General features: G+C 40.0%; 2 protein-coding genes across 5 annotated transcripts; one reads left to right on the forward strand and one right to left on the reverse strand.

The window, feature by feature from the left end:
• The first annotated feature begins 11,434 nt into the window (after positions 1-11,434).
• On the forward strand, positions 11,435-217,207 carry LOC122404561 (dipeptidyl aminopeptidase-like protein 6). Of its 4 annotated transcripts, XM_043408620.1 has the most exons (14): positions 102,253-102,386; positions 107,159-107,234; positions 166,754-166,998; positions 199,021-199,127; positions 201,010-201,208; positions 208,146-208,220; positions 208,426-208,478; positions 208,733-209,311; positions 209,690-210,008; positions 210,087-210,265; positions 210,478-210,700; positions 210,757-211,201; positions 211,274-211,479; positions 211,586-217,207. In XM_043408620.1, the coding sequence occupies exons 3-14, from the start codon at positions 166,897-166,899 to the stop codon at positions 211,685-211,687; spliced, it is 2,589 nt and encodes an 862-aa protein (XP_043264555.1). In that variant the 5' UTR covers positions 102,253-102,386; positions 107,159-107,234; positions 166,754-166,896; the 3' UTR covers positions 211,688-217,207. The 4 variants fall into 4 exon arrangements, with proteins under 4 accessions (XP_043264556.1, XP_043264555.1, XP_043264557.1 ...); XM_043408621.1 differs by lacking the exons at positions 102,253-102,386; positions 107,159-107,234 and adding an exon at positions 11,435-11,582; XM_043408623.1 differs by lacking the exons at positions 102,253-102,386; positions 107,159-107,234; positions 166,754-166,998 and adding exons at positions 186,864-187,235; positions 187,318-187,420.
• Positions 217,208-220,520: 3,313 nt separating this feature from the next.
• On the reverse strand, positions 220,521-223,146 carry LOC122404740 (meiotic recombination protein SPO11). The gene is made up of 3 exons (XM_043408962.1): positions 223,040-223,146; positions 221,270-221,736; positions 220,521-220,882 (listed from the first exon to the last, which is right to left on the reverse strand). Exons 1-3 carry the CDS (start codon positions 223,144-223,146, stop codon positions 220,521-220,523), a joined length of 936 nt encoding a protein of 311 aa, XP_043264897.1.
• Positions 223,147-256,822: the final 33,676 nt, after the last annotated feature.

Below are 256,822 nucleotides of genomic sequence, written 5' to 3' on the forward strand. Positions count from 1 at the left end.
CGAAAGTTTTTGTTGGGAATTAACGACGGCGTTTAACGAACAGCGGAAAAGGCAGCGCGACAACGGCCGATAGATTAATTGAAAAATCGCCGCCGGTGCCTGGCCGTGGCCCTACATTGTCCCTCTCGATTGTAAAATATATATTTTACAGGCAGAGTTGACGCCGGCGATTTCGCAACGCGGCCGGAACGCCGCCATTGTTCTCGTTAATTTCTACCGCGACTCCCATTTTTGCCCTCCGGTACCGTCGATTCGTTTACGAACTAGATTATTTAGCTATTGGATATATTATTGATTCATGGGAACCAAACCTCCATTTTGTTTACAACCATCAAACGATTTTTCAAAACATTCGAGATGAAACTATTTCTTATTCTCCAATTCTTCGATTATACAATTATAATTGTTTTTATAATTTATCTTTACGTTACTATAAAAATTAATTTTCAAGTTGAAACATCGAAAGAAATTTTAGGTTATGTTAAACTTAAAATTTGAGGCTCGAGGAATATCATACGTGTTAAACGAGTCTCTTAAAATAATGTTTCGCAGTGTCAAAGATTCCACGCGTTAAAAATTGTAATTAAATTTTATTTCCTCGTTGTTTCGCGATAGATTTCCTGTAATCGTATTACCAAGTCCCATGGATTCGTTTATGGACTAGATTATTTAGCTATTGAATATATTACTGGCCCATGGGAACCGGGTCTCTATTTTCTTTACAACTTTCAACCACCAAATGATTTTTCTAAACATTCGAGATCAAACTATTTCTTATTCTCCAATTCTTCGGTTATATAATTATAATTGTTACTAATCTTGACACTTCAGAGTTTCTTAACACTATAACTGTCACGTAATTCATATATGGGTGATAGAATTTACCTTTACAACACTGGAAAAATTAATTTTCAAGTTGAAACATCGAAAGAAATTTTAGGTTATGTCAAACTTAAAATTTGAGGCTCGAGAAATATCATACGTGTTAAACGAGTCTCTTAACACATTACCGACCGATAGCCTATTAATCGATTTTTTTACCGGCCAACACTTACCGACCGATAAAACAGTTGATTAATAGGCTATCGGTCGGTAAGCGTTGGCCGGTAAAACAGTCGATTAATAGGCTATCGGTCGGTAAAGTGTTAAAATAGTGAATTGTTACTAATCTCGATACTTCAGAGTTTCTTAACACTATAACTGCCACGTAATTCATATATGAGTGACAGAATGTATCTTTCCGTTACTATAAAAATTAATTTTCAAGTTGAAACGTTAAAAGAAAATGTAGGTTATGTTAAACTTAAAATTTGAGGCTCGAGGAATATCATGCGTGTTAAACGAGTCTCTTAAAATGGTGTTTCGCAGTGTCAAAGATTCCACGCGTTAAAAATTGTAATTAAATTTTATTCCCCCGTTGTTTCGCGGTAGATTCCCTGTAATCGTATTACCAAGGTTGTGGAACATAATTATGCTCCGTAATTCGTTCTTTTAAACGCGTAGATAGGGTGTTTTTGGCGGTGTTGATATTACGTTTTCCAACACGCGCGTTTCCTTCCATCCCTCTTCGTTATCGGGTTAAAGTTCCAGAAACCTTAAAAATAATTCCGCGTTGCGAACTGGGGAAACAGTTTTATCCTGCTAGTCAGCGAAACCGCCGGATCCAAGATAATGTAACACAACCGAAGAAAAAGGATGAGCTTCCTTGTTGGGGGAGTTTCCTCCGCCGGTATTCCCGACGAATATTTTAAAATTTATTTTGTGGCTTCATCCCCTCTCCCCACGTGGAATATTTCTAGCTTCTTTCTCCGGGTTCGCGCCCTGAAGACATCATCTTCTTATTCGTCTCGATCTTCCATCGACTATTTCTACGGTGCAAAAGAACTACTAGAATCGGGTAAATCCTTCGAAAAAGGTTACGTTTCACTAACAAATCACCACGATATTTGAAATTAGTATTTGAAGAGTAAATAGATATGTTAGGGTGAACAAATATTATTATTATTATTTCAAAGTGTATTGAATCTATTTGCAAGGTTCCCGTACCCATAGTCGATCAAAGATGGCCTCCTATTTTCGAAGAATATTTTTACGCGCCCCACTTCCGGAAAATGCTCGAAACTTTTTTACACTTTTCCGAAATCGTCTCTATCTATTCAAATTCTGTGTACGTTCCTTCCCATAGAATATTTACGCTATTTCATCAGTCTTCTGGCTGGTCCCCAGATCAGTGGTTCTCCATCACCTTCGAGTCGCGGCACGTTCTCAATTATGTAAATTTTTCTCGAAGAGATCGAGTAATTGTTTCGACTTGAACCACACCTGGTCCCAACCTAAACGAATTTAATTCCAACGTAGAATAACGTCAAAATTATAATAAAAAACTAAATATAAATATAAATAGAGCGACAGTACAAAAATGTTACGAATCTCAAAAACTCTTTTCATCTAGTAAAACAATGGATGACTAGTATCAACGTAGCGTTTGAGAACCACTGTTCCAGATCAAGTCCAACTTCGTCCGCGCCCCAGCGGACTTTTTTTCCATTCGTGAAAGATCGCTGCAAAATTGCCAAGCGGGAAAGTAAGAAATCGTACCGAGGGTTTTATCGCCAAATTCTGACGATGGGGAATAAAATTCCTGGCGTCCGTTTCCTCGAGGAAACGCGACCGTGCGTGACGCGCTGCGTTCCCCAATGGCCGGCGGTGTGCACTCCCTGTGGAAACTTAATCCCCTCGTCCGTCATCACGGGAACTCGACGCCTCGTTCGATTTTCGTTGAAAAAGCATTGTCGGTGGCTGGAGAAAGGTACGCGAAAAATTCGCTGATTCCCGCGATCGCCATTTTGGGATTAAAGGTAATTGAATATTCCGGTGGATCGTCAAGGGATACAGCGAAATACAAAGAAACATTGCCAGGGGCCAACGCGTTTGCTCTTTTATCGCAAATCTACGTTTGTGTTTCTCGATCCACGAGAAAAATATCCTTTTATGCAAAAAAAGTGTTTATTTTAGACGTAAATAACAGAAATCGTTGAAGTTGTAGACTGAGGAACGCGACACTAGTGCCGCCCAGTGGAGGAACGGTCGTAGCTCGAGCGCGTGCGCAAGGTAGATGCGCAGAAGACTTCCTAATCGTGCGTAAAAGTGTTTATTTTAAACGTAAATAACAGAAATTATTGAAGTTGTCGACTGAGGCATGCGACACTAGTGCCGCCCAGTGGAGAAACGGTCGTAGCTCGAGCGCGTGCGCAAGGTAGATGCGCAGAAGACTATTCGTTATATCGCGTGCGTATCGAACGATTGAGATTTCGAGAACCAAATTAATTCGTTAAAGAAATCATAATAAATAGTAAATAACTTAGAAGTGGGTCGGTTATGAGCCTGGAAGATTCGAGTCTTTTCCATTTACTGTCTCCGCAAATTTGCCGTGGACGATGTAGGAAACGTGGAAACCGTCGTCGGATCGTAAATCATCTTGACTCCAATCACTTTGCACCGAGGACACGTTCTCCTCGCACGAACCGAATCACGGCATACAGCGTTCGCGATGCTCGTTAAGTCGAGCCACGGCAGACCGTTTTCACTCCTCGTTGGTCACGCAAAATGGAAAGTCGCGTTCTAACCTTGTTCGCCAGCATCGATTTCCCCGCCCGGCACGCCGTCCACCAGGAGACGTTGCACGCTTATCCTTGACTCTGACGAACCACGCCGTCTTCCAGCAGGGTCAAGGACGCCCAGGTGCAAGAGGGGGGTGTGGGACTAATCGTCGTTGGAAATTCGTGGCCTTCCGCGAAGGGTGTCGAAGGTCCTCTGGGCTATCGCGAAGGCTCAGATCGTGAGGCGAGATTCCGCGTAAGGATTTCTCGCGTCTTACCCGGCCAACGTTAATAGCCAGGTCTGAATCTCGTTATACCAGAAGGTCCGCAACGGCGTGGGCGAAAGTTCAAGGAGTGCAACACGTGTGAAGAAACTGCTCCTTATTAACTGTACGAGGCGTAACGCTCGAAAGGTAGAAGATTCAAGATAGGACACGCTCGCTGCGAATACGAGCTCGCCAGTTCTCGTTCAATTTTCACCGAATTTCTTCTTTGGATGAGGCAATTAAATCTGTGATATTGCAGTGCGATTCCACGTGCACGGATAAATTTGAGGAATACAATTTTAAGGATCGTTGAAGCTGAAGAAAGCTTTGTTGCAAGTATCCCTAACGCTGATCGTTGCAAGAAGTGAGGGAGTACTGTACATCTTCTTGTCACATATAAATTGCAAGCACACAATACAATTTTGACAACTGTTGGAGTTGAAAGAAGTGTTGTTGCAAGTATCCCTAACGCTGATCATTGCAAGAATCGAGGGAGTATTGTACATCTTGTTGCCACATATAAATTGCAAGCACACAATACAATTTTGACAACTGTTGGAGTTGAAGGAACTGTTGCAAGTATCCCTAACGCTGATCGTTGCAAGAACCGAGGGAGTACCATGCATCTTCTCGCCACAAATAAATTGAAAGAACAGAATACAATTTGGACGATCGTTGTAGTTGAAGGAGGCGTTGCAAGTATCTCTAACGGTGATCTGATGCAAGAACCGAGGTAGTACGGTGTATCTCGGTGCAAACGATGTAATGGGAGCATGGTTCCCGGATGCTGTGAAATGTCGCCAGCTAGAAACTCATGGAAATCGATAAGCAGACACGACTCGAATCTCCATAAATCGTATCTACGGGTGGGGTTAAAGTTCCATTTACGTGACTGCGGTACATCGATTCGAACACCCGGCACCGGAGGGGTGTCCCGGGTAAAGAATGAAATCCCTATTTTCGTCTATCGTCTATCTTTATTATCATCTGTAATGCGATTGTCAGGAATTTTGCGGTTCAGACCCGCGAAATCTTTATCGCATCGACGGCCGGCGGCCTCGCGGGCGGAATGTTATTAGCATAACAATGCGCGTCGGTGCCGCAAATCAAGATTTTCTGTCGGACGATATTCCGGAGCCTTCTGTAAAGGTCGACCATAGCGACTTCATTTTTTCGCCGTTTCCGCCTTTTGCCATATCCGGCGCGATATCGATCGTTTCCTTTTGTCCGGCGAATCCGTGGAACGAATCAATTCCTTTCGAGCAGGTCCCTTCGAGGACAAAATTGAGTTTACGATTCGAGGATTTCCGTGAAAGATTTGTCCGAGCCCTTTGTGCAATTAAAGGGTCTCCCTCGCGAACGGTGACCCACTTGAGTCCGAACACCTAAATTTTTGAGCCGAAAGTAAAAGAAATTATTTCGTTTTTATTAACTGCACGAGCGCGTATAAAAAAATTTTATTCGAAAGGTTATCGTGCGTGCCATTCGCCGTGAAAGATTAATCTCGCTCGTGACTACCGGTATGTTTATAAAAAATTCGTAAACATGCTCGTTTGTTTCGACCTTTACGCTCGGGTCCTCGTACCCCGTGAAATTTTCAAGCGACGCCTATTCGATGGATACTCTGTCCACGAACAATTTTAGAAAATACCGACGGAAATTCGTTTCGCGCGTGCACCGGCTGACAAAGGAATAATAAGAGACGGCGAAATCGCTTTTGCACGAATCCGATATATCTGACGCGCGAACGCGCACCGAATCCGTAAAAACGCCCCTCGTGTAAATTTATTTTTAGTTATAGTTTTATTTACATACGCCAGTCTTTGTTACCGAATTTCCCGTTTATTTTGCCGCGGGGAATTTGTTTTTTTAGCAGTTTAGTATTATGCGAGATTAACGATCAATTTTACAATAGGTTCCGTTGCATTTACGCGGGAAAAGCGAACGATTCAAATATACATGTACATTGAAGTGTATCGAAATGTTTTGGTGGACCTATAAATTATTTAGGGCTTGTTTTATATATTATTATCGGGAGTGTAAACTGCAATTTGATGTACAAAAATAATTTGACAGTTCTTTTCTTCGTTGTATTATAGGACATTAAAAATCAATTCTGCGGTTTATCGAATTAACGCGGGGAAAATGAACGATTTGAATGTATAATATCCAATATCGATAATTTTATAGGGAATTTGGAAATATAAATATTTTGTTAGGTCTGTAAATTATTTAGGGCTTGTTTTATATATTATTTTCGAGGGTGTAAACTGTAATTTGATATATACAAAAATTTCCTAGTTTTTTCTTCGTCGTATTATAGAAAATTAAACAGGTTTACGGAGTTAACGCGGGAAAAATGAACGATTTGAATGTATAATACCCAATATCGATAATTTTATAGGAAATTTGGAAATATAAATATTTTGTTAGGTCTGTAAATTATTTGAGGCTCGTTTTATATAATTTTCAAGGATGTCAATTGCAATTTGATGTATAAAAATAATTTGACAGTTCTTTTCTTCGTTGTATTATAGAAAATTAAACAGGTTTACGAAGTTAACGCGTGAAAAATGAACGATTTGAGGTTATAATACCCAATATCGATAATTTTATAGGGAACATGGAAATATAAATATTTTGTTAGGTCTGTAAATTATTTGGGACTCATTTTATATCATTTTCAGGGATGTAAACTATAATTTGATATATGCAAAAATTTTCCAGTTTTTTTCTTCGTTGTATTATAGAAAATGAAACAGTTAACGCGGGAAAAATGAACGATTTGAATGTGCAATACCCAATATCGATAATTTTATAGGAAATTTGGATATATAAATATTTTGTTAGGTCTGTAAATTATTTGGGACTCGTTTCATACTATTTTCAAGGATGTAAACTATAGTTTGATGTATAAAAAAATTTCCCAATTTTTTTCTTCGTTGTATTATAGAAAATTAAACAGTTTTACAGAGTTAACGCGGGAAAAATGAACGATTTGAATGTATAATACCCAATATCGATAATTTTATAGAGAACTTGGAAATATAAATATTTTGTTAGATCTGTAAAGTATTTAGAGCTCGTTTTATATCATTTTCAAGGTTGTAAACTATAATTTCATATATGCAAAAATTCCCCAGTTTTTTTCTTCGTTGTATTATAGAGAATTAAACAGTTTTACGGAGTTAACGCGGGAAAAATGAACGTTTCGAATGTATAATACCCAATATCGATAATTTTATAGGAAACCTGGAAATATAAATATCTTTTTAGGTTTGTAAATCATTTGGGGCTCGGTTCATATTATTTTCAAGAGTGTAAACTGTAATTTGACGTATAAAAATAATTTAACAGTATTTTTCTTCGTTGTATTATAGTTGATTAAAAATCAATTCTGCGGTTTACCGAATTAACGCGGGAAAAATGAACAATTCGAATGTACAGTACTCAATATCGATAATTTTATAGAGAACTTGGAAGTATAAATATTTTGTTAGATCTGTAAAGTATTTAGAGCTCGTTTCATATCATTTTCAAGGATGTAAAGTATAGTTTGACCTATAAAAAAAAATTTCTCCAGTTTTTCTTTTCCCCATCGTGTAGGTGGCATAAGTCCTCAGATGTTTCAAGGTTTTTGCGGTGTACGGCGTGGGTGGTTCGTTGGACCGTGTTTATTCCATCGTTGAGGCTGCCAGAGGGACGAGTCTACAAGGGTTTGCGGCGCCTGCGAAGGGGTGAGGGAGCACCGGGATCGGCAGAGGGTTGAATTTCGTGGCGAAACGTCGGGGAACAGCAAGAATCCCGATGGCGTGGTGCTACATATGTGCAACGAGCACGGAAACGGAAAGGGGGCTGGGAAATGTACGAGGAAAAAAAGGTGAAACGCGAAGAAAAGGGACGGGACGGGGATGGAAACGTGTAGCCAAATAGACGGCGCGAAGTGGAGATGGAAATATTGAAGAGAGGATCCGATTAAATGGAGATAAAGGAGCGGAAGGACTAACTAGGCTGCTTCGTATCAGGCCGCCATTTAAAGCCTCGTAAAAGGCTCTAAAATAGAAGTCTGCAATATATTCCGACTCCATTGAATTGATCTAATTTATTTTGCTTAAACAGAGCACGTTTAATAATCGAAAAGAGTATTTTCAATGTATAAAAATTTAATGCGTAAATTTAATCTATGAACAAGAGTCTGAGAAGAGAGAAATTTGCGATAACAAGGTTAATCGAGAAAATGTGAGGTTCGGGGGTGAAATCAACAGGTAAAAATAGATAAAAAGGCAGAACGGAATAATTGAGAGTTATTATCAGTAGCAGTGGGAAAGCAGTTACCTCATTGTGCTCGAGCAATTATTTGCAGAGCTCGCCACACGGCGCCATACTTTTCTCGATATTAGCAAAATTCATATAAATTGCACAATATGGGCATTTTCGTGCAGTAATAACTTCGAGTGACTTTTACAGTGAATTGCAAAAATGGGTCCTCGCAAAAATCATTTCATGAAGGTCGACTTTCGAGTTCTTGATTTTCCAATGAATCCCGATTGTCCAGAGGAACAATAAAAAATGTCTTTACAGAAGTTTAACGAAACGTTACACGACGTCGGTCTTAAAGAAGAAGGTCGAGGCGAAAGATGGAGCGATCGTCGTGAGAATGAAGAAAGAAAGGTCGTGATTCCCCAGAAAATGGGGAACGCGTGTCGGGACGCCGAGAGACCAGAGTCTTGCCAACGGCGGAGGCGGACGAAACCGCGAATTTCGACGTAGAAAAATACACGGGCAGAAGGAGAAATGGTCGTGCACGAGGGGGTAGCAAATACCGGAGAAACAAAGACGGAGTTCGGTTGCGGCGGAGGGGGAGGGGAATGCTAAATCGCAGCGGGCGCGAAAGGACAGACGAAGCGGAGCCACAGGAGGGAGACGGGAACGTTCGAACAGAAAGGAAGAAAAGGGACACCTGTACCTCGCTGCAACCAAGACGAAAAAGCAGAAACCCCGAAAGAAAACTTGGCGGTCGAGCTTTCGGGGGGGGGGAAACAAGAAAATATTTAAGATACGTCGATACAGGACGATCCCAGAAACTGGGACGAGCTAGAGAAATAATTGTTACAAAATAAAATTCTGGAACGCGAAGATTAGAATTATTTTTCCATTGGGGTACACTCACTTGGACAAACTTTGGTTTAAATTGTGTGTAGCTTGATAAGTTAATTAAGATCGGCTCGATCAACACTGTAGCTGGTCGCTGCATTTTTTAATCATTTTTATTATCGATTTGAAATTCGTTTTGTCGATAGACTGTGGGATAGAGAATTTTTGTTCAATTTTTACTTTCAGAGTTAAACGATACTTTGGTCAGACTTTGTGCGTAGTCCAGAAGATACACAAAGTCTAGCTCGAGAAGAAAGGAAGAAATTGAATTGATTTATGGTGCATAATCGCCCCCCTACAATCATCCCTTTCACGGATTCGTTCCTGGTCCAGGAGTTAGACTCCCAAGCTCGATTCCTCCGTGAATCTTATTAAACTTGTTGAGCTATACAATGTAGAATATCGTAATCGATGCTCCAATGGACGAATAAATACAAATGGGCAGTTTTCGGTTGTTGACAAGGCGACGAACAACCTGTTTGACAAGGGTTGTTATGGAGGCTCCAAGGGAAACAAATGTGTTTTCATTAATCCACCCTTCTCTGTGAACCTGGTTCCATCATGTTGTGCAGTTACAATACACTGTTATTTCAGATTCATTACTGTCATTCATCCTTGTTCATTCATCAACATTCTGTAATTTAATTCTAAAAGAAGAATAGTAATTCTCAACAAAATAAAACACGTTGTTGTCGATAGTAACCCATAACCTAATACTAAACATCACACGTGTGCTCGTGACCCCACATAACAATGGTACTTTAATGGCTGTGCAGTGGTAATGTACGACAGAGTAAATTTATGCATAAACACGTACTTCTGCTGGAATAATATAATTATTGCAATGTTAACTATGGTAGAAAATGTTACAAGGAAATCTGTATCGAAACTTAAAGTTAATCGGATGAACAGTTTCGAAGACACGGCAGGTAAAAAGACGAGCTTCCGAGGGGGATGCGTTTGAAGAATTAACATTTCCCCGGAATAAAACGAAATTCTTTTAAATTCGTCTGCGAATTCCGGGGTGTATAAAGGGAAGTTTCCGCGTTGGAAACTTATCGGCTGCTTGCTTTTTATCTGCTCCGAGTAGTTGTCGAGCCTCTTTGAAACTTTCGTACGCCCGAATCTCCGCGTATCGACGTAAATTGCAGCCATTGCTTCCGAACTGTCGGATCCACGAGCTGCAACATTAACAAAACGCTATACCTATCAAACTACGATAAATACTGTAAAACAAATCGTCTTCTTATCTAAAAATATCACCGAGAACGTTGTCGACGATTGTCCATCCTCGTTGCACGAACAGCATTTTGAAAAAGAGGAAGGTGGACGTAGTCAAAGGGTACAAGTTCAAAGTATTCTAAAAGGATGTTGCAGGGAATTTTCATCCGTGGAAAATCTTGCACTGAAATATTTTAATGGGAGGTTCAATCAATTTTATCGACAATTTGAACTTGTTACGCCAGCAAACTCTTCTTTTTCCAGCTTCGATGGACCTCGTTCCCCCGAAGCAGGGAATCAAGAGAACCCTAAAACGGGGACAGAGTAAAATGAAAACAAATGGCCGCGACAGAGAGGGAAGAGGCGTCGAGGAGGGAGCAGCGACACCAACGGAGCAGCCCGAAGAAAACAGGAGGGTTGCGTTCGAGGGGGGGGAGGGGACGCGTGTTCGAAAACACGGACACCTATCCTGATCAAGAAAGAAGCATCGGGGATGCAAGAGGGATGCAGAGTCGAGAACTGCGTCGAGAGAGACAGAGAGAGAGAACATGTTTGAAGGGTGAGGATCCATCGAAAAGAGAAAGGAGATCGCAGAATGAGTAGGTGTGAGAGAGAGAGAGAGAGAGGGTGGATGGCGGGGGTGGCGGTCTGAGTGAGATTCGGACAGGAAGAGGGAGAAAGAGAAAGGCTCCCAGCGAGAGGAAGCGGGGCGGGAGAGCGAGAAGGAAGAAGGGCAGGAGTGGGGGGAGCAGCAGGAGACCGAGGCTGCGGCGTAGCCTCAGTGCCGGCGCAGTGGCCGGGCCATCGTGTCCTGTGCCTAGCTTTCCGTGTGCTCTCTTTTTCCCCCGATCTCGCAGTTCGTCTACGATCCTCCAGAGAGATCGTACTCCTTCTCGTGTGTTTCGCTCCCTCTCGGGCCTAACTTCTCTCTCTCTCTCTCTCTCTCTCTCTCTCTCTCTCTCTCTCTCTGTCGCGCGCGGTTTACAAGTGGTGAACTGTTCGCGAACAACGAACGTCAGGATGCAATCGCGAGTCGTGACGCGTCGCGACGCACGGTGAGGTCCTCCGACGCCGAAGGACCTCCCGCTGGTGACAGCCTACGCGTACCCTGTGGACGTCGTACGCGATCGCGAGAAAACGGTTCCCCGATTGCGGTTGTGGACCCGCCGGGCAAACGGACAGGACGAACGCGAAGAAGGACACCCTGCCGGGCAGCAGCCGGGAGGATCACAGGGCGAAGAGGTGGGAGCCATGCCGCCCGGGCGAGCTTCCCTCGAGGTAGCCAGGATCGTCCGGCATCCCTGTTCTTCTGGTGCACCGCGATCCGGTCGCCTCGTCTGAGGTAAGGGATTATTTTCCATCGTTACAGTGCCCCTGCTACGCGATAGCAGGCTTGGTAGCTTGGAGCAACCTGTGTTCGGGACCGATGCAAGCACGGTTTTCGCTGGCTCTCGGGCCCTTCGAGTGCGAGGTTCTTCGCGAGTGTTTGGAACGCGAACGGACTCTACGATAGTGCCGTATCTCCTGATATTTCGAGATGGATTCTCTCCGATACTCGTGACACTGGTTGTCCAGCTTGTGCTCCGGGTGATCCAAACAAGTGTCGATATTCCGAACCGCGTATTGCACATGGCGACTCGGCAACGTTAACCCTCGAGTGGATTACTGGCCCTGCAGAAGTTCAAACTAATTCATTGTATGATACATATCGATGTAAGATGAAAGATCGTGTGAAAGTTGATTTCCATTTACCTAGTTTGGTAAAAGTCGACGTTAACCCCTTGACGTACGATTTCATTTCGAATAATTCGTCAAACTTATACTATTTAATTTCATATAAATTTGTTCGTACAAATGCCTTGTGAATGTAAAAATGTGTTGATTTTAATATCTGAGACTCGATGACGAGTGAGTAGTCTCATGATTGTGAAACTTGACATCAAGAACTTATGAGTCAGACTCGTTATAGTACGGCAAGGGGTTAAGTAAAATGATTCAGTCGAGATTGAGAGTCCACTTCAGGGTTGAGCTATGTTCGACGATCGAAGGATTCCTCGGTTATTCCTCGGTTAGGAACGATTTTCGTCGTCGAAGGGTCGACGTTCGGACGCAGGTGTCATCGGACCAGCGCTTCTGTTGACGTTGGCCAGCCTGTCGAGTTGCAATAGCGAACGCCACAGGGCACCTGTTCCGTGAACAGAAAGCAGCCGCGTACGAGCCTCAATGAAGGTCGCTCTAACAAAGAGTCGCGTTTGCCTGCGTTTCTGTCGCATCGAACAGTCTTTCGATCGTGAAATTGTCGCCTAATGGCTCCGTCGTTCGTCCATTTCCTCGTGGCGGAGTCGCGGAAATCAGCGCGTTAAAAATCATGGGAGTCTTTGCAAAAGTGTGTCGATGGTGAATCTTAGGGGGAGCTAGGTTCATTCCGAGACTCGGGGGATCACCATGAATCACCGTTCGAACGGATTCAGAACTTGAATCCGTGGCTCGTGGAGGCTTCGAGCAACTTCGAAATCAGGATATCGTTGGACCATAGTCGTAACTTGCGAGTCTTAGGCCCGATTTAGGTCGTAAATTCTTCATACATGAACGAACACTCGATGTAAGGAGACTATTGAACTTCTGTTATATGAATCGTAGTCTGAATGGCCAGAATAAGTGAAACTTGATTTTTAATTACAAAATGGGGATTCGTTTGGTCAGACAGAAAGAAACGCAATGGAGGCGATGAATTCTAACCTCAAAAGTAAAAGATGAAAAGAGGAAAACTACGAAAATATAAATCATATAAAATCGTATTTCAAGTAGCTGAATGTCTAGAATAAGTGAAATTTTTAGGTGTAGAATCAGTATACACTTGGTTAGCCAGAAATCCTAACCTCAAAAGTGAAAGATGACAAACTATGAAGAGTACAAATAACATAAAATCATATTTCAAATTATTACTCGAACAATTATAATAGTATAATACTAAAGAGATACTTTGCGAGATTTAAGTAAAATTATAGTTGTGGATTAGAATATATCGGAACACGTGGTGCTTAGAGACATGGGGACATCGAAACTTTAAAACAGAAACAAACGAAAATGAGAATAACGACGAAGAGAGGAAACGATTGGCGTGAAATATATAAATTCATAATTACATCGATGCATATACTATACATGTGCATTACTAAGCTTCTTAGTTTCTTGTTGAGAGTTCAAGGCGAGGTCACCCATGTTTCTGACGCCAATCATCCAGGAAATTGATCCTCCATCAAAATTAGCCTCCCTCATCAAAATAGAAACAATCCCTCGATCTATTTTACGTTTATGGTTATTACAATAAAGTGCTATCATAGGTCATATATCAAGAAGTCCTCTTCAGTGGCCAAAACAGATCAATTACTTGAATTTTAATCTAATACACAACAGAATCAGAAATTGGGAACGAAGACTACCTAGAAGACTAATGTGACGCATCTAAAACGCGATTCTAACGTTCCTGGACCGTTTATCACGATCAGAAATCGCGATTATTGATTTCTAACCTTATAATGGAGTCCTCGATACATTGGAAATTGGGTCATCAATGAACATCATCGTAGACTGAGGCTCTTAAAGCACCCATGTGCATTGCATTAGGCTGTGCTCGACTTAGGACTCCCATTTCCTCGATTCGTAAACTGAAATCTAGAATTCCAAGACATTCTACAAAATGGCGAACAGTTTATTGTGACACTGAAGTAGACAAACTCTGTTAATGTACTTTCCAAGTGTGAGGAAAGGCTGTATAATCGTAAATCCTCATATTCTTTCTTACCACGTGCGACAGAAATTTGGTCAACGTGTCCCTATCTAAATTGTAATTCCAAAAACAAAAGGAAATTATTTTTACTGGTCTCTTCGAGTATCAATCCTAAAATACTCAATTTCTTCATCCTTGGATTGTGTAAAACACAGTCGCTATCGTAGGTTTGGTAATAATTTTTGATACATCTATTTTGTCGTTGAGAATTATTCGTAAGGAGTCCACGTTGACGTCGAGGGTGCATTTGTATTTCCCAAGGGCGGTCGTACGTCAGAAACGAAAGCTATAAATCACACGCTTGTCAAACGGAACGCGTACAAAATATGTTTACAACGCGTCGAGCACTGTCTCGATCAGCTATTGACGAGCATCGATCGGGGAACCTTAACCCTAATTCTGCAGGGACGTGACATTGCGTTAAGTTTGAGTAACTGTTAATGGAGTATACTCGTACGCTAATTATTTATCAAAATTTCACGCATTTATCGAGTTAGAAAATGTCGTTACATCGAATCGAGATTATTGATTTCCGATCTTACGGTTGGGAAATTAACTCGTCAATGGACGTCATCATTGACAGCCTAAATCAGTGTGTATCGAATTAGGCTATAATTGACCTAGGCCTATCAGTCCATTGACCGATACGTGGAATTCCAAAACAGTTCTGAGCATTCATAGCAGTTGTAATATATGTATCTTCTTATCGAATTCGTTTAGTTTCCCTGTCGTAGAGAATTATTCGTAAGAAATCGAGGCCGCGTTTCTATTTCCCTGGAGTAATCAGGAATCAGAAACGAAAGCTATAAATCACACATCGAGAGCACGCAACGTGTCCAAAACATGTTTATAACGCGTGCGTTTCGATCAGCCATTGTAAACCTAATTTAGGTTAGGTACGTAGCTCGTATCGACAATTCGAGTCGTTTAACTTGACCATACAAAGCGTCATTGTTACAGGGAAATTAATTTTCACGAGAAGAATGTCTCTGAACAACAAGTTCTATCGTTCAAATTTTAACCCCTTGATCTAATGGTTTAAGGGATGATAATATTTGTTTTATTGATAATGCATTTTTAGAAACAAATCCAATAAAGAAAACTGATCGTTCTTGGTTGACCCGAAAAATATGAGCGTTAAGGGGTTAAATAATCGAAGAGGTCTTTTAAATAATCTGAAAAAGTTCAAAAATCACGGTCGGAAAATACATTTAATAAACATCGAATTTTCGAAGATCGAAGGTTCGTAATACCATATAAGTAAGCAATTATAGTAATTGCTGGACGTTAAAAACATGAACCGACCAAATGGGAAGTCATTAGTCGCGAGTAGAGCACGCGACCGAATTCGCAACAATTCCTTGTCATGCAACAAATAACGACTGTTCTTTATATTTTCACCGAGCTGCAGACAGCGTTGAGTTTATTTTAATGATCCATGTTCCGATTATTAATGTTTCCCAAAGAATATATGAAAATTGAAGTCACACAAAAGATCGAAGATTTGAACAATTTTTCACTTTATTCATTTCGACGTTTCTGAGGTCAATTTAAAACACTTGTTTGACAATTATACTCCTGTTTGATATCCGTTAGCGAGTACGCGTTCCCAGGAAGCTGTACGCGCAGCTTCCAAGGATAGTGAACAGCCTAATTAGCCAGGAAAGTTAGGTATCGCGCACAGAACGCCACTGTAACGTTACATCCGCGTTCCCTCCTATTAGTTACGCGTCTCTGTAGTTATAACGCGTATTATTTCCAACACACGTCCTCTGCCAGGTTCGCGAAGGGCCAGGACAGTTTTCGGGGGATCGGTAACCAGCTCGACCGGCGCGTGCATCGATTTCGCGACCGATTTAAAGCGAAAAACGTCTCGAGGAAACGTTTCCTGTCGACCTACTCGAGGAACAATACCTACGAAAATCGTCGTCCCGCGCAACAACCCCGTCCGCTGCATTTATTTTTAATCGTCGTATTTACTTTCGTCAGCCACCCTGCAAAGACACGCTCACACTTCATCATCTTGCACGAATATTTTGAAATTTATTTTTTTTTAATTCTGTTCATAGAAAAGTGGAATATAAAATTTTGTAACGGGGGAATATTGGTAATTATTTCGTCAGCCACCCTTCAAAGGCGCGTTCACATTTCAACGTCATGCACGAATTTTTAAAAATTTATTTTTTTTAAATTCTGTTTATAGAAAAGTGGAATATAATATTTTGTAACGGGGGGGAATATTGGTAATTATTTTTTCAGCCACCCTACAAAGACACGTTCATACTTCACCGTCTTGCACGAATATTTTGAAATTTATTTTTTTAAAATTCTGTTCATAGAAAAGTGGAATATAATATTTTGTAACGGGGGGGGGGAATATTGGTAATTATTTGTTCAGTCACCCTACAAAGACACGCTCACACTTCACTGTCTTGCACAAATTTTTAAAAATTTATTTTTTGTTAATTCTGTTCATAGAACAGTGGAATGTAAAATTTTGTAACGGGGGAATATTGGTAATTATTTTTTTAGCCACCCTACAAAGACATAGTTTGGAACCTGAGCTCGAAGACAACCTCGTCGGTCATAAAATGCGGAGCGTACTCTCATTTCTCAGAGAAACTGGACTTTTCAATAAGTTATTATAAGTATTATTAATTGTGCTGATGTCGCTAATAACCATGTAGTTGATGCGACGTTAAACTATTAATTAAAAAAAAAAGACGCCCTCACATTTCACCGTCTTGCAAGAATTTTTTAAAATTTATTTTTTTTTAATTCTGTTCCTAGAAAAGTGGAATATAAAATTTTGTAACGGGGGGAATATTGGTAATTATTGGTTATTTAATTATGATTTTGGGTGGTGAGACGAGAGTGAAGTTCATCTATCGTTTTAGGGGGCTCGATGTTCACATAATTAGAGGTGATTCTAAATTTTGAATTTCAAAAAAATTTTCCAAATTTGGAAGCTCCAGAGGTGGGGTCAGTGGAGATACAGACTTGAAAAACTCTTTGTACCGCAGATGGTGTTGATTGACGTTGAAAATTGAAGTCCTCTTGCATCTGAGAATGACTCGTGTCTGACCATTGCTCGATATTTCTACTTGTTCTAGGCTTTCCCAAACGTCGATGGTGTATTTCGTTTCGATTTTGACTGTAAGACAGTACCATTAAAGGGAAAGAGACGATATTCTATCGTGATCGATGTTTAGAAACGTTATATATAGTAATATTAAGTAGAAATATCGAGCAATGGTCAGACCATTCAGGCTTTCCCAAACGTCGATGGTGTATTTCGTTTCGATTTTAACTGTAAGACAGAACCATCACTGGGAAAGAGACGATATTCTATCGCGATCGATGTTTAGAAACGTTATATATAGTAATATTAAGTAGAAATATCGAGCAATGGTCAGACCATTCAGGCTTTCCCAAACGTCGATGGTGTATTTCGTCTCGATTTTAACTGTAAGACAGTACCATCAAAGGGAAAGAGACGATATTCTATCGTGATCGATGTTTAGAAACATTGTATAGTAATATTAAGTAGAAATATCGAATGGTCAGACCATTGCTCGATATTTCTACTTGTTCCAGGCTTTCCCAAACGTCGATGGTGTATTTCGTCTCGATTTTAACTATAAGACAGTACCATCAAAGGGAAAAAGACGATATTCTATCGTGATCGTTGTTTAGAAACATTGTATAGTAATATTAAGTAGAAATATCGAGCAATGGTCAGACCATTGCTTGTTCCAGGCTTTCCCAAACGTCGATGGTGTATTTCGTCTCGATTTTAACTGTAAGACAGTACCATCAAAGGGAAAGAGACAATATTCTATCGTGATCGTTGTTTAGAAACATTATATAGTAATATTAAGTAGAAATATCGAGCAATGGTCAGACAATTCAGGCTTTCCCAAACGTCGATGGTGTATTTCGTCTCGATTTTAACTGTAAGACAGTACCATCAATGGGAAAGAGACGATATTCTATCGCGATCGATGTTTAGAAACATTGTATAGTAATATTAAGTAGAAATATCGAGCAATGATCAGACCAGCCGAATTTCAAATTCAATTATCTCGAAGGGGAAGCGTTCTACGAAAAAAATTTATTCTACAATTTCGACTTGCTTTTGCATGTAGAATTGCCCTGCCCTATCGTAGAAATCCCCAATGGGACGTTACACATACATGTAGAATTCAGACATTTAAAATAGGTCACCCGAATAAGGTGTCTGCACTTTTGGGAATAGATGTTTAATCTTGTTTGGTTTTAACGAAGAATTCCTCAGGCAATTTTGTTTTTTAAATAATTCTGTTTATCTAAGGTCGTCGAAGGTCAATTACAACGGAAAATAATTCTCTGATTATTCTTTGTATATTTTTCTTTTCCAGTTTTATACGCAATGATAGTAAGTTGAAAATAGAGACGTGGAACCGCAAATTCGAGGCGGAAACACGACCAAAGTGAAAGTTTAATTACGGTTCTTTTGCACGGTCCTCGGTGTACCACGAGCGTCGGGTCTCGTTTTTCTCCATAAATTTTTGCAAAACGAGCGTTCAAAATTTTCGCGCGGGGTAAAAATTTTTTACCCCCAAACGAACGGAATGGAATTCGATATTAGGCAAACGAATGGGGTACTCCGGGGGCAGAAGTTCCTCGCGTATCCACGGAGTTCTGGCGGCATAAATTTTCCCGGGGCCGGAAATTCCTGAAATTCCCTCGAACGCATGAAATCGAATTGGAAATTTCCCACCCCCTACCCCCTTTCCCCCCGTAAATCCGGAATATCGTTGCCCAGTTTCTGGCTGCGTCCCGTTTCGCGAGACCACTTAAAATTTATCTTTCTTCCCTGCACACGCAGCACAGTGATTCTTAACAGCAATCTATCGATCTTCTCCATCTTTACCCTTTTAATTCCTCCAACAATTCCAATCTCGACGATCTTTGTTTTCCAATACACTTTCGATATTGTATTTCATCGGATTTCCCATTTCTCGTTCGGTCAAACTTGCTTTTAGCCAGAGTGTACATTCTTTTTTTTGGGGGGGACACAGGTATTCCAAAATGACGAGTATTTTTAAGTGAATTGGAAATGGAACACAATTTTTATTAGTCAATTCGATTTTGAAAAGTTTTCCAGTTTAATAATGTTATTTATTTCGAACAACACGTGACAATCTCAAATAATATCCAGTTAATTAAAATACTGTATAATTCAAATAATTACTTTTCGAATGCTTTATTGCAGGTATTTTTATAAAAAGTTTTTCTTTTTAATAAGAACATGTACGTCTTTGCATCGATCCCATTGAAGTTAAATTGCTAATAAATAATATTTAAAAGCTGTAAAACTTTGAGCATGAATTCGAATCGGTGAACATTATTTCCGGGACGGTCGTTGAATCGTTTGTCGGAAGGCGTAAGACATATCCAGGGTTTACGGGTCTCGCGGCTGCCAAAATTTGCGTATCCGCGAGGAAGAGATACAAGCACGGGCTCGCTATTGCAAATTCGAGCGTGACTTATTGTCGTACACGGTCGCGAACACGCTCGCCAAGAATGTCGGCATCCTCGAAGAATTCCGGTGGGGTCGGTGGTCTCTGTCGAAGAGAGAGACTACCCCCGGGGCTGTTTCAGAATTTATTAGACCGTAGCTTCTTAATGCCTTCGACGGAATTTCCGTGGAACCGGTTCCACTGCCCTCTTTTCGACGACTTTCCAAAGAGATCGCTGGCTCCTCTAATTCCGGTCCACTTCTTACGGTGCGTCGTAAAATAATAGTTTCGCCGGGAGTCTCGGAACTCCTGGTCGATTTGGTAATTCGGGCTACCCCGTTATATATAGTAGGTCTACAAATTAATTTTTTTTTGTAGGCCTCTTTATAGCAATTTTTACGAGTATTTATGCTTATAATTCATAATTATTTAGATGATCTTGTTTGTGACGTAGACTAGATGGCGCTGTCGCGACCAAAACTGTTGATAATTCGAGGTTACTGAAAAATGGCGATCTTCATTCGATTTTAGCTCGTTTTCAATGTTCTGTTCGAGAGATTGACATTTTTTTTGCGAAATATTGTATTTAACACGTGAAACAAGTTATAATGTGACAATTGACAATACACTAGATGGCGCTGTGGCGACCAAAAGAGTTAATAAGTCGAGGTTAGTGAAAAATGGCGGTCTTAGTAGAGGATTCATTCGATTTTAGCTGGTTTTCAATGTTCTGTTCGAGAGATTGACATTTTTTTTGGAAAATCTTGCATTTAACTTGTGGCACAAGATACAATGTGACAATTGATAACAAACTAGATGACGCTGTGGCCACCAAAACAGTTAATAATTCGAGGATAGTGAAAAATGGCGAACTTCATTCGATTTTAGCTGGTTTTCAATGCTTTGGCCAAGAGATTGACATTTTTTTCGCAAAATCTTGCATTTAACATGTGGCACAAGATACAATGTGACAATTGACAATAGACTAGATGGCGCTGTGGCGACCAAAACAGTTAATAATTCGAGGATAGTGAAAAATGACGATCTTCATTCGATTTTAGCTCGTTTTCAATGCTCTGTTCAAGAAATTGACATTTTTTTTGCAAAATCTTCCATTTAACATGTCGCACAAGGTACAATGAGACAATTGACAACAGACTAGATGGCGCTGTGGCGATTAATACAGTTAATAATTCGAGGTTACTGAAAAATGACGATCTTCATTCGATTTTAGCTGGTTTTCAATGTTCTATCCATGAAATTGACATTTTTTTTGCAAAATCTTGCATTTAACATGTGGCACAAGGTACAATTAAACAATTGACAATAGACTAGATGGCGCTGTGGCGACCAAAACAGTTAATAATTCGAGGATAGTGAAAAATGGCGATCTTCATTCGATTTTAGCTCGTTTTCAATGTTCTATCCATGAAATTGACATTTTTTTTGCAAAATCTTGCATTTAACATGTGGCACAAGGTACAATGAAACAATAGACAATAGACTAGATGGTGCTATAATAGCCAAAACAGTCAATGATGGAGAACTTTCCAATCCAATGGAAGATGGTAGTCCCACTAAAGATTTCATTCGATTTTAGAATTTTACAATCTCTTCCCTTAAAACCAAACTATTCAATTCCATTGCCCCATATCTTTTTCTCAATCGTAATACACGAATCGACTATTAAATGTGATTTTTGAATCATATAAAATTATTTCATAAGAATTTTATTGTATACCATTTCAAGATATTGCTATAGTCAATTTATAATATTTAATTTTAAATCATATTCAATTATTGATAATTTTCACTGGATATATGAAAATGGGTCTATTATTAAATAGAATTTTTGAATCCTATAAAATTATTTCATAAGAATTTTATTGTATACCATTTCAAGATATTGCTATAGTCAATTTATAATATTTAATTTTAAATCATATTCAATTATTGATAATTAAAGATTCGTCGGCCATCTTGACCTCGCCAATATGGCGGGAAGAAGCTTCAGTTTGAATAAATGTTAGAGACAATTTAAACCCAGCCAAAGATTAATTTGCAGACTCGATATATCAAAATGAACCAGTCTGAGTGTATTTAACAAAGCAGTAATAACTTATTGGGATCCCACTCGAGCTTCAACCGCTCAAACTTCGTTCGATGAAAATTGTCTTCCCCCCCCCATTTTGTGTTTCTTTGTAATTGCGAAGTAATGCTGGCACCGGTCTTGTTATGTTCCCCGGGACTTAATGGCTTTCGTAACGGAAAACATCGCGAGCAGTTCTAAAGTTTAATAGGATGAAATTTCGCGGACGAGTAATCTTCAATCACCATCGTGGCTCGGTTGTGGCGAGTCTCGTGGCAAATTCCGATCGTGTGGATCGTTCCGCGATACAATTTCTTTCTCTTTCGTCCCGGGGTTACCGGCTTTGAGATAAAAATTGTCCGACGACCTCGTCGACTGGACGAATCCCAGACCTCTGTCTTCCGAAAACACGAACAAAGCGTCAGATTCTCTCGTCGGAGGGAAACGGGTTAATTCGTAAAGCGGCCGGGGGATCAAAGCACGCGACGCGTATCCGGTTTCTACGTCGACGCGAAAACTCATTTATGGCAGGCGGTGGCCAAAGCCAGGCGTAACGTCGTCGTTCGGCGAATCAACGTACAACTCGGGTCAGCGTTCGTTCCGACGCGAGACAACGTGAAAAACGAACGAGAGAAAAAAAAGAAAACGTTTCGCTTTGTACCGGGGACTCTATTTTTTTTTTTTTCCCCCCAACAACCGACGAACTTTCCAGCGTTTCCGGTCTCTCTGTTTCGATCGCGGACTCCCGGGCTTTCACGAGCAGATTACCGTCTCGCGGCCATTTACAGCATCCAAGGGGGATCGATTTAATCGCGAGTGGAAAACTGCGAAGGTGCTTAGGACCGTCAAAGAGCTTTGCCCGGAACGAACCATTTTAAATTGATTTTTATCTGGAAGCGCTCTTTAAGCCCTTCGCCCCAACGCCTTGGGATGTACATTATTTCTTTCTTTTTCGTCCGATGGGTTTCACGAGCACAATCAAATTGAGGAGAGGAGGATTGAGAATCCAGAGTGAGAACTAATCGGTCACAATTTTATTTACAAACTCGACGTAGATGCAAAATTATTCGTCTTCGAGGAATGCAAATTCATAAATTTGTATCTGTGTGTAGGGTTTCAAATGCTTAATAAAAAAATATAAATATAGTGCAGATAGCTTTAAATAACAATTTATAAATTCTGGGAAAGCAAATTCGACACAGAAGCTTGCAAAATTATTTTATCCTTCCTCGAAGGATCCAAATTATAAATTTGAATCCGTATATAGGGTTTCAAATGCTTAATAAAATAAATAAGTACAATGCAAATAGCCTTGAATAACAATTTATAAATTCTGGGAAAGCAAACTCAACACAGAAGCTTGGAAAATTATTTTATCCTTCCTCGAAGGATCTAAATTATAAATTTGAATCTGTAGGGTTTCAAATGCTCAATAAAAAAAATAAATATAGTTTACATAGCCTTAAATAACGATTTATAGATTTTAGGAAAGCAATCTCGACACAGAAGCTTGCAAAATAATTTTATCCTTGTTCGAGGAATCGAAATTACAAGCTTGAATCCATATGTAAGGTTTTAAGTGGTTAATAAAAAATAAGTACAGCGTAGATAGCCTCGAGTAACGATTTATAAATTCTGGTACAGTCGTGTATCAGTTATTGGATCTCAGTTTGTCTCGTTTAGAATTGCTAGTTGGACTCTTCCTAGTGTCTCTGTATTGTCGTCGTATAACGATGTTAGTTTCGTAGATTACATAGGCGGATTAATCCTCGACGTTCGCGTCTCAAATTTGAAACCTCGTCAGGAGCTCGTAAATATTTATTCGTTTAAATAGGCGCCCCCCCCCGAAGAGGTCTGAAATTTTAGACGAAACGTCGAGAGCTTAATCTCGTTCGTCTATGTAACACGAGAAACTCACGTCGTTATTTCGTACGTGACTGTACACAGTCTCCAGAAAATCATAATTCATTTTTCTCTCAATGATTCTTCCGTTTGTTCGTAATTATTGATGATTTAAAGTGTACGAAATTATACATACATTTACATATACAGTATGTTCGACCACCCCTGGGAAAAATTTTAATGGGAGATTCTAGAGGCCAAAATAAGACGAAAATCAAGAATACCAATTTGTTGATGGAAGGTTCGTTAAAAAGTTATTAACGTTTAAAGTTCCGCCAGTACTGAATTTTTTTCTCGAAAATGCGCAGGATTTCGGGGGTATGTTTATCCACCAAAAATATTTGTAATTGACCCCCGCAACCGAAAATAATTTTTCCAAAACGATTTGAAATTTTTTTTCCCGTCGAAAAATTTCACACCTTCTCGAATTTTTTTCTGGAAACTGGGTAGGATTTCGGGGGTACGTCTATTCACCAAAAATGTTTGTAATTGACCCCCGCAACCGAAAATAATTTTTCCAAAACGATTTGAAATTTTTTTTCCCGTCGAAAAATTTCACACCTTCTCGAATTTTTTTCTGGAAACTGGGTAGGATTTCGGGGGTATGTCTATTCACCATAAATATTTGTAATTGACCCCCGCAACCGACAATAATTTTTCCAGAACGATTTGAAGTTTTCGAATTTAATTGTTAATAACTTTTTAACGAAGCCTCCATCAACAAATTGGTATTCTCGATTTTTGTCGTATTTTAACCTCTAGAATCTCCCACTAATTTCCATTAAATTGTATATTTGCAAGTGCTTGGAACAAGAAAAATTCTTAAGAAATTAATTTATTAGTTTTTATTATTATATAGTTTTTATTAATTTATTAATTTTCCGTCGATAGAAATTGTTGGGGTAATATATCCATATATCTTCGCGTAACCTAAAATATCAGTAGACACTTCCACAGTGAAAGAATTAATTTGGTCGTTCAGAGTTTCTCCGAAAATCACGATAAACGTATTCAAGTGGAGAAATTGATAATTTCCAAGCAACGAGTTGCACAGTGGCGGGCCGCCGTCGCGTTGCAATACCATTTCAACGACTCAATTTGCACTGTTTAGCCGTACGTAGCTCGCCTATCTGGCAAACAACGTTAAGTTCCGGACGGCGGTTGTTGTTTCGTGTATCATATTATCAGACATTTACACCGTTTTGACGTCCCCCCAACGTGTTTCGCTCGCTGCTCTGCCCAGTGATTCGCGCGATTTCCCCCTCCCTAATTTCGCCAATTATCTTCAAGTTCGAAGGACAGGGGGACATTATCGGTCGTTAAACGGACGACGCGGCTCGCACCGAGAGGCATTTGCCGCGCCTCGACGCCTGTAACGCGTCGAATCGTAATTTTCAAATTCACGCGAGTTTCCCGTGCTCGTCGAAACGTCACATAGTTGTCGAAAATTGATGGATGGGTTCGACGCTTCGAAATATTAATCCGCACGAAGTTTGACCGCTCTGTTCGGTTCGAGCTACTTGGTTTTAATCGAGTGATCTAACTGTGTACACTATTGACAGATCTGGAAACAAACGTATAACATTTGCAGTGTAAATATAATAGAACAATGTTTTTACTGGCGTTGAAATTTATTCGAATATCGTGCGATTTTTAAACTCTTTTATCAGGCAACGTATTCTTAACGTTCGAATTATATCTATAGAATGTTGTGTCTCGAAGTTTATTCGTTAGTTCTTTCTCTTTTATGTAGCATATTTTTTCTTAAAGCATTTTAAAAATCTGTGCAAAAATATTTTATAATTTCAGTCTAAATGTGCATACTTAGTACTTAACTTCGTAAGGAAAATTGACAAACTATGTTGAAACTTTTTATTTTTCATCGGATAGAAGATGGAACGCCCTTGAGAACGAATTTTGTTTCCTAAGTAGTCTAGTCTTATCGCACACCGGTCGTATAATTAATAGGAACTGCTGAAACTTCTTTGGGTATGTAGCGTCAAAGTAAATGTGAAAATAAACATAGAAGACAGCATGAATAATAATAGCTGATATACTCATTGGATAGGGGATGAAATGCCCTTTAAAATGAGTGGTCGAACGAGTCGATAGCGTGATTAGTTCCGGAGATATGGGGATTTTAGTTTCGGAGATACGAGGGTCCAAAGTTTGTTTACGTTTTTGTTGCGCGCTCGCGAGTTCATTGATCTCGAGCATGCGTAGATAGTAAACAGTGTGTAGTAAATTCACGTGACTGTTCGACTCACGTGCGAGAGAGAGAGGTCCGGCGCGACGCGTCAGACGAAGACAGAGATAGTAAAATTAGGAAAAATACCCTTTTACATAAATTGCGATATCTCGAAAACGAAAAGTCGGATCGACAAAAATCCAAAAGCCATTTTAAAGGGGAAGGTTTACCGCTTCCAACGGTGGCGCAATAATGGATAAAGCTTTAGTAGTTTCGAAGCTACACGCATCTAAAGTTTTAGTATTTTTAATACGCGTTGTTAGGCTGTTCTACGACGGTCAGCGAGTGAACAGTGGAATTTTAAAAATTATGCTTTTCTTTACACGATTATATCTCGAAAACGAAAAGTCGGATCGTAAAAAATCCAGAAGCCATTTTAAAGGGGATGCTTTGCCGCTTCCAACGGTGGATCAATTATCGATATAACACTAGCAGTTTCGGAACTACATGTGTCTAAATTTTTATTATTTTTAATACCCGTTGTTAGACTATTCCAACGCAGTAGAAACTGAAGATTCTCTCCTTTCACCTTTACTATACCTACATTTCCTACTTACATAGGAAGTTAACCAGAATTTTGTCCGGTTTTTTACAAAAAAATATAAACTGTGATAGGCAAGATAGACTACATATTTTTTCAGAAAACAAACTATAACAATGAAAGTGAATATTGAAAAAAATCATTGCACATATATTATAAGAAAAGTCGTGAAGTTAGATGGCGCTAAAATAGCATTGTATGTTAGAAATCGTGAACGAAATTTACAAAATGGTCATTAGACATCCATAGAAGAAAATAGATATCAATTTTAGATGACCAGTGGCTAACCGAGAATAGCATTCGAGAAGTTTGTCGCGTAACCGCCCCAACGTTGAGAAATTTTGTACCTGAAAAGCTCATTTCGCCCCAATAATCGAGGAAGATAGATAATCCGGAACTTTTAAACCGCTGTGTACGTAGCAAACATCCCATAAATCTCAATCAGTCTCGGAGGTTTCAAACTTTTCAGGTAACTTCTTACCGCGCACACGTACTATTTATGGATTAACATTAACAAGGATTAACATTTCCGCATATTTGGATGATCCCGCGATTATTACTTCGACTATAAGACAGCTGCGCAACGCGAGATTAAAGTTCCCGGAGAACCGCGAAGTTCATTAAATGATGTTGAAGGAGAAATTAGCTATATTAAAAAACGGTATAGATGTATGACTCTCACAAGGACTATTGCCATTGATGAAACATAAATTACAAAATGGAGAGTTGGACTTCAAGATGCATTTAAATGATTTTGAAGGAGAAATTTAATGAAATTGCATAATAAATATGACACTATTGCCATTTCAGATATCATTCATGAAACATAAATTACAAAATGGAGGTCACTCTTGGACTTCGAGATACATTTAAATGGCGTTGAAGGAGAAATTAGATATATTAAAAAACTGTATAAATACATGACTCTCACAAGGACTATTGCCATTGATGAAACATAAATTACAAAATGGAGGTTACTCTTGGACTTCGAGATACATTTAAATGGCGTTGAAGGAGAAATTAGCTATATTAAAAAACTGTATAAATACATGACTCTTACGAGGACTATTATCATTGATGAAACACAAATTACAAAATGGAGGTTACTCTTGGACTTCGAGATACATTTAAATGATTTTGAAAGAGAAATTTAATGAAATTGCATAATAAATATGACACTATTGCCATTTCAGATATCATTGATGAAACATAAATTACAAAATGGAGGTCACTCTTGGACTTCGAGATACATTTAAATGGTGTTGAAGGAGAAATTAGCTATATTAAAAAACTGTATAAATACATGACTCTCACGAGGACTATTATCATTGATGAAACATAAATTACAAAATGGAGGTCACTCTTGGACTTCGAGATACATTTAAATGATTTTGAAGGAGAAATTTAATGAAATTGCATAATAAATATGACACTATTGCCATTTCAGATATCATTGATGAAACGTAAATTACAAAATGGAGGTTACTCTTGGACTTCGAGATACATTTAAATGGCGTTGAAGGAGAAATTAGATATATTAAAAAACTGTATAAATACATGACTCTCACAAGGACTATTGCCATTGATGAAACACAAATTACAAAATGGAGGTCACTCTTGGACTTCGAGATACATTTAAATGGTGTTGAAGGAGAAATTAGCTATATTAAAAAACTGTATAAATACATGACTCTCACGAGGACTATTATCATTGATGAAACATAAATTACAAAATGGAGGTCACTCTTGGACTTCGAGATACATTTAAATGATTTTGAAGGAGAAATTTAATGAAATTGCATAATAAATATGACACTATTGCCATTTCAGATATCATTGATGAAACGTAAATTACAAAATGGAGGTTACTCTTGGACTTCGAGATACATTTAAATGGCGTTGAAGGAGAAATTAGATATATTAAAAAACTGCATAAATGCGCATGACTCTCACAAGGACTATTATCATTGATAAAACATAAATTACAAAATGAAGGTTTTTCTTGGACTTCAAAATACATTTAATTGATTTTGAAGGAGAAATTTAATGAAATTGCATAATAAATATGAGACTATTGCAATTTCAGATATCCGATTCATCCAGAATTGTGCAGAAACGAACTCTCCGCGGTTCCGGTCTTCGTATCATTATTTGCATAAATCCCGAGATTACAGGAACAGTGGACATTAAAAATCATCCGCGGATGCTGTTATTGCCGTAATACTTCTTTTACAGGACGACTTTTTCGGGCCGAAATGGACACAGTCAGAACCGTTCATGAAGAGAAACCGTGACAACGAGCGTAATTCACGAAGCGTGAAATTTAATTCAACGGATGGTGAAGTGGACGTTCCTCTTTTTTTTTTTTTCATTTTGTCAAGAGTCGCCACCCCTCCTACCGCGCGACAGAAATTACTTGTTCCTTTTCGCGCGCCGATTCTGGTAAATTTAACGTTTTAGCGTACTGCGGCAGAAATACACAATCGAAATTAATAAATTTACGTTCCCCGCCCGCTCGTTTCGCGAACAAATCGATTTGGGATCCTCTTCCCTGGCGAAACCTATCCACAAACATATAATAGAAACGCTTTGTACACTCTCAGATATCGTTGCGAGCGATCATAATCATTTAAAACGAATTATTTTCGTTGGAAATTATTATTGATAGTATTTCTTCAAAAAAATAATTTCACACTTAAAATTACAGAGACAGAAGAAGGGCTGACTCGTAATTCGAAGATCGCGAGTTCGAATCCACGCGTCCTCTTTCACATTTTCTCAGCTTCGTATTATTAACTTTCAAGGTATTATTTTCCAGCCCTCGACGCATACGCGTTCTCTTAGAAACTCCCCGTAATCACATTTCACCCGTTCTGCATAGCGCGAGGAGGAGAAAAATGGCCGAAGCCAGAGCGCAGAGATAACGAAGTTGCCTTCTAATTCCCCACTCATCGCCTCGTTTGAGTCAAACAGGAGCCTGATTCGATTAGCGAGATACATGTATATCGATTACCCCCGGCATCCAGGATAATTTCCTATCCTCTCGCGCGCGTCAGGTCTAACGAGATTCGAAGTAACGAGTCCTCTGATTCCTGATTGATAACTCCTCCGCCCCCCTTCAACCCCCCCGGTGTTACGATCCAATACGAGAGCAATAAAAAAAATACTCGAGAAAACCCGGGGAACGAGTTTTTCCTCCCCCGGGTTTCGAGAAACGCCCGACAATTATCGCGTTTCATTCGCGAAGATTCGCGAAACGCTTCCCAGAGAATCCATGTACGAATTTGTCCGTCGTTTCGGGGGTGAAACTTCATTCGTCGATGCCCCAATTCGCGTCAGAAATTCGCTTGGCCCGCGAACGAAATTATGCACGTCGATAATTCGGGGTGACAGATCATTATGAAAGTCGACGACACGCGACAACTTGCCATCCGTTGGTCGATAGTTTTGTCCGGGATTTAGAATTGGAAACGATCATTTCGTGCCTGACAGGGAGTTTACGTTCAACTGTCCCCGGATTCCTCCTCACCTCGACTCTGAACTAAACGTCTTTGGTATTCGTAGCGTCAAATTTATTATTATTATCTCTTGAAACGATAGATTAAACGGAGTTAGGTGAATTTCCCGCTGTCCATTACAGTTTCGACGCGCGTAAATATATCGATGCGATTGTAGGGTCAATTTAAGCGCGATTCAGGGGACTGAAATAATTGCGGAGGAAGGTAATAATTCATTCCTTAGCGCGACGCTATTTTCACCGAATATGAAATTTATGTAGCGAAACTCTGGAAGTGTCGCGGAAATTTTAGGTTACACGAAGATATATGATTGTATTACCTACAATTTTACAATCTAAAACGAGTTTGAATGATATCTAGAAAATACATTTCACGTTTTTTTGCAAATTTATTAATCCGAGGACGATAAGTCCAGACGCCATCTTTGTTTTCACAACTCGCGCCATCTGTCCAACTTCGAACGCGAAAGAAAATTCGCGCCGTTCACGGGATAGCTTGATTCCGCTCGAACGAAAGAATAATCGAAGCAGCCGGTATCTACGGGTTTCCAATTCGCTGGTTCGCGCGATAGAAACGCGCCATGGCGTAGGGAATCGTAAAATGGTCGCGCGTCAACGCAGGCAGACGCGACGACGTCCGATAAACGCGTTATCGCGACGCGCGTGTTGCTAATTTAATTGCTCCCTCTACGAGCGAACCGACTCGTCTTTCGAATCTAGGAAAACGACCAGAAGTACATTTCGAGACGATTCGCGAAGGTCTAGCGCCTGGATCTGACATAATTACTTCGCTGTTCCCTCGAACAGGCAACCCGCCCTGCGCTGTAATTGACGGGGCTGCGGGAGAATGTATGGTTTCGATGATAACGAACATTCAGGAGTGACGTCCCTTCCTGTTCAAAACACAAACAGAAACGAAATCGTAACACGGCTAAAAATTCTTATTTAGCTTTCGAATAAATATAGGATCGAATTCTGTCGTTAAGAGTATGGTTTGAAAAAGTAATAACATATGAATCCAGCAATGAAATAAATAAATGTTTACGAAAAATAAGTAGAGGTTATTGGAGTGTTTAAATTTTTTCAATTTAAATTTTTTTTGCCTCCAAATAGAAGCACCTTGGGTGAAAATTAAATGTATCTCGAATTCCAAGAGGAGCCTCCATTTTGTAATTTGTGATTCATCGCACCATTATACGCGTTAAAGGTTTAGTAAAAAAATTGTCAAGCGAGTGTTTTTGGGAGACAGATTTCAAGCTTCCATATTGGTTGTTTTACGAATTGTCAACGTTAATGGTTTTTTATTTGCGTGCGTGTAAAATGGAAAATTTTGCACGGATCGCGTAACGGGCCAGTAATCCAGCGAGTTTAATTTTCGATTTCGGGGAATTTTCCCTCTCATTGTTAAACCATCCTCCGACGATAGCCATCGGGTCGAAAATGGCGCTCGTGTCTGGCAAAAATTGGCGGTAATGATCGGAATCGCTTTTATATTGGCACGAAAACGAGCTCGACGCGTACTATTGGCTGCCGAACAACGACGATCGCGATGCACTTTTATTGTCAGGCTCGAGAACATGCATTGTTGCGCTCCCGTGAAAAATGTAGAACAATAAGCCGGGATCCATATACGAAACTCGAAAATTTATCGTAATTTATATACGGTTTCGCGGACATAGAAAATTAAAAGCCAAATGCGAACAAAAACTTCGAATTGAGGAAAAATTTGGCGAATTTAATTTTACTCTACAAAACGTTTTCTTTTCTAAGTTCTAAACTGGATATCAACCACAAAAAAATAATAAACTAAGTTTGATACAAAATTGAAATAAATACTACGAAGCATTACTTGTTTTAATAAATAAGTACAGTGTAAATTATTTTCTATTTGAAGATACTATTTCTTTTTTTAAGATCAGGTATATTTCTGAGGAAAATCAAAGCTAGATATTTTATTAAAAATCAGATAGAAAGTGCAAATAATTTTCAATTTTAACGCTCAATTTCTTTTTTTAAGACTTGTACATTCCCTAAGAAAAGTCACAGCGTTGATATTTTATTAAAAATTAGAAAATTTGCTCTTAATGGCTGAACAAGGAACAATAAGCTAAATATAAAATACGAAAACGTCGAATTTCGGGAAAATTGGGCAAATTTAATTTCATACAAAATTAGACTCGACGAAACGTGTTCTTCTCCAAATTCTAAACTGGAGAACCGTCGCAAAAATTGGTCGAGAATCCTTGGAAAGCTGACCATGATGCTAGTGCCGTTAATTCTAATTTGTTTCCACGCATTTTAATTAAGAAAAGCAAGACGATATTTGTATCGAACGACAGGAGATTAATTTCCAATACCCAGTTCCGATGAAACTTAACTGGATTACAATCGAACAAGTTTTGTCGCTTAAACAGCGCTCGAATCTGGTCGTTTTGATACCAGAGAACAGTCGTGTTTGCGGGTACACGTGTTACCACGATTAATAAATTGTCTGTAGGTGACGCGTGGCAACCGTGGCGTAACAAATGGCGTGTGGCAATCAGCGGAATAATGAGTCGATTCCGCGGGTGTCGAGGGCGAAGTAAAAAATTAATACAGAATTATGCGACGAGTATATCCGACCGAACGTTGAAAAGATAATGGCATGAAAATCGACTGCACGATCCCCGTCGACGATTCTATCGGATTTCGACGCTCGCAAGAACGTTTCCGGTCAGTTCTTTTTTTTTTTTTTCGCGTAAGCTGTTAATGAAATTTCGGGACTCGCGATTTCGCTTAATTCTTCGTTTCGTTGATAAAATTTCCCCCGGGGGGACGAAACGAGTTTCTGGACGATAGTTTAATTGCCGGTGCGCTTCTATAATTGACCGCAGCGTCGACTCGAACATTTTTCGTTAAACTCCAAGTGGTGAATTATGCTACCAAAGTGGGGAAAGCTTTATAATCCTAGGATTTAAAAACAAAATTAAATCGTATGTATCATTATGGACTGTTTCAAATTTCAAATAGATTCAAACGAAGAGCATTCTGTAATTGGTAGTCTTCGTTCCTAAACGAAAATTTAGAATACTAGAATTTAAAAACAAAATTATCATTATGGACAGTTTCAAATTCGAAATAGATTCAAACGAAGAGCATTCTCTAATTGGTAGTCTTCGTCCCTAAACAAAAATTTAGAATACTAGGATTTAAAAACAAAATTAAATCATATGTATCATTATGGACAGTTTCAAATTCGAAACAGATTCAAACGAAGAGTATTCTCTAATTGGTAGTCTTCGTTCCTAAACGAAAATTTAGAATACTAGGATTTAAAAACAGAATTATCATTATGAACTGTTTGAAATTTGAAACAGATTCAAACGAAGGAATAGCATTCCCTAATTGGTAGTGTTCGTTCCAAAAGGAAAATTGAAATCCGTGAGCCGTGAATGGGCAGATCCGTTGGCTTCATGAATCCACATTTGTGACGTAACCCTACAGAGAGACGTTCGGGATGCATAATTTTCGAGTAGCAGCGCGAAGTAAGGAAACTGCTCCTCTAGTTACGTCTATACAAGCCTCGGTTGCCCGACTGTGAGACAAGACGGTGCACCGAACAATAGCTCGACACTTTCCTCAGAATAAAGGGAAACTTTTAATGGAGACTCCTCGCAGCAGAAGCTATCGTTTCTTAAATATAGTTTAGAACTCGTTCCAAAATACAGTATTTACGTCGCGTCGAAGTTCCTATATTATTGCAACAATAACAGTTCGAATTCGAGCGCAAAGTGTCATGGCGGCCCGTTTGTCACGTGGCTTGTAAAATGGCCGAACAGAGCGTCTCGTTTCAGCCCCCCCATCTCGTTCATGGAAATAGTCCTTTCTCTTTAAATCCAGGGGCGTTTCCAGCGGGAACGACACACGTTCGAGTTCAATTTCTGGAACAATGTCGCTGATAATAAGATAACAACGGCTCTCTCGCGGGACGATTCGACGAAATCGAGGGAAAGAAGGTTAAACCGTGAAACGAGAGAGGGATCGTACCGAATTCGACCCTCTCTGTGGAATTCGCGGCGCGATAACGAACTAGTACGTCTAGGTTTTCTCCTGGCGACGTTCTTTGCTACGTTTTGAGGGGATCTCGTTATTCTTGGTAGCGTTGGTCAACTCTGAAGACGTTTCGAAACAGATTTGTTCAGGGAGTACGTTTAGCTGTTGATCTCTGGGAAATCTAGGAACATTTGGATTCCACGCAATGTTGAGTGGACCACTCGCTAAATTATTTAGCTGGACGAAGGAGGGGATCATCCTTAACCTTTAAATTTGGTGTTTCGACTGTTACTCGATTTATCAAACAATGTTATTTAAAATAACTATACAATAAAATAACATGTTATTTGAAGTAATATTTCAAGTAGTGTTATTTCAGAAGTGGTCGGGTCTGCTAACAGGTGGACGGTGGAACACTTGCGAGAAAGTCAAGTCAGTGGCCCTCTGGTGGCCAGCATGAAAACTGCGCCACAATACGTTTAGTAACCGAGTGTCCTATTTAAATCCACGTATTCCACTATCTTCGAAACTAAACTAAATAATGGTTCAAATTTTGTGAAGGTTATAGACACACGAGTCAGGATCAATCTTAACAGTTGCTTCCAATTTCTTCGTTTGCTCAAATTTTACAATTTATCGTTCAATTTCTCAACGTAAGCTCGTAGTACCAAATTCTACAACCTGAAACTGCAAGTTTTTTTCCCAAGAAAAGATACCCAGAGAAAACAATCGTATCTGAATCTCTCCATTTTTCGATATCACAATTTTTCTTGTCGGTGCAAGGGTTGTAAATCTATAAAATAAATTCTCATAAATAAAAGATATTTGTACAAACACGTTTCAGAGAACGGAAAGAAATTATAAATAATTTCGACGTACGCGTTTGCAGTATCGATCGAAACGGGACACCGCGTAGATTCGCGAAGGGGTGGGGGTTGGCTGGACCGTTTGCATAATCGGAAATAAAACGTTTTAAACCAGTTCCGGGGAGCCTGGATCGGCCCGGTCAGCGGCGTTAATTGTAAAACGGCGATCGCGATAGATTTTATCGAACGTTGCATTGTTGCGTCGACGCGTCGATATTGCGGGGGGTGTAATTTTAATTGCAGTCGCCCCCTGTAATTCATTCCGCGACGATTGTGGCCGCTGGACCGATTTTTAGGACGTATCGCGTAGCTGGAATGGCGTTGTTTCGAACGCAAGGCGGGTTTGGAAGACGTTTATGTATCTCACGTCCGATCTTCGAGTACACTTTGTGCAACGATACGTCGTAACGGTACGATCACGAGGCCAATTTTACTCGTGTCCGTTTCCAGTTCCTCCAGCTTGTATACAGAGGCTGGAATTCTCATTATTCGAAACCGTCGTGCCCCTAAACACCCGTCTCTGCAACTTTGATCGATCGATTTATGTTTTACAATTTTAGCGGTTGTAAAATTTTAACGATCGATGTATTAACCCCTTCGTTTTATAGAAGAGAATAAAAAATTACTAATTTATCGAAGAATATTCAAATAATTATGGTAGTAATTTAAGAAATTGTATATTTTTATGGTACGCTGGTTGAGAACCACTGGTTCGGTGAAAAAAAATTCAGACGTCCCACTTTGACGACTTTTAAATATCCGTGTCGGGCTTTAGGATGTTTCATGGCACGGAAAGGCAAATATAATAACAGAGGGGGAGAGGGGGGGAAAAAAATAAAATTCATCCAGGAAGTACTTGCTTTGCAATTTTAATGTACAGTGGTTGCCCCACTTTGAGTATTCGTAAATATCTCTGCCGCGTTTCAGGCTGTTTTACGACGCGATAAAACATAATAACCGTGGAGGAAAGTAATATTTCTAAGTCCACTCTTTAACTACCGATGATTACAGTGTATTTATTTCTACCGAAGAAATTGAAATGATTCTCTTATAGAATATTGCAGTAAAATCATTTTGACCACTTCATTGGATGTTACTACGGAATTAAAAAAGAATATAGCTATATACTTCCCAATCTTCAATTTCATTCGACTGTCGTCTTAATATTTAATCACGATGACGTCCATTGCTATTCCTAATGAAAAAAATAACGAAATTTTCTTTCCACCAGCACACAGAACGCGTTACCACGTCTTTTAGAAATTATTTACCAAAGAAAATACCGTTCGACGGAGTAATAAATAAATGAATACCGAGCGATTGTCCGATCGAACCAGGTTCCGTAAGTTGGCACCAATCTAGACCACACCCAAAGGAATTGGACCGTCGTGTGTTACCAGATTCTCTGCCGACTGTACGGGAAGGGTTGAAAGGCGTAGAACGCGGTATCCATCGCGATCGCGTGGGTGGAAAATCCCGTTCCGTGGAAAAACTCGAATGGCCATCGCGAACCGCGACCGAGGCAGACGCGTGCAGTTTTGTTGCTCGTGCCGGCTTATGACAGAACTATCGATCCCACCAGTGGTCCAACTCGAACTTTTCCTCTGCGTCTTTCCCACCCAGCATCCCCCTACGTCTATCCCAAATTCCTCCCTCCCCGTTGTTCCGCCCTGATCCCGTGCGTGAAGCGCATTTCGAGAGGATTCGTTACGCGTCGAGGGCGAACGTTCGCGTTATTTCGATAATCGATCCCCCCTCTTCCACCCCCTCTTCCACCCTCTGAATCTTGCTCCAGGAACTTTGATCGAGTTTCCAAATTAATTATGCCCCCGGAGTTCGAGGGTTAACTCGCGATTTTCGAACGTTTTGTCGCGTTTACCGGAACAAAAATGGCGGCTCCGCTAGGCACGTAAGTTCCTGCTTCTACGTGAAGACGTTCGAGGGTTAGGAATATTGTTAAATAGAATGATTAGTGATGCAAATTTTGCACACACTAAAACAGATTTAATCGAACAATCGTTATGTCTAAAATTATCCTTGCAACATATAGTAAATTAATTTATTTTGTTAAATCCACATCTGTAGTTCCTTGCATTTGTACTAAAGCGTTTAATACCCATTAATAAATGAATAATGAATAATAATAATAATAATAATAATAAAGAAACGTGCCGTTAAATTGAGGAGAAGATTTTGCAGAATGAACTAGAAAAATTAATTCACGAGTTGAGATGTCGAAACATATTAATTTGAAATGAAATTTGTTTAACAAGGTTACAGAAATGAGAAATTTTAGGTTATGATAGGGTACAATGGCCTCGGTTTCAACGTATGACCAAATTAATTTTTCGAACGTTGACGTGCAAGAATGATGGACGATCCTCCATTATTGGTTCTTAAGTTTCTACAATGGCGGTTTAACCTTGCTCAGGGACAAATGAAATATGGTTTTTCCACTCCGGATAAAGAAAACTAATTAAATTATAAAGCAGGGAGGAAACAGAAATTTTATATTTTACTATTTAGTAAAATATAAAATTATTTAATGGAGTCTGTGATGCACTTTGCAGGTTACATAAATTCCAAACGGAATTCCCGGTTTCGCGTAGGATGAAGATAAACGTGAACCAGGGAAAACGTCAGTCGTCGCATAAGTGCAAATTGCAATTTTTCTTGCGGGTAGAATCGCACGCGTTTCGTTTAAATAGCATGATTCTACTCGTCCTCCTTGCGCCGCGAGTGGAAGATATCCCAAGAATGGATACTTCCGGATGATATTCTCCATTCAAGAAGATATTCAAGCATTCCGCGATCGCGTAACAAGCATTCCTCGAAACGTTCCCTTTATGCTTTTCGTTTCAAATGTTTCGTGAAGTACTTACCAACGTCTACTTTGAGTACGTTTATTGATACAATGAAGAGAAAAATCTGTCTTCGAGGATACATATCATACAGAAACATCAAAACTAGAAGCATCGACAGTTTAGTGTATTTCTACCAAAGAAATTAAAACGATAGATACGTGAATATTCATTCTCTTATAGAAAATTACAGTAAATTTTCAAAACTTCTAAATTTTTTACAAATTTGATTAGCACACTAAAATTCCATATTTAAAATTGCAGAACGCGTAAATATTATTTTTTAACAACTTATGTTGAATTTCATTGAATACATACGACATGAATACATATTCTAATTGAAAGAAAAATCGTATTTTATGGTAATCGTCAACATGAAAGGTAAATCTAGTGTTAGAAATTACGAAAAGTATCTGATTTTTAATCAAATATCTACGCTTTGACCTTTTTGGAAAATGTACAAATCTTAAAAAAGGAAATTAAGCATTGAAACAGAGAATTATTTGCACCGCAATTGTTTGTTAACCCCTTAACGATCATGCCCGAGTCTGACTGTTTTGAAAAACGATATTTGTTTAATTTGATGGTTTAAGGGATGACAATATTTGTTTTCCTTCAAGTTATACACCAGATACAACATTGTAATTAACAAAAATCGCATTTTTATGTAGCTTAGAAACAAGTCCAATAAAGAAAACTTGATCATTCTTGGTCCACCCGAAAAATATGAGCGTTAAGGGGTTAAAACGAGCAATGCATCGTAATATTTAGTTCTTCCACGAATATTTAAGCGAAAATCATTCTCATAAAATTCAACAAAATCAGAGTACCATTTATTCTTCACTGAGCCGTCTATTTTCCAATCGGATAAACTAGCATAGAAAAATTGCCCTGCACCGAAAATTTCAATAAAGAATGCTTAAATATTGACTTTTCCACCCAACGTAAACACAAAGTGACGTTTCTCTTAATTAACACATTTTTTTTCTCTCTCGATTACGTCTCCAATCGATATTTTGCTCGAAGCCAGCGGGAATAAAACTTCAAACGAAGCAGAAAGGATGGAAGAGTGATCTTTAATTGCAGATCAAACAGCTCGGATCGCCTTTAAAATGGAATTAAGTTCCCTGAGCGGTTCCAAGAGAGTCGAGATCTTTAGTCGCAAGAAAGGACTGAAATATAATTAATATCCCACCTAACAACGAACGATTCGTGCCTTCGTCGTCGAACCATGGCGAGCCGGAGACCGCAGTAACGAGTCCGCTGTAAACGTAGAAGAAAATGAGAAGCGAACGGGATCTTAAAATGGGAGTGCTGCTTCCTTTCTTTTTTCATCCCTTTCGAGGCTTTCTGGCGCCGTTAACGTCTCGAATTACGATTCAGGCAAAGGCAAAGAATTGGAAAAAGATTGGAGAAAGGATACCACTCGATAACAACGTCGATGGCGACATTAGTGCACTCTGGGGCACTAAAACGCGAATAAAATCATTCTACTACATCGTGCATACGTTTCACAACTTTCTACCTAAATTTTGGACTTTACCAATTTAACACTTGATTTAATATTTGTGGAATCGAGGTCTATTTCCGACGAGCGATAATTTCGAACAAAATTGCCGTTCGATGGGTTTTATCGGGGCAAAGAAACAAAAGGCAAGGCCAGTGTGTAGATTACAGGGATATGATTTGCCAAAGTCAGCGGTAACAGGCGTCCACGGGCAGGTCTGTTAATTACCAGCGGCGCGATGCCGTTTAATTAGCGATGATTTACTGCAAATTGACACAGCGACGTCATGCATTCTTGCTGACAACGCTGAGTTCGCAGTTTTTGTCGGTTAATAACCACCGCGAAACAACGATCGATTCGCGAACACGGCTTGCAAACAAAACTCCCAATTTTTCCAGGTTACCAAACAAAAGTTAAACCATTCTAAACATCGATACACAATAATTAATTCATACTTAAACATTAAAGAATTATTACACATTATTACACAAATTATAACGTCGAAAGTTGACTATAAATAATGTACAATTAAATTTTCCAACCATATTGAATGTTCGTTTAATCGAATATAAATGATGTGCTCTGAGCAATTTTCAGACGAAATTGTAAATATTCCGACGAACCAGGGAAAAGGTTCCGGTAAAAATGAGCCCAGGAACTGTTTACATAAATTTACAGAGGATTAATTCGACCTGGGAATCGTTTAACCAACTGTAGGATTATTTTTTCGAGGAAGCGGAGAGGAGAAATAAGGAATTCCTTCTTGAGCGTTGACAGGCGCGACGTTTTCGTATAATTAAAATTCACCAGCGAGGAAAATATTTAGCAGTATCCTTATTTTCAAAGCTTCCTTGCTTTAATATTCAAACAGTTTTCCCCGCATTTTTCACTGGAATTTCAATTTTAATTTGAATTTCAGTGTCGATTCGTTGGAAATGAAATCGATCGGCTAGTTCGATTTACCGAAAATTTTATTCCGCTTTGTGGAACTCGTGTTCGAATAAACACGCGACTTTTTCAATTTTTATTAATCGTACGATATTTCGAGAATACTCTGTTTCGTAGATGGCGGATTTAAAAATTGCATTTACAGCAAATTTTGTCCATAAATCTCGTAAGAAAAAATGTTCTACCTAGGCCCTTCGAAACGTTTGGAAACTGCTGTTTTATGGAAACAAATCGTTCGCGAGAAGTTAGCGGAAAAATTATTAGGACCGTTCCGTTTCCATAAAAGTAAACTTTCTTGAGATACGACGGCCAGGGAATTTCAACAGTCAGAATTCGAGCGTCGTCGAATGAAAATACAATCCGTAGCCGCGCGAGTCGAGAAGTCAGGATCCTTGTTATGACCGCAATTAAGTTAAAAGATGGGGCAGTTTCGCGACGGAAAAAAAACAGGCTGAAAATATCACGTTTCAGACTTTTTGCTCGTGCACTTCGGGAAGAATAACACGAAAGTTTTACGATCACGGTGGGAACGTCCATTATCCCAACATTTACCTTCGAAATCAAAACTTTGGAAGCTTTCATACCTCGAACGTGAATGGGGGTTTTACTTAAATAATCGAAACAATGTACCATTGCTTTCACCGTACCCGTTTAGAACGCACTGTATCCGCGAAACGCTGTGTTTCAACGAGTCTGTGACACTAATATACACGGTGCTCGCGTTATTTTTACCCAGAATATTTTCTTGCAAGATTACGCGTGAAAGTAGATGCGTTTGAACGGTTGTCAGCGGTTCGCGCCAACAGATTTCAACATGGCGGACACCCAGGGTTGACGTTCCCCGCAAAATGTCGCCGTCAGGATCTTTTCGACGTCATTTCAACGCTCCACCGCGTTAGGTATTAATTGTATCGCGGTAATGTCCGACCAAAATTGCGGTTGCATCACTGACGGTCGTTTAATAGCGAGAAAACATTAAAAATATTATAGAATGTTCTACGAGATCGAGAAAAGAATTTTTGTGGATCGATCTTCGGGCAATTTCAAGTCACGTGGAAATAAAAACACGTACAAATAATATTATAAGTCCGATCAAGCGACAAATATTATGATAACTGAGGTATACTTGTAAGAAAACATATTTGTTTCGTTTAAAAAGAAAATTAGAGGGGAAAATTTAGGTTAATGATGTAATTTGTAGTAATAAAATTGTAAATAATGAGAGTTGATTTCGTTGATAATCGAGTGACGTTAAAAAAATGATTTCATTGTATTTTGGGAGGAAAACTATAATTTTCGAATTTCTATTAAAAAAAAAAATAGTAAAACTCAATATTTTTCAAAATCTCTAATTTCAGTGATAAAGACATGTCTGCTGAATATTCTCTCAAAATTTCAAGTCGATAAGTCCGCTAGATTTTGAAATATCATGGAAGCCAGTTCAAATCCTTTTTTTTCTTAAACAAGAAGCTATAACTCCCATAATTTTTAATATTTTCTGATGAAAAAAATACTGGGCATGCTTGGGAGATGAATGAATATACCTGCAAAATCTCCAGTGCGAAACAGCCTATTTACCATTTAAAAAAAAATCAGAAACCGAGAAAATGACAGTCTAAACAGCAGTAACTCCGTAAATGGCGTGCATCGATCGATCGACGAGAACGGGGGATCGATAACCAGGACGCGGATCGACGCCAGGTTGATAATAGAATTCCAATTTAATCTTTCGTCCAGCGGCCGAGTCACCACGCGAGGTATACTTGTAAAAAAACATATTTGTTTCGTTTAAAAGGGAAATCAGAGGGAAAAGTTTAGGTTAATGATGTAATTTGTAGTAATAAAATTGTAAATAATGCGAGTTGATTTCGTTGATAATCGAGTGACGTTAAAAAAATGATTTCATTGTATTCTGGAAGGAAAACTATAACGACATGGCGACCCTTGAAGTTTCGAATTTCTATTAAAAAAAAAAAAATAGTAAAATTCAATATTTTTCAAAATCTCTAATTCCAGTGATAAAGACATGTCTGCTGAATATTCCCTCAAAATTTCAAGTCGATAAGTCTGTTAGATCTTGAAATATCATGGAAGCCAGTTTAAATCCTTTTTTTTTGTTAAACAAGAAGCTATAACTCCCACAATTTTTAATATTTTCTAATGAAAAAAATACTGTGCATGCTTGGGAGATGAATGAATATACCTGCAAAATCTCCAGTGCGAAACAGCCTATTTACCATTTAAAAAAAAATCAGAAACCGAGAAAATGACAGTCTAAACAGCAGTAACTCCGTAAATGGCGTGCATCGATCGATCGACGAGAACGGGGGATCGATATCCAGGACGCGGATCGACGCCAGGTTGATAATAGAATTCCAATTTAATCTTTCGTCCAGCGGACGAGTCGCCACGCGTCGTCCAATAAACCCAGGAGCGTTCTAGGTTCGAGCTCGTCGACTGCGGGACGATTTTAATCGGAGTCGGGGGCAATATATCCCGAGGAACACCTCAAACGCTGAACCGCGGTTATTAAAATTGGCCGTTCGTGCGTGTGCCCGTCCTCGCGAGCCTCTGTCTGAACCCATCCTTTAATCGACGCGGCATTAACCGACCCACGAACGCCCGCTCCTTTATCGAGCCTGAAATTGGACAGGGCGTTTTATTGGCCCCGCGGACGGAGGTCTCTCTGCACCGACCATAAAGGATCCACGTGGGTATAATTGACAGGGAATGTTGTGTTTGTTTGCACGGAAACGGATTTGCCTCCTGCGTCCATCGAGTCGCTCGTAACGGAAACTATACTTGCGTCGAGAACTCGAAAATCGAGGCAAACGCAGCCCCCAACGATTCGATGCAAAATACTACGAATTACAAAATTACTGTGGCCAAAAATATTGGGAAACGCGGTTCAACCATGATTTTTTTTCTCATTTTGAATTCCAGTCGAATTTTTCGAATTTTAAAGATTCAAATTTTAACATTGGAATTTTTAGAATTGCTGTAGCATTCGTTTTCATTGGCGATGGAAAATGATATGAATGCTATAATATTCAAATTTATTAGCCACATTATAATGTATTTTTCAATATTTTCATTTTATTTTATTTTTCATGTATTTTCATTTTATTTTGTTTCTGTGTATTTAAAAATTATTGTGCACTTTATTGTTATGGCTAAGTGGTTCACTAAGTATTTTCATTTTATTTTGTTTCTTTGTATTTAAAAATTATTGTGCACTATATTGTTATGGCTAAGTGGTTCATTAAGTATTTTCATTTTATTTTGTTTCTGTGTATTTAAAAATTCCTTTTAGCTACTACTTATACTGTCTAAATTAAGCCCATTTCTGCAGCTCATTAAAATTTTTACTGTTCGCAAACGTGCTAACACAATTTGGTTCCAATGAAATTTTGTATTAAATATAGATGGTCCAAAAATCTGGGGTCGAAACGTTTAAAATTAATAAAAATAAACTTTGCTTCCAGAACTCACCCATAGAGGGCTACGCTCGACTAACCTCTCTCACAAGCGCTTCAACGACCAGCTATTTCTATACATACGTTCCTTGACTAACCATTAAACGTCATGACGTCTCTCCTCCTCTTTCTTTTTCTTTCTTTCTCGCAATAGTAACCCACCATATCGTAAAATCATTAATTCCCTACATCAAATCACTAAAATTTTCTTTGCAATGTGTCCCGTTTTCTCTTGCAATAATCTCGAAAGATTTCTGTTTAAATCGAGCCAGTAATCGAAGACAATTCCACGGGAGTCTTAGTACCGGTAAACCATATACGGTGCAGCTAGGGGAAATTGATTAATGACGAGATTGGTAATTTTGCAAACGTCGAGTTCACGCGTGGTAGACGATCCGTCTCCGAACAGGATCGGCGTGTCCGTCGTTTTCGTTCGGTGGCTTCTATTATTCAACGCTCGAGGAGAAGCCTCGAAATTGAGGATCCCCGAAATTCGCGCGAAACGCATTACCCTATATCTTTCCGCGCAATTTGTAGCTCGTTCTGCGTATCGGAATGAAATACTGCGATACATCCACTCGTTTGTCCAGGGATTAAATTGTATCACGAAAACGACCACTAGTTGCCCCGTTACACCTGCTACGCGAATAGTAATTTTAATTATCGGGACAACGAAGTTATAAAATTAATTCTATTACTGTCTATTCGTCCTGGAGGAAAATCCCTGTAACCACAGAAAGACACATGAAATCCTTTTAATTATAATTAATCATTATTGAAATTTAATTGTTACGAATCCAAAATCCAAAGAAAATTTTAAAAACATCCTTCAAAGAACTTCAACTCGGTATTATTAACAAAAATGTTAACAATTTTATTACGAAGACAGTTCCACTTTGTTAGTTTCATTTTGTAAAAGAGTGCTCAAAATTGTTATATAAAACTACATAGTTTAGAAGCTCCATATTAATTTTCGGACATCTTTCAAAAAATCTTCAACTCGATACTATTAACAAAAATGTTAACAATTTTATTACGAAGACAGTTCCACTTTGTTAGTTTCACTTTGTAAAAGAGTGCTCAAAATTGTTATATAAAACTACATAGTTTAGAAGCTCCATATTAATTTTCGGACATCTTTCAAAAAACTTCAACTCGATACTATTAACAAAAATGTTAACAATTTTATTACGAAGACAGTTCCACTTTGTTAGTTTCACTTTGTAAAAGAGTGCTCAAAATTGTTATATAAAACTACATAGTTTAGAAGCTCCATATTAATTTTCGGACATCTTTCAAAAAACTTCAACTCGATACTATTAACAAAAATGTTAACAATTTTATTACGAACACAAATAAGTTTTACTTTGTAAAAGAGTGCTCAAAAACAGTATATAAAACTACATAGTTTAGAAGCTCCATATTAATTTTCGGAGCGTACCCAGCGCCATCTCGCGAGGCCCGAAGCAACGACAATACGCGCGCGATTCGAAACCATAGAATCATGATTGGATGAATTGCAACGATTGAAAAAGAAAATTCAACTGTGTTAAGCTCGATTTACTAACAATAATAAAACTCTATCAGCGAGCGTAGTTTGGAATTTTGATTTCGGTCTGGAGTTTGCTCTTTTATGGATTCCATCTGCGATTTTGCAATTTTTGAGAGGCATCGGAACAATCGGGAAGTATTAATGTCGAACAACCACGAGCTGGTACGATTGAATGAATCGCGGGACGGAAAGTGCATCGCTGGATGCTCGTGTCTCTCTTCCACCGCCAACGTTTCGAGCGTTGCAATTTTTCTCCTATAAACATCGCGTTTCCTGGAACGGAGGGAAAAACACGCCGGCCACGCCGCCATTCAATAATGGACATGTTTTGCCGATTCGACGTCGATATCGGCGGAATACTCTTACGCTCGATTACACGGCCATTACTCTTTCGTCGAACGCGGCCTCGCGTTCATCCCTAATATCGCTTTTTTTTGCTTTCTGCTCGATCGAAGTTAAATTTCCCGCTACGAAGTAATTTTAATATCGTTGGAATCTTTCATAACGTCTCGATAATCACAACAGAAACCTAATAATAAACATTTTCTTATCATTAAACTCGAAACGTTTGTGCAAATTCAAACATTCTTCTTTATTTTTTTTATTATGTATTTTGATTACTTTGCCTTTCGTACTTAACCTAAGAATTTCTTAAAGTAAACAAAACTCGTTTATAATGGAATAACAAGTAACGATGAATCCAGAATGTTTTGAAGACGTTCGAAACAACATTGATGAATTAATTGAGAGAAATTCGAGGACTTTGAGTTTTGAAATCTCATGTTCGAGTCGAATGCAAACGAGAACCATTGTTTTTCCTAGCGCCAGAAACGCATCGCGTTTTGCAAGAAGGACAATGCCCACGTTCGGGGGGGGCGATTAAATAATGCCGCGTATTTATTAACTGAAATCATCGAAATCAAAGGGGTGTCGGTCAACCGTGATAACAAACGAATTCACGGTCCGAATGGTGACTCTAATGGACCGTTATTAAGAGTTACAATCGTTTCGATGAGCGAATCGCTCCGGCGGACCGAGCGATCTAAACGACAACTGACGGCAAACAAATTTCCAAGAGAAATTAAATCGCGACGGAGATCTATTTATCGCTACTGACGTTTGCTACGTACGAATTATTGAACAGAGAGGAAAAAAGAAGAAATCAAACTCTTGAAAATCGGTGTGAATGTTGGTAAAAAATTAGTTTGAATTTTTTAGGATGATTTGAAGGAAATGATTCGTAAATGTAAGGGTTAATATCGTAGCAATTATTTAAAATTATAATTTATAGATTTCATCGGTGAGAATATTACTTCAAACTAATTCAATTTATAGTAGTTTGAAATTCAAATTTCAGATTATTTTAATATGTTGAATTCTGTACAAAGTAACTAGAATTACTAGTGAAAAAACTAGCTCCTTTTTACTAATAAAAACCGAAATAATTTGTGCATACAAAGGTTAATATTTAAAATTAAAATTCATAGATTTCTTAGCTGAGAATATTAGTTTGAATTTCTGATTATTTTAACTATATTAAATTCGATAGAAAGTAACCAGATAAAAAAGTTGCTTCTTTTTACTAATAAAAACCAAAATAATTTGTACATGCAGAAGTTAATATATATAATTAAAATCTATAGATTTCATAGCTGAGAATATTATTTCAAACTAATTCAATTTATATTAGTTCAAAATTCCTAGAGTATTTTAATATGTTGAATTCTGTACAAAGTAACCAGAATTATCAGTGGAAAAAGTTGCTCCATTTTACTAATAAAAACCAAAATAATTTGTGCATGCAGAGGTTAATATTTAAAATTAAAATCTATAGAATATTATTTCAAACTAATTCAATTTATATTAGTTAAAAATTCTCAGATTATTTTAATATGTTCAATTCTGTACAAAGTAACTAGAATTACTAGTGAAAAAAGTTGCTTCTTTTTACTAATAAAAATTGAAATAATTTGTGCATGCAAAGGTTAATATTTAAAAATAAAATCTATAGATTTCATAGCTGCGAATATTATTTCAAACTAATTCAATTTGTAGTAGTTCAAAATTCAAATTTCATATTATTTTAATATGTTGAATTCTGTAGAAAGTAACCAGAATTATCAGTGCTGAAAGTTGCTTCTTTTTACTAATAAAACCCAAAATAATTTGTGCATGTAGAGGTTAATATTTAAAATTGAAATCTATAGAATATTATTTCAAACTAATTCAATTTATATTAGTTCAAAATTCCTAGAGTATTTTAATATGTCGAATTCTGTATAAAGTAACCAGAATTATCAGTGCAAAAAGTTGCTTCTTTTAACTAATGAAAACCAAAATAATTTGTGCATGCAAAGGTTAATATTTAAAATTTAAATTTATAGATTTCATAGCTGAGAATATTACTTCAAACTAATTCAATTTATATTAGTTAAAAATTCTCAGATTATTTTAATATGTTGAATTCTATAGAAAGTAACTAGAATTACTAGTGAAAAAAGTTGCTTCTTTTTACTAATAAAAATTGAAATAATTTGTGCATGGAAAGGTTAATATTTAAAATTAAAATCTATAGATTTCATAGCTGAGTATATTATTTCAAACTAATTCAATTTATAGTAGTTCAAAATTGAAATTTCAGATTATTTTAATATGTTGAATTCTGTAGAAAGTAACCAGAATTATCAGTGCTGAAAGTTGCTTCTTTTTACTAATAAAACCCAAAATAATTTGTGCATGTAGAGGTTAATATTTAAATTGAAATCTATAGAATATTATTTCAAACTAATTCAATTTATATTAGTTCAAAATTCTCAGATTATTTTAATAAGTTCAATTCTGTACAAAGTAACTAGAATTACTAGTGAAAAAAGTTGCTTCTTTTTACTAATAAAAACCAAAATAATTTGCACCTACAGAGGTTAATATTTAAAATTAAAATTTATAGATTTCTTGGCTAAGAATATTAGTTTAAATTTCTGATTATTTTAACTACATTAAATTCGATACAAAATAACCAGAGAAAAATGTAGTTTCTTTTTACTAATAAAAACCGAAATAATTTGTGCATACAAAGGTTAATATTTAAAATTAAAATTCATAGATTTCTTAGCTGAGAATATTAGTTTGAATTTCTGATTATTTCAACTATATTAAATTCAATAGAAAGTAACTAGAGAAAAAAGTTGCTTCTTTTTACTAATAAAAACCAAAATAATTTGCACCTGCAGAGGTTAATATTTAAAACTAAAATTTATAGATTTCTTAGCTAAGAATATCAATTTGAATTTCTAATTATTTTAACTATATTAAATTCGATAGAAAGTAACTAGAGAAATAAGTTGCTTCTTTTTGCTAATAAAAACCAAAATAATTTGCACCTGCAGAGGTTAATATCTAAAATTCAAATCTATAAATTTCATAGCTGCGAATATTACTTTGAATTTCTGACTATTTTAGCTACATTAAATTCGATAGAAAGTAACCAGAGTTAGAGGTGTGAAGATTTGTCCCTTTTCGGTAATAAAAATCGTCGTGTCGACGAATTCAGAGGGAACGCATTCGCAAAGAGTTGGAAGCGCGTCGTAGGGGAATTCCCCGGGCGAAATACAGGCAATTTGCGAAACGATTGTCCGTCTGTATCGATTGGACGTAGATTCTATAACCGTTGGAAGCACTCCTGGTGCTGTCAAGACGTTGCTCGAAGCTTAGTCAACAGACGGGTCGAGCACTTGGCCAGTTTTCTCCAACTTCTCTTAAGTGCTGCGAGTTCGCTCTCGAGTGGAATACACCGGCGCTGGGTCAGACATCCTTGATACAGGCATAAACAGAGCTCGTTAATGGAAAGCCTTACTGTTAACGCTAATACCCTGCCACTGTTTTCTGCGTACACGTTCGAGAATAACAGCAGCCTCCCAACAACTTGCTAAGACAGTTCCCCATCCTTGCAAGAATATACTTATTTATTTCTAGCCATTGAATGTTTACCCGTTCGTTCACTTAATTATTTCTGTTGCTAAAGTTGCTATTGCAACGAGGTACAATTATTTCTTATAGTACAGATGGTTCCCAAATATTTATAATTGGGGAAATAACTTGTTATTTATTTTAAAAAAATAGAGTTTAAATAGATCCATATACTCGTGTTAACTCGTTCTTATGTAGAAGTTTCTACCAAAACAATGTCTAAGTAGTTAAAACTTATTAAAATTCAAGTTAAAACTCTCTCAGAATTAATTTTTGTTTTTGCAGTAGAAGAGCAGTGTGTTTGGTCAGACGTCGATCGCGTAACACATGAGAAAGAAGTGTATTTAATTATATGGATAGAAAACTACTCTCCAAGCTTAGTGTTCATTACATTCACCATATTAACTAATCAGAATTCTTCTAAAAAAAAAGATACAAATGGTGTTAACTAAAACTCGTTTAACAACGACAAATTAGCTATTTTAAATATGTTAAAATAGAGGTGGCCAGTAAAATTGCCAATGAATATTCATAATTGTGTAACTTAATTACACAGCGTGGCAGTATCGTCGCAGGGTTAATTACTGCCATAATTTTAGTGTGAATTTTTAACTCTTTTTTTTTTAAATAAAATAGTCCTCCATAAAGAAGCTAAAAATATAACAAAGAATTGCTTCTAAAAATTAATCTTGTGCAAATAATTGGAAACTGTTTGTTTGTCGTCTGATCAATGATGCTCCTATTCTACTGCGAGATTTTTATTTCTCCTGTAACCGTATCGGTTGAATAGTGGATTTAAATAGTTTTTGACGTAAATTTTTTAATTACCACAGTTAAGAATACGGGTTGATTGCGTCGAAAGGGGGATAGTTACTATCGCCAAAGTAATTAGGCATCTATGGCCTGGAGAAACGAAGGAACGTTGTTGCGGTTAAGACAGGCTCGACCCTGTCTCTGTGTGTTGGTCGATGTGTGGCCACAAGCTGACCAAAGGAACCACAAATCCCATTACGCGTATATGTTCTCCTTGGCTGTCCCGGCATTTTCGTCTTTGTCTCCTTATTCGCGATTTAACGTGTCCACAATTCCACCAATACAAACTCTCTCGTTTCTTCCAAACGTTTCCGTTATTTCGTGACATTAGAAGGAACGAAAGAAATTCGAGAGCTTGGCTTAGAAATTTCCTAATAAATGTTTTCGAATTTTGAAACACGCTTTCATAAATATCTTTGGTTTCCCTGTCAACGAATTTTTGCAGTTCGAGCACGGTTTATTTCATCGACGATAATAATGTAATTCTATTCCGACTGCAGTTTATTGGAAAATACTGTACACAGGTTAATATTATTTTCCATTTTAATCGCGCATCGATGCAATTTCAGACGCGCGGGACGAATCATTTGAAAACGCACTTTGAATTCTGTTATCGTTTTAACTTCGTTTCTACAAAATTGTGTTTTACGAACGGAATGATTCGTCTGTGATTCGATTATACGAATCCGATTATTGTTTAATCTGTCGATTGCTCGCCGTACGAAACGTTGTTCGATCGAAATCGCCGTTCCAGCGTTTTCGAAACAGAGGAATAATTATTATTATTATTCTTTGTTGTTATTTACGAATTAGAAGATTCGTAACGATGTAATTTTCTCCAACAACTATTAATTTGCGTTTACGAGGCAAACCTTATTTCGTACGAAACATTGTTAGATCGAAATCGACATTCCAGCACTTTCGAAACAAGGGAATAATTATTATTATTATTCTTTGTTGTTATTTACGAATTAGAAGATTCGTAAAGATGTAATTTCCTCCAGCAACGATTAATTTGCGTTTACGAGGCAAACCTTATTTATTTTTCCAGAGATTCCCTCTCCGAGCTTTCAAAACTAATTCCCAATAATGATCCTAATTTAAATAATGCCCGAATTATCCGCACGAACGAAGACGATATTAGACATCCGAGGACGCTTGTTTTCCCAGGGATTTCAACCTCCGTTTCATCGAGACGTTGATTAAAAAACTGGAACCTTCGCTATTCAAAATTATCTTCGAAAATTTTCATCTCGAAAGTATAAATTTCACTTCGAATTTCGATCTGCAGTTATCAGAAGTTTGCTCCGAAAACTGAGAATATTGCCTATATTTTACAGTCGAATTTCTCCAAATTTTCTAATAATCAAATGCAAAACTACATTAATATTTTTCATCCCCAAAACTTTCATCGAGATCTATAAAAAATATTATTTATCTTGATTTATCTCGAGATAATATCAATTCGAGTCGTTTTGTAGCAAAGTGATCGAAGCCTCCAGGATTTAATAGGAAAAATAACGCGCTTCGTCGTCGATAATTCACGGCTGACTCGATTATGCACAACTGAGGTCAGTTATCGAGCGGTGTATCAGAATAGTTTCGGCAGATATTTAAATCCCGTGGATTTAATAACGTCCGACTCGTCTTGGGGAAGAAAGTCAGGCAATTTTACGCGTTGCTGGTCCGCGAACTCGAAGGAAATTAGGGGGGTTGACGGTCGTGTCGAAACGATGGAGGGTTAGAATGGCGGAAGGACTTGAGGGCTTTAAATTAATTTCCCTGGCAGCTGCCTCGTCGATCCTCTCGAGTACCAGGGAGTCCGAGCCACTGCAAAGACGGTCACGTTTTAATAACTTCGGTGCCACGGTTACGCGAAACGTATAGAAACGCGTGAACTCGCCTCGACGGTGTTCAGAATTAATCCGTTTGATGTATTCAAGATTTACTAGCGAAACTTTGCCACGAGTAACGTTCTTATTCCGCCTGCAAAGATGGTTTAGTCTCGTTTGAGAGACCAACCATAGTTAAAGAGTTCACTGGACACGCGAACGTTCTTTGTTCACCATTTTCTTTATTCCACATTCGATATTTTGTATTTAAAGATCTGAAATTGATGAAACTAAACTGTGCTTGTGTGGCTGTGTTATTCGTGGCGAAGCTTCCTGAACTCGGCAGCAGAGGGCTACTGGCGACTAACCTCTCTCACAAGTGCTCGATTATTTTCGAAAAATATTCCAATTAAAATGAAATGAAAGGGAAGAGAGTTCTGCAATTTTGACTTGTAGAACAGTGTATAGTAATTTTGTACGTTTGCATTATTTTTCGAGAACATGGGACCTTCAATTTTTTTGAATATTGTTCCGATGCACCTCCCATGGATATAAGCAACTTAAAAACTAAAACTGTTTATATTGTCTTGGAAAATTCACTGCACACATAAACATTCTTCATTTCGCGAGCAATAAAAAAGAAAAGAAACGCGTCTGTACTGCTGGGTTTAACGACTCTTCTTGAAAATTAATTTTTAAAATTATAACCTACATAAGATCAGCAGGGTGTTAAATATTGGGTCGTCCTGTAATATAATTTAAACAAATGCATTTTTAAAACTCATCCCTTCACACCAATCCAACATTTTCAATAGTTTAACTTCGAAATAAATAATATATCAAAACTAGTACGTTCTATTTTAAATAAGAATTTCATCCCTCTTAGATTCGAGAAGGTCGAAGAACACGAAACCTATGGGAGTACCTAATAATGATAATTACGGTTCGAGGTAAAAAATGTTATATTTTGCAAGAGGGTGGTTGCGGTAATGGAACTGAGGATTGTTAGAAACAGCCCCAGGGTTACTCTTTCGACACGTTTGCCGTCCTCATTAGGATTCTAGCATGCCAAGTTCAACGCTGCTTTCGTTCTCGGTCGACGGAGGCACACGCGGATGGCTAAAGATAAGGCACGTAGTCATTAATTTTGGGGCCAACACGTGCCTCGGGGTGTCGACACCGAGAAGACGCCCAGCCCTCGTCACCGTCTGTACTACCCTTGTACAAAATTCTACCGAACACTAATTCCGGAGCCTGTAATTTACTTACACTCCAGTCAGCCCGAGGAACGCCCCGAATTTCCACAGGAATTACTGTCTACCGCCACGCTGTGACATCTTTCGGGCATATCCACTCACCCAACCCCCTTGCAGCTCGGATGGAAACGTTTAAACATGTCGCTGGAATCGGCCCAATTCCCCGGACAATTTTTCATTGGGGAATATTTATCGTTCTCCGTCTACGGGAAACTGATTTCCAGGGCTAAGGAGCTTCGAGTTCGAGGGATTCGAGCTTCCGACACCCCTCGAAATTGAATTTCCTTTTCGGTGGGTTTCGTTAACTTAGGGGACAATATTAATTCAGTGAGAAATTATTTTCATTTCTAAATTCGTAATGATCGAATCAGGTACTATTTATATTATTAAAATAATATATTTTGAGTTACTCAAAATAAATGAAAGTTATACCTTATAGTAAGAAACTTCACCAAACCTCATTCAGGTACTATTTGTATCATTAAAATATATATTTTAATTTCTAAGTGACTTAAAATTGGCAATAAATAAACCTGACAATATCGACTAGAGAATCAAAGAAATTTTACTAAACTATTTATATTATTAAAATAATATATTTTAAGTGACTCAAAATAACTGAAAGTTGGCAACGAATAAACCTGACAATATCGACCAGAGATTCAAATATATTTTACCAAGCCTGAATCAGGTACTATTTACATTATTAAAATATATATTTTAATTTCTAAGTGCCTAAAAATTGGCAACGAATAAACTTGACAATATGGACTAGAGAGTCAAAGAAATTTTACCAAACCTGAATCAGGTACTATATATATCATTAAAATATATATTTTTAAATTTAAGAGCCTAAAAATTAGCAATAAATAAACCTGATAATATCAACCAGTGAGTCAAAGAGATTTCACCAAACCTGAATCAGGTACTATTTATATATTACTAAAATATATATTTTAATTTCTAAGTGCCTAAAAATTGGCAACGAATAAACCTGACAATATGGACCAGAGAATCAAAGAAATTTTACCAAACCTGAATCAGGTACAATTTACATCATTAAAATATATATTTTAATATCAAAGTGACTCAAAATTAGCAACGTATAAACCTGATAATATCGAACCAGAGAGTCAAAGAAATTTTACCAAACCTGAATCAGGTACTATTTGTATCGTTAAAATATCTATTTTAATTTCTAAGTGCCTAAAAATTGGCAACGAATAAACCTGACAATATGGACCAGAGAGGCAATGAAATTTGACCAAACCTGAATCAGGTACTATTTATATTTTAATTTCTAAGTGCCTAAAAATTGTCAACGTATAAACCTGACAATATGGACCCGAGAGTCAAAGAAATTTGACCAAACCTGAATCAGGTACTATTTATATTTTAATTTCTAAGTGCCTAAAAATTGCCAACGTGATAAACTAGATAGCATGGAGCAGAGAGTCAAAGAAATTTGACCAAACCTGAGTCAGGTACTATTTATATTATTAAAATAATATCCAATGGCGAACGATGCTCGAAACGTTGTCCATCACGCTGGGATTCAAGTAGGTAATCCAGTTAATGAGGGAGAGTCACTCGCGCAGAAGTGGTTCTGCAGGCGCATACGAGTATCACTGCAGCAGAGAATATCATAACTGCAGAAACACTCCAACGTGTGTCCCCCTTCTATAATTGCATTGGACAGCGTTTCAAACACTATTCAACGATTAGAAATTATTTCAAATACAAAGTCCCATATATTTCCGAACCCAGAAGCAAAATATTCGATACTCTCTTAATGTTAAAACCAATATTCTCCGTCTCGAGAAAAATTGATCAAGATTCATTTGAATTATTTTCTTGTGAACAGTCATAAAATAATTTATTATAACCAAGTTAGGTGACTTTGACTATTATAATTTTGTAATTATGAGGACGTGTCTACGTTCCTCCATCGTCAAAAATGGTAGAAGTCTCAAGAAAATCGTTCTGCTCGATTGGAAATTTCCCCAATGAAAATTTACAAACCACCTGCAAGTTGGGCGTTGATGTTTAATGGGTTACGAAATCGGTTATTACAGGCTGTTATCGGGTTAGGTCTGGCTATACACGAATAGGCGTGAACGCTTCAATCGGTGTTTGAATTTCGTATGAGTTTAACGACCAGGACCGTCCATTGTGGTCCAAATTATCCTGATCCTATTCTCCGCGATTTAGACGGTAACGTCAAGCCTGTGTTCCGCGAGTTATATCCGTTTCTCGTGTATCCCGCTATTCGCGTACCCCTTCACGTATGAATACAGCAATTAACGGTGACAAATATACGCGCTCGGCCCAAGGAACACGGACGCGAATGCATTAGACAATAGTCTGCGATGGTACCCGTTATAATTGGGTTTGCTTCGATACCATTTCGAGCTAAATCTCGAGTCTGGCTCTATTTTCGTTTCATTTAACTCTGCCAATCAATCCCCGAGTATACGGTTCGGATTTATTTTCTTCTTTCCGATTCCGTTTCGAGCCACCCCGTTTTATCGCGCCACGCGATTCCTCTGATTCACCGATGTTCGATCATTTTGCAATTTATTCCTTTTCTCCTTTTCTTCGATATATCATGTTAAATTTTTGAGAAAGTGGTTTTTAATTACTACGTTATCGTGAAACAATAGCAGACACTTTCGAATGTAACAAACAAGCGATTAATTGTACACGGTAACTGTCTTTATATTTCGAATCGTACGTTTTGATATTCGAAACAAACGTGATTCAGAAATATCACATCCCGTTGTAATTATCGATAATGAAAACAAATTTTACGATCGGTGGTCGTTAAATATTTTATTTAGCGCGTCCATGAATTTATTTTTGTATTCGTTCGTGGGTTTCGAAGGTTTTTGCATTTGGTGCGAAGTATTATATGTAGTATAGTGAGATATTTAAGGGGTTGAATTAAAGATAATACTTGTCAGCAGTTGTGGTACGTTGGATAGACTGGTCGTCGCCTGGTCAGCGAAGTGCAGCATCATTTCGCCGCGTGCAGTTCGGGATGGGTTACCGTGTCGGAGGAAAAAAACTCCGTATTTATTGGTTTAATATTATTGTTATATAATAACCTCATCATTGGGTTTGTTGTAATTGACCAGTATTAGTTCAGTTAATATTAAAAAAATATAAGAAAAATTGCAAATAGAAATAATTAATACTACAGTGTAATATAAATGGAAAGAATTCTCATATAAGGAAAGTAGTGTTTCTCTATAGTGAGTCACCAAATATAGGGTAAGAATATATATGGGTGTAACTAGAGTTAATGAATGAAACTTTGTAGGATTCCAGTTAATATTGAGAAACAAAAAGAATTGCAAAATAAATAGAGGAATGTGTAATAAACATTTGATGTAAAATAAATGGAAAGAATTCTCATATAAGGAAGTAGTGTTTCTCTATAGTGAGTCATCAAATATAGGGTAAGAATGTGGGTGTAACTAGAGTTAACGAATGAAACTTTGTAGAATGCCAGTTAATATTAAAAAACAAAAAGAATTGCAAAATAAATAGAAAAATCTGTAATAAACATTTGGTGCAAGATAAATGAAAAAAATTCTGATATAAGAGGAAAGTTTCTAAACACTGAATCACCATATTATACCGAACGAATGCGAGTGGTGGGCGTTAACTGGTGTGTATATGTTAATGAATGAAACTTTGACGCTGGAGATTTTCAGGGAAGATTCGTTGATCCGTAATTCGGGCGTATACTTCAATCAGAAAGTTTCCACTCATCCGGGCCAACGTTAAACGTTCGGAACGCCCCTAGAAAATACATTTCTCCCCCCCTATTTGGCCTTCCGTGGCTCCTGAGAGCTTGGACAACGTTCCAGAGAACACACACACGATAGGAATGCACATATATTTACCCCTGGGGGCGTTTCTTGCTGAGCTCTCCGGTTGTCTTTGCTTTCAACGTTCGCCCATTAATTAAGGGTCCACCGTTTTTCTTAGAGCAAAGATTCGAATTTATGATAAATCTAAAACCTCAGACGTAGCGCTGAAACGATGTTTAATAACCTTTGTACGGTCTTATTCTAATTTAACGCCTCTTCTTCGCGTGTAACGTACTAGCTTGATACGCCGTCATTTGCACCGAGCGGTTTCGTACGAATCAAGTGCTTGGTTCGCGTATCAAACGCTCAGAGTAATCTAGCTTCAGCGTCTACGGAGCCAAACTCGCGTTCGGGGGCCACGGTTGCCGTGACGTTTGCTCAACTTCGTTGGCATAAATGCATCGGGTGGTTTATTCTCGCCAGCATCCAATCCCCGGTTTCCATTAGATTCGATTCGCTATTGTTGCGAACGGCGAGTTTTCTCCTTACGTCTTCCATTATTGTATCGGGTATCGGTAAATGCGTTATCCACCCGCGACAGAGGAAGTAACGCCTCGTACTTGGTTTCCTGCGTCACGGTGTAGCGTTTCGTCTTGTATCTCTCGGTGATTCATTACTGTCGTTTCGCGCCACCACTATCCGTTAATCAAAAATTCTGTCATGGTTTTCTCAAGGGTTTTTGATCTGATCATTATTGGCTGGTTTTATTAAGAATGGTGAAATTGTTCAGAATAATTTAAAATTCATTTTTGTGACGATGTTTGTGAATATTAATTTTCTACCAAGCAATAATACTATACGTGTCGAGGAAAGTTTGGAAGCTCGATCGCTGGGACCAGGATCTTCCAATTACGCATATTTTATGTCAGCGAGACGCTCAAAGCAGCTGTCGTGGATGACGCGAATTTCTTAGGTTACTTACGAGTCGCGAGAATTTTACTGTATAATGTAATTTTGCATTAAAATTGCTAGCGGTGTACCAGGGGGGATCGACCTTTCGTTTTTACTGATTGCCCCCCTGTACAGTTTGAGCTTCGTCCATTTTACAAACCTTTCACCTGCAGACTTTCACTGTGAGCTTGAAAAAGTTAAGATACAGTATTCTGTGTCTATGCAATATAATATACAGGGTGTTCATCCACCTTTGGGAAAAATTTTAATGGCCAAAATAAGACGAAAATCAAGAATATCAATTTCTTGACTGAGGCTTCGTTAAAAAGTTATTAAAAAATTTCAAATCATTCTAAAAAAATTATTTTCAGTTGTGGGGGTTCATTGTAATCACTTTTGGTGAACAGGCATACCCCCGAAATCCTATCTACTTTCGAGAAAAAAATTCGACAAGATGTGAAATTTTTCGACGGAAAAAAAATATTTCAAATCGTTTTGGAAAAATTATTTTCGGTTGCGGGGATCAATTACAATCATTTTTGGTGAATAGACAAATCCACGAAATCTTGCGCACTTTCGAGAAAAAAATTCCTTAGTGAAAATCTAATGTCTGACCATCCATTGATATGTTTCCCTGAAACTTCATACGCAGGTTTCAAAACATTTGAAAAAAATTATTTTTAGTTGTGGGTGTCGATTACAATCACTTTTGGTGAATAGACCTACCCTCAAAATCCTACGCACTTTCGAGAAAAAAATTCCTTAGTGAAAATCTAATGTCTGACCATATCATTGATATGTTTCCCTGAAATTTCATACGAAGGTTTAAAACATCATAACTTCTGAATGGATTGGACGATTTTAATTTTCCAAAAGGCAAACAACGCGTATTTTGATGTAGAATATGTAGAAATTCTAAGAATATTGGAAAAGTTGCTCCTTAACACCGTAAAGTTACGAAAACCCCATAAACGTGGTCGAAATTTCAAACGAACATAACTCCTACAATAGTGAATGAATTTCATTGAAATTTATTCTGGAAGTAGAGCTTATAGATATCTATAAACAAGTATTAGAAATGAGTGAAAAAATGAAAAACGAATTTTTGAGAAAAATCGACAGGTGGTAGGTGCCTAAATTTTTCGACGAAATTGAAAAATTTCAAATCATTCTGAAAAAATTATTTCTGGTTGTGGGGATCAATTACAAGCATTTTTGGTGAATAGACATACCCCCGAAATCCTATCTAATTTCGAGAAAAAAATTCGAGAGGATGTGACATTTTTCGGCGAGAAAAAAATATTTGAAATCGTTCTGGATAAATTATGTTCGGTTGCGGGGATCAATTACAATCATTTTTGGTGAATAGATATATCCACGAAATCTTGCGCATTTTCGAGAAAAAAATTCCTTACCGAAAATATAATTTCTGGCCAAGTAATGTTACCCCAAAATGTCATGGGAATCTTTAAAACTTCATAACTCCTAAACGGATTGGACGATTTTAATGTTTCAAAATTCAAATTACGCGTATTTTAGTGGAGAATATGTAGAATTTACAAAAATATTCGAAAAATTGTTCCTTGACCCCGCAAAATAAGAAAAACCCCATAAAAATGGTCCAATTTTCGAACGTCCACAACTCCTACAATAGTGAATATATTTCAGTGAAACTTTTTTCTGATGTAGAACTCATGGGTTCCTACAAATAGGTATTAGTCAACTTTTCTGTAGGGAATCAAACAGAATTATTAAAAATTAAAAACGAATTTATAAGATAAATCGTGCCTAAATTATTTTGACGAAATTAAAAAATTTCAAATCATTCTAAAAAAATTATTGTTACCTAGATGGATTAATTACAATCATTTTTTATTAATGGGTATATCCCCGAATTCCCACGCATTTTCGAGAAAAAAATTCGAGTACGTGCTGCAATTTTCGGCGAAATTAAGAAATTTCAAATCATTGTAAAAAAATTATTGATACCTAGCGGGGTTAATTACAATCATTTTTGGTGAATAGACATACCCCAAAATTCCCACGCGTTTTCGAGAAAAAAATTCGAGTAGGTGCTGCAATTTTCGGCGAACTTAAGAAATTTCAAATCATTATAAAAAAATTATGTTCGGTTGCGGGGGTCAATTACAATCATTTTTGGTCAATAGACATACCCCCGAAATCCTGCGCTTTTTCGAGAAAAAAATTAATAACTTCCTAACGAAGCCTCCATCGACAAATTGGTATTCTCGATTTTCGTCTTATTTTGGCCTCTAGAATCCCCCATTAAAATTTTTCCCAGAAATGGTCGAACACCTTGTATAGTATATTTACGATATAATAGTCTTCCCCGTCGAATTCACGATTCTTCTCGACGAATTTGAAACACAGCGGGGGGTCGCGAAAGCCCCGCTATAATGGAAACACTTGCGTTTAAGAGCCCCGGTCGTGTGTTCGCCGACCGCGGTAACAAACTTGCTTCAAAACTCGGGGCGAGGATTCAAACTAAATAACCAGAATGCTGGCGCGGGAAGTTTCCCGTCGGATTCAATTATTCGTGTCATGCCAATATATTCCAGCGTGATTGTATACCGCGCGCAATGCAAATAGACGGCTCCAGGGAGGTCCTCGGGTAAACCGAACGGCGTCTTCGGGTTTGGATTAGCGCACGTGCACTCCCTTACGAGATTGCATCGAGCTTGGTGTGTTGGGAACCCCCTGGTAGCCGGGAATGATTTTTAAAACGGAGAAAATAGCTGAACCACAGCGTTGCTGCGCGGTTTTCAACATCGATGGCGGCCAGACGACCAGACTTTGCTTTCAAATTTACTTGAGAGGGTCCTCTACTCTAAAACACGTTTTTCTAAAAATAATTCACAAATCTTTACTATGAAAAATAGTCAAAATTAGGGGCAGTACAGAGCCTCGAAAAACTGTTCCAATGGCTTCCATGATTCCAAACGTTCTGTTTGATTGAGTCAAAAAAATGAGAAAGATTTTTAAGGGGGGCAACCACTTTATGAGACCGAAAATTAGATGATTTTTGGGATTTTCTTTTATTGCGAAAAAAAAAACGGAAATTTCCGCAACTCTAACAATAATTTTTTCATATTTTCATATATCTCTGGTAATTTTTTCAAGTTGTTTCATCCATTGTATTAATTAGGATACATTTTACTATACCTGGTATTAAAAGGGCAGAAAAAAAAAATTAATAGCAGCATTTTGAAGTTGAAATATCGATTTTTGTCTTGTTTTTAACTTTAGCAGGCTAAAAACAAATACATAGAATGAATAATGATTCTGATTTTATTCTAATACGGGCTATAGTGACACATGTACTGAGTAGATCTTGAGATATCATGGAAGCCAATTCAGAACACATAGTTTTGAGAGAAACGCATCTAAACAAAAGGATCAGAGCTTCGTTAATTTGAGGAGTACAGTGACATGCTTTTGCAGATATTCTTTAAGAAAATGCAAAACAAGGAATCGAATTTTTTGATGGTCTACAGTAGAAGACTCCTTTAAACTGGTTCGAAACTCTTTCAGAGTGATAAACGAAGAATTTAGTGCGCCATTTTTCATTGAATGGCTCGATCTTCACCTTGGAATTCTATTCATTCACGTTGGATCACGCGATATACCGATGGTTTCGCGTGTCGTGTAAATAACGTGATTTGTAAACATATTTCATTCGGTTGCGTGTTGAATTTTATTTACTGCATGAGATTCCCCCGTCCCGCCCCTTCCGACACTTTCTTCATTTTTCTTGAGGGGCACAGTGTGCTTGACGGTCACGAGAGTTTCGTTTCGATCGATGGGAACTTAAAGAATAATTGGGAGAGTATGTCTGTTATGGGACTCGAGGATGTAATGAAAAACGTGGAGGAAACGAGTGATTAAACTTGGCTCGCTTTAACATCTTAACGTAAAATATTAAATATCTCGTAAAGTGTGCTTTCAATCGTCCCCTAAACACTTTTATGGACGAAATAATGGGGGACACTGATTTGTGCAAAGAAATAATTATCAGTGTCTAAAATAGGCAAAGAATTGACTATCTTCGAAAATACTCCTCTTTGCATCGTCAGAAAAATATCGATACTCGTATTAATTGATATTGTTAAGTGTCTCTTAATTGAATCAGCCATTAGGACCACTTAAAAGTATCAGTGTCTAAAATAGGCAAAGAATTGACTATCTTCGAAAATAGTCCTCTTTGCATCGTCAGAAAAATATCGATACTCGTATTAATTGATATTGTTAAGTGTCTCTTAATTGAATCAGCCATTAGGACCACTTAAAAGTATCAGTGTCTAAAATAGGCAAAGAATTGACTATCTTCGAAAATAGTCCTCTTTGCATCGTCAGAAAACTATCGATACTCGTATTAATTGATATTGTTAAGTGTTTCTTGATTCTATCAGCCATTAGGACCACTTAAAAGTTCTCAGACGCAATATTGGAAGGCAGACCACAAGTTTCCTAAATACAGATTATTGCAAATACCGCAATCGATAGCAACATCACTGTTACGACGCGAAACAAACAGTACAATTTATTCTGTGTTGCAGCGTAACAGTAAATTCATAAAGCCATCGGATGTAGAGTCAAACCTCTTCATGCCATCACGTTTTGCCTATAACTAAGTGCCATTAAGGCTGCTAGTTAAGTATTAAATTCATTTCAATCTGCATGGTCCTCCAAATCCAGGCGTTCTATGACTTTACTATCTGCAATAACCAGAAACCCAAGGCCAGATGTTTTATGGCGAGGCAGGTATCGCAGGAAACATCTGGGCACCAAGCGCGGACCTGGGCCCGGAGCCGCTTCGCCGGAAAACCCCAGACGAGGGAAAAATTAGTAACAAGACCCGTTACATGCCGCCTCCCACCGACCACACTGATTGGCAGTATTTTTGCACTATTTTGACCAATCGACGACTTACGCTGCCTCCTATAGCCTTGGGTACGCCCATAGCAAGGTTAGCTGCTTAGAAACCCTTGACCGAGACGGCAGATCAAACTTGACTGTTAAACACCACGCATCTCTAGTATTTGAATACTTTGTATATTTCGGCAGTCCGACTTAGAAATAAACTTGTTATTTGTTTGTTACACTAATTCACTGATTGTGCTGCAAGCACTACCTTCCGTATCCTTAAAAAATCAGTCACTCGTCATTAAGGTTAACGTGTGACGTGAGCATACTCGAAAGCTTCTTTCAATAAATTAAAATCATTTTGCTCACCCCTCAACAATCACGTAGTCGCGAGTTACGGCAATTTGGCGAGTTAAGCAAAAGTCTGGTTTCGACGATTCGGCGGGCGATTCTTCAAACACGATCGATCGATTAGCCCGAATTCGAAGCAACGAAATAATCGAGTTCTCGTTAAACCCTTTTTCGGGCGAGTATTGTTCGTCCAAGTGCAGAATCGCGTGTCTCAGGCCACTTCGTATCGAACGCGGGAGAAACTGAAACCCAGAGATCCTTTCGTACTCGAAACTCGCTTAAAATCTAACGTTTCTGCGCTCAATTGTTTGGATCGTTGCTTGGTGGAATATTAATCTTCGGTAATCAGTGGCGATTTCAAGCATTTGGAAGCTATTATAATTTTTATAAAATATAATAATAAAATATAGTAATATATAAATTATAATTTTTAAATATTAAAAAACTCAGAAAGTGCTCTTTAATTTGATAGTTAATAATAATTTTAAAGTCACAGTTCAATTTTTTTTTATTAAATAATTAATTAGAAAATAATTTTCTCTCAGTTCTCAAGCAGAAATGTTAAAGAAAATACATTTGTATTTGAGTTATATTTACTCAGACAAATTTTAATTCATGTAGTTTTACAGTTATCCAAGCGAGTAGCCATATTTCATTTGTCAATTTTCAATTTCAATTTCTCTGAATTCTCAGCCAGAAATGTCAAAGAAAATACATTTGTATTTGAGTTATATTTGATAATAAGCACCCAGATAAATTTTAATTCATGTAGTTTTACAATTATTCAAGCGAGTAGCCATATTTCAATTGTCAATTTACAATTTCAATTTCTCTGAATTCTCAGCCAGAAATGTCAAAGAAAATACATTTGTATTTGAGTTATATTTGATAATAAGCACTCAGACAAATTTTAATTCATGTAGTTTTACAATTATTCAAGCGAGTAGCCATATTTCAATTGTCAATTTACAATTTCAATTTCTCTGAATTCTCAGCCAGAAATGTCAAAGAAAATACATTTGTATTTGAGTTATATTTGATAATAAGCACTCAGACAAATTTTAATTCATGTAGTTTTACAATTATTCAAGCGAGTAGCAATATTTCAATTGTCAATTTTCAATTTCAATTTCTCTGAATTCTCAGCCAGAAATGTCAAAGAAAATACATTTGTATTCGAGTTATATTTAATAATAAGCACCCAGATAAATTTTAATTCATGTAGTTTTACAATTATTCAAGCGAGTAGCCATATTTCATTTGTCAATTTTCAATTTCAATTTCTCTGAATTCTCAGCCAGAAATGTCAAAGAAAATACATTTGTATTTGAGTTATATTTGATAATAAGCACCCAGACAAATTTTAATTCATGTAGTTTTACAATTATTCAAGCGAGTAGCAATATTTCAATTGTCAATTTTCAATTTCAATTTCTCTGAATTCTCAGCCAGAAATGTCAAAGAAAATACATTTGTATTCGAGTTATATTTGATAATAAGCACCCAGACAAATTTTAATTCATATAGTTTTACAATTATTCAAGCGAGTAGCAATATTTCATTTATCAATTTTCAATTTCAATTACTGTGAATTTTCAGCTAGAAATGTCAAAGACAATATATTTGCACCGAGGTAAATTTTAATTTATTTAGTTTTACAATTGTCCAAGCGAGTAGCAATATTTCAATTTTGTTTATTATAGATGCATTACTCACAAAAAAATTCTTGAATCACACAGCTATTTCTTCAAGAACGAAAATAATTTTCCCTCAATTCCCAAGCAGAAATGTAAAAGAAAATAAATTTCAATATTACAAAACAAACTACTAAGTCAAGATTTAATTGTTACAATTTTACCATCGTCTAAAATCAAAGTTTAGATCCCCTAAGATACTTTAGATCGTTAATTTGACAATCAAAACGTTAATACGAAAGGTTGACTTTGAGGTTAGAATCTGCACTTTGCAACTATCGAATTATGTCAGTGACGGTCTCGTTAGTCCCGACTGTACATAAAGGCGACTGCACACATGTGTATCAGCCCTTTGGCGACGTTTCTTTTTCCCCGCGCCAGGCGGAGGAATTAATTACAAGGGGGCAGCTTAATTTCGAGCCCTCTCGTTTGAATACGAACGGCGGTCGTTGAATATTTTTTCACCGGAGGAATTCCCGTCGTTCGAGGAACGCGCGTCGTCTCGAAGTCGAGTGTCGCGTCGAGTGAAAAAGGTTAATTAGAGCGGAGGGTGTTTATTCTGACGTTTCTCGTCCAAGCTCGCTAACGACGCCCGCGAATTTCTTCGCTCGGACATGTCCCGCGTAATGACGTCGGGAGGGGGGACCGGATTATTTTTTCATTTTTATACTCCGTTATAATTATTTTCACCGACGGAGGACGAAGCCACTCCAAAGTACATCGTTTTTCGATCCAATCTCGCCATTTTTTACAGCCCCCCATTCGCGCGTTTATCGCCGTGGATGTTGTAAACTACGACGCTGTCCGCCATATATGACGGGACTTTTCACCGGGGAGACGTTAAAGAGAAAAAGCCACGAGTAAGACTTTTCACTATAGAAATGAAACAATTATCGAGTTGAATTGTTAAATGAATTTTAAATAAGATTCTTAATTTTAAGTTGAGTCTAGGATTATCTGAAATCAAAGTCTTGGCCTCGTGAACATTTTTAACAGCGAAGGTGCTCTAATAGTGCAGAACACATTTAGGTGTGGGTTATCACGTGACTAGAGGATCTTGAAAGGGGTTAACTACGGTCAGACAAGTAGAATAGGGTCGTATGTGACCAGCCTAGTCGAGGAGGCCCTGTCGAGACTAGAAGAGAGAGATCATAACGTGGCAGTTCCAGTAGTAAAGGTCTACGCGTGGCCAGACTAACAACGACTGTATGCGATCAGACACGTAAAATGAGACTCTCCCACCACTGTTTTGGCGAAATGGGCTCGCGTGTAATCAGATTAATGAGATACATCTTGTTGAACCGGATAAGCAGATGGAGGTTGTATGGAAACTAGTGGCGCAGGTCCACGTGCGATCAGCCTAGTAGAATGTGGCCGTACACGGTCAGACTCGTCGAGTAATAATTTATACGACTCGACGAGTGGATTAAGGTCGTATGTATGCGACCAGACTGTTAGGAACGGGTTATGAATAACCGGGTAATTATTTTAGAGGCTTCTGCGACCACGCGAGTAGAGTGGATCTATAATTAGTCCCCCGCGCAGACTGGAAATTGAATTTCGCGAAATTGACGCTTGAGAAAATTTTGGAAAATTGTGTGTGAGTAGAGTAACTTATTTACGATGGAAAATAATTTTTCATTCACACGGAATTCCTGCTAGGGGGAGTGGAACCACCCCCCCCCCCCACCCCTACAAGAAAATGCTTCGTTTTAAATATCTTCTAAACGACGTGAGGCATCGAAAAAGTGTTTGAACAAAAGTTGAACCCCCCCTTTATATCCACACATATACATACAAATAACTAACAAACAAAATAAGATAAGTAAAAATTTATTGCAGAATTAATTCACGATTCTAGTCTCCTAGATTCTGGTCTTCTCTTCGTTTTAAATATCTTCGAATCGATGTGAGGCATCGAAAAAGTGTTTCAACAAAAGTTGAACCCCCCCTTTATGTCCACACGTATACATACAAATAACTAACAAACAAAATAAAATAAGTAAAAATTTATTGCAGAATTAATTCACGATTCTAGTCTTCTAGATTCTGGTCTTTCTTTGACCAGGATTCTCAGTTGTTATAATTTTAAATGCACCAAATAACTAACAAACAAAATAAAATAAGTAAAAATTTATTGCAGAATTAATTCACGATTCTAGTCTTCTAGATTCTGGCCTTCTTTTCGTTTTAAATATCTTCGAATCGATGCGAGGCATCGAAAAAGTGTTTGAATAAAAGTTGAACCCCCCATTTATATCTACACTTATACATACAAATAACTAACAAACAAAATAAAATGAGTAAAAATTTATTGCAGAATTAATTCACGATTCTAGTCTCCTAGATTCTGGTCTTCCTTTCGCCAGGATTCTCAGTCGTTATAATTTAAAATTCACCAGCCCGGTTATCTGGTTCGAGCTGGCGTATCAAATAGCCGGGAACGACTGCCGTCTTAATTAGAGAGGGCAGCTTATTTCAACGGTGTCCCCCGATTAAAGACCCCTGCCGAACTCGGAGGACTTTAAGTTTCCGCCCTTCCACTCGCCTCTCTTCATCCCCTCCCCCTGTTCCTCGCTACTCGTTTCACGTTGGAGTCAACAGCCCTGGTGACACTAACGCGTGGACCGCAGCGCGATACAAACGGTGTCGAGGCTCTCTCCGGAAACTTCGGCGGCGAAAACACACCCCCGGCGATACTCTGGCCCGTGCTAACAGGAAGAGGCGATTACGGTAGCGTCTAGCGTCCAGCAGCCATTAACCTCCTTCATCCGGTGATGAACGACTGTGGCCTGCATCTGGGTAAGAACCTGGAGCAGTTTGTAGACACGTACCACCGTCGCCCACCCACGTCGAAACGTCCTTACGACCTATTCGATTCCATGTTTATTCACTCACGGATTTATCCATCGCCGTTACAAAACCTTCCCCAAAATCTGCGTCTTCTTCGTTGGCTGCAGATTCGGTTTTCTGGGGGAAATTAATTCACTGATGAAATTACTGGTCGAGGACTCCATATTCCATAAAGAACGCCATTGATTTAAAATCCTTAACTTTGGAAGCGTTTTACGAAACATTAATCTTGAGAATTTGTGGTTTAATAGTTCCTTTGAGTACCAGAAAGAAGAAACTCCAATCTCACGTGTTTGAATATCATTATTATTCATTTATTCACCGGTAGGGGATTCTTTGATACAAAAGTAAGTAATATCTGAAGAAAAAGAGACTAAAAATGATACAAGAGGAAATATTATGGTTCATAAAATAATCCTACCCCGCAAGGATGGTTTTATTCTCCTCGAGGGTTGTTCGATTATATCTGTATTTTTTCCCCGCGTACAGTTAGCATATCTTGGAAATTTTCCGGGAATATTCGAGAAAATCTATTGGCCACGGCGCGCAACAGTTACGGTAATGCACCCCAACATTATTAAGCCCTATTTAATTGGTCTGATTAAGTACAGATTAGTTCCACTAATCTAACCAGATACGAATCGACTGCGTTTGTCCAATGGGATGCAACGAACTTCTGGAATGGTTGAAATAGATCTGAATTTTACTAATCTAAAAATGCAGAGAGTTTAGAGAACTCTGAGGCTCTAGATTATGTGTCACGCTTCGTGTCAGACCCCGGACAGTCTAATTCTATCGATTCAATCACAGACCGACTAAGTTTCCTTGTCCATTCGCTATTAATCTACCTGTCGAAATAGTAATGACCCCTATTCTAGTAAGCAGGCTTATACTGTCTCTCCGGGTCCGACCATGTACGTCACTATTCTACTTGCCAGGTCAAAACACGATCGAGCCACGAACTGTTATACAAACGCTTGACAAATTGCGGGGGGCTTTCAATTAGAAAAGTAGTAATTAGTTTCGCCCGGACGTCTCATTAGTAACGATTTTGCACTACAGAAACGATTAATCCTGTCCGACCACGAGTGCCACTATTCTACTTGTCCGTTCGTACACAGTCTAATCATAAACTGTCTCATAAACGTGTGATGGATGAGGTTTTAATTCGAAGTATATCAATCAAATTGCTACGCTCTGGCGGACTAATCGTCTCTGCTGACCACACGCGGTCTCGTTCTACTAGTTCGTAGAGTCTAATTCCGAACCGCTAGCAAAACTCGCGGTAAAGTGATGGGGATTTAAATCGGAGGCGTAGGAATCAATTTCGGCGGAAAATTCCGGTCGACAACAGCTGTACGTGATTAATCCTTTCTACCCAACCGGGTCCGCTGTTTGGCCTTATTCTACTTGTCCGTTCGTGCACGGTCCAGTTCCAGAACCGTTACGTAAGCGCGCGCCCCGTAAAGCGGGAATTAGCAAAAACGGAAAAAATAAAAAATCAGTTTCGGCGATTCCGTTCGAGCAAAAGCCTCGTTGCTCGCGGACCTATTGACCAGGTCAATGATTCAGTACGCGCAATTGACGCTCGAGCGGAAATTGAATTTTCCGACCGAACGCTTCGCGCGGCTCTCGATCCCCCGCTCGCGATACACCGAAAAGTCTCGATCGTATCGAAAGTCGACGTCCTTGCGACAATGTTTTCTGTTAATATGGTAATGATTCTTTAAACGAACTCCAGACGTGATTCGTAAGTTGATCATTTCTATCCCTCTCGAACTGGAGGATCTGCTGGAGTCGAAATCCGCCTTTACTGTGTAAGAAACAGACGTCCCAGTCTTGGATGTTCATTTTACGAATCGTCACTGTATGAACATCCGTGGGTGTCGAAATTCAACTACTTTGTACGAGAAACGAACCTGTTAATATCAGAGAGACGCTCGGTTTAAGATTCATCACTCTACAAACATTTGCTGTTATTCGTAAAATGAACTCCAGATTCGTAAGTTGAACACTTCTATCTCTCTCAAACTGGAGGATTTGCTGGCGTCGAAATCCGCTTTTACTATGTAAGAAACAGACGTGCCAGTTTTGGATGTTCATTTTACGAATCATCACTGTATGAACATTCATGGGTGTCGAAATTCACCTCCTCTATATGAGAAACGATCCTGTCAATATCAGAGAGATGCTCAGTTTAAGATTCATCACTTTACAAACATTTGCTATTGTTCGTAATATGAACTCCAGATTCGTAAGTTGAACATTTCTATCCCTCCCATTTCTCATCTGGGGATCTTCCGGCGTAGAAATCCGCCTCTACTGTGTAAGAAACAGACCTGTCAGACTTGGATGTTCATTTTACGAATCATCACTGTATGAACATTCATGGGTGTCGAAATTCACCTCCTCTATATGAGAAACGATCCTGTCAATATCAGAGAGATGCTCAGTTTAAGATTCATCACTGTACAAACATTTGCTAGTATTCGTAAAATGAACTCCAGATTCGTAAGTTGAACATTTCTATCCCTCCCATTTCTCATCTGGGGATCTTCTGGCGGAAAAATCACATCAGCCGTATGAGAAATGAAGGTTCCAACCTCGAATGATCATTTTACGAATCATTACTGCATGAACATTCTTGGGTGTTGAAATTCGCCTCCCCTGTACGAGAAACGAATCTGTCAATATCAGATACTCAGTTTAAGATTCATCACTGTACAAACATTTGCTATTATTCGTAAAATGAACTCCAGATTCGTAAGTTGACCATTTCTATCCCTCTCATTTCTCACGTGGGGATCTTCTAGCGTAGAAATTGCTTCAGCTGTATGGGAAATGAACGTTCCAAACCTCGAATGATCATTTTACGAATCATTACTGTAATTTCCAACGACCGTCTCCGATTAACGGAGCGAAGGGAGCAATATTCATGGCTTACTTAGAACAATGACCAGCTTTGCCGAAGCTTATTACTTTTTTCGCGGTTTAATCCGAATTACTCGGACCGTCGGGGTGTACTTCTGCCACTTCCTCCCGCGAAACGCCAGATTTGCGCGGCGAAATTTCCCTTTGACGATTTCGCATACCGGCCACGGGGAGTCACGGGTGCTTTGAAACGCCGGGGTAATTCGCTGGCAACCGCGATGCGTCGTAATACGTTTTCGGGTGGGGGAGGGAGGGGGAACGTTTAATTCTGTAGAGAGAGAAATTTACTTGCCCGGATTAGAACTACCGGCCATCTTTTTTGCGGGGCGTACGACTAATTGCTCTGCTGAAAATCTATCCGCTTTCTGGCCGGTTCTCGAAAACGGAAATTGCACTTTCAGTGAACCTCGTCACCGATGGAACGATTTATTTCTCCAAACACGCAGTTTTGGCCACTATATCGTTTACGTAAATAACCATATCTCAGTTGAGACTACTTAACACTATATAACTCTCCAGTATAAGTTTAGAAATAATCAACATCAATTCAATTTTGTTCTACGTGTATTTCTATATTATATACTATACAAGGTGTTCGGCAAGCCCTAGGAAAATTTTAATGGGGGATTCTAGAGGCCAAAATAAGACGAAAATCAAGAATACCAATTTGTTGATGGAAGCTTTGTTAAAAAGTTATTAACGTTTAAAGTTCCGACCGTTCTGAATTTTTTTCTCGAAAATGCGTAGGATTTTGAGAGTATGTGTAATGACCAAAAATGATTGTAATTGCCCCCCCCCCTAACGAAAATAATTTTTCCAGAAGGATATGAAATTTTTTTTTCCGTCGAAAAATTTCACATATTCTCGAATTTTTTTCTAGAAAGTGGGTAGGATTTCGGGGGTGTGTCTATTCACCAAAAATGATTGTAATTGACCCCCGCAACCGAAAATAATTTTTTCAGAAGGATTTGAAGAATTTTTTTTCGTCCAATTTAGACACCTAATTAGATTTTCGGTAAGGAATTTTTTTCTAAAAAATGCGTAGGATTTTGGGAGCATGTGTAATGACCAAAAATGGTTGTAATCGCCCCCTGGAACTAAATATAATTTTTTTACTATGATTTTTAATATTTTAATTTCGTCTAAAAATTTCAGTACCTACCCGATTTTTTTTCTCAAAAGTGGGTAGGATTTCGAAGGTATGTGTATTCACCAAAAATGATTGTAATTGACCCCCGCAACCGAAAACAATTTTTCCAGAACGATTTGAAATTTTTGAATTTAATTGTTAATAACTTTTTAACGAAGTCTCAGTCAAGAAATTGATATCCTTTATTTTCGTCTTATTTTGACTGTACATCTTCTTCGTGCACCTCGGACGATATCAAACGATCCCCTACTCGAATGTCAACAATTCCAACGATTTAAATTTTCACCGATGAGTTTTCCAATTTCGAGAGATCGACTCCATTTCCTAGAACTTCCAAAAATGCGTACGGGAATGAGATACACATAAAATCCACGTCATTATTTCGTCCAGAACATGTTTCGTTTCTCCGTTGCCAATAACGAGACGTCAAAGTTCGTCCTCCCGCGGAGAAATCCTTTCTACGGGTATACATTATGGGTTGAAACATCCAACAACCGACGGAGACAGATGGAAAACGCCAGGACGGTTCTCCCGTACGCCTGGTTCGCGTTTACTCAACGTTACTCCGATTAAACTTAGCCTCGCGCGAGCAAACAGCGTCGTTCCTCCGTAGATTTCGGGGCTGCGATAACACAGGTGTTTTAGTTCGTAGTGAAAGATGGCGATCTAATGGCGAAGAGTGAAACGGAACGGTGGGGAGAATCGAATAACAACGGTAGATCGTGGCGTCCCTGGGGAGTAGATCGAAAGGAGAGTGTGGCCATATTGGGTCGGACACGCGATCAGCCAATGAGAATGGAACAATACACGGTCCGACGAGGGGATTGGACAAGTAGAACAGAACGATATTTGGTCAGACCAGCTCTGTGTTTGCGTTGCAATGCGTGTGGTCGGGCGAGTTGATTAAGAGAAGGGTCCTTAAACGTATTTTCCAAGCGACTAAAATTTCAGAAATGTACACGGTGATTTTGGAAATTGAGAGAAATTCTAGATCCCTCCTCCAGAACGAAAACAGTGAATTCCGCAATGGATATCGTTCCTCGAGGCTCGCTATTTTAAACGAAACCACACACACACTTTAACGTAAAGAAATTCTATTCCTCGTTAAATCAATGTACGTTGCCCACTCCTGGAACTTCCGTTGGAATAAAATAACATTTTAAAATGTGAATTTTTAAGAGAATTTTCTTTCAAATTCTTCCTCGTTCGTAGGATTCTCGTTTAATTTACTGTCTAAAAAATAACATATCAATTTGTCGCGTGCGAGGTTTGCTCCACCTCCGTGCACGCTTCGATCCAGAAAAATAGATTCCCCTGCTCGCAGAATAAATACTCTGGAAATTCGTCGCGATTGCAGGATCGTCGGGAACCGTCCTGGAACCAGCGACGCGACGATCGATCTTCGCTAAAAATTCTATTACATTATCGAATTGGGTAAAGACCATGACGGATAGATCGAGGAACTCTGGACGGATGACGCTTGCTCCGCGGAATAGAAAAGCGACCTTTTTTGGTACTCGTCGAAATTCAAACCTTTGTATTCACCAATAGCAACAGTGTTACTATTTAACCCTCTAAGTGGATTCTCAATCTCAATTATTCTAAAAATTGTTAAATGGAAATCAACTTTAAAGTATTTAAAAAACAATGAACTACTAGAGGATTGCATAAATTATCAAATGATTACACTTGGGGGTGAAAAGGAACATTTTCTCCGATATGTTAGTAAGAAATGGGAGCAAAATTCGCGTGGAGAGTTCCGCCATCGCGTATCAAATTTGCTCTCAATGTAATTTTTAGCGAAACGAGACGATCGACTAGAATGGGATATTCGCGATCGTGGCAGTGGCTGGGGGTAAAAAAGGAGAAGCTCGTTCGACACGCGAGCTGGGGAGGAATATGTCCGCCAGGGAATAGAGAACGGTGGCTGCCGGGCAAACAGGACGGAAGTAACGCACGCACACGCGTCGTAACGACGAGCAGCGACACGGAAGACGCACGAACCAGGACCCCGGAATTGGTACAGTAAATTCCCTTGGGTCGACACGACTCGTCTTGGCTGGTGCTCGTTGCCGCATTAGCCGCGGGGGCGGAGCGAGAACGTACGCTGGAAATGCGGCAACGTTTCTGCATTAACGCACACACACGAAACCACTCGCAACCTGCTAAGAATACAGACATTACTCTTCTCCCTTTTTCGCGCGACTACGATTCGACCAGCAGCTCTCCAGAATCCATTACGTTTCGTATTCTCAGACCATTTCCCGTAATCAAACGGGTAATCGCAAAATCTACGATTTCGTGAATATTTGGAAAATCGATTATACCTTAATTTGTCTATTTAATCTGAATTTTGGGGGAAATCTCAGAGTCGATATTGGAGTTTAGTTCAATGTACCTAAAAATAGAAGGAAGTGTGTTGATAATCGATGTAGAATTGGTTTGGATTTTGTAGCTTTTGTAGCTTTTGTTGTTCGAGTTGAATGTTGACATTTTTTGGTGTATGAATCTTTATAATTTTTTAGGATTTTTCAAGTTTATTTTTGTCAGAGTCGTTTAATCTTGGGAGAAGTCTGAGAGTCGATAATGGAGTTGAGTTCAATGTACCTTAAAACAGGAAGACGTGTGTTGATATGTACTCTATGTAGAATTGTTTTGGATTTTGTAGCTCCACGTTTGAGTTGAATGTAGAATTTTTTTGGTGTATGACTCTTTATAATTTTTTAGGATTTTTCAAGATTATTTTTGTCAGAGTCCTGCGTTTTCTCGTTTAATCTAAAATGTGGGAGAAATCTGAGCGTCGATATTATAGAAACGATGATTTGGAATTCAGTTCAACTTAACCTCCAAATAGAAAGAAGTATCTGAGTATCTATATAGAATATTGTTTTGAATTTTATATAGTTTCGCTGTTGAGTTGAATCTAGAAATGTTTCACAATTTTTTAGTGTTTTTCTCATATTTATTTCTGAGTCTTGTGCCTTGAAAATCGATTAGATTTCTTTGAGATTGGGAGATTTCCATCGATGATAGTTTTCGAGCTGGGAGGAGGGATGTTTGGTTAACTCGAACGATCAAGGATTCCAATCGGCTGTGGATTTAACGCGGACACGAAGCAGGAAATGAGGCCTGTCGGTGAATCGGCCGAGGATTGTTTGCCGAAAGCTCATGCGAGCCTCAGAGGCTACCGCATCCGCCCTCTAAATATGTTGGGTAATATCGGATGCCATGGATTCATATGATTTGTCGATCCTCGCGCGAAACCGCTTGCACCTCGTTAATAAACGATCGATTTTCGCGGCTTCCGTACCCGTAGAGTACCATAATGCTCGTGTCTTTTTACGCTGCACTAACCTCGTACGCGATAACACTAACCGTATAAATCAACAAATGGAAATACCATCGTTCTACAATTACAATTTTTGTTAACCCAGACTCAAGTTGTAGACTCAAGTATATCAAGTTCTACATTATAGTTAGATTTGTATCTATTTTTTTCATGCTATGATTTAACTAATTTTATTCTCCATCAAGTTCTCCAAGTATTATAGTTAGATTTATATCTATTTTTTCATGCTATGATTTAACTAATTTTATTTTCTCCATCAAGTTCTCCAGTATTATAGTTAGATTTATATCTATTTTTTCATGCTATGATTTAACTAATTTTATTTTCTCGATCAAGTTCTCCAGTATTATAGTTAGATTTATATCTATTTTTTCATGCTATGATTTAACTAATTTTATTATCCATCAGTGTGTCTTTCATATAATAGAATTGAGGACTTGCTTGTCAACATCCTCAACGTATTGGAAGATTGATTATAATTATTCCACACTCGTAAGAGTATTATAATTATCGTGCATTATGGTTTTCAAATCATACAGTACAAGATTTATGGTTTCTGAACAGAATCTAACCCTTTCGAAGACGTTGAGAAACTTGCATCGACTAAATTAGACCCAAACTCGTATTCCGGTACACTATAATTACTTTTTTATTAACAAAGGTAGATTCTTTTCATTTTTTTAATATTAACTGACTAGCAATGATCAATTACAAACCCTACAGAGAGCTATAAATGATATAAACAGTTGAAAAATATCCACAAACGAGTTTTCTCTCCGAGCGGTCACCCATCCTCCACACTGCACGCGGCTAAATGATGCTGCACTTCGCTGACCGGACGATGACCAACATATCCAACGCAGCACAACCTCTCACAAGTATTCTTTTCACTTGAAATCCTTAACTATCACAACGTATGAACAAATTTTATAAAACACATCTTACAAACAGGATTTTTCGACAAATCGAAATACCTTCGAACCTTTTTTCCCGGGGAAACTTTTAATCCCGTCCGAAATATCCGATATTTTTGTCGAACCGGGCCGCGCCTTTGTAACATTCGATACGCCTGCGAACGTTTATACGGTTCCAGAGCGTGGCCTGTTGTTTATCAAGTGACTCGCTCGTATTTCCCCCGGAATTTTCGCGAATTCATTTCCGCCCGGGCGAAAATTTCCCCAAGCTTCGGGGAGCACTTTGCGCAAGAAACTCTGCACACCTAAAGGGGATCTCTGTCCTTCGTCTCCCGTCAATTTGTCCCTTGACTTTGCTACAAAGACGCCCTTGAACGTCGCCTAGGGCCAAGCTGGAGAACCGAGATAGGAAAACGGCTCTCGCGCGTTACGATCTTCTTCGCCATTACGCGAGAGTTGCTTCCCCCCATCCACGGACCAGCGATTATCGTTCGATTTGAAATTTCTTAATACAGGTTGCTCCGTCAAACACTAGCCATCAACCACGATTACTTCAAAAATGGAGTATCACGGTTGGAAAATATAATTTGCAATTTTTTTTTAACTCCGTTATTATTTTTCTCTGTTCTAACATTCCTACTAAACAAAAAGAGAATCGTCACGATAACCTGGATCATATATTTCTAAACACTACGCGTCAATTTGAGATTTGAGCATTCAGATTCTAAACCTAGTTCGTCATAGAATATATAAATATTATTTGTTAGTAATTTGCGTTGAATTTAATTCAATGTAACTGTCAACCCAGTGTGTCCACAAATCAAGTGTTAATATTAAATCCAGAGTTTCGAAAGTTTCATTCGTTGGATCGGTCCCATCGCTATTTCTGTCCGCCATTTTCGACGAGACTCGTGAATCAACGTTACATCGAATGAATCGACGTTTCCTGCGAGCGACCGTTCGAATTGACCAGCGAAAAACGCAGCAAAATCGAAGCGGCGGACCGTGGTGGGGGTGGTGTGGACGGAGTGTACTCGTGACGAGAATTGAAAAGCATACAGGATGAATGGCCAGGGAAACCGGGCACCGTCAAAGGGGACACGTTGCTCGTAATTACGAGGAATGCTTGAAACCGGAAGGGGACACGGGGCCAATTTCAGAACAGGTCCTCTCATCTCCCCGGACGATAATGCTCCTTTTTCCTCGCCCGGATCTGATATTCTTTCGCTTCGAACGGATATAGCCTGATAGAGACCGTGATGAAGTCGATTCGAAACGGTTTCGTGCAACGTCGCCTCTCATTGGACTCGATGGCCCCGTGAGAACTACGGAAATTTTTAATTGGATACCCCGGTGTAATCTGGGGAAACGTAATAAGCGAAACAACGGGACTTGGGTGGTCGTTTCGTTTTTATATCGCCAATTAGATAATTCGGAGTCCCTTTGAAACGTTGAATTATTCTTGCGGCCCTAGGAAGACCGGATATTGTAATCAGGGACGTTGAAAAATGAATTTTATGATGGGCAGAGTTGAGAAATAAAAATTATTTCGCAACAGCAAAACAGTATTTACTATTCTGAAGTAATAAAAAAATATATATGAACTCTTTTACTACTCTGAAATAATTTTTGTTTCACGATTCTATTAGGAAATTTTTCGGCGAAAAAAAAATTTTAAATCGTTCTGGAAAAATTATTTTTAGTTGCGGGGGTTCATTATAATTGTTTTTGGTGAATAGACATACCCCCGAATTCCTACGCACTTTCGAGAAAAAAATTCCTTACCGAAACTCTAATGTCTGACCATACCATTGATACGTTTCCCTGAAATTTCATACGTAGGTTTAAAACATCATAACTTCTGAATGCATTGGACGATTTTAATTTTTCAAACGGCAAAGAACGCGTATTTTGATGTAGAATATGTAGAAATTCTAAGAATATTGGAAAAGTTGCTCCTCAACACCGTAAAGTTACAAAAACCCCATAATCGTGATCGAAATTTCAAACGATTATAACTCCTACAATAGTGAATGGATTTCATTGAAATTTATTCTTGAAGTAGAGCTTATAGATATCTATCAACAAGTATTAGAAATGAGTGAAAAAATGAGAAACGAATTTTTGAGAAAAATCGACAGGGGGTAGGTGCCTAAATTTTTCGACGAAATTGAAAAGTTTCAAATCATTCTGAAAAAATTATATACAGTGGCAGGGATCAATTACAATCATTTTTGGTAAATAGACAAACACTCGAATTCCTACGCACTTCCGAGAAAAAAATTCGTAAGTGCCTAAATTTTTTGACAAAATTAAAAAGTTTCAAATCATCCTGAAAAAATTATTTTCAATTGCAGGGATCAATTATAATCATTTTTGGTGAATAGACATAGCCCCGAAATCCTACCCACTTTTGAGAAAAAAATTCAATAAGTGGACAAATTTTTTGACGAAATTAAAAAATTTCAAATCGTTTTAAAAAAATTATTTTTAGTTGTGGGTGTCAATTACAATAATTTTTTGTGAATAGACATACCCCCGAATTCCTACGCGTTTTCGAGGAAAAAATTCGTGTAGGTGGACAAATTTTATCAAGAATTTTTAAGAATAATTTTGTTAATAACTTTTTAATGAAGCCTCAAACGACAAATTGGTATTCCTGATTTTCGTCTTATTTTGGCCTCTAGAATCTCTCATTAAAATTTTTATATATATATTGTGGTTGTTGAGAAATGAATTTTATAATGGGCAAAGTCGAGAAATAAAAATTATTCCAGAATAGTAAGGGAGTGTATATATATATTGTTTTCTACTTTTTTAAGCCAGTAATATTTTCACATTTTAAGCTCGATTCTGCCCTCGCGACAGCCGCAATTCTGGCAACTTTTCGCTCCGCGCTTCCTCGCGTTCCCAAATATATTCCACGCACTCTGCATTCGCCCGGCTCAACTAGAATTAGAGTTGGTAACAAATTACTCTTCCCGAACAGTGGTGTAAAGCGGAATTTACGCGTTCGTGCGGCCACGTAATCGATCCACGTTTCCGTCCAGGATTTTCGTATCCGCGTAACAGTCTTTTCGCGAATCCTTTTTCATTTTACGAACCTTGCACACCATAAGATTACGTCCCTCCATCGTCGAATAAATAATATCAGTAAACAAGATTATGGACCATTGGAGAGGATTTACAGCGCGGAAATTTCCCTCAGAATTTTCTAATTTCGCATTTGTGTTGCGCGAAGCAACTAATCGAGGATCCTCGTTGACCCTCTCTGCTTTTAAAATTGGTTTATTGCCTGCTGATTGCCAAGATTTACTTCAAAAATAAAATTCGACACAGAGAAACTATGATTTCTCCCTGCCATTGTCCTTTGGGAAGCATTATCAAAGAATCACTGCTTCGAGAGCTCTGGAAAACCTTAAAAATGTTACATGAAATTCCATTTTGTTCGTATCGTTTCTCTAAAAAATTTTCGCGTCAAAGTTGCTCGTACCAATGCGAGCAGAAATTTTTCAATATTAATCGATCAAAAATGTGCCAATATGGTTCGTTGTAAAATGATCGCCTCCATTTTCTGGACATTATTTTCCGTGCACCGATATCAAAGTGTTTACGCGTATGATATTAACAGCGATGATATTATAATGGCGGCCGCGATAAACTAATTATCGAGTTCAAAAGATGCGAACGTAACCGCCGCGCGAAGTAATTAACCCCTTCCATGTCCTTCCACGGATGTTTCCGTGGGTTTCCACCCCCTCTGGCGCAAAAACAGCCACCACGGATGAGCCGTATTAGACTTTCAGAAACGCTGGCCGCGTTTCACTCGTCGCCTACACGTTTCCCCGCATTATCTTTTCACTCGTTCGCCGGGGTTCCACGCCCCCGCACGCCCCCCGAATTCGTTGAAGGACTTAGGTATGCGCGCGTAAATCGGCAAACAAAGCCCCGAGGAATGCTTTCTCAGGAAATCCGGGGATAACGCTCGGTCCGGCGACACACCAGCGTTCTTTATTGCTCGCGACGGAGCGTGGGTGGCAAAAATCCGCTCCGAGACCGCAGTTCGCGACGCGTGCCACCTCGAGAAATTGTTTCTTATATTTACAGGTAACAGGAGCCACGCAGAAAATTAAACGACGATCCTATGAACACAAATCTCATCCGCGATGGTCGAATAAACTCCACTTTGTATGCCAGTTTTAAAGAAAAAATGATTCTAGAGGGATTAGTAGCTGGATATAATAGGGATATATATTTGGAATTATAAAAAATTGAAAACAGCTATAAAAGTTACGTAATAAAAGAAGAATGGAAGAGCACTTGCGAGAGAGAAAGGTCGAGCGTAGCCATCTAGCGGCGAGAACGTGAACTGTCGCCACGTATCTTTTCCATCGCCTTCCGCCCTTGTCAATTCGTGTAATATAAAATTGAAAACAGCTATAAAAGTTACATAATGGAAGAAGAACGGTCGAGCACTTGCGAGAGAGAAAGGTCGAGCGTAGCCCTCTAGCGGCGAGAACGTGAACTATCGCCTTCCACCCTTGTCAATTGTGTTTATAATCGTTTGCAAATGTTGAAAGATAAATCACCGATTCGAATTACTAAAATTGGAACGCTATGAGAGTTACATAATGGGAGAATATATATTTTGAGTAGTACGAATGTTTATAAAATTGATACGATATTTATAATTAAGAATCATTCTTCGGTGAATTTCGATATATTTATACATAGAATTGTCACTGTAGAAAAATTCATCAGATATTTTCGAATTTTATATTTTCCAATCGATCGGTTTTCGCGACAGGATCCGCCAACGCGCTGCCAGCGAAATGCCAGTAGCTTTAAAGCCCCCCGTCGTCCATTTCCGGTTGAAAGTTTAAGAGACGACGGCTCAAATATAAGACTATCGGGGGGGAAAATAATGCTCGATATCCGTTCGGTTGCGAAATATGAACGACCGCGGGAAACCATAAATCCGACCGGCGAAACGTGTCGCCGACGGTTGAACCGATGCTTCGCGAAACGACCGTCTGATGGTCGGTCTTTCGAGAATTTTCCCACGTATCCTTCGCGCGACGTAAAATCCTTCGACGTTTCCCTGCACCCATGATTCCTTCGCGGAAGAATTGCGAGCAATTTTTTTTCACCGAAATCGTCAGGTTCCCCGCTTTGTCGTCGGACAAATATCGACAGGAAAACAGACGATTTTTTTAGAATCGTACGTTCTCGTGATTCGTGATTCATGGAAATCTTTTCCTAATACTATAACCTTGTAATTTATTTACGGTTGTTCCCACACTCGTACACTATAATAGTGCATTCATATAAATGAAAAGAAAGTTTTTTCTTATCCCACGGTTGTGGCACGTTGGATATAGTGGGTCGAGTCTAGTTATTGAAGTGCAGCATCATTGGGTCGCGTGCAGCGCAGGATGGGTGACCGCTCGGAGAAAAAAAAAAAGAAAAAATCATTAAGAGGATTTACTGTTTATATTAATTAATCCTTCTTTATCTGGTTTGTAATTTGTAAATATAAGTAACAGAGTGGTAATGAACAACGTTTGGTGAAAATAAATGGAAAAAATCACCATTAATAGTGCACGAGTAGGAGTGTGTGGAGAAGTAATAAAACTATATCTAAAAATGAATGTTCTTCGTAATTGTGTCTATAAAATTAATTTCCACCATTGCTCCATGGCTAATCTGGTTTGTAATTAGTAAATATAAGTAACACAGTGTAATGAGGTGTAAAAATGAATGGAAAAATCACCATTATAGAGTGTACATGTAGGAGTGGAGAAGTAAGACTATATCTGAAAATGAATGTTCTTCGGAATTGTCTATAAAATTAATATCACCATTGCTCCATGGCTAATCCCCTATAGATAATTTCTGACGTTTATAGACGACCGTTTTAACCTATTTCTGATCTTTGACCGGAAACGAGACTCCCCAGGGACGGGGTTTTCGGTATACTATTTCGTCGCGTAATAATTTTCGGGTGTTGCGTTTCCTGGCAACGATGCCCATACGCGTTCGCCAAGGATTCTCTACATCTTTAAAATCCCGTAGGGTGGAGAAATATAGCCAGCTACGTGCATACATACGTAAGGAACGATCGCTACAAAATTCGAGGTAACGGACGAGTTTCCAATAGGCAGGGGACTCGAAACCACGCGAACCATTTTCCACGACGTGACGGGAGTCCATGATTTCTGGGAGCCAAATGGAGGGGGGGAGGGTTGAATATCAGGGAACACGGAGTTGAATGCGCCTTTCCCGGTGTTGTTGCGAGCTTTCAGGGATTTCAGACTGTCTCTGAGAGAGAAATCTCCGCTTTTCCTATTTCTTTCTCTACTTTCGGATCGTACAGTGAGCCCTCGTTAACGTTCGCCGAGGTACATGACGCGAACGTTATCCAGGGGAGTTATCTGTTACAGAAATTATCCACTCTTACTTCTGTTAGGCTCTCAGATCAAAATAAAAAGAAATGTTCAACATTTGTTCACTCTATGAATTTCCAAAGTGTTGAAAAATTAGCTCAACTTCGAAATAGCGAAGGCTGATTTATCAACACTCGAACTACCGACAATTATAGTGAATTTATTTTGCACCAAAGAAATTAAAACGATAGATACATGAAAAAATATATGATGCAATTCATTCTCTTATAGAAAATTACAGTAAACTTTCAAAAATTCAGTCGAATAAATTTTTTACAAGTCTCATTAGAAATTACGATCATTTTGACTGCTTTGATAGTTCTAGTGTTAATAACATTGCGAATTGTTGATCGAGGCATACAGCTCGTAGAAAACAAATTTAACGTAGGATCGTGAACTTGAAACGATAAATCATGCATATTTTATGTATTAAAAGATGTTCGAAACGAGTACCATAAATTTACTGACTGTTAAGTCGTAACAGTGACGATCGTAACTTCAATTTTAGGCGAAATGACGCGAGTCGAAGTAGTGGGGATGATCCAATGGCGACCTTGAACGGTCAATTTAGTTTGTACACGTGGTCCAATATGTTTTCGGGCGCCGAGTGTACCGATATTACATTCCTGTGCAGTTTTCGCAGCGGTGACGGTGTAGCCGTAGCGATTGAACGCCACGGGCGATACTCGAACCGGAGAATTTCTCATCAGTCCATGTTTCACAACCTCTGTTGTAACAACAAATACAGTTATGATTCCGGGGTGGCACGTCGTCAATTCGAATAATATTATAACGCGTTTCGGTTCGCGTGGAATCGAAACGGGTGCAAAATAAGAGAACCATTGTTTCAATATAAATACAAGATATATTAGAACACAATAAATTCTAATTTTCGTCATACAGTTACACTCACTGGTATTTGTACAGTATAATGGTGATTTATATAAACGAAAAGAAACTTGTCTGTTATTCTACGATCCTGGCACGTTGGATGCGTTCGTTTGCGTCCGGTCATCGAAGTGCAGCTGCATTGGGCCCCGCGTGTGCAGAACAGGATGGGTGACCGCTCCGGGAAAAAAACACGTGTATCCATTGGATTTCTTTCTATATACTGTTTATATTATTAGTCCTTCTTTATCTGGTTTGTAATTAAGTATTACTGTGTTAATATTAGCAAATAAAATATAATAAACACTACCTTCGTAAACAAGGAAAGTAAAAAAAACACACAGTGTAATGTAATAATAAACATTTGGTAAAAATAAATTTACAGTGAATCACCAAATATATAGTGTACGGAATATGAGTGTTAGGGAGTAACTATTGTATAGAGTAATCCTGGTTTCAGAAAAACTATATAGTGTAGTGAAATGACCAATTGTAGTGTAGGAATACGAATTGGAGTAACCATGAAATATGACTCATTTCAGTGGAATATGACTCGTCGAATATTCTTGATCAGACACGCCTGGTAGGAAAAGAGTACAAGAGAAAAAATCAGAACTATTTACAAGCTTTCCCCCGATAGTTCTCGCCATTCTTTCTCGTAGATCTTTCTGTACACAGGGGCGAGGGGATTGGAGAGCGCCATACCGACGGAAATCTCGATATGCTGATTAGGAGGATCGAATACAGAGAGCCAAGAGAACTTCGGGGGGTGGAAACCTGAGTGCAGACTCGATTCCTGCATCCTCCCCCATCCATCGCTGTGGAATATTCAATTGCTTGGCCCCTCTTGGCCAAACATGAACGGCCACGTTCCATTTTCAATCCCCCCTCTTCAACTTGCACTCTTTCTCTCTCTATAACCGGACTAAAAGCCACTCTTTCTTTCGCGGTTCTTCGTGGCTCGTTTCGAATGCCGAGAGGCCCCCCTCCTCTGATTCCAACCTCTGACGGGCGCACAGAACCGACCGAATCGGAGTCGAAATCCCGTGAGATGGGATTCGGTTCCCGGTGTCCATGTTAATTTATGGATATTACGTCGCGCGGTTTATTAATAGACTGTCCGTGGCCGGCCAGTGAAATTTCATTTACGGGCACCGAGTCTTCGGGGAGAATTGGAAAATGGCGTTCAGAAATTTTCGAACCCCCTTGACAATTTCCTACGAAATTCTATAAATCATAAAAATGATATTTTTTTTTAAATTTTAACGTAGAGAACTATTCCATGTTAACAAATTGATAATTAAAAAAGCAAAGATACACTCTGAGAGTTACAATATTTCAGGGGTACTCGAACTTCTATAACTAATAAAAATGATATTTTTTTTTTCTGATGGAATTATATTATATTCGACCCAGCACTTGAATTGTAACACAAGAAATTTATAATTAAAAAGCTAGGGTACACTCTGAGAGTTACATAATCTTTGGACACCCTAAACAATATTTCAGGGGTACTCAAACTACTATAAACCATAAAAATGATATTTTTTCTAAATTTTAACGTAGAGAACTATTCCATGTTAACAAATTGATAATTAAAAAAGTAAAAATATACTCTAAGAGTTGTATAATTCCATTTGTTAGTCATTAGAGGCCCCTGACATTTCATCGTTATTTTTTGACGATTTTATTCGAGCGTCGCGAAGAATGGGCGCATTAAAACTTAATTTAACAACACGGTCGGGTAATAATGCACGTGGAACGGGCGCCTCACCGAATATTCAAAAGTTATTCGACCGGTCGGTTTGAAAATTATGCAAACGATGTAACTTGGAAGGTTTCAAAGGGCCCTAGCGAGAATTAAAAGCAGGGACTTCTTAGTGGCTCGCTTTTTCGACCTCGTCGCGCCGAGATTCATAACGCCCGGCTACCAGAAACTTGGCATTTCTACTCGCGAATTTTTATCGTCGCGCCTGCTGATTTACATACATTCCGCATTCAGGTGCAAGCTTTCTCATTTCGCATTCTCTCTCGCCTTTCACTCGCAACTACGGCCAATTCATCTTCCGCCATTACCATCTTCGCGGCCACTATTCTTCTTGTCGTTAACGCTGCCCCCCGTCCAAACTTTTGACATCCCCGCTAATTCTCGAACGTTGTATCGCGTGTTCCGCGCCCGTTCCTCAAACCGATCGCGTACACAGCTGGTTGGTTTCCGTTCACCGGGACGTGGCAATTTACGTCGTCCTCCTAACCCTTTCACGTATGATTTGATTACAAATAATGTTTCAAACGTACGCTGTTTAATTCTGTTTAAGTTTGCACAAGGAATTGGCTATGAATATATTCGTTTTACGAGTGCATGCAGATATGTGTTGATTTTAATACGCGGGGTGATTTTACACGAAAAAGCAAATAAAAAATGAAGAATAAAATTTTTTCATTCGGGGCTTTGTTTTCGAGAGAATGGACCTTGAAAACTCGATGGCGCACACTGCAAGCGGGAATTCAATTATCTCGACAACAGAGCCTCGAACGAACAAATTTTATTCTTCATTTTCGATCTGTTTTTTGATGTAGAATCACCCCGAATCTTTGATTGCACTGTATAAGACTCGATGACGAGTGAGCAGAGATTTCGATAGCCTTCTAGTGTTTAGAATTCCACAAAAGTTGTGCTGGTTGGTTTACACAGTAAAAAATATAGAAGTTTCTATGATTTTTTCAGATCCGTTCCTTTAATATGATATTTGATACGCGTTGGAGGTTTGATGGGGTCGTGCGGCCAGATTGGCGCAGTGAAAACATTTTCCCAGCGTGCGTGGCTCGCTGTCAGCAGATTCACGGTTTCGTTCGTCGTTTCACCGAAACGATCGCGGAAGTATTGCGGATCCACGGTGATCTTAGCGGAACGAACAGCGAATTCAGCAGGTTTCAAGGGACAGGGAAGTCGAAACGAAGGAGGATTTCGCACACAGACGATATTATCAGCTTAATGACCGCGCGGATTACCGGTCGTATTGCGGAACGACTCTTCTCCTGCCTTCTTCAACCCTCGACCCACCACGTGGCGAATTACGCAACCGAACGAACCGGTCATTACTGTCCACCGGCGTCACGTCCGCCATTTCGATACTCCGTTCTAAATCTCGAGTGCCAACTGCAGACATAAAAATACCGAAAACGATCGAATCGTTCGAGTAATTGGGACTGGAACGGTCGCAAATTTAGAGGAGAAAAAGTACTTAATTATAAATTTGGGTATTTCATAAAATTAAAAATTTTTATATTATCAAAATTATTATGTGAAATAGTATCTGGTAACTTTCACGCCATCTAGTGCCTTTGGATACACTCTATTATAATGTGTACAGTAGTGTGCTAGCATATGTCAATAATATAATTAAGATAATTGTATATAATATAAATATTAAATTTATTGTTAATAAATTATGACTTGTATATTAACAGATAATCTATTGATTCTATAAAATCATAGATATTTATATATTATCAAGCTATAGATATATATTTATAGATAACTATAGTAGTGATCTTAGGTAATCCCTTAAATAAACATTCTTTAATTACGTCATTGCTCTAGTATGTCACTCATTCAGTTATAACGGGGATTTAGTTATTCTTCTAACTATTACACAATAAAAGTAAATGCATTAGGATGCTTCTAATTTAATAGAAATGACAGCTTCTGATGTTTAGTTGAATTTTATTATGTTTCTCTGTAAAACAGTGTGTTTTTGCTTGCTTATAAGCATCTAAATGATATTATTGGGGTATTTCTAAGTACTTTTACCCTCAATAATGGCTATGAATGAAGTTGGTCTATTTAAGCCCAACATATTATACAAAATTGGTAGAATAATTCGGGCCAAAAGTAACAGTTAAAAATTTGTAACATTCCCCCTTTTCTCCAAAATAAATTCCACGACAAGGGGGGTTGAAAAGGACGCGAACGAAACGACATCGAGCCTGATGTTACGAAGCATGAGACGCATTGCGCTAAACGGATGCGCTATAGGTCATAAAAGGAAGGATGTTACCGGCCAAATTAATCCTCCGGCGTTGGATGGCGCAAGCATAGTAAAACTCCATCCTTTGTACGTTAAGATAAGCTTCCATTGTTGGGAGTTTGACGTTACTGTGGCGAAATTTATGCTTCGGACCGCGAGACGAGGTCCGCGCGAGCGCTCGCTACGATTTCCCCGGCCATAAAAAGTCAAATAAAAAAGAAATCAAATTTTCGACGCACCTAAAACTCTGATTTCAGACAATTGCAAACTACGCGAATTAAAATTTGTCTCGCTACTCATTTTCCGCAACTAAAATTTATTTCCCTCGACGTATCAGCTTGAGAATTGTTTTAAAAGTATTAAATGGTCTAAGGCAGTAGGAAATGATTGGAAAAATTTATTTGAAGTATCGAGAAATAATTCAGTGGCCTCTAACGTTCCCATATGAGCGAACGAAAATTACCACAAGCTTATTGTGCGTTCTATGTAGCGCAAAATTGTCGAAGCCCCATTAGGGTGATGAATCGGGCATCGTGAATGAGAATTCTGCCCCCGGAGGCTGGTCCGTAATTGGGGGCGACTTTCAGCTTACCGGTGAACGAGCTATCTAACGGTTAATTCAACTTAATGCTCCTCTTAACGCTGTTTATTAGGGGAATTCTCGATGGGACTCGTTAGAGAGCCGGACGAGAGGTTCTTGAAAACGTCAACGGCGTTCTCGGTGGCTGGTGGCGGAAACACGTGGGGGGAATAGAGAAATAAATAAACGGTCTCCCAAAGATGTGGGTCCATTATGGAAATTGAAGTTTGCGATTACTTCCCTCGAATAAAAATAAACCTTGAAAATCTTAAGAAAAATCTGCAATTACGTTTTAACCCCTTAACGCTCACATTTTTCGGGTGGACCAACAATGATCAGTTTTCTTTATTGGACTTGTTTCTAAGCTGTATCAAATTTTTGTTAATTACAATGTTGTATCTAACATATAATTTCAAGGAAAAGAAATATTGTCATCCTTTAAATCGATCCATGAAACAAATATCATTTTCAAAGCAGTCAGACTCGGGCATGAGCGTTAAGGGGTTAAAGAAAATTTACAGTAGATTTTTACTTTCCATTTTAATGTAAGTTAAATTCGTTCAAAAAATCAATTTATTTAATATCGTGATAAACTTCGTAACAATTCGAAGCTTGGATCTATCTGGGAAACCTGATAGATATCTTGCTAGGTACATGCACGTACAATTATCTGGCGATAACGATGAACGAAGGAAGTTTAATTGAAAAGTCTGTCGAGCACGAAATAGAAACGAATCGAGGAGAGCATAGATGCTCGGGGGATAGGGGCGAGGAGAATTTAAAGAATGTTGTGCAATCGAGGAAGGCTCGCGAACAATTCGAGAGTCCACTCCTCGACGATCGATTGGCTCGAAGGGGCTGCCAATTACGGGGCGCGAAATATGCAAAATTGTGTTTTATTTCACGCTCGAGGGCTCCTCGGATCCTCGATTGGCACTTGACCACTGATTTAATGTCTCCGTTGCGCTACAGGAGAGTGTGAATGTCGAACGATCGAGACGTAACCGGGAAATCAAATTCTCTGCTCCTAAAAAATAAAGCAGAACATATTTGAGCCGTTTATTTTTAAAGTGGCCTAAGTCCATTTATCTTCAAATCTCTTCAAAACCTCTGGATGCAATAGTTTCATCCCAAACGTACATGTAAACATTAAATATCTTGATTTAAGTATAAATGGAGTTAGGCCACTTTCAAAATAAACGGCTCATTTATGTATTATACTTTTCTACGACTTTCACATTTATTGTTAAAATAGATTTTTGTCTGCTTCTAAATTCAGTACAAAACTTAATGCAATTGATATCTACGAGAGAAGAATTTTACAGAAAGGGTTTTGTTTCCCAAAGTTATCCCCAACTTTGTATAATATTCATTTTTGCGAGCAGACAAAGACCTGGAAGATCCTCGATGCTCCAGAAGCGGTTTTATTACCTGCTAATTAGCCGCGGCTGGCTGATTGCCAAGAATCGCGGAGAGATTCAAGGTAAACGAGGATCGAGCGGTACAACTATATACGAGATGATTCTTCACCGAAGAATCATGAAATTTCCCCCCCCGGCCGGGAACGCAATAATCTCTCTCAATTTATTGTTTATTCAATTTTTTCGCTGCGAACGGAAAAGCAGGGAATTCCACTTCGTCCAAGTAGCGGGCTCGCGCGAAGAGAAATTACATTACTAATTAAAGTCCCCCCCCGGGGGAGATCGTGGAATATTGCGAGGAATTTCTTAAGGTTACGAACGATATCAGCTCGTAGACGTTTGAAGATTTTGCTGGTACCGAGAACCGTTTCAAGGGGAGTTTCGCGACCCTTATTCCACGATTCAACAGATAAAGCTGTAAAGTTTCGTGGAACCCCAAAGAGCATAATTAAAGAAACCGAATCTGGGCAGGGAAAATTGTAATCTTACAATGTAAATTTTAATTTTAGTTTTCGATCGTCTACGGAAACGAATGGTCTGGTCTTCAACGCGTCGAATAAAGTGTATTTCGCGAATCGATCGAGTCTCCGGGGGGAAGTTTCCGGTCATCGATTGGCGTTCGAGACGAGGGTTCGGTTTTACGAGGTTCCTTCCGAAAGATCGAACCATGATGCCCGCCCAGGACGAGTATTGCGCCCGCAGAAAGGTCCAGCCGGAATTCTACGTGATTCGAGATATCGTGCCGCTGCGAAAGGGCCTCGTAGAGATAAAAGGGGGGGGGATGAGAACGATGCCAAGAGGACGTTTGTACGCAGGCGATACGGATCTCCTAACTAGACTGAAATTACTGCTTATCTGCACCAGGGCGAACGCAGAAATATCGTTCTGATATCATACAATGCGGCTCTTTATCGTGATTAAGTTACCCCCGTTCCCTCTGAAAGGGAAGCTCACGTCCGTCTGTTTAATCTCAGCAATTAGAAACCGATCCGTTCTGAACTTCCATAGCAACGCGTTCGACGCGATAGAAATTATTTAGAATTTAGGAAATATTTCAATTTTATTAACGTTTAATTTGGCCCAAATACAATTTCACAATAATATCTCTTTACGGGGGGTTGTAGGCTTCCACTATGTTCGTGGAGCCCTTTATTTAGTAAATAGAAGTTCAATACTATTTACAAACACCTGAATCTATTTACAAATATGTATATACGTTACCAGTGTAATTTCAATGTTCTTAGTTCGATTCTTATGGAGTTCTTAAGATGTTCTAACTGTTCTTGAAGTGTTCTAATTTGGAAAGTCCTATGCCCCACGATTTTATACAGATTCCAAAATACGTGGAGACTTTGTGTATCTAATCAAACTACTGTTCATCCCTCGTGGACCAGTCCTCAGATATTCGAAATCCCGCCCACTAAGGGTGGTGAAGGGGTGGGTGTGGTCCCAAAGTACGGTGCTTAACATAAATTTATAATACGGCAATTTTCTTTGTAAATAGCAAATAGCTAATTAAGTAATTTAAAATAACATTAACTAAACAAGGGGTATGCTAATAACTAGACTGCGGATGTTGATGCATTATGGGAAATTTTAATTTTGAAAAAACTACAGAATTTAGTTAATATGCAAGAATATAAGAAATACTTCAAGTAAGGTACGAATTATTCTATCTAGGGGTCGAGAGAACCCTCTACGAAGCTCCAATTTCATTAATTTTATTAATAAAACTATGAATTTGCACGAAGATCCGCAGTCTACTGGTAACTGTTGGAATTCCCGACAGGGGGAATATTTTCTAGCCAATGAAACTCGTCCAAGGATTATAGCAAAGTCAGAGGGCTCAAAGAGTCGAAAGATGCGGGTGGTTTATGGGGTCAGGCCAAAGGAAATGTAGATACGAGGGTGGAAAGATGAAAGACGAGAGAAACATCTGTTTCGCAATCTCGTGAAACTGTGTCATCGAAAGAACCCAGGAACGATCGAACGAGATGGTTCAATCTTCCGAGAACCGATGTGCGAAATTAATTTCGCAGCAGTTTGCCCCTCCAGGCACTGTCTTCGCGAGCTTGCACTCCGTGTAGCGAAGTTCCTCTCGGTATAATCGTCGAGAAACGGAGAAGAAGAAAGTAGAACACGCGTGGAACCAGAGAACCCCACTGGAAGTCACATGGAACCTCGAATGGACTTGCAAAGACAGGAGGGATCAAGGGCGCTGCGTCAGAATCGCTGGAGGGTCTCAGAAACATTCCATTTTGCCCTTACGGTCGAAAAATAGAGTTCATTTTGCACTCTGGGCGTGTATTTTCCATTTATCCTCAAATTCATCTGCCCTGTACTCGTTCGTAAAGTTTTTGGGGGTTAAATATTTTCTGGAAACAGTGTGTAGAACCCTGGAGAACTGGTAAATAGGTGGATGGTCGAACACTTGCGAGAAAGTTAAGAGCGTGGCCCTCTGGTGGCGAGCACGTGAACTATCGCTACTTATCTTCTCCGCCTTTGTATCAGAAACCTTCCATTTTGCCCTCACGGTCGAAAAATAGCGTTTATTTTGCACTCTTGGTGTGTATTTTCTATTTATCCTGAAATTCAACTGCCCTGTACTCGTTCGTAGAGTTTTGGGGGGTAAATATTTTCTGGAAACAGTGTGTAGAATCCTGGAGAACTGGTAAATAGGTGGATGGTCGAACACTTGTGAGAAAGTTAAGAGCGTGGCCCTCTGGCGGTGAGCGCGTGAACTATTGCTACTTATCTGTTCCGCCATTGTCTCAGTATAGTGAGAAACTGATTTGTCGAAATCACAATTCTTTCTGTCGTATATTTTACTAAATTATCAATATCGTATTATGAATAAAGAGTTGAAACTAATTCTAAAGTAGACGAGATGTTTGATCGTGTTTTCGGTATACTTTTAATTCCTCGAGGAGATTATTTTTCAGTACGTCACGACGGAAATCCCTTTAAGCCGTCGTTTCCGGGCGCGTAATCGCATTGTCCCCGTTCTAACAAGGTCCGCGGCACTTTTGAACACTTTAATGGCTTTAAAACAGCCACTATAACGAGCACGATTAGACAATTATCGCGCGACGTTAATGCGCCGGACAGCGAGGACGTTCGATTTTTCATTATCGCTTAAAGCGATCCAAGCCGCAACGGATATTCGTCCACGGACTTTCGACGCGTTAATACGCTAATTAGCATCTCGTTAAGGGCGCAGAACGGTCGCGGTCGTCCAAGTTATCTAATTAGCGAACTCGCTCAAATTTTTCGTATCGATCCCACGGTAATTGAATATTTATCCCGATTATTTACAGACGTTTGGACGCGCGATGAAATTAACTTTTCCCTGAACGTTTTAAACAAACATTCGATTCCCGAGGAGGATATTTAACTTTCAGTTTCCGTTCAATTATTATTTATGGATTCGGTTAGCAAGTGGCTGGCCAACTTCGACGCCAAACCGGACAGTTAATTAGCGGGCCCCATTGTTGCGACTCCCGTTTAAATAATTCATGCCGACTGCGAGGACGGAAGAGCGTCTCCGTCAACCAAGGAAATATTAATGAATTAACGGGAAGTCAGTCGCGGATTCTTTCGTTTCGATTATTCGGGTCTTCCCGTGAGCGCCTCCAGGAAGCCCACGCCAATGAAATTCCATCCTGTTCATTCATCTGCTTTCGCTCTCTAATTTATTCATACTCGTATTCAAATTATCCCGGAAGATACACGAACATCGAGCGCCCCCCTTTATTTATCTCCGCGGCGATATCGAAGTTTTCCGTTTCGTATGCAAATTTTATTTCGTGCTCGACATTAGACGATAGGAAACCATTCGATCCCATTAATTATTTTAATACGTCGTGCGCCCCCAAGTCGCTGTTTGATACAAAATTTCGTATTGCTGCTGTCGTGAGAGCGCTTGTGAGAGCGCGAGCCCTCTGGTGGCGACGCCACAGACTAAATTCACGATTTCAGGATTTACACGCGAGGATATTGAAATACAGTTCACCATTACAGATTACAAATCACCGTTGCAAATATTCATCGCTCGTTCGATCGTAATAACGAAAATTTTTATTCGTTCGAAATTTTGACCCAGATATTTTTACCTCTCGTTTCATTGTTGGCAGACGAGAGCGAACGAGGCACTAAACAACGATAAATGGCCAGGGATTGAAACTTAAAATACAAACGCGCGTTCAAGCGTAGTTACGCTCGAACCTGCGAAAGTTTAACAGCGCCGTTGGTTTCGGTTCATCAAATCTGCATTATTACGATCGAGAACGTACAGCCGGTACGAATTAATGGAACGACGCGGAAACAGCCTGTATTATTTACAACAATTCTGATCGGGGGTTTTTAACGAGCTCTCGAAACATTCGCGTTATACGATATTGAAACGGACTATCAATAACAACGGAAACGTTTCATCTGTTGCTTGATATCGCAACGTAAACTTAACGGACACTTGGTAGATAAACGACCTCCCTTATCTGTTTCACCGCTGGATGAAAAGTTATTGGAAAGCTTCAGACACAAGCTGACGCTTAAAACGATGTACTTGATGTTTGTACGGTAAATCTGGGTGTCCATTTTGTTCCGCGTAAACCTTATCTACAGCAGAAATTAAAATAAAAGACACGGAGATTGCAAGTATTTATTCAGAAGATTTCACAAAGGATATCTGGACGTCCATTTTGTTTCACGTGAACCTTATATACTTATACTAAATATTAAAATAAACGACATGGAGATTGCAAGTATTTGTTTAGAAGATTTTACAAAGGATGTCTGGACGTCCATTTTGTTCCACGTAAATCTTATATACTTAAATAAATGACACGGAGATTGCAAGTATTTATTTAGAAGATTTTACAAAAGATGTCTGGACGTCCATTTTGTTCCACGTAGATCTTATATACTTAAATAAATGACACGGAGATTGCAAGTATTTATTTAGAAGATTTTACAAAGGATGTCTGGACGTCCATTTTGTTCCACGTAAACCTTTCTACTTGTAGCAAAAATTAAAATAAATGACACAGAGATTGCAAGTATTTATTCAGAAGATTCTACAAAGGATGTCTGAACGTCCATTTTGTTCCACGTAAACCTTATATACTTACAGTAAAAATGAAAATAAACGACACGGAGATTGCATTTATTTATTCAGAAGATTTTATTACATTTTATTTTATCGTTGGATGATCTAAAAATATTCAAAAACCCCAACACGTCCATTTTCTCGCGCAAACATCGAGTCCACAGCCATTAGAGCTTCATTTGCAAGCGTCTCTCTTTCCCGTTGCCATTCAACAGCGTCGTTTCCTGCGCACCTGTTGTCGTCAGATGCTCCTGGAGGAGTCCGCAAACACCGTTGTTATTAAACAAATAACCGCGTTGCAACATTAAGGATTACCGTACGCAAGAGTCACCGAATAAACAGCACTTTCCGCGACAGGTACATAACCGTGTCCCTCCCCGCTCGGAAGCGTCTAAAATAAACACATGCTCGGTTTATTTTCGTCGTGGCTCGATCGGGGAAGTCCTGAATGGCCGACACGCACCATTCAATCGCGTCTGAGGCCGGGGTCAAAGATCGATGTTCCTGTTTCTGGGGTTGATGCGACACACCGCGAAATCGTCCTCCAGGTGAGGGTTCCCCGGGTTCCCATGGCAACCAGACTTGGCCCGGTTCTCTCGTAGGTCAGGGCCACCGTCAGCTCGTTCCTGCGTCGTTTCCACTCTTCTCCCGTGCCTCGTGGATCTCGTTGTCGCATAACAGGTGTGTGTTTACCCTCTCCGGCGGCAGCCTCGTCGTCGTCTCGTACGAGTTCGCGATGCTTCACTCTTTTATTTACCTCACCACTCGTCCAGTGCGTTCAGATGTCAGGTACGATCAATGTTCAACACGCGATCAACCGCGAATGCTTACCATGATACCCCAAATGTCACCAAATCCCGATTTATGGCTCCAAGCAATAGGTCGTCAATTCTTGGCCAGTTCACGCAGAAGGGATATATCGTAGGTGGTTAATTTCAATATTGTTGGAGGAATAAATGCCATAGTGCACTGGGATCTACTTCAAATGAACTCGATAATACGCAAATAATTATGTCAGTAGTGGTATTTAATAGGAGAAATATTGGTTGAATCACAACGCGTGTATAGCTAGCTCGTAAAGTTAAGTAGATGTCAAAGTGAAGATGTTTCAGCTACTAGGACAAGTAAATTGACAGAAATATGAACAGATAAGGATTTTAGACCATGGTTGGGGCTGTATGAAGAAATGTTTTACCCAGTGTCGTCATTTTTAGAGGTACCGTTAGAGTCTTTAGTATCTTAATTTATCTACTCATAATATGGGCAGGTAGAAAATAAAAAAAGGTAGTACAGTTATGGGTACAGAAAGACATTCAGAAAGATACCCTCAAGCAAGACTCTCAAGAATTTAGTTTACGACCTTGCTATATCGTGGACCTGACTATACATTCCAAAAGACAGGCAATCTTTTTAACATTGTTGGTACATGGAAATTCGAGTATGGGGCTAATCACGACATCTGTTATCATACAATAGACATTGTATTAATGCCATCTAGGCTTCATAATCTCTGTTCAGTCTTGTATCGACAGTCAAGCACGTCTTTCTTTGTACCTAAAGTGTTGTGAATATACAATTGTGATCCTGTCAATTATTTCGCCAAATAGACACTTACATGATGTTCCAAATTTTTACAACTCTTTTGCAGACCTATAGAATGCATCAGAATTTTGAGGTAGAGTCTTTGCTTGCAGTAGACATGGGAAAGTCGGGGGCGTTCGGAATCGCGGAATACCCGTTTCGGCTGCTGGAAGCGACAAACAGCGTCGGGGGGGTATCTATTTCGGCGGTGTCGCGTGCTGCGGATGCCACGAACCGAAACAGACCTCTCTCGCGCCGTTGACACGATCTCTCCCGTGCTCCGCGAATCTAAGGATCATCGTCGCGTGAATCCGAGAGCCGAGCATCCGCGAAGGAATTCCGTAATCGGATCGGTCCGACGCCGTAGACGCATCTGTTCGGAGCTACGTCGCTTTTCCCGATACGGGGAGGCTTTCAAAAGCTCCTGCGGCCTCCTCGTCGTCGTCGTTGTCGCTGGAACGCGTCATTCGCGGAAATCATATTCAGAAAGGCTTCTCTTCTCTTCTCTTCTCTTCTCTTCTCTTCTCTGGGCTTGATCGTCCCCATCACGATTCGATCTGAATTAATTTTAAACCGAGGGAGATGAATTATTTTGTTAGGAATCTCTGGATCGAAACAATGCAAGGGCAAGGGCAAAGGCACTCTTATTAGTTCCTTCTGGCAAGTATCTTTTCTCCATATCCGTGAGGTGGACCATTTTTGTTCTATTATTTATATGGTCAACCCCTTGACGTACGATTTAATGTAATTTTTAGAACGTATACTATTTACTTTTGTTTAAATTTGTTCGTACAAGGGATGAACGTGTTAATGTTAATACATAAAATTTGACGACGAGTAAGTTGTAAAACTTGACCTCAAGAACTTATAACGAGTCAGACTCGGTCATTGTATGGCAAAGGGTTAATATTCTGAGCTCACCGATTACGCCAATGTCGTTCGATATACGGTTCTATCTCTACCCTGGGTGTCTTGATTTCATTGGTGTTCTCCATCACGCGATGGAATTGTAGTTCGACTCTCGTCCAATAATCAGAAATGCATGTTCCGCGAGGGACAGACGTCGTTATTAAACGGTACGGGGCCAATCAGCGCGTGTCTCCTAGCCCCCTCATCATCATCCACAGTCATCTAATCATCTCCGGTGCTAGGAAGAAGGGAAAGGAGAGGGGAGAACGGACTGTCAGTCGAGCGCTCGCGAGAAAGGCGTTGAGCGTAGCCCCCTGGTGGCGAGCGCGCTAATCGTAAGTGTCGCTTTCCCCATCGCGTGTCTCTAATATTCCAATTTAGAACTCATTTTCAAACTCATGCTTTGGTGAACAATGAATTCTCGATTAAACGCTTTTTCACTTCCTAACGGGCCGTAACGTGGATTTATCCGTTAATATTTCCAGCGGTTCCGAGCTGATTATCCGTCGACGGTGTTGCTCGAATTAACTCGGACCGTTAAATGGTTAAAAGAGATTGTTTTTTGAAAAGCATTTTATTGCCGGTGACGGCGACGTTGTAGCTCCCGGGGAGCGCAATCACGACCTCGATAAATTACGAAATTCGTTCCGGGGGACGGCGGAGGGTCGAAAGTTGGGGAATAAAAAGAGTTACAAAAGTTAATTGGCGTTTCATCCAGGTTTTCCTAGCGGACTCGTTAGCGAGGCTGACCCAGCGAAACTTGCCTTAGATGCGAGTGGGATACTTTTTTAATCCTTTGCCGAGCCAATTCAATATTTTAACGCTCCCGGCCCTTGGATCTTGTTTTAAATTAATCGTAGGGCGACCCCGTCGTCCCGTTTTTTTTTTTTATCGCGGTCTCTGCAATATCTTATTTTTACAGCGAGCAAAACGAGTGGAACTAATACCATTTGAGACGTATTAGTTTAATTACAATTAAATAAAATCACTGCCAAGTGAATTCGTATAAATTCTTCTTCAATGCAATTTGTTAAAACGGAAAAAATTAATCGAGGTTCCGTTTTCATTACTTTCAGAGGATTATTATCGTACGATTTACGTGGACAAAGATAAAAACGTATGTGTAATCTTCTTAGCTCCCGAAAAATTATCAATCGACGTTTAATGGGGCCAAGTATATGAATTTTTATTTTTATTCCAGACTTGAAAGGTTTGCAATATATCCGAGGCAAATATAACTTTGTACGTTTACGCGTTCGATATTATTCCTTTTGCTGGGGAAATTAAGGATCGCATAGCCGTATCAAATTCAACGCTACCACGATAGAAATTGAAATGCAACGGGTCTCTCAAAGGGAAAGTAACTCGGTATAAAGGTAATATTTCTTAACGAGACTCATTCGATTACGATTTAATTTTTCAAACGTACCACTTTGCTATAATATTGCCTTTCATACAATTTTTTATTTTTATTTCTACGTCAGCAAATTCACACTAATTTTGTCTAGCTTCTACTGTGAACTACGATAAAAATATTTATGCATTTTAAATAATAATAATTGCCATTTAATTTTCAACGCGAAATAAATTAATTCCGCGACACTATGTTTCCCTCTGATGCGCGTTTCTCGTTCCGGGCGATCTGGTTATTGTTTTTGCCGGACCCAACGAACGATAAAAATCACCGAGCACGAGTTCCCCTGGTATCGTCGCGTCGACGTTTGCCAAACGGCGGGGTTCGACGCGAGAAATTTCGTCGAGGCTCATAATCCAACCGACATTTCGCTACGCCGAACCCAACGTTCGTCCCTGCACGGGGGAAAAAGCCAAGTATTACTTACGGTTACCCGTTCCCCGACAATACCGCCATAAACTAACTTCCTCGGACTTCTATTACCGCGTTGGTCCCCGCTATTCGTCGACCCGCATTTTACAAACTTCCTCGCGCGAGTTCCCTGCCCCCCGTCCAAGTTTTTATTGTCCCGAGCACCGCTCCGGGACCCGAACTTTGGACGATATTTCAAGATCAACCCGAAAACAATTCGACGTCAGTCGGTTAACGGGATCCGATCGTGCAAAACAACGATCCTCGAGCTGTCTGTTCGCTCGACGAGCCCGACCTCGAAACGATCGAAAATTGAAAACGCCGACGAAGCTGTTTCTACGAGGCCCGGGTTTCCAATTTTAGTATGCGAGAGTGACCCTAGCTGTGAAAAATCCTCGACGAGCAGATAGGCGAAACGTTACGACAAACAACGGCCATTTGTCACCGTTCGAGATTGATAGATCGACTGCAGTCCACGGTGTGGTGCGCTGAAAATTGAGACGCATTCGATCGAAACACACACACACACGCTGGAGCAAACATCAGCGCCAACGACGGCTTCGTATTATAAATTTATCGCGTCCTCTTCGCGACAGTCTCGTATCGAGGCGTATCGAGTGCAGGCAACTTGTATTTCTCATCTATATTTTGTCGTTAATTAATCGGACGGCGTCCATCTTGAGAGTTCTCCTTACGACCCCAAAGTTTCTTAAATTTTACAGATGTAAAATTTCTTTCTACGTTAACCAGTCCCCGTTTTTGGGCTCGTGCTTTTTTCGGGTGCAGGCAACTTGTATTTCTCATCTATATTTTGTTGTTAATTAATCAGACGGCGTCCATCTTGAGAATTCTCGTTACGACCCCAAAGTTTCTTTTTAACAGATGTAAAATTCCTGTTTACGTTAACCAGTCTCCATTTTTGGGCTCGTGCTTTTTTCGGGTGCAGGCAACTTGTATTTCTCATCTATATTTTGTTGTTAATTAATCAGACGGCGTCCATCTTGAGAATTCTCGTTACGACCCCAAAGTTTCTTTTTAACAGATGTAAAATTCCTTTCTACGTTAACTAGTCTCCGTTTTTGGGCTCGTGCTTTTTTCGGGTGCAGGCAACTTGTATTTCTCAGTTATACTTTGTCGTTAATTAATCAGACGGCGTCCATCTTGAAAGTTCTCGTTACGACTCCAAAGTTCCTTAAGGGGCCTTTCTATCTTGTGGGATTTTAAAAATCGAATTTTTTTTTTGCATTGTCTTTTAGTATGTAGTCTCGAAAATATGTCTACCAAATATTAAATTGAAATTCTGAAAACTAACGAAGTTATAGCCTACTGTAATGTACCACGCGCAGGGATGTATAACAACAGGACGTGAAACTTTAAAGCTGTCTTTCTACTTTGTGGGATTAAATAAATTTAATTTTTTTTTGCATTGTCTTTTAGTATGTAGTCTCGAAAATATGTCTACCAAATATTAAATTGAAATTCTGAAAACTAACGAAGTTATAGCCTACTGTAATGTACCACGCGCAGGGATGTATAACAACAGGACGTGAAACTTTAAAGCTGTCTTTCTACTTTGTGGGATTAAATAAATTTAATTTTTTTTTGCATTGTCTTTTAGTATGTAGTCTCGAAAATATGTCTACCAAATGTTAAATTGAAATTCGGAAAATTAACGAAGTTATAAAACTTTATGAAACTTTAAAGCTGTTTTTCTCGAAACTACAATTTTCGGCACTGCGTATGTGATAACAGAAAAACTATTCAAGATATCAATAGGAAATTTATACAGTATCTTTAGAACTAGTCTCCCAATAGCATGAACTAGGATAATTGCGATATCTGCAATACTTTTTCTTTTATTAACAAAAAGGCAGCCGAATATATGAAAATATTCAGTATTTTTTCGTAAAATGCCATTTTGCCATTTTTTGTTTTTTTGAAAAGATCCTCATGCTATAACCACGCTCATCTATGTTAAGAATATCGTTGGTTTTTGGATTTCGGATAACTTGTTCGCAAGATATCACATACGCAGTCATGGGGCCGTTCCTAAAAACTATTGTTTGTTGATCAACAAAAACAGCGTAATAAATAGATATTATGCGTTGCAAAAATTCGTAAATATAGCTAAATATATAATAAATGTATCTACAAAACACGGAATTAATCGCTCTTTAATAGCCCGCAAAAAAAAATCACAAAGAAACATCTATTTTTCGTGCCTACAAGATAGAATGGCCCCTTACATTTAACAGATACAAAATTCTTTCAACATCATTACAAAACTTGTATTTCTCATCTATACTGTAGGATTTAACGAAGAGGATTTATTTAAGGAACAAATGTACAAATCATACAATTATAATAAACGAATTTGGAACACACAAATTAATAATTAACAACACAAATTAAAATCACGTCCGTCTTTCACAATCACTCGTTTTTCACTCCCTGTTGTCTCGTTGCCCCTAGTAGCCCCTTCTTTCTTCAACAAAACACTTTCAACCCTTTTGCACATAAATTAACATCGAACAAAACTACAGCGTGGCACAAATATTCGATACAAATCTCCTACAATACTTTGTCGTTAATTAATCAGACGGCGTCCATCTTGAGAGTTCTCCTTACGACTCCAAAGTTTCTTAAGGGGTCTGGTAACTCTAGAATATTGAAAAATTCGATTTTTTTTTTGTTGGCTTAAATAATAGTTTGAAGCCTTAAAAACATTATGCGAAAGGTCTCAGTGCCGGAACAATGTTTTTGCTGAAAATTTCGAGCCCCAAACGATGACGTGTATCTGCGTCCTGTAGCGCGTTAAATGCATTTTCCTCGGAACTATGTTTTACAAAACGGTGTGCAGCATTACTCCAGTTCTAATTAATCAATCGCTTTGAAAATTTACAGTTATCTTTACTATTATATTTATTAGGCATCGACGATCCGTTTTTTTTCAAAATTGTCAAATAATTCTGCAAAATATTCGTAATAAGAACTCGTTTTTGTGTTAAAATTCGATTTTAAGTTTCAAATATCTGCCACATTGTTTATTTTTCTATAAATTGAAATGTCTCATCGTCGATGCCTAGGACATTTATCATAGTTAATGGAATATTTCGGTTTTTGTTGTACATAACAACCATTTTACCACAATCCTGCACACCAGCTGGCCATCGAAACAAGAAGTGGCTCGGGAACATGGCGCTGCGTAGGCTTAATTATAAATCTTTTTTAAACATTGCCAAGGGTTTTTTTCAACATTTGTTATACCTAAATACAGTGCAAAGTTTCAGGATAATTGAATGCTTACATTATCTTCAGTGTTGCTTAAAAAAATGCCTCGTTTTCCACACCGCTAGAGGTACCAGACCCTTTAAATTTAACAGATACAAAATTCCTCTCCACGTTAACTAGTCTCTGTTTTCGGCTCGTGCTTTTGATTTATAGTTTCGCTTTCGTGTCCCCGCGACTGGGGGAAATAAAATGACAGCGGCAATTAATAGACGTCCGAGAGTCCACGAATAAGCGTCCGGCGTAATTTCTCCTGGTTCCCTCTCGCGCCGTTTCTGTCCGCGAAAGACGGACCGAGACTACTGGCAGCTAGTCGGGAAACAGAGAGAAACGGGAAAGGGACGAGGATCGAGAAAGAATGAGACACTGGACGAGTGTTTATTCAGTCGCGAGCGCGAAACCGTTCGAAGAAGACCGAACGAATCGAACCGGTAATCCCGAAAAGCACGAAATTTCTTTCTGCCCCGAAAAAAATGTGAGTTTTAATCCGAGTGCAGTTCACGAGTTCAGCCTTATTTCATCCGCGTCGTGGCATTTTTCTTGTGTCGCTTCTTTCTTGCTTCCACTTTTTCCCACCTCTCGTATAAATAAACGTTGCTGGAGCACTTTAACTGCTTCGTTGGATCCAATACTCTTTCTATAATTTGTTTACCCTCCCCTCGAATGTTTGCACTAAATTTCGTGGCTATTTGGAGGAACAGAAACGATAGTGATTTTTTTTTACCGAAGAAACGGTGGTCATATTTTAGAAAGTATTCTTGGGACCGATCCCGAAGTCACAGATTTTAAAATAGTCGAGCGTTGAAAAAAATATTACGCGCGTTGTGGTTCACCTTGTCCAAAGATCTTGATAGAATATGTTTGATAGTGAGTCAGCGGTGTGATTTCACCAAACACGCGTTTCGACGAAACCTTCAGCGTTCTATAAATCAATTGCATAATAACGTTCGCGATTATCGTCACGCGTCTCGAGAACGCCCTTTATTCCCGGTAGTTTCGAATCCGATTTCATGGTATTTTTATTCTAATAGAAATCTTTTAATAGATCACACGGAGGATTTCTTGTTTTGCTCTTTCGTTAGGCAATAAAAGTCTACGCGGTGTAAAATTAGAAGCTTTATACCGATGCTTTCAATATTAACCACACGTGACACGAAAGTCAGATCAAAAGTTTACTTCGTCGATCAGATTTTTAATAATTTTTTATTAATATTTCTCGACACTGCTTTTGTCCCCGGTGGTCTAGCCTTGACAATCGGACACGATTTAATGTGGTGTTCGTGTCTGGACGGTTTCCAGGTCGTGGGTAGTACATTTACATCCTTATCGAAAAACTTCGTTACTTAAAACTTATACTTAGAACTTTAAATGCGGATTGCGAATGTGAAAATTATCGTGGCGAGACCGTTTTTGCCACAGTATATTAGACACACGAGAATCTAGGTGCAAGGCCTTTCGACTATACTCGTGCAATAAATAACCGTCTTTAACCGAATCTATATTCAGCTTACCAAGTTTCAGCTTTTCGTTCAAGCTTTCGTTCAGCTAGATTCACCTATCTTAATTACACCCCTATTGTTATTAACGCAAATTGAAAGGAAAATTTAAAGCGTGTAAATAATATAGCAACGAAGATTACTCATAGATTTTAAACGAAGTTCGAAGTTTTTCACTTTTCAGTTTTACGTTTCCACGAATCCGTTCAAGCTTTCGTTCAGCTAGATACAGCTATCTTAATTACGCCTCTATTGTTATTAACGCCAATTGGAAGCAAAATTTTAACGATTTTAAATAATATAGCAACGAAGATTACCCATAGATTTTAAACGAAGTTCGAAGTTTTTCACTTTTCAGTTTTACGATTCCACGAATCCGTTCAAGCTTTCGTTCAGCTAGATACAGCTATCTTAATTACGCCTCTATTGTTATTAACGCCAATTGGAAGCAAAATTTTAACGATTTTAAATAATATAGCAACGAAGATTACCCATAGATTTTAAACGAAGTTCGAAGCTTTTCACTTTTCAGTTTTACGTTTCCACGAATCCGTTCAAGCTTTCGTTCAGCTAGATACAGCTATCTTAATTACGCCTCTATTGTTATTAACGCCAATTGGAAGCAAAATTTTAACGATTTTAAATAATATAGCAACGAAGATTACCCATAGATTTTAAACGAAGTTCGAAGCTTTTCACTTTTCAGTTTTACGTTTCCACGAATCCGTTCAAGCTTTCGTTCAGCTAGATACAGCTATCTCAATTACGCCCCTATTGTTATTAACGCAAATTGAAAGTAAAATTTAAAGAGTGTAAATAATATAGCAACGAAGATTACTCATCGATTTTAAACGAAGTTCGAAGTTTTTCACTTTTCAGTTTCACGTTTCCACGAATCCCATTTCCCCCTGCATTTTGCTTCTATTTACAAGCGATTGGAAAAACCGGTGAAAACAGTGACAGGGAAAAGTGTGTACGAAAAAACAAGTGCTTCGGTTTTTCATCGAGATGCCTGTGGAAACGCATTTCGTTTCGCGGTTGCTCTGGAAATAGCGAAAGCTTAGAGCGGAAACGAACACGGTCGTTGGACGCCATCTTTTTTTCGAGTTGCGCTCGCTGACCGAGCACATCCGACGAGGTTTGAACTTTCGCAGACTTTTTACTCGAAACACGTATGTATGTATGTATGTATTTCAATTCTCATATTCGAAACGATAAATCAGGTAGGAAGTAGTAAACGTACGCACGGAATATCTCTCGATATTTTCCACCCCCTGAAAATTACACAGAAACGCGAACAGCTAATAATTACCGTGACTATATATAATCACATTTGATGTATCGATAGGATTGAATACAGGGCCATTATTGGCTTAGCTCCATCGATCGTGCTCTGCCTTAATATTAACAAAATGTTGACGTTAATATTTTCCAGGATTATCCGCAGCCGCTTACGAACTGAATTTAACTTTATAATTTCGGGGAGCGTTTCATTTCCGCTACAAATTGGCGCCCGTGTTGATCGAAATCGCGCTGACGACAGAATTTTATATAAACTAGAATCTTTAATTCAACATTTGTTCATGATAAATTAAATCCCATCGAGAAGCATCGTATTTTCCAAAAGCAATGTTAACGGAATATTAACACGTTGGCTGTCACATCAAAACCGTACAATTTTCTACAAAAACTTCGATTTTAGACAATTGTAAACTGCATAACATAAAACTTGTCTTCGGTATTTATTTTCGTAACCACGTTAAACTTCGCCCTATACAAATTTATTTAACATTTAAATTTCAATTTTAGAATAAATTGATTAATTGGTTAATTCCATAGTGGGACAGTCTTGTGTTAATTCCATAGTGGGACAGTTTTGTGGCAGTCAAAGTGTTAAATCTCAAGTTTAGTCTTCGTAAAATTGTATTTTTCTGGAGATGGACGAAAAGTCTGGCTTTAGGTTGGCTGGGATGGTCTCTGTCAATCTCGAAAAACGGGAAGGAAATTCTATTGCCTGTAAGAGGGGTTCGCGGGACAATGCATTTGCAGGGCCCGGAAGTCTCTTCCTTAACTTCCCGCGAGCGCGCGCTTAACGCTAATCACCGAAAGCCACTCAAAAACTTCGAAGAAGTAGTTTTAGTCGTTCGATGGAAATTTAGATCGTTGGATTTCCTCGGTGAAAGCTCGACGCCGGTTACCTTCGGGGCGGACTTCGACGCGGGAAAAGTGTACAGAACGAACGGAACTCGAGCGAGAAAGAGAGAGAGAGAGAGAGAGAGGGTCGATTGTGGAGCAGGGTCCCACAACTTTCGCCGGAAGTTCCGTGGGATGCTGCTCCGTGATCGAGCGGAGTTCCACTGAATGCGAGGAATTTCAATGCGTTTCGATCCTCAGGTGCGACGGTCTATTTACTCTCGAACTACGGGAACCTCGAAACACTGTATCGAAACGGCGAACAGTTTTACCGTTCCCTTCGGAATTATGTAAAAGGAAGTCAATTAGCCGGCCTCAATCTATTCTCTAACGCTCTCCACCCTGAAACGTGCGTCGAATTATGTGTTACGCTCTCGATACGAAGTTAAACATTTTCAAAATTTATTTGATTCGATCTAATAACGTGCAACGTTTAAAATATGAAGTTCAAAAATTTTTTTTAATTTATTTAGCTCGATTTAATAACGTGCAACGTTTAAAATAGTGAAGTTCAAAATTTTTTTTAAATTTATTTAGCTCGATTTAGTAATGTGCAATTTTTAAAATAGTTAAGTTAAAAATTTTTTTAAAATTTATTTAACTCGATCGAATAACGTTTGGGGCAGGAAATAAAAATTTAGTCTTTCTATCTAATTTTTCCCCCGCTATTATATATATATTTTATGTATTTTATTTTAATTATATAATTTAAAAATTAACGTTTGTTCGTCGAATAGGCGGCGTTGATCGAATTAGATTTGAAAACAATTTCTAAACGCTTTAAGCACCCGAAGTAGGCTCGCTCGAAAATTCATGCAGATTCCTGGGGTCGTTTTATTCGAGCGTATTCCCGATACTGAATCGATTATTGGATGGCGGAGGGCGGGCGAAAGAGGGGCGCGATTCAATTTCGATGAGAATTTTATATTCCTCGAACGATCCTCGATAATCAATGAAACGCCCCGGGATTCGGGGATTAAAATGCCGTCTTTGTAATCAGCTGGATCGATCGGGAACCGGAAACCGCGATGGACCACGGAGGATTGATAGACGAAAGCGGCGGGGTTCGAATTCGGGGGTCACTTGCGAGGTGTTTGCGTAACTTCCGCGGTCCGTCGAGCTGGAGATTGTCCAAACGACGTTTCATTCCACGACGCGAGCTTATTTTGCATTCGTCGAAGGACCACGTAAAGGGTGGTCTCGTTTCTACCATCGAAAAATGATTCGAAACTTTCGCTAGTTTAAAATTTTTAATAAACTGTTGAGAAACGAATTTGTAATTCGCGCGCGATTGATGGTATACAGAGCCATCTAGTGGGTGGTCACACCGTTCTTTTGTTGTTCGTTGCAATATAAGGACTTCTGTCCTTAAAGAACATGTTTTTGTATTCCAAGTGATCCATACGATAATAAAACATTCTGTCATTAATATATATTCACGCATCAATTCGAATATAAACCATAATCAATATATCGATACTATTGGGAACGTTAAAATTCACGATGAGAAAATAGTTACGTATTTTATATAACTAACACTTGATTCTATTTGTTGCAGGTAAGGCTGTGATTAACATTCTACTCTCTACTCCGGTAAATACTCAAGGACCAACGCTACCAAGTCCATTCTATGAGTGAGTAGACGCGACAATGATTATTTACAATCTAAATGCGATACTGTGCGTCCGCGGGAAGCTGAAAAGTGAAAGGAACGCGAGTCCGATTGGCGCTAGGATCCCCACTCTAGCTTAGACTTTGACGCTATTGGACGACGCGTAGGAGGAGAGTGGGGATGGGTGGAGCCAAAGCGAGGCACTCCCCTGCTAGCCAACTTCTCGCCAACGTACAGTACACCAAAATTTTCGAATTTATAATCCCCCCAAATTTGTCACTCTTGACTTTCGTCTCGTTTTCAGTCACAGAGTATTATAATAAGACTGCGGATGTTTATGCATTTATGGGAAATTTTAATCCTCAAAGAACTACAGAATGCATTTAATATTGTAGGAAATAAAATTAAAATGTAGATAAAGAACGTTAAATTTATTTAGACATATAATAAAACAAAGATAATAACGCGCTACGTCTCAACTCTCGTGTCGACTCTTCGACGACTCGCTCGACTCTGCCTTTTTTCAGGGCCAGCCACGCGCGCCTTCCAAACGAACGACGCCACACGCAACATTGTCGCCCATCGATATCGACACCGCTTTCATGAACAATCATTCGTTTCCAAGCATTCGTTACTCACTCATACCACTCATGATTCACACACACACACACACCACAATATGCAAAAATATAAGAAATACTTAACACTTTACCGACCGATAGCCTATTAATCGACTGTTTTACCGGCTAACGCTTACCGACTGATAGCCTATTAATCAACTGTTTTATCGGTCGGCGTTTACCGACCGATAGCCGATTAATCAACCGCTACCGGTCGGTAAAGTGTTAAAGTAAGATACGAATTATTATGTTTAGGGGTTGAGACAGCCCCCTGCGAAGCTTCCGGTTTCATTAATTCTATTAATAAAAATGTGAATTTGCATAAAGATCCGCAGTCTAATTCTAATAAAAATAAAAATCGATTTTCCAAATACGGTGAGCACAGAACGAGCCCTCGAGCATCGAGTGTTTTCTCCTCGTAATCGCGAACGGTTTCTTGGGTCTTAGTTAGCTCACCTGAGGTCAGACTTCACCGTGGCGCGTTTGGGTCGTTCGCGGGGAACCAGAATAGACCGGGCAGACGCGACGAAAATATTGATAGCAGCCCCCGGTTGCCAAGAATGTCACGGCTAAGCGTCGAGCACGCGGAACAAAATGCTTCGTGTGTTCGAGCAACGCGTCCAGCAGATTTTCCACGGTTTCTTTTCTGAATGGGGCGGGCGAATTTCGCGTTTGTTCCGCGAACACACGTGCCTCTATATATAGCGAAAGGATCCGCGGATAGGTTCGCGCAACGGGCCGCTCCGACAGAGATAGATCTCGCCCCGCGTATATTTAGCGAAACGCCCGGTTTTTCGCCGGCGAAGTGGGAAAGGGACGCACGGCGTCGCGTCGAAAACGCTCTGACAAATGCCAGATCGACGCCGGCAGCTGCGTTTCAACGTTCAAGATACAAATATTTTCAAAGCTACGAAACGCCGCGATGGGGATTTGTTTAGGTCAGGGTTTCTTAACCTGAGGCTCGCGGTTACGCGCCGTTCGAACGGGCAAACGAACTTACAAGCACTCCGTTGAAATTAAACAACCCTAATTATTCCCACAAAGTCAGAATTCTCGAGATATTTGAGGTTTCATGATCCGAAGTAAATTTTTTTGTGTCTGTTCAAAAAATAACCGAACTATTTTTAAAGAATTTTTTTAATTTAATTTACAACTTATTGCTCTTTGTCTCCTTCAAAGTACTCCCCTCCTCTATACACACACTTGTTCCAGCGATGTTTCCATTTTACGGTTTCCTGGAAAGTTTCTTTTGGAACATCCTTCAACGCCTGTAACGAGTTTGGTTATTATTCTAGTTTGCGATGTGTTAGCGAGCAGTGTGTCCGGCATATTAGTTCATTATCCTCGAATCCATTGCAATCCCTTGCAAAAATCCTACAATATTAATTGTACATCCGTAAAATAAATTCGAATGTCGAGAATAATTTGGGTTGCTAGGGAGCTGGCTTGAGTTTATTGCCCAGTTTACTCTCGCATGCAGGAACTGCATCTTCCGAAAGCAATTCAATTTATTGCCTCCGGAGATAAATGCATAATCCCAGTTCGTGTTTCACTGTGTGCAATGGCATTCTCTTGCCTACGTGTCGTCTCTATTATAAAAACAATGTCATCTCTATTATAAAAGTGTCAAGCATGCAATGTAAAGCTCATACTCGACGAATGTAAATTTCAGTAAACTTGTAATAGAAAATGGCTTCTCTGGTCACATATGTATCTAGATACAAATAGGTGAACAGTGGGTATAGTCAGTGACAATAATTATTATATATAAATGTGCTAAGTCCTAGTTGCATGGACGTCCAAAGAACAGGGAAGCTTTAAGTCCAACATACCGATTCGCCTCCATTCGCAACCTCGTTTCCAACGAAGGATTTCCCAGCGACTCGGAGGATCTCATCGATTCTCAGGGGCGGACTTTTTCCCGCATCGACGTCACGAAGCAGCCAAGAGAGATATCGTCAGACATCTTTATCCCGGTCGGGGAAGAGCCGGCGTTCCCGGCGCGGCCGACTTTTCAGGCTCTCTCGTTTTTCCCCGGGTAGCGCGGGTCGTAAATCGCGGCCGCCAGCCGGATTTAATATGCCGCGCGAAACGATACGTACCCCGGAGAAAACCGGCCATAATAGCCTTTATCGGGCCACCACCTGCTGGCAGCCGAAGATAGAACGCGACACGGTCACCGGTGATTTGCATAAATACGCGACGGAGTTCCCTTCCTTCCGACGCGCGACCGAAACTCGCCAATTATCGCGGGCTCCGTGCTTGGCGGCCATTAGTCGACCCAACCAAAGTAACGGATGAATATCCCTGTGCCCCTCCGATATTCATCGATAAATAACACGGCGAAAGAAACGCGTTGAAGCGTTGGAAACACGTGAAATATACCCGATTTTCCAACGAAAGTGGATCACAAACTTTTGACTAGCGATTTTGGTTATTCAACTCTGTCTAATCACGCGAGAAATTGTTTCTGAACACCATAGAAATGGAGTAATTTTTCAAACGATTATAACTCCTACGATAGTGAGTGTATTTCATTGAAATTTATTTGTGAAGTAGAGTTTATCTACAAAAAAGTAGCGAAAAAAAAAATTTCAAATCGTTCTGGAAAAATTATTATCGGTTGCAGGGGTCAATTACAATCATTTTTGGTGAATAGACATATCCCCAAAATCCTACCCACTTTCGAGAAAAAAATTCGAGAAGATGCCTAAATTTTTCAGTGAAAAATAAAATTTCAAATCGTTCTGGAAAAATTATTTTCGATTGCAGGGGTCAATTATAATCATTTTTGGTGAATAGATATACCCCCGAAATCCTACCCACTTTCGAGAAAAAAATTCGAGAAGATGTGAAATTTTTCGGCGAGAAGAAAATATTTCAAATCGTTTTGGAAAAATTATTTTCAGTTGCATGGATCAATTATAATCATTTTTGGTGAATAGATATACCCCCAAAATCTTAACTATTTGCGAGAAAAAAATTCATTACCGAAACTATAATTTCGGGCCAGAAATGTCTTCTTCGAAATTTCATGCGTATCTTTAAAACGTCATAACTTCTGGACGGATTGGGCGATTTTAATTTTTCAAAACGCAAACAACGCGTATTTTGATGTAGAATATGTAGAAATTCGAAGAATATTGGAAAAGTTGCTCCTTAACACCGTAAAGTTTCAAAAACTCCATAAACGTGGTCGAAATTTCAAACGACCATAACTCCTACAATAGTGCATGGATTTCATTGAAATTTATTCTTGCAGTAGAGCTCATAGATATCTACAAACAAGTATTAAAAATGAGTGAAAAAATGAAAAACGAATTTTTGAGAAAAATCGACAGGGGGTAGGTGCCTGAATTTTTCGACGAAATTGAAAAGTTTCAAATCGTTCTGGAAAAATTATTTTCAGTGGCGGGGGTCCATTATAATCGCTTTTGGTGAATAGACATACCCCCGAATTCCTACGCATTTTCGAGAAAAAAATTCCTTACCGAAAATCTGATGTCTGACCATACCATTGATATGTTTCCCTGAAATTTCATACGTAGGTTTAAAACATCATAACTTCTGAATGGGTTGAACGATTTTAATTTTTCAACAGGCAAACAACGCGTATTTTGATGTAGAATATGTAGAAATTCTAAGAATATTGGAAAAGTTGCTCGTTAACACCGTAAAGATACAAAACCCCCATAAACGTGGTCCAATTTTCAAACGGCCATAACTCCTGCAATAGGTAAAATACTTTATTGAAATTTTAGGAGGAAGTAGTGTTCATGGACACCTACAAAAAAGTATTAAACAACTGTTCTCTATAGCATCAAATAAAGTTACTAATAATTAAAAGCGTATTTAGAAGAAAAATCGACAAGGGGGTGCCTTAATTTTGCGGCGAAAAAAAAATTTTAAATCGTTCTAAAAAAATTATTTTCAGCTAGGGGACTCAATTACAATAATTTTTGGTGAATAGACATACCCTCGAATTCCTACCCACTTTCGAGAAAAAAATTAGAGAATGTGTGAAGTTTTTCGACAAAATTAAAAAATTTCAAATCGATCTGGAAAAATTATTGTCAGTTGCAGGGGCCAATTGCAATCATTCTTGGTGAATAGACATATCCCCGAAATCCTACGCACTTCCGAGAAAAAAATTCGAGAATGTGCCTAAATGTTTTGTCGAAAAAAAAAAATTTCAAATCGTTCTGGAAAAATTATTTACAGTTGCAGGGGCCAATTGCAATCATTCTTGGTGAATAGACATACCCACGAAATCCTACACACTTTCGAGAAAAAAATTCTTTACCGAAAAAACAATGTGCATTGATATAATAATCGATGAAACAAGTAACTATATTCACATTTTTTTCATTTTTTTGATTCTGTAAATCCAATGATCCCCTAGCTTGCCTTTGTACTTTTGCTTATTTATGCAATTGCAGAATGAATTTTCTATTCTTTAAGGTCTTCTTATAAATTAATAACTCTGTGTTCTTTTTATTAGAATTCCACCGTGTTAAGATTTCCACATATCTTTTAAATCGTAACGTTGGCTATCGAAAAGAAAAAAAATGCAAACACGGTGGTCCCCTCGGTCCGTGGACGTAGCCACCGGCTGAAATAGAATTTCCATTCCAGCGACGAACTCTGTATCCTAGTTTCGAACGCGAATTCTGTTTAGCGAAAGAGCCCAGGACTGTTTGGAATTTGACTTTCGAACGCGGAGGGGTGGGATTTTTCGGAAAGTCTCCGGTCAACGGAAACCGCCGCGTCATTGCGGGCAATGAAACTTTTTCTCCCGGAAGTTTGGGGATACCAGCCTCCATCGAAATCCCAACAGCGTGGCTACCATTTTATCTCGCTTATATTTCTCGCGGTGCAATTACAAATTATTGGATATTCAAAGTCAAAGACGCGCGCTATCGAAGTGTAAATTTCCTCGTGACTATTTTCGCAAGTTTCCATCAACAGAAACTGCAACTCCAGGCGTCGAAACTTCGGGAATCCCCTTCGAAGCGAAACAGGATTAAATGCCTCGAAAGTCCGATTTCTGATTCAATTTTGCGCCAGACACTTTCGAGCGATTCGAGGAACTCGGTGTATCGAAATGTCCCGTTCCACGATACAGGATTTCAGGCGATTATAAGAAAATTTTTAAATATTTTCCCGTGGTTCGAGCAGGCTGTTATAGCGTGGAATATTTTACGGTTGGCGCGTGATGATTATTACGACACCGGACATTAATATCCGCCGGTTAAATCCATTTAGCCGCTTTCAGCGAAGGTAAACAACGCTAGAAACGCATCCGCATGCATAATTAATATTTAACCGACTGATAGGGCAGAATAATGCATGAGCTACTTTGCCGTTTGAGGTATTATGCAACGTTGTTGCGTCGGAGGGATCGAACGCTTCCTCGTTGATCAGGAACCTGAACATTTTCGAAAGCTCTCCCGAAGATTCCTTTAATTTCGCCGGATCTACGGAACGAATACTCGGGATTTACAACCGACGGTTTCGTTACGTAAATTCTGGTTTATCGTCGGGCAGGAAGCGAGTACCGAAAGGGCAGAAAGTTCTCTACGCGATCCAGAGACGTATCATGGACGGATCGTCTGCACTTTGTAACATTGGAAGATCGACAGTAAATCCATCCGATCCGAGATCCAAGAGTGCACGAAAAAGGAGCATTTACAAAGAAAGTGCAACACGAATGGGGGAAATGCAGAATATTCAACCTTGGATGCTAACGTTCGATAAAGTTCGACGATTTTCAAAGATATATCGGGAATTTTTACGATTATTCTCGATCTTACAATATAATAAATCTCGAGACTATCGCGAAACGCTTTCAAATTACCCCGTTGTTGTAATATTCTCGAGGTTGAAATTTCCAATTATCTCAACGCTTGAATTAACAGTAGCGCGTATCGTAAAGCACAAAATTCATACTGATTCGATTACGATGATTGCTGGTGTTCCCATTGAACACTGCGTTGAATATCAACCTTGTTCGATGCTATTCGGAATTGTTTTACGAGATTATATCGATTATAGTGATATCAAATGGCATTTACGGTATACAGGGTGTTAGGTCACACCTGGGAAAAATTTTAATGCGAGTTTCTAGAGGCCAAGATAAGACGAAAATCAAGAATATCAATTTCTCGACTGAGGCTTCGTTAAAAAGTTATTAACAATTAAATTAAAAAATTTCAAATCATTCTGGAAAAATTATTTTTAATTACAGGGGTCAATTGTAATCATTTTTGGTCATTACACATACCCCCGAAATCCTATCCACTTTTGAGAAAAAAAATCGGGGAGGTGCAGAAATTTTTCGACAAAAAAAAATTCATCAAATCGTTCTAAAAAAATTATTTTCGATTGCGGAGGTCAATTACAATCATTTTTGTTCGTTACACACATCTCCGAAATCCTACGCATTTTCGAGAAAAAAATTCGAGAAGGTGTGAAATTTTTCGGCGAGAATAAAAAATTTCAAATCATTCTGGAAAAATTATTTTCAGTTACAAGGATCAATTATAATCATTTTTCGTGAAAACATATACCCCCGAAATCCTACCCACTTTTGAGAAAAAAAATTGGGAAGGTGCAGAAATATTTCGACAAAAAAAAATTCTTCAAATCGTTGTAAAAAAATTATTTTCAATTGAGGGGGTCAATTACAATCATTTTTGGTCGTTATGCACACCTCCGAAATCCTACGCACTTTCGAGAAAAAAATTCGAGAAGATGTGAAATTTTACGACGAAAAAGAAAATTTCAAATCATTCTGGAAAAATTATTTTCAGTTACAAGGATCAATTATAAGCATTTCTCGTGAATAGATATACCCCCGAAATCCTACCCACTTTCGAGAAAAAAATTCGAGAAGATGTGAAATTTTACGACGAAAAAGAAAATTTCAAATAATTCTAGAAAAATTATTTTCAGTTACAAGGATCAATTATAAGCATTTCTCGTAAATAGATATTCCCCCGAAATCCTGCACATTTTTGAGAAAAAAATTCAGTACGAGTGGAACTTTAATCGTTAATAACTTTGTAACGAAGCCTCCATTAACAAATTGGTATTCTTGATTTTCGTCGTGTTTCGGCCTCTGGAATACCTCAGTGGAGTTTTTCCCGGGGGTGGCCGAACACCCTGTATAAAAGCAAGGGAGAAATTAATTTCTAATATTTGCAAACTTTCTCGAATATACTCTAACAATCGTTATTAAACTTTGATGACTACTTTACGAAAAAGTGGTAAACTAGTACTTTAACTGTATTATAGAAATATCAAATTTCGTTGTGAATTATTTCCACCCACCGGGTGGTCCTTCGAAAAGGTGCAAATCATTGAAAAGAGAACAGAGGCCCTAACAGCGAGAAATGAGAATCTTCCGTGACGGTGGGTTCTCTTTTTCGTCGCCGGGCGACGAAGTTTCTTGTCGCAGACATTCTAAACCCGGATCAGGTGTCCCGGCTTTGTCAACTAGAACTTCTTCCCCCGCGTCGCGACAACGAAACATGTAAATCTCCGTGCAACTTCCTTGTCGCGGCGCGTCTCTGTCGTGATTGGAAAACTCAACGGAGCGTGCCGTTTCGTATAATGAAGTGCCATATCACTGACGGGAAACGAACGCCGCCGGAAGATCGATGCTTCACGCCCTAGACCATGAATCTGCACGCGTATTGGCCGCTGCCACCATTGGACGCCCCGTGAAATTTATTTTATAAACGTACAAATCATTTTTTATCCATATTTAACTTTATCAACATTATTAGAAAATAACAAGACTCGTTACAGAGAGGTTAGGAAAGAATACATCATTTTTTTGTATAATATAGTCTAATGTTACGACTAGAATTCGATAAAGTTTCATTTTTTATTTTTATCGCTCCTAACTTCGACAATATTCCGTCAGAGATCGCTTAATGATGTTACTATAAGCTAGTAAGAAAATAGATGGTAATATTCTCGAAAAAATTCCCTAGAAATCTCGACCACGATTGGTAAAGTTCAAGCTTAGTGAAACGTGGAGTTAATCTCTTATAATGGTGGCTCAGATGGCGCTGTGGTGCACGAAACTTGAACGACATCTGCATACGCACGTACAGTAATTACAGACGCGGAGATAACGTGGGTATCGAGTAATAGAGGTCGAAGAACAGCTCCCCGGGGAATATCGCGTGTGACAGGTCGTAATGAAGACATTTGTGGGCCGTGAACGTTGAGCAAATCCCGTTGGGAGCAATGTGCGAGACACCAGCGGCGTCCATGACGGTTGAGATTGCGATAGTTCGTGGAGTCGCCGCCAGAGGGCTACGCTCTCGTCTCTCTCGCAAGCACACGATGGAACGACGTTGCAACTTTGAAATAATGGAAATAAGTGGAATAATATTGTGGGTTAAAAATTTTTTGCGAAACCATCCCTCTTCGAGCAGCGTGGAGGCGAAGTGTGTAGGCGAAAGGGGGCATTTTAATCTGCAGAATCGCCGGGAGAATGTTAATTGGACGTCGGAACAATCGAAGTTTCGAGTGGCTCGGTGACACCGAGGGACGCTGGTGTGTCGTATCGATGACAAAAGGGGTATCTGGCGCGAGGATTCGAGGACGGTCGAGCACGTGATTAATTGCTCGATTCTCTCGAAACGCTGACTAAAGGGCGAAAACGTTAGACCAACGGGACGCCCCGTCCGCAATATTAATAACGAGACCGCGTGAAAAGGAGGCCTTCGGTGCTTCCGGCCTTTCAACCCGCGGGGGCCTCTGTCATCCGTCGGGGAACCCCCTAGTCAGCGATTCCCCTGGAGAGCCAACAAAAGCCAACGCCACTTTTCTTCCAACCCGGAGGCGAAGATTTCTGACCCGTTGAAACGTCGACGAAACGTAACCGCGGCCAACCATTTTGATCTACGAACGCCCGTCTCCGGAGACGTATTCCGCTGGAAAAATCCACTGGAAAAGTCCTCAGGAAACCCGGGGACTTCTCTAAGATTAAATCGTATATTTTTAATTGCACTACAACTTTCAGAGAGAGACAATAACGTTAGGATGAAGGAACTCTGCGCAAACGAGGCTAAAATCTTTTTCAATACTTAGAAAATAATTCACAGAAAATGAAATTTTGAGGGGACTTGTCTGAGATTAAATCGTATACTTTTAATTGTAAAAGAAGTCTATACAAACTAGACTACTATTTTATAAGCGAATTGAGTGGAATAGAGGTAGCGAAAGATTATTTTTTATCCATGTTTTTTTTACCGTCAAAAACCGTGCAATTAGGCGGATGTTTATAATCCGGGATTAACGAGTTCCCTAAAATGTTTCGCGAATGTTGAAAACAAATTGCCAGAAGCGAAATATTTTTACGGTCGAACGCGCGATATAAAATCGAACGTTTAATAGTGGAAGTAGCGTTTTGCGTAGCTCTGTCGAGATTTAATAATGGAGTCTCACGGCATTGTCCGGGGGCGTTGAAGCGTGCATGTTCCTTGGAAAGGCTGTTCTCTCGTGTTTTGGTATTGCAGCCGAATTCGTCCGAGTTCTAATGTACTGATACGGTATCACTTTGTCTCTGAAAGCCACTACAGACAATGTAAATTCGACTGGCCACTCAAGGCCGTTCGAAGGGTTAACTCCGGATCCGCCATATCGTTTAGTTACTCTGCCACTCTGTCGAGCAAACTCGATGCCCGAATGCTTTCTGGCTCTAATAGATGGATGAAAGTGTATTTATTAGCCTGGATATCCATTTACACTAAAGGCAAAATAATACCATCCTTAATATTTTGAAATTAATGAAAGGAGAATGTTTTCGGAATCATAGCCTATTTAATAGTAGGGAAACCATTTTCTATCGACTCTTTTCGGATCGAATGCTCAGAAATTATGAGAGATGTATCTTTGATAGCTCAATTCCAAGAAATTTTAGAATTTATTACATTGAAAAATAGAAATTTGATTTCTCGAAGATCTTGTACTGTTTCAAACGATGCAAGTTAGTTTCTTAGATTACACACACGTTAACTAAACATTTAACAAAAGTGTTGATTATTTATTCTGACCCTGTGTTATTCTAATTATCACAGAATAGTGAAATATATAGAAAAATGGTATTGCATATAGTAAAATGGAGACAGGATTTTAGTTCGTACTGAATTCGCAATTTTTATAAAAACAAATGTTATATAGGGCACATAAGTTAGTATCAGGAGGTACAAATACTTCTTTTTGTCCCGAGAAATAGGCCGATCGAGTCTCGCCTCGATTCCCCATTCTCCGGTTCGTATTAATAAACTCGATAAATAAAATTCAGAGCTACAACGTTAAACGTTCGATGATATTTAAAATTTAGAGTCTTGCATCGTAGTAAAATTTCGAACCAATCGGTTTGTTTACCCTGGAATCTCGTTTTGACAATTTTCATCCTTTTGTGTGATTTTTTCATTGTCCGGATGGATGACGCCGTAGGTCAATAGGTTAAGAATGGGGTGGCCTTGAAAAGGTTAAATTTCAGTAGGTTCTGGTCGTATGCATTCGCTCGGGGGGACGGTAAAAAGGGGAATTGTCCAGGAGAGCAGCCATAGAAGCCGCTTATGCCGCACGAGCGGCACGCGGAGAATCGACTTCGCCCGCGGAGGGATGAAAAAGAGCCACGGAAGAGACGGAGAAAGGGACAAGGGGATGGAAGTCAAGTGGAACACATGCTTTCACGTGCAGTCTGTTCTTGTCCTGTTCGTTGCACGTAGAATGCCGCGCGGGATGAGAAAAGACGAGCGATACAACGCAGCCAGGAACGGAGCGGTTTCCGTTCGCCCCGCGCAACGCGATATTTTCCACGAATTTCCCTCGCGACTCGTCCAAATTCACCAACATTTACATTAAAATTACCTTCTTGCAAAGAAAAATATATAAAACACCCTTTAAAAGGCTTGCAATTATTATTAGAAGAGTTGTTATAAAAATTTATTATCAAAATACGACTGACATGATATATAAATAAATATTAAATATGGTCCCTTCAAAGTCACTTCCTTTGAAATGAAAAATATATGGTCCCTTCAAAGTCACTTCCTTTGAAATAAAAAAAATATATAACGCACTTCAAAGGCTTGCGAGTATTTTTCAGGGAAGAAATGTTTTGTATAGAACGACTCTTCGAAATCACTTCCGTTGAAATAAAATAATATGAAGCACGCTTCAAAGGCTTGCATGTGTTTTTAGAGGAGGAAATGTTTATTATAACGGTAACCTCTTCAAAATTACTTTTTATGAAATAATAAAATAGAAAACACGCCTCAAAGACTTGCAAGTAATTTTAGAAGTAATCAGTCACTTCTTTTCAAATAAAAAAATATAGAGCACGCTTCGAAGGCTTGCAAGTATTTTTCAAAGAGGAAATACTAAATATAGCTTTTGAAAAATGAACCTATAAAGGGTGGAAAGTGGAATTTTCTTTCCACGATTGGTAAAACTAGCTCGTCGATCTTTTCCCCCCCCAGTAATTATTTAAAAAAATACTTTTGTTGGATTACAGACTTCATAAAAAATGTTTGCTCTGAAATTTTCCGTCGTCATCGACTTGCTAGTGCAACCATAATGGATGTTCTCGGTTCGTTTCTTCCCCCAATTCGCGAAAGTATTCGTTTCTGTTGCTCGGACCGCGCCCGACGACACGGAAAATCGTTGCCAACCGGGGAAAATCGTTTTTACTCGGTCCCGCGTCGCTCGAGGCGATGACTTGGCAACGGATCGCTGTTGCTTAAAAATTTTGGAGGACCCTGAGAGGGGACAGGAAAAATTAACGGGGGGGGACGCAATCGCGTTACTCCTCGACCGCGTCGAAAGTTTCCCTATTATGTACGAAACCGCTGCTCACCCTTCTTCCGGTTCTGACTTGTTCCGGGTCGCCTGTCACCTAGTTTCGCGCCGTTCAGAAATTGATGGGGAAAATGGGTCGCGAAATAAGTTAAGCCCGGTGACGCATATTTACGCCGATTCAGCTTTACGACCCCAACTTTACAACCCCAATTTTACACTGTCAGAATTAGTGATGAAAATTATTTTGAATAATTATTGGTATTAGACACTTTTTCAACAATTCTAATATGTCTAATAATAAGCTGAGTGTTTTTAAAAACCAACAAAGATATCACAATTTTTTCGTTTTTGGTTAAATGGTTCAGTGATGAAAACAATTCTGAATAATTATTCATATTATACACTTCCTCATCAATTTTAATATGTCTAATAATAAGCTGAGTGTTTTAATAGTTTCTTTAGAAACCAACAAAGACATCACAATTTTGTCGTTTTTGGTTAAATGGTCCAGTGACGAAAACAATTCTGAATAATTATTCGTATTATACACTTCCTCGTCAATTTTAATATGTCTCATAATTAGATGAGTGTTTTAATAGTGTCTTCAGAAACCAACGAAGACATCACAATTTTTTTGTTTTTGGTTAAATGGTCCAGTGACGAAAATAATTCTGAATAATTATTCGTATTACACACTTCCTCATCAATTTCAATATGTTTAATAATAAACTGAGTGTTTTAATAGTTTCTTTAGAAACCAACAAAGACATCACAATTTTCTTTGTTGGGCCAAATGGTCCACCGACGAAAATAATTCTGAATAATTATTCGAATTATACACTTCCTCATCAATTTCAATATGTCTAACATAAGCTGAGTGTTTTGATAGTTCCTTCAAACCCCAACAAAGATATCACAATGTATATTTTTAGTTAAATGATCCACAGACAGAAATAATTCTGAATAATTATTCGAATTATACACTTCCTCATCAATTTCAATATGTCTAACATAAGCTAAGTGTTTTGATAATTCCTTCAAAAACCAACAAAGATATCACAATGTTTATTTTTAGTTAAATGGTCCAGTGACGTAAACAATTCTGAATAATTATTCGTATTATACACTTCCTCATCAATTTCAATATGTCTAACATAAGCTGAGTGTTTTGATAGTTCCTTCAAACCCCAACAAAGATATCACAATGTATATTTTTAGTTAAATGATCCACAGACAGAAATAATTCTGAATAATTATTCGAATTATACACTTCCTCATCAATTTCAATATGTCTAACATAAGCTAAGTGTTTTGATAATTCCTTCAAAAACCAACAAAGATATCACAATGTTTATTTTTAGTTAAATGGTCCAGTGACGTAAACAATTCTGAATAATTATTCGTATTATACACTTCCTCGTCAATTTCAATATATCTAACATAAGCTGAGTGTTTTGATAGTGTCTTCAAAAGCCAACAAAGACATCACAATTTTCTTTGTTGAGATAAATAATCCACCGACTCAAATAATTCTGAATAATTATTCGAATTATACACTTCCTCATCAATTTCAATATGTCTAACATAAGCTGAGTGTTTTGATAGTTCCTTCAAACCCCAACAAAGATATCACAATGTTTATTTTTAGTTAAATGGTCCAGGAGGGTTAATCTGTTAGATTGCAAAAACTGTTTAAAATTAATAGCTATTATTTAGCGATTTGGATCATGGATAGGGAATATAAAATGTTTGTAGTATACCCCCGTTTTATCTATGGTACACAGAGATTGTCTGCTCTCTAATGAACAGCTCAATTTTATCGGCTTTGTTTAAACCGATACCCGCGCGAAACCGCCCGGAAAAAGCGCGTGGCTATCGGTTTAACTATTATTAAAATTTATCGAAAACACGACTTTGCGTTCAGAGTGGAAATTCTAGAATAGTGTTACCAGTAAATAATAATAATTGCTCGAAATGCCATATTTAACATATTAGTAGTAAAAAAAAATTGTATTTTTCTGATATATCACTATTCTTGTCCTTAAATTTTCCGTTTGCTTTCAGAGTGGAAATTCCCGGAGTAGTGTAGTAGTATGTATTTAATGTTCCCCTTAGGGTTACATATCTCCTCTCCTTTCCCTTACAATTCCTCCTTAAACTAACTTATTCTCTATCTTCCCCCCATCCTCCCCTCTCCTTCCCTCCGCTTAACCTACTCTTAACCTAGCCTTAACCTACATGCCTTGCAATTCCCGGAGTAGTGTTACCAGTAAATAATAATAATTGCTCGAAGTGCCATATTTAACATATTACTAGTAAAAAAAATTGTATTTTTCTGATATATCACTATTCTTGTCCTTGAATTTTCCGTTTGCTTTCAGAGTGGAAATTCCCGGGGTAGTGTTACCAGTAAATAATAATAATTGCTCGAAGTGCCATATTTAACATATTACTAGTAAAAAAAATTGTATTTTTCTGATATATCACTATTCTTGTCCTTGAATTTTCCGTTTGCTTTCAGAGTGGAAATTCCCGGGGTAGTGTTACCAGTAAATAATAATAATTGCTCGAAGTGCCATATTTAACATATTACCAGTAGAAAAAAATTGTATTTTTCTAACGTATCACAACTTCTGTTCTTAAATTTTCCGTTTGCTTTCAACGAGGAATGGTTGTAACAGCAATTCTCGACGTCCGTTTCAGGGGAAAATAGCATAAACGCGAATACTCGGGTAGTGTTACTATACGCCTACGGTGAAATTCCCGTAGGGTTTTAAGCGAGGTCGCTCATCGACGAATTTCATTGATAATGGCGGCCCTTACTAGCCATCATTGCCAAGCCATTATCTCGCGCGAACAGGCTAGTCGTTAGAATCGATTAGAACGGACCATTCTCCCCAATTTATCTGTCACGATCTTCCCAGATTTATTCCTGTATCCATATTCTCGCAATTTTCTACCGATTCCTTGCAATTTTAATACGCACACGGCGATTATTCGAGTTTACACAATATTTTCGTTCGATCATACCCGCGAAAACACCGGGGAAAATTTCGCTGTTAATTCTCCGTCGCTTCGATCCCCCGTTAAAACTCGACGCACGAACCCGTAGTTACACGGAAGCTAATTAAATCCGGAAATGCACGGGATAAAGGAACGCTGCGCCCAACTTCCCCCACGATTGTCCTACTTCTCATAATTAAATGGCCGTGTCGTTTATTTCGTGGCTTTTTCCACACGCTCGTGCAATATTTGAATTACTTTGCCATTATTATTAACGCTTTAAAGTATTAATCGTTTAATATTTCGAGTATCTCGCGTCTCAAATTTTCGGTGAACTCTTTTCAATTTTTCAAATATCTTCTAACAATCGTTACTAAACCTCGATGACTTTATGAAAATAATTGATTTCTTAACCAAAATCTCAATTTCGATTACCTAATTCTTTAATTGTATTATAGAAATATTAAATTTCTTGACTGTAGCATTGTGAATTACACGTGTAATATCGTCCATCTTTGAATTACTTTGCGATTATTATTAACGCTTTAAAGTATTAATCGTTTAATATTTCGAGTATCTCGCGTTTCAAATTTTCGGTGAATTCTTTTCAATTTTTCAAATATCTTCTAACAATCGTTACTAAACCTCGATGACTTTATGAAAAAAATTGATTTCTTAACCAAAATCTCAATTTCGATTACCTAGTTCTTTAATCATATTATTATAGAAATATTAAATTTCTTGACTGTACCATTATGAGCTACACGTGTAATATCGTCCATCTTTGAATAACTTTACGATCATTATTAAAACCTCAAAGTATTAATCGTTTAACATTTCGAATACTTTTACTGGTGTTTGAAATATTCAGTGAATTCTTTTGAGAAACACCACGTGAAAGAATCTATAAATTTTACAAACTATCCCCCAGACAGTGTTGAACGAGTTTCTCCGTTGGAGGTTTCATAAACACGAGGAAGAGGAGGCCCCCGAGCTCGGTTAATTAAATATTAATTTGCACAAAGGAACCGTTCGCCGGATGGAAAAGTTGCCGGATAAAAAAAAGGAAGTTTCGCTGCTGCCCCGGGAGAGCAAAGGATTTATTTTTCAATCTTCCAGAACGAATCCCGCGCAACTGTTTGTTATCGGTGTCGAACATATTGGCTATCGAGCATCGAATCCTTTATTCGCCCGCGACCAACTCGATAAATCGAGTGGCCCATTGGTTCCCCGTTCCCCGTTCGAACCGTAAGTCGGAATATCGTAATGTCGAGGCGATACTCGACGATACGGGGAAGAAATGTCTCGAACATTCGCCGCGATATAGTTCGATCCTCCAGGTCGCGAAAGGGTAGAGATCGAAATTCGAAATGCGGGGGAGGATTACTGGGCTTCCGCTGCGACGCTATGCTCCCCGTTTATCCTTCTTCTCTCTTTCTCTCGATCATTTCGTGCTATCGCCTCCTTTCACGATTCGCTAGGGTTACGTTCGCATGAATGTATTCTGTCAAAAGGAAGCTGGAAACTCTTCCCATTAAATCTGCTTTGAGAAAGTTCTCCGCGAACGGAGCCCCTTGGAATCATTTCGTTTTAATCGAGTGCGTTTGTGGGGATAGGTTACGGTGATATTGGGAGAGGGGGGGCCTTTGAGAGAAATGGAGAATCTGGGTTATAGAAATCGAACATTTCTCAAGAGATGCAATACCTCGTAGGGAGGGGGAAGTAAACAGTATGGGTTCTTGGCTCCATTTTTAAAGACGATCCAAAGTTTTTCGTATCCAATCTGTTCGAGACGATATAATGGTTATTCGCTGTAAATAAAGAAAAATAATTGTATCTTATGAAGTTAGTTACCTTTGAGACTGGTATGAGTTCAGGTTTTTATATATCAAGGTATTTAAGGGTGTAAAATGGAAGTAAAACTTGTTAAGGGACGTGGCAGGTTGGATACGTGGGTTCGAGTCTGGTCATCGAAGTGCAGCTGCATTGGGCCGCGTGCAGAACAGGATGGGCGACCGCCCCGGGGAAAAAAACACGTATCCATTGGATTTCTATACTGTTTATATTATTAATCCTTCTTTACCTGCTTTGTAATTGAATGTTACTTAATAAAAAATAAATTACTGTTGTAAATAGAGAAGTATAACACAGTGTAGTTAAATAATATTTGAGGTGGAAAATAGATGGGGAAGAATTCATTAGAAACAAGAGTTTCTCTCCATCATAATGATGTTTGGATACTTATTAAAAAATAAAAAAGAAATTAATATTGTAAATAGATGAGAGAAGTAACACAGTCTAGTTAAATAATATTTGAGGTGAAAATAGATGGGGAAGAATTCATAAGAAACACAACTTTCTCTCCATTTATAGTGAATCACCATTGCAATGAATCACCATAATGATGTTTGTGGATACTTATTAAAATATAAAAAAGAAATTACTATTGTAAATAGAGGAGTAACACAGTGATAGTTAAATAATATTTGAGGTGAAAATAGATGAGGAAGAATTCATAAAAATCACAACTTTCTCTCCATTTATAGTGAATCACCATTGCAATGAATCACCGTAATGATGTTTGTGGATACTTATTAAAAAATAAAAAAGAAATTACTACTGTAAATAGAGAAGTAACACAGTGTAGTTGAATAATATTTGAGGTGGAAAATAGATGGGGAAAAATTGAAGTGAATCACCATAATGATCCTTAGATGTCGTTCGATACCCATCTTTGTGATTTGTTTTCGACTTTAGGAATCCCCCATTGATTGTAACTGTTTGCAAATAGAAAATAACATTCCTAAGATTCTCGACTTGCGTCCCCCCAACCCCACAATCGACTTTAACTGTTACAAATTTACAGCCATCGACGTCATGTCCTACAATATTAGCGATTCGCGGATATGAAATTTCACGACTTTGGGGGTCGTCGATATCCGTTTTCACAGCTTGAGGGGCTGTCTATAGCCAACTTCGCGGCTTAGAGGACGTCGATATCCAATTTTACGACTTGGGTGTTTCAATAGCTAACCTTTCCCCTTTAGCGAAAGGGTGTCATCAGTATCCATTTTCATGAGTCGAGGGCCCTACAACGCCCGGAGAACATTGGTATGCACTTTCATGACTCCCGGGGACGCTGATAAGTTTTCATGACTCCAGTGGCTATCAGTCTTTTGGGGTTCTGTACTTTCGAGGGTGAATAATTTCGAACCAATCAGAAACTCCAAATTAATATTGGTCTACCATGTCTATTAATTTATCAAATTTAAATATATATTAATTGCAATTTTAATACATCCAAATTAGAGTATTCCCCAATAAAAAAATGAAACATTTGTAACAACTAGTTTAAATTTTTCAATTTTTCTAGAGGCTCTTTATGGAAAATTGAGCAAATCGCTCCAAAAATTTGCACGGTAAATTTCCTATTCTCCCCTGAGAAAATATAACGTTGCGTGTAAAAAATTTCATTATTTCGCTGCTTGGTCCGTAGACGGATGAGCACATTTGGCGACACTCAAGAGAACGCGTTCTCCAGAATGAAACGACTACGTTCCTGAAGAGTCTTCAAATTCGACAGTGCCCTTATGCCAGTCGACGAGCTGTGAGGACCCTAAAGCCTACCTTGCTTTTCTTCAAATACTTCTCCATCCGTTTCCGTGACTTCACGCTTCTCTTGCACACTTCCGTTTCGCTAAATAGCTCGTTCCCCACCAACCACACCCAAATCTTCCCTCTTCCTCTCAAAAATATTTTTTTTCATTCTCTAAAACATATTTCGAAGTCAAAGTTCGGTGTGGAATCAAAATGGAAATCAATTTTTCGAGTCCGGGAATATCGAGTTCCGCGAACCGGAAGTCATCGTTACGGGCCTCTCTCGATTTTCCGCGACCCAGAAATTTGTCCCCGACAATTAAGCGATCCTCTTCCGCCGCGCGAATTTAACCCCGAAAAAAAAAGGGCGAAAAGAGAGAAAAAACCACCGACAGCGAGGGATGAAAGCCGACGAAGGCAAGCCAAACGTTTCCAAGCCGCGCAATAATTATCCCCGTTTTGTTCTCGCCGGGGAAAGAGAGAGAGAGAGAGACAAAATTCCGACGGAAGTGAATTGTCCTCACGTCTAACGGACGGGAAAAATAAGATACGCGAAAATAAAGAGCCGGCGAGCGACGAAAGTGGAGCGGAGCTCGCGCGAGAAGTTTCCCTCGTTGAAAGTTGGAGCGCGACGAACCGGGTTCCTCGCGGGTCTACGCCGGCGATTATTCGAAAAAGGACGGATTCTCCGCACGAAATACCACGATCTGTGGGGCGTGGCGACTTCCGGACGAAAGTTCGCGCGCGGAGACGACGAGGGTCGCTTATAATAAATTCCTAACAAACTCGGTTTGCTTCTTTGGGCTCTCGAACGTCGCAAACTTTTGGATTTCTGGATATCCGTCAGCTTTGTTCGCCTCGACGTCGTTTGTGTAACGAAAATTTCCGCGTGAAAATGGATTTTGAATTTAATTTTTGTTCGGAATGCAAGTGTAACCTCGACGATTATATAGTTAAATTATTATAAAATGGTTTCATGTTGGTAAAATAAATTATTGAACTTATTTTCGGTTGAATATCGTGGTTGAAAATGGTCGTACAGTTTGACTATACGTTTTGAATTTAGTAGCGAGTGCTTCGGCCATTTTGTTCCCCACTGCGCTTGCGCGAGAAGAAGGCTATGTCGCCGTCTGGCGGCCAACGCGTGCGTTAGTAGGGACCTAGAGTGGGGCTACAAATACACCGTAGCCTTCTTTTCGCCTGTTCACAGTACACTTCTGAGTCTGAATACCAATTATCTGAATATCTGTTCGATAGTTCCTGTTATCCAGACTCCTGCCACTCTGTTCGGATAACAGAACTTTCGAGTATTAGGATATTCGGATAATTGATGTTCAGATTGGAGGGACTCTGCTATAATTGCTGAGCAGAGATTCGACGATAAGTAGCTTATACTCTTCCCCGATATACAGGGTGTTTCACACGCTTGGTACATCATTAGAACGATCAGAGTACACCTAGTTATGAGTCAATTGCAATCACCCAGTGCAGAGCAACCTCCACTCGCGATTCGAAGTCTGAGAATGCTGGATAAGAAAGTCTAAAAGAATTAAACAATAATCATATAGTTCGAAGTTCGAAGTACGACTTTGCTCTTCGAAGTTTGTCGATCGTCTCGTGCATATATGCCCCGGAGGACGAAGAAAATACAAAACGAGGCTGGTCGACGGGAAAGTTCCGGAGCAGACAACCTCAGCGGGGGATGAACCGTGAGACTGGTCGAAAGATCTATGGGGGGGGGCGATAGAGTTCGCGAGTAACTCGGTACAATCGAGACAACGACGTCGGTGTTTGCCGGGGACTCGAGCTGTTTGCGATGTCGCCTCGACGTTTCCGACTTTTCCGCGTCGAACGTATCGATCCGCGAGACAACGTCCCGCGAAACGGAAAACTTTCCGAACTTCGCGGGGGCCCAGTGTTTACGAAACAATTTCGAAGAGGGCCGACGAATAGAACGGGGGACGCGCTGGCGCGTACCACGCTGTCGCTTGACTTCGATTTGAAAGTGGATTTGGGGAAAAGAAAAGATTGTTGCGCGAGACAATATAGGAGGTACTCGGAATCGCGTGTGGAACGTCTGGGATACAGTCGAACGTCACTTTTTTATGTCTGACTAGGCGTTGACTCGAACTACTGAATAGCTAAAAATGGGTTTTTGTTTCACTAACTTACTATTCTATAGATTGTTTAATGTTTCTTTCAATTGAGGAAGCAATTTATCGATGTTTGACTAGGCTAGCTAAAAATGGGTTTTTGTTTCACTAATTTACTATTCTATAGATTGTTCAATGTTTCTTTTAATTGAGAAAGCAATTTATCGATGTCTGCCTAAGCGTTGACTCGAACTACTGAATAGTTAAAAATGGGTTCAGGTTAAATTTTGCTAACCATTTTTGTGTCACTAATTTACTAGATCGATTTAACAGATCGTTCAATGTTTCTTTAAATTGAGGAAGTAATTTATCGATGTCTGACTAGGCGTTGACTGGAACTACTGAATACTGAAAAATGGGAATAATGAAACTGAATACTTTAACACGTATCTACTTAAATTTCAACTATTTCTATCTGAATGTTTCTTTAAATTGAGGAAGCAATTTATCGATGTCTGACTAGGCGTTGACTTGAACTACTGAATACTGAAAAATGGGAATAATGAAACTGTATACTTTAACACGAGTCTACTTAAATTTCAACTATTTCTATCTGAATGTTTCTTTAAATTGAGGAAGCAATTTATCGATGTCTGACTAGGCGTTGACTCGAACTACTGAATACTGAAAAAGGGGAATAATGAAACTGAATACTTTAACACGTATCTACTTAAATTTCAATCATTTCTATCTCACTATTCTAGTATTCTAACTAAAGAATAAAGAATGATTTAGTATTTGACTTTGAGAACGAACGCTTTGAATTTCATTCGAAGGATGATTAAATTTCTAACGAAGTGACTGTTGTTTAAAAATTGATTAACCTTCGCGATTAGTTTAAAGTATCGAATCCAGGAAGCAAGAGCTAAGGAGAAATGGTGGAAAAAGAATAATTCGAGGGTGGAAAATGGAGGTTACGTCGCGGTAATGGGGTTAGAGAGGCAGACGGTCGATCGAAAGGAAATTAACGAGCGAAGAACAACAATCGAGGAAAGTTTCCTCGTTTCTCCGTGCCAGGCCCTCGCGACGCTTTTCGTCCCCGCTGTCCCGTCGACGTCGAACAGCCGAAAAGACAGAAAGAGGAGGGGCGTCGGGGGCTGCCAGAGAGTATGGATCCCGGATGGCTCCTCTTGGCAGAGGGCCATTTCATCCTCGAAAATCGAAGTAACGCCGTCTAGAACGCATCCATCCTCCTCTCGCGTCTAAGCAAACGCAAACATCGTAAATACACAGACCCCTTCCCCCCTACCGGATGAATGCACATTCCTAACCGGTGGGGAACGTGGACCAATCGCTGCAAGAAACTTTAATCTCTCTATTAGCCTTTGCAAGCTGCACCCCCTCGAGATTCATTTATTATTCATTTTACGTTATATTCTACCACACACTTCTATTTCACTGATTTACTATTCTATATATTTTGTAATTCTTCTTTATATGGAAGAAGAAATTGTTCGATGCCTGACTAGTCGTTGACATGAACTACTGAATACTTAAAATTGGGTTTATAGTAAATCTTGCCAACCATTTCTATTTCACTGATTTACTATTCTATATATTTTGTAATTCTTCTTTAAATGGAAGAAGAAATTGTTCGATGTCTGACTAGGCATTGACTCGATCTACTGAATAATTAAAAATGTATTTCAGTGAGGTGTGTGTATCACCATTTAACACATCTCTATTTAAATTTTACTATTTTATTATTCTACCAATAGTTAAATCGTCCTTTCAATGGAAGAATGTTTGACTATTTATTGACTTGATCTACTGAATAATTGAAAATATGTTTCATTAAGGTGTGTGAATCAACATTTATCACTTACCTATTTAAATTTTACTATTTTATTATTCTACCAATAGTTAAATCGTCCTTTCAATGGAAGAATGCTTGACTAATTATTGACTTGATCTACTGAATAAGTAAAAATATGTTTATATTAAATTCTGCCAATCATTACTATTTCACTGATTTATTATTCTATATATCGTAGAATTCTCTAAATAGAAAAAGAAATGTGTCGAGGTTTGACTAGTCACTGACTCGATCTACTGAATAATTAAAAATGTGTTTCAGTGAAGTTTGTGTCTCAACATTTAACACGTATCTATTTAAATTTTACCTTTAATTTGTCCTTTCAATGGAAGAATGTTTGACTAGTTATTGACTCGAACTACTGAATACTTAAAGTCGAAGTGTCCGTCGGCGTTTAGCCCCGATCTATGAAGTTCGTGAATTCATGGGGACACGAATACCGCAATTTATACGTTCTTGAATGAATCGTAAATTGCGGAGGCGCGCAGTAATAAATTTCGGGGATTTGTGGTTAGAACGAGAATTTTCTTAGTGAACGTAAATCACAGCATTATATGATATTCCTTTATCTCTATAGCGAGCAATAATGTGAAATTCAACTTGAAATAGCAACATTCAAAACCATCACTGACACCAAAGAATCTATGAAACCATCTCCCAGGAAGATATATTAGGTCGTCCCATAAGTTCGTGCCGTTCAATATTCTGAAATTGACGAGGATAAAATTTGTAATCTAATAAAAAACAAAGAGAATTTGTCAGTTGTGGTGATTTCTGAAATTTCAAACATAGTAACATCAACAATTCATAGAAATTTGAAACAAATAGATAGAAACAAAATTTTCTTAATCGTGGTAGAGCCTGGTTGCGTAAATATTATAAGATATAAAATATAACAATCTCCAGGCTTATTAGTGGATAAACAATTTGTAAATGTCAACGTTTTAATGAAAAGCGTTAAACTAAATTTGAATAAAATATCCAGCAAGTTTTGGAGCGACGATACAATGGCTTTGCCAAAAGAAGGGGAAGTAGTTGTTGAACGAGAAGAGGTTTACTATTTTTCATAAAATTCCATCATATGTTTAAAATATTACTTCAAGTTGCAGTAGAAAACTCGTCACGAACATATGGGACGACCTAATAGATATTATAAAATTTAGCAATAATTCATTTCCTCGATGAAAAATTCCAACGAACAAGTCGCGTGATTTTTTTCCATTTGAAAATTTTTTCTTCGTCGACTCGGACAAATTCTGTCATCAACGTTAATTTCAAAGACAAATGGCAATGTCGAGGTCGCGAAATTGATAGATCTCGTTCGCAAACGAGACGTTTTTCGCTCTGCTTTTGGAAATTCAGGCCAATTTACAAGTGGGACAGGTAAAATGAAGTTTTACGCCTCGATAAAGCGAGATGTTTTCCTGCAATATCAAGAAGCCGGGGGTCTAATAAAGACGTACAGTCCCGAGAAGGAAGAATAATGTTAACACCGAGCGCATATTAAACAGCCATACTTCCGTCTAATTGCCACGCGGCCTGGTCGAGTCCGGAAGCGTGCTGGAGAATTTTATTTTCCTCGTTGTTCCGTCCGGTCCACGCCCGATAATCGAATTCCATCGCGTTTATTTTATTAACCGGCACGTTGAAACGCTCGCGAGCGAAATACTTTAACAACCCTGCGCCGCATTCCGTTCGCTGCGTGCGTACCACCCGGTATACGGATACAACGAACTTTGCGCGATCATCCTACGAATTACTATGTCCTTTTTGTTACGTTCACCCCACGCGCTGGAATTTGGTTCGTCGGTGCGTGCGACCAGACCGTCCACAATAATTCGAAACGAGCCGAAAACCCGCGGAATTTCGCGCCAGGAATTAATTTCCATGGAAATTTCAGAGCCACGCGTTAATTCGTTAATAATTTTACGATATAAACGATATAAATTGCAAATTCATAATCGCGAATCAAACTTAAGGGTTCTTAAGACGAATCTGAAAATAAAATTCGTCTCGTTTTGATTGTAAGGGAACTGTATAGAAAGGATTAAAAAAGAAACACAACAGTAATTGGAAGGGAGGATTTGAAATATTCGTACAGGTTTTCGAAGCATTTTTTTTGCAGAGAAATTAATTAGCGCCTTTGGCGAGCAAATAAAATGCGAAAAAATCGTATTTTCTGATTCCCTTTCGGAAAACGATTCGATCGCGATCGACGATGGACGAGCGAAATGGAGATTTGCGGATCGACGATAATCGATCGGCCTATTATATCGGCGGAAACGATCGGGTTTCCCGTCGCCGCTGGCGATCGTAATTGTCGCCGTGTCGGTAATTAATTCCGCCCGAGCCACGGTCTCTAAAACCGATCGATGCAGCCCAAGCTTTGGAATTTTATCGTTTCGAAAATATTTCACGGGCGCGCCGTCGACCACTCTTCCGGAACGTTGAAAATCCCGGAGCCATTAATGGGGACGAAACAGCCCCGAGGCACGCGCATTTCTTTCCTCCGCCAGCGTGATTTTTTTCCCCCCCCACACCACCCCCTCCTTTCACAAATTCGTTCGCTCGTCCATTCCGTATTTCGATCGAAGCGGGCCTGTAATTTGTTTATTTAAAGTGCTCCCCCCTTTGGAGCCTCGAGAAATCGACCATTCGAGACTCCTTACTTTCTTTTTATCATTATAGCTACTACAATTCCTTATAGATTAATGGTAGCTCAAGAATTATTTATTATTCATTTTATATTGTGTTCTACCAACCACTTCTATATCAATGATTTAGTATTATTGTAGGATAATGAACTAACATGCCGGACACACCGCTCGCTAACACGTCGCAAACTAGAATAATAACCAAACGCTAATCGCTCTTGTCTTTTAACCATACAACTCATGCCCCGCTCGCAACCCCCCACTCTCACACACGATCCAAACCACCGGATATCGTCCACTATGTCCCACTCCCCTACATTATTTAGGTCGTTCATATCTTCTTTAAATGGAAGAAGAAATTGGTCGATGCCTGACTAGTCGTTGACACGAACTACTGAACATTGAAAAATGAGTTTTTAGTCAATTTTGCCAACCATTTCTATTTCATTGATTTACTATTCTATATATCTTGTAATTTTTCTTTAAATGGAAGAAGAAGTTGTTCAATATCTGACTAGTCGTTGACTCGAACTACTGAACATTGAGAACTGAGGTTTTAGTCAATTCTGTCAACCATTTCTATTTCACTGATTTACTATTCTATATGTCTTGTAATTCTTCTTTAAATGGAAGAAGAAGTTGTTCAATGTCTGACTAATCGTTGACTCGAACTACTGAATAATTAAAAATGTTTATATTAAATTCTGTCAACCATTTCTATTTCACTGATTTACTATTCTATATATCTTATAATCCTAATTTACTATTCTATAGATCGTTCAATGTTTCTTTAAATTGAGGAAGCAATTTTTCGATGTGTGGCTAGTCGTTGACTCGAACTACTGAATACTGAAAAATGTGTTTTTAGTCAATTCTCCAAACCATTTCTATTTCACTGATTTACTATTCTATATATCTTGTAATTCTTCTTTAAATGGGAGAAGAAATTGTTCAATATCTGATTAGTCGTTGACACGAACTACTGAACATTGAAAAATGAGTTTTCTCATTACTATTCTATGTATCTTGTAATTCTTCTTTAAATGGAAGAAGAAATTTGTCGATGCCTGACTAGTCGTTGACACGAACTACTGAACATTGAAAAATGAGTTTTTAGTCAATTTTGCCAACCATTTCTATTTCATTGATTTACTATTCTATATATCTTGTAATTTTTCTTTAAATGGAAGAAGTTGTTCAATATCTGACTAGTCGTTGATTCGAACTACTGAACATTGAGAACTGAGGTTTTAGTCAATTCTGTCAACCATTTCTATTTCACTGATTTACTATTCTATATGTCTTGTAATTCTTCTTTAAATGGAAGAAGAAGTTGTTCAATGTCTGACTAATCGTTGACTCGAACTACTGAATAATTAAAAATGTTTATATTAAATTCTGCCAACCATTTGTATTTCACTGATTTACTATTCTACATATCTTATAATCCTAATTTACTATTCTATAGATCGTTCAATGTTTCTTTAAATTGAGGAAGCAATTTTTCGATGTGTGGCTAGTCGTTGACTCGAACTACTGAATACTGAAAAATGTGTTTTTAGTCAATTCTGCAAACCATTTCTATTTCACTGATTTACTATTCTATATATCTTGTAATTCTTCTTTAAATGGGAGAAGAAATTGTTCAATATCTGATTAGTCGTTGACACGAACTACTGAACATTGAAAAATGAGTTTTCTCATTACTATTCTATGTATCTTGTAATTCTTCTTTAAATGGAAGAAGAAATTTGTCGATGCCTGACTAGTCGTTGACACGAACTACTGAACATTGAAAAATGAGTTTTTAGTCAATTTTGCCAACCATTTCTATTTCATTGATTTACTATTCTATATATCTTGTAATTTTTCTTTAAATGGAAGAAGAAGTTGTTCAATATCTGACTAGTCGTTGACTCGAACTACTGAACATTGAGAACTGAGGTTTTAGTCAATTCTGTCAACCATTTCTATTTCACTGATTTACTATTCTATATGTCTTGTAATTCTTCTTTAAATGGAAGAAGAAGTTGTTCAATGTCTGACTAATCGTTGACTCGAACTACTGAATAATTAAAAATGTTTATATTAAATTCTGCCAACCATTTGTATTTCACTGATTTACTATTCTACATATCTTATAATCCTAATTTACTATTCTATAGATCGTTCAATGTTTCTTTAAATTGAGGAAGCAATTTTTCGATGTGTGGCTAGTCGTTGACTCGAACTACTGAATACTGAAAAATGTGTTTTTAGTCAATTCTGCAAACCATTTCTATTTCACTGATTTACTATTCTATATATCTTGTAATTCTTCTTTAAATGGGAGAAGAAATTGTTCAATATCTGATTAGTCGTTGACACGAACTACTGAACATTGAAAAATGAGTTTTCTCATTACTATTCTATGTATCTTGTAATTCTTCTTTAAATGGAAGAAGAAATTTGTCGATGCCTGACTAGTCGTTGACACGAACTACTGAACATTGAAAAATGAGTTTTTAGTCAATTTTGCCAACCATTTCTATTTCATTGATTTACTATTCTATATATCTTGTAATTTTTCTTTAAATGGAAGAAGAAGTTGTTCAATATCTGACTAGTCGTTGACTCGAACTACTGAACATTGAAAACTGAGGTTTTAGTCAATTCTGTCAACCATTTCTATTTCACTGATTTACTATTCTATATATCTTGTAATTCTTCTTTAAATGGAAGAAGAAGTTGTTCAATGTCTGACTAATCGTTGACTCGAACTACTGAATAATTAAAAATGTTTATATTAAATTCTGCCAACCATTTGTATTTCACTGATTTACTATTCTACATATCTTATAATCCTAATTTACTATTCTATAGATCGTTCAATGTTTCTTTAAATTGAGGAAGCAATTTTTCGATGTGTGACTAGTCGTTGACTCGAACTACTGAATACTGAAAAATGTGTTTTTAGTCAATTCTGCAAACCATTTCTATTTCACTGATTTACTATTCTATATATCTTGTAATTCTTCTTTAAATGGGAGAAGAAATTGTTCAATATCTGATTAGTCGTTGACACGAACTACTGAACATTGAAAAATGAGTTTTCTCATTACTATTCTATGTATCTTGTAATTCTTCTTTAAATGGAAGAAGAAATTTGTCGATGCCTGACTAGTCGTTGACACGAACTACTGAACATTGAAAAATGAGTTTTTAGTCAATTTTGCCAACCATTTCTATTTCATTGATTTACTATTCTATATATCTTGTAATTTTTCTTTAAATGGAAGAAGAAGTTGTTCAATATCTGACTAGTCGTTGACACGAACTACTGAACATTGAAAACTGAGGTTTTAGTCAATTCTGTCAACCATTTCTATTTCACTGATTTACTATTCTATATATCTTGTAATTCTTCTTTAAATGGAAGAAGAAGTTGTTCAATGTCTGACTAATCGTTGACTCGAACTACTGAATAATTAAAAATGTTTATATTAAATTCTGCCAACCATTTGTATTTCACTGATTTACTATTCTACATATCTTATAATCCTAATTTACTATTCTATAGATCGTTCAATGTTTCTTTAAATTGAGGAAGCAATTTTTCGATGTGTGACTAGTCGTTGACTCGAACTACTGAATACTGAAAAATGTGTTTTTAGTCAATTCTGCAAACCATTTCTATTTCACTGATTTACTATTCAATATATCTTGTAATTCTTCTTTAAATGAAAGAAGAAATTGTTCAATATCTGATTAGTCGTTGACACGAACTACTGAACATTGAAAAATGAGTTTTCTCATTACTATTCTATGTATCTTGTAATTCTTCTTTAAATGGAAGAAGAAATTTGTCGATGCCTGACTAGTCGTTGACTCGAACTACTGAATAATTAAAAAAGTGATTATTAGACCGCGGATGTTTATGCATTTAAGGGAAATTTAAATTCTCAAAAAGCTACAGAATGTATTTAATATGCAAAAATATAATTGATACTTGAAGTAAGATACGAAGTATTAGGTTTAGGGCTTGAGACAGAGTTCTATAAATCTCTGATTTCATTAATTCTATTAATAAAAATGTGAATTCGCATAAAGATCCGCAGTCTAGTGATTATAGTAAATTCTGCCAATCCTTTCTATTTCACTAATTTACTATTCTATAAATCGTCCAATCAAGGCGAGTCTGTAATTTGTTTATTTAAAGTGCTCCCTCCTTGCAGCCTCTAGAAATCGATCATTCCAGACTCAACACTTTCTTCTTATCATTACAGCGACTACAATTCCTAATAGTTTCGATGAAATAAATTGGTCCATAATTTGTATAAAAGTTAACAGTTGGAAGAAGTTGGAAAAAGTTCGTGAAATTTGTTTAATCGTATTTTTAATTGCGAAGAAGCTTCTCGTCCTTGGTGAATAGACTAAGTCGAATTTTACTTTTACAAGGAATTAGTCGCGTTGAAATTCGCCTTTACAGAGTCGGGAATTTTTAATCGAAAGATATATATACATTTCCATCTTTCCTCGATGGCGCATTTCAATTTAATAATCGCGAAATTGCGTGGCGAGTTAAACGAACTCCAGTGATTATAACTACTTTCGTTTTCATCGTTTGATTATCGATTATCCGTTTATCATGCTCGTAACTTTCCTCGTTGTTGTTATTATGTAATAACTCTCGCGTTGTTTCGTGTAACTCGGGCAATTTTCTTGGCTCACACCTGCTACACACCGTGCAGTAATTAGACTATAGTTTATCATCGACAGTCACTGGATATATCGATAAACAAATGGGACTGAAAAACAAAATATAATTGATTGCAAATCATCACTGATGGAATACGATTATCAAAAACGATTGATAATACGTCTATAATGAGTAGACTGCGGATGTTTATGCATTTATGGGAAATTTTAATTTTCAAAAAACTACAGAGTGCACTTAATATTTAAAAATATAAGAAATACTTAAAGCAAGATACGAATTAATATATTTAGGGATTGAAACAACCCTCTGCAAAGCTCTCATTCCGTTAATTCTATTAATCAAAATATGAATTTGCATAAAAATCCGCAGTCTAATAATGAAAAATAAATTCTATAAAATTTCGACATCTTTTCCGCCATAAATTCTTCGATTAGTAGACGCGATAGGGTCTAAACTTGCATCCACGCTTCTGCAGATAATCATCGTTCCACCGTGGCCCGATAAAATTCCACTACCGGGCCACATCCATCCGCCCAGACACGAAGCTCCGGGAACAATGCTAGGCGAGATCCGATCGACATCCGCTCCGGGCAACAAACCAACCCCGAAACTACCCCGAATTCGTCAAGTCACTCGTACCCGACTTCTCTATTCAAACTGTTTTCCGGGGGTAACAAATTAATCCCGCCGAGACGGATGGGCGGCCGATGGCGGATCAAAGAATGCGCTCATCAATTGTTGTCGCGCGAAATTGGAACCACCCCCCCGGAACAATCCGAAGGCACGACACGTACAGAAGTGTTTCGTAGGCGTTCCCGCGGTCCGAGTGTCTCGATCGAGCAAGCACAGTGACTTCAACGACGACTCGTGGCGACACACCAGCTTGGGTGTGATTGCAAATTAATATCCTCGTCAAGGAAACGAGTAATTTTATTTATTTATATTAAAAAATTGCTACCCTTGTGTTTAAGATACTTTCAGTTTGGTAATTTTATATAATATCGGTAGTTTATTGAGTATTTTTTCATTAAACAGCGTTAACAGGGTGAATAACCCCCTGTGACCAAGTTCTACAGTGGACATTTCGTGACAAATTTTATTTTACTGATTTACCATTTTGAATTTTAATAAAATTTAAATATTGTGTGGTTGGTGGTCTGGAAGGAATTTTAAATATTTAGAAAATTGTATGGCAATATAGATGCACTAAATGATACACAAACGAAGGGTAGTAAGTTGTCCAGTGGTTGTGGTACGTTCAGGATACCAGTGCTCAACCGGTCACCGAAGTGCAGCATCATTGGGTCGCGTGCAGTTCAGGGATGGATGACCGCTCGAGAGAAAAAAACACGTGTTCGGTGATTTTTCAACTGGTTTATATTAATTATACCTGTATATCAAGCTTGTAATTGACCATTACTATCCCTATTAATATTAAACAAAGCTAAAAAAATAAACCTGGAAATTCTTAAGACGCCTAAAAGATGCCAAAGACAAAGAATTTACGAAATAGGGGGTTAGAAAAATAATTATCGATAATAATAACGTGGAAATATAATATAATAACTAACCCATTGAAGGGATCGGAAACTTCCGGTTGAACCTAGCCTCAAAGATCCACGCGAGAAGGGATGTGAAGGACTGAGAGAAAAGTTACAAGACATTATGATGAATAGAAGACCTCCCAGCTTCAGTGGTTCATATTCAAGATAGGGCCGGAAGGGAAGAATATTTCTGGAGAAAAGAATTGTAATGCTGAGAAGATATATGACAGGAGAAGAACGAAGTCTGGAAATTTAACCTGTAGCGGGATGATAATGATAAGAACCGTGGAACGAATAGACAAAAAGAAAGACGTCCGAGCAAACGGCTAAAATATCTACCGTTTTCTAAATTAAGCAATATATTATTCCTGGCTCGTTGAAGTTACGACCAGTGATGCCAGATTGAGCACAGGAAAACGATTCTCGCGCGAAATTCGAATCCAGGAAGGGACGCGAGAGTTTCTCTGGAAGGTCGACGAGAGGAAAACATTCCCTCCGGGGAACCCGTTGTCGGGCCGACGTTTCCTTTAATTTACGACCGGGCCCGGTAAGCATGCGACGAAATTATTATCCGCGTCACGAGAGCCAAGCTTCTCTTCGAAGACAGTGAAACGAAAGCGGATGTTACGCGCTACGGGGAAATAAAGGCGAGCAACGTGCTGGCTCGTAACCAAGATGATTAATCTCCCGCGGGATCGATACGACCAGAAAGGATAGAACTCCATGGTAAATCTCGTTATTTGCTCCTCGATCAATCCTCGAGCTTGACACGTTCTTTCCTCCCGCCTTGGACGAGAAGAAACTTTCGTGAAAGCGTATGCGCGCCATAAAGAGCAAATCAAAGCGTTGTTACTGCGTTTCGTTTTGGGAATAGCGCTTTACAACGGAAGCTTTTATCGATTTCAATGAAATTTGACACGATGATGGATCTACATCCACGATAAAGTGTCCGCTAATTTGGAGAAAAATTATGCATTGAAAATCGTTCCAATTTCTATCGACCTTGCGTGATCTGGAAAGCTTGGAAAAGCGGCACGACGAGCTATCGAATCCATACATGCGGTGATTCCAGGGATATCGCGTCGACCATCTCGAGAAATACGATTCGAAGAAACACGCGTTTTAGGAGCACTTTCATGCGATACAAAAGCACTGCTCGCTAGAAAGTATTACGGCTCCGGATGTTTGCATACAACGCTGTATAATTTAACGATACATAGATCCGTTTCCAGGACACATTCCACGAATCTAACAAAAAGAAATCAGGTTTTCCAGCGGTCTCGATAGAAATTTTCCTTGGGTCCCTTTCAAGACTTAAAAATATTGTTCAAACCTTCCCTAATCATCCTAATCGTGTTAAAATCTACGTTTACAGGAAAAACACTGAAATCTGAATCTGAATAATTACTGAATGTTCTACGATTCGAACGGTTGGAATGTTTATTTTGTCTCAGAATGATTTTTTAATGGAGTTTTAAAGTGATCTATACGAGTCTATATCTTCTAGAAAATCGAATAGTGAAAGTTCTTGAAACACGCGTGCGATCGAACGCGTCTGGCCATTACTCATTATTTCTACTTGCGATGGTGTTCATCAATATCGACGGTGGTACCGGTGTTATCTGTTTTCCATCTATCTCGCTGTCTTCTTACTAGTTAAAACAAATTAAGACGGATGATGCCGTACCAGTTAATGTTTAGAAACATCGGTGCAAGTAGAAATAGTGAGAAATGGTCAGACACGTATCCCAAGTTTTCAAAGTCAATTTTCTCGATAACGAACCCCTTCGAAATATTTCCCCCACTTTCCAACACTAAATCGTACGTGTATAGTTCTTTAAAAAAATGTCCCTTCTTTATTGATTATTTAAATTTTAAAAGATGACATGTCCTAGTATTATAAAAACTACAAATTTAATAATATGCTCTGTGAATGTAATGCAAATGAGGGAATTTGTAAAACGAGTCAGGCAATTTCCACGAACTTTCAATTTCTACTATAATTTTCCACCATTTCAAAAAATTTGCGTTCGTTTGGCGCCCTGTAGAAATATTTCGCCGGCTCTTTGCGTTCCGTTTAATGGAATTGTTGGATCTTGAAGCGTCGGGGAACGTTTTTCCGCGCATCCCTCCGACTCACCTTTTTACGAATGAAAGGAAGGAGGTGCATTTTATGGACGCTCTTTTTCACCGTATAGTGGACTCGAGGGAAATTTTTTTGTCCGGGGCGATTCTTTCCAGATTTTGGTCGGAAAAACCCGCGCCGGAATTTTCCAGCAACTATTCCCCAATCCCCCTCTGACGTGAAACCGTCGATCGAAGAAACTCATGGTACGTGACCCACGATGCGAACGTTAGGCCTCGAAACATCGAGAATAGAAAGAAATTTCTTCGTTGGAGTCGCGCGAAACGTGTTATCCGCAGTCTGCAAGCCGTCCTATTTTTTTTCCACCGGAGCTTTCAGGCTCCCTCGGGTCGGAAAACGGAGCTTCTCGACGAGAACGATGCTCAATCCTGGTCGCTTCGTCGTGTTCCCGTAATTATGGCTTCTTAACCGGGCGAAATTTAATCCGGGGAACGTGGGACGCGCGAAAGAGCACCGGATTCGTTCCCAGAGGAACGGAGACGCGGACGAGAATTCCGACATTCGGAGAACGGCTTATACGGGGGCGTAAAATACAACGAATTTCATCGAATTTCCCAGCAAACGAACGTCCCTCCCTTGACGTTCACGAAAAGGCTCCGGAATTAAGAATATTCTCCAAGATGTTGGGGAAAATAGTAGCTCTGGTCAGCAATTATAAAAGCCCTGGTAGTTGGTGAGCAATTGTAGAAGCTCTAGTAGTTGGTCAGCAATTATAAAAGCCTTGGTAGTTGGTCAACAGTTATAAAAGTTCAAGTTGATCAGCTCTGGTAATTGCTCAGCAAGTATAGAAGCTTTGATAGTCGGTCAGAAGTTATAGAAGATCTTGTAGTTGGCCTGGAATTATAGAAGTTCTAGTAGTTGGTCAGCAATTATAAAAAGCCTGATAGTTGTTGAGCAATTACAAATGTTTAGGTAGGTGGTGAGCTATTATAGAAGCTCTGGTATTTGGTCAACTAATATAGAAGCTCTAATAGTTGGTCAGCAATTATAGAAGCTCTAGTAGTTGACCAGCAATTATAAAAGCCTTGGTAGTTGGTCAACAATTGTAAAAGTTCAGATTGATCAGCTCTGGTAATTAGTAAGCAAGTATAGAAGCTTTTATAGTTGGTCAGAAGTTATAGAAGATCTTATAGTTAACCAACAATTATAGAAGCTCTAGTAGTTGGTCAGCAATTAATAAAGCCTTGGTAGTTGGTCAACAATTATAAAAGTTCAAGTTGATCAGCTCTGGTAATTGGTCAGGAAGTATAGAAGCTTTGATAGTTGGTCAGAAGTTATAGAAGATCTTGTAGTTGGCCTGGAATTATAGAAGCTCTAGTAGTTGGTCAGCAATTATAAAAAGCCTGATAGTTGTTGAGCAATTACAAAGTTTAGGTAGGTGGTGAGCTATTATAGAAGCTCAGGTATTTGGTCAACTAATATAGAAGCTCTAATAGTTGGTCAGCAATTATAGAAGCTCTAGTAGTTGACCAGCAATTATAAAAGCCTTGGTAGTTGGACAACAATTATAAAAGTTCAAGTTGATCAGCTCTGGTAATTGGTCAGGAAGTATAGAAGCTTTTATAGTTGGTCAGAAGTTATAGAAGATCTTTTAGTTAATCAGCAATTATAGAAGCTCTAGTAGTTGGTCAGCAATTATAAAAGCCTTGGTAGTTGGTCAACAAGTATAAAAGTTCAGGTTGTTCAGCTCTGGTAATTGCTCAGCAAGTATAGAAGCTTTGATAGTCGGTCAGAAGTTATAGAAGATCTTGTAGTTGGCCTGGAATTATAGAAGCTCTAGTAGTTGGTCAGCAATTATAAAAAGCCTGATAGTTGTTGAGCAATTACAAAAGTTTTGGTAGGTGGTGAGCTATTATAGGAGCTCATGTATTTGGTCAACGAATATAGAAGCTCTAATAGTTGGTCAGCAATTATTGAAGCTCTAGTAGTTGACCAGCAATTATAAAAGCCTTGGTAGTTGGTCAACAATTGTAAAAGTTCAGATTGATCAGCTCTGGTAATTGGTCAGGAAGTATAGAAGCTTTGATAGTTGGTCAGAAGTTATAGAAGATCTTGTAGTTGGCCTGGAATTATAGAAGCTCTAGTAGTTGGTCAGCAATTATAAAAAGCCTGATAGTTGTTGAGCAATTACAAAAGTTTAGGTAGGTGGTGAGCTATTATAGAAGCTCTGGTATTTGGTCAACTAATATAGAAGCTCTAATAGTTGGTCAGCAATTATAGAAGCTCTAGTAGTTGACCAGCAATTATAAAAGCCTTGGTAGTTGGTCAACAATTATAAAAGTTCAAGTTGATCAGCTCTGGTAATTGGTCAGGAAGTATAGAAGCTTTGATAGTCGGTCAGAAGTTATAGAAGATCTTGTAGTTGGCTTGGAATTATAGAAGCTCTAGTAGTTGGTCAGCAATTATAAAAAGCCTGATAGTTGTTGAGCAATTACAAAAGTTTAGGTAGGTGGTGAGCTATTATAGAAGCTCTGGTATTTGGTCAACTAATATAGAAGCTCTAATAGTTGGTCAGCAATTATAGAAGCTCTAGTAGTTGACCAGCAATTATAAAAGCCTTGGTAGTTGGTCAACAATTATAAAAGTTCAAGTTGATCAGCTCTGGTAATTGGTCAGGAAGTATAGAAGCTTTGATAGTTGGTCAGAAGTTATAGAAAATCTTGTAGTTGGTCAGCAGTTACAGATGCTCCAGTAGTTGGTCTGGAGTTATAGAAACTCTAGTAGTTGGTCAGCAATTATAAAAAGCCTGATAGTTGTTGAGCAATTACAAAAGTTTAGGTAGGTGGTGAGCTATTATAGGAGCTCAGGTATTTGGTCAACGAATATAGAAGCTCTAATAGTTGGTCAGCAATTATAGAAGCTCTAATAGTTGGCCAGCAATTACAGAAGCTCTAATAGTTGCTCAGCAATTATAAAAGCTTAGCTAGCTAATCAGAAATTATAGGAGCTCTAATAGTTGACCAGCAATTATAAAAGCTGATGTACTTCATGAGCAACGACCAAAGTTCAGGTAGTAGGTCAGCAATTATAAAATCTGAGATAGTTTCCAACAATTATAAAAGGGATCAAGTTATTCAACAACACAGCGATCTCCCAGAGTGAAATAACCAAGCTTGAAACATGAATGCAGAACATTCAGGAGGATTAAAACTCCCTAATTATATGGGTAACTAATAGGCGGACTTTCAGTTAGGAGAAACCAATTTATGGAAGAGAAAAGTAATATTCGAACGTCGATCGTGGAACGTTGCTCTGAGACAGAGGAATCTCGCGACGCAGTAAAGCTCTCGCGACGCGTAAAAAGGATTTCGAGCGGCTTTAAAGAACAAAGATGAACCTCTTTTGCCAACAGAGGCTGTTCCGCGGATATCAGATTATATCTCTTTTCTGTTGCCTCGCGTTCGCGGAAGGAGAAGTACAAACAATTGTATTCTTGCTCGTTTACGTGGGAGTAGCGTTGCGTTTTCATCGTTTCTGTAACTTCTGCGGAGAACACCTGAGGAAATTGGAGGCTTCGTTTCGCGTGCCTCGAGATCCCCGGACGTTTTCCAAGGATCTTCGTTGAAACTGTTTCTTTCGTGGTTGCGATTCGCGGAATTTGATCCTTCTTATTCGGATCTCGCCGGGCGCCTTTGATATCTTTTGTGAAACAATCGAATATAGCTCGGTATAATAATGGTGAAACCAATATGGCTGCTGCAGTGACGGAGAGAAAAATAATACACAGAGGTAATTTTACGTGCAAAGATTAGTCGAAGATGAGGAATATTTTTTCGTATTCTGTTCTGATTTTGAGGTAACTGCATTTGGAAATTTAACTATTTTTGGACGTTGTTATTTGTAAAAGTAATTTTTTTGCAGGTTTAAAATTTTTTGAGATACGTTTACCGTTTTTAATAATCCTAAAAAAAAAGAGTTTTATATTTTTTCTGTATATTAAAGAATCGTTTCAATAAAATCTGAGTTCTGGATACTTGAATTTAGATAAATTGACATTCTATTCTAATTTATATCGCAAAAACGAAGACTACTTTGAATTAAAAAATGTACAAAAAATTCGTACTTCCGTTTTTTGAATTTTCGTTTCGTATCGATGTTATTCATATCGTTTCTCTGCGTCCTCTCGAAGCAAACGGAGATATCTGGTCGTTCTCCTGTCTCCGTTTATGGAAACTTGACGAGAAACGTTACGCTAGCTCTGCCATTCTCCTCCAGGTTGCCTCTTTATTGGTACAGGCCGCGCAATTTATGGGGGTGATTTAATTAACCCTGGAAGCCGGGTGCGGAAGCTTCTATACAACGGGAAAAAGGCGGTCGCTTATTAAAATTCTCGCGACAGGTCAACCAGGGCCTTTTACGAGGCGGGATTTCACGACGATGGCGCGAAGAACCGAATAAATTCTCGCGCGGCTTGAAACGACGCAATAGGCGCGTGTCGCTGGCTTTTCAAGAGAATATGGCCGAAAGTCCGCGTTAAAAGAAGCATAATATATCCTCTTTCATGTAGGATAAAGAATTCACAAAGAAACGAGTCGATGCAAATCTTCCAAACAACTGAAATTTATTTTGAAATTGTATCGACAGATATTTACAGATTTGTAACATTTTGGAGAATGATAAGCGTCAGAAGGGGGAAAAAGCTCTAACAATAGGTTAGTCTCGCGTGTTGCGCGTGCTAATCCAATTGATAAGGCTCCGAATCGTCGCTGGAACAACAGGTAGCTTTGCGAATTAATAAACCGATTAGACGGTGCGAACTCACGGCTGTCCAGGATCACCAGGAATTAATTCGACAATAGCCCACCGTGCCGCCAGATGGTACTCAGATTTTCTCGATCCACCAAAGCTCGATCGAGAGATTCGAACAGAAAATAGTAGACTCGAAACGATTTTTTTACGCTCGAGAAAATCTGAAGAATCGATCTCAAGGTAACACGTTAATTATTAACTAAATAAATCGAGTAAACACATAGATTGCACTAGTAATCTTCGAGATAGTCGAGTTTGAAAATTTATCGATCACACGTGAGAATTCGATTTTTCCGGCGCGTCTGACCATTGCTTTACTCTTTCTACTTGCGTCGATGACCAACTGCTCTATTACGCGCGTGCTCGATGAATATTCAAAATCAATTGTCTCGTCAACAAAGCTCCCTGTGGAATAACATTATTCCACGATTTATTCTTCCATCGTTGCACAATTTTACGAGTTTTGTGTCATCTACCACAACGTGGCTAACTAAACTATTCGTCTTCCTTCTATTTTTTTTTATTCTATAATTCAATGTTTCATTCAAAATTGCTTTATTTACAATTTCAAAAAGATTAGGGTTCTTGTAAATAATATTGCAATGCATTGCGAGTTCAAAGTGCCGGTCACCGGTGACCACCAACGTGTTAAACATCAAACACACAAATTTAAATTTTGTGACTGTAATTTTATCAATGTTTACGTTTCCAAGAATCCATTTGTAATTAATTTTTTATAACCAATGAGGTCTACTAGGACCAGGGGCTGAAACGTTGACTGAATAAATTCCTCGACTTTGTCTCGTTGCACATTCCCACGGGACTCTCTCTCTCTCCGTTTTCTAATCGCTCGTCCGTTTTCATTTATTGTTTCCCGTCACGCAGGGTCGTGGCAACAAATGTATAATTGGAAAGCGCCGCGTAATTCGTAATTGAACCCGAACGCCGGCGACGCTGTTAAGCCAAACTTACGACGGTAATGAAAATAGAAGCTTTATAGATTAATTAAGTGCCACCGGCGTAGCGGAGCGTCTTTCCTCCGGTAACGAAATCCGCCATTGTCGTTCCGCCCTGGGAAAAGCCGGGGAACCGAGTGTCGCGTTTCTCACGGAAGACGAATTCGGATAATTCAAACGTAATCGTTGCATTCGATGAACACGCAAAGCTCGTTTACCACCTATGATATCACAGAAGCTTAAAAAGTACCATTTTTGGGAAAAGAAAAGTGTTTCTAAAACCTGTATTGCCCGTCCACAGCAACGAAGAAAATATATTAGATCGATGTTTATTGGGAAAATTGTAATAAACTCGTCTGAAGTTATCAAAATGGGACTAAATTTATTCTGGGCTTCTCTTCGAATATACACAATTTTATTTAAAGTCAAATGAGATATTAACGAAGTCAGTGTACGTCGATATTAAGAGGGAAATATGTTCAGACGAAAATGTTATGAAAAACTTCTAATTAACTCGTCTAAATTAATTCTAGTCTTCTCCTAGGATATACACAATTTTATTTAATTTTAATTTAAATATTCCACTATGAGTAAATGTCAAATATTAACGAAGTCAATGTACATACGTCGAAATTAATAGAAAAAAATATGTTCAGGCGAAAATGTTATGAAAAACTTCTAATAAACTCGTCTAAATTAATTCTGGTCTTCTCCTAGGATATACACAATTTTATTTAATTTTAATCTCAATATTCCACTATGAGTAAATGTCAAATATTAACGAAGTCAATGTACATACGTCGAAATTAATAGAAAAAAATTTGTTCAGGCGAAAATGTTATGAAAAAATTCTACTAAACTCTTCTAAATTAATTCTAGTCTTCTCCCAGGATATACACAATATTATTTAATTTTAATTTAAATATTCCACTATGAGTAAATGTCAAATATTAACGAAGTCAATGTACATACGTCGAAATTAATAGAAAAAAATATATTCAAACGAAAATGTTATGAAAAAATTCTAATAAACTCGTCTAAATTAATTCTAGTCTTCTCCTAGGATATACACAATTTTATTCAATTTTAATTTAAATATTCCACTGCGAGTAAATGTCAAAAATTAACGAAGTCAATGTACATCGAAATTAATAGAAAAAAATATGTTCAGATGAAAATGTTATGAAAAAATTCTAATAAACTCTTCTAAATTAATTCTAGTTTTCTCCTAGGATATACACAATTTTATTTTATTTTAATCTCAATATTCCACTGTGAGTAAATGTCAAATATTAACGAAGTCAATGTACATACGTCGAAATTAATAGAAAAAAATATATTCAGACGAAAATGTTATGAAAAAATTCTGATAAACTTGTCTAAATTAATTCTAGTCTTCTCCTAGGATATACACAATTTTATTTAATTTTAATCTCAATATTCCACTATGAGTAAATGTCAAAAATTAACGAAGTCAATGTACATACGTCGAAATTAATAGAAAAAAATATATTCAGACGAAAATGTTATGAAAAAATTCTGATAAACTCGTCTAAATTAATTCTAGTCTTTTCCTAGGATATACACAATTTTATTTAATTTTAATTTAAATATTCTGCTGTGAGTAAATGTCAAATATTAACGAAGTCAATGTACATACGTCGAAATTAATAGAAAAAGATATGTCCGGGGAAAAGTACGTACTCAAAAGTTAGAAGTATAAAAGCTTATGGCAAATGAGAAACCGACGATGATCGACGAGTATTAGAGAATTATTCATCGTTATCCTTTTTATGCGATATCCTTGGACGTAGGAACAACCGTTTGGATCCGCGATTTCGGCGACAGCTCGCGAAACAGTGCAACTTCCGGCTACGACCCTTAAAACTTTTTGATAGCGCCGGTTCTTATGACGAGACATAAACTCGTGCCGTGTTACGATCGACCCTCTCGTCACCGATGGACTGTCTCGATGACGCGGAGTTGCACGAACACCGATACTTTCTTGATGAGGAACTCGCTTAAGAAACGCATTTAAGGAAATGAATTCCCCCGTCGACGTTTAAAGGTAATCTTCTTGGAGAGGGAGATCAATTTTTATTTACTCCAAACTATTAATATATTCCACCATTCTGAGTAAACTTGACACTTTCAACTGATTTAATATTAAACTTTATTTTATCCATCCTGTCTCGATAACATCGATCTATGTTTTATCTGGCCGAGTCCCCTTAAAGCTGCAGGAAACTAAACTCACGTTTGTGGAGAGGACATTTAAGATCCAATCACGCACGTCTATGTCCCGGATCACCTATAATCGGATCAAACTCGATTGGCCCTTCAGTTTCCCCGACTACTTTCACACCTTGCCAGCTGGCACTTCCGTTCAAAAGATGCGCACCTGTGGCTCCGCGAGAACTGTCCCGCTTGCTGTATGATTCTCCGCCCCCTTGTCTCGAGCGTGGATTAAATTTGAACAGACACGGGGAGTCCCCGAAGAAATCTACGCAGGCACAAACAGTCTTTGCATACGAAAGCGCTCCGTGAACTGGTTCATTATCGCCACCGCGAAATGGACTTTCGAACTGTTGAATCTTGCGTGGATTTTCGTAAGTTGTTACGTAGTTTGGAGGATATAATTCATACGGGTTTCTAAGGGTCGCATAAAACATGGATACCGGCGGCGAACAAATTCGTTCGGGTCGACGCGTCCCCGCCAGCACCGAACTCATACTTTATGGCATAAAACTCGTACAACTCTCGTTGTCCATTCGCGCATCCGTGGACGCCATCGACCGTGGAGCAGTAAACTTTTCCAATCATTCCCCCCTCCCTGCCGCGTCGCGGTGGTCGTCGATACAAGGAGGATACAAACGAATATTTTTCCAATCGCAGCCCGCGTCGTCCATGCGTACGAGTCAAACGACCGTGCGTTCAGGTGGTCGAGGCTCCCGTTTCCGCAATAATCGCGCTCCATCGTGCGTATCGAACAACCGTCGCTCGTTTCCCTGATTATATTTCGCCGCTATGATCTACGAGCTTTGCAACTAAATTATTAACCGATACATAGTCGCGTCTAGGATTGTGGAAACGGTGGTCGACGATAGAGCGTTGACTAATGATATCGGGGCGTGAGTGTGGTACGAAAAAACCTGTGGCGAGTTTCGGGCAGTCGCCGCTAGGGAGCTACGCCCTTGTCTCTCTCGCAAGCGTTCGAGTCACCCCTGGATTGGTGCAGAACTTTTTCAACGAATTTGTAAAATTTCGAATCATTCTGGAAAAATTATTTTTAGTTACAGGGGTCAATTATGATCATTTTTGGTCATTACACATACCCCCGAAATCTTACGCACTTTCGAGAAAAAAAATTCTTTACTGAAAGTATGCTGTCTGACCAGAAATGGTTCTTTTAAAATGTTATAACTCTTGAACAGATTGAGGGATTATACAGTTTCAAGAGGCGAACAACGCGTATTTTGGTGAGGAATATGTGGAAACTCTAAAAATATACGAAAAGTTGTTCCTTGAACCCATAAAGTGAGAAAACCCCCATAGAAATGGTCCAATTTTCAAATTACCATAACTCCTACAATAGTTAATATATTTAAATGAAACTTTTTTCTGCAGCATAGCTCATGTGCACCTACAGAAAACTATTAGACAACTTTTCTGTAGGGCGTCGAACAAAATGATTAAAAATGAAAAACGATTTTTTAAGGAAAAACGGCAGGGGGTAGATGCCTAAATTTTTCGGCGAAAAAAAAATATTTGAAATCATTCTGGAAAAATTATTTTCAGTTGCAGGGGTCAATTACAATCATTTTTGGTGAATAGACATACCCCCGAATTCCTACGCATTTTCGAGAAAAAAATTCCTTACCGAAAATCTGATGTCTGACCATGCCATTGATATGTTTCCCTGAAATTTCATACGTAGGTTTAAAACATCATAACTTCTGAATGGGTTGGACGATTTTAATTTTTCAACAGGCAAACAACGCGTATTTTGATATAGAATATGTAGAAATTCTAAGAATATTGGAAAAGTTGCTTCTTAACACCGTAAAGATACAAAAACCCCATAAACGTGGTCGAAATTTCAAACGACCATAGCTCCTACAATAGTGAATGGAATTCATTGAAATTTATTCTTGAAGTAGAGCCTATAGATATCTACAAACAAGTATTAGTAATGAGTGAAGAAATGAAAAACGAATTTTTGAGAAAAATCGACAGGGGGTAGGTAGGCCTAAATTTTTCGACGAAATTGAAAAGTTTCAAATCGTTCTGAAAAAATTATTTTCAGTTGCAGGGATCAATTGCAATCATTTTTGGTGAATAGACCTACCCCCGAAATCCTCTCCACTTTCGAGAAAAAAATTCGAGAAGATGTGAAATTTTTCGGCGAGAAAAAAATATTTCAAATCGTTTTGGAAAAATTATTTTCAGTTGAGGGGATCAATTACAATCATTTTTGGTGAATAGACATATCCATGAAATCCTGCGCATTTTCGAGAAAAAAATTCCTTACCGAAAGTACAATGTCTGACCAATATCTGAATGATTCCCTTAAAATTTCATGAATATGTGTAAAACATCATAACTTCTGAACGGATTGGAGGATTTCAATGTTTCAAGATGCAAACAACGCATATTTTGATGAAGAATATGCAGAAATTCTAAGAATTTATAATGAGAGAAACCTAAAGTGCTAAACTTAAAAATCTACCGAGTGACATCAAAGACACGACATTGTTCCCACAATTTTCCGATTCTATAGAAAATATTTAAATGTTCTTCGCAAAATATGCAAATATATAATCCCAAAAGCATCGAAACAAACCGTCCCCAGTCGTTTCACTCGAATGGCGGACAGGTTGCGGTCCTTCCCGATACAACAGATCGTTTAACGCAGCTCCAGAAGGACAATGGCGGGCGATTCGATTCTGTTTGATCCGTAAAACTGCGACTGCTGACGCTGAATCCGTCCCGGTCGTCAGGAAACGAGACGGGGGAAAAACGGGAGGGGGGTTGGGGATTCGAATTCGCGGGGATCGTGCAAGCTGGCTGAAGCAGCGACGCATCCGTCATCGTTTTTCACGGGACGCCTCCTTTCTGCCGTTGGACAAACGAGTTTGTTTGATTAGAGGAAGAAGTGGGATCGCGAAAGGTGGGGGGAGAATTAACTTCGTTCCCCGTGGACAGGTATTTATCGTCCTCCCCGACCGACCCGTGGGCCAATGGATCCTCGATTTGCCGAACGTGCTGTCCCGGACGAGACAAGTTTTCCGTAATTTCGCGCGGAAAGTTTGCGACGAAGGTGTTCCGGGGCGTGCGAGATTGCCGATGTTTCCGGGCGCTCCTCTTAATTGGGACGCTTCGAGGATGTGGGCCAACTCGAACAGACTCGATTATTTGAACTCCTAACTCGATGTCAGGGTCGCTATTGTTAACAACGAATCCTGTGGCGCTACTGGCTGAGGTTAAGATCTCGTGAGAATCGTAGAAGACGTGAAAAGGAAAGGAGGGGGCGTTTCATCGGGGCCTGCTAGTGGACTCATCAGTAAGGGCCCTGCCTTAGACAACTGCGATATTGGGAAGCTTTTTTTGGGATTGCTTCTGTTTTGGAAGGGTTTATGGTAAGCTTCCAGGTCTGCGTGAATTGATGGATGCTCTTAAGGTGGTCTTGAGCGTATTTTACCACTTGATTTCGAGCCCATGAGGAGGAGTAGACTGCAGTGTCGTCGGCGTAGAGTGCTAGTTTAGTGTTGTGATTTTTGGGGATATCATTTATGTATAATGTTAAATAGTATGAGGCCGAGGACTGACCCTTAAAGGACTCCTATGTGTAGTGATCTGGGTGTGGATTTCGTGGCGTTGTGGTTTACTGTCATTGTTCTGTTGGATAGGAAGCTTCGAGTTATCTTGATTAGGTGTTTGGGGAGGTTTATGTGCTGTAGTTTGAGCAGGAGCCCATTGTGCCAGACGGTATCGAAGGCCTTCTGGAGGTCTAGTAGGACTAGAGCCACCGATCTGTTCTTCTTCACTTCTAGCGCAATGTCTTCCTGCAGTCTGAGTGCTTGAATTGTGGATATTGGGAAGTCGTTCGAGGAATGTATATATAAGCAACCGAGGGGTCGTGAGAGCGCTTGTGAGAGCGCGACCCCTCTGGTGGCGGGCATGGGAGGCGACGCCACAAATCTGCTAAAAATAAGGAACCGTGTTTAAACCGCGTCAAAGATGTCTTGATCGATTCGTTCGAATTACAGCGTGAAAAATAGAAATATTCGATAGTTTCGAATCGAAGTAGCGTTATTTAGAATTTTACTAACATTAGAATTCTTCAAAATGCCGGTCACCGGTGACCACCGTGGCAAATTACGTTTCCTTGAAGCTGTAATATGAATCCTCGAACACTCTGCAGAGGCCCAAGAGAGCTCGATGGCCCTCTAGCGGTGTTCCAGGTGCAATCGAACGAACGGATGAGGATCGAGGAGCACTGTCATTGGTCACTTCCTGCTGGATGCGATTAATTACGTATGGACGCGGCCGCAGAGTGGAGATTGACGAGTCAAAGGCCCGCAGTTCAGCAATCCGCAGGTCATCAAGCCCGTCGAAAGCTTTGGAGAAGTCAGACAGCGTCACAAACGTGAGACATCTTGTGTGAATGTCTAATGGCGTCGAGAATATTCAAGAGATTGCAGTGTTGGTATCTCGAGAGCTTCGTAATTAAACGTGGCACATATTTCTCAAAAAATTGGTAATTATTCCGTAGAATCAGAAACGTAGTTAAATTCTTTGGAGCATACAAAATTAATAATAATTTGACTGTAGACCTTGTTTATAAAACTAAGTTTTCGGAATTAAGAACTCGATTGATGGGAAAAGGGGTAAAATGGTTGAATTTGGCTCGTTTCACCGATTGAAAAGCACACCGGCGCATTAGAGGAAACAATTGTTTGCGTTGCGCCGTTGTTCGAGTTCGAGGCGAACAAGCGGCGCGTAAACGGCGAAACGAGCCCGCTCGTGAAAACTTCCGGCAACTGAAACGACACCGTTTAGATCTACGCAGGCCGGACCCCCTGTGCAGGCTGAGTTACTGAAAGCTGTAATCGGCTTTTGTGCGCTGATAAAGTGCTTCTAACGTTCGCGAAACGACTAGACTGCTGCCCTCGAAATTACGAGAGCTCGTTTAAGGGCGACGTTTGTAGATTATGACGCGACTCTCGGCGATACTTGTAAATTTCAACGTCCCGATGCTGACTTTTACTGCGTACGACGCGCAGAAGGCAGCAAACAATAATATTGCGAGGAAAAACGTCTCAAAAAGACGACGTCGCTCGAGAATATTGCAGCGGAAAAATGTCTTGCGATTAATTATTATTGGCAATGATGTTTCACGAGAGGAACAAGCAACAATATTGAGAGGAAAAATGGTGCAAAAAGACGACATCTTCCGGAACATTGCAAGGGAAAAATGTCTCGTGATTAATTATTATTGGCAATGATGTTTTACAAAGGATAACAAACGATAATATTGATTAATTATTATTAGTATATTTTATGAATTATCGATGTGAGGGGGGTTAACCAGTAATGTATAACGTAGGAAGCGTTCGGAGAGTCTGGGATTTATTGGCTGTTAGTTTCGAGTTGTCCGTAAAAATCGTCGGATTGAAAATGTATAGAGCGTTTGGTATGTTCGCGGCCATGAATGTTTCATGTGCATTTATCGAGTTTCATAAGCAACATTACGACGGGTCTCTGCCGCATACCCTCCATACATAGTCGAATCAGCCGCAGATGCGAACGCCTTAATATCCGCAACGCTAACCCCGCTTCCGGTTTCCGATATAACTCCTCGATATCGCGGAACGAAAACGTATTCGGCGGGCGCAATCGTGGAAACGGAGGATATCAAGGTATGCACGGTATAAACAATGTCACCCACTCTTTCGAATACTGATACGTTACGTGAAATATCCAAGAATTATCGTAAGAATGAAACACGATTCCGCGGAACGTTCGAAACGATGGAAACAAACGCGCGGGAGATTCCGTGACCAGCGTTGATATTCGTCAGACATCTTTTTTCTAGTAAATTCTTTAACTTGTAATAATACGTCGTTATTATATTTTCTTTGTACTATTAATGTATTATAATATTAATGATATTAATATATTTTATGTATACTTTATAATATTAATAATATTGATATATTTTATATATACTTTATAATATTAATAATATTAATATATTTGATGTATACTTTATAATATTAATAATATTGATATATTTGATATATACTTTATAATATTAATAATATTAATATATTTTATATATACTTTATAATATTAATAATATTGATATATTTTATATATACTTTATAATATTAATATATACTAGATTAATTTTGAAAGGTACTATTACTGTTTAATAAAAATACGTCGTTTTTGTAGGGGTTGAAAAATTGATATCTTGAAGTTTGTTCTGCATTTAGAATCATTTAAAATTTGTTCCCTGAGAGAATCATATAAATTCTGATAATCTTTTAATCAAAGTCTTGATGCAATATCAAAAATTCTATTTAAAGATAAAAGTATAGTTTTTATAAGCTTAGCAAGTAAAAATAAAGAATTTTTTGGCACCTAACAGCTAAGATATCTTCTCTCTAGGGGTTGAGAAAGTAATATAATATAAATTTGAAGTTTGTCTTGCATTCAGAATTGCTTAAAATTTTTCCCCTGAGAGAACCATAAAAATATAATTTTTACAAGATTAGCAAGTAGAAATGGAGGATTTTTTGCAATATACCAGCAAAGAGCCCTCTTCTGTAGGGGTTGAAAAATTGATATAATATAAAATTGAAGTTTATCTTGCATTTAGAATAATTTAAAATTTGTTTTCTGAGAGAATCATATAAATTCTGATAATCTTTTAATCAAAGTCTTGATGCATCACCAAAAATTCTATTTAACACTAGAACTACCGACAATTATAGTGTGTTTATTTGTACCAAGGATATTGAAACGACAGGTGGGTGAAGAAATGTATAATGCAATGGAAATAAGTGTTTATTATATAAATTTCCAAAAATTCAGTCGAGTAAATTTTTTACAGCTTTCATTAGAAATTACAAATGTGTCATTTTGACTGGTTTGGTAGTTCTAGTGTTAAAAATGGAAAATTTCGAGATATGTTACAAAATTAAGGGATCGTCACGTGGAAATTAGTCGAAGTAAAGATCGTTGGAAAATTGATCCCATGAAAAAAATGTCCGTTTCTTGGAGCGTATTCGCATGAGCGCGTGCAGGGTTGAAAAGGGGGTGGCCGGAAGTAGAGTCTAGAGTCGCGATGTGGCTGGAAGTCACGGAACAGCAGTAATACGTATTCGAGGGTGCACGAGGGGTAAATATATCGGCCGAAACGTGCCAGAAACGGAATTACCGCGAATATACAGGGAACACTGGCAAGCATGCACGCGATATTCAGGCATAGATCATGCACGTCGAAAACGCGAACCATCGTAGGAAAGTATCGAGGCTTGCGGAATGCTGTTGCAGCGTCGTAAAATCCACCATGATCGTTCGCATTATCTGTCCCTTTTGTTAGAAAATTTGAATCGAACCTGTTTCACGAGTTAAATCGCTATGCGCGCGGTTGTTTGGTTTATCGATTACAACGCTCCTATTCAATTTACCTATCAAAATTCTATTGTGTTTCTGGGACCCTTTTGTTCACTGAACGATGCACGGTTGCAATGATTTTTTGGGGCATTTTTTAAATTCATGTTTTATCGACCCTGAATGATTGTATATTTTGATATTGATAGATTTCTTGAGTAACAAAGGTATTTTATTTATTAATTCTTACAAAATAGCATTGGGTGCATACGGCACAGCCAAAAACCAAGTCACACACATTCGACTGTCGCGCCGCATACCGTACAAAAACGAAAACATAAGAGCTCACGAATTCTTTTGAATGGCGCTAAATTTTGAACATTCCAACAGATATGGAAGCCCATTGAATTTTAATCGTGTGGTTTTCTGTGATTTTCAATTCTCTAACATTTTTATTAGAAAATTATAGTTGGATGAGTGTGTTAAAATGCAGAAAGTGAATCTTGAAACGATCTGAAATGCCTCGCAGTTCCATGTAATCGACACCCACGCGTTTGGAACATTGTCTGGTAGTTTTATGTGAAATCCTCTCAGATACAATAGCATCTTCCTCCGTGACCCTGTTCAAAACAGGTTCAAGCGGGAGCGTAGAGGTTCTTCAATAGCAAAGACAGCTGTCAGAGAAACTTTCGCGTAAATGGAATAAAATGGTTTCTGGTACACCGGGAGAGGCACTGAAAGCGACGAACGAAGGGTTAAGGTCTTCAAACTTCGAAAGTTATCTTCGATATACGTTATATTCCCAAGCTACTCTTCGAAATATTGCATTTTTAATATCTCCGGAAACTCGAGGATCATCCACGAAACGGTGCATTAAAAATCGAAGTAATTAATAACAAATGCTAGATATCCCGATAGCTTCTGAAACATTTCTGTAGATAACAAACGAAAGAGACGATTATTAAATGAAAAATGGAGGTCGAAACTGACGCGGAATGGACAGATATTAATAACGACGAGCGCATATGCGCATTATGTTCGTCGGGCTGACGCGTTTCACGTTTACACGGGTCGTCGTAACTCCAATATTTCTACAAAACGCGAGCACCGAGCAGCTCGCATTTTTACGACGTGTCGCCGCTTCTATCTTTTGTAAAAATTTTACGCCGCACAAAAGCCGGAGGCTTTTCGTTCCCATTCGCGCGTAACGCGCCGCTAAAATGTTGCAAATTTTTAAAAATTGTTGCTTTTCCCCCTTCGAAAGAGCCCCGGTGAAAAATTCATTAAATTCATTCCCATCGAAAGAATTTCCAGCAATTTTCCGAGAGGGGGGTTCCCCGTGCATACGAAATTACAGTTTGGTTTCGTCTTGGAATAACAATCGGAGAATAAATCATGTTGTATTCATCGAAGGATTCGTCTGACCATATCGCGATTCATTCTACTTGGCTCGAAAAATCCGCGATGTTCTAGCAATTAAAAATGTGCAGTTATTTTATTTCGATGATGGAAGTGTCAAAAAAATGGTACATTTTATCAAAAGGATTTTAGAAAATTTAGGAAAAATTTTAATCACGAACTTTTACCTTATTTTGATAGAACGATAAAAGGGGGATGATATTTCGCTTCCTGGCAGAGAAACGCATTTGATATCTTGCCCAATTATCGAGTAGGAAACATTCGATCGGTGGGGGGGGGGTGGTGGACAAAGAGGAATCGCGTTGGATGCATCGCGAGGGAAGCTTAACGAGCCAATTTGGCGCTGGATCGCTGGCGAGTGAAAGAAAATGGACAGGACCCGTGCAAGAACTCCTATCAGGGGGTATCTATTCGCGAGGCTGCGTGAAAATTCGATTACCGTGAGGAGCCTTTGTTTTTGCCGGGGCCCGTGTAAACGTTTTTGTCGGCGGCGTTTAACGAAATCGCGACGCAAAAAGCTCGGGTTCGAAGCTAAGACGCGTTCAACAGATTCTACGCCTCGACCCCAACATTATACCGACGACAAAGCAGAAGAAACTTGGACAGTAAAACGATTCGATAAATACTCTGGCAATCTGATATAATCCTCACTTTTTGATTACAATAATGACTCCTTCATCGAGTCTTATTAAAATCAACAGATTTTCACGTTCAAACATGTAAATATTATATGTTTCTATCTATATTCTATCCCGGTACAAATTTTCAATCGATTCTGTACCGTACAATTGTTATTTCACAGTTTTTAAAAAAGCAAGATGGCGCCTAACCCATTGACGCGCGATCTAATTCCAAATTATTCTTCAAACATATAATATTTATATAATATAATGTATAATATATTTATATAATATTTATATGTTTGAAGAATAATTTGTGCACAATCAGTTAGCCGCCATCTTGCTTTTCTAAAAACCGTGAAATAACAATAGTACGGTACAGAATCGATTGAAAATTCGTACTGGGATAGAAAAGTTCCTTCTTTCCGGAACGATATCAAGCTTGAAGGTTTAATCCAGCCGTGAGATTCCTTTGTAAATTCGTGGTTGATTCTTCGAGGCGGTGGTGAGCCAAATCGTGAGCTTTACGCGCGCGCGTATTGTCCGCCGTCTCGCGGATCGATCCGCAGATTCCGATTTCGGTTTTGTAGCCGAGACAGGCCTGACAACTGCGGAGGATTAATCCAGTTAGCTCCAGCTACCGTGGACTGTGACTGATGAATGAAATCCGGGGTGGCCGACCTTATTTCGTGTCAGCCCTTGCCCCGCCGTACGGACCGCCTGCATCCCCTTTTGCAGCCACCGTTACCATCCCCCCTCCACCGGAGTCCACACAGTCTGCCGCACTACTGACGTAACACACCCACTTCTGACGTCACGAGTCCGGAGGGAGGTAACGTGGTAACCCTTTCACGAGGACAACGTCCTCTTTCCGCTCCCCACCCCCCCCCGCCCCCGCCCCCGTGGCCCGTTCCGTTCGCAACCGATTTCGTCTCCTATCCCTCAGCTCGTTCGCCGTGCAACGTTACTCAACATTCGCCAACCGGAAAGAAAAATATTCACTGATACACTCCCCTCGACGAGCGTGGACGTTTCTATTAAAACCTTCTCGTGGAGTTTCCATTTGAACTATGTTCCTCGCGTAGGTAGACACCGAGAATCGAGTGAGAAGTCTATACGAGTATCGTCGCCACAAAAAATACATCGCGATTCGCTTAAAACTTATCGTGGGTCATTTGAAATTCGTCGTGGGTCACTCAAAACTTGACTGTGGGGCACTCGACGAAACTTGACTGTGGGCCATTCGAGACTCGACATGGGTCACTTCAAACTTGTCTGTGGGTCATTCGAGACTCGACGTGGGGCACTCGAAACTTGGTTGTGGGGCATTTGAGACTCGACGTGGGGCATTCGAAACTTGACTGTGGGTCATTCGAGACTCGGTGTGGGTCACTTGAAACTTGACCGTGGGTCATTCGAGACTCGACGTGGGTCACTCGAAATTCACAGGGATTTAGTCGTGACTTAAGATGAATTGCAATTTATTTTCTTATCCTGTGTCGTTTGAAGCTTATCGCTTATCGAGTCAGTTCCAACGTATCGCGACTGATTTATGAAATTTTTAACGCGAACAAAGGTACCTGCAGTGTCGGCACAGCGTTCAAAGGCGCGATCTAGAATCAAGAAGAGGAACTATTTTCCCTTTACAGAGTTAGGCGTTTTACCACCCACAGCGCTGACCACAGGGAAATCACTCACAAACAAACCTACAAGCATCTTTGTTATAAATAATAAATCCTACGTCAGAGAGTAGATTTATTGCTCTTTCGAATCATAAATATGACATAAAGCCTGGAGGTGTCTTCTTTCTATTTAATGAGCCAATTTTCAGAATTTTAAACACTAGTCTTCTTCAATTTAACTTCTCCATAGGGGGAAGAACCATTACTGATCGAATTGAGAAATAAATAAATTGACAAAATGGCGGCGTTCTAAAGAAAAATTCGACACTTTTGGAGAAGAATTCACTTCCTAGTCGTACAAGAACGCGTAAAGACAAAAGTATAATCCCGGTTCCGGACTATTGACACACTGTACGGGAAAGTTTCCTCGATAGGTGAAGTCAATCGGACTATTAACGTCCAAGTTATCTCCGCCATCGTTCCGAAAAATGTAGTTTCGAAGAAAACACGTTTAAAGTTCGATTGGCATCTACTTGAACCATCCCAGGGAATACTTGCTTCTCTTTATGCATCGTGCTCTTTAAACTTTCATAACTTTCGGTCTTTCGAGGGCCAAATAACACGATAGTATATGTAGATTTCAAATTATCGATGCTTCTGATTTCTCTTTAGGGATTAAACACTATTTATACGATTTATATCTCGTGCAATGTTCTCACAGGAAAAGTGAAAGCGAACCTAACCGAGTTCCACCAACAATAAGTATCTCGTAGGCAACAGGCTGCTTGACAACGAGGAAAATCTCATTTTGGCGTGCACCCAACTTTCGATTTTTTAACTTCTGCAAGGTTCAAGGTGTTTCGACGAAACAAGGAACAATGCTTCGAACTTGTTCGCGAATTACCTGCGCGAAAAATAGTCGAGATAAGTCTTAATCGATTAAAATTGAAGCAACGAAGTTCCAAGAGATCAATATGTGCTCTTTGGAAGATTCCACGAATATCAAAAGAGACGTCAATCGTTTTCCAAAGTTGAAAATGGTATTTTACGGTGCACGGATACCGCGACGCCAACTTGTATTTAAAGCAAAGTTGCGAGAAAAAAAGGTCGGAACTTTAATTAAGGTTAATCTGTGTTGAGGAGGGTCGGGGTGGGGGGATCTTGTTCTTCTCGAACGGTGAAAAGCTTCAAAGTGTCCCACGCCAATCCCCCGTCCACCTTTATCGACTTCCTCGACGAACGAAAAGAAGCTCCGGCGATGTAATTAAATGATTTCTTCGGGCAATAGCCTTTCGGCCATCTACCGGATGTCTCATTATCCAACTTTTCCGCCCTCCTTTCGCGAGAAGGCACGCTGCAGGGACGACGAATTCAGTTTCGAAAACGATTTAATGGACGAAACCCTCGACGAACCGATAGTGAAATTGGGGGATAATGCTGTTAGAAGTTAGGCGAATTTCGGCTCGAGTCGCCCGTCGATTTCAGCGGTCGATCCGTGGGGAAGTTATCGAAGAATTTTTCGAGACAATCGAACGTTCGACTCCTGGGAATTTAGTCGACTTGGAATTTTGTTTGTTCGACTATTACAGCAGTTTTAAATCAGCGGTATAATAGAATTAAAATTAATATTTACCGTGTGGAGGGGGGTGTAAATATACTTAAGGAGCGTCCCGGATCAACAAGAATGTGGCACTTTGGCGAAGGGAATGTAGACAGTATCGATTAATCTTTACTTACTCTCGAAGCTTTACGAAGGCTGACTGAACCGTCTGACCCAATATGATTCGCCATTCGTTCCCAGGATTGATTTTCCTTTATCCATGCAATACATTCACCGTGTAATCTAAGTATCCGTTTAAAAAATTAAGACGTAAATACGACTTCTCTCTTCTGCGAACTTTTTAATGATTTTCTGAATTATTAACCGTAGTTAAGAGTTACGACGGAACGAGCGTGATGAGGAACCAGTACTGTCCATGGTGTTAAACGTCGAATTCGAATAGTAATTTCGTGTTGTCGCCATAAAACGCTGGCCAATTGAAAACCATGGTTACACCAGGGTTTTTACGGCGTCGAATCACGTCGAACGGAGCGCGATGCTGAAATGATGCACGCGGTCGTACGTGAACTGTATCCTCGTGCAATTTCTCTTTACGATCCATCGATGGAAAATGGCGATAGAAAAGCGTCGGTGGGATTATAAGGTTTCCATTGGCTCGCATACAAGACGCCCTTCGTTTATCGTCGTGCAATAAACAATGAATGTAGAACGTTCGATTATGTAAAACGCGCCGGCTGACGCTTTGTTACTGAAACGTGACTTCCGCGCGTCCTGTTCAAATTCCCGGTCATCTGGTTCCTGCATATAAAACTCGAAACGATGTAAAACCTATTCTTGTACAGGCAAACTGGAGAAACGGGTTATAATTAGTGTTAACACGTTGGCTGGTATTGGTGGTCACTGGTGACCGGCGCTTCGATCCTACAACGTGTTAATAATATCGAACTATTGAATATTTCTATTTGTTGTGCTGTAATTTCCCTAGACACAGAAAACTGGTAGCAACGCGTTAATATTAGAGCAATAATGACATTCTCGAATAAGATAGTCCTGACGATATCGAAAGAAAGTTCAGAAAGTTCAGAAAGTTGCAACAGGTGTGTTGGAAACAAAATAAAGTTGGCGATCATTGGTTCGTATCGCCAAGAAAGATTGTTACTTCGTTTATATTTGTTCTGCGCCACCAGAGGGCCACCGACTTGACTTTCTCACAAGCGATCGAGTGACCACCTTTTCCTATATAGTACAAATATTTTAACATGTTGATTGCCACGCTATTTACATAGGTGATAGGATCCTCCATAATGCAGGAAATAAATTCAGATAAAATTTATAAATCTTTAGCAAGATTAAAAATTAAGAAACAAATTTCAGATTCAGTCTTACTGAATATCGTACGATTCTCAATCCACAAACTTTAACCAGATGACCATTAAAAAAGAAAAGTAGTTTGTCGAATAATGAATAACGCAATGAATCATAGGAGGATATTTATATCAGGTACGAATATTCCAGCCTCTCTGACGCGAAAGAAACGGACAGCTCGTCGACGCCAAAGTTTTCGATACGCCATTTACTGGAAAGAAGCGCACAAAGGAGAGCTCGTGGAGCAGGAGCAGTTAAATCGGCCTTGCGCGACGCACTTTTCCAAATGCAATTCGCGGGAATTTAAATCCCCGACGCCCGGTAGCGAAAAATCGCAAAAGAGAAAAGGCAACGGGTACAAACGGCCCTCTTTCTATTCGTGTTTTCCCTTTGCATACTATTCGCGTACCCGTAAACTCCCCGGCAGCTGGGATCGGCACTTCGTTACCGCGATCTCTGCTTCCGTTTCACTTTTAATAGCGAGCCGGCGCGTCGCTGTATAAATATTTGCTACCAACAACCCCGGCGACTTAACGATCTACCGTCTGTATCGGCGGTTTCCTGGAGAAACAAACGTTTCTCGTATTCAATCTCAAGATGGCGATGGCACCTCTGACGAAATAGGAAATTAAAAGCTACGAGCACGAACCTAGGATTGTTTTCTGAATTTGAAAATCAGTCTCTCGTGATTCGCGGATTCTCGAGATAAGAATTTTCCCAAATACGGAAAGTTTCTCGAGCCCTGCAAGTTTCCAAGACGTCTCGCGCGACTTGGGCCGCGTTGCGTTGTATTAAACGCAACGTATGCAATGTTTCTTCCCGAAACAATTCTGAAATTCGAGTTTCCAGACCGAGGACTCTGTGAATATTCTATATGAGTACCATCGTCGCGAAAAACACATCGTGAATCGCTTAAAACTTATGGTGGGCCATTTGGAATTTACCGTGGGTCACTAGAAACTCACCGTGGGTCACTAGAACACACATCGTGGGTCACTCGATACTTGACCGTGGGCCACTCGAAACTTGACCGTGGGTCACTCGAAACTTGACCGTGGGTCGCATGGCTCCCACCGTGGGTCACTAGAAACTTGACGGTAGATCACTAAAACATACATCGTGGGGCATTAGAAACACATCGTAGGTCATTCAAAATTTGCCGTGGGACACTCGAAACTCTGCCCGTGGGGCATTTGAATCCCACCGTGGGTCGCTCGAAACTTGACCGTGGGTCACTTGGATCCCGCCGTGGGTCACTCGAAATTTGACCGTGGGTCACTCGAAGGAACCCCAAATAGAGTTTCCAGTCCAAATAATCGGACATTTAATGTGTACGCGTGGAATTCACGCGAATCGTTCGCGACTGTCGTGGAAACGTCGCGAGAATTGTTCGAGAAATCGATCGAGCCGTTAATTGTCCCGTAATTCGTCTCTTACCTCGATCCGACGAACGATGCGCCGCTTCGTATGCATTTTCGATTTGCATGTCCGCGCCGAGGCCTCTGCGGCCGTGATTTGAAATTTAAATCTAAAATAAACTAATGGCCCGGTTGTATGCGTTACCGACGGAGAATTTCGGCTTTAATTAAATTATTCATTCGAGTAGACGGACAACCTGAGCGAATGTAATCCCTTATTCAGGTTTAATTCCGCGGGGAATTCGTAATTACTCTGCCTCCGTGTATTTCGAAACGGCGCTGATTTACGCGATCCGTTCGCGTTTCCCGCGGAAAACTCGGCGTCTTCGATGTCTCGCGAGATGCAACGCAGCTTCCTCTCGAATATTTAAACCTGTTAACTGTGAAAATGATTCTTCTTTTTTATTTTAATTGTTGTTCTCGTTTGTGTTCTAAGATGTAATGAGATATTGTAATTTTGACGAGTTATTAATTTTAATAACGATGCTTTAAATATACGGTTGCACCTATTAAACGTTATGAAATATTTAAGCCACGGAAATTTGTTACTAAACAATCCATATACTTTTGCAACAAATAAATAAATAATTCCTTGTACAATCTGTGGATAAAATTCAAAATATAAACTGGGAAAAAATCAATTTGAAGTTCTTATGTTGCATAAAATGCGTATCTTGTGAGGAAATAATTAAGAAATGAGAGTAATCCAAGAACATCGTGTCTTCAAATGGCGCTAAAAATATATCGATATTTTCACTTTCGCGTTCAGAGACGACTGGAGGAAACCCGATCGAGCATTAATGCAAATTGCCATGACATTTCGTGGGAATCGTCCTTAACCTTTCTTCGCGCCGATGGGGCTTTAATCAGAAATCAATATCAATCGCTCGAGAAGCGAACAGTCCGATCGGTTCACCTGAAACGCGGACAATAAGGTTCGTTCCCGGCTTCGATTCGCCATTACTCTGTTTAACTTACCGGTTGGGGAAAAGTCGGATCGAGTTTTCACGGATTCCTGTTATTCTTCGACCCTCGATCGCCACTCGCTTTGCCTTCCGAACCGTTTCGACCCGAACCGTTCTCTGATTTTCCATCGATTACTCGCCAATTAACGAAACTCCCCTTTTGTTCCGTTTATTTAAACACCAACGAAACGGAGAACTCGTTTTATCGAGTTTTACTTATTTCTCTCGGTCGGTCGATGAAAGTGGAAAATGTAAATGGAAAAGATTTCTTCGACCTCCGTGCCCAGAAATGAAACCAAAGTGCTTAGCGATCCAAATTCAGATCGTCTCGAACGCTCGAACGAAACACGATTAAGGTGATCGGTTGTTATAAACGAACCGCGGGTGCAACAAGATTTCCACTGTTTAGTTGGAAATTAGTAGTTAGGAATTACCAGGCGCACTCGAGCCTCTAGTTAGCTGTCTGCAGCCAGGCTAGCTACTCATAGAAGCACTCCGGGTTTGATACAGCCTGTCTTCAAAGCACTCGGTCTTCGTGCAGTTAAAGCAGCAATCAGGCTTCATCAATCACCGCAACTCCCAATGAAATTAGCGACCGACTACGTTCAATTAACAGAGTTGTTTACGCCGAACCGTCGTTATCGTCCTTTGTTACTTATTCATGCTACGATAAGCATTACCAAAATTAGTGCAGACTCGATCCACTCGAACGAGGGGTTCAAAAATTTAAGTGTTAAAATTAAAAATTTAAGTGTTGTAATTAAAAGATAAGCTTCCCACTTAAATTAGTATATGTAAACAGTATATGTCAGAGGGTTTTAAAAATTCATCCCTCATTCTACACATTTCTGACGTGCACAGAACTTGTTTGTACTGAAAATAAAGCTTCTTCGAAAGCACCCTTTCGAGTAGAAGATTACGAAGATTGTACTGTGCGTTCTCGAGAAGATGGCAAGTGGGAGTGGTTCGTTTGGCTCCGCCCATCCCCACTCTGGACGTAAGACGCACTGAGATAGAGTGGGGAGCCAATCAGGCCCGCGTTCCTTTCGCTTTCCAACTTCTGACGAACGTTCAGTAACTTGGGTTGAAAGTAATTTCGTGGTAATGGATAAAGACGCTAGTTTGTTATCGAAGGGTCTTTTGATAATGAATAATGTGAAGTGATTGGTGGTTTGTTTCAGGTGAGGAACTGTGGATTGCTGGTGTTGGACCTCGGCCCCAGGAGTGGCCCGGGGGTTACCCTGGGGACCTCGGGGAAGTGCTCGCGCAAGTACGAAGCTGTTAAGAACGACGAAGGACACGGGAGGCGGAGGAGGAGGCCGCTATGAACGCCAGCGTCAACATCGAGAGGAACTCCTGGCGGCTGCCTCCCGACGAGACCGTCCAGGTCGCCGATCCCCGTTCAAAGTCAGCTCAGGTAAAAGAGGTAAATCGCTCCAGCGGTCCGACGTGCGATCCCCCCTTGTCCGTCGAGAGATTAGTCGTTTACCGGGACACGTGGCGAGTTTTGTCAGGTTTCGAAGCATGGAGTCTGTTGTGTAACCCTCTATCTTCGACTGTCGCCGATCCGTAGCCTGAGTGTTTTCGTCGTCTGTCACGGTAGCATAGTGCACAAGGTGTAACGTGTGTTGGTGTATTACATGAATGGTCTGGGGCAAAAACGAAACGAATTTTCAAACGTTTCCCTTTCGAAATCGGATGCAATACTTTACAGCTTGTTTTTATGGTGATCTAGTCAATTTTGAAAAGTTGAGTTATTTTAATTTTGATTGTGATCAATTTTATCTCATCAAGAAACATAGTAATCAGTTATTTATCGTTTCGAACGTTCCGTTTTAGCTCCAGAAATTCCCGAAACATGTATACCATGCACCATAAGTGGTTTCCTTAAATGTACTTTCACACGAATGCAATATCGACAGCGACAATATCGATGTTCGACAATAAGAATACTATACAGAAACAGAAACAAGTGTGTAACGCATGTTAGTGGAGAAACGATAAAAAAAGAGATTGCATTTGAAACTGAATGGAATTAATAGTATGGATTGGTTTGTTGATTGGCATAGAGTTTAGTGACGTAGCCGTGCAGCATTGCGACAAACATCCACACGTATCGTGGACACGTCGAGTAAATAATATACTTATTACAATCAAAGGAATACATCAACACAGCTCCAAAGCAAATACAGGACAGCAGCGACCACGCACAGAATTAGAGCTCTCGAATTGACTGAATCGTTGCCGCAACCCAATTCCTAACAATCATTAACACAAATACTGATTGACGTTGGGTATTTTAAAATTGGACGCCGATGGAAGCTTGGAAACACGAAAATCTGTGATTATATAACAATCTGATAGTTTGGAAATTATGAATTTAGAATACTCGAAATACTTAAAGTTTGAAAATCTAGAAATTCGATCGTTCGTGAATGGTAAGAGTTAAAAGTTGTAAATTTTAAAGCTGGAATGTTATCTAAAAAATTGAAACATTTAATATTCGTGATTAAAATTTTTTCTGAAGAGCCCAGCCAATTTCCATTCCCCGTACGAGGGGCAGATTTAGCGCGAACGTTCGCGTCTGCGAATAGAAAAATGCACACGTCTTTTTCCCGAGTTTCATTAGCTGCTCTTTGTTCCAAGGATCCGGCTCCCCGGGTTTACGAGCGTTTTCTCGTCCGAAAGAAGGGCTGTTATACCGTTTCTGGAACATCGGAGTGGATTCTTTGAGCAGCCGTGCCTGAATTAACGAAACAATTAATGTAAACGACCGTGAACGAACGACTTCGCGAAGTCGTCGTTTTCTTTGCGCCCCTGCCGCCAGATTTTCCAAGACGATAGAGTCTCGGTACTAATTACACGATTCGGTAGTAACCGGTAAAACTTCGAAACACGAGAAGAAGCGAAAGCACCCTTCCGCTACTTACGCCGACCAGAGAACTATGATCGCACGATTACCATAAACTTGCATACTTCCTGAGGTCGGGGAACAAAAAGAGGGGATTAAATCCGGGTATAATAATATTATCTCGCCGCGTGCTAACAGTAATTTCTAACAGCAATACGAGGAAAAACGTCTTGGAGGAGAGTTCATCTTCGTGTGATAAATTTTAACTGTGTCCTCTTTTCAGAGTACGGGTGATGATTCTTTAAATGAACATTTCTATCCCTCCCAAACTGTGGGATCCCCTTTTAGAACCAATAAAGCATAAAACACGTTATTTAAGATACTATTACAGTGATGATTCTTAAAATGAACACGTGATTCGTAAATTGAACATTTCTATCCTTCACAAACTGTGGGATCCCCTTTTAGAACCAGTAAAGCATAAGCCACGATGTTTAAGATACAATTAGAGTGATGATTCTTAAAATGAACACGTGATTCGTAAATTGAACATTTCTATCCTTCACAAACTGTGGGATCCCCTTTTAGAACCAGTAAAGCATAAGCCACGATGTTTAAGATACAATTAGAGTGATGATTCTTAAAATGAACACGTGATTCGTAAATCGAACATTTCTATCCCTCACAAACTGTGGGATTCCCTTTTAGAATCAGTAAAGCATGAAACACGATATTCAAGATGCTATTACAGTGATGATTCTTAAAATGAACGCGTGATTCGTAAGTTGAACATTTCTATCCCTCACAAACTGTGGGATTCCCTTTTAGAATCAGTAAATCATGAAACACGATATTCAAGATACTATTACAGTGATGATTCTTAAAATGAACGCGTGATTCGTAAGTTGAACATTTCTATCCCTCACAAACTGGGGTGCTCCTCTGTAGAACCAATGAAAACGGAGTAAAATCATAAAAACGAATCATATCCTCAATCGTTTTTCATATTTGCTTTTCTATTAAAAAAATTAATTATGTACCATCCCGATTGCAATTTTATTTTCACGTTAATAATATCAAACTTATGTAACTTTATCCTTAGCGTCCCTTTTGGCGTTTTGCCCTCCCTTAGATGTAATATTGAATTTAAATTTGTCACACGTCAACGAATAAAGTTCGATGCGCGAAAATCTGTCGGACAATTTCAGAGACTCCGTCGTAGATCCGAGGAGGAGGCAATTACGGGCGAGTAGGGCGAGCAAATCGCGAGGAGTCGTCGAGAGGATTCATTATGCCAGCTCCTCGGGCTCCGTGGCGTTTGTTTTCACTGCTCTCGTCGCCTGGCCACGCGAGAATTGACTGTCGAGGGGCAAACGTTGGCCGATATATCGCGTCTTGGAAACCGTTTCGACGGCTGAGGAGCGTCTCGAACGCGACCCTCGTGAAAGTTAATTATGCAAAGGTTCGCGAGAGCGTCCCGGCCGCGCCATCTCGAGATGGAAAACCGATTCGTTTAAAGGCGAGGGCGTCGTGTGAGCGGCTGATAACCGAGAGACGATCTACCCTCCTCCCCGGGTTATAATTCAGCCCCCACCCCTCTGGGTAAACCGAATACTGTCTACCTTTACCCCCCGGATTCTTCGCGGATTCTTGCGACGGAGTTTTCGCCCCGTTGATTGCGTCTTCGCGGCGATTGAAATTCCTGGGGGATAAGAAGTTGCTAGAAAGAGGACGGATGAAGATAGAACCTGGACGGGGAATTGGCAAATAATTATCAGCTCCTGGAAGCCCGATATTAAAGTCTCGGGGCTTTCACGGCTACGAATGGCGCGCCGTTAACGTGGATCTCACGGAAACAGTGTTCAGTTTCAATCGATGCCAACGTTTCGAACACGATAGCGTCCTAGAAACCATCCGGCAAATCAATTTTTTCTACCTGGAGCAGAAGAAGCTTTCGATTTGTTATCGAACGAGTCCGTATCGAGGTATTCCAAGTTGAGACTCTCAAAGAACAAAGTACGGTCACGAAAGATAAATTGCAAAAATTGTTTAAAAATAAGTCTTTTGACATAAACAATGGCGTCTGTTCTTCTAGAAGCGTCTCTCGACTGTTCGTCTTTTTTTCTATTTAATTTCTGTCGTCAAATTTCGGACATGACCACTCATGGTACAACAACGATCAACAGCGGGGCACAAGCGATAGAGAACCTCGTCCGATGAACAAAGTTAAGCCGAACATAGACAGTGTTTAGACGAGCGACTATCTGGGGATTTCTGTGTGCTGTTGGCATCAGTGATTCGAATTCCAACCCCGAAACCTATAAGCCCCCCGGCTAATGGTCAACAGCAGCCGGTATTGGTTAACAGAAAGAAACAGACGCATTCGCGGAGAACCGAATCCCGGAGTGTTTGATTTCTCAAGGCTGACTCCGATCGACTTATACTACTTGATTGATCAGAAATCCCCTCGTGTGTACCCTGCACTCGTACCACGGATAGACGAGTGCCAATCAGCATTTATTACTTCCCGGTTCGCTTGCAGGAATACTGCATACCTGATCGATTAAAAAACGCTGATTGCTGCTTTTCTTAACGCTCGAGCCACCCACGCCTATGGTGCATTTATTTACAGCAAAGAAGTTTAAATTATTGATGCGATGGTAATTAAAATTCGTTCTCTTATGAGGAAACTACGGTCAATTTTCAAAAATTCAGTCTTGAAATTTTGTACAATTTTTGTTAATTTTCATCGATTTTAACACTTTGGTACCTTTAAATGCAAAGTGTATATAATTTAATTGTTTGGATTTTTGTAAATTGACCGTAGTTTTCTCGAAAGAGAACGAATATATGTACATAGCATTCTTGAGGAATTGTTTATTTAGATACAAAATTATTTGCTCTCGTCTATATTAATTATATAGTTAATCTTAAATAAAAGGAATACAATTCAACCCATACCTTTCGAACCAAATAATGTTTTCACGTTTCTTCTCGATCGAATCGAGAGCATTGTTAATCCGGATAAAATAATTGCATTGAAAAATGTCGTATAATTCGAGGAACATATCACATTTTAATTATGTACATTCCCATTATATAGAACGAGAAACAGGTGATTTATGAAGCCCTTTCAGGTGTGCGAAACGAGTTCCCAAACAACCTTGTTAATGAACTAGCTCGGGGATTTCAATCTCTGGAAAAGATCGTACGTCAGCGAAATTTTCGATGCGATGTACAATGATGCATAAACAGCAATTTGCTGGAATCTCACCCTTTCGCCTCGTTTCGCCTAAAATGCATAGTATCTGCGCGAAATGGAATTTCTACGACGATATTTAAAAGACGATTTCAGCAATGTTTCTTAAAATGAACACGTGATTCGTAAATTGAATATTTCTATCCTTCACAAACTGTGGGATCCCCTTTTAGAACCAGTAAAGCATGAAACACGATATTTAAGATACAATTACAGTGATGATTCTTAAAATGAACACGTGATTCGTAAATTGAACATTTCTATCCCTCGCAAACTGTGGGATCCCTTTTTAGAACCAGTAAAGCATAAAACACGATATTTAAGATACAATTACAGTGATGATTCTTAAAATGAATACGTGATTCGTAAATTGAACATTTCTATCCCTCGAAAGCTGTGGGATCCCCTTTTAGAACCAGTAAAGCATGAAACACGATATTTAAGATACAATTACAGTGATGATTCTTAAAATGAACACGTGATTCGTAAATTGAATATTTCTATCCCTCACAAACTGTGGGATCCCCTTTTAGAACCAGTAAAGCATGAAACACGATATTTAAGATACAATTACAGTGATGATTCTTAAAATGAACACTTGATTCGTAAGTTGAACATTTATATCCGTTCTAAACTGGGATGCTTCCATGTGGAACCGATGAAACGTGAAAGACAACATTTAGAGCTATGTTCAATTTACGAATCATCGCTATAACACATCGATGGAACCAATTTTCAGGTTTCCCTTAGAAAACTAATTATTTCGTACACGTATAAATATTTCGAAAATTTCCGTAGCGATGTATAATGATGCATAAACAGCAACTTCCTTGAACCTCGCCCTTTCGCCTTGCCTCGCCAAAAACGCGTCGTGTCTGCGCGAAGTGGAATTCTTATGTTGCTCCACCGTCGCAAATAAAAAACATATTCATGGCAAAGCGCATAAAATTCCGAGGATGCAGCCACAGAATTTGGAGATATTGTGAGCAAGATTACTACGAAGGTACGAATATTTGAATACACAACCGCGATATAAAATATCTTATAAAGTATTCTTCATCCAACCATTCGTTTCTACGATTTTCCGGCTCTCTTATAACTCTGTCATATTTTTCCAAATTCCCGACTGGAATAAAATTAATATTTCTGATAACGTATTACCACGATTCGCGATCCAACCTTGAAAAATTCTTTCGAAACTGAGAATGAAAAGTTCGAATCCGCTGGCTCGTTCAATGGCATAGTTCAGCTCGCGTCTTTCCCCCTCAGGAAACGACGAGAATGTCATGGCGGATGCAACAAAGTGACATTCCCAGCGTCGCGTCGCCTCAAAAGGAGAGAAGTTTGGAAATAGTTTCCCCGGCGCCGTAGAATGTCACGGAACGCTAAAACTACACGCGTAGTCCGCGACCGATATTATTTATAACTAAACGCTCTGACCATAGACGACTAGCGCGCGTGTGTTAATTCCCATAGACACGGACGGGGAATTCTGATCGATAAAACTCGGGCAGCCTTCGCGGGGCGGGAAAGTCTAAATTTACACCTACCCGCCGGAATACGACTGTTTGGATAATATTTACACGGATACCGGGGGCGACATTGTTGCAACACCGGGACCTGTAAATTTTCCAGCGACCTGGCATGCAGATTTATTCATGAAAGCCCGTCACTGCCGAGTCCCCGGGACGTAACCGCAGTTTGTACCCGGCAAACTGTAGTCATAAGCGCCCCGTAACTCGACGGGGTCAAATAACTCACATCGGCTTCAAATTGTTTTACGTATATGGAAAGTTTAGACTGCATAGAGAAAATTTCTTACGCGTTTACAATTTTCAATAGACTCAACAATGAAACACTACTATTATATTACTACTATATTTGGTATATTTCAATTTTCCTAAAGGGGATAGAAATAGAGTAAATAGAAATTTAAAATCAGTTCTTGGGGAAATATAAACACATTGTTTTCGTGTGACAAGGAAGGAAAGAGAAAGGAAAGGAGATGGTGAATGGTCGGTCGAGGGGTGGATATACGTATACTAATGGGTGGACGGTCGAACGCTTGCGAGAGAGACAAGAGCGTAGCCCTCTAGTGGCGAGAGCAAGAACTATCGCTACATTCGACTATCACTTTCCTTCGAATAACTGTTTCATTACTCTAAGCGGATGGTATTTCTGGTAAATTCATGGAGAATAAATTCGAGGCAAGAAGCTGAACGTACAAATAAATTTTATACAAATATCTGACATATACGGTGTCAACGAAACCAGTGCACGAGTTTAAAAAAAATACCATCCCCTCTGTTGTATTTAATAATACCCAAAAAATTAAAAACGTAACATGTGATTATAAATTTCAATATTCTCTATGCTCCTTCACAATTAACAAAGAAACAAGAACACTTTGCACAAGAAGCTGAACGTAGAAATAAATTTTATACAAATATTTGACGTGTACGGTGTGAACGAGGCCGGTAGAGTTTTGAGAAAATATCGTGGAGTCGAATATCTCGAAGGAGGTCTGCAGTCCCTGTTCTCCAGAAGCGCGCAATTTAGCGGAGCATCGAGCCGAACAGAAGGATCGACAGGAAAATCCTTTCTACAAAAGTCGTGGCGCGAAAACACGCCCGCCTCCCTAATTGGTTGCGGCTGACAGCTGGATGCTTTTCAGTCCCTGGACGGGTACTGGTGGGAAGCGTTGGCGATTCACGGAGCTACAACGACGCCTTTAACGACTGGGCGTCCCTGTTATCGCGTCGGGGCGATCCATTAACGACGCCGCCGATGCAATCTCGCGAAACGGCGTCCGCGCGACCTTTGTCGACTGCAGGTTCGGTTCTCGCCGACGCTGATCAGCGAGTTCTCTTTTGGTCCTGCCTTGTCCTTCGCGTTAATGAGAATTCCTGGCCCCCGCAAAGGCCTCACGATACACAACAGTTCCATAGAACCGGGGGAAACGTTCGTACCGATCCGCGATGGAACAGTATCTCCAAATGATGATTACGATTCTAATTTCTGGTCAAATCCTAGAAATTTACGAGTCGATTTGAGTAGATCAATTGTAATTTGTAATTTAGGCACGATGAATCATCTTTGACAATTTTTTAATATTATTTTATTAGAAAAATTGCTAAATTTATAACCTAACCCAAATGATGATTACAATTCAAATTTCTGGTCAAATCCTCCGAATTTACGAGTCGATTTGAATAGATCAATTGTAATTTGGGCATGATGGATCATTTCTGACAATTTTGTAATATTATTTTATTAGAAAAATTGCTAAATCTATAACCTAACCCAAATAATGATTAAAATTCAAATTTTTGGTCAAATCCTCCAGGGCCTTCGAGTCGATTTGAGTAAATAAATTATAATTTGTAATTTAGACACGATGAATCATTTCTGACAATTTTGTAATATTATTTTATTAGAAAAATTGTTAATTTTATGTCGCCAATTTCATTTTATTATTTCCAGTAGTTAAATATCTGTTTAATCGTGAGCAGACATTGTCGTGCAATTTTTTATTCATATTTATTTTGTAGGCCGATTAATGCACGTATAAATACGCGATATTAATTATACAAGGTACATGCACTTTCACAGTAATTGCTTGAAATAAATCATGATGTATGATATTGCAATATCAATCAGACATGGCACGCGTTAATATCACTGTAATAATACTCGATTACAAAAATAGATACCTGGACGCGTACGCTTGCGTTACAATTATAAACGAGACGTAAAATTGGAAATATATATTTTTGAGAAATATACGTATAAAAATAAATGTTGGAATCGTTTACGACGAAACGTTTCAAGTTGTTTGTTTAAAAAGGAAACGGTTTTCTACGACGACGTTCGGGATTCGTGTCAATGGCTGAATCGTTTCGAACGGTACCAGAGATTGTTGACTATCGTCTTGATACTGGCGGGGGATCTAGGACAAAGGATCAATCGATTTCGGTGAATGTTCGGCCGTTGAGCAAATTGCAAGCACCTTCTCGCGTGTTTGCAAATTGTTGTACCGTTCGCGTGTTTGCGAACTGTTTGGACAATTCTCATTAACCTATACAAACCTTGAGAATCTAAGCACGTGGACCTCCTACGCGGAGAGCTCGAAAAAATAATGGCGCAGCTGCAGATCTAAATCCAGCACGCGAAAATAATAAACACTCGTTTCTGCTATTCCAACAATTTTTATTCTCACGAAAACTACTCCGTCGTTTCATTCAAAGACTACGAAAGAAACCTAAAACTCAAGTGATATTACCTTCTTTGACTATAAGAGAAATAAATCTTGTCATCTTTCCAGAATTCAATAATAATTCTTAATATGAACACGTGATTCGCAAATTGAACATTTCTATTCCAACTGGGAAGCCTCTGGAGCCAGTGAAACGCGAAAGACAATATTTAAAAGACGATTATAGTAACGATTCCTAAAACGAACACTCGATTCGTAAGTTGAACGTCTCAAAGATTACGAGAGATACTTAAAACATGATTGATATTAACTTCTTTGACCATTTTCGTCCAAAATAATTTACAATATGAATTATAAGAGTAGTAAATCTTGCCCTCTTTCAGGAATTCAATAATAATTCTTAATATGAACACGTGATTCGCAAATTGAACATTTCTATTACAACTGGGGAGCCTCTGGAGTCAGTGAAACACGAAAGAGAATATTTAAAAGACGATTACAGTAACGATTCCTAAAATGAACACGCGATTCGCAAGTTGAACGTCTCAAAGACTACAAGAGACACTTAAAACTCGATTGATATTAACTTTTTTGACTATTTTCGCCCAAAATAATGGACAATATGAATTATAAGAGAAATAAATCTTGCCCTCTTTCCAGAATTCAATAATAATTCTTAATATGAACACGTGATTCACAAATTGAACAATTTCTATTCCAACCGGGGAGTCCTTGGAGTCAGTGAAACGCGAAAGAGAATATTTAAAAGACGATTACAGTAACGATTCTTAAAATGACCACGTGATTCGCAAATTGAACATTTCTATTCCAACTGGGGAACCCCTGGAGCCAGTGAAACGCGACAGACAATATTTAAAAGACGATTACAGTAACGATTCCTAAAATGAACACGCGATTCGTAAATTGAACGCCTCAGAAACTACAAGAGATACTTAAAACTCAACTGATATTAACTTCTGTGACTGTCTCTGTCCAAAATAACGGACAATGTGAATTATAGGAGAAATATATGTAAAAATATATGTTTCTTTGTGTACTGAATACTTCGTAGAGTGGATATCTCACGTAACATCGTACGAAGAGAGTATTTCCATTTCAGATGCAGACGTTCTCTTTAAATACCAGGTCTAACGCATAACTAATTCACCTCTATTATTTTCGTTCCTAGTGGACCGATCAATATTTTTTTCCAACGATCGACACGATGATCAGGGACGCGTTTTAAGATAATAAATAGGTGTATCTCTTCCCCTGCGATAACAAACATTTTTTTAAATATTTTTCTGTATGCTCCATGTCATTAAAATCGATGAGTCACGGTCGAACGAACCTCCCTAACGAGTTCCCCGAACATTCCCACCACAAAATTCAACAGAGCACCTGGTAACATCCTCCAAAAATTCTTCAATCTCTGGAATAACAAGGAAACCGTTTACGATGGGGTTCGAAGTCGTTCCGCGGCGGAAGTCCAGGCAGATTATCCGTCTCGTCGTCGTGAAATCTGGTAAAAAGTCGAGAAAATTCGCAGGGAAAATGGTCCAACGGTGCCCGCGAAAATGGAGTTTTGCACGCGAGCACGGAATAACTCGATCATCCACTGACTACAGAGGGTGAGAAGGCCGTAGAAGGGTTGCGGAGGAACGTACTCAAAGGCATAATACAGCGTCCAACGGGGGGAAACGAGCCATTATAAATAGGCGATTATTCACTTTTGAGCGTTAACAACATTTAACATACGTCAAAATCGAAACAACTTGCGAAATTTCTATATTGCACACTATTATTCTTAACAAAGTTGGAGTTAGAATAAAAATTCGATCTTAAGAACTGAAATAACGTACGAAATTTCTATGGAGCACGCTACTATTTTAAATGAAAGATCGTTTTGACAAAGTTGGAGTAACAGTAAACATTTTTACAAGACTCTAGCGCTATTATCGTCACCCTGTTTTACGTTTCGTCCATCTCGCGAACTCGTCAAGCAATGCATTTTCTATTTTAGCTGTTCAAAGTGTTTCTAAAGTGATAACTTACGGTTCGTCTTGGCCTCACCGGGTTACGTGTACGGGAGTAACTGTATTTGTTTCAGCGTACATGCACGTGGCCCCTTTGAGACTGGCGAGAAGCCCGTTACACGCTGGGTCAACTATAACCGCAGAAGCAACGACGGTTTCGGCCAACCGTTACCTTGTTGCGTGTTATCTGCGGGTCCTGATGTCGAGGAGTCTCTATGGACGCTCAGAGTCCAACTAGAACACCGTTCTCCCCGTCTTCGTCGACCCAAAACCACCCCTCAGACCATCCTACACGCCGACCTGCCGTATTAAGTTTTCAAGGCGGAGCATCGAGGTTCGAAATGTCGAAAATATTCGCGACTTCGAATTTCGACCTCGTATAGAAATGATTCGTTCACGTGTCGATTTCAAAAAGACGAATTTAACCCCCTCAGGGATGATTTTTTTTTCTTTTTTTTGGGTCTATTTATTATTGACAGTAATTATGATTATAATGAAAAGGAAACTAAATGTTTATATATGTGGCCATTTAACCCCCTCAGAGACGATTTTTTTTTTCTTTTTTTTGGGTCTATTTATTATTGACAGTAATTATGATTATAAATAAAAAGAAACTAAATGTCTACATATGTGGCCATTTAACCCCCTCAGAGACGATTTTTTTCCTTTTTTGGGTCTATTTGTTATTGACAGTAACTATAATTATGAAGAAAAAGAAACTAAATGTCTAGATATGTGGCCATTTAACCCCCTCAGAGACGATTTTCTTTTTCTTTTTTTTGGGTCTATTTATTATTGACAGTAACTATGATTATGAAGAAAAAGAAACTAAGTGTCTACATATGTGGCCATTTAACCCCCTCAGAGACGATTTTTTTTTTCCTTTTTTTGGGTCTATTTGTTATTAACAGTAATTATAATTATAAAGAAAAAGAAACTAAATGTCTACATATGTGGCCATTTAACCCCCTCAGAGACGATATTTTTTTTCCTTTTTTTGGGTCTATTTATTATTGATAGTAACTATAATTATAAAAAAAAAGAAACTAAATGTCCACATATGTGGTTAAGGGCGTGAAGAGGTTAAACTTTTGTTTATGAAGTGGTCTACCCCCCCCCCATTTGAATTTGTATTTGATCGAAGAATACTTTGGGAACCCCGAGCTTTGGGCGAAGACAGAAGGAAGAAATCAATCTTTTACAGCCGTGACGCGAGGAAATTCCCTTAACAAATTGACTGCCAATCACTCGGAATCGAGTGACACGTATAGCCCACAGGGAGCCGCGTCGCTCGTGTTCCGAACGGCGGTCATATTTACTCGGTAACGAACGATATCTATTAATAGGCGTTTCTGTCAGACCGTGACGAGGCTAATAAAACACCGCCGATTATGAAAACAATCACGGGAAACGATAAATTCGACTGGTCGAAAACATTTTGATACATCCCCTGTCGATCGTTCGCGGGTTATTTAAAAAATTGTTTGGAGAACGCGCGGAAGATACTTACGAGAATCGTTGTGTCTCTTTTCTGAGCAAAAGTATACTTGACGAAGTATATATTGTATATATTGTATTATACATTTTTTTATGTAGTTCGAGGATCAGAGTGAGGGTTAATTGTCATCAATAACCCCTCTCTCGAAGTAACAAACCACCATGATGAACTTTGTGTCTCTTCTCTAAGCAAAAATATAATCTCCTACATGGAATCAAATTTTATTAAAACTGAAGGAAAAAAATTCTCACATATTATATTTGACAAAGAAATAATTTCAGCAGTGATAAAATAATATTATAGTTCGAGGACCAGAGTGAGAGTTAAGGTTCATCAATGACCCCTCTCTCGAAGTATCAAACCATCATGATGAACTTTGTGTCTCTTCTCTAAGCAAAAATATAATCTCCTACATGGAATCAAATTTTATTAAAACTGAAGGAAAAAAATTCTCACATATTATATTTGACAAAGAAATAATTTCAGCAGTGATAAAATATTATAATTCGAAGACCAGAATGGGGGTTAAAGTTCATTAATGACCCCTCTCTTGAAGTAGCAATGAATTAAATTTTATTAACTGCAGGACAAAAATTCTCACACACTACATTTGACAAAAACATAATTTCAGCAGTGATAAAATAATATTAAAGTTCGAGGACCAGAGTGAGGGTTAAGGTTCATCAATAACCCCCCTCTCGAAGTAACAAACCACCATGATGAACTTTGTGTCTCTTCTCTAAGCAAAAATACAATCTCCTATATGGAATCAAATTTTATTAACTGCAGGAACTAAATTCTCACCATATTTGAGAAGGAATTAATTTCAGCAGCGATAAAATAATATAATTCGAAGACCAGAATGGGGTTTATCAATGACTCCCTCCTCAAAGTAACAAACCGCCATCGCGAACTTTGTGGTGGCTTCGAAGTTGAGGAAACGCTGGAACTCGGAGGTCAGAGTACCGTGACGGACGAGAACGGGACAATTAGAACTCCGAGCCAGTGAAACGGAAGCCAGAAGCTTCGAATTGGTGGCGAAACGAGTGTCGATACGTTCCCTCTGTGACAAAACGCTTCGACCAGGGGGCCGGTGGTGCCCTCTGTTTGGTCGATACGTCTTCGTCTGGATTCCTGCGCGTCTTTCCATGATTCTTACTGATAAAATCAATCCTATCGACGCTGCGTGGTCGTCGGCGATACGGATGAATTTAGAAGCGCTTCAGATTTTAAATTATCCGATATCGGACGGAGACACCGACCGCGGAACGGGGAACGGGTCATCAAATGCACGATGAAAATTCCATGAATCTATTTTCCGCGTTTCTCGGGATAAAACCCAGGGTCCGACGAACGGATGTGTTTTACGCGCAACCCGTCGCACGGCACTTCCTCCGTTCGATTATCGACCCTCCTGACCCCCGTGGGATCGTTGCCGCGAGGGGCGAATCGGCATATGTTACCCCTTTGAACTTCCTGCGGGGCAAAAAGAGTCCCCTTTCCCTCGGCGAGAAACCATGTGTCAGTTGGACATTGTCTTTCGGCGCGGACGGTGCTTATCGAAAGCACGAGGAGTCAGCTTTTCCGCGAAATGAAAACTCCCGCGCGGTTCCGTGGACAATTGGTGAGCCATTTCTCGAAATTCTCTCACGCCTCGCCTTCGACGATATTTCCCCGCCCCGGGGCAAACAAGCTCGAAATTCACCCCTCTAAACGCGTGTTTTCTTACCCCGTGCTCTTTAAAAAGCTCACTTTTCGAGCAAACGGACGCGTGTTCCGATTCGACGCGAAAAACTGAACAAACAACGTGGAATAAAATTTGTTCGCGCGCGGCTCGGTTGCGGGGAAAATCGATCTCGAAGATACTCGGGGCGCGAGGGATTCGCGATGCAGCGCGTGCGGCGCTCGGGTATATTCAGAGTCGATTTTCTCAGGAACGGAGCCTCGTACGGGAAAATCGTATCACGCGTTTTCGGTTCGTTTTTGCGCGTAGAACACACCTACGGTTTGAAAGAATCGCTCGTTTACGGAGGTATCGGTGCACGCAGGTCTTGAATCTTCTCGACGAACCGCGTGACGGCGCCGCGGCGATCGTATTTATAAAACTGGTGGAACGTTGTGTGTGTGTCGAACGGGACGCGTCGTGGTAGACTGGAGGCGAATTTATGCACTTGCCCCTGCGCATTCATCAGCCGCATCACCGGAGTAGATGGCACTGTAAACGATTTACAATACACGTCCGGCGTCGTGTGTGTATATAATTTATAACACGTCAAGAGAGGAACGGGCGAGGGACAAAGAGTACACTGAGGTGTGGAGGGCAATGAGCCAGAAAGTCTGGCTGAAAGATTCCTCTCAGTCGAGCCTCGTTCCTCGGTGACGAAGGATTGCCCCGTTCTCGTTCGATACACCACGGAAACAGGTGAAAATAACGCTGAAACTGTGTCGAAACAAGTGTCTGCACCAGTGAGAATGCAGTGTTTCGCGCAAGTCGCGATCCTCGTCGGCGAAACGTTGCGTTGATCGTGCTATTTCTGGAACCCAGCCGCCAAAGAGGAGCTACGATGGCCAATACGCCGCTCAATTTGTCGGAAGATAAGCATACAACTTGGAATAAAATTCCCCGTTCCGTGGTTTCTCCGCCAGCAAACGACTCCTCCAGCTCCCGTCGTCGTCCATCGCTGTCTCCTTCCCGTCCATCGCCATGTTTGCGATCCGGTCGCGCCTTTATTCCCGTTTCGTGCGATACCAGAGAATTTTTCCGGGCCGATTCAGCGTATTTGTTGGATCGTTTCTCGTTCGAATACGTTCCGTCGCGCACCTGCGAGCTCGCGAAACGCGCTCTGGCACGGACCTAACCGGAGATTCTCGTACTATTGCTCAATTTTCTCGGTCGCGCGAACATTTGGCAATAACTGTACCTCCTGTCCCATTCACGCCACCCACGTCTGCTCGATATTGCCGGAGGTTCAAGCAACTCGCAATAACAAGACGCGACGCGAGCTGGTAACATCGACGTTCGTCCTTGAATCTCCATTTTAAAATCCCACCCACGTATCCACACTGGAACTAGCAATTATAGTGCATTTATTTCTAGCAAATAAATTAAATCCATAGTTGAACAGATAAGCTATGGTAAATTACTATTTTTATTAAAAATTATTAACGAGTAATTATAGTGCATTTATTTCTAGCAAATAAATTAAATCCATAGTTGAATATTTATTATGATAAGCTATGGTAAATTACTATTTTTATTAAAAATTATTAACGAGTAATTATAGTGCATTTATTTCTAGCAAATAAATTAAATCCATAGTTGAACAGATGTTATGATAAGCTATGGTAAATTACTATTTTTATTAAAAATTATTAACGAGTAATTATAGTGCATTTATTTCTAGCAAATAAATTAAATCCATAGTTGAATGGATATTATGATAAGCTATGGTAAATTACTATTTTTATTAAAAATTATTAACGAGTAATTATAGTGCATTTATTTCTAGCAAATAAATTAAATCCATAGGTGAATAGATGTTATGATAAGCTATGGTAAATTATTATTTTTTTTTAAAATTATTAACGAGTAATTATAGTGCATTTATTTCTAGCAAATAAATTAAATCCATAGTTGAATGGATATTATGATAAGCTATGGTAAATTACTATTTTTATTAAAAATTATTAACGAGTAATTATAGTGCATTTATTTCTAGCAAATAAATTAAATCCATAGGTGAATAGATGTTATGATAAGCTATGGTAAATTACTATTTTTATTGAAAATTATTAACGAGTAATTATAGTGCATTTATTTCTAGCAAATAAATTAAATCCATAGTTGAATATTTATTATGATAAGCTAAATTACTATTTTTATTAAAAATTATCAACGAATCATTTTGGTAATTCCAGTGTCAACGAGCCCCTTAATTTTATGGAAACTGACAAACTTAACAGCAGGATTGTTTTTAAAAAATGCTCGAAATAGTTTATCGCACGATTTCCTTAGTTTTCGTCACTTTTCCAAGCACCGTAGTAGTTAACTGGATTAATTTTAATATTTACGTCATCGATTGCAACAAAGTGTGCACACTTTGTCATTTACCAAGCACCGCAAAAGAAAGAATCGACCGAGCTGGATGTAAAAGTGTGCTGATAGTGGTTGTATTGCATCGACATTCTGTCCATTTTTATTGTACGAAGATATCAATTTTTTCTGTGCAGAGGAACGCACAGTTCGGTTTAACAAAACAAGACGTTGCATCAAACCGAAAATTTACGTCATCGAAACGGGGGATTTTTTTCTCTATCGATTTTTTGTATCTTCGGTTGGGGAAGAACGAAAGCTCACGGGCTCGTCCCAGTTTTGATGCGTAAATAAACAAAACAAGTCACTATTTTTGCGATAGACTCTTTTCGTGCAATTCTGGACTTACGCCAGTTGATTGGGCGACAGTAATTATAAAAGTACTCTAAGGGTCTTTTAACATTTGCTTTTTGCGGTATTATAACGTGAATCCAGTTTTTCTAGAACCTTTCTTTTCTCAACTTTTACAATTACCGGGGTAATTACGAAACAGAGTTTGCAAGGGATGGAACGTTCCATCGCAACAAAGTTAAGAAAGAAAATGAAATAAAAATATATACAAAAGGGGTTTGATATTCCTGTATCCTATATTCAAATTTTTACTACGATTAATTTGTTTCTAATGGAAGCTTTCCACCAGAGATTTCTAAACTTCGAAAGACGCGTGGAACTCGAGCAGCAAAGAATAGATAATCTGTCGGAGAGTTTCGAATTAAGTTCCGTGAAAAGGTGTGAAACGAAAGTTAAACGTCCAACGGGTAATTGGACGAAGACTGACACCTCGTAACTTAAAATTGCAAACGCAGCTCCGCGACAGCATAAGTGAATTGAATGCTCGTCCAAAAAAATCGCGTAGAATTTTAAACGCCCTCGCGATGCCAACAATTTTGATGAAACCAGCATGCTGCCTGAGAAACTTTCGCAGTCTTCGAATACTTCATTAATTTCCACGCTAATTTCATACTTCCAACTGACTTTCGTAATTATATACTTAACACTGCAATTTCATAAAGTTTATTCATAATTCAAGCTAATACTGCTTTGCACCAATTTAACACATAAAGTTTCTGGGAAGACCACGTTTTCGAACCACCAGGTGCAATAATATCGAGACACTCGGGTGCTCGAAGCTTCTTAGAAATGTTCTTTTAGTAGAAAAGTGCGGATATAAAGCTCCCATTGACACAAAGTTTACCTTAATTTACTAAATCTAAAACTAGCAAGTGTTTTCTCAAGTGTTCCTCGTGCATTTCCGGGGAGCCTTCTACTTACAACAAGCCTTCCTCACCGGTTTTTCCGGTTGCCAATAACAACAAGTACTTTCCAACTATTTGCAGAGAAGCTTATTTCGACAGACGCAAATATCATCTCTAAGAAGTTCATCTCACTGTTGTACTCTTTGTTTATTCTAAAACACGTTCTTCTTCGGTTATTTCTATGAAATATGACCAAATAATTGGATTAACACAGTTTATTACACTCCCACTTGTAACATTTTTATGGAATTCTCACCAATTTTTACCAAATGTTGTGTTTATTACATTGTGTGCTACTTTCCTACTTACAAAGTAGTTTTTTTATTGTTAACAGACAAATGAGGAAAGTATTAACAATTTAAACAGTATATAAAAATAAATCACTATTAAGCATTCACAGAGAAGTTTATTTCCACAGATGCAAATATCATATCTCTAAGAAGTTCATCACTGTTGTACTCTTTGTTTATTCTAAAACTGGTTCTTTTCCCTCGTTTATTTCTATGAAATATTATGACGTTTCGATGTTAGTTTGGGTCATCCACGATGAATTTTTATTCAAATAATTGGATTAACACAGTTTATTACACTCCCATTCGTAACTTTTTTACGGAATTCTCACCAATTTTTACCAAATATTGTGTTTATTACATTGTGTGCTAACTTCCCTACTTACAATGTAGTTTTTTTATTGTTTTTTATTGTTAACAGACAAATAAGGAAGTATTAACAATTTAAACAGTATATAAAAATCACTCATATGTATTTTCTCCCCCTGAGCGGTCACCCCATCCTGCCACTGCACGCGACCCAATGATGCTGCACTTTGGTGATCGAACAAGGATCGGTGTTCCCAACATCCAACAAACTCGACCCATAAAATATAAATTTTTTCGCCCATTTATAGTGCACGAATACAAGTGGGAGTAACTATACACGCATGTCATTAGATAACTTGAAATATATAAATTTATTATTCCATATTTTCGAGAAGAAATGCTCCCAAAGGAGAAGTCAATAATTTACACTAAGCCCAGTGTCTTTATGCAGTTTTATACGAAAATAACGGGGGGGCGGGTTTGAATTAAAAGTGGTCGATATCGCGATAAAAAAAAAGACTTTCCTTGGGCCAAAGGCCGAAGAAATTTATGTACGCCTATAATTCTGGAACGTCCTGAAATCCCGATAAAGCTTACCGGATTCCCTGGCTCGTGCCACGACCCGATATTCTCACTCCTGCGAATCGTTTCGCGAGCCAATAAACGTTACGTTATCTCGCGAAAATTTTCCGTGCCCCCTCCCCCAGCCCCCTTCCACGGAACCGTCGATGAAATCCAGGCAGAAAGAAACATCGCCCCGGCTTGGCTCGCGCTTATCGGCTCTCGTTACCACCCTTTTCGAGCTGTCCGTGCTTGTCTGTATCAGTTTCAAGCGGAGACGTTCCGCCCCGATGACCCCGAGCCCTTATTTCCATCCCCCAAACGAGATTCGTAGAACTCGCGTCACCGACAAATCTGATTTCGATCGCCGTTCGAACAAATTTTTTCGAATTATTGCGAGGGGTAGTACTTTCGAACGATTTCAAAAAACAGAACTTTACGCTCGTAGCTATTTCGATGAAAAGTTTACGAAATTTTAATTTCCTTTTTTTGGAAGTTCGAGTTTGAAACGAGAACTGGAATAATAAACACGACGCCTCGAAATGCGTGAAAATTGAATAGTAAACAATTATTGTCGCCTCTCGTTATTTGAGTTCTATCGAGCACTCGAGTTCGTAAGGTAAATATTAAAACAACGGTCGAAACAAAATTCCGACAGCTGTTGCACGAATGTCCAAAAGTGATTAATACACCTCCCTATTCGATCGACCTAAATGGTGTACGACGCATTTGGAACGAATTGATCGTTAGAGTCTGATAGCACCGAACATAGAAACGATTTTAAAAAAGTTTTCATAGAGAAATGACACGAATGGACTACGAGAAGAGGTTACATTATCAAATTACATTTGTGTTCTCGCGTAGAAAGTGAGCTCGTAAAGGAACACTTCTAATATACAATATTAGAAGAGACAACGTTGTGAATCTGTGGGAGTTGTAAATACAGAAACTACTAAAAATTTGCTACGTTAAAAATCACTCCGCGACTAAATTTGTTTGCCAACTTGCATCCAGCTAGCCGTATAATTAGCCTAGTTTGAATTTAAACGATATCTAAATTTAAACGGAATACCGTAACGAAAGAATACGAGAGATACTGTTCGCGAACAAAGTTTAACATTTCCCGCCACACACAATCGTGTACGAATAATCGATACATCGGGTGACCACATCAAACATGCAAATGGCCGTTGTTCGATCGAGCGAGTGTCGCGTCACGCACGGCTAGAAGACTGCACCGATGGGTTTCTTTCATTCGTAACAGTTTCGCTATTTCTGCGGCCCGCGGATCCTCGTAAGCTTTTCACCGTCTTTATTAACGTTCCAAAGTTTAAACAAATCTACGCTCCTCCTGCCAACTTGTGTCTCGCTTTCAGTACTTTGTCTACGCGACTCTGGATGCGTCGTATCGCTCCACGCGCCTCCATAACCTGCACGATGATAAGTTTCTGTTAACTCACACATATGTTGGAAGACAAGGTAAGATCCCAAAATATTTTTTATCCACTAATATACAGTATCTGGGGAAAACACATTCGTGCACGTAACTTCGTTCGCGAAATATTATTGCAACAATCAAATTGTCACAGCCCCTGAATTATATAAATTTAGGAAGGTTGAAGTATTTCATGACGAAGTATAAAATAGTAATAGTCGACAGCCACCGAATGCGCCAAAATGGCGTCGACTAAACTCGCTAATCGCCATAGCATATATGTATATCTACGGTCGTCTTTAGTCGACTCTTCATCGACAATTTCTTTTACTTAAATTCATTATATTTTGAATTTTTAATTATCTAGTAAAACAGTTATTATTACGTTCGACTCTAGGTCCTCCTAACCTCTTCTTGTAGCACACTCGCTTTCCTAGAAACTTTTCAACTTGCATTATACATCACCACTAAATAAAAACAATCTATCGAAATTTGAATTTCATTAATTAGTAAACACTTATTTCTACGTTACAATTCGAAGAGCACGGTGAAAAACGAACGTGTCAAACCAGTCAAACGAAATTAGACGATACGAAGTTAGCTCGTTCCGGATGTGTAGCATTTCGAAGTTTGTTCTGTCTCGACGAAATGAATTTACCTTCCAACGGAGTTTGGATTCCCCCTGCTCAAATTTTCCAGAAAATTTACACCTTCAGGTGTAGAAACTTGTCTACGACGAAGTTCACTCTGTTTTCCTAATTTCTGCAACGTCTACGAGCCTGATGAGTTCCCTAGGTTTCGAAGATACTGGCCCAAAAAAAGTCTCAGCTTGCAACACGATTACTCGATGTCATCGCGAAATTCTTTTTTTATTTCAAAGACTCAAAGTTGAGAATTTTCCAAAATGTTAGATCAACGCGAAAATCTCTTGCGTTATAGATGCAATACACGGTGGACAACGTTCGGAGACACAATATGCAAGGATGGAAAAATTGACGCGAGACTCACGATAATTAAATCGAGACCTACAATTCCGTGCAGCTGTCGTGCCGGGTTTTCCGCGCGGAATATTGGAAAAGCGCGAAGGAGTTTTCCCCCCTGTCGAAAAGTTCGATGGCGCTCGAGACTGGCCTGGAAATATATGTTATTTCCATCGGGAACCCGCGCAACTGTTGTAAACATGCAAATACAGCAGTTAGGAGGAGCGCCGGTCGCGGAACCATTTCGCGCAAATAACAGTGCACCGTGGCGCGGCGTAACTCGTCTTTCTTTTTTTCGGCTGCATTAACGTTTCGCATTATTTACGAGCACCGTGAGATACAGTGTCTGCAAATAATGTAACCGCGGTGGCCAGGCGAACACCTGCCAGTCCGTGGTTTGCCGAAAAGTTGCCGGAAATCGTCGCGAAATTAGCCGTTACTCTTCGCCCGAATCTGACTGCGGGTTTCGTTGGGCATTTGACGTGTTGAAAATTGCACGGAGAAATCAAATTTTCAGTAAGGGAAGTGAACAAAGGCTGGCAATTTTGCTTTCTTTTTTAATTATTCTGATTTTATTACCCGTCGGGATAATTGGAAGCTTCTGTCGAAGTTTTCTAAAGTAAAAGTATAGCAAATTTATCGAGGACAATGTCGAATGGAACTCTACTTGTATTTCAGATGTTGCAATTCTTTTTAAGAAATCGAATGGGATACAATAAAAGGTGTTTAAGCTATGCTTAAATACTACTTAAACTGTCAAGACCACTTTTTATATCGTGTATGGGCAACTCTGTTGTAGAAAGAATAAACAGACGAGCGCTTGCGAGAGAGACAAGAGCATGGCCCTCTGGCGGTGACTACAGGAACTGTCGCCACGAGCGTAGATTGAGTCCCCAATCGTATCGTCAGAATATCGTGTTCTAATGATCGTAGCACAACCAAGAAGAGTATGAATTTTATCACAATTCTCTATACACAGTGTAAACGTCAGAAAGGAGCGTTTCTCGAACGATCTAAATAAAGATTAGTTGTTTTTTTTGCTGGTGGAAGAATAGAATTGGACCGGTTCATTATCGAAGAACGTGGCGACGGGCTGTAATTGCAGGAAAATTATTCCCGTGTTTCATTACCGTACCGATAGCCCGAACGTCAAAGACCCATTGCGGCCATTATCTCCACGGTCGATTAATTCCTCTCCCCGATACATCAATCGAAACGCATCGACGCGGGCTCGCTTTCCGTGTTCTCTTTTCGTCATTGCATTTGCAAAGCGGCACAATAGGGTAATCCCGACGCGACAGTGGCGGGATATTCCGCTACCCGACTTCCAATTTCCATTCGTAGCCAGCGTATAGGCGGGGCCATATTGTAGCCCCCCCCCGGAATATAAACCAGAAACGACGCGACTAGGGGGGGAGAGGGGAGGGGGAGAAGCACTTGATATAGAAAATACTAAATCCCTCGGAAGACTGCGCTCGTTCCGCGACCGGCTATCGGGAATCGATGGACAACGAAAACAAAAATATAAAATATATATATTGAGAGAATTGGTATTTTAAGACGACGGAGAGAGGATCAATTAATCAGTTCACGCGTAATTAACGATCGCTTCCATGGCTGTAATCTCGCAGCTGGAGTTGTCGACCAATTTTACCAACGCCGGGAAAAAATTTGTTCCGTTTCGGTAACGTTTGTTCATTATTAAGCACACTCGTCGAAAGTTGCCAACGTTTTATTTATAAACGTTATTAATTGAGAATGTTATCTATAGGACGAGGAAAATAATATCGTTTTGGAGTTATTTTCGCCTTTGACGATGAAACTCTGCTCGATAAGAACAGGATCTTCTTTCGAATTCCAATGTATTTAAAATAAATGGAAAATGCAGGCCAAAATTTACTGCATATGAACCTTCGTTTTTGGGGAAATCTATTATAAAAATTCATTTGGTGTAGTGCTATTTATTATGGCTTTATCAACGCGTCTGACCATTATTGAATATTACTACTTAAAAAATTTCTATTCGAGTATTGTTAAAAATGTAAGAAAATCAGAAAATTATAGCTTTTGTTTTACAATGATTCTTTTAAGGACAGCACTTGATTAATAATAGTATTAAATTTGTCAATATCGCTTGACAAGTCAAATTAAATTTTGTAAATGTAAAAAAAATCAGTTATAAAATTTTAGCCCCTATCTTACAATGATTCCTTTAAGGACAGCACTTAATTAATAATAGTATTAAATTTTGTAAATGAAAAAAAAATCAGTTATAAAATTTTATATATATATATATATTTTATTTTATATTTTATTATATATGTAATTAAAATTTTGTCAAATTTATTAAAAGAGAGAAAATCAGTTTTTCTTGAGAAGTTCGTCAGATTTTTATACGAGACCATGAATTTCCCATCTCTCAGGTGCACGTTTCATCGGTGCTATAACTTAGGGTATGGAAGACGCCCCCGCAAAGGAACGCCTAAAACTTGGGAACAGTCTCGTCGCGTGGCAAACCTGACAGATATTTTCTCCCTGCCGTCACGGCATCGTCGTACAGGGAATATTATATTTTCGCGGTGTTCTTGCATCCTGGAAATTCAGTGTTTCGTATCGCGCTAATGCTACCTTAGCGGCTCTCTAACGCGTATGTTTTACTATTCCGCGGAATATCGGGGAATTTCTGAACACGTACACCGCGATCCGTGTCGTTCACCCTCGAAACTTGCGCGATTCGTTGCAAACCTCCAACGATCGTTTCTCTTTCAACGACTGGAATCGAGATATTCTTATTCGAGTGGAATTTTCAGGCAAAAGTTGATCAAAAGATCCGAATGATCGTGAACTAACTCGGAAGTACTATGTTAGAGCAGTGTGTTGCGTTAAAGTGCAACACTAATGATACAAAATTCTAGTTTGTACTTCTGTCCACTAATTCAGTTTACGATCGTGTTAACATATTCTAGTTTATTCTACGGTATTGTACGCTAGTCCGTTCTACGTACAGTTGGAAACTATCCAACTTGCTGACTACAGCGGCCGTACACTATTGTCCGTTTTAATTGAATTTGGTTGAACGGGAGGACGGAAAATAGCACGCTGCAACCAGTTTCGAATTTTTCCCCCCTTCTTCGGGCAGTGTGTATTATTTTGCAAAAAAATTGACTTTGAATATTCATGAGGAACCCGTGCAATGGAGCACGAACACAAGTAGTAATAACGAGTAATGGACAGACGCGTCGTACTCGATCGCGCATCCAACAAACTCTCGAAATCAAAACATTCTCTGAAACGTTTCATTCTACATTCTCGATTCGCTTTTTCGCGCGGATGCTAGACCAGGCTCTACATTTTCAATATTTCGTATTAGAAAATTCTTTATCATTTATCGTTCGAGCTCGTGGGATGTAAGTCGGAAAAATTCATTTCAAACTTCGTCGTCTCGGGAATATATCACATCACGACTCTTTTATGGATAGGTTGAATCTTTTTTTAATTTATGGTGTCAAAGGGATTCATGAACTGGCGAGGGAAGCGAGGAAATGGCCCATGCAAATGAATGTTTGAGTACTTCCTTAAAGCGTAATATCTCTCCGTCTTCTAAGGGCGATATACTCTCAGGATTTATTGAAAATCTCTGTAATATAATTTATAAGTTATCGTGAACCTATTAACACTACCAGTCTTTCTTTTTCTCTTTTACGAGGCAAAGTGCTTCTAATTTTTTGCATTGTGTGTACAGAAAGTTGTGTTTTGATGTTTATTCGTAAGATAACCTCTTTTATGTTAAAAAATTTTTTAATTTTCATAGAATTCAAGGTAAAACGCCATTGAAAATGAATTTTGTTTCAAGTCGGTACCGTAGATAGTTCTAGAGAAAACAACTATTTAAGAAATAGTGCTGGTTAATAATTACGCAAACAGTCTATATTTAAATTTAAATTAATTTTCAATTAAATAAACAATTTATGGTCCAGTTTTATCCTACACTAGTCGTACGATCAATAGAAATTGTTGAAATTTATCCTCAAAATAAACATAGAAGTTAGCAAAAATTATAGTAGGTAATATGATCATTAGGTAGAGGATGAAATGCCCTTTAAAACGAATTTTGTTCCAAGTCGATACCGTAGTTAGTTCTAGAGAAAACAACTATTTAAGAAAAAGTGCTGGCTAGTAGTTACTAAAACATCCTGTATTTAAATTCATTTTCAATTAAATAAACAATTTTTATAATACAGTTTTATCGCTCAACAGTCGTATAATTAATAGGAATTGCTGAAACTTCTTTGGGTATGTAGCGTCAAAGTAAATTGCAAAATAAACATAGAAGACAGCATAAATTATAGTAGGTGGTATAGTCATCGGATAGGGGATGAAATGCCCTTTAAAATGAGTGGTGGAACCAGTCGATAGCGTAATTAGTTCCGGAGATATGAGGATTTTAGTTTCAAGTCGATGCGGTGGCTAGTTTCGGAGATATGAGGGGTCCGAAGCGTTTGTTTACTTTCTTACTACGGCCTTGTCGAGGTCGTTGACCGCACGTGACTCGTAGTAAATAGTAAACGTGACGTCACTCGGTCACTTGGTCAATGGGTCAACGTGCGACAAGGAGGTCCAACGCGACGCGTTAGACGAAGACAGCGATAGTCGAATTAAGAAAAATTACCTTTCATATAAATTACGATATCTCCTAAACGGAAAGTCCGATCGACAAAAACCAAAAGCCATTTTAAAGGGGAAGGTTCACCGCTTCCAACGATGGCTCAGTTATGCAGAAAGCATGAGTAGTTTCGAAACTGCACGCCTCTAAAGTTTAACTATTTTAATACGCGTTATAAGACTGTTCTAAGACAGTGAAAACTGAAAATTCTCTCTTCAGAAAGAATTAAAAAAGTAGAAAGGAGGGGAATAACTGGAGTAAGGAACAAAAGACAGACAGAAGAAGGAAATAGAGAATTTAAAAATTAAAAAATATAAGATAAATGGTGTAAAAAAAAATATAGAAAATTCTCTCCTTTCGTCTTTGTTATACATATATTTAGTTAGGTCTAGGTTAGGTATAGTAAAAAGTGGACAAAAAAAATATTTTCGTACAGTTTAAGGGTCTCTCTTCGTGTCCCTAAAAGTCTAGTGCAATAGAAGCTTTAATTTTGCACAAAAAAGAATAATTAAATGAAACGTTTCGAATTTCTTGGAGCAGATAGAATTTCACGTTTGGCGAGATATATAATTCGCTCGTTCCCGTAGACGATCTATCAGCGTTACGTTCGATCGGAACAAAATAACGTTCGGTAGACGAGTGCAGCCACGTAAACAGCGTGGGCGGACACTTTGCATCCCGATGCAGCCTCCGGATACTGCGTATGCAGTCTTCGCGTATCGGAAACATTATATCCTGCACCGGCGGCGCACGTGCACGGTTGCACGGCTGGAATTCAAAGGCGACGAATCGATCGGCTCGGGGGGGAAAAAGCATTAAAGCGGGAAACCGGCAGGCGGTGGAATAAACGGAACAGGTAGAACGAGAAGCAGAAGGGAAACCAGAAGCCGAAAATACGATAAAAAAGAGCCCTGAAGAGAGGGGGTAGGATCGGCGATTATTCGTCGCGGTAAACAAGTCGTCTGAAAGCGATTACTCCGGCCTGATGTTGGCCAATCGTATATCAATCTACGCGGAGCGACGTTATCGTCGACTGGAAAGACTGTAAGAGGAACCACGCGTTAAAGTTTAAACGCGCCACGACATCGAACTCGAGTGAAAATTTCGGTCGTATTCTTTTAGCACCGACGCGATCTGGACGATACGACGAAGATACGAGGAGAGTCTGAGCCTCGTATGAATTTCATGGCTGGCTTAAATCGCGAACGATGATCCACGACCACCTGAATGGCTCGATCGAGACACAGGACCCTCCGGATATAGGAATGTAATATCCAGGATGAACAGCGGTTATTTAAAGTTTCATTTGAGATCCGAGTGTCCCAGGTTTTACAGTGGTTTGAGTGAGCGCTTGGTTCTAAGGTCTACCTGAATGGGTCGATCGAGGAGTTATCGGTTCCAGATATGGGAATGTAATATCTAGGATGAACAGTGGATCGAGAAGAAACGTGGTTGTTTGAAGTTTCATTTGAGATCCGAGTGTCCCAGGTTTTACACCTGGTCTAGTTAGAGAGCAGGATAATTGACCAACTACGCAAGGTCTCTTCAGAAGTTCGATTAGAGATTCACGACCAGTGTAATCAGCTCAAATATCATGGTGGTTAGAGCGAAGATTTGATCTCCAGGTGGTCAGGTAGCTCAAACTGGAGATTCGAATGTCTAGAGGTCCAGCTAATGAACACTTAGTCACTTAACCGGGCACCCCAAACCTTTCAGTAGACCGGGGACAACTTCTGAGGGCTCAGCTGGGGAACTCATATGGCCACCAAACTCTCTAATTAGGTATCCCAAACTTCCGGGAGTCAAGCGTAGCCCAGATTACTTACAATTAGCGATACTAACAAGAATACAGTGCTTCTTAACCTTTTAATATCCCGACCTAGAAAGCGTAGTAGTTGTATTTTTAAAGCAAACGACTTTATCGTACAAGTTGAATTAAGAAAAATGGAATGTAAATTAATCATTGAGTAAGTTTTCTAACAATCTCTTCGAATCTTCTGGTGACTTAAACATGTAACTATCCAACATCCGCGACCATTTTGGTTATTCGGTTAGACTCGATCCATGGGCATCTACTGAAATTGTTGAAACTTTTCCTAGATTCGATTCCTAAGTTCCAAACAGATGAAATTCCACCCCCGTGGTTAGTAAATCTATTTCAATAGGACGGCACGCTCCAAAACTATCCGTTCCGAGCACGTGCCTCGGACAAGCCGCCAAGAAAGTTTAGGACATTACAGTATTGTTATATACTCGGCGGATCAGACCTCACGTTCCCTCAAATAGAGAGCCCAACGATACTCCGCAAGCTGCTTCGTCCGCTATAGTTGCAGAGTCGAGCAACGGAGACCACATTCTGTATACATTTAAATATTGTTTCCCGTCTGACTCGAGCTAATTTCATTCGAGAATAAACAAAAGTTGCAAATTCCGCAAATTAGAATTTATTCGAACAGAAAATTCACTGATTCTCCTTTGGCCAGTTGGTTATGGAAAACGTAATAAAAATTAAATTCTTCTAATCACACGTCAAAAATGATACAATATGATACGATTAATAAATAAAATTCTACGATGTCGTAGGATTTGAACTTGAGACAAAATATTACTAATTTTCTACGCTAACCACTATAAATTATACCAGTTATTCTTGACTCGAATGATTTATTATTAAAATATTACACTTATTTTTTTTATAAGCAACTGGCCATCTACAAGCCTTGGAAATATAATTAAAATCGGTGAGGATCTAACATTTTTTTTGAGAGTAAAATTTCGTTTCGATGGTCTAAGTTTCAGTCACAATCTTTCCAGATAGCAGAGGAGAATAAATAAGGTGTAACAAGTTTGAAATATAATGATTACAATATCAGGAGTATTCTAGGAACCGTATACCCTGGTGCACCACTATAAAGGGAGGTTTGGCCTAGGAATGACTATACCTCTCATCGTTATCCATGTCATAACGGGGTACGAGAGATCCGCCAGACTCTAATTGGCATAAGCAAGCTGTCTCTCGCGACCCTGTACTGTCAGAACTTAATACAACCTCCCTGGAGATGAGACATTTGCAACGATCGAGACCTGTCCAATGGGAAACACTAAATATCCATTCGAAGCTCAAGACAGCAGACTGTGTGAAATATTTTTACTTATTCTATGATGAGTTAGAAACCGATTAGTCGACTGATCCATCCTCTTTACTCCAACGTCATTCTTGCAGCCAGAATTAAATGCAACATCCCTCGAGGAAGTAACGACCCTTTTCCAAATGGCACAGCAGTGAAATACGTGTGTAACGTAAGACTAATTGCTGTGATAGCAAACTGCAGCGACGCGTCTACCGGATACGAGTCAGTGGAGCCAACGCGGAGGTTGACGGGCCGCTCGAAATTAAGCGATCGCCGTTAACGATAGTCCTGAATGAACAAACAGCGAACGGATTAACCGCGTTTACGCGTCGAATCGATATCCACCGTTGGAAGTCTAGGTGCTCTTAGCGTTTCAATGGCAATTGCACAACCAGTCCCTCCTCCCCCCTGTCGTGTGTGCACGGGTCGCGTGGCGATTCTAACAGGTCCCCGAAAATCCAGTCGCGCCCGGTACGTATTACACGGCCGGTACGTGTTATCCGGCTTAGTCCTGCAAACAGGACGGGGGTGCACGTTGCAAACATAACCCGAATGCAATATGCATGCTGCGGCCGTGACGCGTACCCGCAGGGCAGAACACGTTTCCGATATTCCTGACATCCCCTCGCGGTCGAGTCGAGCCTACCAATTGTTTTTCTCCGTTGTGAAAATAAAGCTGGGCGAAGGAAATCGATGAATTTTGAGGATTTTTAGGATTTTGAGGCGACACTTGTGCGTCGATACGAAGAACACTGGGAGACGAGAAAGCGAAAGGGAAGAAGCGTGAGGGATCGACCACTTGCGAGAAAGAGTTAAGAGCGTGGCCCTCTAGTGGCGGGCGCGGGGACTGTCTCCACAAGAATTAATTAATTTGATTATGAAATATGCTTGAAAGAGTGTTTCAGAAATTGTTAACTTGGTAAATTTTTAATATTATCGATAAATTGTATTCTGAAGGAATTTGACTAGAAAAGTTGGATGAAATTAACCGAGAAATTTCCGCGAAGAATGTTGGATATTGACGCGTAAAGCATATTCCTGACATCCCCTCGCTGTCGAGTCGAGCCTACCAATTGTTTTTCTCCGTTGTGAAAATATAGCTGGGTGAAGGAAATCGATGAATTTTGAGGTCTTTGAGGCAACACTTGTGGACCGATACGAAGAACACTGGGAGACGAGAAAGTGAAAGGGAAGAAGCGTAAGGGGTCGATCACTTGCGAGAGAGTTAAAATCGTGGCCCTCTAGTGGCGGGCGCGGGAACTGTCGCCACAACGTGAAAACAGAAAACGCGATTCTAATGGGGGGGGAATTAATTTGATTATGAAATGTGCTTGAAAGAGTGTTTCAGAAATGATTAACTTGATAAATTTTTAATATTATCGATGAATTGTATTGCAAAGGAATTTGACTAAATCTACGAAGGTTGGATGAAACTGACCGAGAAATTTCCGCGAAGAATGTTGGATACTGACGCGTAAAGCGAAGCACTCGACTTCCGGAAGCAACTCCGAGCGATTTAATTGGCCGAAACTTTAGCAATCTTTCGCGGTAGAACGATTCATTTGCAAGGATGCGGATCCTTCTCGACTTTTCCGTTCCATCGAAGTGTGGAATACGTGGAAATAATAAAAAATTTAATCTCGAACTTTGAGGTGGGAATAAATTGTGTAGTAGGGGACTCTTAATAAATTTCCGACGATCCAGGTGTGTATAAGAGCTGTTAATAAACTAGTTTCCCTTGTAAATCTTGAAAAAATTTCACTTAATACTTGTTCAAAAACAAATGATTATCCCAGTGAACGGATAGGAGCAGTTAGCAAACTTAGATACCTTGATTTTCCATTGTTTATAAAATACCCATTTCCAGCACTAAAATACTCGAACGCTCGTTTGCAAGGCGGTCGAAAAAGCTGAAAAATACGTGGACCGTTTGAAAGAGTTAAAAACTCTCTGATATGGCAACTACAGGGCCCGCATTCACGGCGAAAGTGGCCATTTCAAGCACTTCCGGTAAAGGTACACACGTCGCTCAAGTACAAAAATGCCTGTAACTTGGAAACAGGGTCAAGCAGGCCACGTGTTTATATGAACTTTTTTCATTGCTTTTTCTGTTCACAATCGACCGCTGAAATACCTTCCACGTGTTACCATAACTCTATACATAGACATCCGGTATCAATAAATCAATTAAGAACCACCGAACGTAGCTAGAATTAAGAACCCCAAAAACTATTAGAACTTCAAGAACCGTGAATTATTTAGACTCTTAGTGAATAACCAATCTTAGAACTGTTCTAGCTTATTGGTGTTTACATGTGTGTTTATCGTTGTTGTCAGTAAATTGTGTGCAATCGAGTACATTCACGAAGTAAGAAGACTAATTTAAACAACAATCGACTCCTTAAAACCTACACCACTTACCGTTTGTCTCGGGACTCTTCGCGACTAGCATCTCTCATCGCTTCTCAACATACACTGATCCACTCAAACCTCAACAAGCTCCTTCGAACACCTAGTCCTGACCGCACAGGATGCAAACACACGGCTACTAACGAAAAATACCCCAGAAATCCCCCACCTTGTCGATCCAAAGAACCTGAAATATCCCGAGAGTCCCAAGAATCTGACCGCTGGTAGTTCTAGCGGCTTCTGCCGATTAAATCAGAGCTAAAATCGGCTAATAACCAATCTCCAGCCCAGCATGAACCGTGTTTTAACTAGTGTGAACCCCGGGTTTGTTCCCGTCGATGTATCCCCGAGGAACTCGTGAACCTGCATGCCGACAGCAAGCTTCTGCATCGTAGACTCGAGAGAGCCCACGGCGGGATCGATCGATCGTTTAATTGAAGGGATTTCTGCTCTATTCACAGGATCTAACGTACGCGGAGGGAGGCCACAACTGGCGGAGCATAATCTTCTCGCTGCTGGTCATCGGCTTCGTTATCGCCGGGATCGTCACGGCCATTTACCTCCTCGGGTGAGTGGTTTGTGTGTGTTCCCTCCCCCCAACCGCTTTTCCACGACCCTTTTCCTCCGCGGTGTTATCGACCAACGATCTTTCAACGACTTCCACCCCGCGAGATAGTTTTTCTGGCCGCCCATTCCGGAAACGGGGAGGAAAGGATGCAGTTAAGGAGTCCTCAGGGAAGGGGGGCGTCCCATCCCCGGTGTAGACCGCTTTCACGAAATTAATCCGCCCCCTTATCGACGGAAATCTCCTTGATCCCTTTATCGTCGGCTCGTGACCCGTCTCTTGGAACCATAACGCGAAACGGATCGGGGATTCATCGATCCGTGGAAATCTCGAGACCCTGTCGCGAGTGAAGAATGGGGATATCTGTCCGTTGATCTGCTGGGGAATTGCACCGGGGGGTTTTGGGGGTCCATCGAAATTGGAACACTGTGTCCTTTGCTCGCGTTGAGTTGGGAGAATGTGACTTCTTGCTGCTCGTACGAAGAAGCAAACGAGGAAAGAAGAGGGGACACTGGCCACTTGCGAGAGAGACGAGAGCGTGGCCCTCTGCTGGCGAACGCCGGTGTCGCCACAAGTACGACACCTCTTTAATTCACTCTTTCTTCGAGATATTCGAAGCGCTGTTCGTTCGTTATTTATTTCGTGTGGACAAAATAATTGATCGTTAACTTCGATATGATATAGAGTATCTATCGTGCATAAATACGCTGTGCGCCATTTTGGGGTAGCTAGTAAATTCGATGCCCGTGTGAACCTCTATATCGTAAACTGACACCTACGTATAGACGCTGTTATTAATTAATGTAATGCGTTGAAAATTAATGCCCGTTCACACGGAATAACAGGTTGCATGGTCTATTACAAAGTGTACTAAACAATGCATGCACAAGGTAGAGCTAAAGTGGAACAGTTAATCGCAAAGAGCATTGCATACAAGCTGATGGAATTCCTCGTAATAAAATAAGAAAATTCCTTTCTTTTATTAACCTTTTGACTGCGGCGCGGCCTAGGAAGAAGCCATCGACATAGATGGCGCTGCGACTGGTGACCAAAAAAGTACCGTGACCGAATTATATTTCAATCTTGTTACCAGCAGCTCCCAAAGCTTTCAAGTGTTTTATTTGAAATTTACCTGTTAAAATATCTATTTTATTTACACTGTTGTTGCATTTTGTAACTTTCAAGTGCACGATATCTCTTTGGTTTGGGCTTGAAAAAATGTCGAATGGGACTTGACGAAGGAGCTCATGAGACAAAAATTGACGTTGAATCACACTCGACATAGGAGTGCAAAGGGTTAAGAGACCATTCTTACGGTTTAAAAAAATAATAAATGCTAATAAATTAAAGTATCCAATTCCATGTCGAATCAATTGGTAAAACAATAAAAGGTGTTGTAGTAAAAAAATGCAGTGGGCGTAAATTTACACTTATCGTATACTATATTGATGGATACATGAGGGCGTATATTTAGGTCTTTCGTATATATTGATAGACTCGTGAAAGCGTATATTGCCTTTAGCAATCAAAGGGTTAATTTCGATAAAAAAATATTTTTTTCTACCATTGCAAGGGGAAATATTTAGGTAGCCAAACGCAAACTTCTTCCAACTCGACTCGAAATTTTTGAGTAACTCGAACATTTATTACCAGCTTGTTCTTTCGAGGAACATCGAATATATACGCCTTTAGCAGTCAAACGGTTAATTTCGATAAAAAAATATTTTTTTCTACCATTGCAAGGGGAAATATTTAGGTAGCTAATCTCAAACTTTTTCCAACTCGACACGAAATTTTTGAGTAACTCGAACATTTATTACCAGCTTGTTCTTTTAAGGAATATATTTTGCAGTGGATCGACGTTTGAACAAACATGAATTTTCAGGTACGTCGACGAGCTGCTGTATTGGAGCGGCAGGCGCCTCACGTTAGACGAGTGCCTTCGTGATGACCTGACGCCACATAGGCTACCACCAACCTGGATTTCCCACGACAAGTTTATCTATCAAGCCGACGACGGTTCTCTCACTCTCCTGGACACCAGCAACAATTCCGTGTCCCTTCTGGTCTCTAATCACACGCTCGTACGTATCAAACCATACCAACTTCCGTGCAGAGTAAAGGATTGTTTGCAAGATCATCAAAACGTGTTCAGAGTTGATTCACAACTTTTCACTTTGTTATCGTTCCAAATGAGAAATTACTTAAAATTCGACGCTCCAAACGTCGACCAACCGGAATTAAAACGGTTTTCGAGATCGTCCTGGGAGGGAAGATCGTTTTGAGCCAAGGAAACAACGTTTAAAATTGTTTCGAAACTGCGACCGATTCGCAATTCGAGCAAGCGTGTATCAAGCGTTCTTTTTTTTTTGGAAGTCGCGCGGGGAAACGACGAAAATTGCTTTGACGATCGGATAAAAGCTGCAACGAGCAGTCGTCGGAATTGCGCGCGTAGAGGCGTGAAAATAAATTCGAAAATCTGAAAAAATAGAAGAAAGTTTTGTAAAAAAAAGCTCGTCGACCTCGAAACGTCGCCCGTGGTCCAGAAATTGTCGCGATACGTTGCCTTTAAACGCGTGTCTCCCCGTCAAGTCGGTGCACAATGGCCCCCTAATTTTCAACGTTTTCGAGAGCAAAGCTCGAGACGATTATTCCGCGTCGATCTGCATAGCGGCTCTAGATGCTTGCATTTTAATCTCTCTATGCATCTTTATGAACCGTCCGGTATTTGCGCGGCAGAACGACGGGGCGATAAAAATTCAAACAAGCAATGCCACGGACAAACGTAAAGTGCTAGAACGGAATATTAATACAGGAAGATGTATTTGCGTCTCTGACAAAGTGCTCGAAAAATTACAACGATTACAAGATTCATTCTCTTCGTGGCGAAAAATCGTTAGCTCGTCGAACGTCTAGAAAATATTTTCAAAACGGTTGAGAAAAATTCCCCAAAAATATGGATCGTTGAGTTTGTTGTTCTTCTTTCCCGAAAACAAATGTTGGCGGTTTCACGATCTGAATAATTGTCTCTCAGTGACGCGGCCACACAGATTATATCGATTTGTTAGCATCATTAACGAGCCGTCCAATAGACTAATTGCAATATGCATCATAATGCTCGACGTAACGCGACCAGCCGCGAACTAATTGGCCGAGAAATACGTTTCGAAATTGCGTAACGATCTGCGATCTGCTCGTAAGTTGACGTGATCGATTCATCGAAACGCGTCTCACTGCATCGAGAAATCCTTAGATTTCAAATTTCTATACAAAATTTTTAAATTAGACTTCGATGGTTATAACGCACCCAAAGGGTGCTCGGAGAGGGAAGATCTCGAGCAGAAAGCGCACGTTGCACTTGCCCCGGTTGCACCAGACAAGAAAATTACAGTCATCGAGTGGGGAATAACGGGGCGGACTAAAAATATTCGAGGACCATTCGTGACGTGCATCGACGTCGCGAGCAAAACAAAGTCGAAATTCGTAGACATCGTAAACCCCCGGGTTCCGGGTTTTAACGAATTCTAAATACAGCGCTGTACGACGAAATTAATTAAACGCGCGGGAACGGGTCACGCCGGGATCCAACGGCTCGAGATTAATCGTAATTAAACGAGAGACGGTACTAAAATTTAGCGGCTGAACGAAACGATTGCGCTGGTCAAATAACCCCAAGGCTCGACCTTAACACTTTCGGTGGAAAGGGCGTGTACGTTGAGGCGCGGAAAAGGACGAAGGTTTGTTCGGATAACAGACAACGAACGAGACCATCGTGTAACGATTCAGTCAATTTTCGTTGTCGTTGTTTAATTTCGTAATTGAAATTTTTGTAAGTATTAGTGAATTTACGTTGGAATCGCTGATATTGTTTTAGAATATTGTGCAAGGACCTGGGGTAAGTTACGGTGTATCAAACAGTATTAAACAGTATCAAACACATGTGTATTGTGCCAGATATGGAGAAGTAGCAATTCAGAATCTGTTTAAAGTCGCTGATATGATTGAAGAATATTGTGCAAAAGCCTGATAAGCAATAGTATAACGTCAAACAGTATCAAACTTATAGGTATTGTTCAATTCATCCGTGCTGGATATGCAAAGACAGTTATTTAGAATCTGTTTAAATCGCTAATATGATTGTAGAACATCGTATAAGAGTTTAGTAAGTTATGGAGTAGTATCAAACAGTATCAAACAGTATCAAACTTATAGGTATTATGCCAGGTATGCGAAGACAGGAAGGTAGTATCTGTTTTAGCTTCACTGTTCAAGCATAAAGACATTATGGAAATCGTTTTAGAGCTTTTCACTCATTAGAATGTAAAAATTAATAGCAGTGAATCCAATAAGAGGAATTTTCTAATCAACTGGTTGACTCTTCAAATAGTGTACAGCAACAATTTGTACGAGGAAAACAGATACGAATAAAGTCTTCCCGGAGCATCGTCTCTGTTAGTTTTCGCCTTGTCAACACATTACGTGCAACTTGCCAGATCGCGCGTAAACAAAGATCTCCGCAAGCCAAAACTGATATCAAACGTTTATACAAACACGTGGGGCGTGCAAATATATGAGCACCGAACAATTCGAGCGTAGCAAACGTTTCTATCGATCTTGGAGCGTTCGTTGGGAAGGAACAGGTATCGAAAGGTGACGTCACGCGAGGCTCACCTTTCGACGCTTCCTATTAAAAACTTTGCCGTCGAATTGCTTTTGTATCGTCGATACCTAATCGTATTAGTCGGTGGTCTCCGCGCGAAAAATCGATCGGCATTATCTCTGAAAGATTGGCTCGTGACGACGGCTAGCCCTAATTCGAACGTACGCGGTTGACCTTGAACGGCTAAATGATTTCGCGGCGACTCGGCAAACCGGTCGACTCGCTCGAACGACGCGAATTATCGAGGGACGAATCTCTCCCCCACCCCTTCTACCCCCCTTGGGGACGGTTCTGGTTCTCGCGATGCAAATGAAAAATCCTGCTGCTAGAAAATATATATGAGAACAATAAACAGCCTTAACATCGGTATCAAACTACCGTCCCCCGGAGCCTTATCTATCAAGGAGGCGAGTTTAGCCCGCGGCGCAGCCATAAAACAAAGAGAGCCGCCCGTATATAAGGCAAAGTTCGAGGTATTCCCCGGGTTTATTCAAGGGAAAGGGGGTCATTCCTCTGCCTCCGCTCCGGTGGTATTGCATTTTCTGCTCGATGGAACGATCCGTGCCCCGGAGCAGCCCAAAAACGATAGACCGATGGAAACAGCGGAATCGCCGCTGATGGTTTCAACCGGGGGAATTGCACACTGGCCCGATAGACGCCGAATACCTTTAAAGTCGACTGGTGTCCTCGTCGAGGACGCCACGCGGTCAGATGCGAACTAACGACCCAACTTATTAACCAGAATCGTTAATAATATCAAACGCCTTCAAATTTTTGGCTAGAAGACGGCAAAGTTGACGAGGGATCATATCTGCTATTTCGTAATAGAAATCAACATCTTTCAAACCCCTTCAAACGCCTTCAAACTTTTGGTTACAAGATGGCAAAGTTGACGAGGGATTATATCTGCTATTTCATAATAGAAATTAACATCTTTCAAACGCCTTCAAACTTTTGGCTACAAGATGGCAAAGTTGACGAGGGGTCCTATCTGCTATTTCATAATAGAAATTAACATCTTTCAAACCCCTTCAAACGCCTTCAAACTCTTGACTTCAAGATGGCAAAGTTGACGAGGGATCATATCTGCTATTTCATAATAGAAATTAACATCTTTCAAACGCCTTCAAACTTTTGGCTACTAGACGGCAAAGTTGACGAGAGATCATATCTGCTATTTTATAATAGAAATTAACATGTTTCAAACGCCTTCAAACTTTTGGCTACAAGGTGGCAAAGTTGACGAGGGATCCTATCTGCTATTTCATAATAGAAATTAACATCTTTCAAACCCCTTCAAACGCCTTCAAACTCTTGACTTCAAGATGGCAAAGTTGACGAGGGATCATATCTGCTATTTCATAATAGAAATTAACATCTTTCAAACGCCTTCAAACTTTTGGCTTCAAGATGGCAAAGTTGACGAGGGATCATATCTGCTATTTCATAATAGAAATTAACATCTTTCAAACGCCTTCAAACTTTTGGCTTCAAGATGGCAAAGTTGACGAGGGATCATATCTGCTATTTCATGATAGAAATTAACATCTTTCAAACGCCTTCAAACGTCTTTAAACTTTTGACTACAAGCTGGCAAAATTGACGAGGAATCATTCTTGCTCTTTCGTAATATAGATTAATATCTTTCAAACGTTTTCAAACGCCTTCAAACTTTTGGTTACAAGGTGGCAAAGTTGACGAGGAACCATTCCTGCTCTTTCGAATTATAAATTAACATCTTTCAGCTACAACAAAGTTAATCGTTAAAACAAAATGTTTGATGCAAAAGCTCTAACGTGAGACTCTCAAAACTTCGTACAATGGGTACAATGGGTTTTTACCGGTTTGATGAAATAAAAAATAGACAGGGTTCCTTTCGTAATATAAATTAACATCTTTCAGCTACAACAAAGTTAATCATTAAATCTAAATATTTGATATCAGAGCTCTAAAGCTAGACTCTCGAGACTCCATACAATGAATTTTCACCGGTCTGATGAAATAAAAAATAGACATTGCGTTCCTTTCGCAATGTAAGCAGCGATAAATAACGGTAAAATATGAAATACAAGCAAATCTGCTCCGTAATAAATCTTCTTTACGTCCGGGCAGCAGCGTTCCGGTTAACGAGTTTCGGTTAATTTTAGAATGGCACCGTTCGCGGATGTTTGATCAAACAACGTTAGCTCGAGACATTCAATTAAACGTATAAAATTAAACGAATGTAAACCCGCGATCCCGTCGCGAATCGCCGGCGAGGATCAACGTCTGTTTGGCGAAAGTGAACATTGTAACGGATGTTCGGAGCTGTATGTTGATAGCGTTCGAAAATACCGAATTTCCTTTTTCTCCTGGACCGGCAGACAGGGCACAGACGAACGAACACACTGCATTGATCCGATCTGACGACCACCAGGACACGCCGCGCCCGTCTCCCCAGTCCTTTTAGAAACAAATATCGACTGGCCCTCTCTGTTCCGTGCTGTATCCCCGGCTCGCGGTAATATCAAGCTCTGAAAGTGGCCGATCGAACGTTTCGCTGCTCTCTGCGACCGATGTAATTAAAATCCCCACGAAATTCGTTGTTTCTCTCAATTAGAACCGCAACGAAACGAGTAGACCTCGAGCGTACACTTGGGTTCGCTCAAAATCCAATAACTCTGCTTTTAAATTTGAATTTTCTTAAAAATGTATCATTGATAAAATTGAAATCAAATATTGCAGGCTACTCGAAAGTATTTTTTTCGTTTTTTATGGAAGCGTACGCTCGATTTTGCGATTAACCGTAGGTCGAGACGAAGCTCTCTGAGCCCCCATGCCATAATTCGAACACGTCCCGGTAATTTGTATACCTTGTCACACTTTGGAGACTGGTAACGCGTTGTATCTTGTATAATATCCATGGCAATCCATCACGATCGACGCAAGAGCGAGGTTTTTGTTTTAGGGAGCGCATCGGTGCGACGAGGAACAAGTTCTGAACACCTACGATACAAGTAGCAACGTTGACGAGCGCGATGCACTTAGAACAGACACTATTAGAGGTTTAGGTAGTAGATACCCTTCGTGAAAGCGTTACAACGCTTCTTAAGGCGTGATTCCACTGAGGCAACATGCAGCATGCGGCAATGACGCATGCAACGACACACAATTTTATTAAGGCAACATTTAGGCAACGCATGCAACATGAAATCGACGTTATATAGACACCTGACATGTGTATTTGCTACACATTCATTTGTTTCCTTTCCGAAATAAAGAAATGCGGGATTATTTGATATCGTTTTGTCGAATCGACAAGATTGAACATGTCGAGCAATGTCGTCAGTTAATGACAAGTACGACATGTGGCATGTTACAAGTGGCATAGTGTTGCCTCAGTGGAATCATACCTTCAGACATACATACGTCAAGCGTAGATCGGCCATTTTTAGAATGCCACCAAAAGAATTTCAAAAATGTTTTTATCGAGTGAACGAGCTCGAACGATCTTTTTCAGTATCGAAACTCTGTTTTCAGTATAGCGTTTGACAATATTATTAAAACGCAGCGTCGATTTGCTATCGAAATTACTAATAATCCAACGTTTCGGCCATAATTTGGTTGCTCATCAGGGAATCGTGCAATCGTATTGTTATTAATGTTACTAATTACCATAAAGGCATAAATTGTCCGTGAGGATCCAGCCGGAAATTGACAATTCGGATTGTGTTTTCATGAGGCGCGTATATTTGCAATGTTTCCTACATGAATACGGAGATGCGCGCGCGAACAAAGATGGAAGCTAATTTCAATCGGAGCCCGATGGGGCCAGCAATGGGCCGCCATAGAGATTCTGTCAAATTTAATGCATGCGTAATGAACTACCGAATACGCGCTGCTGATAATCATCATCTGTTCGTGCGTATAGTTTAATAATGTAATACATAATGGCCGTGATCGCCGGGGAACAATTAAAGGACGTGATCGATGTCGTTCGAGGGAGTCGTTTGTACTCGTTTGTATCATCGAGACAATATGGCGACGTTAAGCAAGTTGGAGATTCCTTTCTCTCAACGTAAAGTACCGTGAATTTTTTCACACAATCTTCTCTGGTAATTCATGAAGAATTAATAGAATTATCTGACACCGTATTGAAAATATATATTCGGTAAATTAGTTTATACGAGCCATAGCTTTCAAGGTTCGCGATTTTTGGCACTTGAAAAGACGAGAATTGGACGTTTTCGACGCGTCGGAGCACCGAATTTTCTCGGATATACATAAACGAGACAGTTAACGGCCATAAAATCCACGCACGCCGCAAAGTGGGAAAATAGAGAACACACGTAACCATAAATCTCTCTTGACTTTGTTTTCAGAGACAGCTGAACGTTCAAGGCTACCAGTGCAGCTCCGACCTGCGTTACGTGTTGTTCAAGCACAATGTCAAACCGGTGAGTAATTGAAACGCGAGAACGTTTTTGGCCACCGTTATGATTGGCTCCCATCGATCTCGAGTTCACAAATCTTACATTCCCCAAGGAAACTTTACCCCTTCCCATAATTGCATCGTTAACTTTGGAACGGCACAATTTGACCCAGTTTAAAAAATCACTGGGAATCAACGAGCTTTTGTATTGAATTGTTCGATTTTTCCAGGTGTTCAGGCACACCTTCACCGCTTACTATACAGTCTACGACGTCACCAACGAGTAAGTAACAACAATGGCTGTTCATTGCAAAATTAAAAAGGTCGAGGTGTTGAAAAAAATAAATCTGGGTTCGTTGATTTTACCGAGGTTACAAAATTTAAGTTACCTAGTTTGCAATTGAAATGAAACTTTCGATCCTGTAAATGGTCATTAGCAACCAAAGCGTGACCAAGGATTCTCTGGTAAAAAAGGATCTAGCTTCGACGTTTCTTTCAGTCAGAGCGGTCGGTTTGATGGCTCTGTGTCGTTTTCAGTCATCACACACCTCTTCGTCTGCACGCGTCGCGAAGGATGCAGCAAACGCGATTGCAACACGCCGTCTGGTTGGGCAACACGTCGGGCCTCTTGATGATATCCGAGAACGACATTTACGTTAGACTGGCGCCGTCCGCGCCAGAAGACGCGCGACTGACCGACACGGGCGTCGCTGGCGTGATCTACAACGGCGTTCCGGATTGGTTGTACCAGGAGGAAGTAATGCCACGGCCAGAAGCCACCTGGCCTAGCCCCGATGGCACTCACCTACTCTACGCCACGTTTAACGACACTAAGGTCACTGCCTTAGAGTTCCCCTGGTTTGGTACCCAGCCAGGCCTCGACGGAGCCAGTTCCAGTCCCCTAACCACGCCCAGGAGAGGCTCCTTTCCACCTTCCAAGTCTGTCAGATATCCTACTCCAGGATCGTCCAATCCGGAGGTCGACCTACTGGTCATGGAACTCACCAACGTGACCAATTCAGCCAACGTCAACGGCACCACAAACGGCACCAGAACCTTGAACTCCACTATGGTTTTTAGAACGAAGCTTAAACCACCGCCTGTACTCGACGGACAGTAAGTGCCTCAAACTGGAGTTTCACAAGTTGGATGAAACACTGGTGGCTTCGCTAGTTCTCGCGAAACCTCATTTTCAATGCACATGGGTCAATAAAATCTAATTTCCCAGACTCACCTAGACTTAACCCAGCCCTAAGTTTCAATACACATCGGTCAATACAATCTAATTTTCCAGACCTAACTAAGACTTAATTTTGAATACACATCCCAGACTTAATTTCGAGGTTTTTACGAGTCTTGCTACGCTAGATTCGACCTGACCTCTTCACCAAGAAGCCCCTTATAAGTCGAGCTTGTAAACTCCAATCTCAGCGACCTCAAAATGCCTGATACCAATGAGGATTCTTGCTACAATGACTTTCTTGCTACCCACAGAGAGTACTATTTAATATCCGCCGGTTGGGTGGGCGAAGACTCCTCCCAAATCGCCGTGGTGTGGATGACGAGATCGCAGAATCTGACGCTGGTGTCCGCCTGTCATGCACCCACGTGGGAGTGCGAGGAGACCCACTCGGAACGAGCACCGGAGGGACAGTGGCTCGACGCGCAGCCCCATCCAGTGTTCGCCCCCGACGGCGACAGCTTCTTGCTGTTGGCAGCCGTGCAAGAAGGCGACAAGGAACACTTCACTCACATCAAACACGTGACCCTGACTCAGCAGAGGATAGCGGTTCTGTCTCATGGTCGTTACGAGGTGAACAAACCAGGAGATTGCTGATTACTGGTAATCGATTCGGAACGGGTCCTGTAAAGCTGTCTTTCTCGTCGTCAGGTGAGCGAGATCTTAGCGTGGGATACCAAAGCACACCTAGTTTACTATCTGGGCACCAGGGAGAGGAGGCCTGGACAGAGACACCTTTACGTTGTTCGCGATCCTACTGCCGACGATCCTCGGCGCCTAGAGCCGCTATGTGTCACGTGTGACCTTGGAGAGGTTCTTTGGAGCAGCAGGTGAGCCACTTGATGGCTAAGGTACCTACGTTGCAATTATTCCCATCAGGAAACCCACAGCAGTCACCTTACATAGGAATAGGATCTCCATTTTCGTTCTACTCGTGGCTACGCCAATGATATTCACAATGGTTCCATCCTGCCCTTCATCTCTCTACAGCAGATTCTATCTACCAGCATCGATATTTCTCCACATACTGTGTTTTTTACAGGTTTTATTACACCAACTGTACGCACTTCGGAGCGTCGGTTAGTCCAGCGATCGACAGCGCGTCCCAGGGTTACTACGTCCTCTATTGCGAAGGTCCAGGCCTTCCCCTGGCAGGCATACACTCGACGACGTCCCACAAGATGATGCGCGTGCTCTACGATACGAGAATCCAACGGGGGGACAAGCTGTCTCAACTGGCGCTGCCGACTCGAAGAAGCTTCGAGGTATCCATCATTCGAGGACTGTTTTCCAAGTCGATTCTAAGCTTGTGCTCGTTTAGGTGCCACTGCCTCAGGGCTGGAAGGCTCAGGTGCAACTGTTGCTGCCGCCCTCGTGGCGAGAGGAGCTCAGAGACGCGGCGTTTCCGGTCCTGGTCGAGGTGAACGGTCGTCCAGGCAGCGAGGCGGTCACCGATCGGTTCAAGATCGACTGGGGGACCTACATGTCGAGCCACAACGACGTGGTCTACGTCAGGCTGGACGTACGAGGTGCCAGGGGTCAGGGGAAGAGAGACCTGTTCAGGAAGATCGGTGGCGTCGAGGTGCAGGATCAGCTCACCGTGCTGAAGCATCTCCTGAAGACTTTGAAGTACCTTGACGTCACGAGGGTCGGAGTTTGGGGGTGGGGGTACGGTGGATACGTGACCGCCATGGTGTTGGGAAACCAGGAGAACCTGTTCAAGTGCGGCGTTGCTGTGAATCCCATCGCAGATTGGCTCTACTACAGTGAGTGAACCGACTGTCCTCTTTTCTTCCAAGTCGAGGACGAGTCTCTGAAACGACGTTCGACGTTTGCAGATTCCGCGTTCACGGAGCGAGTCCTTGGCGCTCCGGCCGAAAATTACAAGGGTTACGTGGAGGCTGACCTGACTCAACGAGCTAGACTCGTGCCGAGCCACAGCCTCTATCTTCTTCATGGTCTAGCTGACCTCACAGCGCCTTACACGCACGGCGTCGCCTTCGCCAAGGCACTGTCCGAAGCGGGAATCATCTTCAGGTATCAGGTAAGGAGCCACCAAGAGCTATCGTCATTTTCCAACTCGCGTCATCGTCTTCTCGAGTCTTTGATGGCTTCTCCGTTCACGCAAACATAATCGAACGTTTCGACAGAGTTACGCGGACGAAGACCACGCCTTAGCAGGCGTGTTGGAGCACGCTTATCGTTCCATGGAGGACTACCTCGCCGAGTGCCTCTCCCTGGACGCGTCCTAGTGCCTCAAGCCGAATACTCTCTCGTTGTCTCTAGCTCGCCTACTTCTGATACATCCCGGACGGGCGTGGATGCTCGTCGAAAAGGTTCACTGTTCAGGATTAGACTAGTTCGAGAAGATTTATCGAAAGCATCCGGTGATCGCCAGTACGCAGCGTCAAGAGGAGGAGGTTTGGGATTAGTTAGAAGAGTCACGGTAGGATACGGACGAACGAAACGCGACGCTGATCCTTCTTGGCGGCTAGGATGCTTAGATCCGTAATGTAGGATGTGGAGGAGAAGTTAGAAGGAAAGTGGTGATGCGAGGGACGAGGTAAAAACTTAGCGTTTGTATAAGTAATATCGTTAATAACGTTGTATATCAGCCGCCTGCATCAGCCTGCGGATTCCTCTTTGCTACGAAAAAAACTCGTTCACTTTGCTCTCTGGGCGCGCAAACCCCGGACAAATTCTAGCGATCCACCCCTAAACATCCAGAGGCGTATCTAGTTAGGAAATACGAGCGCGGTTTGGCGGGTCAGCCTGCGTTCAGCAAGCTCGATCGGTACGGAAGGAAACTAGAGAAGAAATAAAAAGAAGAAATTTCGATTCGCGTTATCCTGCTTCTCGCGAGCTTGCAAATTCGCCACATTTTGTATACCAAACCTCCATTATCTGACGGTGACACGACACTCCACGGAATATAAAGATGATTGAGCGCATCGAGCTTAGCGCGAGCTTGCAAGCTCGCGACTCAGATTTTTTATAACAAGCCTACGGGATTCGGTGCTCCGGGAACTGAAGATTGAAAGTATCGAGCTTACCGAAAGCTTGCAAGCTCTCCTCGCTATTTCTACGATCACTTCGCGTCCGACTCATTCCCCGATGGCGGCGTCGACGGAAGAATCGGCTGGTGGACTAAATTTTAGGAACGACTGCCTTGCAGACCTTACCCCTACCGTCCCGGATGCTCGAAGCCGAGCATTCCGAAACATTTAACGATTTCAGGGTCGTCGATTGTCTTATCTAATATAAATAGTACTATATCATTATTATTCTGTCGTCATCGTTACATTTATAAATCTGCACGATAATACGTAGTCGAAACGAAGACTAGCAAATAATATACGATAATTTATTTCGATTCACGTTAACGAATTCAGTACCTAAAGTTCGTTTCGCGTCCGCCATTGTATCGGTCGTCGCTGTCGGTAAAACAGCACCTAGTGGCGCCAGGACGTCTCGAGTCGATTCTTTCGTGGGGGAAAACAGCTGGCTACGCCTATGCGATGACTCGTTCAGGGGTATCGACACACCACTCACCGTTAGAAACGAACGCTTAGTCCTAAGTTTTGTGTTGTACAGCTTTGGAGCCTAGTCTATGTACCATAACGTTACACGCGCGAACAGAAAGGTGAAACCAATTCTCCCCACCCGACCCATCCAACTCCCCCACCGCCCTACTACCCCAACGTTTGAACCTTGAATATTTGTATATATCTATACACGTCTTACGGAAGATGTACCTCGGTGTAGGCCGCGTTCCCCCGACGAGGTTCGCGCGTGTTCCCCGTTTGTCGTTGATCGTTTGTTGTACTATATCGCTAAGGTGTACTATAAAAAAAATCAGTTTCCAGAATAATTAATTAAGTAAGTAAGCGTCGCGAGGCTTTAGGGTAACGTTCCGATTCACCGTATACTTTAGCTCGTTTCAGAACGCACCTCGTCGCGGGCAACGAACCTTATCGTATACCTTTTCTCGATCAACACCGACCGCTTTCACGGTCCTGACGAATCACACGACACCCGGTGCCGCGAGATTAGGCCGATCAATGTTCGTTCGGATGCAGTTGATGTTGGATGTTATCGTTCGAGATCGATCGGACTCACGAGACCCATTTCGACGAGGCTGGTCGACCCTTTTCTCTTAGCTAAACATCCTATTAAAACGATTTAGTATCGAAGAAGAGAACATTCGCTGAGTTCACAGATTCCCAGCTAGAGTTTAAACGATCCTTTTGTAACGCGGCTAGAAACGGTTCGATCCCCAAAGTCACCAACCTCTCGAAAGCGTCGACCAGCCCGGTTATTTTTTAGATCTAGCATGCTTCTTGGTTCACGACGAAATGAACGAAACGAAAAAAATAGAGTTCACGGTTGATCGTAGAAGGGTCGCGCTCGAACGAGGAGAGTCGCACGTCGCCATAAACGCTGCCTGCCCAGCAGCCCTTAAATGCCGACAATCAAGGCTAGTGCAACTAATCAAACGATAATAAATAGAACGGAGAGGATGAAGAAATTACCTAATAATATTAATGTATCTTAGATGAATGATGGACGCGGTTCGTCCATGGCAGACTGCATCCCTGGGGCCTCGACGAGGACGGACGGGATAATTAAATTACGAGATCTCGAGGGAGAGAGAATTGTAACGCAGAGGGGGCGGGATCCTCGTCGGGGAGATTGTTCATGGACGAAAGTATAGACGTGACGGATCGGTAGATCAGGATTACGTGCTTGATGTCGATTGTAGAGAGTACAAAGATTCGACGCGTGGCCAAGGAATTACGTCCCATTCTATCAGAGTGTCTTTAATTTAAATTTATACTTAGTTCGAATCGAGGTATTTCTATTTTTCTAAAAACTCAAAATTAAAGGATTTCAATACCATGCAATAATATGTATTTGTAACGATAACGGAAAAGAATATTATATAAACAAACTGTGTTTTAATACGAGGGTTGAGCCATCGATTTGATTTGATCACTCGATTCGAAAAATCAATAATCTCTCGAACGATCGATGTAAATACCGTTTGAAGAATAATTTGAATTTTTTATCGTGACTTTGAGCTTCGATCAGAGGAAAGGGGCAAGTGTAATTCGTTGGCCAGGCGTTAAGGAACCGACACGTCGTTGTTTCCTCGTAAAAGTTCACTTCGCGGTATCGGTCGTTCGAATTTCCCGCGCGAATTCGAGAGAACTCGGGGGGCTTCACCGAGCAATAGTCGTGTGGCCGTGCGAAGCTAACGAAAGAGACAAAGAATGCAAGAGTGAAATGGCGCGTGAGCGATCGAGAGAGAGAGAGAGAGAGAGAGAGAGAGATACATCACGAACGAATGAGTGCGAGTGTGAGTGTGCAATCGCAATCAATTATTAACTATAATAACGGCAGAAAGTGCGGCGAAATAAACGTAGATATATAGGGTATGGGTCTGAAGAACGGCAGGCACGCAAAAGACAGGAACAACAGAGAAAAAAAAAACAGAAACCACCAACAACAACTAGAGAAAACGAAGCATGCGAATTACGTGAAATTAATCGCAGATGAAACCTTGGTAGCAGCGCATAAGGGTATCTATAAGCTTTTGGTAACGTATTATCGCCGCTAGGCTAAAAGAGAATTAATAAGAGAAAAAAAAACCCACAGAAAAAAATTATATATATATATACACATATATATATATATATATATACATAAATTATACATAAAACGAAGGAAAGCGGTACACACGGAGAAAGGGGAGGAGACGGGACACGACACGCTGGACACATCCGGACTTAAAACGGTTAATTGATGGAAATTAATTCACGCGGAACTCGAGAAGCATCGGGCCCGTGCGAACGGAGAACTCGGACAAATTCGCGTCGTACGTTATTTATTTATTTATGTGATTTTTGGTTCTCTTTCTTTTCGTACGTAAAACGTCGTGCAATCTCGACGATTTCGAAACGCGGGGGCGAAGAAAATGTTGCACGTTAAACGGGGGAGGAAAAAAATGGAATAATAATAATAACGATAACGCGTCTATTTGAAATTATTTGGATAATCTGTGATACTCAGATTGACGATTATTATCGGTTGTTTGTCGGATTTATCCCGGGAAGATTTGGTGTCCGCGACACCGCCGGTGACTCGCGCGTTTTTAACCGGATGCATACCGAATATCGAGGTATTAATAGATAAGATATCGATAAAGAAATTGTTCGGGTAACGCATGCTCGAAACCGAGTCCAACGGCATCGAGAACACAACGCGACTGTCGCCTGGAACCCCGTATTTTAGATTTTTAGTCACCTTTCGGGCGAAACGTTCCAGTAACTAATTTCAACAATACTCGATTCGTAATATTCTCTAGATTTCTCAATATTTTCCAACAATTCTATTCGTTCAGCTTTCAATTAGAGTTCGACTGACCCCTCCGCAAGGGGGAAACTGAACAACAAAGTTTCATTCAAAAAACCATCTAAAGCTCTCTACATCGATTCATTCGAGCTTCCAACGTGGAAATAAAATTTGATCGCAAAAGTAAATTATTCAAAAGCTACTCTCCGAAGAAAATGAATGCGTAACGGGGTGTCAAAGTTAGAAAATTAATAATATTCACTAAACGGGGGGAATGACCTTTCGGTGTACAAATAATATTTTTAGTAATCGATCGACGATTGAAACGTCGAACGAGAGAGGGGTTGATCGGGTAAACCGGGGTGTCACGCGGCCATTTTGAACGCTTGGACTCGGTCTCGTAAGCGGCCTGCTCGTCTCGACGTATCAGAATCCTCGAGGCGATCGCATCGTCCCCGAGCCGGCTCGAAACGACGTCTGAACGATCAGAGATTCGGTAATCAGAGTAACGGGGGGGACACTGGATCGTTTTTAACGGAAGCGTCGGGTCGGATATTGCCCTTAGCGAGCCGTCGATTCGACCGTGGCCCCCCGCGAGTGTGGCCGACGCGCTCGGACAATTGTTTTTTATATAATATTCGCTCGGATCATCCAGCGAGCGCACACGATCGCCGCGGATTATCGTTCGGGAGAGACGTTCTCGATAGTTTCTCGTGGGGAAAGCTGGAGCACGCGCGATCGTTTCCACTCGGTTTTTTACGATATTCGCACGGACCTGGAGAATCATCCACGAAATCGGCTCGGAGACACCAAAAATCCATCGAACACTGTGATCAAACACCGAACACGGTCAACACACATTTCGCATTATCACTACGAAAAAAAAATCGACCTTAAAACGCTACGATCGCAAATAGAAATTTCATTGTCTTCAACGTCTTCGAGTTTGCAGCGAATTCCAAGAGAGTTTCAGAGAAAGTAAAAAATACAGTTTTTCAGTTTTCTTACTTCTTACTTTTTTTCCACTGAGAACTAGTTAAGGAAAATATCATTTTACCTGAAATCTGAAAGACTGCAATTTTTTTCTCTGCTTTTCCCTCGAAAGATTTGTCTCTGCAAAATGGAGCACGTTGCGATCGACGATAAGATTTCTGCTTGCAATCGGTGCTGTTGAAGGGTCTCTGGGGTTAGGAATTATTAAAAATTGATATTTAATTTCTCGATTATTGTAAACTAAATCCTATCGTTTGATTCTATCTTAAGCGACTGCCCGAATCGTTTCGGAGGCGCCGATTTCGCGGATGTCGTTCAAGTTGTATTCCACGTAACACCCACGAGATAATCATGTTACTAAGACTCTGCGTTTTTTAATATCAGCGAGGCTCGGCCCGGACAACGGGCGGACAAAAGTGTTTTCAATAAACTGTTACATTACCTGAACCGTCGTTGTTTATTTCTACCGCCTGAAAATGCACCCATTTCGACGAACGATCGCGCCAAACTCGTTTTAATAACGCCATCGCGAGTCGTACATTGAAAACGGATAAATTCACAAGAAGCATTTCGACGTATTTCGACCTTACTTTCTCTGATCTACGACTTTTCTTTCGAACGTTATGCCTGTGCCGCCAAAACACAAGAGGAAACGTTGGCCAGGATCGTCAAATTTCCGGCAGACCAACAAGCAGAAATCTGCTCCGTCGTTGACGGAGAATCGGCAAAAATTAGGGTACTTTTACGCTTCGATCGTCCCCTAACCACAAATATTATCAGTAGACGAGTAGTAGATGTTTATGCATTTATGGGAAATTTGAATCCTAAAAAAACTACAGAATGCATTTAATATGCAAAAATATAAGAAATACTTAAAGTAAGATACGAATTATTATATTTAGGCATTGAGACAGCCCTCTGCGAAGCTTCCGTTTCATTAATTCTATTAATAAAAATGTGAATTTGCATAAAGATCCGCAGTCTAATTATCAAATTAAAATTTGTTTGAAAAATCATTAGAAATTGACCATCTTAAATATTATTTGGATGGCATACTAAAAAAGAAATGAAACTTTTAATTATTTAGTTATATAAATACAACTGAGAAGTTTTATGACATAAAAGATTCGCGAAAAAGTCGAAAATAGTTTTTCATGAGAATCTTTTCGCGAAAAATATTTAATCAGCTCTGTTAAATTAAGGTTATGCGACCATTTTTACGCCACGAGATCGAGAAGCCTTCGAAGCATTGATTCTCAGACCATCAAGAGCGAAGCCGCGTTTCTTTCTAGAAGATCCTCCAACAGCAGCATCATTTATTTAGGATCGTACCGCAAAATCCCTGAATTAATTAATCTGGAAGACAGCTCCGACGATTGCGAAGTAAAATGGGTCGAACAGTCGGACGTAAAGATTTGTAAATTGGAAAGGGGAATTCCCTAAAACACCATGTATGCAATCAATTATTACACTTACTTTATTAACAGCGAAACAATAATTAAATCCCTTTACAGATGGAGGCCACGAAATAAAAAACCATATAAAATCATTTTTCATCCAATAGTTTACGATAGAACGTGAGTTAAGATCGTTGATATTTTAACGAACAAATCTAAGGTATAAAACGACCAGTTAAAAGCTTAAAATGTACAAGCTTTGTTCTTCGACCCCCAAAATTAACGATAGCTCGAAGCTTGGATGCTTTATGCTTGAATTTTTTCCTCGTTTTATGGTCCAGATTTATCTTCCTATTTTCGTACAAAGAAGAACTTATATGTAATCGTCTCCTTTGATTTTGCAATGCAAATAGGTGGCGATCAGAAATTTTCTCGAGAACGAAGACACGCTCTCTATCTCCGCTTTTCCGGTTCGCATTATTTCGAGTTCCTTGAGGAAAGCGGGGGTCATGTACGGTCGGCTCTCGATGGACGACAATTTTGACAAATCGTATCCAGTTAGGGGAACTGTGCTCGCTCCTAACGCGACCAACTCCGACGGATGAATCCCGAGCCAGCGTACTTTTGGACACGCCAAGCTCTCCCTCTCTTTGGACAAAGCGGCAGAACCGAAACTGTGCTCGAAAGAAATTTATAAACGTATATATTTCACTTTCTTTCCCGTCTTCAGGAATAAATTTTTTAAACGAATTGTATCGTTTGGAACTTCGACATTTAATAAACTACTCAACCATTTCAAACCTACATTTTCTTAAACCTCTTCTATTAATTATTAATATTAGATTGTTCTGTATGAAACTGTCAATTTCATAAAATCTTTTCTTCAGGAATAAATTTTTTAAACGAATTGTATCCTTTGGAACTTCGACATTTAATAAACTACTCAACCATTTCAAACCTATGTTTTCTTAGACCTCTTCTATTAATTATTAATATCAGGTTGTTCTGTATGAAACTGTCAATTTCATAAAATCTTTTCTTCAGGAATAAATTTTTTAAACGAATTGTATCGTTTGGAACTTTGACATTTAATAAACTACTCAACCACTTCAAACCTGTTTTCTTAGACCTCTTCTATTAATTATTAATATTAGATTGTTCTGTATGAAACTGTCAATTTCATAAAATCTTTTCTTCAGGAATAAATTTTTTAAACGAATTGTATCGTTTGGAACTTTGACATTTAATAAACTACTCAACCACTTCAAACCTACATTTTCTTGGACCTCTTCTATTAATTATTAATATTAGATTGTTCTGTATGAAACTGTCAATTTCATAAAATCTTTTCTTCAGGAATAAATTTTTTAAACGAATTGTATCGTTTGGAACTTCGACATTTAATAAACTACTCAACCATTTCAAACCTACATTTTCTTAAACCTCTTCTATTAATTATTAATATTAGATTGTTCTGTATGAAACTGTCAATTTCATAAAATCTTTTCTTCAGGAATAAATTTTTTAAACGAATTGTATCCTTTGGAACTTCGACATTTAATAAACTACTCAACCACTTCAAACCTGTTTTCTTAGACCTCTTCTATTAATTATTAATATTAGATTGTTCTGTATGAAACTGTCAATTTCATAAAATCTTTTCTTCAGGAATAAATTTTTTAAACGAATTGTATCGTTTGGAACTTCGACATTTAATAAACTACTCAACCATTTCAAACCTATGTTTTCTTAGACCTATTCTATTAATTATTAATATCAGATTGTTCTGTATGAAACTGTCAATTTCATAAAATCTTTTCTTCAGGAATAAATTTTTTAAACGAATTGTATCGTTTGGAACTTTGACATTTAATAAACTACTCAACCACTTCAAACCTGTTTTCTTAGACCTCTTCTATTAATTATTAATATTAGATTGTTCTGTATGAAACTGTCAATTTCATAAAATCTTTTCTTCAGGAATAAATTTTTTAAACGAATTGTATCGTTTGGAACTTTGACATTTAATAAACTACTCAACCATTTCAAACCTACATTTTCTTAAACCTCTTCTATTAATTATTAATATTAGATTGTTCTGTATGAAACTGTCAATTTCATAAAATCTTTTCTTCAGGAATAAATTTTTTAAACGAATTGTATCGTTTGGAACTTTGACATTTAATAAACTACTCAACCACTTCAAACCTGTTTTCTTAGACCTCTTCTATTAATTATTAATATTAGATTGTTCTGTATGAAACTGTCAATTTCATAAAATCTTTTCGTGTACCAGTAAAAGATAATAATCGAAGGGGAAACGAGTATTTTAAAATTCAATTTACCGGTAGACACACATAATGTCCACGCCAAAAGGGTCCGCGTCCACGATCGCGTAAACCGGAAGTTCCATTTTCTCCGACAGCAGTTTCACCAGCATCCTCGTGGCCACGTCCGGGTACCCTTTCCCGGTGACCAGAATGCACTTTAAAAAAGATGGACAATCGTCTTCCAACAATTTTTGAAAAACAGCGTCTTTCTCGACGACCAGCACCATTTTCGCTCTCGTTCGAACGGAAACTACATTCGACGCCATTAGGGGAATGAGAGCTCCGCCTGGGACTTTGCAATCGACTACTCTATTGTCGGTTAGCATGAGTTGCAGTTCACCCGCTGCTAATCCTTTCAACGTAGGCACAAGATCTGGATAATTATAATATCCGCGGAATTAAAACTGTGTTGAACGAGTGATTTTTCTGTAACGAGTCCTAATAAATGCATAAATTAATATATAAATAAATGAACAGAATTACGATACCAGTACTCCTGACTTGTTCTAAAAATTGCATAACTCTAAACCTATATTGAGCTGCTTTGCAATTTTATACAGTTAAAAAAATTATTTTGGATTTTAAGTTTAAAACCTGCTAACTTTCACAGCCTCAGTTTGGAATGTTATTTGCAGTAACGAAATTAGTTTGGTCCAAGAATAAAGAAATATGCCAACTGCGTATAATCAGAGGTAATCACGAAATAAAATACGATGGCAAATAATGAATTATAAGGATTGTTTGTTCGAGAAAGACTCACTGAGCTCCCATGGCGCGCAATTCAGCAAATTGGCGACGTGATTCACCGCTTGATCCACGCATCTCTGTTCCGGCGCCAAGTTCAAAGTATTCTCGTTCTTGAGATCGTAATAAAGGGATCGTCTGGTGACGGTGGTGTTCGTAATTAACAAACGATGTGCCGCGGCCATTACCGTCATCATCAAAGCGAACTTGTCCTTGCCTTTCCTCCTAGCAAAATTGCTGACCGTCTTCTTGCCACTCTGCACGCCATTTTGCGTGGGTTCTTCCTCGACTTGCGTGGCCTCTTCGAGAAGATACGAATCAACGTTCGAGGCACAGTCGGGAAAATAATTTTCTTCGACAATTTCGGTCTCCATCGACGTGTAATTGTGCACCAACGAATATGAAATTTGGGGTAATCGGTCGGAACATATTTGTTGGATTATGGTCGAAGTTACTTCTTCGATACGAGATATCAACTGTGCTCTAAAAGTGATAAAAAATTGCTTCGTTATGCTTCTGTTACTTCAATAAAAGTATCTCTTTCATTTAAAAATATTATCATAAGCAATGTATACTAGTAGACCTTACTTTACAGAGACATATGTATAATTTCGGTAAAGAATTTTTTTCTCGAAAGTGTGTAGGATTTCAGGGGTATATGTAGTTATCAAAAATGATTGCAATTGACCCCTGCAACTGAATATAATTTTTTCAGAACGATTTGAAATTTTTTAATTTCGACGAAAAATGACTGCACATACTCGAATTTTTTTCTCGAAACTGGATAAGATTTCGAGGGTATATCTATTCACCAAAAATGATTGTAATTGACCGCCACAACTAAATATAATTTTTGTAGACCGATTTGAAATTTTTTAATTTCGACGAAAAATGACTGTATACACTCGAATTTTTTTCTCGAAAATGGATAAGATTTCGAGGGTATATCTATTCACCAAAAATGATTGTAATTGACCCCCGCAATTAAATATAATTTTTGTAGACCGATTTGAATTTTTTTTTTTCACCAACAAATTTAGATACCTACCCCTTGTCGATTGTTTCTTAAAAATTCGTTTTTTATTTTTAATAAATTTGTTTGACGTCCTACGGAAATTTTGTTTAGTACTTTTTTATAGGTATCCATGAGCTCTACTTCCATACTAAATTTCATTTAGATACGTTTACTATTGTAGAAGTTATGGACGTTTGAAGATGGGACCATTTTTATGGGGTTTTTCTCATTTTACGGGGTTAAGAAACAACTTTTCGAATATTATTGGAATGATTACGTATTCTCCACCAAAATACGCGTTGTTTGCATTTTTGAACTTTAAAATCCGTCAATCCGTTCAAAAGTTATGACGTTTTAAAGTTACGCGTAAAATTTTGGAGTGACATTTCTGGTCTGAAATTATATATTCGGTAAGGAATTTTTTTCTCGAAAATGGTTAGGATTTCGAGGGTATGTCTATCGACCAAAAATGATTGCAATTGACTCCTGCAACCAAAAATAATTTTTTTAAAACGATTTGAAATTTTTTTTCACCGAAAAATTTCTATAGCACATGTATTTACGCACACATTACAGCTATCTCCCCATCCACACTAATTCAGCGAATAGTTCTTCAACTGACCGCCATGCATGAGAAGAGGACGCTAAAATCGCCTCCGAATTTTCAAGTCGATATGGCAGTCAAATTCGGCCACGAAAGTCCACATGTAAGGTCTACTCGTATGTTATAAAAGTATTTCTTCCATTCTATAATATTATTTTCCCGTTTACCTGAATTCTGTATTATCTACAACAGGTATATCGATCACTTTTTCTTCATCGCATCCTGTTTGACTGTCGGTAAGTGTGAAACTCGTGTCTCCATTGAACGTTGCCATTTTGTCTGAAACAAAGTATTTAATCCATGAAGAAAAAGTAATTTTCTGTGTAGACTGTTTTATTTACACGATAGATCTCGAGAATAGTAAATTAATTAATATGTTAATATACTCGACAGGTAAGGGTATCGAAATTCTTGAAATTTTTCCAAATTATTAACAATTATATATTTAATATTGTTTAATGGACAATCATGGACAAGGATCAAAGGCACGCGAAAGCCTTTATTACCATTTCTGGTGTGACATTATCGCACAGACACGAGGTATCGTCTGTGGTTATCGCTTCACGCTGGAATTCCAGTTTAGCACTCTAGGTGTTTGGAATTGAGACTAAACATCGACAGAATTTAATTACTTGTTAGAAATTAGATCTCAGGTGTATGAACAAAATCGATATCAAGTGCCGCGGGTAGCCTCCAGTTAAACGTCGATACCATTAGCCACGAAAAGAAGGAAAGTCGAGAGGTCGCGGAGGATTCCCGTGGTCGCTTTTCAGGCAGCAACTGCCAGATAAAAATCTATCACCTATCCGAACGTAACATTCTCACAGCAATAAACATATTAAGTTCTCCCGCGACGGTACAAGTATTGATCATCGTCGCGTAGGTCCTGACGACGGACGATCGACAACAATTCCCCTGTCCAGGGAACGACGTTCGTATCGAGTAGCGAATCTCGAGAGAGCTGGACACCCCGCTGCGCATTTGTGAACGGCGACCATTGAACGCAGCGCTACCGAGTGCACTAAAGACACTCGAGGACCTCATTGTGCCCCGCGAACACAGACTGTTGCAAAACGCGACGAAATCCGTTCCTGGGCCACCGAACCTGACCATGCTCCCGGTAACCAACATTTTAGGGGTTCAAAAACAATGCAAAAATGTAAATTTCAACCCCCTGGTACCAACAGAATGATAAATTCTACGCAAGAAGCTCGAATTTGTAACTCTTAAGGACTTGGAATTGTAGTCGCCATTTTGTGAATCCCCAAGGAGTCCTATTTTGTCTTCTGCTCCCCATGAATTTATTTTATATCACTGTTGCAAAAGAATCATCTATTAATTCCATAACTTTGCTATTTTTTTTGAAATTCGGAATATTTTTAAAACTTAAATCTGAAGGAAGTAGTAAAAGGAACAAAATTTAATTTCTATCTCTAAATTAAACCCCCCAATATTTTACACAAGTCTATACAATTTATACACTGTATAAAAAAAATTTCAGGGGTTCAAAAACAATGCAAAAATGTAAATTTCAACCCCTTAGTACTAACATAATGACAGATTCTACGCAGGAAGGTCGAATTTGTAACTCTTAAGGACTTGGAATTGTAGTCGCCATTTTGTGAATCCCCAAGGAGTCGTATTTTGTCTTCTGCTCCCCCTGAATTTATTTTATATCACTGTTGCAAAAGAATCATCTATTAATTCCATAACATTGTTATTTTTTTTGAAATTTGGAATATTTTTAAAACTTGAAACTGAAGGAAGTGGTAAAAGGAACAAAATTTAATTTCTATCTCTAAATTAAACCCCTAATAATTTACACAAGTCTATATATTTTGTACACTGTATAATTATAGTATATTCACAGTTTGTTAATTTTTGATGCATCGTAATATATTAATCCGTAATTAGAAGAAACGTTTTCAGTTCTGTTTTCGATCAGGCGGTTGCAGTCGACGTTTCGTTCGATGGAACTTTGGTCACGGACATTTCGCGTCCGCAGATGCGACATAAATTTCCTTTGATCTGAGATATGTTGTGGATTTCGTGAACGTTTTCGAAATCGACCACTCCAACGGACAATGAATACTAACGAGCGACGACGGACGCTCGCGACGCGTGCCAAAACATTTTAGGGTCACCGGAACCACCCCTCCGCAGTCGTCTCTCTTACCCACGAATGCAAAATTTATGGTTCGCGGTTGGTATCGCAAAAAATGACATTCATTACTTCCACGAGTTGCCATACATCGTGCCATATTACGGAACACATTACAATATACGAATTAGAAGGGTGGAATAAGGTAACTTCAACGGTAGAACTACCGGAAGTGGTCAAAATGATTTCTAACTTCTACTAAAAATAGTAAAAGAATTTACTCGACTGTATTCTTTCAGAACATTATATTCCTTATAATTGTCGGTAATTTTAGTATTGAAAATCGTTTTAAAATTCTGTGAACGAAAGTTTGAGAAACGTGGTGGGATTTAATCGTGCATCGCAGTCTGTATGTATTAATTATCCGATCGAACGAACGATCAACGACAGCCACGATGCCCGCGATATTCGCGTTCGTTTCGATGATTGCACACATTGCGGTTGCTCGACGAGTCGGTTTCCGTCCCAGCGAACGAACAGAGGCCGGTGGAACGTCGTCTTGAAAGCCCCGGGGCTCTCTTTAGGCGAGCATAAAAGGATTATTCACGACAAAATAATACAAGAACTCCGCTCGGTTTCGCATTAAAGACACTCCAAGATTGCTCCTCTATAAAGGGGGATAGTGTTACATTGTGCAACGAGTGCGTTCGAGAAACACCCCTGAGAATGCGCTCTCGAGGCCCTCAAATGGCCCGTATACGACCGCGTCCTCCTCAAAATATCGGTTAGAGGCCCCCGAAGATCGCGAGAAACTCTCCCGATCGGCCTAATCTCCGCGTGTTCACACGCGCGTGAATTTGAATTCGTCAAAAAAATTTGTCCGCCGTTCGTCGATAATCCCCTTCATCGACGGATTTCCCTTGCACGAATTCAAAACGAACATTTCTCGTTTATTCCAAACGCTTTCAGGACTCTCTGCTCGCCGGTGAATTTATTCAATTTCCGGGCGCCGGGGGTGTAACTCGATCTATTTTCCCTATCGAGAATAATCGCGCGTTCCGCGAACCCTGGCGACCTAGGTAATCCCTTGGACCGATTTCCGCCAACGAGAATCGAACGTTTCGCCTTGTCCCGTATTCAAACCGCTCGCATGATCGAGTACGGAGAATGGCGAGGTACCTGTTCGATCCAGAGCCGACGATTAGACTTTGCTCTAATCCTGGCCAAAGTTCGAGTGCACGTGTGCTGCCCGGGCTGGTGAATAGGAAAAATGTATTTCAACCTCGAAGATGCAAGAATGGGGATAGAAACTCTGTTTGGTCGAAATATTTCAATTTTTATACGCTGGAGAAACGTCTATTTTATTTTATTTTCACATATATTTTTATCTTGCTTAGCACGTTTCACCCTCGACTCTCGTATTTCTTACTATATTGTTACTAAGGAAACAGAATTATATAAACGATGTATCGAAAACTGAATCATCGTGGATTTATTTGGTGCACGAATTCTGGACTCGAGGTCACTGGACTTATATCGACGTTTCGACGATCGAAGGCGTTGAAAAACGGGCGAAACGCCGCAGAAAACAATCGACAAACCTACTGTCGATCTATTGTGAGAGGCTGTGTAACAGTCGACGTCACGGAGAGCGTTCAGATCGAATCTGCGTCACCTCGCTTGGACGCAGTCTCCTGCTCTTAAGGCGAAACAGATAGCATCGAATTTGTCCAAAACAGTGGGGGTTGCTGTCGAAGGAGCCGGGGGTTAGGTTAACGTACGGACTCTCGGGGCGAAGAAATGTAGATGGGTGGTTCCTAATCGGGGAAAATACCTTTTGTCGATGGACGATGTTCGCTGACGCGAGGAAATCGTGAATTTGTAACAGAAACGATTTCTTTTCCCACCTCGACGGGGAATTTTTGCTTTGTTCCTTTTCGATCGAGGGAGTGCTCGTTAAACGCGTAGTTTTTTCGCAATCTTTGGTATTAATATAATAATTTTTGCGCAGTAATGGGACAGTAGTAACGATAGTACATATTACTGATAGCAATGAATGATGTTTACGATACAAATGAGGATGATAATAAGTTTATTAATAACGAGGGTAATTACGATAATAATAGTGGTATTAATGGCTGTAATAAAGATGATGTCGAGAGTGTTGATGTCTGTAATAAAAATGATATCGATATAGGTAATAAAATTATCTGTTTTGGTTCATCGAGGACGAAATTTATTATAATTTAATAATATTTCTTACTACTTCTTTCAAATAAAAATCGTGCGGGGTATACAAAAGAGAATTTTTTTTCGAGGTGCTAAATATTATTTCTCAATGAAGAAATTTAAAAAATACTTAAAAATCCCTCATTTCTCAGCCTCCGTAAGTAGTTTTTTTCTTCGTAGTTTTTAGAATTGTTTGGCTCATTGTCATTGCCAGTTCGAAATTAAACACTATATCGAAGTACGCGGAGGGGTTCGAAAATTACGCGCGAAACAATGGTTGTAAAGAAAACGATCGTTATGGGAAGCCACCCTCGATCCAGCATTCCTCGTCGCGATTCCGTAGTGCAAAAACCGCGATTCCGCTGCAATCATCCGGCGAATGGCGTTTGCGCGTGGCGTGTCGCGAAATCCGACGCGCCGCGTCAAAGATACCGCGCTCGATCATTGAGATCTCTATCGTCGCGCGATTGGCGCGGCCACAAAAACTGCTGTCGAAGTACAACGTCGACCTTCCACGATGATCAGAAGCGTGTCGGGAAATAACAGGTTGCCGGTTTCCATTTAATTGGTAGCCGATCGGGACCAGTTCGTCTGGAATAACTGACCTACGTTCGAGAAAACCGGGCACGCCTTTGGCCGGGCCCCCTCCGCGATCCACAGGATCGAAACGTCGTCCGAAAGTGGCGATCAAGGTGACAGTTCCCCGTGGACTTTATTACGAACAGCCACCGAATCTGCCTGGCGGCGCAAAGTCGACGAACCCGTGGCGTGCTCTTTTCATCTTCCTTTTTTTTTTCATCGGATCGTTCCTTCCAGCCTTTTTCGCCTCTTGCGTCGTGCGGAGATCCTTGAAAGAATATTTGACGCGCGACGAGACCAGCTTGTAACTGATTGTTAACTGATGAATCGAGTTGTCGCGGATTGCTCGATTAATGCGTCGCGATTTGTCCGGTGCAAACGAGCGTAATGGGACTTTTTCTCGCGGAGATATCGCTGAGCGATCGTTGTTTTATCATTATTAAATTCACAAATGAAATCGATGTAAATATCTCTGACGAAACTGTGGTGATTTCAGAACGAATTAAATTTAATTTTACCGCGAAGAGTCGATGAAAAAATAAATTAAAAGGGTGTTTTGTTAATCCTGACTTTCGTCCCATTTTGATAAATAGCCCTGACAAAACTGTAGTGACTTGAGAACGAATGAAATTTAATCGTGAAGAGTCGATGAAAAAATAAATTAAGAGGGTGTTTTGTTAATCCTGACTTTCATCCCATTTTGATAAATAGTCCTGACAAAACAGTGGTGATTTCAGAACGAATTAAATTTAATCGTGAAGAGTCGATGAAAAAATAAATTAAGAGGGTGTTATTCTTGATTTTTGTCTTTGTGCCATGAATTAGGTTGCAAATTAAATTACATATACGCGTGTTAGAGTCCTGGAAGATATTGGAAACAGTGAAATAAGTTCGAGGGAATGTGTGCATGCCCAAATCGACCTTATTTTCGAGTTTGGGTTGAAAGTTTTGTGTTTTGACGATTCGCGTCTGCTTACCTTGACGAGAGATGTTCAAAACAACCACCTGGCATCGTCGTCGCAAGACTGTAAACATCTTACCAACGATCTTCCACTTGCGATGCACTCAAATTCAAGTTTTTGGTGGGGAATTTCAATATTGTCAATAGAAACTCCGTAGTTCATGAATTTCAGATGACTCTTAAGGAAAATTCCATGGATCGAGAAGTAACTAAAATTATTTGTAAACAATCGAATGCAAAATTTGTTTTATTAGGCCAGTGTGTCTGCGAGGATTCGTTAAAAATTAAAATCCCTGCACGTTCGACATTTCTATCGTGCAATGTTTCCAAAGGATTTGCCCTGAGAAATTAATTCAAGGGTCCGTAATGGCGGTAGAAATTGGTCGTTTAAACAGACTTTCCCAAGCTCATTCCCTGTCAAGTGCTCTTCCGCAACACCCTCTTCTCACTGTGCGAACATAGTTGTTACAGTAACCCTCCCCCCAAAAAAACCGAGCTCGAGTGCCCAGCGAGAAGTGCACTCGACGATTTCATCGATTTTCCGTGGGTCAAAGAATTCTGGAAATCCGTAAGTCAAAAAGTCGTTGACTTCGTCGATCGTCTCTGCAATTTTCAATATTAAAAACTTCGTGAGAAGAACTGGACCGTTTGCCATTCTATTTCAACTGTAGCCATTAAACTTTTTTTATGGTACAAAGTCACAATGTTTCAGAAGGATGACTCGACTCGATAAGTTTGATTTCGGAATTCGTATCTGAACGAATATTTTATTCGTTGTTTAATATTGCGCGGCTAGTTGAGAATTTTGATCGTCGCCGAAGGGTTGGCGAAGGCTTACCGAATCGGCTCGCGCCTTAAACGCGTTTCATAATCGTTTCTTTATGTAGAATGCTTTCAAACTGTCCGATTCCGACGACGATCATCGCGATAAAGTGGCGCGCTTATAACATGAAGTCTTGAATTATTTACCAACCGGCCGCGACGGTGTCACTGATTGTGAGTTGATCGAACGTCATAGTCTCTGGTGCTCCACGAACGTACCCAAGTTCTGCTATTCCGTGGAAACTTTGCTTAATTGAAACCAGATTTTTCATCTCTGACGCAACCGCTTCAAAAGATCATTTTGTACGCTTCGAATTCGATCGAATCGACTGAAAATCGATTTAGTTTTAAAGAAATTATCACTTTCCTCGATTTCCTCTACTTTTTACCATAAACACACTCGTGCAGCCTATATTTTCACAACTCTTACATATTTTCGTAAAAAAAAATTCAAGCAGCTTGGTAAGATACTATTAAATAAATATGCAAAGCTTCGAACCGATATCACGAGTGGTTTTTTTTACATAAAATTCCAAAGATGACCTGTTTGGTGTGCTCCAAAACTACCCTCTGCAGTGGCAAAAAATTCGAAAGATCAAATCGAAACGCGCGGTTGAGATTAAAGAACAATTTTGAAGCGGATCAGGAGGATCAGGATGAGATCGTATGATCGAGAGTGTCCTTGTGCTAGGTGTAATATCCTGTTAGTAACGAAGTGGCTCCGTGATTGTTCGGCTCGTGTCGCGTGGCGGGGCGGGTTGCAGCTGCCCGAGGATTTTTTCCGTGGATTTTTCGCGATTCCGAGGCGAGCAGATGTGTCCTCCTCGATTCCTCTCGCGTATCTTCTCTTCTCTCCTGTCCAAACCGATTATGCCGCTGTTTTTCGATCGTTCGATACCTTGCCCACTTTGACTTCGTCAGTCTTGTGTCGAACATATTACGATGTACCCTTCTGGATCATCCAAGCTCTCCTTAATCCTCGAGAATATTCCGATACAAATACCGAAAAGAACTATTCTCGATTATGAATGTTCTATATTAAGCCGCACCTGCACGTTACAGTAAATCTGTCGATCTTATCGGACCTGAACAGATCTTGATATCGACTTTGCATCGATTTCACAGCATCTGTTGCTTTAAATTGATTACTTTGAAACCACTTGTCAAATAACTTAAGTCCTAATTTGGAGATCAGATCATAAACCAGCTAAGAATGAAACGATGTCTCGAAATTTTCTTTCCTTCAGACCTTTTACGAATGTACCAACACCGTGAAATAAATATTACGAGGAATCGTAACGCGAAAGCTTAGTCTTTTACATTCTAGCAATACATCCCACTGTGGCTGAATAAAATATACAGGTTTGTACTGTTTTTTACCGATTTCGAGCGGATTGTCGACAAGGTGGACCACTCAATTTTGCTCTCGAAAGTCGCCGCCATAGGTAGCTCGGGGAATACGCTCTTTTGATTAATGAGCTACTTATCTGATAAAAGTCCAGTCGTTAGGGCCACGAATTCTTATTCAAATCCAATTAATGTCACTTCTGATGTCCCTTAATGATCTCACGTGAAGTCCCTTCGTTATTTACCATTAATGATTGCTTTTACCCGCAGCATCGCTAGCGTGGATCGCTATTATCTTAGCTGCTTTCCGTAGCAATTCTTCGACATTGTGTATTTAGTTTATTTATGCTCTGTTCTCGATGAAAAATTGTTTAATTCCAATACTATTTAAATTTCCCAGTTCGATGGGAATCTCGATCGCGAATAATTTTGGTAAAAACGCACACACAGGTGCTCCATCGCTAGTTTCAGGGAAGATAGCGCATCCGATCTCCGATCTCCGCCCAGATCGATTACACCTCTCACTTTCGATCGTCGATAATCGCCACGTCGACGCGACCTTTGACTTCGTAAAAGAGTTCGCGCGCCACTATAATTATTACGCCTTCGAGTTCTCCCCTTAGCCCTCGAATCGACGATTTTCGCGATGCAAGTAACTACCGATGAATCGATCCGATGATTGATTATACCAACGATCGCGTGCTTCGGGACGTTAAAGTTCGCGAAACGAAATTCTGGCTTTGGGATTTTTACGATCTCGAATTAAAAATATTGGCGACTAAAAAATCTCGTTTTCTGTTATTTGTATGGGAAGATTAATTGTTAATTGACTTTGAAAATAGGAAGTTGTGGTTCGAGGACTCGATGTCTGTTTACTATGTAACGTTGAAGGGACGATCAGGTATTGAGCAAGCGGTAGAGAATTTGGGGTTGCAATAATTAAGCGGTGAGGAGAGAATCCACGAATCCTTGATCCTTAAGGGCGGTCTTTATCGTGGCTTAAGAGGGGATTAGCGGCGAGGAAAGGAAAAAGCCATTGGCTGACCCTGAGGATCACCGGTGTCTCGATAAGAGGTGAACGGTCTCTGATAAGCCGAGACATTCGCGTTGATCGCCCTTTGCGACATTACGATAATGAAGCCTCACGATTCTGGCACTCGCCTTGAAAACAGTGGCCGTAAGGAGGAAATAAAACTCGTATCCAACGATCTACTGCACGCGTCGACGTTACAGCGCACCCACGTGCTCGTAAAAATATTGAAAAACCATGTTTGTTTAGCCCTTCAAAAATTCACGATCTTCTCGTTACGAAGAAAATTGATTTTTATCTCCAGTTTCGAATAAAAATTCCACCGCTTCGCTTTGGAACTTAAACGATTGATCCTCAAGCTGGTCACGAAACCAAGAATTAAAACGAATTTTAATCTATGTGCGATTGTCCAAAATCAATGTTTCGGTATCGTAAAAAATTTTATTTGAAGTGGCTTGTAAAATGATTTCCTCCTACGTCGTACGAAGTTAAATAACGAATTTAACTTTTTAAATTTCAATTTGAATAACAAATTTAACTTCGTGCGAAGCTGCGCGGTTTGAAATGCTAAATGAAAGAAGTTAAGATCTCGTCTCGATCGATAGTGAACCGAATCGCAAGGACGAGGTATAAATCAATCCTGGCGAGAGTCTGTCGAGCCGCGGAGGCGCGATCCTTTATGTTTGTTGGTTTTTCGGGAGCGTGCCGTTGCACGGGGCTCATTGTTCGTAAACATATGTTCCCGGTAGGCGTGGGTACGAGAGAGAAAGGAGAGGAGAGGACGAAGGAAAACGGATGGACGAGCAGCAGACAGCCAGTCTGGCATCACCTGGACGAGGAGCACGCGCCTTTCGTCCCTGCAACAGGGAAGGGAAAAGGACACGTCCGCATAGATATCGATGCAACATGCGCATTGTGCCCGTGGTTGCACCGTCGTTGCCATAATGCGATCGTATAACGTCGCGGGGCCACGTAACGACGCCGAGCTCTGGCCACAATGGGCCACAATGGCCGCGACCTGCGAGTAAACCCCTTTCGCGAGCAATGAAAATCCCTTTACGCGCAACCTCGATCCTCCACGGAGTCACCGACAGCCTTTCCCCGACAAAAGACAGCTTTTCGAGCGTTCAGCCATGTCCGATCGCAATTAAGATCCGAGGAGACGCGTCGAGTTCTGCTAAATCGTGATCCTGAACCCGAGGGAGGGGCGCAGGGATGTTTTCGCGAGGATCGAACGCAGTTGGCAACTGCCACCGTGTAGATCGGATGCATTGGATATTAAAATTCTCGACTCGAGTCGAGAAACGTTGTTGAAAAGGCTCTGAAAGATCTGAATGTGATGGTGAAAGATTGTAGCTTTTTTTAATTCGATATTTTGTAATCTTTGGTTATGAATTAGGACGTCGTTCGTGAATTCTAACGGACCAGCTACAGATAGTGTTTATCGTTGGTATTTTATTTTCATTGAATGTTATGATAGTAATTAAATTCACCATGAATTGCTAGCAAATGATATTTACGAGCCCTCTAACATACGGAGCCTGAAGCCTGTCAAAATGGCGACTTCCATGAACCAAGTATTAAGATAGTCAGAAAAGAGTTTCCCCATCGTTAATCCAGATTGTCACAATACCTAAATAAACGATATCAGAGCACACTTGGATGGAAGGTTGGAGAATATAACTTTGATATAAATAAGACACCTGACAAGGCTTCGAAGACATCGTAAAAAGAGCAACGAAACCTGTCGACTGCGAGTTACCAGGTTCGAACGACGAGGATACTTTCTATCAAAATGATCCCAGTCGTCTCTGTGCATCGTTCTCGATCGTCCAAGCTCGCGATCCCCGTCTCATCTTCGACACATGCGCTTCTGCGTTCGAAAAACGATAAGATGTCGGGTCACGGTAGAATTCCGTAAAAAGGACCAGTTAATAAATTACGAATCGAAGGTCCTGGACGCGTCCTTGGTGCTTTGGAAGGTGTTCCCTCGCATGAGACGCGGCTCGTAAAGATAATCATGCGTTATGCCTCACGCGAGGCAATCTTCTCCACCAATTTGTTGTTTCATCGACTCGTCCGTTGATCCTGTCCGTGTAATCGATCAGCATAAATCAATTGCGGTTAAATACGAGAGACGAAAAGTCAGCCACAGCAAAATGTTCTGCTACGATCCCTAGTTTTTTAATTGGAGACCAAATTGCAAATATGAAATAAGAAAGCTTGAGATTTGCATGAATTTAGCAGATGATTTTCAGGAGACATTAATCTGATTTTAAACCAGGTGCTAAGCTAGAAAAATCCTACTTTTCTTATTAAATTTTAGATCTCTGTGAGCGATCGAGCATCGTTCCAAAGCTGTTCGATGAGCATTTACAAACGTCCACCGTTCGTCTCTTAAGGACCATCTCGGTATCTTCGAAGTTGCATTATCGTGGAAGATACGTTAGGAGGATTCCACCCGAGTAGAAGCCGAAAGTAGAAGCCGAGTAGAAGTCGGGAACGACGTAATAAAAGCAAAAGGATCGCGTTAAACGCGCGCCGGTTAGCCTTCGCCAACTACACGTGGCTTTTATGACATCCTTGACTATTTTTAACGCGCGAAACATAATTAAAACATTCCCGAAGGGCGTGCAGAAGCAAAATGAGGATAAACGATAATAGGATGCAGAAAAAATCAAATTAATTTCGAATAAAATCGGGATCCGCGGCGAACGTAACATTTACGCCCAATCCACTTACTTCCAATTGCGCGGACACGACCAACAACCTGGAAAATATGTAGTCGGAGATACGAATGTCGAACCATTAACGGTCCGCGTCGAATGTTCGGTATTCGCGATCGAGGGAACGATGTGGCTTTGATTGCAATCACTGCGTTGCTTTTAGATGTGACACGTTTACGTACTTGCTCTTTAGTGTATCTATACGCTGTTCGAACACGATATTTACCATATTAAAGCGACGTCATTGCTTAGCTGCCGCTTAATTAGATCTTTTATATGTTACAAACTCTTATGTTTAATGAGGTTTGTTTAGTCGACAAGTGGCAGATAGAAACCTTGAGTGTATGATTATAAATTGTACCTAGACACACTGTGTTCAGACTATTGAAATCTGTGTTTGACAATGTTTCATGACTAGACTGCGGATCTTTATGAAAATTCATATTTTTATTAATAGAATTAATAAAATGGAAGCTTTGTAGATGATTGTCTCAACCCTTAAATATAATAATTCGTATCTTACTTTAAGTATTTCTTATATTTTTGCATATTAAGTGCATTCTGTAGTTTCTTGAGAATTAAAATTCCCCATAAATGCATAAACATCCGCAGTCTATTCATGACGTTTGTTTAGTCAATGAGTGGCAGATACGAACCTCGAGCATGTGATTATTATTATAAATAATACCTTGACAGTGAGGATATTGAAGTACATCGTGTCTAACAACGTTTGATGAAGTTTGTCTAGTCAACGAATGGCTTGCTGTTACAAATAATATCCTGACAAACAGAGAGCGTATTTATACGAACTTTTGGGTCATTCTTTCTTTGCGTAGAATCTCTGAAGAGGGGTTACCCAGTGTGTACGCGTAAATCACGAGAGACAAATGAGTTTCCGTGCTCGATCAGCCCCCCCAAATTTCGGGGCCCGAGAAGAAACTGGGCCAATGGAGTACAGTGGCACTTGTCGCGAAAGTCGTCCCCGGAATCGCACCTTGCGACCATCCCAAGGAGAAGAAGACAGGATGACGACCAAGAGAGAGAGAGCGAGAGAGGGAGACGAGGAAGAACTGGTCCCGAAAAAAAGGTCAAGGTGCGTGAAAACAGAATTAGAACTCGGGAAACGAAGAAGAAGAAGAAGAGGAGGAGGAGAGCCTGGCACCGGTGGGGCCCCCTCGAACCACGTAAATAAAACGTTTTGTAGCCGGTTTCGGGAGTGCGGTCGAGCGGGCCCACCTACCAGAAAAAGGGCTACCTGCCTTCCTTTTGCTCCCCACCCGGTCTACCCCCGAAACTTTGAGGTCTTCATTCAAAGCCTGGATTCCTTCCCGAGGCCCGGGTTCCTCGAGACCATTGACTTCTCCCGATCAAGGGGGCTGGAGGGGGGGCGAGACCTTTCTCGATAAAGGAGAAGGGAACAGGGACTTCTACCGATATAGGGTAAGGCCCTAACAATGGGGACGTCGTTCGTGCCAGCGGCTAACTCTTCGTACAGATGTAATCGCCTGGGAATCCGCGAGCCACCGACTGTTGGACAACTTCTTCTTTGACTTTTTATTTCGTTCAGGGGGATGAACATTGGAAAGTCGCGCTCTATGCGTAGAAAAGACGGCGCACAATGCCGAGGCGTCCACCCCCGTGCGTGGTAGGGCCCATATTAGCGATCCATCATGCGACTGAGCGCAACGGGGCCCACTAACTTTTTCGTCGAGCCGGATCCCACATTAATCTGTCTCAAAAACGCGACATCGGACAAGTGCATCGCACCTCTCCCTGAAATAGACTCCGGGAATTATATTCCACGCCTGATCGTCGAAGCTGGAAGCGTATTTATGATTATTCCACAGCACAATTCATTGTATTCTGCACTGATGTTTGTTGTGCGTATGATACGAGCGCTCTACGAGTGTTCTAAATTGTCCGACGCTGTTCCAGTATATAATATTCGTACGTAATACGTGAACAAACTCAGACAACCCACGAGTGCATCAGTGTTGAAACAAGGAGTTAATAAATTTTGCCGGGACGTTCGATCCTCGGGATGCGAACCGATTACAATGACTCGATCCCGCTGATTAACGAGCGGCCGTTACGTTGCGAAACTATCCTCATAATCGGCTCGAAGATCGATGCGTGCGTTGTTTAATTCGTCCCGTTTCCATCTTGCGGGCTGAGCGTTTACACGCGCGTCGGACGTCGCACATTTTTATTGTCCGCTCTACCCGCAAAAGCTTTCGCAGCTGCGACATTTTTCTAGTTCGGAGATGTTCACGGGGAGAGTGTACATGCGGTTTCTCGAAGCGTGCGTGCGCGGCCAGGCAGACTGCGAGGATTTTTTTCATCCTATCCGGAGGCTCACCTGGCGACGGTAATTGCACTGAAAACCGTAAAATTATCAGCCGTCTTAGCGTATGGCTCAGGTGCGCCTCTTTCTGCCAGTCGTTGTTACAAAAATCTTGTTTATCGATGCTAGACGAGTATGATAATTATGGGGGACGTAAACTCCGGAGCGTGTCGAGACCTTCTTTCATATTTTACGAATTTTAGATGTCTCTCCGCGCATTTTAAGACACACGTTGCGTTTTCACCACTTTTGGTATTTTGGAGCAACGGAATAAGCATTGCAAGCATGTATTTTTAATGGAAACTTGTATCCATTGGTGCAGTCCCCTCCCTTGCAAAGATCAGTACTACTTGAGGAGGACACTCGTTTATTGCACCCCCTGAGAGTCTTGTTTTTTTCCAAGCCTTAAGCTCAGTTAGCAGAAAATCGTCAAGAATAGCATTTTCGTTTTGTAAAGCTACACTAACTAATGCACACTAAAGATAGAAGCGTATCGAGTCCCTGACGACGAAGAATGGTGGAATCGAAGATTAAAGGACTCTCTAACGAGCATCTCATGAGAAAGACGTCTCGTCGAGGAGTCAGGACATCCCCAAGAGCGCAGTTTGGACGCGTTGCACCTGTGCTCGCTTCCCAAAAAGGGCAGAAAAACCTGCCGCCATAGGAGAAGGAAGGGCAGGGGTCTCCGGAGTCTGGGATAGAATTTTTCGGATACTCGCAAACTGTCCGAATGGGCGGACAAATTATCATCCGTAGTCACAACAGAGCGTGCCCTTTTTTTCTCGCAGCTTTCTCCGTTGCCCTGCGGCCTATTCTTCCTCGCGCCATGAGACGGTTCCACCTTGCGCGTTTGATTTATCGCAATCTCAACGTGTCGGTCCCTCTCGATGTCTCCGCGGGACTCCCACGTGGGGCCAGGTCGCGCGATCTCTGCGACTGGGCCCCGGGGCCCTTTCTACGCTCCACCTTACTCCCCCCCGACTTCCCCTCTGCGACTTCGGCCAGAATTCTTTGGTGGTCGTGCGTACAAAACGGTCCTGTCCGAGATCGATTATTCCTGGATCTCTCGAAGCAGCGATCGAAGACCCTTTGGAATCGCGCTTGAAATTAAACGGAGCCATTTCTGGGCGAGTTTGCGTCAATGGCTCCATTAGGGCCCGAAGAATCGTCACGAAACGCTTTTCTCGAATGATCGACGACGCGTTTGGACGCTTGACAACCGTCTTGGCCAAAAACCTGGGTGTCTGAGAGTGTCGAGATTTCACGGAGATACGTTTTCATTGTTAACCGGGGAACCCTTTGGTACTCGATACTTGACTTGATAGCGAGGGATATATTATGAAGTACGTTATTCTAATTCGTGATAAATATTAAATATTAAACTTGATCTTCTCGGCGACTATTTCAGCGAAATTTTTACGGCTACCACAATGGCGGTCGCAGCTGCGGTCGTTCAAAGGCGCTGAAGATGAAGTACTGAGTCAGAGTAGCCAGGGACAGCGAATGTAGCAAGAACGTGTGTTTATTTTGTGACTTCACAGAATATATTGGCTATGGAGAACGAGGCGTTTATTGAATCGAGCCAATGAAGATATAAAAAGCACCGATAACGGGCTCGACTTCACGACGATCCTCTCTGGCGAGTTCTTCAAACGATCGGGCAGATGTTGAAGATCCGACAGCACCGTCCACAGATGGAACCAACGATTAAGTATTATTTATTTTTTAAGGGGTTGCGATCTGGTGCTGCCCCCCTGCAGGCTCACCTGATCAGATAGTCAGACTCCCACCTTTTGCCCTCGACTACGCGGAAGACCGTAGCAAATATACATTACAATGGCGGCTTGATCCACATTGTCAAAAAGTTTCGTCCTTCCGATCCATCATAGCACTGTTGAAGGCGAGCTTTGTCAAGCCTCTGGCGTTCTGTCGATTACTAAATTTTTTTTTAAGTCATTTTGTTTTGCAATGTATCAGAACGTATCAAAACTTTGGAGCAAATTAACAAAATGCATCAAATTTGATTTTAATTCGCACGATAGGGACGTTCTTATAACGATAGTAACAATTTAACCAGGAAAGAGGAGTTTCAGGCGGCTTCCAACGTATCTGTCCAAGAATAACGATATTATTCATATAAATTTATATAAACGAAATCGAGCAGGCGTTCCGTTATTTATGGGAAAGTTTCTATCAAAGGGGCACGTGTAGCAAGAGGAATAATCTAGAAGTCAGCTACAACGACGCTTCAGAATTCGCTTTCCCCCGATCGGATAAGAACTTTTGCAATTCTTCGTTGAATTTATTTCGATTCTGTCAAAGAGATCACAATAGCTATTTTTAGCACAGGGTAGCGTTTGTTTACTACAAAATGCCAGCTTGGATATTCTTTTCATAGTCGCGTTATAAATAAACATACACGAATGACGCTTAAAAGCAGAAACAGAAGGAAGACAAGGAATGAACTTGGTGTATTACAGAGGTTGCGTCTGGATCGAATATTTTGACCAGTTGTGCTTCATCGGTATACATCAGTTGCATAATCTCTATCGATGCAAAGCTCTCCGACGCATACGCGAAACGCTGTAAAACCTTGCTAGGCGCCACGGTGGACAGAGCTGTTTCTCAGAAAGTGGCAGAAACGGATTTATTATCATAACTCGTGACTAGCGAGATAAGCGCGAAACCAGTTTAAAGCAGCGTCCGTTCGTATACGAGCTAACGAGCTTGGTCGGCAATAAATTATGATTTAATTTACAAATATTTAACAGCAAAATGCCTGCGGGCGTTTATCTGATCGAGATCATAATTAAAAGTTTCTGTCGTTGCTTATTTAATTTTAAGATCTCGACCTTGTTCAAGAACCTCATCAAAGATACTGCTTCAATGTGTGTTATGATTCTCGATGGACGATGGACACTCTGTAATTTTCAGAGCTCGCAAGAAAGACAGATTCACGAATGCGATATGGACTTTGGCGGGGGGATTGAAGTAATTAAAAAAGTCGCGTACACGTGTAAATGGCAGTGTTCTCGAGTTAATCCGGATCCGACCTTACCGGGAGGCATTTTTAAAAGCGTGGTGGCATCGGTTCGCTCCGTAGTCGGCGATGACCAGCGCGAAAGAGGGGGTTCCCGGCACGCGACAGTCTCGACCAGTGGCCGTGCGAACGCATGCGTCGGGACGCACGCACGCGGCCTCCCGACGTGCTTGCAAAACGTGCTCGACGAGACAGAACGGCCAAAGAGAGGAAAAGGAGCACCGCGAACGGGGAGATCGAGAGGAACGAGTCGCGGCGACTTTGGGATCCCTAACCCACATTTAATTCGCGGCGAGCCTGTTTTCTGCCGAGGTCGCGCGTGTTCCCGGAGAACCGAACCCAGGAGTTCCCTCGCCATCCATCACCAGGGGGCCCAGAACCTCAAACGTCAAACGTTTCAACTCTGGACCGATTTTTTTCAGGGGGAAAACAACAATTTTTTAGGGATCTCTTGGTAAAATCTGCTTTGGGCGAGCTTATAAGAGGGAGCAGATACTTTTCTGTATTTAACCCTCGTGATTGTGGGAATGAGAAGTATCAAATTTTTATTTCTCAAGTCATTTTTCGTAGTTTTGATGGACCAATTTCGAGACATTAGTGAAATCTGTCTTGGGCGAGCTTATAAGAAGGAGCAGATACTTTTTAGTATTCAACCCTCGTGATTGTGGGAATGAGAAGTATCAAATTTCTATTTCTCAAGTCATTTTTCGTAGTTTTGATGGACCAATTTTGAGCCATTAGAGAAATCTGTTTTGGACGAGCTTGTAAGAGAGAGTAGATATTTTCCACCATTCAACCCTAGCGAAACCTTCTAATGAGAAGTATAAAACTTTCATTTCTCTAACCTTTCTCTCCACACTTTCGATGGACCAATTTCGAGCCCGCCATAAAGTCTACTTCAGACGAGCTTATAAGAGAGAGATGATATTTTTCATGAATCAACCCTAGCGAAACATAGTCTGACCCTTTTCTCAAAATATGAATCTCCGTCGAATATACTCGGTATCAAATAAAAAGAAATTACTTTTTAGCCCCCTCGAGCGATTCGATTTTTATTTCTCATCCAGGGATGAAACTGGTTCCCCGTTTGTTTAACTCCACGGTAATTTCTCTTTAACAGCCTGAACGTAACCACTTTATTCCGTAAATATCTTACTCGGGACGCGAGTTAGCTCGTCCTTCGGGCATAAAAAGGAAGAGAACCGCCGGTAAACGGTCACCGCGAATGAATCCACGGGCGGAACGAAAAAGGCCAAGTTTATTAGCCCTAGATGAGCGTAACACGGCAAATTACCCAATGACGCGTAAACGAACCTAAGCCCCCCCGGGCGAGGATACATTTAGCCGTGAAATATCGTGATATTCCGAGGACTGGATAATCGTTTCTGCCCGAGGAACCTCACAGCGTTCCATCGACCCTTTCGTGATCGCGCCTTCCTTCGGATTTTCATGGCCGACATTCTGCCGATCTTATAAATTCTGACGCTCAATTATCGACGTTCTTTTCTCGTACGTCTTCGATTTATCTGGCGAGGCCACGGACCGTAACAAAGGACTCGATTTTAATACCGAGTCCTATATTCTACGAGATATCAATTCTATTTTATACTTATCTATGAGCATTGTACTGTATCTCAACTGCAAAAATATTATCCTATTCATTTCATTTATTTTACTTATTTTATTTACTGAATAAGATAATCAAAAGCAAAGGTAATTTCAATGCGAGTTGAGTAAACAACGCGAGGAGAAACTGTTAAAAAAGTTTAAATATACAGTTTTCGAACGACGCAACAGTGCTGGTAAAAGAAATCCAAGCTAGTACAATAAGAGTTCGAGTGGATCTATCGACATTAGGAGCATAAAAATTAACTCCAACGATTGATGGCAGTGAACATCAATTCCCCCAGTTTCAAGTGTCAATAAATAGAATCATCGTGATCCATTACATTTTCTCTCGTACAATAAATAAATAATTTCCCAAAGTAGAATATACATCGCTGGAACTACCGATAATTATAGTGTATTCATTTCTACCAAAGAAATTAAAACGTACAATGCGATGGAAATAAGCGTTTATTCGATCTCTTCTCGAAAATTTTCAAAAATTCAGTCTAGTAAACTTTTTGGGTCATTTTGGCTGCTTTGACAGTTCAAGCGATATGTAAACAATGCGATGTACGTGAATTGGGGTGGTAATCTACGAACGAGGTATTAATTTTCGGATTTTAGGCTCGATGGGCAAGATGGCGGCGTGTACCAGGGGCGGCGGTATTCAGGTCGCGACAGTAACTCTTCGAACTGTTAGAAACGATTCCGTAGACGGTCACGGTGGCGATAGGTTGTCGGGGCGATCGCGCTTGCGCTCGCACGCTTTGGCTCGTGCCAGTAATGAGCCCGCATCGCCTCTACCCCGCCCGACGTGTTTCAAATACACAAACGGGCACACGAGCGGTTCGCGTACGTACAGAGAGACGGTCACGTAAGCGTGGACTTACAAACGGTCGCGGCAGACAACGCAAATAGACTACCACACGGGGCCCAGCACCTGCCCACCTTGTCGGGGCCACTGCCGCGAGCCGATAAAAATATAGACTCCGTAAAATTAAAACGGACAGGAGAAGGATGAATCTCTCGAAGGTGGCTCTCTTCGGATCGAGCCTCGCCGCTAAGTGACGCAAACGAGAAACCAAAGGCATTCCGCCGGACCAGCCCCTCCGCATTTCCCCCCATTTTCCATCGAATTTCGCGTCGCCAGATTTTGCTAATTTCGAAGTTTAGCGATGATTTAGAATCGTCACTACTTTGATGCAGCTTTTTAAATGAAATTTTTGCTCGAACGCTTTTAAATCAATTCATCGAAACCATAACCTTTCAACCCTTTACACTCCGGAGACTTTTGTTCGATTCACCACTGACTGAAATGCACTTCGTGAATCGACTCAAAAGAAAACGTTTCAATAGTGTTAATTATAAATACTCGACATTTTCCAGGATTAACATTAATTTGTTTCGTTAGAGACCGGCTCGTGCTATGGTACGAATATACAGAAGAGAACGGACAGTATAGTAATTCAATGCCACGAAACATGAAATCAAACGAGTCGCCGCGCGTCGTCGTAATTCTATCAAGCACGTATCAGGCTCTTCATCGTCGACGAGCGGTTATTTCCGATCGGGGCATGTGAGTTACAGCTACCAACATTCTCGATAAATGCGCGTGCTAAAATCGACAAAAAGATAAAAGGAAATTCGCTTCTTTTCATTGCCTAGATACGGCAGATGCTACGTGTGACGAGTACCTCTACTCGTGTCTCCTGCACCTGCCTCGTGGCGTAACTACGCGTACATATACGTGGCTCGAGACGGTGCCTACGGAGTTTTCGTGTTTCTCGAACCTTCTGGAGGGGGTCCACGACGGTAAATAGAAAATTACTCTCGATCCCAAGCAAAAAAGATAGAATTTCGAACTTAACGTAGCTTTGGTATCGACTTTTATATTTTATTTATTCGATAAACGAGAAGTCCCATTAGTGTACAAATTAATAGAAGATGATGATCAAATTACAAAGGTAGATTTAATTTTAATTAGGTAAAATGTTAAAAACGTTTATATACACTGTTTTTGAACGATGCAATTTTTGAAAAATCCAAGCTCGTGATCAGACTTTGAAATAATGAGTGAAGTTAAAGAATTAGTATTGCAGCGAGTATTTGGGAAAAAATTGACGAGAAGGTTTTTAGCGATTTGTACTAGGGAGGCTCATTGAAGCCGGTGCAGGCGTGTGGGAAACGGATTAGAATAATCGATTTTCAATTGCGCCATCGGTCGACCTTATTTTCGACAAACAGCGTATCTCGATCGAGCATTCACGAGGCGACGCTCCGTTCGGGAAGGAAACCGTGAATCCGTTTAAATAAAGGTAAATTGTTTCTCAGCATCCTGCTGTCTCCGCTCGGTCGAGCAGGAAACCACACCAGATATTTCCATATCGCTTAATCTTTTATTTAACGATTTTCACCGTTCGCAGACGTGTTATTACCTTCGCCGCGGCCGTTTCTGTGGCGACACAAGTTTTTCAGCGTCCCGCACGCGAACCACGGCCTCAAAAGCCATTGAAAATGAAAATGAAGAACTAGAATCTTTTTCCTCGTTCTCTCTATACATCGAACCTCTATTTTCGCGACCACCGTCCGTCCTTGCCCGTAACAAACTTGGAAATAAGCGTTTCAGGAACTCACGAGCTCGTAAAACTGCGTGCTATAGAAAAATGGCGAATTAAATTTTCCCTGTACATTGCATTTGATTTAATTTTAAATAATACACACTCTACATCGCTGAATGGAACACACGTTTACATAAATTGTCTGCATCGAATTTATCCTTAAAAATTTTTAATGAAAACCAGTGAAGATCAAAGAAAGACCGAAGTTTTCCCTCTATCTAAATTTTGAATAACACACATTCTACATCACTCAATGGAATACACCTTTACACAAACTTTCTGTTAGAATAATAACGTAGGTAACTGTAATTCCCTTAACAATGTAAATCAACATCACCATCGTCTGATTATGTAATTGATATATCCGTATAGCAAATCACTGTTTCAATTTTCTGCATTAATAAAGTTATCAGTAAAAATAATAGTGTTCTGTTAATGATCCTTAATTCCTCGTTAATCCTTTGCGTAGAATTCACCCTTAACTTACATTTACCTAAAGAGAAACAGTGGAGATCGAAAGAAGGTAGTTTACATGTTTCATGAGACCCACAACTGCCCAAAAATTAGTCTCTTCTATCCCGTTTCGATCGATTTCATACAGAACTATCGTCCTCCGCGAAGAGCGAAAAAAAAAACACATCGACCAGTGTTTTCATTGAAAGATCATCGAGAGAGCAGAGGGGGGTAGAAGGGTCGTTCGTAGAATCGCGTGCAGACGAAACGGAGTATGCAGGCTCGTCCCTTTTAGCGCGTATTTAGCGCTGGTATTCAGTTTCGCACAATAAAGCGCTTTGTGGGGTATCCGCTTACCCGGGGCGCGTCGTGCGCGTGCCAAAATGAAAAAACCGCAAAAAGCACACCCCCCCTCGGGCCCCTTTAACGTACCCCTGTCCGCGCTTCTTGCTCGTTCCGATTCGTACGGAGTTTACGTCGATGCATTTCGTATTCCGAGCCGATTGTTCGCGAGGACACGGCCCGAGGAAAACGTGCCACGGAGTTTTTCCAACTTTTTCTCTCTCTCTCTGATTATTCTCGATCAACTTCGTCGATTCCACCACCTGTACCGAAACGGTTCGACGCTCGAGGAAGAGTGACACGAGGCCGGCCCTGAACCCGCCTCTCTCGTTGAACTTTCATCCGTAAAGTGCACGAAGATTAATTTCCACGACGCTCGAGTGTACATTCGATACGTACGTTCCTGAACGAAACGATAAAGCAGCCCCAAATTTGTCACGTTTCGTAAAACTGGATGAAGAAACTATTTTTCCTTCAACCCTTGATAATTTTTTTTCACGCGAGGAATTATTCCACAGTTCAGGCGATTGCAGTAAACGCAATGGTAGGTAAGATTTATGATCGAAGGAAGGAACAAGGAGTAATAAAAAGCGAGAATGGATTCGTCCGGGGAGTTCGTTTCACGGCATAGAGAACCGGTGTCCGATGAAATGCACGTTTCGGTTGCATTTAAATTTCCGATGGTTGGCGTGTAACGCTAAGCAGCTGTCCCATTCGTGGAAAATTATTTAACCGTGGGCACGAGATGATGGCCAAAGGGGTTGGGAAACTTGAAACTGTAAGATCGTCGATAACGCCGCCGCGTGGAAGCTCCGTTCTTTCGAGCATTTTTCGATTTTGTCTTCGGAATTTTATTCTGACGTTCCTGGACGCTTTGGAGCAAAACTCCGTTTCCACGAATGAAATTATAGCGACTGATTAATATTCGTATCGTGATCTATTTTTAGTTGTAAATTAAATCGTTTGATAAATACCGATTATTAAAATACTTATAGAATTCGTGAATCAATTGACCACATATTTAATAGTCAATCATTGATAAAACATATCAGTTAATTAACAAAGTACTTATAGGGCGTGAAATATTTAAGTTTACCGATTCGTGGACCAATTGACAGCATCTCTGGTTCTCAAAACTCGTTCGTCATCCCCGATTAATGGCTCGTGACTCTCGATAATTCGAACGACGTGGACTTTATGACGTTTCAGGGCTCACCCTAACAAAATTCGATCGATTCACCGCCTCCGATGCAAGAGGCAACTATATCGAATCATTTCGATGACATCAGGTTAATTCTGTCGCAGATGGCCGCCCCTGGACCGAAAGTCGAGCCACCGGCGAGCCGGGAATGATTTTGCAGAACCAGAGCGAATCGAATTCGCGTTTCGAAGCATATTGAGGCGCAGGTACGCGGGCGAGGCGACGCACCGACGCCGGGCGTCGGTCCACCAACGAAACAGAGGGTTGCTGCCTCGAACCAGGAAAGCACTCGTCAGGTTTACGATTGTAAATGATGCTTTGATGACGCTGACGGCGTACCAGACGGAGTTAATAGGCCCCAGTCGTTACTCATCCGACTAATTGTTTGTTCCCGTTATTTGGTAAGTAGTAGTCTTATGTAATACTTCGATATTCAATCTTTGTGTTAAAATTTATTTTTCTTGTGATTAACGGATATTATACCGAATATTAAAATCTAATTTAAAAGTTGAATTTCTTATGGACGTTATTTTAAAAATTTGGATTTCCAGAAAAACGCGTTTAAAGTTTCACTACTACTAAAATTTGTAATAGTTATAGAATAATTGAGGAGACAATTTGTAAGAAGAATTCAATTTTTTAGAGTATCAATTCTGGAGCACAAAATATAGTAAGATGTGGTAAAAATTATTTTTTAGCAAACATGACCACGAAGATCTAGGGTCAGTTTCGACCAATCATGTCCCAGATTTCCAGCTGGAGTTTCGTAAAAAACACAAACCCCGTTCTAATTGGCTAAAATTTTCCATGTTTCGTGGAACGAAGCGTCGATCGAGTTCGTCCTCGAACGGAGTCACTTAATGGGTTAAACGCGACGCTAAAATTGCAATCACGTTTTCGCCACACGCTCCTGCCACCCCCCGCCCCCTCCGTTATCGTTCAATGGCAGAATTCGACGACGCCCGGCGTCGATATATCGCGCGAGTCACAGGAAACGCGACCGGTAAAAGCCAATGTGGAAAGTCCGGAGAGGAGATAATCAGCCCGTATGTTATAATCATCGCGTATTTGTTTCAACCATTATCTATCCGGCTGCTTCACCTGCTCGCGCAAAGTAGAAACGCGTGCGCGCTCCTGTTCGTCGTTCCAACGAGCGACATCATTGGCCGGATAAGGGACCTCGTGGTTCCGGAATAATGAATTTACCAGGTCCGTAAATCATCCGGAAAAACGCGTACGCTCACGATTTTTCCCTGTGCGTCATTGCAACTCGCGACTATTTTTAGATCGACGATTATGGGATGCTCAAAACTTTCAAATGAATTTATTTTCCTGAACTTTTTTTAATTAATTCTTAGGTGGACTCTCAATCTCAACTGGATTAATTTACTTAATGTTGATTTTTACCAAATGGAAATCAACTTTAAAGCGTTTAAAAAATAACGAACTAATGGAGGATACATTGACATATATTAAATAATTATTAGTTTAAACTTGCAGAGGGCCCCAATAATCCACTGAAGGGTTAAGTGAAACGAGTTCTTTTTAAAGGAATAGACTTAATATAAAAACAGAATATTAACTAAATCTCTCTAGAAAGATATGAATTGTATTGTATTTTGTATGATAAATATATAGTAATTTTAAGTTACCTCTTGCTTAACTATTGCTCGTAAATCCCCTTTTTTAATAGGTTTCCACTACGTGGATGCACCCTTATCCTTTATAATTCGATTATAAAGTGATACGGCACCCCTTGGAATTGTAACCGAGTAAATTTATTAATTCTCGAGATATTAACAAAATCGACTCATTACTATAATTTAAATTAAGTAATTAAGTAATTTTAAATTAAAATCACTTTTTTGAACAGGTTTTCACTATCTTTACGTTTTATTGTTCGATTTAAAGTGATATCGCACCCCTTGGAGCCCGGAAAGTGAAAATTGAACGATCGAGAGCGAATCAAAATGGCGGTTAGAAGAGTCTTCGAGGTCAGGGACGGGGGAGGGTGGAATGGAATCCACGGCTGCTTTCCACGGCGATTTTTTCGAGGACGGAACAGAGGCGAGGCGCGCCGTGAAAGCTATGAATCGCGTATTTGCCTATGAAAGGGATCGAAGACACCTGAGGCGCCACACACGGCGACGGTAACCCAAAACCCCCAACCCCGGGCTCGTAGCATCGAGACAGACATGTCTTGGCACAAAGGATCTCTCCAAGAGAGAGAGAAGGCCCCTTTTCAGACCGCGCTCGAGATCATCTTTCTATTGATGTACCGTCGTTCGGTGCCGCGCGTAAAACTGCGACGATAATGAAACGCGCCACGCGAAAATCCGCCCCGTTCACCGCGATTTCGATCGCCATTATCCACACCCTCGAACTCATGCGATTCTCGCGATTGGAAAACGTTTCTACGTGAAATAAGACATTGCCTCTCACGTATGGGTGACATAATTTTTCACTTAGGAGCTAGAAATATTCAAGGTTGGATGTTAAACAAAATAAATCTAGTAAAGATGAGTTCTATGATAAATTGTACGTTTCCAATTGTCTGAAATCGAAGTGGACAATTTGAGAGGTTCGATATCGCAGTCGATGTGTGATAACACTCTATGAAACTAAAAGTAAATTAATTCTCAAAATTAAATATTAAGGGAAATAAATCTAGAGAGAACTATAAATTGAATAACAAATAGTGTCCAATTGTGTGACAACAAAGTGGACAATTTTAGGGGTTTGGTACGATATATGGAGAAGATATCGTCCCCTTTATGGCTGTGCGTTCCGAGAATTTTCCAAACTTCTGCCATTGCTGGATTAAGTAATATTTAACGTAGACGTTTATGGCTGTTACAAGTTAGGAGTAGAAAAGATATATTCGAAATACACCGTTTAACTGCGAAAAGCGAAAGTTCACGTGGTTCTAGCACGAGGGGGTGTGAGGGGGCCGCGATATGTTCCGACATTGCGTTTAGAGCCTGATGAGGGCACTCTTCAAAGTTGACTCTTCATTCAACCGGATTAGATAATAGGAATACATCACGGTGCTTTCCGATACAGGAAGAAAATAATTACGCTAAAGAATATTTTCATAAATGTAGTAATCAAATTCTGGTTTACGTTTTTAACATATTGACTGCCAGACCAAAACTGTTATATTTATTACGAGACTAAAACTTTCATCTCAGACAATTGTAAACTACATAAATTAAAATTTGTCTCTCTTAAAATTAATTCTTTTAGATTCAAAGTAAATAGTCCCGTCACCCATATATAGATAACATGGCAGTTAAAGTGTTAAACCTTTAAAATTTGTACACATAATAAATATACAAATTTCTCTTTATTAATAAAAGAAATGAGACACTAAAACATTGCAATACTGTGTCATTGTACATGGACCAACTTTACTGAGAACCTAATAATCTTTAAATATTTCTAAAAACAATGCCCCTCGAACTACGATCCCCTATGGTTCTCAGTTACGACCATAGTGATCCAACAAATCTCTTATGGTACGCGGTTATGGTCGTCGAAGCCACTCACCGTCGAATCGTGGGCCAGTGATGCGAAACACGGGGACGTTGTCGAAAATAGTCGGATGAATCAGGAATTTCCATACGTAATTGCAGCGATTATGGCATCGCGCAACTGGTGTCGTGGCGGTTCCGCAGCCTGGGTCGATGGTGGTTTCACCCTTAACGCGTCGCTGTCAGAAACCTACGACTACACATGCCGAATTTATTTTTTTCTTCTGCGCCGGTGAATGGGGTGTCGAGCAGTTTAAAACGGCATATATTAGAGAGGTATTTCGCGACAGATGCGGGGGCGGCGCGTGTCGGGGCAATATGGTCATCAAATTTCGCCTCGCGCGTCAGATCAGATCGCCAAGCACTGTCGATACTCCCCCATCCCGGACACTTTCGATTCCAGCACGCAACTTTCCCGCAACCCTTGCCGTTTCAGAACCTTTATACAACCCCTGAAAAAACATTCTGCTAACTATACATTTGTACATTGGCTCGAATTAGTTCGTCCACTCTTGCCTATCTAATAAAATTGAAACGTTTAAAAGAATGTGTATCCACCATGTTGTTTTAAAGTGCATAGACTAGACGTACGAGCTATTATACTATTATCTGTAATTTAAAATCGACGCACAATTGTTTACATAATTAATTCTAGGACATGGTTTATAGCTACATGTTACAGTCCACTTATTTCCGAATCGATACAACGATACACACCCGAAGGAAAACAGTGTTGCGTCACCAGGACACTCCATTAATTCTCATCTTCAACCCCTCCAATAAACATACCCGAACGAGGCACAAAAGCCACCGACGCTTCTGCGTAGCGGTGTTACACGAGACGACGACGATGGGCCGTAATTGAATTCCCGAAAAACGAAACACGCAGACGGGTAGAGCCGATCCCGGTGGCGTCGCTGGCGTGAAAACGTTTCACGCGAGGTAAAAAAGGTTGCAATTATACAGTCGTTAGATCGGCAAATTACGCGTCGCGTCTAACCTATCGCGTCGGATCTACCGTTCGTGGTCCCTACGCCGCCCATTGATCGTGCTCCGCAATTATTAGAGGATCCCCCGCTTCCCTTTAACCTATGATTCACCTCTTAATGCGGCTCCTTCTGCTCGATTATTACCCGCCACGAATTAAATGAATATGTACACGAAACTCCGGCTAACTCGATTTACTCTCCCAGACGACACGCGGGAGGAAGATTCGTCGGCGTAAAAGGTGATTCGAGGCCATCGTTGTATGGAATGATGATTCACCGAGGAATTCCTTTGAACTCTAAGATTCAATTCTTTTGACGACGGTACAAGCAGATGGGTAAAGTTTCGAACGCAATATGGACGCTACAGGGTTGATGGTAAAATTAAATATAACTTAAATTCTGTCGCGTTGCAGTGTCATTATATATTATTCTGACTTGAAGATCATCCCCTAGAATTTTTATTACCGCATCGTTTCTTTTCTTGCCTTGTTTACCGATTGTAATGGTACTATTGCACCCATTAAATTCGCATTATATACAAATTTGTCTCCCCTCTCAGGAGCGTGAACAGCCCCACTCGATGATCGACGAAGGAAACAGAGTAAGATTACGTTCTTCGCGACTCTCGAGTGCACTCGTCGCACTCGAGACAACGGCGTTGGCAAAGGGCAAGACAAAGGCGCGGTACGCGAGCATTCACCGACGTTGTTTGCGGTGCTGGCACGATCCTGAAGGCAGGAAGTGGTCTTCGGGCCTAATAATGGCCGAGAGTAGACGATTTCGGGGGATCGAGGAGACTCGAAACCGCGCGTGGTACCGACGGTTGGACGAATTAGCAACGACGGAGCATAAATTCTTCACGGTGAACGAGGGCTGATCCAGTTCACGGGGGGTAGATTCGCCGGCATATGGCGGCCCCGGAATTCCAAAGCTGTCGTTCTTTTTTGCGCCGGTGCAACGGGATCTTCGACATTCCTGTGTCTTGACGAAACGCGGCTCGAATCGCGACGTTAAACGGGTACAAATGACACGGTAACATGCTAATTTATCCGACTTGCGATCTGCGAGCACACGTGAGTCACCTTCCCTCTTCCTCTTTTTTTTTGCGTGCCTTTAATTAAAATATGGGTCGTCTTCCTTATCGGCAGAGCGATGCTCGAACCAATTATTTCTGCGTTATAGCTGACATAAAATCGTGCGTTTCACCTTGCTGCGTTTTGCAGCGAACGCGCGTGGAAGGAAAAGAAAAATCAACGGCCCCAGGCCAGACGAGTCGACGAACGAGCGAGAAAAGAATTCCGATCCCCGCGTCGGCGCTCATAACGAGAGTAATAAACGAATTAAAGGAGGGTGTCCGCCGCGCCACTTTACGGGCTTCGGATAGGGTAGGTCCTTTTAACTGGTTCAATTAGCCGGCCAGTCCATCCCTAGGTGGGGATCTTAGGTGGACCCGGGCATCAGGGACCACGGAACGTTTCACGAACGTACAGAGACGTCGCTTTGTCCTATACGCCGCAAGATAAACATCTCGGAACCTCGAGAAGCGACCGACTTCGTGCAATTTCGGCGGTGCAACGGTGTCCGTGCACGTGTATGCGATTCTCGTGCACCAATACCAGCCCGGTCTCGCTTTGTGGCTTTGCGTAGGAGCGTTCGAGACAATGGCTGGCAAGGAGAACAACGACCGTTCAACGGGGGCGTGTTTATGACACCCGTTAGATAAACGCGCACCGATGCAACCCCTCGATTATTTTACCCCCCAATGAATCCTTAATGCCTCCTATTGGTATTCCCCGAGGAGTGATCGATGCACCGTTCTCTCTCGATGCTTCGAACACTCGTGTTTTTGCGTTATTAATTATTTGTTATTATCAGCTGTTTTCCTTCCGTGATACTGATGCTCCGACACGATGATCGTTTTACCCCTGAGGATTCCTTAATTTTTTATTCATTCCCATGATGCTATTTCTATGTTAGTGCTCGAACTTTCATTTCTGTTGTTAGAACACAACTGGACCAAAGCCACCATATATGCGACAATTTTAGTTATTACGCCGAGTGTATATTTTATCTTAATGGGCAATACTCGTACAGCTAAAATAATAGAAAAATACCGACAAAACTATATCTCCGCCACTCGTAAGGCTTGAATTTTCTTTTCGAGGGTGGCTTGCAGAAATGCAATTTACGGGGCTATACTGTATTTTGATTTGTACACAGAAACGTGGAAACTCTATTTCTCAAACGTCTAAATGGCCTGTATAAAATACACCAATGAACTAAAAAATAACTATCTTTTATTCCATACTCGATATAAAAAGTCATTTTTCTCTGTACAATAGCTTGCACCCAGCCGGAAGTAAACTTGAAATGAACCGTCAAGGGTTAACGTGAGAGACAAATGGCACACTATAATCAGATTTCTCTTCCGTATTTTTGAAACGAAAATCGCACCGAGAGCGGAGAAGCATTCGGTAGAATTTTCTTCGGGCAAATCGGTGGGTGTCGCGGCAAGAAATTCCCTAGCAAGAGCAGTCAGTGACAGAGCTTAACTGCCGGTGAATCTTCCCACACCAATCAAAGAGCACCCCTCGAACGCTTCCTCTTTCGGCGTTTCTCCTCTCATCCCCTCGTAATTCTCCCGGGAGTTATCTACCCCCAGTGTGCGCTGGCAGACTCTGTCTGTGTGTATACGCTTCTAAAAGCCCCTTAATTCCGTTCATTTGTACCACTGGCATCCGTATCGAAGGTCGCCGAACAGAGGGTTTGAACTGTCGTACTACCAGTCGATGATGTTTCCTCGCGTACCGAACCAATCGATCGCTAGAATCCTTCCTCCGCCATCTTGCATCGTTATTCACTCCAAATTTTTTTCTTTTCGAAACAAGATTCTTTTTAATAATCTGAGAGTCTTTCAAGTTCATACGACCAGCATATTTTTCTTTACACAAAATGGAGACTCGATCGAGACTCCAAGAATTTCGAATAAAACTCTTACTTTGTATATTGTAATTGTGATTCTCCCTGTAAATGATCACGATAATGATAAGAAAAGGGTTCGTCTTTTCCAAAAATTTACTTGTCCAGGCACACTTGGCCAAGCCCAATCAGCGTAAATCGTCGGTGCCAATCAACGGGAAGAAACAGAAAGCGTCCCGGATCGCTCGGGGCCTGGCGGAACGTTGGATTACAATTTCAATGAACCACGGGTTCGAGCGCGATCTTGGACGGTTGTTAACAGTCTGCTAAAGCAGTAACGATTCGATTCGCGAGACACTCGAGAATCGTATTCACACGAGCACACTCGACGTCCGAGTAACGCGAACACGGGATGTTTATGGGGCCGTATTCGGACTGGTAGCGTATTGCTCTGCCCAGCATGGGGCATGTACGAGGCGCACCCGTACCCCCATGCTGTCAGTGAAGTGCCCCCTCGTCCTACGAATCGCTTATGTATATCCATGGGAAAAATATTGGTTTATTTGGACGCTACAAGACGCATTCGTGTAGAATATTAGACGTTTTGCGGTGAATCGATCCTACGATCCCAATTACGCACCATGGCTTACGAAATTGGTCGCCACGAGCTTTCCTTCGTTTCTACAATCTTTGTTTCTGATTTCTGGACTGCGGATATTTATGCATTTATGGGGAATTTTCATTCTCGATAAGAAAATTCTCGTTTAACAAAGTGTATGTTTTTCTAGTAATTTCTCCGATAAAACGAGACGAAAGTTCTAATATTATCCACATATAACTCCTGACAATTTCAATAAAATATATTAATTACAAAAATACTTATCACAGTTTTAATTCTGTATCATTAAAATCACCCATTGTATAGGAAAGTTTTAGTAAAAATGCCTCGTCGTTAACGTGCAAAAATATAAGTAATCGTTAAAGTAAGATAGGAGTTATTATATTTAGGGGTTGAGACAACCCTCTGTTGCTGCAGATCTTCAGATAAACGAGACTATGAGAGTTTTCATAGATTCCCAACGTTTCTATCGAGCATTCGAAGACCCTGGAGACTCGAGTGGGGGTGGTTTCGGGACGTAAGTATGCGAAAGTGACGAGTAGCACTTTCCTAGGGAATGTGCCATGGTGGACACGTGACCACCAGGTTCGACGCGTGGTTTCGAACGCCAGGTGGTCCTCCTAGCGTCACGCACCACATCGTTAAACGGCGATACCGTGATAAGAGGCCACGCGGGGGTTGATGCACCCCGCGAAGAGTCGTTTTTCCGCAACTGTCTTATCACGGCCATCTATGGACCCTCCCGACCTGCCCGGGAACCTTTTGACAAATGAAAAGCGTGCCATTGTGTGAAAAACTGACATTTTTTCCCTCCCAGCGGCACGAGTGCACCGCTCGTGGCTCGAAACCGTACGCAATTACGTGGAAAACACGGGAATATAGGGGTACGTAATATTCATAGTGTCTCAAACCCCTTTCCTAAATGTGATTTAATTGCAATTTATCAAAATATCGAATTAAAGTTATGTTAACGAAATTTCTACTCTAAAAAAAAAAAATTCCGTTTACGACGAAATAATTTATGAAATTTGTATTCCTGGAAATTATTAGTGTTCCGTGACAAAGGAAGCCAATTTTCGGAATAAATCGTGGGAGGCACGGAAGCGTCGACTGCTCACGGAAATGAATGCCTTAATTCACGATGTGGGCGATCTGACGAGCCAATAAGGCATGACATGACCGATCAGTTTACCTCGAAGCATTATTTCCCGGGCGTCGAGATTTTCTCTATCTTCCTATCTTTTCCACAGAGTTCACACGAGTCACGGAGCAGCGTCGGGAAGGGGGATGACGTTACATAATAGGGGATGATTGCCGTTTGACAAGCCCCTTTCATCCTTAATTCGGGAACGATAGGGTTCCGTGGTAGCTTCTTGCAGTAACGATTAACATAAACCTTTGTGCAACTATGAAAAAACTCGAGATCTCTAAATCCCGTTAATATGTAAACCTGATTGATTATCCACGCAATTATTGTCACTACTATAACTTGAAATGTTTCAGAACAATATCAAAGTCTACTACTAAAAGGCCACTGGCGACAGAAACTCTTTTTTCTCAACATTGACATTGGTACGCTATAAATAGACCGATCTTTATGCAAATTTTGTATTAATAGAATTAATGAAATGGAAGCTTTGCAGAGGGATATCTTAAACTATTTCTTATATTTTTTGCATAAACATCTGCAGTCCAGTTATAAAATAACAAGTATATATTGCAAATTTTCACTGGTGTTAAAAAATTCTAATGCAAAGATGTTCGAGTAAAGAAATCTTGGAAATTGGTTCGAGCGTAGAAAGTTCATTTTCACGAATTTCCCTGGTAACGGAAAATCACGATACCCACGGCGGAGTCCCTTTATAGACTTATTAGGATGTCTAACCGTCGCATATGCTCCAGAACCCGTACCAGATTCCCGTATAGAATTACCGAGCATCCAACGACCATCTCCCTCTGACGAGCGTAGAACTCTCCTGGGCTGTCGGCGCGGACGGATAATCATTTTACTTTAATAGACTGTGATCGGCCATTCAGGAGGTGGAACGGACTGTTTGCGTGGTCGAGCGCGTGCCGGGAATTGAAAGGAAGCTCCCCGGAGAGCGCGTTTCCCGTGACTTCGCGAAAATCCAGGACCGGTTCGACGCGTTTTTCCATACGCGCCTGGATGATGTACGAGCCCGATTCTCCAAACGTCCGGGGCCTCTTGACGATTTTCACGCCAAGTCTTCCGTTTTCGAACGATCGACGTTGAAATGGCGCGCGGGTGGAACGATGCTTCCTGGATCGATCTTGGCTCGCGTCAAGAGACGAATTCCGATCTGCACACCGGTTTTTGTGAAAGAGACGATCCATCACTGGGGGGGCTTGTTAGGGGACCATTGTCGATCACGATGATCCTTTGCTCTATTTTTACTCGTTTCCTTCAAAAGGACGCAACTTTTCTATTTACACTTCTATTCTCGCAGAGTAACAGAAATGGTTTGGAA

This window comes from Colletes gigas, unplaced genomic scaffold (genome assembly GCF_013123115.1).
Source record: "Colletes gigas isolate AHSC1104 unplaced genomic scaffold, ASM1312311v1 Colletes_gigas_Sc00003, whole genome shotgun sequence".
Classification (NCBI taxonomy): domain Eukaryota; kingdom Metazoa; phylum Arthropoda; class Insecta; order Hymenoptera; family Colletidae; genus Colletes; species Colletes gigas.

Coding starts and splice junctions, on each gene's coding strand:
- LOC122404740 (XM_043408962.1), bottom strand. CDS start 223,146: ATGGCAACGTTCAATGGAGACACGAGTTTCACACTTACCGACAGTCAA. Junction 221,737..223,039: donor GTAGATAATACAGAATTCAG/GTAAACGGGAAA, acceptor TATCACTTTTAG/AGCACAGTTGATATCTCGTA. Junction 220,883..221,269: donor TTGCGCGCCATGGGAGCTCA/GTGAGTCTTTCT, acceptor ATAATTATCCAG/ATCTTGTGCCTACGTTGAAA.
- LOC122404561 (XM_043408621.1), top strand. CDS start 166,897: ATGAACGCCAGCGTCAACATCGAGAGGAACTCCTGGCGGCTGCCTCCC. Junction 208,479..208,732: donor GTCTACGACGTCACCAACGA/GTAAGTAACAAC, acceptor TGTCGTTTTCAG/TCATCACACACCTCTTCGTC. Junction 210,009..210,086: donor TGTCTCATGGTCGTTACGAG/GTGAACAAACCA, acceptor TCTCGTCGTCAG/GTGAGCGAGATCTTAGCGTG.